Raw genomic sequence first — 275,627 nt, forward strand, 5'->3', positions numbered from 1 at the left:
TATAAGCTCGGTCTTATCGGTCTATAACATCTAGGCGCGTAACTTCGAGTAGCGTATATAGAAGGCTATAAAGGTTTCGCCTTGTTCTTACTTATAGGTAGTAATGTTAACTATAGCCTTAGTTCCTTTATTACGTATACTATATTAGCGTGTTATCTAATCTAATAACTCTTCTCTAGTCTTGAACTCGTTAAAGGACTACTGTCTAGGTATAGGGATCCTCGGCTTAATACTTCGCTAAGGATCACCTTACGTCTACCTATATATAAAGCGTAGACTATCTGCCTTAGTACGGAAGGTTACTATAGTTAGCTTTAGGAGAACACTACTATACTAGCTATCGAAATTAGGGTCATTATCGTTCTTAAAGTACTTAGGGTTAGGCACACCCTTACCGATCTCTATACCGCGAGTAAGGGTACGGTCAATAGTAAAGAGACGTTCTAGAAGGTTAACTAGTAGTATCTAAGTACGGGTATTACGTATTCTCGAGTTACGACTATTATTAGGTCCTAGTCGCGGACGGTCGTTATTACGTCCTCGGCTATTATTACTACGGTTATAGTCGTCTCTATCGTTATTACTACTACCGCTACCGCTACCTCTACTAGTAGCTTCGCGATACCTACGTAATAGCTACTCGAGTAAGGTCTCGCGTAGGCGGGAACGAGAGGGTCGGCGGCCTAAGCGGCCCCTACCTCCGTTCTATATAGTGTCTCCTACCTTAAGCCGAGCCTTTAGGTTATCGACTTCTTGTTATAGGGCCTAGTTCTTCACCTTAGCATCTTATGCCTTCTTCTTCTCCTTCTCGTAGATCTCGCTAAACTGCTTATATATGTTGTTAGCTTCCTTATATTTCTTCTCTAGCTCTTATAACTTAGCTAGGTCGTAATCCTTCTTACTCTAAAGATCTACTGCCATTTTCTATATAACAAGCTCTTCACTTCGTAGCATCTTATAGATGCGGTCGTATTCGGTGTATAGCGTAGTATACTAGGTATTCTAGAGGTCGTTAGCTCGCTCTATTATATCGAGTTGTCTACCCTTAGTAATCGCCGTATTAACTACTTATAGTACGAAGTCGTAGGTAGTCTTCGGGTGTTAGGATGTAAGGGTCGTAAGGTTGTCTAGGGTGACATTCTAGTATTCGGATACGAGAATGTGTTCTGCCTCGTCGAGTAATAGATATACCTCGTCTAGGTCGCCGCCTAGGTTCTCTTCGAGCTCAAACTCGAACAGTTCTATAAAGTTAATCTTACTACCTTCTTCTCGCTCGAAGGCCTTCTAGTAAGCTTTATTAATCTCTTATTATAGCGCAACACCGGTATCTACTATAACCCGCCGGTTGTCGTCCTATGTCTAACTCTAAGGGAAAGAGGAGAGGTCGGGGAAAAGAGATGTACGCTACTTGCTTTTACCCTTAGGCTTAGGTAGCGGTAGTATGCCGCCGTTCGCTATTTATAAAGTCATATTATCTAGGTTCGGGGGAGGCGTAACGGTACCTATATCCTGACTGTCTACGAGCGCGCGACTACCTACTAATAATGTCGCTACGTTACGTTCTCTAGGTATCTACGCGCTATACGCCTTACCGTGTTCTATGTTCTGATGCGACTCTACGCGTTCTCGAGTTCTACGGTTCTGTCTATTCCTATTATTACGCGTCCCTTACCTAGATCCGCGATCTAGGTAGGGTAGTAGAACAAACTATAAGGGCGCGCGTATTATAGGGTCCGAACGAGATAGTTGTTATTCTACGAAGCTACGAAAGAGGAGCGCGAGGCGCGGCGAAGTTATAAAGTAAAGCTAAGCCGCGCTAACCCGATACGGAAGGTCCGCGGTTTAGCCGGGCCGACGTAGCTATAGTAGGGGGTTACGGGCTACCTATAATAAATCCCCTCCTCCTTCCCGCCTATCTTTTCCCCCTCGTTATTGTATTAGATTTCCCTTATTAAGGGTACGCTAGTATTATAGGCCTGCCCTAATAACTACCCTATCTATAACCTCCCTAGCTTCCGCCTCTTATCTATCTACTCCTCCGTCTCGCTAGCGAGGCTAGACTACTAGAGGTATCTCTACTATAGTATCTACCGAGCGATTCGGCGAATGTTACCTTTGTCCCTAATAATTGACTTATAGTCTCTCCTTCTCGCTTAGTACCTCTAATTTCCCCTACTACTCGCCTACTACGGGTATTATAGTAGTATATATTCTAGGTTTTACGATAGATAGCTATACTAGTAGGCTAGGCTTTAGATATCTAGTACGCGTCTTTTAAATAGGTAGGCCCTTAGTCTAATATATTCGGACCTAATTAGGATTGCTATACTTGCTTCGGCCCTTATTAGGTCCCTATATAGCTAGTAATTATGTCTCTAGAAAGCTCGGAGTGCTATTAGGCCTATTGTCTTAGGGGGCTTCCTTTTCTAGTCCTACTCCTATAGGTAGCTCGCTATATATTCCGCTAGACTTTAGGTTTTAGCCTTACTCCCGCCGGCCTAGCGAGTCCTACGCTCCTCCTCTTTTTATACTAGCTATTCGGTACTTATCTATACGGCCGCGAAGATAGTAAGGTTATTCTCTTTTTAGCTTGTCCTATATCCGGCCCCTCTCCGGTAGTAGCTTTCTATCTTATTCTTTACCTCCTAGATCGTAGTTTATACTAGGTAATCTATCGTCTTTACCGCGTATTAAATTCTTATTCCCCGGATATATTAGCCGATTAGAGGTGTTCCCGTCTCTATTTTTACCGTACTTATTAACGTTATCTTATATACCTCTAGTATTCGACGTAGATTACCTACCTAAGTCCTATTTAGAGGTTGCTCTATCCGTTTCGGGATCGGCTTACCTACGCCTTCTATACCCTAAATCTATACCCCGTATAATATAGCTAGTCTAACGATCGCCTTATATATTACCCTTACCTTATCGAATATTACTCTCTATATAGACGCCGTAATCCTCTTTATCGAGGCTTTGTTAACTTACGCTCGACTCTAGGCTTTCTTAATCTATACGTTCTAGCTTAGCTTCGGGTCGAGCTAGATCCCTAGTACTCGTAGCTCCGCTAATAGCTTAGTCTCGTAGCCTTAGATTCTTATCGCCGCCTTTATATTATAGTATATTCTCGCTTTACTAAAGTGTATAAGCTAGTACTTTTTAGGGGCGAACCGGGTACTATACTTTTTTACCTACTTCTCGTATTTCTTATACCTATCTTTAAGGAGGCGATAGTTCTCCTCTATCGAGTCTAACTAGGCTAGAATGTTTTTATCGTCTACGAGTCCTAATACTAAGGTTTACGGAGAGGTAAGTAGGGGAATTAGATTAGACATAAATATTAGAAATAGGATAGGGGAGAGAGTAGATCCCTAAGGTATTCTAGCCTCTACCTTTACCGGGTCGGACGTATACCTCCCTAGGGCTAGGTATATCGTCCGTTCCTAGAGAAAGGAGTAGACGAACTTCGTTACCTACTAGAGGATGCCTTTCTATTATAGGATATATATTAGCCTTTAGTATAAGACGTTATCGAAGGCCCCTATAATGTTAAGGGATAGTAAGGACGCCGCTCGGTTCCTACCGTAGTACTAGAGGGTCTGAATTTGCTCCGTAATTAGCTCTATTACTATTAGTATTAATCGCTAGCTTCTTCCCCCTATCTATATTACTAGGAGTACGTAGTTGTCCTCGGCTAGCTACGTAAGTCTCTAGGCTACTATCTTCTCTAGAACCTTCCCTATCGTATTTAGAAGTACGATTAGCCTATACAATTTTGGCTAAGTATAGTCCTCCTTCTATAGCTTACGTAGTACTACTATTATAGACTCTCTATACGGCTTCGGGTAATACCCTAGCCGTAGGTACGCGGTAAATAGATTTATAAGGCTCGGCGCGATCTCTTCTCTATACTCTTTTAGTAGTATATTTAGTATCCTATCTAGGCCTAGGGCTTTTCGTCCTTTTAGCTTACTTATAACTCCTTTTACTATATTAGAGCTAAGGTCGACGACGAGAATCACCTATACGTAGTATCGGCTACAAACCTCTCGTCTTACTACGAGAGAGCTAAGTATTCTTACGCTAGAGCGTCGTAGGCGCGACGGGCGCGTAACGTAGGCGAAGCTACGGTAAATAGAGGACTACTAGTAAAACGGGTATAAAAACTATCCGACGAGCGTATACTCGTATCGGGAGCGAGTCCCTCTTCTTTCTACGTATAAGAAGGGCGCGGAACCGTAGCCTATACGCTCGATAGGACACCTCTAGTATAAGTATAGAAGTTTTACCTCCGGAGACCGTAAACCGAACGGGCTAAGCGACGAACATTAGACGAGCGGACTATAGAACAATAACTAAGCGGACTATACGACGGCGTCGAGCGGACTACGAAACAATCTAGTATTTACTAGCGGGTAATACGGTAGGTAGGTAGACACGCGACGAAGCCTATAAGGGCCTATTAAGTACCCGGTATAGGAACGAGGGTTTTGCCTAAGGTACTACCTATCCCGCTATATAACGTACCTAGCCTAATATAATATATTACGACGAGGAAAAGACGATAGCCTAATTAAGGAAAAGACGGCTATTAGGATAGGGAAAAGACGTATAATATAAGTAAATTAGTTCTATAATCGGGGAGGATCGAGGGTAGGGTAATAAGGAACTTTATATTAGTTAGTAGGTAGAAACGTAAGGAGTACGCTACCCGGCGTAGTATATACCCCGAGCAAACCTACGAGGTATAGACGGCCGCTTTCTAAAGATAGGCTACGGTAACGCGAAGGGCGTTAAAACCTAGGGCGTAGTATATACTAGTAGCGACGGCTAATACTATCTATATAGCCCGAGAGGACGGATACGTATATCGGTTAATAGAGAGTACTAAAGGGCTTAGGCCTATAGAGGTAGATATTAGCTTAAGGAGTAAATATAGAGGGAGGGTATAGAGGGAAGCTTTTACTTCGGGCTAACCTCTCGAAACGAGGCTATACGGTAGTACTAGATAAGTAGGAAAGCGCGGTTAAGACTTATTACCTTATCTCGTAGCTAGCTTACTAAATACAATTCCTTCCTTACCTAATATATAGCGACTTAACCGAGACTAACTACCGCTAACTCGAAGCGGCGCTCGAGGTATATAACGAATAGGTAGCGCGATACGGGGTAGTCTTCGTACCTAAGAAGTACTAGATAATCTACCTTACGAGGACCCCGAAGAAGTATAACCTCTAAGCTACGATCGAGGCCGGGACCGGCGTAAGCTAGATTACTCTATAGCTATCTATCCGGGTCCTAGGATTCTAAGTAGATACGTAACTCCGGTAGTACGCCTATCTAAAGTAGCTCCGGTAGCGGGGAGACTAGAATAAAGCCTTAGTTATACGCCTCGCGGCCTCGATATAGGGCGTAGCCTTCGTAAGGGTACGCTAGCTATATAGCTCTATTGTCGGACCGGCGATTATCTTTAGGGTACTAGTCTAGTATCTATCCTACGCGACTAGCTAGATAAAGTAGATTCAAAACGTATAGAACGAATATTTACGTAGGGCGACCGGGGTATACCGTACTATACCGACGTAGGTCCTAGAAGCGGATACGTAGATTACGCTACTAGACCTCTACCTCTAATAGCTTGCTATAGGCTATACGCTCTAGACGGCGAATAGTAAGGTAGGGAGCGACATCCGCGCGGCGTACTAGGCGATTACGATACGCCTTCGATCTATAGCGCCTAAAAAGAAGATAGGATTATAGGCCTAGTAGTAGCTAGATACGTAATAAACCCCGATAGTAAAGTTCCGAGTATAGGCCCTAGCTAGTAGTATACTAGTAATAGGAGCGGGATAGGGACGCAAAGAACGGAAGGCTATAGCGAACGCGGTCCGTAGATATATATAGGGAATCTAGAACGAGCGCTAGGAGAAAGGCGAACGGTACCCGAACGGGTAAATACTACGGCGACGAGTATACCGACGAGAAGACGAGGTAGCGGCGAAGATAGGACCTATTAGCCGAGATAGGGTAATGCTCTTCCGAGCCCTTACCCGCCTATAGGTAATAGTCGCGATACTACTCCGCTCGGAATATATTAGGTTTAAGGACTATCTATACCGCCGAAAGGTACCGGGAGTAGATAGTAGCCTATACGAATATAGACATATCTAGACGCCGAAACACGTCGTACTATTCTACCTACGATTTATAGAAGCCTAGTAGGTAATACGCCTCGAGACTAGGGCTATAGACTTCTAATATATAATAGGTATAGCGCGTAGGATACGAGTAGCGGTACGAATAGTAATACGGACCGGCCTACTATAGTAGTCCTAGATATCGGGTGAGATAGTAGTAAGAACAGGGGAGATAGACTAGGAGGAAGAGCTCTAGGAAGCCTTCAAAGGCGCCCTATCTATAGACGTAGTAGGACTCCGGCGGTACCGACGACTACGTAGGCGGATAGAACGTAGCCTATAGCGACCCGAGTATAGGAGGAATAGCGATAGGAGTACTAATAGAGTATAGGAGCCTAGAAGGGTCGACTCGTCGTCTACTCGACGGCTAGCTCGTTTTCCGCTCGACGGTCGACCTGTCTCCTACTCGATAGGCGACCCGCCTCTACTAATAGTCGACCTATCGTCTACTCGATAGCCGGCTAGCTACTAATACTCGTTCCTAGGTACCGGGTAGATTAGTACTCCGGGGCGGCTAGCTACCTAGTACTTACCGCTTCTAGTACGACAGATTGACCGATAAGTAATAGAGAGAACTTACTAATACCTAAAGAGGGGTTTTGCCCGTACGACGGTTTTCCCCTCTCTCTTCCTTAATAGCCCCGGCCTCGTAGACCTTTTAGGAGCTAGATAGGTATTATAAATGTATTTATTTATTTATTTATATTAGAGCTAACCGCCTAATCTATGTCTAGGGGTTCCGGATATATACTCGGGTCGATGTCCGTAAGGTCTACCTCTACTTACGTAGAAAAGAAATAGTCGGCTAATACTTTTACCTTACCCCGGGGCGTAGTCTAGGCAATCCCTTCGCGGTCTACAATTAAAGGGAAGTAAGGGGTTCGTTACTCTTTAGGTAGTCGTACCTATTTAGCTAGTCTCTATATCTATTCCGGGTTTTCTATAATAAGCCCGATCGTCGCTCTCTAGTTATATAGCTTATCGCGTCTTATCTATACCTTCTTCTCTTATGTCGCGCGATAGTATTGCTCCTACGTCTCTTAGGTATGCTCCTTCGTCTACTATCGCCTTGCCCTTCTAGCCTTCTTTACCTTCGTAGAGTATTTAGGGGTCTAGAAGGCCTTCTACTACGTTAAAGGCCGGAGTAACGGCGTATATTGTTCCGCTACTTACTATATAACCGAGGTAATCTATTCCGGTACTTGATCTAGCTAAGCTATCGTCTCGAGTTCCCTATACTATAGTAGGTTTACTATTAGGAAGTCTCTTATATCGTCCTAGCGTACCTTCTTCTAGTTACGGCGTAGTTCGCTTATTAGCTCCTCTATCGCCTTTACCCCTAGCGTCGTTTAAATAGAGATATAGTTTAAGGAGGCCTCTAGCGCGTAGTTCGGTCGGTATTAGACTAGTCTCTATTTAAGTTCTCGTAATAGAAAGTATAGGTCGATTATACTTATACTTATACGGGCCTTCTACGTCTCTATTCCCTTTAGTATTACTAAGGCTATTCCGTAGCGTACGGTTATATCTAGTAGCTTTCCTCCTAAAAGCGCGTACGGGGAACTAATGTCGAATCCCTACTATAGGTAGTAGAGGTTAAAGTCGCCGAGGAGTACTTACTTTATGTCTTAGCTTAGGGTCCGCTCTAGGTAGGCGAGGGTTACTAGTTCCCTACTCGTCCGACCCTATAGTAGCGGGTTATAAACGTTATAGATCTAGATAGAGCCTTATATCGTATCGATCTAGATTGATGTTATGTCTCCTAGGTTACCCTATTACGGTAGTATAACCTTCTACGACTTAAGGTCTATAGTCTTACTTACGTATATATATGTCCTCGGGATAACGCCTCGTTCGCCCGCGATTACGGTATAGTATCTCCGGTTATTATAAGTAGCTAGGAACCCTACGTAGGGGTTGATCTATAGTTCCTATACCGTAATAATATAGTACCGTAGCGGGTCTAGCTCTTATAGAAAGTAGCGCTAGGCCTTGTCCCTACTTTTATTTACGTTATACTATACGATAGTAATATCGTCGTATAGTATTACTCGTTATCCGTAAGGTCTATTTCCGTACTAACCTACTATGTCTCCTAAGCCTATATCCCGCTATTCGGCTAGCCCTAGGGCCGCTAGGGCGCCCTAAAGATTTATATTTAGCCTAGTTTGTTAGTAGCCTAGTTAAGGTATCGAGGCCTACCGGGAGGTAGATACGTTTAGGGTTAGGTTCCCTTATTTGTCTCTTCTGCCCTCTTCCTCTTACTCGGCTCGAAGCCCTTATATACGGTAGGTCCCTCCTACTATCGTTAGGGGTACCTAGCTAGTATAGAGATCCTTACTTATCTCGCTCGTTCTTATACTACTACTCTAGCTAGGTATTAGTTTAAGTACGCTAGGTACCTTCTACTATAGTATATATACCTACTCTCCTTTTTTAGGCATTTCCTTCCCTAGTATAGGCCTACGTAGTAAGGACACCTTAGGGTCTTCTCCCCGTATTTTAGGGCTATATAACCGTACTGTTAGTATTAGAAGTACTATAGTACCCTATAGCTACTCTAATAGATCTCTATATCTATTCTCTCGTAGTTCTAGAATAGCCTATTATCTAGTATCTAGTTAGCTTATTCCGCTATCTCTACCTAGATAATAAGCGATAAATACGTCTTCTCTCGGTCTACTATCTTATATAACTATACCGCCTTCGTTAGTCGTACTCCTAGGGATAAATTCTAGTTCTATTTAGGGAAGGTCTTCGACCTTAAATGTCCTAGGGACCCCGTAGGCAATAACGGTATACTATTAGTAGGAGACTCGCGCAGACTTCGCGACTTTAGTAGTCTACTCCTAATAGGTCTCTAGTTTTTGTCTATTAGACTCTTATACGGTAAAGAGTCTTACTACGTCTATTACCTCTACCTTCGCTCTGACTACCTCCTTTTAGCCGATTCTGTCGACAATCTCCTTACTTATTAGGGCTACGATTTCTTGTTTCTCTACCGGATTAGTAATATATAGGCGTACCGTATTACTTACCTTAGTAGAGGGTTAATTCTTACCTACTACTACTATTACCTATATAGTTAGTCTCTAGGCTACCTTCTATATTACTTATTAGATTGTCTTCGGGATTTAGTATAATAGCGCTTTTAGCGCTCCTAGTAGCTATACTATAGTGTTCTTATATACCCGGGCTAGGTGTTTGTTATCCCCTAGTAAGTTTTCCGCCTCCGTATATAGGGTCGTCTACGCTATATTGTTTATCGTTAGCCTCTACTTTCTATATAGTAGGCCTTAGCTTATGTCCTAGGTTTTTCCTTAGTTTGTTCCTCGGCTTAGCTCTTAGTACTAAATGTTCGTAAGGCTATAGCTCTCGTTAGTTACTATCCTCCGCTACTATTTAGGGTAAGGTCGTGCTTCCTAATTAGGTAGTTATCCTCCGTAGCTTCGTAACTCTAGGGTCTACTATTAGGGGAACGGAACCTTAGTTTTAGGGTTCTTTATACTACGATTACGCCGCCGCTAGCGTAGGCGGGTCGCCACTACTTAAGTAGATTACTCGTCTTAATAAGGGCTATCGAATAGATAGTCCTCGTCGATATCCCGCTCTCCTACTAGAGTATCTCTTAAGTGTCCCTAAGGTATTATCTAGCTAATCTAGTTACACTAGTATAAGATACTAATATTAACCCTTCTTATTCTACCTACCGCTTAGTAAGAGAGGATAGTATAAACCTTTAGAGATAGATATTTATACTACTAAATACAATCGTTACGACTATTAAGCCCGTACTCTATACTAACCTTTCTAGTAACTTATTATACGCGAGTAGTTTCTATAGTAGCCGACGTAAGTACTTTAAGCTATACGTTATTAATCTATTATCCGTTAGACCGTACGTTCTAGTACTTAAACCCGCGTAAACTATATTCTAGTTCGTAAGTAGCGAACGTAACTAGCGATATAATTTACTTCGATAACTAGTAGGACTACTAAGACGAAGTAATAATAGCTATAACTAACCTCGTAAGTATCTTTACTAGAGCTAACTAGTAGTTATTTATTTACCGCGCCTCGGAGCTCGGGGACGTACTACGAAGCTTTAATACTTACGGTACTCTACCTTAGATACGCGCTATTCTCGAAATATAGCTTATAATCGCTATCGCTAATTATATAGGCCGCGATACCCTAGGCTAGCTAGGTGATTTAATCGCGTATATCGGGGCGATAACTAAGTTCCTAAACTAGTTATATAACTAGTAGTTCCGCGGTAGATAGTAGTACTAAGCTATAATATTACCGTACCGGCGTATATTTACTTAAACCCGTAGGTACGTACCTAGACCTCGCGCCCGCTAACTAATCCGACTAGCGGCTTAGCGCCCGTATATAACTCTCGCGCCCTCCGCGCCTCCCTTAGATAGAATTTCTATTCGACTTATACCTTACCCGACTACGTACTTATATCTACTTATAATACTTCGAATAGATTATTACTAACGTATAGAGAGACATAAGAAGCTATATTTAGAAGATTATAGAGAAACCGCGATAGTATATAAGAAAGTACTAAGATTATATATCGTACTTACTAAGTAGTACCTTAAAGTAGATTATAGCTAATATAGTAATAATAGCGAGACAGACCGGTACCGGCGTACTAGGCGTAAGTATAGAGAACACTAATAGACGCGTTTATTACGCGTCCCTTAATAGATTATCCTTCTTTACCCTACTATCCGATCTACCCGATAACGATAGCGCGAACCCGGTAATATAGACTTAACGACGTAAAGAGGATATCGTAAATAGGCTCCTCGACGAGAATAACTAGTACCGTAAGTAGTATAAGAAGGTGTTCGACTAACTTAAGGCGATTAAGGAAGAGGAGGTCGAGATAGAGCTAAACTTAGCTAACCTATATAGGGCGGAGTTTATTAAGGATAAGATAGAAGATAAGGGTACTAAGGTACCGAGGAAGAGGAGGATTACTATCGATAACTTCTAGGAAGCCTTCGACTCGTTAAACGGATTGAATATAGACAAGTTTAAGAAGACGGTTAATAACTATCCCTAGTAGATCTATAAGATCCTCTATAATATCGAGTCCGATTACTAATGTACGTATAAACTTAATGCTACGCTCGATATAGCTAACCGTATTAACCTCCGTAAGGCGTAAGATACTAAGGACTAGATAGACCGACTCGAGCATATAATCGATACGGAATAGACGACTAGACAGTCCCTAGAAGAGGAGGTTACGCGACTAAAGGAGGAGCTCGCTAAGCGCGATAATACTATCGTTATCGACCTAGACGAGCTTACGAGGGCTAAAGATATAAAGAAGGTATATCGTACGTAGTGTAAGGTAGCGGAGAGCAAGCTAGTAGAGACCGAGACTAAGCTCGTAGTAGCCGAGAAGCGTATTACTAAGCTTAAGAAGTAAGAGATAGACCGTAGCCGGTCTAAGGAAAAGTAAGACCTACTACCTTAGCGAACCGAGTCTAAAGAGTTACTAGAGCGTCGACAAAATAGAGGTAAACCTAATAAGAAGAAGTCGGACCCGGATTTATCGGACTTATTAGACGACGAGGACGACGGTAATAAGGGCCGTAAGAATAGTCGTAAGGGTAGGAAGAATCGCCCGAGTAATAACTTAGATAGTAACCCTATCTCCGTATATACGACTTACGACGCTAATATAACTACTAGTATTAAGTCCTCTAACGAGCTAAAGGCCTCTACTAAGTTCGACCTAAAGAGCGACGATATTAAGTTCTAAGAGTAGTAGCGTACTACCGAAGCTAAGCTCTAAGCCTCGAAGTACCGTACTATAAAGGACTCCCTTTAGAACGTCTAGAGCTAGTTAAAGAACGGTATATAGACCTATATCGACTTAAAGATCCCTAGTCTTACTAAGTCTACGGAAGGTACGACTACTTAGTACGCTTCTATAGATAAGATAATAGAAGATCTAGCCCGGCGCTACGGTACCCGTAATACCTATACTAATGCTATAACTAAGCTCAATAGTCTATAGTAGGGTAATAAGGAGAAGTTTAGTGACTTCTACCTATCCTTCCGTAAGAACGCCGACATCGTTAACCTTAATAACGGCGCGAAGGAAAAGAAACTCGAGAAGGACTTCCTACTCCGTAAGTTAAACTCGCGCTACGATAAACGTATTATAAACGAGGACATAGTCAATATAACCCTTTAGCAAGTCGTATCTACGCTATATAACTACGAGGACAAGTTTAAGGCGTTTGACCTTAAGTACGGTAAGACCGGTAATAGTAATAAGACCTAAGGTAATAAGAAGACTACTAAGGGTAACGACGATAAGAAGGATACGGCTTCGGGTAGTAGCGGTAACAATACTAACCCGAACGCTAAGACTAAGTAGGCTAATCGACCTTAGGCATTTTAGTATATCTAACCTTTAGATACTACTCGCGCCTAGGAATATATCGATTAGAATTAGTACTTAAAATGCGAATAAGAAGGTCACCGCCGTATCGACACCGATTAGTACCCCCTTCGAGATGTTGCCCGCCGCCTATTTACGCTAGGCTATAACCTAAGTAAAACCCGCCGTAACGGTAGTAATAGTAGTAACGCTAATAATACCGGCGGCGCGGGGAACGCCTAGTCCACTCCGTAAGCGTAATACGTAGTAGACCGTACGAGTTAGAGTTACGAGAAAACGAGAAAAAGTATAAATATAAACATAATAAGGGAGGCAAGGTTCTAAGTATATTAGCACACTCCCTACTAGCTATAAACTACTCTATAGATAAACACAATCCGGTAATAGCTTCTTATCTAGTTATACTATATATAGTGAATAGAAAGATCCCTACTTAAACCCTTTATAATAATAGTACTAACTCTACGTACTTTAATATCGACTTTACGTATAAGAACAACCTTAATATAATATAGCTACCTAATCCGTTAGGGCTGATATTAGTAGATAGCCGACCTGCTAGTGACCTTATTACTTATAGAACAACGGTATAGATTCAGATCGGTAACTACGTAGAGACTAGGTCTAGCTACTACGTATTACTAGAATACGATATAGTCCTCGGCCGTCCCTAGTACGACGAGCATTAACCTACGTTCTACTATACGTTAGGAACTATTACTCTATTCTTACTATATTGTCGATAGAACTATATACTTAGAACTAAACTAGTATACGTATAGTCTATTAACGATAAGGGTATTATACTAAGAGGCATTCTTTAGACCGAGATACTAGTACTAGGGAGTTCGCGACCTTAAGCCCTATCTAATTACGCCAAACCCTACGTAGAGGATAAACACGAAGCTATAGTAGTATAGGAGACGTATACGACGAAGGTAGTAATACGACATACCGTTGATACCTACGATAAACCGGAACCGTCTTACTACGTCCGCTAGCTACTACCCGCCGATAGGGTTGAAATACTTAAGCGCCTAGCGCGTCGCACGAAGAAAGTACTAAAGGTTAAGACTGAGCCGGAGATCGATATCAAGCCTATCAATATAGAAGTACTTCGGCGTATAAGCCGGAGGAAGGGCTATAAAGTATATATAATATAGATATTTAACCCGAAAGAAAATCCTAATAAGTAAGTCGCGCGAGACCCGCTATCCGCGTATATACTAAAGGCTTTTAGTATAAGAGCGAAGCCTATACTAGGAGGCAGCGCGGCGATATTAGTAGATACTAATACTTAAGAAAATATAGACAGATAGGAGGAGCCCCGGGATAACTATACCTAGCGGTAACTTAACGCCTCTACTATATTAGCTAACGACTATTAACGTTTTATAAACGGTAAGGACAAAGACTAGGATCCTATCCCTTTGTTACTAGTAGAGTTTAGGGAAATGGCTAGGCTATTTAGCCGTAAGGAAGTAGATAAGGTCCTACCGCGACGGCCTAGCGTAGACTATAAGATCAAGCTAAGAATAGTTAGACACCGCTATTTCGAAGACTATACTCCTTCTCTATACAAGAGAACGAGGTGATTAAGAAGTAGATCGACGACTAACTTAAGAAAGGTTTTATTTAGAGAAGCGTGTTACTAGTAGTAGTACCTATTCTAATAGTTAAAAAGCTAGGTAGAGGGCTACGAGTATACGTAGACTATAGAGCTCTAAACGCGCTTATAACGAAGAGTCGCTACCCGATTCTACTATTTTAAGAGACCTTAGATCGTATTACTAGCGCGTAATAGTTTACTAAGCTAGATGTTATCGCTACGTTTAATCGTATCCGTATTATAGTAGGAGACGAGTAGAAAACGGCCTTTACTACTAGATATAGATAGTTTGAGTACGTAGTTATACCTTTTAGACTATATAATATACTAGGAACGTTTTAGTCATTTACAAACGATATACTAAGGGAGTTTCTAGATAACTTCGTATTATGTTATCTTAATAACGTACTTGTCTTTAGTAAGACAAGAGAAGAGTATATCTAATATGTCCTAAAGGTTCTACGAAAGCTAGATACCGCCGGGCTCTAGTTAGATATTAATAAATACGAGTTCTTTAGATACGAGACTACTTATCTAGGTGTCATTATTATAAATAAGGGCATTAAGATAGACCTAGCTAAGATTAAATACGTTAAGAATTAGCCTATACCCGTAAATGTCACCGACATCTTGTCGTTTATAGGGTTTACTAACTTCTACCGTAGGTTTATTAAGGATTTTAGTAAGATCTGCTTACCTATAACGAAGCTTATAAGGAAGAATGTCCTATAGGACTAGTCTCTAGTATATTAATAGGCGTTCGAGGTATTAAAGTAAGCATTTATCGATACGCCTACCTTAAAACACTTCTACCTAGGGCGAGAGACTATTCTAGAAATAGATGCCTTAGATTACGTAATAGTAGTAGTACTCTTATAACGTAACGAGCGAGGAGCGTTATATCCTATCGCTTATATATCTAAGAAGATAGATCCCTAGTAATATAACTACGACATCTACGATAAGGAGCTCCTAGCTATTATATAAGCTTTCGAGGAATAGCGACCGGAGCTAACTATTAACGAATACGGTACCGACGATTATAAGAATCTACTAGACCCGGAATCTAAGGACAAGCCGACGCTTATATACTCCGATTATAAGAACCTCGAATAGTTTATAAGTACGAAGTAATTGAACCGTAGATAAGCTCGCTAGGCCGAGTTTCTCTCGTAGTTCTTCTTTAAGATCGTCTATAGGCTAGGAGTTTAAGGTACTAAGCCAGATAGCTTAACCCGACGTTTATAGGACTTACCGAAGCCTAGAGACCTAGATAACCTACGTAACTAATAGTAGTATTAGGTGTTACTAGGCCTAGATCGTATCCTAAACCTATTATCTACTAGAGTGTTATTGGTATATAATAATGACGTTATAACCCCGCTTACGACCGCTATTCGAGGACTCTATACGTAACTAGAGGCTAAGGAAGCCGTTTAATAGCTAGAACGAGATGATCTATACACCTTACTAAGAAAGTACCGTATTAATAACCGTTATATAGTCCTAGTCGGAGGTATAATATATATTAAGAATATATATAGTAGTTATAGCCTATTCGTTCCTCTAGAGTTAGAAGACAATCTAGATAAAGGTAAAATCCCGGTACGTACTTATATCGTATAGGCTTTCTACGACTATATAGTAGCTAGTTACTTAGGGGACGAGAAGACGTATAAATTAGTAGCTCGTAACTATACCTAGCTAGGTATCGTACGATTTATTAAGAGCTATATACGTACCTACCGCGCTTACCGTACGAACAAGAATACTAATATCTAGTACCTAGGGCTATTAAGACCGCTACTAGTACTATTTAGCGCTTAGGAGGATATCTCTATTAACTTCGTAGTTAAACTACCGAAGGGAATAAGCGTAGTCGACGGACAAATATACGAGAATATTATAACCGTTATATACCGCCTAACTAAGGAGCGACATATTATTCCTATTACCTCGATAATTATAGAACATTACGTACTAGTATTCCTTAAGTCCGTATTTAGTAGACATAGGCTCCCGAAGTCTATTGTCTCGGATCGTAGTACGTAATAGGTTTCCGTATTCTAGCGTAGGATATACGCGCTACTTAGTATTAATCGAAAGCTATCTTCGTCGTTCTACCTAGAAATAGATAGATAGTCGGAGAATACGAACAAAGTAATAGAGTAATACCTACGTATCTTTATTAACTATACCTAGGACGACTAGCTAGATTAGACTCTATTAGCTAAGTTTATAGCAAACAATATAGTGTCCGTAATAATAGGCGTTACCGCCTAATTACGCTCCTTAACACTCTTAGGAAGGCGCTTAAGAAGCTAGTTATAACGAGACTCTCCGAGGCGGTAGAGGAATACTCCCTACTCCCGGACACCTAGATAGGTACGCGCCTATAGCGATCGACGCTATTAGCGATAGAACTTATTACCTCTTAGGTAAAGGCTATCTAGTATAAGAATAGGGACAAGGTAGTATCCTTACTTAGCCTAGACATATCGGGAGCCTTCGACTACGTATTATACCCGCGGCTACTCTATATTCTAAGGTCGAAAGGACTCCCTAAGTAGCTTATTAACTTCGTACGGTCCTACCTCTAAAACCGTAGTACGTCGATCCTAGTCGGCTAGTATAGAAGCCTATTTCAAGTAGTCTATACTAGAATCCCGTAAGGCTTAACGCTAGTACCTATTCTATTCCTCTTCTTTATAGCGACGCTACTCCTAGCCCTAGAATCCTAGAATACCGCTACGAGCGGCTTCGTAGACGACATAAACATCCTAGCGTAGTCTTCCTCGACTAAGGAGAACTATAGGCTACTAGAAGAGAAGTATAAGATCTACGAGGGCTAGGCTAGGAGGTATAGGGCTCGGTTTGCCCTAGAAAAGTACAATCTAATACACTTTACGTGCCGGCTACGGTTCTATAATATATAAGCTTCTATCTAGATATAGGGGTATACGACTAACCCGGTAAATTAGCTTAGGATCCTCGGACTATAGGTAGACCCGGCGCTATAGTAGAGGAAGCACGTATAGGTAATATTACGGAAAGCTAAACAGAATATAGCATTATACTAGAGGCTTACTACGTCTATATAGGGGGCGGACTTCCGGTAGTTACGACTTCTATATACGGCTATTATACGGCTAGTCCTTACCTATAGTAGCTAAGTATAGTCCTTAGGCGAGAGGGCCTACCTATCGAAGGGACTCGTCGCGCTACTAGCGAAGATCTAAAACTAATGCCTAAGGAAGGTTACCGGGGTATATAAGTCGATACTAATAAGGATACTTAAGTACGAGACCGCTATACCGCCGATCGACCTATATATCTAGGGACTACGGACCTCCTACTTAGGTAAGTCGGTATAGTACCTAGTATAGAAGGTCATCGCTAGTATAGTCGCAAGGGCCCGTAAATTAGTACTAGCGTATAAGGGTATTCGACCCGGAAACGAGCCGAACTACCGGGTAAGGGACGAATAGCTAGTAATACGATAGGAAGGTAAGAAGTCGTTTATAGAGCAACTATAGAAAGAGAGGTAGAATAACTAGGGTGTAGGGTATAGTAGACGCCCTTAGCTAGCGGGACAACCTAAGGAATAGTTAGCTACGAAATCCGCGGTTAAGTACCCCCCGAAGCTTATCTACTACCGCCTTACGAGGGTATAGAGTAGTATAGTAACCTAACTACAAAGCGAACATATCGGCCTCTAGGGGTACCTATTATAGAAGAAGGTTCTAGGATATACGGATACTAGCTACCCCTACGGCTATTACTCCTAGAACGTACGGTACGTACTCCTCGTCTATCCGAGGTAGTCGCTAGGAAGGGGGGAGTAGATAGCGAAGGCGAGGAACCGGACGATTAGGGCACTTCTTAATAACGTTAAGGACCTACGGCGTATTACGAACTAGATACTAGAGAAGGGCTAGCTAGAATAGTACCACCTAGTAGGAGTAGTATAGGAAGAGAGGACACGACGTAGCGCGACGAGACCGGCTAGGAGCGGGGGCTAACGGGATAGTAATATAGACTACGTACGTTTAGAGGGAAAGCTAATCTAGATAAGGAGTAGTCGGGAGCGGGAAGGGTTTTTACCTATTCGGGTTTCCCTTTATATATAACAATAGATATATACCTATATAGGCCGGATAGGGTCCTAGAATAGGGGAATAACAAATCTATCTATCTAATAATAGGCGTCTCGCCGTTCTATACTAATACTAGGCGTAATCTAAGGTTCTCTAAGTTCGACTTAGACTTACCTATACTACTAATACTATATAAATAGCGACTAGACGCCGAGTCCGCGGACAAGTTTACGGCTAAGATATAAGAGATATACTAATACTTACGATAGTAGATAGCCTTAGTATAAGTAGTCTAAGCTAAGTACGTAAACTAGACGCGTATACCTATACTACGGTACGCCGAAGGCGACGAAGTATAGGTAAGCACTAAGAACTAGACGATAGAGAGACCTTCTTATAAGATAGACGTAAATTAGTCTAGACCGTACGTAATTACGGAGGTACTACTAGGTAATACTTATAAAGTAGAGCTCCTACCTACTTTAAATATCGATAATCGCTTCTACTTATACCTTCTTATACTACTTTATCCGCCGGATATAGGATAGATATAACCCGTACTACTACCGATCCGAATTATCGACGACGAATAATACGAAGCCGATCCCGCCGAACCCGATTAATAGGAAGTTAAGCAAATTCTAGACTATAAGAAGAGATGGCCACGAGGACTAATACCGGTAGGAGGTAAACAGCTATATTAGGGATACTTAGTAAAATATATTAGATATAATAAGCTATTCTATAAAGCTACGGACTAGGTTATCGAGACTACCGCCGCCTCCGTAGCTAACTTTTACTATAACTACCCGAGAGCGACTAAGCTACCTAGTTTTTAACTACCTATAGACTAGATACTAAATAAGAATGCTATAGGTATACGTATAGCGCGCTAACTAGTATAAGTAGCGATAGCTCTAATACCGGTAGAACGAGGCCTCCGGGCTTATAAGAAAGAGAGCGATACGTATAGTCTAATAGATAATAAGGTGTTTACGAAGGCAATAGGAGATGTAATAGATACGAAAGATATAATAGGAGAGGAGAGTACTCCGGAGCGTACTCTAAGAGGGGGGGTAGTATTACCGTACCGGCGTATATTTACTTAAATCCGCGGGTACGTACCTAGACCTCGCGTCCGCTAACTAATCCGACTAGCAGCTTGGCGCCTATATATAACTCTCGCGCCCTCCGCGCCTCCCTTAGATAGAACATCTATTCGACTTATACCTTACCCGACTACGTACTTATACCTACTTATAATATATAAATAAGTTACTCTAGTACGAGAGGAGGCGGCTTTTTAGGTCTTAATTTCTTACTATTCTTAACTTTTAAATACTTTAACTAATTCTACGACTAGCTAATATAGATAGGCTTTATACGTAGTTCTATAGATATAAGCTACTTTCTATAGTAAAAAGCGAGTTTAAATACGATAGATTTCTATAGTATTACTATAGTTAATATTAATATTAAGTAGAGGTTTAGAGGACTAGCCTTTACCCTACGAGTACGAGTATATAATATAGATAGATAGAAAACCTAAAAGCAAATAGTCCTACTAACCTACTATAGTTATACCTATCTACCTATTAAAGTAACTACCCTTACTAAAAAAGCGACCCTAAGCTATAGAGTAGTAATTTCTATAGCAAATCTTTATAACTTTAGGTATAGCTATAGTAGCGAACTTAAGGTAAAGTATACTTATTAAGAGCGGGAATATATAATACAATACGGTAGAATCGATTATACTCTTTAGAATATTCGATTTCGTAGTACTATAATATCTAAAAATCCTCCATGGGGCTATCTACTAAAAAGCGACTTGCGCTCTTAGCCTACGTACAGCTTCGCGCCCGCTTGCGGTATAGCGTAGAAGCTGAGGCCACGTAGGCTGAGTACCTGAGCTTAGCATTGACCTCGAATTCACGTGTCGACTGAATAACATCCACAAGGTGACTCTGTGCATGATTCACAGCATCAGTAACGATGGCAGTGCCTACACGTACACCGATCGCTGCGAAAGTCGAGCCCAAATCGACGCACGTCTCCGATCCTACCGTCCAGCCCTTCTTGCAGGCCGACTTCGACCCGGCGACATATCTCAACACCACGCTACCGGGCCTATCCATATCATCAGCGTCGTCGCGGGGTGGGCGGAACGTGTCCCTCCCAGACCTGTCGGCGCAATTGCAGACTCTACTATCACAGCTCAATGCGCAGACGAGTAGGCACTCCACCACCCTTACACAGCTCACCGATGAGATCATCCGAAGTGGCAGTAGACTGGCCTATGAGGTTGAGCTACTCCGAGGTGAAACGTTGGGCCTCACAGACACGTTCAATAATGGACTGAAGAAGGATATCAATCTGCTCGCCCCGAAGGAGCCTGTGCCTCCGCCGCAGCACGCCGAACACAAGGACGAGAACGGCAAGCAGACCTTTGAGGGAGATCCCGTCAATGGTGAACGTGAACAGTCAGACACAGCAGAACCAGAGTTCCTTCAGCGACTACGTACTTTGACGACAGTACGAGAACGCCTCGATACGGTCATCAAGACCTTCGGCTCCGCGATGCAATGGCCATTGGCACCATCTGAAATATCTTTGGCCTCGTCCTTCATATCAGTATCTGGCCCAGAAAGCACAGATGACAGCCGCAGCCGTGAAGATAAGGGCAAGGAGCACGTTGAAAAGCTACGCCAGGAGATCAATGAGCTGCTCTCGGCTGGAGCAGAAGGTCTACGCACAGCCAACGAGCGCGTGGAGGAATTGCGCCTTCTCGCTGAAGTGTGGAGAGGGACTGCGGAAGAGAAGGCTCGCTTGAAGCTAGTTGACAACTTGCAAAAGGCTGTGGACGAGAAGCAGAAGACGTTAGGTAAGATTTCTGCCGACGGAGCCAGGAAGCCAGGCGTCTCACCGGCGAGAGGCTACGATCATCGCTACGGTAACACTGATGCCAAGGTCCCTGGTGATACCGGCTCTGGTTATGGCTTCCTTCAGAATCTGCGGAATCTCAAGAACGAAATGTATCTGGATTGAGGTGTTCGCTTCTTCGTTCGTGACAACACGCACGTCCAACTCAAGGATACACCAGGTATGCAGTCATGACGACTGCTTGCTGCTACCACGCATTAGGACGGTCCCGAGCGCTTGTGTTGCTGCATGCTCGTATGTTGACATACGAGTGTCTTGTGGTTGCTCGTATATTTTCGCGAGGAGCTGTGTCGCTCTCGGATGTCATTGTTCCCGATCTACACACAAATCAGGACGCTCCGATGCAGGACAGCTTTATCTTGGATCTAAGTTATACCTACTCCTCCTGCCGCACTGTCTGTCAGGACGTTGCCTCTACTGTCAGCGATAGTGAGATCTGTCCACATGTATTGTGCTGTCGAGACATGCTTACACCATGCCACTACCCTTCTTCAGCAGGACTACTGACGCTCTACGACTTCATCGTTACGAATTTCCAGAGCAACGAACAGGCTGATCATGACAACGACACACTCAAGAAAATAGTGTACTTCGACAGCTTGGTGACCCTGGACGCACGAAGCATCTGCGGCAAAGGCGGAAAGGTGCTGACTGACTAGACCCTGCGTACGCAGCCAAAGGTCCGTCTTGGTGCTTGGGACTGCGTGGACCACAGATTTGACCAAGCGTCAAGGATTGACCTCGGCATTGGCGAATGACGGCACACAGAAGGCTTCTCTACCACCAGCACAGGATGTCGCAATGCCATGCCAGCTTTGACCTCTGTCTCTGGCCTTCTTGCAACATCCAAAGTGGTTTCTCAGCAGCGAGGGACGACTTCCGAAGCTTTGGGCTCTCAAGCTGAGAAATATTAGACAACCACCATCAGCCATACAGCGCTTTACGACCCTGCGTGCAGCAATTGTGCCATCGCAGCTACCTACGTCGTCATCTTGGGAACGCCAATGCTACGAATGAACAACTATAAGTGCGCTCGCACGATGACTCGCGATAATCGTCACTACCGCGGTCTCGGTGCATCCTTTAAATGGCGATAGAACACATCAAGCAAGACTCAGCCACCGGAGTTTCATACAGCACAGGACACCTCATTGCCAGCCTCGGCCGTCACAATCATCTTGCTGACCACTCCACGGCATCTTGGACGAGTCCACGTAGGTGGCGACAAACGCCTTTCACGCCATCAAGCGCAACCAAGCAACTCTTGGGCTGCAGCGGTATGAGATAACCTTACACTGCAAAAATCAGGTAGAGAGACAGTGCCAGCTGAGAGCACTCCCGCACCAAGAAACAGCCAAGACGCTTTCACTGGGCCCCGTTGGCTGGCTCTCCACACTGTTCCTCCAATTTGTCTTTGGTGGCTCACTTGGCATGTCTTGACACCTACGGAACCAGGAAATACCGTCAAATCGCCAAGTTGTCGACGTTGATGCTGGGTCCATGGTATGGGGAAGCGCTTTTACCTCGGAGTCTGTATGCCTGCAGCCATGCGTACTGTTGTCGAGCAGTCCGCATCTGTTCTAAGGCAGGCTGATCTTCGCCATATCTGGACTGGACACTGGGGCTGGTCGACTTCAACGTTGATTGCACGCGCGACATCACTATTGTACATGCTTGCCAAGTGCCGCCATCGTGGTCGATCCAAGTGATGTAGCGAATGGTGCACACGACAGTATCGGCTTCGAACTAATATGCCTTGCGATCTTCCTTTGGCCTTCCTGTCCCGGTACATGGAGTAAGCCACATGTAATCAGGCAGAGCTGGCAATGTAGGTGTATATATTGCTGTAGGTGATCCCAGTATCGACCTTCTGCTCCCTATCCATCTCATATTCAGGAAGCGCTTACATCCATTGTGTAACCATGAAGTCCTTCCTCAACTTCCTGCTGGCTCTGCCAGCCGCGCTGGCCGCGCCTGTGATGCTGGAGACCAGACAATCAGACAACATCCTCGGCTCATGGATCGTCCGCGTCAACAACGATGCACCTTTGGCAAACATCATCTCGCAGGTTGCAGCAGTCGCCGGCGTGCAGCCAACCCACAAATACGAGTTCGGCAACTTCAAGGGTTTCTCCATGGATGGCATCACCGACGCCGTGTCTCTGCTCGCCAACATCGCATCCATCCAGTCCATCGAGCCAAACACCCGCGTGTACGCCTCTGCCCTGACTAGCCAGGCTAACCCACCATACGGCCTTGCCCGCATCTCACACCGTGATGCAGGTGCCACCAGCTACGTCTACGACGACTCTGCTGGTGCGGGTACTTTCTCCTACATCATTGACACCGTAAGTCAACATTATCCGACTTGATCACGAACTCCTACTAACACGTTACCAGGGCATCAGAATCACCCACCAAGATTTCGGTGGTCGAGCAGTCGAGGGCGCCTCCTTCGTGGAGGAAGAGCCAACCGCCATTGATGGCAACGGCCACGGAACTCACGTCGCCGGTACCACCGGTGGTACTACCTACGGCGTCGCCAAGAGGACCAACCTCATTGCCGTCAAGGTCCTGGGTGCTGAGGGCTCCGGAAGCAACGCAGGTGTCCTCGCCGGAATCGACTGGGCTGTCAACGACATGAACTCCAAGGGCCGCAGAGGCAAGGCTGTCGGCAACCTCTCCCTCGGCGGTCTCTTCTCGCCAACCACCAACGCTGCCGTCGCCGAGGCTGTCCGTCAAGGTCTCTTCCTCGCTGTCGCCGCTGGTAACTCTGGTCTGCCAACTTTCACCGCTTCCCCAGCTTCTGAGCCGTCAGTCTGCACTGTTGGTGCTACTGATGCTCAGGATAACCGTGCTAGCTTCTCGAACTTCGGACTTCTTGTTGACGTCTTCGCCCCTGGCGTCAACGTCACTTCTGCTTGGTTCGAATCGGATACCGACACCAACACTATCTCCGGCACTTCGATGGCATCTCCACACGTTGCTGGTCTTGGTGCTTACCTTTTGGGACTTGAGGGTGCTCGTGAGCCAGGTCCACTGTGTGAGCGCATCCGTGCTTTGTCGACCAAGGGCAAGATCAGGGCTCTTGACACACTTTTGGGCCTCAGCAAGAACCAATTGGCGTACAACGGAAATGGCGCTTAGATGATGAAGTAGGAGAAGAACGAATGTGACAGCGGTTGATCAGAGTATCCCGCATGATGATCATGGTTGGAAATGATAATGCATGTAGACATGAACAAAATGACGAATGAATCTCCAATAACAATCAGGCGACTGTGCATCTCATACTACGTGGAAGCGATCACGAAGGTAATCTTGAGCAAAGTTCCATTTCATTCTCTCCAACTGTCGGGTGTATCGCACTATCGTGACTTCAAGTTGAGCCCATTTTCAAATCTTGGCAACAGCATTAATCAGCGGTGTCTCTCCTTCTACGCCTCCATACACGCTACAGAGCCGGAAGCAACACTCAACAACGCTCACATCGTTGCATCCCTACAAGCTTGAAGGCAGCAGTAGAAGTAGCAGCGCTCGAGATTCTGCCGCCTCCGAGGGGGGTAGGGTACCAGCCAGGGTTGCTATGATCAGTGTTCGGCCCTTAATACTCTGAGATCTCGTCCAGGTTACGGTGTCCGCCGCTGAACAAATCCACGAGCCATTGGAGGGCAGGTGGGATGTTGGAGGCCATGCCTGGCTTGGTTGGGGTCTGCTCAGCAGAGCCGGTGGGTACAGCGTACGCAGCTGTGGAAGGAGTAACGTAACCAGTGGATGTCTTGGTAGAGGAGGTAGCGAGTGTCGTCGGTTTGACAGGCGAAGTAGGCTTCGGTACCTGGTGTCCGGCTGGAGAGGAAGTTGACTGCGAGGTGGTAGGTGCAAAAGTGTAGCCGTCGATGATGATGGGTCCCCCAAAGACGGGACCCGGGAAGGGCCCTTCGTGGTACTCATCCCAGCCGTCTGCACCGTCATGAGTAGGTTCAGGCTTCTGGTACTCAGCGGGAGTAGAGGTAGGGCATGGAACGGGGTATTGGCCCTTCCCAGGAGGCCTGACGATCTGGAAGCAAGAGCCATCGCTGCCAGTCTCGATGGGCATGGGATTTTCTAAGACTACATATCAAGGGACGTCAGCTATTGTCAAAAGAACATGACAAGTCCTTCTCGAATGGCGTTGAAGGATCACATACGCCCACTGAAGAAAACCGGCATAGGCTGCCCGTTGAATGGAAAGTGTCCATCGTTCGTGGGACTGGCGGCTGACTCCTTTGATGCAGATGGAGTGGCATCGGGCGTGGGACTGGAGGGGAAGACTACAAAATTTTAGCGCGTGGCCCCGACTTGAGCTGCTGAATGATCACATTCGCCCAAGGAGGCCAGATGCGACGAGATGGCCGTCGAGACTAGGCCGAGTTGTGTCGTGGGTGGGAGTGGCTGCAGACTCCGTTGGTGCAAAAGGAGTGGCGGCGGCGAGGCCAGCGAGGGCTGCGGTGGTTGTGAGCTTCATCTTGGCGGTGAGATGTGTGGAGGATAGGAGGGAAGGAGAGAATATGACAAGTGTGGGAAGCCGCTCGACTTGTGTATCTTCGCAACTGCGCAGACTGGGTTCATCGAGTCTGGCCTCGCAAGTTCGTGCTATCGGTATCATTTACCTACGTACATACTCGCTGCGAGCCATCGGATTGCTTGCTGACCTGATATAACCTCAAAGCTTGGATGTTCGTAGCCACTGAGAATGGTCGGACATCATATATCGCGAACCCCGTTCCGCAGCCCATGCTTGAGATAATCCTCTCGATCAATTTCGTGCGCGCCTTTCACGCGCATACTGGCCATTAAACTTGCTCCGGCCCATGGTCCCAAGCTCTCCACGCCTCTTACGACTCCCTTGACCATGTCCACTTTTCCTTTAGAGGCTTCGCGTTCTGCTTTTGACGTGATCGGATCTTTGATATCGTCGTGGACACGATTGGCTGGTGGGATGGCATCTTGCAGTGGCATCTTGAATGGTGATAGAGGAGGCACGAGTTCGTCCGATTGCTTGGGTCGAGGGGCGGTATTCGCTGAGCGTTCTTTGAGGGCTTGTTCGTGTTGGGTCTTGGCACTGCCGTAATTGGAGACAGGATCCCAGCCTCGAGTTTCGATCAGATGTGAGATTTCTTGTAGCAACCTGCGCTTCAGCCCTGGCATCTGACTGACGCCGCCAGTGATGACAATGCGAGAGACGCAGATCGCGCGTAGGTCGGTCGGCAGTGAAAGCAGCACCCGATATGCCAGTAGTGGTACCGGTAAGTCATCATCATCGTGCTCGTCTGCGGTATGCTCTGGCGCCAGAAGCGCTTTCTCAGCAGGTACTGCGAGCTGTGCGAATGGTATAGGATATGTCGCGGGAGGCTCTGTGCCATGCAGAGGTAGCTGCAACACTTTGCCGCCTTCGTGGCTCGGTTCTTGTTGCTGGCACCAGGCTAGTCTTCGGACGACATCCTCTGCTTCATCGAACGCGATCGTGAAGTCAGCATCGCTATCGCTGTGACCTCTTACTGCCATTTCAAGGGTGTTGCCCATTTCCCGCGTCAGAAGTCTGCCCGCCCTGACACTCCGTCGCTGCGCCACTTCCTTGTACTCTCCAACGGCAGTCACAACACTCTCCTCCCAGCCAATATCAACTATTATGGCGGTTCTCAGTCCAGCACTTACGCAAGTCATGACGGGATGTGTGAGCACTGAAATGCTCGGTGGCTGAGAGAAGTGGGTGAAGAACACCCGAAGCGCTATCTCCAGCAAAGGAGTAGGCAGCAGGGATGGTACAACAAGGACAGCCTTGCGCTGCTTGGCATCGATCTGTATATGGTCGATTATGGCAACGCGCAGCTGGCGATTCAGCTTGTCCTCGACCAAGCCCAGGTCCAGCTCTCGCAGATCTGTAGTGTACAGCTCGTAGCCCTCTGCCCATGGCTGCTTCACCCTCACTTCTCTCGTGGCTTTGAGGTATTCAGCATCATGCTGGCGGTAGTCTCCACGTCGGCGACTGCCATCTGGTGTAAAAGGCAGTATGCATCTCGGCTTGGCCTCCCCAGCATAACCTGCAGATAAATGTCGCGCGCCGAGCTCGTAGATGACAATGTCATCCTGCTCTGGGCGGAATGTGCCTGGACTGCCGAACTGCGAGGATATGCTGCGACCGAGCTGCGGTGTTCGAGGACTCCGCGGGGCTGGTGATGCGCCAGTTGCCAATGTCGAGGACGGCGGACCTCTTCGCGGCGAGGGACCACCAAAGTAGTCTGGTTTGGAGGTCGACGCCGCCATGATGGCAGGTCTATAGATGGTGCGTCAAGGCGGAGTGCCTAGTGTTGTGTCTTTACTACATGGCTTCGGTGTATGCAGCTCAGTCAATGCTAGCACGTGGCTAGGTATCGCGTCTCGCAGAATCGCAGCTCTACTCGACCGGCCCAAGTCTTGGCGTGAGCGCGTGCACAGACCCTCTTCTTTGAGATTTTTCCGCTTTCTCGAGCTTCACCATCTCGATTGAAGACGCTCTCGCCAGCGACGTCGCACTCCACACTACCCACCTATTCTACCGCTGCAGCTTAGCAGCATACTTCGCGATGACGCTCTTCATTCTTACGGAGACGTCGGCAGGATATGCGCTGCTCAAGGCCAAGGACAAGAAGCTGCTGAAGCGCGATGATCTGGCGAAAGAGGCCGAGACGGCGGAGGGCGTGTGCAGCCTGTTGAAGATGAAGGAGTTCCACAAGTTCGACAGTGCTGCCTCTGCGCTCGAGGAGGCCGCTGCGTTGACGGAGGGAAAGGTACATTCACGAAACGACATGGCGCGGTCGTGGTAGAAGCTAATCCGCAGTGAAGGTCACGCCCACCCTCGCCAACATGCTCAACTCCATCAAGGACGAGAAGAAGGTCTCGCTCGCTGTCGCCGACCCTAAGCTGGGCAACGCCATCGGCAAGCTCCCAGGTCTCCAGATCACACCCATCTCCGACTCCACCACCGCCGACCTCTACCGTGCCATCCGCGAGCATCTCCCATCGCTTATCCCCGGCCTCATGCCGGAAGACCTCAACACAATGTCGCTCGGTCTATCACACAGCTTGTCGCGACACAAGCTGAAGTTCTCGCCTGACAAGGTCGACACCATGATTATCCAGGCTATTGCTCTGTTGGACGATCTGGACAAGGAGCTGAACACCTACGCCATGAGAGTCAAGGAATGGTACGGCTGGCATTTCCCCGAGATGGCTCGCATCATCAACGACAACTTGGCATACTCGCGCGTTATCCTGGCAATGGGCTTCCGATCGAACGCCAGCAACACTGACCTGTCCGACGTTCTGCCAGAAGAGATCGAGGGCGCAGTCAAGGCTGCTGCTGAGGTGTCTATGGGTACAGAGATCACAGATGAAGATTTAGAGAACATCCAGGCTCTCGCTGAGCAAGTGGCTGGCTTCACCGAGTACCGACAACAGCTGTCCAGCTACCTCTCCGCGCGCATGCAAGCCATTGCACCTAACTTGACGACACTTGTTGGCGATCTTGTCGGTGCACGACTGATCGCACACGCTGGTTCGCTCATGAACCTCGCAAAGTCACCCGCCTCCACCGTCCAGATTCTCGGCGCCGAGAAGGCACTTTTCCGTGCATTGAAGACGAAGCACGATACACCCAAGTACGGTCTCATCTACCACGCTTCACTCATCGGCCAAGCGTCCGGCAAGAACAAGGGCAAGATCGCCCGTATGCTCGCAACAAAAGCCACCCTTGGTCTCCGTGTCGATGCCCTCAGCGATTGGGGTCAGGCTGGTGAAGGTGAAAAGGAGGAGCCAACAGAGGAAGAGAAGGCGAGCGTTGGCACAGCAGGTCGCGCATTGGTCGAGAGGAGATTACGCGGTCTCGAGGGCAAGCCACTGAAGTCTGCCAACTCTGTCGCCATTGGACCAAACGGCCAACAACAGTCCGGCAAGTGGGAAATCAAGGAAGCACGAAAGTACAACGCCGACGCCGACGGCCTCTCAGCAGACGCCAAGCCAGCTCTTGCAAACGGCGACGCTCCTTCATCGAGCAAGAAGCGCAAGCTTGTGGAAGAAGTTCCACAAACAAACGGCGCGGACGATGATGATGAAGACGAGGACGAAGACGAAGACATGGACGTAACCGGCCTCGTGAACGGCGACGACTCCTCGTCAAAGAAGGAGAGCAAAGAAGAGAAGCGCAAGCGAAAGGAAGAGAAGGCCGCCAGGAAAGCTGAAAAAGCCGCGAAGAAGGCCGAGAAGGAAGCAAAGAAGGCCAAAAAGGCAGAAAAGGAGGCCAAAGACAGCGGCAAGAAGAGGAAAGCAGATGATGATGAAGAGCCGAAGAAGGAGAAGAAGAAGAAGCACAAGAGCAAGGCATAGAACGCGCGCTCTTCTGCTTAGCAATCGATTTCTGGGCTGCATGTACGGCGTTTCCGAGGCGTTGAAGTTGACTGGACTTGTGGGATGATATTGCTCGGCGTGCTGAGGCGTTCTGAAGCGGTAGCTGGCCATGTACATTTGTCCTCTGTACGCGCGACATGCGCGGCGTCAAAATGTCTAAGACGCTGTACGAACGAAATGTATACTTCATCATCATCAAGCCTCATGTTCATCACCAGTACTATGCGTGGAAAGCCAAAATCATGTCATTATGCAAAAGATGCCAACCGCGCCACGCTATGCTGTACACATGCATTACCCAGTCCCAGTCCTGTCTTGCCTCGTCTGTTCGTGTTCATCCGTCGTATGATCATGCAATCAGCATCTAGCCTCTGTGCGAGCCGCAGCTCAAGTCTCCCAAAGCCCAGGTACCTGCCCCTGTCGATGAGATCCTCCACTCTCTAAGCCAATACAACTGGGAACATGGCAGCGAGCCACCAGATCTCCGGGCTGGGCATGCCAGTAGCAACCGCCCGACTGCTGGACGTAGAAGAACGGCGAGTAGCGCTACCAGCGGCAGTGGCCATGGCCATGGATCCTGTAGAGCCAGTGTTGGTACCTCCCGCGGTGATACTGGATGAAACCTGAGCATCGAAAGTCTGACCAAGAGTAGGCAAAGCCACGTTGCGGTTGACGTTCCATAGATCCTTGGTGTACTCTGGGCAGGCCGGTGCGGTCAAGCTGGGACTGTAAGCGCTCGCGGGCGGACCACTTGGCGAGAGGGTGGCCCATTGCTTGCTGAGGTTGTCGAAATCAGGAGAGATGGGAGTTGGTGTGCCGCGGACCGTGAAACCACCGACGACATTAGCACCTGTGGCTGTTGGGTCGACGCTGGGCCCGTAGGAGATGAGGCCGTAGTCGTTGGCTTCTTGGATCCATTCGTAGACGATGGCGCCGGACCAGGTACCGGACATCTCTTCGCCAAGGATGGCGGACTGATCGGCGAATGTGCGAGGCTTGGGAGTATTGCAGCCTGTCTCGGAGAAGAAGATGGGGATATTGTACTCGCTGGCGTTCTGTTGGAGCTGAGAGTAGCCACTCTGCAGAGATGTCAGTTTGGGTCGGATATAACAGTTGATCGCAACTTACAGTCTCGTATGTCGTCTCACCACACCACTCGTATGCGTTCAAGCTGAAGAAGTCAAGGGCGTCGGAGCTGTTATCTCCGCACGCCATGTACTTCTGCAAGTTCGGGCGGAGTGAGGCAATGTCAGCAGCGGAGTAGCCAATTGGGATCTGGCGGTAGCCCTTCGAGTCCCGGTAGGCCTTCATGTCCCTAGTAGCAGCCTTGACATAGGGAGCAGCAATGCTGTTTGCACCAGTGGTGAGGACTTCGTTGCCAACAAAGAAACCAGCAAGATTATCGTAGTTGTGGAAAGCATCCATGACTTTGCCAAATTCCTGTTCACTGGTTAGTATGGGAGGATGAAGCAGGCCGACGACCACTTACGTTGAACTGTGTCTCATTCCAGTGTGGATCATCAGGGAGAATGTACGTGCTGAAAGTGTCGAGATCGAGGAAGAGATAGATGCCAGCATCCTCAAAAGCGCTCATACACTCATCGTGGTTCGCTGCTGGGTCAACGTGGTAGACTCGAATGGCATTGGCACCGAGAGTCTTCATGAGAGCGGCGTCCAGCTTGCATTGGTCGCCTTGAGCGAGTGGATCATCGGGAGTCAATTGGTAGGCAATGCCCTTGATGAACCACTGGTCGCCATCGGAGGTGAAGAATCTGGCGCCCTTGGCTTCGATGGTGGGTACTGCGAATGCAGTTGTTGCGAACAGCAGAGCAATGAATAGTGCCAACATTGTGCCGTGGCTTTTGCGGGTGGCTGAGAATGGTGTGTTGATGGGGAGAACAGGAGGTCCAAGTCCAGACGGCAAGCTGGAGAGTTGTGTATCGGAAGAATTGCGAAGAGGAAGGAGAAGTTCCTCTGTTTGTGCTCGCAGCACGGGCTGCCACGCGAAAGCCACGCCAAGTATCCAAGTGGGAAGTAGCAGGTCGAGTCTTGAACAAACTCTCACGCAAGACAGTCAGATCTGCAGTGCTGTCAGTACTCGATCACAGCCGTGGACCTTGAGAATCCTCAAGTTACTTAGCGCAACAGTCACCCTGCTACGTTTGACCACAGCGCGATTGTTTGCGCACCTGCACGCAAATGCCGCCAAGAATACCAGATGTCTCCGACGGCAAGAAGTCGTCCGCCTCTCACAAACGCAAGTACGCTCCAAACAAATGCTGTGTCTCAAGTGGCAGTCGTTGCACTGTGCTCCTCAAACGAGCGATTGGGTGACCTAGACGTCAACACAAACAGAAGCGACAGCAACGCATACAGCACGCGAGGAGAAGGCTGGAGTCGTGAAAGGGAAGGAGTTCCCCACGCTCAAACAGATTCCAATGATCAACCACCAACGCCGCAGTGTGCGAAACCTGTTCTATCCGCGATGATTTCTGCGCCACTCGACCTACCCGTTCTGCAGCGGGAGCAGATAGCGTGATAGTAGTCTTCCTTAGACTTTCCTCATCCGCCGCATTGGCAGTGGCGATTTGGAGGTCGCCGAGCTGGTCAAGGCAGTCGCGAGGCGATTTGAGACTTGCGAAAGTGCCTAGAACTTTTGATCCATCTGCTGCAGGTGCTCAACCAGAGATGGCAGTGAAGTTGCAAAACACTTTCTCGGCTACCAAGTTACCAACTGTCGGCGCAAACTCTGGTTGTTTCGGCTCCACGGCACGAACCTTGCTGCAGCACGATCTAGCCTGAGATCCGTGCTATCGGAGCTTGGTTGTCGCCTTCGACATCATGCTTTCGAAGAACAAAACCTGAAACCGTCACCCCATGGAGTCCCAGAGAGCCTGCTCGTGCTGGTCTCAAGTACCAATACACCATTCGACCCCAGTATGAGCCTGATGCAGGAATTGTCGTTCCTCGCGGCAAAGCACTTCTTCGGCTTCAAGTCCGCTGTACGCAAGGATCCTGTAGCCGATACGGGAGGTCCGAAGGATTTTCTGCCAGCCATCTCTCTTCGAACCACGAGATCGGGACTTCTCACTCTTCAACATCAATGTTATTGTTTGAGCTGTCGACGCCGTGATCATCAGTTTGAGCATGCCATCTATGACCCGATGGCAGTACGATGCACTCAGCCGCTCCAACGACCCGGTCATGCTGAAGCAGTGTTGCGACACCGAGCGGGAATGACAGATATATATCTCAAGGAAGTGATACACACTGCCCGCTCCCGAAGCTCACAAGATCTCAAGTTGATCTCAAGTTGGTGGCACTGAGATCAGCCGAGATAGATGAGGCCAGGGAGTCAGTCGAGAACGATCTTCTCGGGTAAGAAGTAGCAGGTCGTTGAGGAACTGAGGTCGAAGGTGACGACTGCAAGTGCTCGATTCAGATGTATTGAGGCTGTGGATCGGTGCAGTGGTTGACAGCACAAGCAATACTGCTTTGCCCGAAGATAATTAATGCACTTGAGGGTATCTGGCTAATAAGAATACATTACACACAATGCTCATGCCAGAGCAATGGTCCTCTTCCACAACTTCCCAATCCCTCTGGAATCTACTCCAAACCCAGCCGCTGAATCCTACGGCGACCTCATAAACCTGCTCCTCCACGAGCTCAACCTCGCCGTAGCAGTACTAGCAGAACTCCGCCTCCTAGTCTTAACCGTCACACTCGACTCTGCCCTCGACAAGATGCTCATACGATCTGCACCCGCGCCTCCACACGAGCTCGCGCATCTGGCAGCGTCGCTTCCCTTCCTAGGAGGCATGCCAAGGATGCCAGTCGCGATACTGAGCTCGTCCCGGTCACGTCTAAAAGGAGATTTCATGCTACCGTCATCCTTATCATCGCTCTGAATCTCTGCCCATTCTCTCCCAGCGCAGCATAAAGTCTCGATTGAACATTCATCAAGCAAGACTGCGTAGATTCGATCTCGCACTTCAACCGCAGTAGGCCGCAGCGTAGCATTCTGCATCATCATCATCCTCACCAGTCTCAGCATTTCCGGCACACCGCGAAAGATCGGTTCGCCGTGGCGGTAGCTATCTTCCTCTAACGTGCCAATCCACTCCGCGATCTTGTCTGGTTCTGAATGGAAGCTCGAGTCGTTTCGGACCTTGTTCTTGCCTGGTATCGGGATCCGTGTGCTTCGAAACTTCACAAAGTCGGTGATCTTGCCTCTGAGCATGAAAGTGAGGACGTCAAGAAAGACACACGCCAGGGAGAACATGTCAGACATCTCAGGAGTTGCAGCGGGTAATGCGCACAGCGTGTCGGGATCAATGATGGTCGGTCTGGGCATGAGCATGTTATCGGTGATCATGCAGGTAGATGAGAATGGTCCCGTGGGTATCGTTGGTGAAGGGCAAGTGATGGGAAGGTGTCGACTGAAGTTGCGGATACTTCTTGGTGATTGTGGCCCACTGCTGGGTGAAAGCGTGGTTCGGATGGTAGACAGACTGTTTGACCTCCCGCTTGATGGTGGAGTGACAGGACTTGATACGCAGAAGCTGTTGCTTCGTGTACTGCTGGCCCCTGAAGATCCGCTTGTTGAGCTGCTCGTATCCGAGACTGAGTGCATGCTCATCTTCCTGAGCTTGCTGAACGCACTCATGCTGCTGACTGGAGGCGGACTTGACTTCACAGTCACGGGTATCCTGGTGATGGACTGCTCTGGTGCTGCATAGTCGTAAGCCTCGGTCTTGGGCGCCTTCTTGTTTTTCTGAAAGGTGGCCAGAGTACCGACATCTGCAAACGCTATCTTGTTCTGCTTGTTGATCCAGATGTTTGATGGGCGGATCTGGCCATGCGCAACACCCCGGTGATGTAAAGATGCAAGCGCATCTGCCAGGCAATGCATCCATTCCATGAGGAGGATTGGTCTTTCTGAGGCATTCACGCGCAGGAACTGCATGGATGTTCTGTGCTCGATGAAAGTGCCCAGGGTGTGCTCGGCAACGAAGTCTGACAGCACGAAGCCGGCATCTTCTGAGGTATAGGATGCCCAGGTGGTCGCGATATGCTCATGCGATAAGGCCTTCGCCTTCTTTACGTCGCGCATAAACGTCTCACCATGGTACGCGCCAGTTTCCTTATCGGTCATGGCGAACTTCCGCCTCATGAACACATCCTCTGGCTTTCCAGGAAAGTGGACGCGATCGTATGGCTGTAGACATACTGCAGGCGGCAGTACATTCACATGCTCCATGGGTATGTGCTCTTTCGGGCCATAGTCTACATGGGAATTTTGCTTCAATTCCCGGAGTAAGTATACAAATTGCATATCATAGAATTTCTGATTCAATGCTTCATTGTTCTCGTATGACAGCTCCAGGTTCTGGACATTCTCCAGCGGTATTGGCAGGTCGTCGTCATCCCATGAATCGTCTATACATCCGAAGATCTGGTCGGGCACTCCAATCTCGGTAAGAATCAGGAAGAATCGTTTGGCTCGTTCCAGTATCCATTCCATATAGGTGTCATCTGTGAGACCTTCTCCAAAGGCCAAAGGTCGATTCAGGAACTCCCTTTCTTCGCCGCGTAGCTTCGACGCGACGAATGGCCGTGTCACCTTGGCATCGATTCGCTCGTTGGTCCACCATAGTTGTTTCAGCGCCGCGTGAGGTGTCACCAGCGAGTGTCCACCATAGCCAAAGATATAAGCGTTCAATGCGATGGTCGCCGCGGTGGGCGCGACTTGCGCGTAATTCCGGGACGCCATTCCAAAGCCTGTGTGCGGGCCAGTATTATGTCGATGCTCGGGAACAGTGGGTCGCGATCTTCGATGCTTGTTGCATGATGCTCTTGCAAATGTACATGGTATAGCGAGAGTCAAGCAACAGAAGTCGGAGGCATTACGCAAAAGGGATTGAGCAAGCGTGTAAGAGATTGATGCAGGATGTGGTCAGGAACATTGAAGGGAGGAGGAGGGGCCCTGAGTGCTGGAGTCTGATGGTCAACAACATGTATCGAGACTTACCGGTGTACACGCGAGCGCAGCGTCGATCGAATCCCAGCCATTGCAGGCTTGCAGCGCCCAGGTCTGCCGATTCCGGGTCGAAACAGCATGCCCATGGCGGCATTGTATTGGTGCTCCGTCGCAGCTCGGAAGATGTTCGAGTGCACAATCAGACGCCCTGTGGTACTTTCGGCACCAGCGTGCTGCTGTTAGTTGCAAGGGCCATGAGTGGCAGGCTGGCAGCAGGAGCCCAGGGTCAGCGCTGTGCAACGGGAGCGCTCATTTACGATTTGGCTGCTTGGCATTGGCGCATGCGCGTTGATGGACAGAGCAGCGACGACTGACGAGTGATGTCTGGAAGCTCCACTTTCACGGCCGGCACCAACGGCGGGCACATGTGAAGGACGCAAGGCGATGCCCAGGTGAGTGATGAGGGCGGCACGCGAGAAGCCTCCGCAGTGCGCAGACAGCAGACAGCAGTGCGCAGTGCGCAGTGCGCCGACAGCAGTGCGCAGTGCGCAGGACCCTCTGAGAGCTGCCTGTCAATCGGCATGGAGCGTGGCGACGCCTGCGTGCCGTCAAGGGTGGACGTTGCTTGTGTGCGCGATAGGATGTGGTGTCGGCGTGAGGGAGGGAGGGGCGGATAGACTCACACCAATCGACGCGCAGAGCGCCAGGTCTGCTTCGGGCAGCATCTCATACATATCTTGGTGAGCCATGCGACATTTGCAGTGACGTGAGTGGACCTCCACGCAGGCTGCAGCGGTCAACTTCCGGTACAATTTCCAGAACGAGGCTCGCTTGGGCTAGATGCGCCCAGGGAGCAGACATGGAATGATGGAGATTGCGACGAGGACGGTCACGACGTGGCCAGAGCTCCCACCGGTGCTCTCGTGATGCTGTATGCGGGGCATGAATCCCACGGCTGCTGATAGCGTACCGCCAGACGCCGCTCGAGAGTGCTGCTGTGTCACGTGTGATGGATGAGGAACAATTTGCATTTGCATTTGCATTTGCATTTGCATTTGCATTTGCATTTGCGACCCCTGCCGTATCGATGCCGACGCCGCCAGGGATGAGAAGTGATTGATGCGTGCATGCTTGACGTGCGCACGCAGCTTCACGTTGCACCACGTGCGAAGCGGTGTGTTGCACCAAGGCGCCGGAGCGGGAGAGCCATGGGATGATGACGAGAAGAGGCATCAGGAGTGAGGACATCGCAGCAGGAAATGTGAAAAGTCATGTTCAGAACTGCACGTCGGGGTGGGATCGACGACGGCGCGACTGGCGACGGCGTCCCCTGATCCCTGGCTGACAGCAGTCGACGACTTCACCTCCAAACTCCAGAAAGTGGACCACGGGTAAGCTTTTGCGTACTCGGAGTCGCATGAAGGTCGTTCCGATAATGATGATATTACTCCAGGCGCTCTGACCTGGGTACTCCGTACATGTACGCTACTTGAGCTACCCAACCCCTCGCCTTCAGCTATACGTACATATGTACCCATTTTCTATGCTATCAGAATCCTGGCCGCCGCTTTCCCAACCTTTGTCAATCCCTGCCGCGGCAGTATGGGACTCTACTGATAAAAAGCCAGCAATATGCGTGTAATGCCCGACAGATGGGACGTTGCAGCAGGGAGGCCCCTCGCTATTGAAGCGGAAGAATAGAAACAACGCCCGCTTGCTCGCTCGCTTGCTCAACACACCAATCTCCACCAAGCCAGATGCAACCAAAGCAATTCGCAAGCATACCAGCTAAGAAGAATCGAACAAGAACTCGCTGCGTTAGGGTAATGGTCGTAAACGTCGTGACGTAGAGCATGCGTCAAGAACACAATGTGGATGCGCGTGCCAGATGGGGCGCGCGCTGTATGTTGGTATATAGGAATGGGAAGATTTGCAGCAAGAGGAGCAAAAGCTGTGCATGGTGACATTCCATCCTCTACTAGAAGACTGCGGCCAGACCAGACTTCGAGTTTCTCTTGCTGAACCGGTGTCGCTTGTCTCTGCCTTTGAGGCTTTCGTCCTCGGTGTTCTTGCGTAATGTGTGGCGTAGGTTATGTCTCTCGCCTGCACTCGGTCCGCTCATGGGCAATATTGCGTCGCCACCTAGCGAGTCTGCAGGGCTGCTAACGGCTGATGCGGTAACGTCGTTCAGCATCGATTCTCCAGAATAGCTGTTAGTGACGGAGGTTGCCAATGCTACTTCTTGCGCTTGCTGCACGGCATCAAGCCACTCTTGTGTACTGTATCTACTCCCCGCGGGGTCAGATGTTGTAGCTCGCGGATCTTCGAAGGTATAGTGCTTGTCTCGCTGTATGCAACGTTAGCGCAGTACCGGGCCACGGCATGATCAGTACTTACAGTATCGATCGACCAGTACGTCAAACCTTTCGCATCGACGCTGCTCTTGCAGGTCGATGCATTTGCAGTGAGGTTGATCTCGAGCTTGGCCTTCTTCTCATTACCACCTGCCGCTGCGACTACAAGTCTTGCGCTTGACGTGATTAAGACCAGCCTCTCTCGCTTCCTCATCGTGTTGCTGCTGAAGAACCGGGAGAATTTGGGTTTCTCCGATGGCGTCTGCGGATCTCCATGCTTGCTACTAGGGCTTGACGCCAACGGCGCTGTTGTCACAACCAGGTTACCCAACTTCAATATTCGTTCATTGTTGTGCGTGAGGACAGGTGACCAGTCGATATCCAGTTGACTGGGCGGCGGAAGTTCTGTCACATTCTGCAGGTTGGGTCTTCTTGCTGGTGCCTGTTGCGGTGGTCCGCTCGCAGTCTGCATGGCTGCAGCCGCTCCTGCGCTAGCCAGAGCATTGCTGCTACCGTTGTTCTTCACTCCGCCATTGAGCTTGATCGGTTCAGGGGCGGGTGGTACGTATGGCTTCAACCTAGGCGCGTTCTGCTTCCACAAGGACTTGCCCCATTGTACACCTTCAAAGAACCTGTGATTCTTGATGTGTTCGATAGGCAATCTGTTGGCAGGTTCCAGGACCAGAAGCCTTTCGATGAGGTCACGCGCCACTTCTGGGAAGCCATCCGGAAAGGTGTAGTCCAGCGCAAGAATCTTCTGAAACGTGAGATATTCGTTGGCAGCCTTGAACGGAGGCCGTCCCGCTAGTAACTGGTAGACAATGCAGCCAAATGCCCACAGATCAGATGACTTGCAGGCGTTCTTATCACGTAAAAGCTCCGGGCTAACGTACTCGGCTGTTCCTACAAAAGACACAGCTCGGTCTGTCTCAGCTCCATCTGTTGGTGCGCCTGACGACCCTCCGGCAGTGTTCTGTCCAGGTCGCGGATCTGGAAGTATCTTTGCAGTCCCGAAGTCTGTGATCTTCACGTGCATGTCCTTGTCCAAGAGTACGTTCTCCGGCTTCAGATCGCGATGGATGATGCCTCGGCTATGCATGTATGCTATACTGTCCAGAATCTCGGCGCTGTAAAATCGTGTGCACTCCACGTCAAAGGTTCCCATTTTCTTCAGCACGCCCAACAGCTCACCGCCTGATGCCACGTCCAGTACGAAGTATAACGACCGCTCGTCCTGGAACGTGTAGTATAGTCGCACAACGCCGGGGTGTTCTGTTAGCCGGTTGAGGGTGTCTCGTTCAATGTTCACGTATTTGACCTTCTTCTCCTTGATAATGTGTCGCTTGTCCAAGACTTTGATGGCATACTCCTTCAGATTCTGCCGGTCGGTAGCTGCCAGCACAGTCGAGTAAGAGCCCTCTCCCAGTGTTCGGCCAAAATTGAAATCCTTCACGCCCTTCTTTACAGTCCGAGACTGGGTCTGACCTGACGCGTCGACCTCCCGTTGTGTCCCAACCGCAGCCCCTCTTTCTCGCCAATCCTCTGCTGATCTCGGCATTGGGGCTGACCCTGAATACGGCTGTTCAGCACTGTCATAGCCACCAGTGGATGTTGAGCTCCCTGTAGGCGCTCGTCCCCTTCGCGAATTCCTCCGCGGTGGCAGAGGTCCGTTGCCGTTTCCGCGACTCATCGGTGTACCGGGCTGCCTGTACGTCCTGCTGTCTCCTCTTTGCGGTACCGATCCCATCAACTGCCTGGCTCCCCTCGACCCGCTCCTTGCTAGACCTCCCATGTTGCCATCCGAGGAGCCCATGTCGTCCCTGTATCTATACTGAGGATGGCTAGACATTCCCGAGCTCGACGAGTTGTTCATCTGCGTGTACATGCCGCTGATTGGCCGTGAGCCTGCTCCTTGCACACTTGGCTGTCTGTATGGCACATTGTAGCCGGAAGGATGTGATTGATATTGGCCTGGCTGTGGAGGCTGCTGCGCCTGCGGGTTCAAGGTCATACTCGTGCGGTGACTTAGCCGCCTGTCCGCAAACTCTCCCTGCTGGGTATTGGGGGACCGCGAGGGCGGCGGCGGTGAGGGATTGGACGTCTGCAGGCTGTAGCTGTCCGGGTCGAAGCCCAATCCTGAGTCCTGGCTGTCGGTTTCATGGGAGAGGGTCGGGAGCAGATTGGTCCTCCGTGCATCGGTCACAGTGCTCTCGGAGGAATGTGAAGAGGGCGGCGGTGGTCGTGCATTGGGGGTCGTCGGCGAGGTGGGCGAGGTGAGTGCTTCGGAGTCGTCGTGGTCGTCCGGGTTGGCAATGCGCAGGCCGCCCAATGACTGCGACAGGCTCAAGTCGGCGTTCATGATGGGCGGTATAGCGGCAGTGCGTGTGGCTGCCGCGCGAGGAGTGTAGAGGTATACGGGTAGCCGGCGGACCGCATCACATTGGGAGCGAGCGCACGCGTCTCGAGAGTGCTTGCCCAGCAGCAGAGCAACGGGGGTCACAGGGTAGGGTAGATGTGGTGGGTGAAGCTGCTCCGTTCCCGTCTTTTGCTGGTAGCACAAACACCGCTGGCCGGCGACGTATGTAAGAATCGGGCTGTGGGATGTGCAACTCGACGACGATGACTGACTGCTGCTAAGTTCTAACTGCTCTCAGGGTTGCTAACGATGCCAACGACGACCCGCCAAGACGAGCGCGCAGGCAAGCAGGGATGGCTCTTCGTCATGTGGCTTGCTCGCAACATTACATGTATTATTAATTTATTAAACCCTCTCGAGTTTCAGCGTCTATTTACATCCTCTACTCCTCTACCTCCCTCGTCGTCTGGCCCTGATCGTATACTACTCGACCCTTCATACCAAACACAGCTCCCTCGCTGCCTCTGGCCTACGTACGCACACGAGGACTTGGCCACCGAGGCCACACCGTCCCCCGGTTCATTCGCGGCAGGATCCGCAGTACACGCTGCCACAAACAGCCTTCATTCTCCATTGGCACGATTGGACAGCTGTCGCGCCTGTTCCTGCGTGCTGCACCAGCACCACGAGACTCGCAGACGTTGCAGCCTGAATCATGTGGCAAGCCACCAGTTCACCGCTTTCAGGAGACACAGAAAATCGTCAGAGAGGCGTGAGAGGTTGCCTTTGGACCTTGAGACAGTCGCACGCTTCCATGGTCTCACAAGACGACAAAGGTGATCAAGTAGAACAGCCTAGTGTGGACTATGTTGATATGGTATTGGTAGTGCGGCAGAGCGCTTGTGTGTGTGTGCAGAACCCGCTGCAGCTGCTGCATACACAATGACATGCAAACACTTCGCGATACGCCCTTCCCATGCCTATCCATGAGTAAACTTGGTTTTCAGTCGAAGAGCATACGCAGCGTCGATCGTGGCAGAGCGCGTGATGGCTATGTCTACTGAGATTTTGGTCTTACAGGCACAAATATATCAAAGCAGTGTGTCGCCGAGCTGCTTCAACACCTCGACCAAAACATGCGTCAAGACAGCCTTGACGCTTTCCCGCCACCCGGATGTCTCGGTCTTTGGCCATGAATGCCTGGAGGCTGCATAAAAGCGTGGGCAGCCCTTTGACAACATTAAAGAATCAACTGATAGACTCCGAAAGTCCTGTGACTCACGAACAGACTGTCGAGAGATGCTGGGACTCAACAACGCCAGGAACCCGAAATATTCGATTGATGTATCCGTCGGTACTAACAAGCGCATGAGAGCGGCGGTGGACATCCGCGCAGGAGCTTGCATTCTGGAAGAGCGGCCTCTGTTCAAGCTAGATATCGCACTCTCGAGACTTTATGATATCAAGTCTGTCACGAATGAGGAGGTGGTACCCAATGGCGTCAAAATACTTCAAATCGAATTCGCTCGAGCCGATTATCCTACCAAGCAGAAGATCATTGGCCTGTACCATGGGCTCGACCTCACGGAAATCGCCAACCTGCCCCTTGACGAACAAGCCCATACCTTGTTGACAGCCATCATCAAGCTCAATGCATGGAGTGTGATTGAACAAGTCGATGGCCAGGAGCACACGATCCTTATCATGTACAACGAGTTGAGCCGGATCAATAACTCATGTACACCCAACGCGATGATATCTTGGAATGCCGTAACAGGGCGCGGCAGCCTGCATGCATTGCAAGATATCACTACCAATACAGAGATCACCATAGAGTATCTCGCTGAGCCAAAAGACTGCTTCCAGAAGAAGACCGATCGCATCGCCGCTATCAAAGAAGCCTATCGCTTCACTGCGATTGTCCGGTGTGTGCTCCTGCGGGCAATACCGACAATAATCGCAGACGGATAGCGAGAGGGGCGTACGAGGAATCTCAAGACGATGCAGTCACAGCAAACCAAACAGTCCAGGCTGTCAGAGCTCGCAGAATCGCCGCTTGTGGTCGCTACATCACCGCCCTAGGCGTTATGAACATAAAAGACATGAAGCTGGCAAACGCATGGGAAACCCTCCATGATCTGCACAAAGACGACTATGTTGCAGCACAGGCCTCGAACGACTCCAGTCATTGCAATGCTTGTAGTACAGACCTTACCCCGAACGGCCACATAACCAAAGCGATTGAAGTCATCGACAAGGCCTGCGAAACTCACATGCTCTGCGAAGGTGAGAATCATCCCGATCTCGACGATGACAACACCAAACGGAAAAGCTTATAGCATTGCGGAGGGACGTCCAGCCTTTTCCTCCGCCACCGCCAGCTCCAGCTGCAGCTCCGCCGGCTCCGCCGGCATTGCCAGCACCTCCAGCACCTCCAGCAGCAGTACCAAGACGCAACCCAAACCGACCACGAGGGCGACGTCCGGGTGGATGAGGTATCTACAGCGAATGTCCGGCCTAGCTTTCCATCTCCTTTCTCTCGTCTATCGAGTACAAAGCACGTTGTTCACGCACCGGATGTGGATGGTGTTCGAATCGTGACACAGCATCGACAGCTGCTTCCATACGGCTTATTGAGGTTGATGTCAAATAATCTGCCAGATTCGACTGTCATTCTGCCGCATTGCTTTGAGCACGGAGCATCGTCTACCGGGATCCCCACACAACGCACATGCCGGAAGCCGAGTTGTCCTTCTCACCTTCCAAATCTATCTGACACGGACCGACAGTCTACACACATGTCATGACGAACCACACGACGCATGGCACAGTAGTGCTTGTTTGGTATAAGCCCGAGACTGCACACTATCGTAAGTTCTTCCGGCGCCACCTAGTTTTGATCCAATACATAACCTGCTGCGTTGTTGAACCATCTCCCATCTCCTGTCACACCTCTCTACCATGTCTTCCTTGGCAGCCGTCTTGTTCACGTTCTGCGTACTTACTGCAGCCACGCCTCTGGCTGGTCCACCTGGCTATGGCGGCGGAAAGGCTCAGTCTTGGCCTGGCTGGCCTGGCATCTCACATATGTTCGTTTTTAGTGACAGCTACACGACCACAGGCTTCGAAGTGAACGGGACACAACCATCCGCAGCCAACCCATTTGGCAACCCACCTTACCCTGGGTACACCTCGTCAAATGGCCCGAACTGGATCGACTTCTTGACGACGACCTACAACCAGAGCTTTGTAAAGACAATCAATCTGGCTTATGGGGGTGCGACTATTGATGGTGCATTGATCCCAGCATACCTACCTACGGTGTTGTCAGTCAAGCAACAAGTCAACGACGAGTATATCCCGACTTATGCTGGCCATCCAGAATTCTTCGACTGGCGGTCCAAGGATACCTTGTTTGCAATCTTCATCGGTATCAACGATATTGGGAATGCGTATGGTTGGAGTAACAGTTTGGTTGTATTCGACAAGGTCATTGCCGAGTATGCTGGACTTGTGGTGAGTCGTCTGTCAGCTCCCGTCCCAACTACCTCTCACATCATCAATAGGACAAGCTCTACCAAACGGGAGCGAAGAACTTCCTCTTCCTCAACGTCCCTCCAGTCGACAGATCGCCTCTCACCATTGCAGCTGGCAAGACGGCGCAGTCCACCGAGAAGAAGGCGATAGCATCCTGGAACCAGAGGGTCGCGCGCATCGCTCAAAACCTGAGCAGCACGCATCAAGATGCTACTACCTTCGTCTTCGACACGAACGCAGTGTTCACCCAGGTCTTGGACAAGCCTGGATCTTATAAGGAGACCAGTGGTTACAAGAATACTACGGGTTACTGCGAAGCTTGTGAGTGAATACAAGGGCGTTTCTTGCGAGCAATGAGCTGATATGATAGTAGATGAGAATGGTACTCCAACATGGTATACCAAGTACGTCAACTGCACATACGCAGTCGACGAGTATTTTTGGCTGAATAGCCTGCATCCGACGTTTCCAATGCATAATGTGACTGCAAAGCAGATAGCGAAGCAGCTCAGTAGCACGCAGCGTGGATCGTGGTAGTATTCTGGTGCATGGTTTGGTCGATTGCAGACCATCAGTAAAGCATTCATGTGTTCTCGGAACACAGTACACAGCGGTTAATCAAGTCGACAGTACGAAGCGCTTGACCAGCTCGGTCTCGGCACCGCCACCCAGTTCTGACGGTGCACTCATGCAAGGCATAGAATCTAGTACGTGGGCGAGGTACGTGAGGTTAAGCGCGCTACGATGGCAGGTCAAAAGCTCAATGCGGTACTGTTCGGTACACCCGTTTATGCTGTTTTCTGATCACATGTCTCACTTATTCCTTCTCGGCTCGCTTGGTAACAGACCCCGTTCTGAGTGTGTATGAAAGTAAGACGTCTCACTTCTTCGCAGCCTCCTTGCCTGCCGAGGGGTTAGCTAACATCGCGAGTAAGCATAGTAACTTGCTACTCACCACCCTTGGCAACGACTTCCGGCACCAGAATCGTGAGCTCTTCGAGACAATGACCCTCGAAGGCGTAACCGAGGAATACCGGCCAAGCCACCTCCTCGCTCTCGTCCTTCGACTTCTGTACCTTCGCAGCGGCGACCTTCTCCTTCTCGGTCATAAGGTCGGCCTTCCAGATCTCGATAGTGGTGCTTCCAGGCTTGATTTTTTTTGCTTCCCATACGGATGTCCTCATCTGCAGACTGGTCAGTCGGTGAACAGAAGACTTGGGAACATGGTACTTACGCTGCGAGAGGATGAGGACTAGGTCGTAGTCTGACATGAAGCAGATGCCGTCGGGCACCATGTTGCGTCCATTTGCCTTGTGCTCGTAGACGAGACGGAGAGTTTCTGAGTTCATCTGTGATGTCGTGGTCAGTTCGCTCTGTGGTGATGATAGTTGATAGGCGCACATACCTTTTGTAAGCTGTTGAGTTGATTGGATGGGTGGTCTGGGGTGGGTGGTGGGTCCATGTGCTGTGTATTGTCTAATCAAACGAGTGGTAAGCGAAAGAAGTTGGTGTGATTGTGAGAGAAGTTCGCGTTTAGAAGTAGGAGAAGTGTGTATAGCTTGTGAAGCAAGAGCTTGGACCACGACTAGTCGCGAGAGATGCATATCTATCATGAGTGACAAAGAACGTAGTGAACGGGAGCAAAGTTTGTTGCACATGCAGTGATAGCATTCACCTGAGCTCTCTAAAGTTTCTCGAACGTTGGAGTCCGCTTCTGTATTCCCGACAGCATGGCATCTTTGACGTCTTTGCTTTGCAGCATGGCAGCATTCCACACAGCGATGTAGTCAAGACCTATGCGGACATTAGCACAACCGTCACATGCACCAGAAAGAGCGCCTCGCTTGCTCACTTACCATCAGCAACTGAATGGTCCCTCGAATAATTAATCACCGCCTTCGTCCCCTGCACAGCAATAGGAGACTTGTCCGCAATCTCTTTGGCCAGATCATACGCCCTTTGCAGCAAAGCCTTCTTATCCTCAAGCACTCCGGACACAAACCCCATCGTCATCGCCTCCTCCGCACTGAACTCCCTCGCCGTCAGGCAAATATCCTTGATCCAACTCATCGGCACCTGCGTATGCGGCAACCGTGTCAACGTTCCAACATCCGCCGCAAGTCCAATCGCAACCTCCCTCACAGAGAACCTCGAATCCTTCGAGCAGATCCGGATGTCACAGCAGGTAGAGATATCAATGGCAGCACCGTATGAGATACCATGCATACAGCATATCACCGGCTTCTCACACTTCTCAATCTCACTGACAGGCTCCTGGATCTCTTTGATGTGTCGTCGGAGAGCCCAGGCTTTGCGTGCAACATCCTCTCCAGGATTGCTGTCGCCACCGATGTGACCACCGGAGGCAGCCGTTACGTCAAGGCCTGCTGTGAAAGCTCTGTCGCCTGCTGCTGTGAGGATGATGGCTCGGACGTCTGGGTCTACTGATAGCCTGGAGAAGACAGAGCCAATGTCTGTGAACATTTGCTGTGTGAATGAGTTGAGTTTCTTCGGGCGATCCAGTTCCACGACAGCTACGTAAGGGTACGGGCTGCTGACATTGATGAAGGGTTTGCTGTAGTCTGAGGGCGCCATGATGATGGTTGTGGGCGTTGTGTGAGGGGCGCTTGGATGCAAAATGCTCGTCCTTGCGGTGTTGGATTATGTCTGTTATACAACTTTGAAGGCGTGTGGTTACACGCGAGGTGATCAGATCTGCAGCCGAGGTTCTAGTCTCAGCCTATCAGAACCCCTACCGCAAGCTCGCTTCGTCGCCCAATAGGAACAAGTCCAGGCTTCCAAAGCGTAGGTGATGCGTACAGCTTCGCGTCCGCTTGCGGTATAGCGTCGAAGCTGAGACCACATAGGCTGAGTACCTGAGCTTACCGAGGTTCGGCAGGTGCGACGCTTGGACACGCTTATTGCTGGGGATAGGATAAGATGGGAAAGTAGACGGCGACATCAAACATCATCCATTTGCTACACAAGGCGCGACTCTATGCGCTCTCTGATTGATCATGCTCCGCGCTGAACTTCGAAAGCCTTCAATCTGTCTAGCTGTACGCTCAAAAATGCCCACATCAGGCCTCAAACAAAAACTCCGTATGCAATGCTCCTATTTTGGTATCCCCTCTGTCAAGACTCGAGCCAATTCCTTTGCTTCATCAGCAGAGTCTGCTGTGAGAAAGAAACGTAATAGCTTGCCAGGCTTGCTGTGAATGTGATCGAAGAAAGTGCCAATGACCATAGTGTCTTTCTTTGGATGCAGTTCGTACTTCATGCCCTTCATGGGGTTGAAGTTCAGTGCGAGTTGGTTGACACCGACCTTCTGCAGGATGCGTGTCTTGCCACTCAATTTCTCTTTCAAGACGTAGGCCTTGCCTTCACCCTTGCTGATCCACGATGGCTTTGGACTATCGTCGTCAACCTTTTCGAAGATCTTGGTTACGATATGTGGGAGCTCGAGCACAATCTCGTTGGCTTCTCGCTCCTCTGGAAGTAAGGACGTCATGTCATCAGCCTGTGGATCGTTTTGCTCGTCACCGTCATCCTTTGCCTCGCCAGCGTTTGAGGCTTCACCATCGGTGGTAACACCTGGAGTCGTTGCACGTGAAGCATTCAGTGATGATGCCTTGGGTCCGAAGCTGAATCCAGTCGATGGTGGAGCAAGCTTGCCAGCTTCTTGTGTTGCTGCAGCAGGTGTGGAAGTCGCGCCAAAAAGGCCGTTACCAAACTTCGGAGGTGGCACTGCTGGCGTGGTTGAGAGAAGGCCGCTCGTGCTTGCGCCGAATTTGATTGGCGTCTCTGGCTTCCACGTGTTGTTGCCAGCTCCTTGGGCTTTCTCGCCCGCGGTTGCATCAGCAGCCTTGTTCGTAGATGTGCCGCCAAACATGAAGCCCGCGCCAGCTTTTGCAGCTGCTTCGATCTCCTTGCGCTTGGCCTCCTGCTTTTCGCGATCACGCGCTTCCCACTGTTCCTTGGTCTCCTCGTCGCTGTCGTAGTCTTCGTCCATTCGCCTCTTCTTTGCGTCATCTTCGGCAGCTTTGGCCTTGCTACCGAATGCCGAAAGGAAGCTACCGCCACCGGAAGGAGCAGCGCCGAAGCTGGGCGTGAACCCAGTCGTTGGCTTGACTGCCGCAGGCGCAGATGTTGTGGTAGTAGTCTTTGCAGTCGAGCTGAACAAGGAAGTGGAGGGGTTGAAACCGGAGGTCTGCGCTGGCTTCGGTGCAGGCGCTTTCTTTGAGCCGTCCAACGCAGAAGCAAACAGTTTGGCACTGCTGCTAGCATTCTCGGACAGACTAGGGTATTGGGGCTCGTTTGGCTTGCTACGCTTCTCAGTCGCCGGTGGCTGTGTAGAGTCGTCATCCTCATGGGGTCGCTTCTTTGCAGCAGGTGGCGCACTGCTGGGAGGTTTACTGAATGCGCAGGTGCTCGTGGACGCCTTTGGTGTTTCGGCACCAAACGTGTTTGTCGGTGCTGTCGATCTCAACGTCTGCGCCTCGAAGATATTGGACTGTGGTGTCGAGGAAGCATTCTGCTGTGTTTGAGGTGCAATAAAGGTTCCCGCTCGCGGCGCAGGAGGCTGAGTCGCGCGGATCTCTGCAGCTGTCTTTACGTAGTAGTCGAAAGTTGTTGTCCAGTCCTTTGTGATGTCTTGTGACCTCAGGTGAGCAAGCATACCCTCGTTCAGTTCCTTGAATTTCTGCACCTGCGCCGCTGGCACGTTGCGAACAGCAGCCGTGGAAGCCGTGACAGCAGAGGGTCGAGCTTGTTGTGGCGGTATCGTACGTGCTGCTGGTGCTGTGGCGGGTACGTTGAACGCATGTGATGGCGCACTGGGTGGTGCTGGTGTCAGAGGCTGCTGTGGCGCGGGTTGCTCCGATCGCTCGAAAAGATTCTTGGCCTTCGATGGGTTGTCTTTGGGCTGGGAAGGCGCTGGCTGGTCCATCCGTTCAAACAGGCTCTTCGGTTTCGGTGTTTCTCCAGAATGTTGCGAAGGTTGTGCTGACTGGAAGAGGGAAGGAGTTACCGATGTCATGGAAGGTGCGAACAATGGTTTCTGAGTAGCAGGTGTTTCCGGTGCATTATCAGACTGCGGCATTGGATTCGTGATTCGGTCCATGATTGATCTCGGCGCTGCAGGAGCTGCTGCAGTGGTTGAGCCTGGAGTACCCGTAGTGGCCTGCTGTGCAAACATGTTCTTCTGTGATGTAGTGCCAGGTGTTGTCATGCTGGTGTCTTGCTGAGATGCATTCGGCTTGAAGAGTGAGCTGCTCGACTGGGTCTGAGCACCTCCGCCAAACATTGAGCTTGAGCTTGGTGCCTGCCCCTGTGAAGCATTGAAGATGCTTTGCTGCGATGCGCCAAAAGCATTCGTACCGCTGGGTTGATCACCTTCTCTGTCATCGGCGTCTTTGTCCTCCTTGTCGTTGTAAACTTGTGATGGATCCGCTGAGCTGAAGTTGAACTTCAAGTTCGATGAGGTCTTTGGGGCAGTATCGAATACGCTACCGCCAGGTTTGATTGGCGCGAACGAAGTCGTGCTTGCACCAAACAGGCCCTTCGGTTCCCCGTTCGCCTGAGGCGCTTGCGAAGGTGTGCCTGCCCCAAACAGCCCGCTCGTGCTCGGCTTCGATGTCGTTTGCTCTGCTTGAGATGTGGACATACTTGCACCGAACAGGCCAGCAGGACTTGGTTTCGCTGTCGTTTGCTCGATTTGTGAAGTCGTCGATGACGTTTGTCCAAAATTACCACTGAACAGCGAGGTCTTTGGAGGCTGACTCTCCGCAGGCTTCTCGCCATTCTGCTGTGCTTGTCCAAACAGAGCCGTCTTAGGCGTCTGTTGCAATGTGCTCTTCTCTTTGTCGCCATATGCGCTGGGCATTGTGAATATGGGCTTCTCGGACTGTCCAATGCCGGCAAACAGATTGTTCGGCTTGCTTGTCTCGGTGTGCGTCTGCCCAAACCCTGCTGTCGAGTTACCATTCTCTTGCGGCTTCTGTCCGAACCCGGCAAAAGCATTACTTGCCGGCTTATCAGTGCCTTCGTGCGGTTTTTGTCCAAAGGAAAACAAGCCATTCGATTTGTTCTGCGTCTCTTGCGGCTGAGAACTGGGGAACCCTCCAATGGATGGTATGCTCGGTTGCGCAGGCTCATTGGGCTTTGGGGCGTTGAACTGGAAGCTTGCAAATGGATTGTTGGACTTTGGGGTCTCCTGTTGTGCGCCACCCAAGTTGAACATACTGCCCGTACCATTCTGCGCCGGTTCCTGTGGTTTGTCGAAGCTGCCGAATGTGGCACTTGTAGGTGTGACGCCGTTCTGCTGAGTGGCACCGAACCCGCTGAACGAAGTGTTGTTTGTCTGTTGTGACGGTTGTGTAGATTGAGTACCAAAACCAAAGCCATTCTGCTGCGTAGGAGTCGGCGCTGCACTGAATGTCGAGCCGAAACTTGGACCGACGGACTGTCCACCGCCAAACATGCTGGGTGTGCCGTTCTGCTGCGTGTCTGCAGCAGGCGCTGGTGCGGATTGTCCGAAGCCTCCAAATGATGGAGCGGGCGATGGCGACTGCGAGCCAAATGTGAACGCGCTGGTCTGCGGCACGAAGTTCATTGTCTGCTGCTGCTGCTGTGGGTTGTTGCCGAAAAGGCCACTGCCTTGTTGGGGTGCCGGATTACCAGGAGGTGGGAATGCAGGAGAGTTTCCGCGTGATCGGGCTCCTGCAGGTTTGCGTCCTGCAGCGATCCTAGAGGAGACTGTGATCAGCCGAAGTGTTCAACCAGAATGCGATACCTAACTATCATCGCGGATGCTAGGCGCAGAGGAGTTATGCGCCGCTGGGGCCGACGAGCTGTATGAAGATGTTGCCGTCCATCACTTTGTCCAGCACCTCTATACCTCCACATCGGCTCGTCACGCGCCTTCCCTCCTCCATCCAACCGCATTCTGCGCCATTGTCGCCGAGCTGTGTGTACTTACTTTCGCTTGGCCATCTGGGCCGCAGTGGCCTTCATGGGTTTCTCCTCGTCATTCATGGTGTTCTGCCACGTCAAAGTAGGCCCCCCGTATCTCTCTTCGTCGCCGCCAAAGTTTGCGCCCGGTCCTCGCTTGCTCATACTCGCTCTCGCGGCGCGCGAGTCGATGGGAGGATCTCGATGTGGTGGTGTGGTGCTCGATAGGTGAAGTTATGCGCTGGAAAGTCACCGGAAAGGGAAATGCGTGGGGTTTTGTACAGTCGCGATCGCAGCGCAAAGTTGGAATGTTGCTGATGCTGCCATACGCGAGGTCGAGATAAGTACGCGCTCGGTCAAGTGTGTTGTGCTGAGTTGATGTGGTATCCACTCATTATTTGTGTTTCTGTCGCGAAGAGACGAGTGGTCGAAGCTGGATTTAGCGGAGAAGATCTGGGTCACGTGATCATGCGTTTGAGCTGCCGTGATTGGCTTTGAACGCATCACGAGTCACCAATACATTCTCATTCACCAACATTATTTTGATGGCAGAAGCAACACATGTCTGGACCTTGGTGAGGCCAGCACCGGGCAGGCATGTATCAAGCTCAGGTCATAAACTTGAAGCACAATAGTTAGGCTAACTACAAAAAGCGAGCTTGGGGCGCGGTCGGCACCAGCACGCAAGGCTACTCGATCGACACTTTGCATACGACTCTGCGATCGCGCGGACAACACACATGCGGCAAGAATGCTGCTCAGGTACTTGAAAGTGTTCAAAGCAATGGTATACAGCTACCGACTGGTTCCTGCTCAAGCCATGCCTACCTCCCCAAGCGCCGTACTGATACGTTTGATCGTGACATGGTCGAAGAAGCACTCTAAAGCTTAGCCTTTGGCTGTGCCCGCTTGAGAATGGGCTCCAACTTCGTGGCCTTCATGACGTTACCCTTGACCTTCAGCTTGCCGCTCATGAAGAGCTTCTGGGCGTTGGCCTTCTGAACGATGAGCTTGGCAAAGTTCTCGTCGCTGAGGATCATGGTGACTGCACACATAGTCAGTGTTTTGTCCAGAATATCCTACCATCCACTTCACGCCAGCAAAGCCATAACTCATGTTGAAGACTCACCATCTGCCTTCTTGCCCTCTGGTGCCAGACCCTTGCCGACTACACCGGTCTCTTTCAGATCGATGAACCACGACTTCTCCTCGCCCTTGTCATTCTTCAGTGTGAACGCAAAAATTGTGCCTGCCTGCTTGATCGCATCTTTCTTCGATTGTGGGTCGGAGAGAGCTTCTGCGAGATCGTCGAACGAGGCCGAAGATGGCCATGCTTCTATTGGGTGATATCTGTCAGCCGCTGACGATGTGTGTCATGCTCGACTCAGTCCTCGATGACATGGCAGTTAGTCGAGAGGATTTTGCTAACGTACCTTCCTTTAGACCCATGATGTTTGTAGATTGAGTTGGTGATTTGCAGAGAGTGTAGTTTGACTTGGACGAGAACAATGAAAGCTATGTCAAGACACTGCTCTTTCAATGGCGCAACAGCAACGATGCGTGGGTGAATAGGAATATGATGCTTCTATCAGACGACAACACCGACACATGACTTCACCAGTCTGGCCGTCATGTGCCGAGGTGATCGACAAGCTACATGTATACCCCGGATCGGACTTTGTGCATCAAAAGCATGTGAAATCTGGTTCAAGCTGGTGCTGCGGTAAGAGCCACGAGCCACGGACTACGGACGACCGTTAGCGACTTCTGTGCAACAACTCAAAATATCAATAGCGGCGCCGGACAAGGCCCGGTACTATACTCTATTTAGATATATATCAACAGGGTAGAGATAGAAACATAAGTTACTGTCTATTACTTTACAATTAATTATATAATAGCCATAGATTAGTAAAGCTAACTAAGTAATAACTTATTAGTTAGAGTATTAAGTAGATTTTAAACTATAACTTAGTTTCTAATTGCTATAATTCTAATCAACTTACTTCGATCTTTATAGAGAATAACTAATACTTAATAGACTTGAACTTTATAACTATTCTAAATATAGGATAAAAACTTGAATTTTAATCTTATTTCTCGTACTTTAATTTTACTTCCTTTATATAATAACGAAACATAACTTATACTACGAATAAATTAGATAGTATTTGTCGTAGAGAGGTTTCCTATCCGTCTAAGAATATTTCTTCTCGATTTCTCGGATCTTAAAGTTTTAAAGTTCTAAAATTTTTAGATCGGCTAGACCCTAAAATTTAAGACTCTTAGTAGAAACACGGTCGTAATCCGACCCGTCGCGTTTTCCGAATACGCTTTCTACGACTACTTATCGCTATATAGCTTTTGTATATAGATGAATCTCGTCGTACGAGTCGTCGCTACGTTTGTATATATATTTCATCCTTTACTTAGAATACCGGTATTTTGATACTACGGGGTGTAGCATAACGACGAGTAGATTCGTACTATAGCCTATTTTGAGTTGTTGCATAGAAGTCACTAACGGTCGTCCGTAACGGACGCCGGAACGAGAACGATCTCGTGACCTTTGATTCTCTCTGCCGACGCCCGATTGTCTCCTCCGAGACTTGAGCGATGTTTTGCAACTTCATAAACGACTGGACTTTGCACGCATTGACGTCTGTCTACGTGTTTTGCCATGAGCGTAAAGGACATTGAGTCAGCATTATATCAAGAGAGTGGACCTCCGCTCCGCGATCGGCGCAAAGCTCTGTAGGTATGTCTGTTGGCCGACTGATAGGCAGAAAGGTACAAGTATCGTTCTTGACAGAGCTCCCACGTGCATATAACGTTATATAGCATATTATTACCGTCAGCACACAACGACTGGAACTTGGCGCATCGCGGATCGAGCTTAGGATAAACCCCAGAGATCAACGGAGACGAACTACCCATCATGTCGACCAACGGCCAAGCAAGCAAGCCCGCCGGCGTACAGCGTCTTCGCGAGATGCTCTCCGATCCATCGAAAACAGTCGTAGGCCCAGGTGTCTACGATGGCATAACCGCTCGCCTGGCCCTTGCTGCCGGCTTCGAATGCCTCTACATGACAGGAGCAGGCACCAGTATGTCACGCCTAGGCATGGCAGATCTCGGTCTCGCGACCTTCAACGATATGCACCAGAACGCTGCGATGATTGCGTCGATAAATCCATCAGTCCCTGTAATCGCAGATGCTGACACTGGATACGGTGGACCCATCAATATCGCGAGGACGGTGCAGGCTTATGCCAGAGCGGGGGTTGCGGGCTTGCACATCGAGGATCAAGTGCAGGAGAAGAGATGCGGTCACCTTTCAGGTAAGCTGCTAGTGAGTCGGGAGGTATACTTCAACAGGTTGCGCGCAGCTTGTAGGGCGAGGGACGAAAGTCGGGACGATACTTTGATCATCGCAAGGACGGACGCGAGAGCTGGCAAAGATACCGAAGGAAATGGCGGATTTGATGAAGCAATCGAGAGGCTCAAGGGTGCGGCTGACATTGGTGTTGATGCGCTGTTTTTCGAGGCAATCCAGGATTTGGATGAGGCGAAGGAGGTCATCAAGAGGTTGCCGAACATTCCAGTCCTGCTCAACATGGTGCAAGGTGGAAGAACGCCGCAGGTCAGCAACGACGAAGCCAACAAGATGGGCTTCAGGATCGTGATCTGGCCATGCTTGGGAATGGAGGCCGTGGTCCCGGCCTTCACCAAATCGCTGGAAGCCTTGAAGACGACTGGACAGCCGCCTTCAGACCAGAAGATGGGACCGAGAGCTTTGTTTGAGACCTGTGGGCTGAAAGATCTGATGGCATTTGACGAGAGTGTGGGCGGACAGGCATACCAATAGGGGCGAAATGCAACTTCTTCGTGCACTCTTGGAGCAGTCGATCCGTGCAGGAATTGAACTTCTGGTAGCTGGGAGCTAAGCAATGCTCTTCGCACCATCGTGCAGTCTCTGCTATCATATACCCATTCTGAAATCCAGCAGCGCGGCAATGCAGCCAAAGCCTTCGTCTTTCCTGCTAACTAGCACTTCTCGAAAGGTCCAGAAAAGATGAGTGATGGTGATGTTTTATGAGGTTGCAAGGTGTACGAAACTTGAAAGCACCGGTGGCTCTCAGCGTGGTGTTCTCCACGGCATATCATGCTTTCGCTTTGGCAGCATCGACCCTGAGGTGCTTGGGACCAGTGAAGCCTGGCCGCGGGTCGTGTCCCCAGTCGTGTCCCCAGCTTCAATGCCAAGCTGGCGGCAGTCACTTGCCTGTGCACACGCCTTGACCATCGTCAATAAAGATTCAAGAGATTGCCTTAGCCAGCATGGCACCTACGGAACCTCATGCAACGCCACCGCACAACTGACGGACTCGACTGCTACGCACTGTCGATCTGTCACGGGAATGCAGCTGCATGGACACAAACTTGTTGTCAAGCTCCATTGCCCAGCGCTCAGTACGTGCCAACGTGGCAAGAGGCGCAGGACAAGATTCAGCTCATCATCGTCCAGGACCACCAGCATTCGACAGCTCCTCCCTGTAGGAGCTTCGCGAATCAGCCAGGATGCGCGTAAAGCTCAAAGGATATGACGCTCGCGACGGCGACGGCTGCTTTGCAGCTTTGGTGATTTGGAAGACTGCTCGACCAGGTATCCAAGGGGCCATCAGTCCGCATTGCAAGCACTCACACATCGATGAGCAGAACGAAGGAAAGTCGTCCCTCATCTCACTTTGTCTTGTGCAATTCGCATCCAGATTGCGCTACACTGAGCTGAAGACTCGGCCGATCTTTTACAACACACCGGTGGCAATAACGCCCAGGTTGGGGGAAGCCGCCGCTAGAAAGACGGCGACCATGCCTGCAGCTACCAGTCCTGGTCTTAGCACACATACGCAGATCACTATTGGGATCATCATTCCCGTGATCGCGCTTGTAGGCGGCGTCAGCTTTTTCTTCTGGTATACCGAGAGGCAATGGAGGAGGTGAATGACCGACAGTAGCTTGCCTCCTACTCGATTCGCGAGGATCAGTAGCTATCTGCACAACGATCACGACAAGGCCATTGAGGTGTCCCGGAATGATAGCGTCCTGAACGATGTCGAATCACATCCAGCGAAAAGTACGAGTCTCGCGCCAAAGGCGTACATGCCAAAGGGTTTCCATGAGTTGTCAGATACTGGAAAGTGCGAGCTGCAAAAACTGGAGAAACTGGGTGAACTTCAGGCTCACGACTCGCCGGCAGAGGTGCCTTCCACGCCGGTAGATCGTACCTCAAGGGCGGGCGACAAACTCGATGGCGTGGAAAGCGTAAGCCCAATAATGCGCCAGAGCTACGAGCTCGATGCCAGCAACCAGACTGACGAGCCCAAGATGAGCGAAAAGCGCATGTCATATCAACGTCGCGCCTCTATTCCCTTTCGATCGTCCTTGAGATCGAACATCTTCGCCTCTCGCAAGCCGTCCAGCAAGTGCAGCAAAGAAGCTCCTTCATCCGTATCCAGTGAAGCCGCCAAAGACCGCGCGAGCGTGGACTCATCTGCACCACGCCATAGCTCCAACATCGAGTACTTGAAGGACGGCACAGACCTCAACAACAAAGAAGTGGTAAATACAACCACTCGAAGCGAAGGTTCATTCGAAGATGCCTCCAGGGGCCACTACTCGCCGACCGTCTCGGACATCTCCAGACTCAACGATCGGAACAGCACTCTCTCCGCCATCCCAAGTGACTACCAGGACAGGAATAGCCATTGCTTCTCGGAGGCAAGTGTCGGCATCGCAGAGATCGCTGAACTGAGTGATCGCAACAGCAAAATATATCATACAGAATCCAGCTGCCTGCAGTCACCCATCAGCGAACGCTTCTCAGACTCCCCACCATCCTGGATGAAGCGCCTGAGCAACGACAAAAGCCAAAGATGCAGTATGGGTACCGACGAGAAGTTGAACGAAGCTGGTTCGTTAGAAGGCGAAGCAGGTGGCGACAAATGGCATCGTGATAGTGAGCAGAATCCTTCGAGCCCCAATACGAACGAGAAAAGTGCGTCAAATCATTCTCTCCCACCTCTTGAACCCTTGCTAACATCTCTTACGCAGATACCGCCCTCCACCTCTCAGCAGCATCTTCAGCACAGCGCCAGAGGTCCAGATCAAGGCCGAGGCGCAAGCCAGTGGAGGTAGAGGAGGAGGCGAGTCCTGAGTATGATGATGTAGAAGAAAGACAAGCGGAACAAGATGCGTTTGATATTGTAGAGGCTGCGAGCCCGACTCTGACGAATTTCAGAGTTTGATTTGTAAGGTTTCATAACGTGTTTCGGATCCAAAAAGGAGGATTGAACGAGAGATCGCAGGGTCTTGCAGAGGCGACAGAGCGGTACTTTGCTTCGATCACTGGTCATCGTGTTCATGGTTTGGTGGGTGAATGGCGCTGTCGGGTTGTCAAAAGACGGGCTATGGGCACACAGCGGCAGGGATGGAGGCCCTATGCAGATTTTGAGCTCTAACGTGGCTGAGGGAAGGTACTGAAACTCTTCTTGTAGTGTACAGCCTGCTCCTTCACTCGATCGTAGTAAAGGCAGCCAAGACCAGATTCACGGCCATTGGGCATCCGTAGATCATGATGCCTTCCACGGATAGATTTCTAATGCCTCAAGACTCCCGAACAGATCAACCACCGTCGTCTCAAAGTCTCGATACTGAATGCCCAGGTCCTCGGTCACAGCTTTGCCATCCAAATAGTAACCCACAGGCGGACTTGCCTCGTCAATCTCCACAACCTGTCCTATGGCCGCAGGAAAATGAGAGCGCAAGACACTCGCCGCGAGCTCATACAAGTACTTGCCAGGCGAAGCCGGGACATATCGCTTCCCACCGGCCTTATCACTGAATACGGCCTCTACATGCATAGCGGCAAGATCTCGCACATCGATCCAGACAGGAACCCGAGCTTCCGGAAGTGGCTGCCCAACAGCAACATCCCAGAGCCTGGCATTGGACTCGTTCAACTGCGAGGGCTCGAGGACAGGATGGGCGATGGGTCCAAAAGTCATAGGCGGGCAAAAGGCAACCAGATCAAAGCTCGGTTTCTCGCGCTCGACGAAGTTCCATGCCTCGAGCTCAGCGAACTTCTTGGAGCCGCGGTAGGCGACTACCGCGTTGGTCTCTGGTGCGATTGCTTCCTCGTATGTCAGAGGGTTCCAGTGTTGCGCTGTGTAAGTAAACCCCGGGCCAGCATTCCGTCCGATGTCGATGACGGAGGCGAAGGAAGATGTAAGTACCACACGCTTGACTTTGCCGGTGTTTGCAGCTGCAGAGAGTATGGCCTTGACACCGTTGATGGCGGGAAGGATCAGTTCCTTCTCGTTGTCGGTCGTGTCGTAGGTTAATGGCTGAGACTGTCAGCTTCGGTCTTTCATCATGGAGCACGACCTTACGCTAGCTGTGTGAACAATCGCATCGACGCCCGCAACTGCTTCGGAGAAGTTGACATCTCCCGAAAAGTCTCTCATCTGCACGAAATGCAGCTTCAAAGCGTGCTCTGGCCTTGCAGCCTTCATTTGCTCTGCTTTGGCCAACGAGCGGGTGGTGCCCCGAACGGTCACGCCCTTCTTGAGTAAGCCATCGACAATGTGAGCCCCTATGAAGCCCGTGGCGCGTGTCACTAGCACAGTGTCGATGCCCTCCATCTTTGGCACGTGGACTGTGGTGTTGAAGACTGGTATCCAGTCAGTTGAGAATATTTGTCTGCTCAAAGGCCGCTCGGGCTGTGCTGTTCGTCCATCGATGGCATCGATAGCCGACTCGGGAGAAAAGCAAGCGACTTCCAAGCACAACACGGTATTGCCATGCGTTCAAATGGTGATAGTGCTGTTCATGTTCGTCGCTGTCAGAGGCATTGACTGCCAGGTGACTGTCCCAAGTCGTTGCTCCGTGACATTTTCGCGCTTCTTCCGACTTGGCCCTTTCCTACATGTACCTGTTGTCCTTTCGTTCCGTTCTTTCGATCTGGTCAGATGTTAATGGTCACATGTTCCTGAACGCCAGACATTCGGCCTCATCGTCTTCCATATCTGACCTGACCTACCTGACCTACCTGGCAGCCATAAGCATCACCTTTCGCGGACGGAAAAATGCTTCCAAAGCATGATCGGACCGCCACGCAATCGCCTGACAACTGTGACTGGTGTTGCGCGAGCTGCTTCTCCTCCTCTTCCGACTGGAAATGAGTGCGAATGACTAGCGCAGTCATCGACCCTCGAGCCTGTTGTCTCCGTTTTCGTGGAAGTCGAAATCGTGTTTGGACTGCTCTGCTCTCTACCAGTCGGCCACGGAAGCAAAAAGCATCCCGCTGCCCGACTGCGCAGTGGTTGCCGTTTTGGTAGACTAAGACCTACTGGGCCGATCCGAGTCCTTCATCTTGTGATGTCTTCGTGAGCCAATCATGGGTCGCATACTTACTATGTGGTTACCACCGAGGCTAGCCAAATGTCACACGTGCGCCCATCGCGGCTGCGACACCGACGAGATGAAACGAAAGCGATTGTGCCTCACGTCAAGATGGCAGCACAAGACGGCGAACATTCTTGTCCCTCTTGTAGCAACTCGCGGCTTTTCCGGAAATACAACACGAGGCCCCTGCCTCTGCGGTCTTGGAACGGTACTTGACCAGAACGTGAGCACGACTGTCGCCTGGCCTGTACATATCCACCTACTGTAGGGACAACATGACAACCATGGAAGTGAATACTTCGACATCAACCATCCTGCTGGCAGCAAGCAGTGCGCTTGTCCTTTATGCCATTGCCTCGGTAGTCATTGCGAGCTTCTCATCTGAGGCTCGCTTTTGGCGTAAGCAGGAATGGGTCGGTATGGGCCAGCAGAAGCGATGGCTCGCAGGATTCTGGGCACGAGTACATTCACTCAAAGGAACTCGGGCAATGGTACATGACGGCTACTCAAGACTGTCGAAAGAGGGCAAACCCTTTAGCCTGCCTCAATTCAACGACACGCCTTTGTTACTCCTTCCACCCAACAAGATCAAGGATTTGATCGCCAAACCGGACGATGAGATAAACCTTCTGATGGTATTGAGAGAGACGCTAGCCACGAAGTATACGGGAGACAACGACTTGGCAGAAGACCCGTTCCACCTGGACGTGGTTCGACACCAACTCACACGAAAGCTACCCCTCGTGACGAAAGCCGTACACGATGAGCTCGTGCTGGGTTTCGAGGATCAATGGAAGTTGAACGGCGATGCTTGGACGACGGTTCCTGCCATGAAGACTTGTATGAACATCATCAGCAGGGCAGCCAATCGAGTCTTCAGCGGCGAACAGCTGTGCCGCGATCAAGCATTTCTCGACCATACTCGTGAGTATGGCAACGGTGTATTCCGGAATGCAGCCATCATCAACATGCTTCCCAGATGGTTGCGGCCTTTTCTGGCTCCCCTGGTCACGTACAGCAATGGCTCGCATGTGCGGGATTGTCAACGCATTGCCAATCCCATCATCGAAGAGCGCATCGAGCGACTGCGCACTGGTGTGAAAGGAGAACAGAACGTAAGTATCGCAGACATTCCGAAATGCTCAGACTGATCACATCACAGACGGACGCTTTGCAATGGGTAATCGAGGAAGCCTACAAACGCAACGACCCAGCCGAGCTAGACGCTGGTAAGATCTGTCGGCGGCTGGTCCGCCTGAACATGGTTGCCATTCACACCACCAGCATCACAATCACAAACACACTGCTGGACCTCTACAGCTCGCCGAGAACGGAGGAATTCGTTGAGGGCCTGCGGGAAGAGGTCAGTAGAGTCTTAGCTGCGAATGGTGGGAAATGGACGAAGGCGATCGTCAATGACCTAGTTCGGATCGACTCAACAATCAAGGAGAGCATCCGGTGTTCCAGCCTAGGAATCGTTGGACTGACCAGGATGGTGACGAGTCCTGACGGCATTGACCTTGGCGATGGCATCCATGTGCCTAGCGGAGTGAGAGTGGCTGCTCCTATTGCCGGCATTCATCGCGATCCCCGAAACTATGCGAATCCTGACGAGTATGACGCCTTCCGCTTTTCACCATCTCGCGAGGTCCTGGGCGAGAATGGTCAGATTCTGGATAAGCGAGCACAAGGCATAGTGACCACTAGCGATGCCTTCCTCACTTTTGGACATGGGAAGCACGCATGTCCTGGGCGCTTTTTCGGTAAGCATGCTATTCGACTAACACACTGCCTCATGCTGACAGCCGATTGTAGCTTCGCAAGAGATGAAGTTAATGCTCGCTCACATTGTCATGAATTACGACGTCAAGATCGCAGGATGCAGGCCCAAGAACTGGGATGTGAAGGGCGCCTGCGTGCCAAGCCCCAGGGCAAAAATCATGATCAGACCAAGACAGTAGCTGAATGAATGTTCATGTCTATAAGCTAATTGCTACCATCTTTGGTCGACGTGCAGTCGATGTCGTGGAGAAGACTCTCGTCGACCACACCGCAGGTGAAAAGGTTCTCGCTTCCATCAGGAGACACCACATCGATGTCGTTCAACGTGATGTTTGAGCAGACGTCTGGACTGCTGCATACCACATACCCACTGATGGGATCGTACTTCGTGCTGGTGGTACCTACAGGTTTCAACGTCAGCAAACAAGCGCATTTGATCAGGAGTTCAAGTACGTACCATGAATGTTGCTGATGGTGATATCGCTAATCGTGAGGTTGCTCGGGAATTCGTTGCAGAGCGTCAAGTTCTTCTGCCCATAGCACTGCGTGATCTCGATGGCGTAGTCGACGTTGGTGATGGCCATGTCCTGGTATGTGATGTTCTTGACACGGCCAGAGCCACCTCCACCCTGCAGGTCTCCTGACAAGGCAACTGGACTTCCTGGCCAGACCTTGATGCGAGCACCATCGGAGGCATTCGACATGGAAATGTTGTAGATCTGCATCGAACGTCAGCCTGGATCCAACACCAACCTTCTCAAATCGACCAATACTGACCAGAACATTTTCCACAATATCCACCTCGCCGACATACTGCCCCAGGCTGCCCACGCTGATCCCATGACTTCCATTGCAATGCAAATTCTGCACCAAGATCTCCGTGCTATTCGGCTTGAAACTCACACAATCATCCCCATTGTTGATAACAGAATTCTGAATCACCACATTCTCACTGCGGTATGTATCCCATCCATCCGTGTTCTTCGCCTCATGCTCACTTTGACTATACCCACTGATCGTCAATCCATCAAACACAACATCTGTCGAGTTCGCCACGAGGTTGTACCACTGCGGTGAATACCTCAAGTTGATGTCCGCGATGATTCCGGACTTGAGGCCAATCGTTCCGAATAAGATCGGGCGAAGGATGTAGATGTCTTCGGCGTACGCATCGTACCTTTGGTGTGTTAGCTGAGAGGCTAGAATGAATGTGCATAGGATGTACTGACCAGACCTGGCCATTACCATCCAACATGCCTCCACCGTAGACATTCACGTCCTCGCCACCGAGCTGGAAGAAGGTCGTTGCATTCTGAAAGGTCTGGTAGAAGGCATTCTCCTGCCAGTAGTCGGTATCGTTGGTGAATTGGATGTAACTCTGAATGTCGATATCGACGTGCTTGAGGAACTGGAGGTCTAGGGCGGTGCCAACGACACAGGTCGTGCCTTGAGGAAAGACAACCTGACCGCCATGGTTGCACTCATGAAGGGCGGATAGTATGTACTCGGAGTCATCGGTAGTGAGATCATCGTGCGACTTGACGAAGCAGGTCCTGTTTCGGGACGGCGATGCTGGGAGGTCCAGGAATGGTGCATTCGGCTCGTAGGAAAGTTCAGGTCGTTTGGAAGGAGACTTGGTGCAGTTCTTGGGCAGTGAAGCTTGGTATTCTTGGTACGCGGTCCATGATGCTGTTGCACCAAACGCATGCAACAGCACAGCAGGTATGCTAAGCTGGGAGAACATCGTTCTGGTCAAAGGTGGCGGAGGTCGAAGATGATGCACGAAGTCGGGTAACGCTAGACCTATATATCAGTACAGCGACTATGTCGCACCAGTTTCCTTGCCACGCAGGGCCAATATACATCCTTGTGCTGTCCCACATTGAGAACATTGTTGTCCATCCTGTTACAGCAGAGGTGACGCTGGATGGGAAGCTTATTCGTGGACCATCACGCCGAGTCGACCAGGATGGAGGAAATCTCGGCCTGCTCGGCACAGCTTCGTCCTGACCTCACCTCCAAACCTCCGGTCGAGACAAGCGATCGCCCCCATTGAAACATGGTTTCGAAGGCGAGACAATGTCTTGATGAAAAGCGCGTGAGCTTGTCGCTGCATTTGTGACCTATACACATGAGTATCGCAGCGCTTTATAAGCATTAGCCGTAGAACGATGACGGCGGCTGAGGGTATTGACCAGCCAACAACAAAACAAGCACCACAACAATAGCATCTCGGAGTCCATCCTTCTCATAGCACCCAGAGTATCCTGTCTCTCGTGCCACTCATACCTCGATAATCGTGAATGTCTATCGAAGCCATTTATCTTCGAACCATAAAGCCAGACCAGGAACAGAAAAAGTCGAACAATAACGCACAGCCAGCGATGCGTGGGTTGGTGAAGCAGACTGAAGCCTTAGTGGGTCTTACCCGAGCAAGGCCCACAGAAGCCGTAGAGCGGAGCACCGTCCATAGCCGACATTGGAATCTGCTCGATGGCATCGGTGACCTCGATGTTGCCACATGGCATCCTGGTTTGAGGCAGAAGTTTCGCCCATTGCTCGCGAGAGCGTGGAGCCAAAGGTATTGAGCCGCTTCCGCTGTCCTGCTCATCGCCGATCATCCTTGGAGCTTGGTCTGGTCCCTCGCGAACGCCTTGCTGGGATGGTGCAACGGGGCTGTAGTGAGATGCAGTGTTGGCGTTTCCGTTGCCAACATATCTGATCTCGCGGCCATCGCCGATAGCCCAACCAGTTGGATCTCTCAGAGCAGATGCGATCGACCAGCCACGTCGGTTGTGATTGCCGGATGGAGTGCGAAAGACGTTACTGCTCTGTTCTGGCGATGGTGCATTGTATCGTTGCGAGGAATCCAAGGAGTTCGGTGAAATGGTGACAGTGCTGGGAGAATCAAAAGCACCACAGGAGCCAAGTGCCGGCGCAGGTGCAGCAGCTCTGCCGAAAGTGACCGATACTTTACGGCCGTCTGGCTCCTGCATGACCCATTGGATGGCATTGGTCTCTGGGTTGATCTCAGGCTTGAGGACCTGACCTGCCTCTACGTTCCCGCTGGCGCCGTACTGTGCGATCGACTCCTGCATGGCGGCAACAACATCGCCTGGTGACATGTTGATACTGCTGTCGGAATTGGAGGTTGGAGTCTGATTCTGCATCAAATTTGCCCAAAATCGTTGGTTCGCGGTCTTGGAGCGAATCTTGGTCGGTGACATGCCGGGAAAGGTACCACTTGGTGGACGACCACCTTTACACTTGTATTCACGTATCGCCTGGATTGCTGCTCTGATACCCGGATGCAGAGCATTCCACTCCTCGGGAGAGCGGTAGGAGAACCAGCCTTCCCAGTCAAGAAGACCTAGCTCCTGCTCGATGGTCTTCGGCTTCCACTTGGGTGTGAACTCTTGCGCAGTTGCTCGAAGCGATGGTACCTGTGAGCTCCGAGCGAAATCTTGACATGCTGACCCCGAGATACGATTGTCATTCGATCCAGTAGCATCTCTATAGAGTTCCGTAGGCTCATCTGCCGATGAAGTGTTGTGTTTGCGTCGAAGGTGAGGCGGCACGGCCTTGGTCCGAACCCGAGGCGCAGCTGGAACAGGCCTGGGTTCCAATGGCGGCGACATGTGAGGCGTTTGCGGTAGTAGCTGACGTACCTGCTGCTGCGCTGTCGAGAACGGTGTGGCTTGACTCGTGGCTGGACTGCTTGCAGCAGCTGGTTGTCTCAGCAAACCAAGGCTGTCGAGCTTGCTCGTTATCGGAATCAGCAGGTGGCCATGGGAGACTCTACGCTTCGCGACAGTATTGGCAGGCATTGGCAGTCCTCTAGCTTTCGCTTTCGCTGCAAGGTCGTCGACCACTAGGCCAAGTGAGCCGGTCGTAGATTGTCGGGCTGCGTGCAGCTTGCGTGGCATTGGCTCTGGCATCGAGGTGTGTGGCCGCACGATCGGTACAGCGCTTGACGGTATTGACTTATTCGTAGCAGTCTGCTTCCTGCTAGCCGCGAGCTCTGGGTGCTCATGGCCACGGCTTGATCCGAGCGAACGTTCGGTCTTGACGCACTCTCCAGTAGCGATGGAGGTATTCTGAAGCTCGACATGCCCAAACAAAGCGGAAGCGGGATCGCTGGTTGATGACTGGACTTCTTCAACTCCGCATGGCAGCACTGTATTGATGCGAGGGAGGACATTACGATCGTGGGCTCCGGCCGCACGGATAGCTGGTTCGAATGAGGTGGGCGTGGGACCCACCAGGGTCTTTTCGCCAACGTGTGTCTGATGCAGATTCCAAGGATTGATCGCTCTTCCCTCGGTGAGGATTGCTACGTCGGGAGACGACATATAACTCTCGGTAGATGTGGTGCCAGAAATCGCAGAGTCTGGCTGATGAGAGTTCGCGGAATTCATGGCCTTATGTGAAGGTGATACTTTGGTGTCAATGCGCGTCACAGACTTCTTGACGCGAGGAGAGGTATGTTTGATGTTCTCCTGACCGAGAGTAGCAACATTGCGAAGGGTGGTCGCTTTGGTCGGTGACATGTATGAGCTAGTCTTCTTTCGCAAGGTTGGCTCTGCGTTCGTGGCAGTCTCCTTCGAGCTCTGACTGATGAATTGCCAGCGCTCGTTCGAGGATGGCGAGCTGGCGTCCACAGTACCATTAATTGATGGCGTTGAAACATGGGTGGTTGGAGAAACCTCGGGGCTGCTCAACCAGCCGCCAGGTAGAGCACTTCGCTTAGTCTGAAGCTGAGGCAGAGCACGACTAGACTTGGTAGGCGACCCAGCCGGAGACACTCTCGATGTGACAGAGTCCTTGCGCGTGGTGGCATCGGCTCGTTGAGTGTAAGTCTTGGTGGGCTGTGCAAATCGTGGCGAACGTCCTGCAAGCGAGGAAGTCTGATCCTTTGATGCAGATGAGCGCTCGCATTCAGGGCTGACTGCTGATGCTGTGTGCATCTGGCCCTCCGTGGCCATGGCGTCTGTTCTGGATGAACTGGTGAAGCTACCACGAGTGCTTCTGGAAGCTGAGCCACTCGAGCACATTTTCTGGCTGTGTGTGCCTTCGGTGCCCGCAAATCTCCTGCTGAGCGCATCCATCATGCCAGTTGTAGCCATGTTGGCATACGAGGGCTTATCTCTGTTTGCATCGGCAGTAAAGGCACGAGGTCGTTGGTCAGTGTTGCTTTGGGCAAGCTCCGGGAAGTCGCAAGGGCTGGGAGGTGGTGGAGGCGGCTTCGCTTGGTGAGACCCGGATGATCTTGTGTGTTGTTCGTGTGCCTTCTCATGTTCACGCTGCAAGCGAGCGGCAGCGGACTCTTTGGGGGGTGCTACAGGGCCTGGGATCCTGGTTCGAGTTGACGATGATTTGCTTTGAGTCTGGTGCTCGACGCCGGTTGGCGCGCTACGCCCTGATCGTGAACCGCTTCTCAGTCCTGCCACTTGCTGCTTCAGGGTGTCGATGTCTCGCTCAATGGCATCGAACTCAGATTCAGACATGGTGGATTCAACGCTGCTGTACGAAGCGTTTCGATTCTTGCCGGCGACAACATCGGACAGACGGTCGACAACGAGCTTCGTGGTGTTTGCCGCATGCGCAGAGTCTGAGTGGCGATTTTGATTTGCGGTCTCGATGGGTTGCTGTGCATTGTCAGCTTTACAGACCTGCCGGAGGCAACAACATTGACTCACCAAATTCTCTTGGTCTTGGTCGTTGACATGTCTGTCGCCAAAGGTCCCCGTGGGTGGTGTTGTAATTTGACCGCCAGAAAAAAACTGCCTGAGATTGTCACGCACAAATGGCGGAAGGCTGGCCATGTTACACTCCGAAGGCTCCGAGTGACGCCGGTGTGGTTCCTCGAACTGTATGGATGAGGTGTCTGGTGTATCTCCGGTGGAGGATGCAAAGCTAGTTGGTGCTGATGAGCCAATCGAGACGTTGGATGCTGTTGTATGGTGCGAGGAGGAGGATGTTGACATTGTCGGAGAAGGTGAAGGGACATTGGCAGGAGAGCGCGCGCGCGGCGTGGCGTCCTGATCCTCGTGGGCGCCTCCTGCTTGCGCATGCGATGGAGGCAATGTCGTGGCAGGTGAAATGGTGTGTGCCGAAGATGATGCTGGTGCGGAAGTTGCCTTGTCGCAGTAGTCGTGGAGTACCGTCTCTTGATGTCTGCAGCCAGCGTAGTAATAGTATCGGTATTTACACATCGCGTCCGCGCGCTGACATGTATGCGCCTGTACTGAAGTGTTGAATAAGCGCAATGTGTATGTGGACCGGATCGGGAGGGATGCGCAGAAGATCGGGAGGTGTGCGTCTTGCAGCGCAAGTGGCTCTTCTTGGAAAGTGCGGTGCGGTTGCAAGGATGAGATCGAGTTGGTGGCAACCACGAGCGGCGGTTGGCAGGTGGATCTACTAGCGCGGGAAGGAGCAGTTTGGCACGGACTTTCCTCTTCCACCAGCTCTTCATGTTCAGCGCGTGCTTTCGCCTCACAAAGCGAAACCAGCTCAGCAACAACCGTCTTTGATCTTGTTTGCTTGATGCTACTGCTTTACAATTTCCTAGGAAGCGCTACCAGAACAGGCAGACTGACACCAAAAGCATCCCTGCCCAGTTGCAGTATCATCATCACATTCGCTCTGAAACAAACATGTGAAATGAGTATCCCAGACGGCTTCATGCTCAGAACTTCCTCTTTTTCTTTACAGGATGCTTCTCTTGCATCTCCTTCCTCAGCAATTCTCGCTTCCTGTTTGCTCGTTCTTCTGGCGTCTCGTCCACCTCTGGCTCTTCCGAAAGCTTCTCGTCTTGGTCCACTTCCTCGACCTTCTGGGCGGCGGGCGGGAGACTCTCGACGGTTCGAGTCGATGCTCTGCCTCCAATCGTGCCAAGCTTGCGCTGCGCAGGAGACGTAGTTGATGACACTGCTTGTTCTGTGGTTTCATCTCGCTGGATCGAGCCCTGCCCCTTGCCACCAAAGGTGCCTAATTTCTTGTTCTTCGTTGGCAATCGCCGTTCTTGTAACCCTTGCCCTTCAGTAGCGCTGGTACACTCCTTTGACGGTCCGCCAAAGACCCCTAGCCTCGGTTTTCGCTTGGGTGGCGTTTTGATGGGCTCTTCATCGTCAGTCTCTGGTGTCACACTTCGCTTCTTCTTACCACCGAAAGCACCCAGCTTTGTCTTCTCTCTGGTGGATGGATGTGGACTTTCGTGCCGCTGTACCTGTGCCGGCTCTGGGGAGGCAGACTTTTGTCTCTTGCCACCAATCGCACCAAGCTTCGCCGTGCGCTTCGATGGAGGAGTATTTGACCCTATAGCAGACTTCTGGCTGGCTGCTTGCTGTAATCGCCCATTTGTCTGTGACGAGGAAGTGCGACTAGGAACAGCGTCCAGGTCATCCTCATTTTCTGTCTCCTCGTCGTCGGCAAGGGCAACTGGGGCAATCCGCGGAGCCGCATCACTGTCTTGTGAAGTTGCGGTACTTCTGTTTCGAGAATGAGATCTATGGCTGAGATGGGGCGGCGTGTCTTGCTTTCGAAAGTCTTTGTCTTCAGTGCTTCGGTTCACGGAAAGCTTTGCTTGAGCTGAATCGCTCCGTCGGCTCTTCCCTGCTTCATCACCTACAACATGAGATTCATGCTGGATCTTGCCGCAATTTCCATGCTGTAATCGCTTCCACCACTCTCCGTTGGCGCTCTCGTTGAAGTCAGAGCTATCGGGAGCGGGGAGATCCGACAAAAGGTCATTCAAAAGATTCGGTGAAACTTCAAAGTGGTCGATCTTCGGTGCTATCGATGCTCTCCATGTCTCCTCATCGAAGTCTGCCAGCCCTTTGACATGGCCGGCAAGCTGCTCTCTCTGAGGGCGTTTCCTGTTCGTTTTGATGTTAGATACCCCAGGAAATACCGTAGTGAGATCATTTCCGGACGATTCAAGTCGATCTGTGATCTTGGCTATCACACGATCTTTGGCTACCACCTCGTCTACGAGAAACTGGACTTGGTGGCGAAGGTGATTGGCCTGTTGTAATAATGGTGTCACGAGGTCCTTCGCAATATCGGACTGATCGCGCTGCTTGAGTTGAATCGACCAGCTCAACGTGGGAAGAGACCCGGGAAGCGGGGCTGATAGATCCAGACTCAGGCTGTTGTGCTGCTCATCATCGTATCGTAGCTCGATGGTCGAGCCTTTGTCGCCACTGATCGCTCCATCGATCTTCTCCAGCAAGATTTGATACTGATCGTTCTCGCTAGGATCTATGCTGCAACCTTCCTCGGCCGCGCGCTTGACAATGTCTTCGTGCTCCAAGCTCTCACTCCAGATCCTGCTCAGATCTGTGAGCTGTATATTGTAGCCATTGTCTTTGAAACGCGTCTTGATGAGCAGACGCGGAAGTTCCTGCCCAAACTCGAGCAACTTCCACGTGCTCACGCCAGCCATACTCTGCGGTCATGATGTAGAGCGGCACGCGCTGTTCATCGAACCAACCAACAAAGCTGAAGTTGAAGGCAGCACCACACGCTAGCCCCTGCACGGGATGGACCGATGAATTAGGTAAGCAATGAAGATCTGACCTCCAAGGCTTCCAGGTTGTGATCGAGGACGATTGTTTGCACTCGACTATTCTACGACTCGTCTCAATCCACGCCTCACGTTCTGAGCGCGACTCACACACTACTGGAGCCCCCCAACGTCGCACACTGTCGCACGGCGTACATTTCCACTCTCCGCGACATGTCACGCTCCACGGTGCCCAGCAAGCGCTCCGCCGATGCTCAAGAGGCAGCATGGATCGCAGATGAAGACCGCTTCGTGTTACAACAGGCAAAGAAGAAAGCCGCGATTCGGGTAAAAGGTGGAAGAGCGCAGCCGATAGACCAGCTCGCCGTGACTTTGGCGGTCATCGATCCCGATCGCAATCCACTAGACGGTGAGGTGGACGAAGCAGATTTGGACCTGGTGGACCCAGAGAGCGTGTTTGAAGGCTTAGACGATGCGCAATTGTCGGAACTGGAAAAAGGCATTGACACGTATGTGACACTGGAATCGAGCAGGAGCAATCTGGACTACTGGAATGTATGTTTGCGCAACCTGCCGTGACGATCGTCTACTGATGCTAACAGGCTGCTAGATGATGAAGACGATATGCAAAGACCGTCGAAAAGCCGAATTGCAGCCATCTGCCAGGGGTGTTGGCTCGGTCGCGCAAGATCTGGACAAACTCCTTGGACCCAAGAACCTGGGAGAGCTCGAGAAGCTCGAGAAGCAAATCCGGACGAAGCTATCTTCAAACGAGCCAATCGATTCCGACTACTGGGAACATTTGCTCAAGAGTTTGCTCACCTATAAGGCGAGGGCGAAGCTAAGGAAAGTCTCGCAGTCGATTCTAGAGAGCCGGATTGGTGGTTTGCGCAAACAGCAAGCGGTTGAAGCGGCTGCGCTCAAATCGCGTTTGGAAGCTCGCCTTCGGTCGTCTTCCAATGGTCCGGGTCAGCAAAGTCGAGATGTAGGTGAAGCCAATGCCACTGATATCGATCGACATGGACTAGACCCAGAGCCACTTCTGCGTTTGCGCCCAGAAGACAAATCGCTCGAATCGATGTCTGAGAAGGAGTTTGCGCAGCGGATATCAGACGATCGCCGCAAGGTTCTGAAGATGGGCTATGTGCCAGGTCGCAAACGTACTGGAGAGTTTCCCGGATCGACAAGCCTGGAGCCAGCTACCAAGCGTCTGCGAGGCGACAATGGCACCAGCAGCTCGTCTAAAGATACCGCTTTTGATCGAGAAGTAGCTCGCGGACTCGGTGAGAATGAGGAGTTGTTCACCCAGGAAGAAGAAGTCGTTACCAAGAACAGACATCTATGGGCCGAGCAGCATCGGCCGCGGAAGCCAAAATACTTCAATCGAGTCCAGCTTGGCTACGAGTGGAATAAGTACAACCAGACTCACTACGATCACGATAATCCCCCGCCAAAGGTTGTGCAAGGATACAAATTCAACATATTCTATCCTGAACTGGTAGAGAAAACCAAAGCTCCGACTTATCGCATAGAGCGCGAGAATGGCCGAAGACGTGGTGAGACGTTCGCACCGGCAGGAGAAGACGACACGTGCCTGATTCGCTTCGTGGCGGGTGCACCATACGAAGACATTGCTTTTCGCATAGTCGATAAGGAGTGGGACTACAGCGCGAAGCGAGAGCGTGGCTTCAAAAGCAGCTTTGACAAGGTATGTTCTAGGCCCTACGAGTGCATGACGCCCTGAACACTGCATGGTGGCACCGTCACAGCCCTTGAAATTGACACTTGGAATAGGGTATTCTTCAACTCCACTTCCAGTTCAAGAAGATATTCTACAGAAAGTAGTACGAACCAGGGCCGTTGACCAGCATCATGGTGGTCCAACTGCCCTCAGCGGGTCAAGACGCTCCAGCGACTCAGCCATGGATTCACGGGCAGCTATTACGGACATGCAGATCCAAAAGTGCATGAACAACATTGTCCTCGCAGCTCAGCCACCGCGAATCAGTCTTGCGCAACCAAGGACTGTTACAGATCCTGGCGAAGTAGCACGAACAGTTCCTCAGAATTTGGCTGGGGCGGACCAATTGGCCCTCGACCCCTTGTTACGCCACCTATCATCGAAGGCAGACTTTCATACAAAAGCAGGATATGAACGACATCTGCTGTACCCGTTCGCCAAGACTCCACTCCTCACGTTGACAGCTTGCACAGTGTGCCGCAGCAGCGTCCAATGTGATGCTTAAAGCGGCTCACACAGGACACGGCATGTGTCAAAATGCTCGTACTGCCACACCTGCAGTATCTGTGCACCTTTGTAGTTCCTTCGACCGTCTTTCAGTTGAAATTCAACAATGGAACTTCAATATGAAACATCTCAGTCGGTGTGCGCAACAGATCGTAAGCAGGGATGTTGGCGTCACGTGCGGCTGCCGACAGCTGCATGGCGGATGGCCGCAGGGAAGTGGCGCGTCAAATGCTCTCAGGCCTTGCCAGTCTTCGCACACCACATCACGCAAGCAGCTGATGAACTGCAACCTACTCCGCCAACCACCGAGCTCGCATTGCTGCCAGCGCCATGAGCTCATCGGCTGTCCTCTGGCCAGGTCTGAAAGCAAGCAAAAGGCAAACCTCTGTGACTTTGCTGTCCCTGCCAAGCGATCTCAAACGCATGACAAAAAAGGTCCGATGAGCATTGCCGGCATACCACGCCCGTGCCCGTGAACTCCTTCTAGAATGCCTCATATCCTAGACATCTCGATTGGGGACGTCGGCCCTGTAGAGAGCGAGCCGCGCCTGGCTGCGCGACCATAGCATGGGTGCGCATGCCTAGGCAGACTGCAATCATCCGCTCGACTAGTGTGCTTGCGGGAGTCTCCCGTGCAAGATGGGCCAACCGCATAGAGCCTCCGCCCTCCTAGGTCCTCATCTCTGCGGATGATCGTGCAACAAAAGCATGACCTAACCAGCAGCATGTTGTGCGTGCCGTCTGCGGGTGTCCTTTGCACCGCCGACGACGAGGCTTGTAGCCGTACATGCCGCATGGCCAGGGTGTCCATTGCTGCCCGCGCTGTCTGACAAAGACTCCATTGCCCGCTGTCAGGACTCATCATCAGTATCTGTTTGTGTGCAGAAGAACATGCATAGGCTGTTCATACTGCTCACAATGGCCTGTTGTCCCGCAGACGTGCAAGGCATGCCGCGAACAATGCCATGTGAGCCGCTCATGCGCTGGCGCCAGCACGACCAAAGCAAAGGGTGCAGCCGCGACAATGCGTTTCTTGCATCCACGCGCGATATGTGACATGGGCCACTTCCAAATATCTGCCTGTCTGCATCGGTAGGCTTTGCTAACGTCTCTCTCTCTGACTCTTTCTCCGCCCTACTTTCCAACAGCCTCTACATCAAGGTTACCAGACACACGTGCCTGACTATTGTTAAGCAGCACGAAGGCCTGCTTTGATGTGGAAGTACTTTCGCTTCGTACCACACCGCTCCGCCCTCGCAGCCTGCTACCAGCGCTAAGCCTGTCACCCATACCTCGCAACCTGCAGTTGCAACTGCAGCCATCCGCCTGGGCGCAGAGTCTCACTTACACATCTAACGCCCAACTCTTTCCCCAACTAACGCTTACCTCTGGCACATTCGCAAGATGGCCGACGTACACCAGCGACAGCCGACAACTTGGCCGCCGTACCACGAAGGTCCGACGAGCGCGACGGGTGACGTCGGGACAACAGCACAGCCTCTGGATGTTCACGGCCAGCGATGCAACTCCCGTGATCAGGACTGGGACAACTTCATGCGGTCTCTCGATCAACAAGGCCAGGAGGCGTCGTCGGCAGACAACATGAATCTCCTGTTCGGACTCGAAAGCCTACCCACCCAGTTCGGAGCCACCAACGACATGTCTGACTTCGATCCGTCGCCAGCCACGACCTCAGATAGGTCGCTATCTTCGTCAGTATCGGACCCGAATACTGCAACGCATCCGTTCCAGACCTGGCCGACTATGCCGTTGTCACAGCAGGTGCCGGCTTTGGAGTATCAGCAGCATGTGATTCATCCAGGGAACTGGGTGCCTCAGCATCACTTTCACCCAGCACCCAGCTTCAGTATGCACGGCCCTGAAGGATTAGGCATCCAGATGATGCCGACATCCCATCCAATCAACCAGCATCAACAAATGCAATTCCACGAAGTTTATCCTGAGCACCATCCACCTGTCCATCCGCAACATGGCTTCCATCACGAGATGGCCAATGGATGGGAGCAGCAAGAGCGAAGTATGCCGCCACGTGAAGAGCTCTTCTGTGACGACAATGATGGCGAGAGCACGGACCCAGCTGATCCATGCTATGCTCAACTACTTTACCAGTGCTTGAAGGAGGCACCGGGCTATACGTTGTCACTTCGTGAGCTATACGAGTGGGTGTCGCAACATAGCCAGAAGGCCAAAGACCCTAAGAATCGTGGCTGGCAGAACAGTGTGAGGCATAATCTGTCCATGAATGCGGTAAGTCCTAGGAGCTTTTACTTGTAGCGAGCGACGTGTACTGACTTGATGTCCAGGCCTTCGCACGAGTACCGCACGGCCAACACACTGGACCCAAGAAAGGTAGCCTGTGGCGTCTGACTGATGAAGCACTTCGTGATGGCGTTATATCGACCACCCGCTACCGCAAAGACCCAAAGCGAAAGCCTGAGCGCCGCGCCTTTCCAGCTTTGAACCGTCAAGCATCGGGCGCAAAGGGTGGCCGCGCGACCAGAGACGCTACTCGCCTGCGACAGCAGCAACAACAGCAGAGGGTTCATGGGCTCCCAATGGCCGGCAGTAGCCACCGTTTTCGCCGCCATCGCCACGGACCACAATACAGTCCGTACTCCACACACCCCCACTCTCTGGAGGCCTCACCACAGCCAGGCTTCAACCCGCTTCCACCAACACCCCAAGGTGCCAGTCCATACTTTGTCGACGAGCCATGTGGGTACCCTCCTCTGCCCATGTCGGCACCACAGACCCCACCACCAGGCACAAGTATGGAGGAGCTCCAAGAACTCAACTTCGATAATGCACAAAAGCACTACAACAACTTCGAGTTCCTACCACTTGACCCATACAACGGAGGCCCGAATGGATTGTTTGGCAACCATGACCCTGAGTTGCCGCAGCATGATCCGGACACGCCAACGCCATCACTCATGACTGAAGCAAGCTTCATGACTGATGACAACTTACCTTCCGCTGTCATGGCGCATGCTCAACGTGATGATGGCACGGGCTTCTGATGGCAAACGTGCTGATCGAGATGACGGCAGAGGGCTTCGACGACTTCAATGCGACATGAGAGACGATGATCACTAGCGGTCGCGCAAGTGTTGACGACTACTGTGGGCAATGGAACGAAGGATTTGGTGATAAAAGATGTACTGCTTGGTGTGCGAGTTTTGCTAATGACTTTGCTTGTTGCTGGCGAGAAGCAATGCTACCGGCGATGGTTTGTTGTGGCATGGTCTGGTTCTCGAGAGGAGGTGCTTGGTTGCTGTTTGCCTGATTGGAAAATGCGTGGTGTATCTTGCTGTTTGCACTTAGGATTCGATGTACAAAATTGCAAGTGAAGAATAGATAGCGATCAGTACTGCTGCTTGTAGTCCATGTACCTGTGAAACCTTCTGAAACCATCGTGCCATCTTGCCATCTTCGCTCTGCATGAGCGGCGCTGACAAACACGATCGCCTGCCTCAAGAGGGAAAGCATAGCCGCTCCTTCATCTTCCCTGTCCTTTGGTGAAGTCGAGTATATCTCCTTGACCGATGAGCTTGATCGATTGGCTTGATCGATTGGCTTGATAGTCGTCAGCGCTAGTTCTAGAACTAACGGAAGTGCGTCCGACCCAGAACTTGCTGTTGGAGGGCTCGGGCTGTTTCATCTAATGTGCAGCCTACAGGCTAGATACAGACGTGACCTAGCTCCGGCCATACCCGTGCTAATGAGAGCCAATTTTGTGCGACGCGCCTTCCCTGATCGCGAACTTCTATCGATCGAGAATAAAACATCGACACAACATCAAGCCGACCGAGGGCCATGTGGACACGGCGCATACGGCCCAGTGCTGGTCGACATCTTCGGCTCAAACAACCCAGACCACCGCTCAATCGCCACTACAACGACCAACCCAAGACATACTTTCAAGAACCGCCAGCACCAAAACCGGCCCGTGGGCGACGCATATTCAGCACCGTGCTATGGACCGCTACCTCCTTCGCCTTAGGTGCATATGCGTACAGCTGGGCCGTCAGCATCCCGCTTGACTACGAAGATGTCTCAGAGGAACAAGCCCTCGAAATGGCTCACGAAGTCATGGTTGCTGGCACGCAAGAACTGGCAGCACGAGAAGCACCACCGATGACTGTAGAGGCCGCAACTGAACTTCTGGAGACTCGATCTGGCTATGCCGTAACACCGACGACGGTCGCGCATACGAGCCAGTTGCCGTCGAATATGCCTTGCGAAGACACCTGGAGTTGTGGCGCCTACACCTTCAACAATGACCAGACCAAGGATTGGGATGAGTGGGGCATCTTCGATGGACATGCTGGACCTCGTACAGCACAGCTGCTCCAACACTTCTTGCCTTCCATCGTAGGCGGCGCGCTGTGGGACTCGAAATGCATGGAACGAGCATACGTGCCCAATGACAGACACGTCATTGATTCGATCAAAAAGGCGTTCATCCAGCTCGACAAGGACATCGTCGATGAAGCGGGAAAGCTCCTACGAACTGGTGGCCCGCTGGCCGACATGGTTGCGAGTGGTGCAGCTGCATTTTCTGGTTCTTGTGCACTATTCGCACTGTACGACCCTGTAAGATCAGTCCTTCGAGTTGCGAACGTTGGCGACTCCAGGGCTGTGCTTGGAAGATGGGACGCAAGCAAATCTGAATACGTTGCGCAGGTCATGTCCGTTGACCAGACCGGATTCAATGAGGAGGAGGTCGCCCGACTAGCACGCGATCACCCTGACGAGGATGTAGTTGACCCGGAGACTGGTCGTGTGCACGGCATCGCAGTCTCTCGAGCTTTCGGTGATGCACGCTGGAAGTGGCCACAGGAGCTTACAAAACTCGCTCATGATAAGTTCTGGGGTCCTTCGCCTAGACCAGACCGCATGATCAAGACTCCGCCTTATCTGACCGCCGAACCTGAGGTTATGGAGACCAAAGTGCAGACTGGTGAGCACCCCGACTTTCTCATCATGGCGAGCGATGGGCTCTGGGATCAGATGTCTTCCGAAGATGCGGTGACATGCGTGAACGCATGGCTCAAGAAGAACAAGCCAACAAACTTCCTGGATCAAGCCAAGAAGAGTCTGTCTGTGGCCGACTTCCTTGGTCGAGGTGGCCCACCGCAGCTACCAGGGATCAAGAAGCCTGTAGACTCATCCGCCGATGAGGACACATACTATGACGAAGACGAGAAATGCTTGAAGTGGCGAGTGTCGCCCAAGCACTTCGTGGTGGAGGACGAGAATTGTGGTATACATTTGATCAAGAATGCCCTCGGTGGCAAGCGACGGAACCTCTTCACAGGTGTTGTCTCGGTCCAGCCGCCACTTAGCCGATATGTCCGCGACGATATCACGGTGCATGTGATATTCTTTGGGCAGGACACACAGCCGGCTGTCAAGAATGTTTGAGGGGATTCATTGCTCTCTCCATCGAACGTTGGCGACATGCGCGCCACGAAACGCTGAGGACCGAGAGGTGGCACCTTACGTCCGGCAAGCCGTTGTGGACTGCCTCGATGAGCTTGTGCCGCCTATTATGCGAGGTCTCTAGACACAGCGCTCACGATCATCCATACCTCCATCCCCTCCAGAGCTTCGACCCGAAGCCAACGCCTTCACGGATGGCCGTTCAGCACAGCGCAAGAGCACGCGGGGAGGCATATTACGTGCCCTTCAGGGACGTGGTTACTAGCTTAGCTGAAAGCTACGGTATCCTCGCCAGAGCTTTTACATGGTTGTAGTCTTAGTTGAGTATCTACTTGTTCAGAACGTTTGAAAGCTATATCGCACTTTATCTACCTGTTGTCTTAGTGTCCTCTACTGCTGTCGCAATGTCCCGAACGTGTGTGCATTTGTGCACTGGTCCATTGCAGTGCGGATTACTGAAATTGATCTCGCAACACCTTGCTCAGATGTCGATCAGGTGGCTTCTGATGTGCAGATAGCGTTGGTGTTATGTCCAACTGGGGGAGATACGACGAGTATCCACATAACCACTCCAATTTCTCGATCAGCTCGCAGACATTAACTAGGCATGACGGATGACACCTATATAACATGAGAGCCAAACCAATAGTACCTGGGTTGAAGCAGCGGGTGCTGTCCCATCAGTTTTTTCAGCATACTACCTCAACACTAGTTGCCTCAGGCACCACAAAGCTGGTTGAGCACGATGAGAGGAAAGCAGACAAAAAGACCGCAATGAAGCGCTTTCGTGAGCGCATGGTGATTTCTGCGAAGTTACTACTCATACAGATATCTTGCGCGCCTAATAGCGTCGGCCTCCGCCACGACCATAACCGTTCGAGCCTCCGCCATATCCGCCACTGTTGTAATCCCCACCCCGATAGCTATCACCTCCATATCCTCCTCCTCCTCCTCCTCGACCACCACCGTAGCCACCGCTGTAGCCACCGCGTCCACCATACCCGTTATGCTGTGGTGGCGGGGGTGCTCGGTTCCGGTCGTAACCTTGAGGCGGGTAGCCTTGCTGCGGCGGGTAGCCACGTGGAGGCTGAGGAGGTGGGTACCGATCCTGTCCACCGCCAGGTGGTCCGTAGCCGTGCTGTGCAGCTTGTGCAGCAAGATGTGGTGGAAGGTTGCCGAAGGCTTCAGCTGCTCTGCTAGAGTAAGGATCGCCTCGACCGTAACCGCCATTCGCACCACAGCCATTTCCGTGGCCATGGCCGTTGTTGCGATCATTGCCGCCCCGTGGATCGTCTCGTGCGGCGAAGTTCATGCGACGGCCGTCTGATCTGTCACCACCTTGTGAAAGCTGTACGCCACCGTGACTGCGGCCGCTCTTCTCTGCTCGATTGCGTGTCATCTGGACATCGTTATAGTCCAGTACCGGCTCGTTGAACTTGATGCCGGGTAGGAGCATGGACTTGTGTATGCTGTTGAACGTGGGCATGTGATAGTGCACCTTGACGCTCTCATCCGTGTCCAGGCTTGTGAATTCGTCCTGATCATCACTCTCGAAGGGGAAGGTGAGCTCCGAGTTCGGAATGTAGTCCTCGTTCTTCGTGATCTTGCCTGAAAGGCCTTCGGATACCTTAGCGTTCATCTTGAGCTTTGGTGTGCCAGCCTTCTTGCCGTAGAAGTTGGCAACAACGTCGTTGTACAGTGGGTGTTTCGTGCTGAAAATGAGTGCTTCCTCACCGAAACCGTTTCGCCGCTTCTCATCGTCTGTCAGCATCGGATACTTGGTGGCCATGGCATCCAATAACTTCTTTTCGTCGATGAAGGGTAGCAGCGCGACACCCTGCCAGGCGAACTTCTTGCCGTTCAAGTCAACTTCGAATTCCAGAGGGTAGAACTCCTTGATCGGACTGTCCTCGTCCGTCATGAGTGGGTGGAATGGCTTCGGAAGCACGTGGTTGGAAGCCGCTGGCATGACACCCATCAGCTGCTCGTATGGATGGAAGGGCTTTCCTTTCTCGAATTTGACGACCTGCTTCTCCATGTCGACGAAATCCGCGGCGAAAGGTGCGTAGTGGTATGGGTAGTACCATGTCCACGAGGGGCAGCCTTGAAAATAGTACAGTAACACCCAGGCTAGACCTTCGACATAGCTGCGTGCAACCTTGTGGCGGAATTCGATGTCCTCGGGCGAGACATGGAACTTCTGCTCGTAGTATCGACCTTGGTAGCCATCTTCCCACAGCTTGACTGTATCTTCTGGCATGCCATTTTCGTCGTCTTTCGAGTTGCCGCCAAGCGCACCCGAAGTACCTTTGTTCAGAGGATCCGCAATCTCCCTGTTGGGGGTGTTGCGGCCAGGTGTCGATGGATCCGAGCTTGCCTCGTCTGCTGCAGCATCGTCCATCATGTCTCGCTGTCGTTTACCCAGAACAGGCTCCGGAGCACCACCGCTCGAGCCGGCGAAAAGAGCATCAAGCTCCGCTTTTTGGTTGTCTGCTGGCTTTTTGCTGCCCATCAACTGCTCCTTCAATGCGGCAGCAGCTGACTTGTTGTCTGAATTTGACTTCCCGCCAACGACATCAGCATGGGTGAGGAAGCGCGGGTCGTTCATTGTCTGCGCTTGGCCTGGCTTGAATGTAGGCAATGCGTTTGGATCTGGCGCAGCTTCTCCTCTGATAATGCCTCCACGAGCGCCTCTCCTGACGACAGTTTCATCGAAGCCGGTAGGAGCACCATTGTTCGACCATCGTGCTCGCTTGTTGGAGTTGCGCTGGTCTCGTTGCTCACGCTGTTTCTGCTTTTCAGCGGCTCTAACCTCTCCCTCTCGTCGTCTCTTAAAGATGGCATCTTCCTGCTTGGCCAGACCTCCCAGAATAAGCTGTGCCCTTGCGAGATCCACATGACCATCTTTCGTGACATAGCCGCCCATGACTGGCAAATTGTCACGCCATATAGCAATCAGTGTATCGATACCGTCCTCTCGGATGTCCAATGATGGCAAATGTGGCAGGAAATCGTTTCCGACAAAGAAACACATGAACACCCAATCGTCCAGAGCTCTTTCAAGGTCGAACTTGAAGCCCTGGTTTGGCACGCTCATCTCGACTGCCAGATATTCCCGCAATATGCCAACGTGCAGCCAGATGAACGGCTTCAATGGTTTCACGACCCTGTCGTCTTCCTCTTTCGGCTTTCCCTGGCAGTTTGCGGCAATGTGGCCAGGCTGATTGCACTTCCGGCAATGTCCGGGCTTCGTATCGTTGGCAAACACATCCTCTCGTAGGACACGGAAGTGAGGCTCGTGGGTAGCAAGACCCAACATGATAAGATCTGCGTCAAGACCGTAGATGACATGTCTGTTATTGTCAGCATAGTTCTGGTAGACGTCCATACACCAAGCACATCTCACGCGGCGAAAGCTGAAGCTGAAGCGGCAAAGGGATATAAAAAGCTAGGCTTACCTCGTGTTTGGGTCATGGTCCGGCGAGCTGCGCTGAGACCTGACGAAGTTCATGATCTTATGCTCACCTTCACCGGGAACTGTGGCATCAGATATGATGATCTTCATCTTCTCCCATGCGGGATCGGTGGTGAGCTTATAGCTGATCCAGTAGCGCAGACTAGCAGCCAAGAGATCCATGAACGGTGTGCCAGGGGTAATGGAGTTGGAATCCCAAGTCTTCTTAGGGTTGGACTCTTCGCCATCACCATCTGCACCGCGCTCGCCATTTGCGATCATGCGCTTGTGGAACTCAGCTGCCTCAGCGTCCTTCTCGGCGGCTTCTTGCGCACTGCGGAAACGTCTACTTCGCTGCTGGTTCATCTTGGCACGAGGCGCAACACCGTCGACAGCGATCATGAGCAGTTTCCGCGGGCGCACCATGTTCACGACGCGCTCAGTGTACTCGAAGATGGCTATCATCATCTCTTCCTCGTTGGCCGGCGGCGGGCGGTCTTCCGGATGCGAACATGGGTGCACGATACCGTTCATATCCAGATACAGGTTGTCGAACTCTTCATTGTTCGGATTCGGCCCTCGCGCATCGATGGGGATCTTGGTGGTTGTGCCATCTGGGTTCTCGATCTCTTGCGGCTGCTCCTCAACCACGGGTGAGATGATCTTCGGGTACTTCTTGCTGAGCCATCGGAACAGCGCTGGAACACCCATATGGGGCGAGAATCGAAGGTGGTAATACTAGGTGAACAATGGTTAATCAAAGATGGACTCTCAGGATCGTCGCGTGCTGTCGTTCGTCGAGTCGCCGTGAATGAAAAGATCCTTTCCTCCCCTCTTACGCAGAATTGTTGATGAGTATGGCAGTGGCGATGATGGTTCCAGCCTGACAGAGGGGTTGACTTGCTGCCGGCGCGTGATGCGGTGGAAAGAGAAGGCGCGCAGAATCGAAGTCGCAACTTCCTGCTGACGGGCGCGGCTTGGACCCGCCCCTGCAAGCGGACTAGCCGAGAATAGCAGGCATGGGGACCCTGAGATCTGCGAGCTCCAGCATTAAAGGACAACATGCAGGAAATGTTAGATGTTCGCATCACAACGCGCTGAACCAATACAGCAGCATATTACTGCCCCACTGAGCTGGTCGTCACGCGACATTATACTGCGACCACGTGTACATCTAGCAGGGCATGAGATAACGACGAGTCTGCCTCCGGGCAGCGGACACGAACGATGCTCAAAACACCACCACTGCAGACGGCGACTGCGACGATAGACACGTTATGCGGTCGCTTAGAATCTGCGACGCTGTTGGAGGACAGGAGAGCGGCGATACAGGGACTACGCAGTTTCGCCAAGCAGTATCCTGCCTCGGTCGCGAGTGGCTCACTGCGAGAGCTGATCGCAACACTCAAGAGAGATGGACTCGGCGAGGCGGCATCGACGAAAGGCCAGGACCGCGAGGGGCCGGAAGGCGGCGATGTCGACACCATCAGACTGGTGTTGGAGACGTTGTTGATGTTGTTCAACCCAGACAGCAACTCTCCTGAGGCTGGCGACGAGATCGCCTTCTTCCTGGCTGATGAGTTCGCAATGGTATGTACAGTAGCACGTGATAGACACGCAATAGATGCAAGAGCTAAGCTAATGCCAGCGCCAAGACAACATAATCCTCCTGCTGTCTCTGCTCGATCCCACCAGTCCGACCGCCGACTACTATTCGCGCAAACACTCCCTCGACATTCTGTCTGCCATATGTGCTGCCCGGCCCGAGCGATTGCAGGAATGTATACTTTCAGCACCATTGGGTATATCGCGTTTAGTGGGAGTGCTGGACGATGGAAGAGATGCTGTGCGAAACGCTGGCTTGCTACTGCTGGTTGACCTGACCAGTGGAGCGAATGAAGAGCTGAGGAAGATTGTTGCATTTGAGGATGTCTTTGGCAAAGTCTTCTCACTGATACAGCTGGAAGGCGGATTTGCAGAGGCGGGCATCACAACGCAAGACTGCCTGAGTCTGCTTGCCAATCTGATTCGAGGGTCAGGAAGCAACCAGACCATGTTCCGAGAGTCGGGGTGCGTAGGACAGCTCGTGCAACTCCTAACGCAGGCCTTCCCTCCTGACTCGACAGAAGCTGGCTTCATTGCACAGAACAGGGAGCGGTCAACCGTGGGACTACTGCACCTGCTCAGATTCTTCTTCGCACCTGGCGAATCGAGCACTCCACAAAACCAAGCTGCCTTTTTCAGAGCTGGGACAGCACAGATATTGATCGATTTGAGCTTCTCGGCAGGTCTTCCACCCGGCATTCGAACGTCAGCAATGAGATGCACCGCAGCCTTGATCGAATCGAACCCACCTCTGCAAGAACAGTTTGCAGCACTGACAGTCATCACACCCGCAGACGCAGAACACAACGCAGAACAAGCTCAAAAGCCACAGCAGACCAACGGCACACGCCCGAAAAGCGGCTTTGGCAACAGAGGTAGTGCGAGAGCCAGCACAGAGAATCGGAGGTCATACATCATCGAGGGCCTCCTCGATCTGACGCTCAACCAGCCGCAGGCGGATCTTTCACTACGGGCGGCTTCATGTGCACTTGTACAAGCATACCTTGCCAATCACGACAGAATAAAGGCACACTTCTTGCAGCGCGCGACTGCTGGTCATGCTGAGCATGAGGAAGCAGCGAATGTCCTCATGGCACTCCTACACCCGTCGGAGAGCGACGCAAATAGCGTTGTATATGCGTCATGGATCGTTCAAGATCTCGTTGCCGACAGCCTTGAGGCAAAGACAGCATTAACGGCGGTAAAGGAGGGCAACGAGAGCGAAGGAGAAGATGTTATCACTGCCATTCAATCACTTGGTTCTCACCTTCAAGCATCGCTGCAGACACCGATCAACGAGCGGACCGCTGCTGCGTACGCCAGTCTGTTGACCACATTGCTTTGGGACTTCGCCCCTGGCATCGACAACCTCTTAGCAGAAGGCTCGAGTCTACTCCAAGCACTTGTGGCGCTGGTCAAGACTCCAAGCGATCCTGTCGTTACAGGGCTAGCAGCAACCTTACTGGGCACAGTCTATGAATTCAGCACCAAAGACTCACCTATTTCTCGGCGCACGCTGGCACCTCTACTGCAGCAGAAGCTCGGCCGGACTAAGTATCTGGACGCGCTTTTGCAGCTCCGACGTCAGCCTGTTGTGCGTGACTTTGACCTCGATGCTGAGAGCGACGAGGCCAGCGAGACCATACTCAGTCGAGTGTACGTCGACCTATTCACAGTGGAGTACTCGCGTTTGAGGAAGGCCATCGACAAAGACCCTGGTGTTGAGGTCTTGCCAGCTTCTGCGTCCGAGGCTGGCGTAGACCGTGATGTCCTTGATGACTTGCGCCAACAGATTCAAGCTGCGAAGGATGCACTTGCTCAGACCCAGCAAGAAGCTTTAGAGGCAAGCCAGAAAGCCGAGCAAGATCGCATGGCAGTGGCCAAAGAGGTGCAGACTGCGACGGCTGAGGTGGTAAGATTACAAAAGATCAACCAAGCTATGCAGCAGGGGCATGAGAATGAAGCACAAAAGGTGCAAAGGGACCACGAGCAGCAGAAACAGACGCTCGAGGCAAGGCACAAGCATGCTTTGACAAACGCTCGCCGAGATGCTGAGCATGACGTTCAAGCAAAGCTGCGCGAGAGGGAAGCTGCGGCTGCTCAAAAGGTGCAGGAACTCGAACGAAAGATCGCGGAACTTGGGAACGCTCATCGTACAGAGCAAAGTGGCCACAATAATGCCCGCCAACAGCTCGAGAGCATCACAGGGAAGCACAACGATCTCGTCAAACGTGAGCGCGACGTTAGCAAGCAGCTTGAAGATCTTCAAGCGCAGCACAATGCAGCACAAAATAGTCTGGAAACGGCAACAGCGAGGGCCACCGCTGCCGAGGCTAAGCTTGAAGAGATTCAGGCCGCGCTCGAATCTACCAACGAAGAGGTCGAAAGGCTCAAGTCTCAGGTCAGCGAGCTCAAGGACGATGTCGCTGGCAAAGAGGAAGAGCTCAAGACCGAGCGTGCTGGGTTTGCCGATCTTGAGAAAGAGCTGGAGGCAGCCAAGCATGCCACTTCGTCCGCGGAACAAAAGACACAAGTTGCAGAGGCTAAGCTGAAGGCCGCGCAAGAAGAACTAGAGACTGCTAAGAAGAGCGCCAAATCGGCGGAGGAAAAGCTGAAGACTGCAGAGAAAGCCACCAAAGACGCCAAGCCCAGCAGGGCTGACAAGGAGAAGCTCGACAAACTCGAAGCAGACCTCAAAGCGGCGAAAGATGCCCAAAAGTCGGCAGAGGAGAAGGCCAAGATCGCCGAAGAGAAGTCAAAGACGGCGGAGAAGGCTAGCAAAGATGCGAAGCCCATCAAGGCCGACAAGGAGAAGCTCGAAAAGCTCGAAGCAGAACTCAAAGCAGCCAAGGAGGCCCAGAAGACTGCGGAAGAGAAGATGAAAGCAGCCGTAGAGAAAGCTGTAGCAGCGAGCAAGAACGCCGGACCAGCAGGCAAGGGCGGTAAAGGTGCCAAAGCCGACAAGGCTGAGCAGGAGAAACTCGACAAGCTTGAAAAGGAGCTTAAAGAAGCCAAAGCCAACAACAACGCCCTCAAGGCCGAGCAAGAGAAACTCGCCGCCCTTGAAACCGAACTCAAGGAAGCGAAAGAAGGCCAGAAGTCCGCAGAGGAAGACCTCCAATTCGCCCTCGACAGACTCAAAGCTGCTGATGATCGAGCCAAGGCCGCCGAGGAGAAGGCCAAGGCAGCGGAAAATGCATCGAGTGATGCGAAGTCTAGTGAGAAGGATAAGCAGAAACTTGCCAAGGTCGAGGCGGACCTCAAGGAGGCAAAGGAGAGTGAGGAGTCGGCGAAGGAGGAGCTGGAGAGTATGTTGTTGCTTATGGCGGATATTGAGAGTAAGCGGGATGCGTACAAGGAGAAGGTCAAGGAGTTGGGTGGGGACGTCACGGATGAGGAGGAGGAAGATGAAGATGAAGACGAGGACGAGGACGACGATGAGGAGTAGTGATGAGGTGGAGATAGATGGATGCTTGTACAAACAAACAGGACCTTTTTTCGACACTCGTACGTTGCGCGGCAGTCTCTAATCACACTTCAATGTATGTGACAGGAGGCATCAGTTTCTAGTGTCCAATCAATTCTTGTTTCTATCGATACAGTACATGGAGCAGTTCTATATCACTGCTTTGTCCCTTTCACTGCATCATCAATGCTTTCATCGTGTGCTCTATCCCATGCACGTTCCATCGCCGCCCATTTCTCTCATATTTCACTGACTCCTCGCTTCCAGCCGTTATATCATTCGGTCTCTGGCGCTACCCGTCCTTGTTGACTGATCTATCGGTCCTTCTTTGGAACGCTGTCGTTTGTGGAGACCTGATCACCAAGACGGTTGTACTCATCACTCAGGCCCTGGCTCTGCTTCTTGATGGTCTCAATGTCGCGGTCACGCTTAGCAAGCTCCTTCTTCAGACGACCGATCTCGCCGGCCTCGCCGGCCTCGCCGAGACCAGAGCTGCCCTTCTTGCCACCCTCGCCCTTGTAAGTCTTGAGCTCCTCCTCGAGGCGGAGAGTGTCGAGGATCATGATGTAGGTGCGGTTGAGGATCAGGGAGAGGAAGAGGGTGAAGCCGCAAAGGTACATGTTGCGCTGGGAGTAGAACTTGCGGGCTTGGACCTCCATGCGCTCACCGCCGGCGACAGCGCTACGTATTGAATTAGAGAGTTCAACAGGTAGGATGTGGTTGACACTGCTTACCCAGCTGCTCCGCCCTGGTACTTGGCCTGTGACAGCTCAACCTGGACGCGGTATACGCGGTTGACACTGTCGATGAACAGGATCAGGATGAAGATGAACGTAATCTGTGGGGGCTTAGCGCATGCCCGGATTCTCTCAGTGTTGCACGACGTACTTTCAAGCCGTATTGTAACTTGGCTATAAGCGGATTCTCGGATATGAAGGTGAAGAGTCCGCGCTTGATTTTGAAGGGCAGCGGGACGATGAGCGACATGAAGACGACCATCTCGAAGACGAGGAGTGCGAACACCTAAACAATGTGTGTCAGTAAGACTCCTTGAGCACTGTGGTGTGCGGCAGGACCGGAGCGTAGATAAGGCTGGCCATGTTTGCGTCGTTTATGGTACACGTATCTTGTTGTTGTGCAGCTGCTGGGAGAATGTCGAGTGGTATTGACAGGTGATGGAGCAGTAGAGGAAACAAGGCAGAGGCAGAGGATGCCGTGGGTACCGAATACATACCAAACTGTAATAGAGCGTCATGGCCTATGTAGTTACCTGCTGCGTGCAGGTGGAACGCGTTGGAGTGCTGAGGGGTCCTGTTTCGGTGTAGGTGTCGCAGGTGTGCGGTGGTATCTGAGGCTCGCGGTGGTCCGTAGGGCGAGGACAGTCGTTGCTAGGAAGACGAAGAGTTGTGTCGCTGTCGTGTTTTGAAGGGAAGTCAGTGGATGTCTGGACACGAAACCAAGATTGAACTTTGCTGCGTGGCAGGGCTACGTCACTGGAGAGGCACGAGCTCCAGGTATATTACCTAAGCGAGTGAATTATCGATAGCGAACATTTCATGTAAGGCACCTGATGCTCATCAAGGTCAAAACACACTGCACCGCGACTACCATGGCTGACGCAGGCAACCCGCTCGAGCCGTCCGTCTCTCTGCAGTCCAAGCCAGATCCCAACAACCATCCACAATCCGAACCTCTACCAGGCGACTCGGCAACAACCAAAGCAGAAAAGATCGAGCGTCATGGAAAGCCCGATGATAGCCAGCCAGCAAATCAATTTGGAGAGTCTCCCGCTAAGCGCGTGAAACTTGATTCGGAAACGACATCGGCGACCAATGGCTCATCTCCCGATCAGACAGAGCGAATGAAGGGCGTGGCACCGATCAAGAAGGAATATCTGATTCAGGTTGGGAAGGGTAATTGGAGTGATGCGCAATACGACGATGATGCAGCGGAAGGACGGGATGCGCGCGACTCTGGCCAAGGACAGGCGGCTGGTAGAGGAGGACAGAAGACCAAGGGTGGACAGAACAAGAGTCGGCAGTTCGGCAGCTCGCGTGATGCCATTGAGCTGTGCAGATCGAGGCAGACGGCAAGCGAGTTTGCACCCATCACATGCTCGTTCGGCGAGAAGTGTAAGCACGCGCACGATATCCGAAAGTATCTCAAGGACGGCAAGCGGGAAGATCTGCAGACCTTCAACGATGGCACATGTCCTGTGTTCGAAGTGAAGGGCAGATGTAAGGCTGGCTGGCGATGCAGGTTCGCTGGCAGTCACTCCAAAGAGGTTGAGCATGAAGATGGCAGGAAGGAATTGGTTCAGCTCATTCGAGGAGAAGACGGTGAGGTGAAGGGTAACGATCAAGCTCAGCAGCAGGACGAAGACTGGGAATCCGCCAATGGCATTGTGAATACGGTTGACTACAAGGACAAGATCACATTGAAAAAGAAGAAGCGGCCCACACCAAAGTCTGAGAAGTATCTGAAATGGCTGGAGAAGTACACATTTGGAGATGAAGGCAAGAAGCCGCACTCCAATGGCAATGCTACCAACGGCGATGATGAGAAGAAGGACAACAACGCCAACTACATTGAACAACCGCCACGACCTTCCGAGAAGCGACGACTATACTATGGGCCAGAAACTCCAGTACTGGCACCGCTGACGACACAGGGCAACCTGCCATTCCGGCGACTTTGCGTCGAGCTTGGTGCGCAGATCACTTGGTCAGAGATGGCCATGGGCCTGCCGCTGCTACAAGGAGAAAATCAAGAATGGGCATTGATGAAAGCCCACGAATCTGAACTCGCCCCACCAGCATTCTACCCAAAGAATGTCGTTCACGACTACGATAACAGCAAGGACATACGCTTCGGCGCTCAGATTGCTGGCAACAAGCCATGGCTAGCTGTCAAGACAACGGAAGCGCTCACTAGTCTGCTGCCTAATCTACGTGCCATCGACTTAAACTGCGGATGTCCTATCGATCTCGTCTTCAGACAAGGTGCCGGCTCAGCGTTGCTCGATGCACCTGGTAAGCTGGAGAAGATTCTGCGTGGCATGAACACTGTATCTGGCGAGGTACCCATCACTGTCAAGATCCGCATGGGAACGAAAGACAAAGCACCCAACGCCGACAAGCTCTGCCAGCGTCTCATCATGGGAGGTCTCGATTCTCAAGATGGCAACCTAGGCCCAGCTGGTGTCGCAGCCATCACCCTGCACGGACGATCTCGTCAGCAACGCTACACTCGTAGTGCCGACTGGGAATACATTGCTGAATGTGCCAGCCTCGTGAAGAAGTTGAAAGCGGAGCGTGCTGATGCCACTGACACCTCTCGCGAGCCGGACGCTCGTGACCTTCCAGCTACAAATGACGGCATGCCATACTTTTGCGGCAATGGAGACATTCTCTCCCACGCTGACTGGAACAACCAAATGGAGCACGCAGGCGTAGACAGCGCCATGATCGGTCGAGGTGCTCTCGTGAAGCCATGGATCTTCGAAGAGATCCAGTCAAATCAATACCTTGATAAGTCCGCCACCGAACGTCTCGGCTACATTGAGAAGTTCTGCCGCAATGGTCTGGAATACTGGGGATCTGATGAGATCGGTGTGGGTAATGTCAGGAGATTCTTACTGGAGTGGCTGAGCTTCAGCTGCAGATATGTGCCAATCGGTCTGCTGGAGTACCTGCCACCAAAGTTCGGCGATCGTCCACCTGCATTCCGCGGCAGGAGTGAGCTGGAGACGCTGCTCAGCAGTGGCAACTACAAGGACTGGATCAAGATCAGGTATGTTCAACTCTTGAGGTGTGCTTTGAAACCCCTGCTGACCGTTTTTCAGTGAAATGTTCTTGGGTCCCGCACACAAGGACTTCCAGTTCCAGCCGAAGCACAAGTCAAACAGCTACGAGATTGAGGCCGAGGGATAAAGCTTCTCACGGTGCTTCGAGTACGCGATCTGGTGGAACCATGTCCCTGAGCAACGGCTCCGCTGCTCACGAAGGGCTCATCATCCTGGCGAAGCTGCGGCTCGTTGTTCGTGGTTTGAGATACTGACCTGGTTCCCTGAAGCAGGGTCGACAACTGACCGCGAGTCTGGCCGGGCAGAGAAAGCCAGGTTGCAACGGCTGTGGCACCCGGCGGTGCTCTCCACGGTAGACACTCAATCTGACCATTTTTGTGAGACGAAGTCGGTCCAGAAAGCCTTGCTGCTCGCAATATATGCAGTCTCAGCTATACCATAGCAAAAGCCGTGAATAGGCGTGATATCCCCTTCCTCACCCTTTCCACCCGCCATACATCTCATTACCTGCACCCGTCTCAGTGTCATTGTTGGCTACAGGCGACGTTCAGGCTTTTGAATTCGCAGGTCAGGCCTGTCCCCAATGTCTCGGTGTAGAGGCACGTGAGGTCTCTGCCAAGACGAGCCAGGTCTTAATAAGCATTGCTAACGAATTCAGGCTGAAGTCGAAGGGCGGTGGGTCGTTCTCGGTCACCGCATCGGAAATACCTTTGCATCTAGTGGACAATGATCAGCGAGATCGCCGCTGAAGCATTGTTTGCCAAGGCGTACTGTCGTCAGTCTAGCGCAAGCCGAGATAGCAGTGGATGTGTCGTTACGACCGCGATGAGCCCAAGAATACGGTAGCTGAGTTGACGTGTCCTGCTTGACGTGACGGCCGAAATAGGAGCCTGATGAGGTGTGTTGAGCAGCTCTTGATGATGCTGTGTACTGCTGTGGCTGTGATCGACATGAGCTTGACGTCGATTTCATCAGTGCTGCGTTAGCAACAACCACATCGCTGCTGGTTTGACGTCTGTCAAGTCTTGTGAAATGCCTGTGTTCGCATCTCCATGACGTTACACCAAGAGAGCACGTGGAAGCTCCCCTGACCTACCCTCGTCTTTCACGGACGGCTTGTCGTCAGACTCCACGCGGGGTTGGGTGCGCACATCCCCCAGTGGTGATGTTTCACTATCCGACGGACTGGAGCACTTTCTGGAGTCGACAAGCGGAGGGTTCGAGGCTACAGTTGATGTAACCTCTCACTTACTCCTCCCACCTTCGATGTTGTGCTCCCGGATAACTCAAATAGGAAGGACGAGGTCCAAGTTGCCAATGAGGAGACAGCTGCTTCAGGGATAGCAGCGTCCGGCCTGTATCGACTCAAGGATGGCAAGATCCTATTCCTATATGCATGCTGGCGTTATGCTGGCGACATTTCGGGTGCTTCCGGCCAAGTTCCTATCAGCACAAGGTATGGAGTTGATCTCGTTGTGGTGCGAGGCGTGCGAGGTTCAGACAGCTCAATCGAGCGTACGTCCACCCTTGTTGTTGTGGTCAGCGTCAACGAGTCTCCAGTCCCCAGTCTCCAGTCCCCAGTCTCCAGGACCCAGGGTCACATCTTGGTCCATACGTCGGTACGTGGACCACTTGTTGTGCGGTGCTTGACGACAAGAGGACTTCGTGTTCTCTAGCGTCCCATATCTGGACTCCCGTATGCACGGCATTTCCGACCCGATTGCGTGCCGGTTGGAATCACATTTCGGTACGGCAGACAGATGTATGCAAGCGAGTCAGGATCGCCAGTATTGTTCTTGAATAAGCGAGTGCCTGCATTCAAGAAGTGCTAAGGGCGAATAATAGCCATAGTGAAGGAAGATACGAGGACACCCGCATAGCTGTTGAGCTTCGACGTCAAAGTCCGGAAGTGATCGCAGATCTCAACGGGTATGCTGCATCGTGTTGTTGTTGGCATTGTGACTATGCGGTCCTCGATCGTTTGTTCGGCGTCGGGCAGCCGACCACAGAGAGCTTCTGTGACCTGCCTCCTTCGAGTGCCTGCATGCTTTGCATTACTCGTGTTCGGGCTGGCGATGGTGGCGAGGAGGCAAGCTGACAGTTGAGGGTCTGCTTGGATTGGAACCATTGCGGCTGTTGGTCTCGATTCTTCAGAGCGCGTTGTTGCGCTGCCGAACTTCTCACGCTGGACGCTGATAAAGCTTAACGTCGCAAGGACGAGCAGGGCCGTGAAACAACCGACATAGCATCGTTGACTCGTTGCAGGTGCCTCGCGTGGTTGTCGCCGGACAAGGCTCTGGACTGGGCAAGGATGTCGAGTTGCGCGCTAGAAGAACGAGGGTCGACGGCGTGAACTGTGAGCCTGTCTCAGATCGTTCGGCAGGTCATCGTAAGCGCGAGTCAAGTCGATGATGAACGCATCAAGGACACCCATAGCTGCGGCAAAGATGCGTGTGGAGGCCGGTATTGGGTTCATTCGAGCTGTCGAGCGGCCGCCAGGGAGACCAGGCAGTGGTTCATTGCGAAGTCAGGAGGCGTGAGGAACACCTGCATGTAGCGGTGGCTAGGCGGGCAGTCGGGCAGTCGAGCAGTCTTGTCGAACCCTTCAAACCCGTAGTTTATTATTACCAGACGTCACAACGCTTGGAGCATGCCATTCCAATATTGGCCGACAGCGAGGAGAGCGACTGCGACGGCAGGGTCGGCAGGCGCACTGCTCGACACTACCGCAGTTGCAGTCGTCGCCGTCGTTGCTGCCGCCGCTGGTGATTATTCTCCGTTTCGCCGGGCTCAGCACACGGTCGTCAAACGGCGCTGGCGGGCCCTGGCTCGTTCCCAAATGCACGGAGTGGAGCCATGATTTGGATCGCGAAGAGGCGGCAAGAGGCGGACGCTTTGGTGCTTCCACCGGCCTTCCAGAAAGGAGCTAGCAGTTCTCAGATCACGCCAAGCCATGTCGTCCTCGTCCTGGCTCATCCTTGCCATCGACGCAGGCTACGCAGCATATTTGCACCAGTGTGATAATTGATTGGATCGAGGCACCAGGCCGGCTTGTCTTGTGTTGCAACTTGCCGCTGCGGAAGAGCCTCGTCTGCGCCTGCGTTTGCGGTGCGTCTGGAGTGATGTAAATCATGTGATGCCGTCTGTCGTTTGCAGCAGCAGCGCGGCGGGGACGTTTCACCGACGACGCTCGCAGGGTCTGTAGCGGTAGCGGTAGCGCTGTTGGTCGTTGCCGTGGGCAATACTCGGACTTGCGCCTAGCAGCACTATTGGCGCAGGCAACAGGAGACGCACGCAGTCGCACTGCAGATGTGTGCCGCCGCTTCTGCGCGCTGGCGCATGGCATATGCGTGGAGGCGACGTCGTACAGGTGCAGGCCACAGACTCACGGCTACGCAGGCCCTGGCACCGCGTGCACCGCTTTCTGTTGCTCTATGCTCTGCTGCTGCTCGAGTCGTGCTCTCTCTCACACTCTGCTGATGCCAGCAGCGGACCGCGCCCCCACGCTTCAACCGGTCGCATGCAGCCTAATGGGCTGTGACTGTGAAACCTATATCGATGCGGTACCGCTGACTGCGCTCCCCATTGGCTGCACGGGAGCTCTCTGCGATCCCCGTCCAACCTACGTCAAGTTGACCTGGCCTACTAGCAGTCATATAGCACTCGTGTCCGTAGCCTCTTGTTTGCCTCGACCGCCATCCCAATCCACTGGCTCCGTCGAGTCCGTCCCTCTTGCCCTCTCTGCGCTGGACCACGACTCTACACCTGCACCTGCACCTACACTATACTAAGCCGTCCACCGTGCGTACACGTCTCCATCGAATGTGTAACGCCGTGCCCAAGCTGTCTCCAAGCCTTACGTACAGCGCATTTTATTAGCGCACACTTACCCGCTTGGTGACCCACCCAGCCTTAAATCTACCGGCATCGCCCTCCGGCTCATAACTCATTCAAGCTGGCTTCGTCACGCTCTCCTCCGTCGCTCTACACTCCCGACGGGCGCTCACCCAGTAGTGTAGAGAGCACGCCCGTAGCAACACCGGTATCTGCCGATGCTGAGTATCCGCCGAGCCGACCGCCACATCCGCACCCGCAGCGACGACGACCGCAGGACCACGACCTCTCGCTCAGCTGGCACCAGAAGCAGCATCTAAGCCACGGTCACGGTCACGCGATCGCCGACGGCGACTTCAATAGCAACGACATTCTCTTCCCGGACGACGACGAGGACGACGACGATACGCTGCTACCACTGTTTCCCTCCGCGTCGCCACTCCCAACGATACGCGCGATGCCGAGCTCATCGTCCCCCATAGAGATCGCCACGAGCCGGAACTCGTCGAGTTCACCGCGCAACCCGACCTCGAATCTCACCTCGCAGCTGCAGCAGGAGCAGACGAATCGCAACACACATACGAATGGCACACCCGACGTGAAAGGCCGTCAAGAATCGACGGCGGGCATGCTCGGAACTACACCTTACGGGGGACGCGGCGTGCCGATGCCTGCAAATGGGCGCCGGGAAAGCTATCAAGTCTCTGGCAGCCTCATGGGCGGCATGAGCTGGGGTGGCATCTCAATGGGAAGCTTCATCCGAGACGAGTAAGTCGTAATCTGCATGGGCGAGGGTTGTCAACATACTGACATGTGCACAGCATACTCATGGCCGGCACTTCACCCTACCATGGAATGCAGTCACCTTCATTCCACTCTTCGTCGTACCTGCCAAAGATGGAGGCTAATTACATGAGGGACTATGTGTGCTGTGACATTCATCTCGACTCGATGCACGAACTCCTGCAACATTACGAGGAAGCACATGCTGCACAACCGACACAGACCATGGGACGGACACCGAAAGATCAACAATATCCGAGTCGAGCTGCTAACCCGATAAGCACGGCACAAGCAGTCCAGCAGCAGGCACAAACGAACCAGCCCAATATGCCACCACAGTACCACATGCCGCACCTCCAGAATCCGCCACAACAGGCTCCGTCACCTCTGTTCAGCGGGCAGAGTTCAGATCAGATTGGCCACTTCGATAGCCTCGACGATATGGATATGGACATGAATGAAGGTACCCCAGGACCCCAGCCTCAAGGCTCGCAGTTTCAACCACAGCCACAATTTGGTCGCCAGCAGCCTCGAGGGCCATCCGTCAACGTCAATCTTGCCAATGCGTTCCAAGGTCAGGGCCTGAATTCGGCGACACCAACCACGCCACACGCGACCCAACCAAATCTGAGCTACCCAAATAACCCCACAGTCTCGTCCGTCAATACCCCGTCATTGACAACGCAGACTGCATCGCAACAGACCGCTACTCCAGATCCCTCACAGCCGAGTACGCCTGCAGAGCTAGACCCAGATTTTCTGGCTCAAATGGGTAACCTCAATTCGGCAGACTACAACCAGCTAATGCAGGGCAATTTCGACTTCAACAATTTCAACAACTTGAGCAACTTGAACAATGGTGGGTCCGCGACAATTGACAATCCTGAGAAGCGGTTGCTGAGCAAACAAGGCTATGGCAACAAGGGTTTCCAGAACCCAGCCTTCACGAATGCGCAAAATACAGCTATCAACAAGGTCCGAGAGAACCAGCTTCTTAATGGTCTGGCTGGTGTGGGTGGGTTTGTTGGCGAAGAGATCAAGCCATTCAAGTGCCCTGTCATTGGGTGCGAGAAGGCCTACAAGAACCAGAACGGACTGAAATACCACAAGCAACATGGACACCAAAACCAACAGCTCAAGGAGAATCCCGACGGCACTTTCTCGATCGTTGACCCAGCCACAAGTATACCATATCCAGGCACCGTCGGTATGGAGAAAGAGAAGCCATATCGATGCGAAGTCTGTGGCAAACGCTACAAGAACCTGAACGGTCTGAAGTACCACCGCCAACACAGCCCACCCTGCAACCCTGAACTTCGAACCAACATTTCCAACGTACCTGGCCTGCCGAACAATCTGCAAAACTTGAACGCCAATGTCGCCGGTGCAGGTTTAGTGGGTATCAACGAGAGCATGGGCTATTGATTCATTACTCCGCGGCTCGCTTACTCGGTCGTGCATTCGCGCACCGCACTTTTCTTCACCGCTCTCCATGCGCATCTCCAACCGTGGACGACGATCATCGCGGTTGCATCACTTCCCTCCATCTTTCCGAAGGACCAGTCTTTACGGCACATCACGGGAGTCTTGGGCGAAACAAAAATACGTCTCATTTTCATTACATGTTGGCACTGTGTCGTTTAGCGAGGCGTTTGGGAGCTATTGGGATGATTCTTCTCTGGGTGGAATTTGCTTTGAGAGAGGATATCTGGCTTCGCAAGGCCGCTCTTGCTACGATACCCCTCTAGACTGTTTGCTGTTTTTAGATTTCAAGCGCCTTGAGATAGAATGCCCGCCTGGATCTTGTGCAGATTCCTATGGGAGGCATGACCCGAGGCGCTTTCTTTTACTGCCTCGTTGCGCGTATTATTCTACGACGCAAAGCTAACATGGCAAGGATACATCAAGAATCAAAGTTATGGATGGCTTCTCGGAACGGTATCGGAAGGTACCACTGTGTTCGATAACACAGCATTAGATGGCAGTAGATTGGTAATTCAGCTTCGCACGCGAAGGGTTATAGAAACCTTGTACTATTCAGCACAGTATACATACATACATTCAGCAGAGCGCGAAGATGAACGTGCCTTCTACTACTTCGGCTTGATCGTGCCCGGGGGCAAGTGGCTTCTTGCCGTGCCGAAATCCGCGAACCTCCGACATGACCTCAACTGGATCATGGTAAGAAGCTCCTACACCGTGAATATCGTCTAGCAAAGTAACAATAGAGATGTCTGACACCACTGCAGATCTTTTCGATGTCAATAGGCCGGTGCCAAAAGCTACGGAGATAGCTTGGAAGCAGCCTCCGCCTCCGCAGAATCCTGTTGTGAAAGGCTTACCACTGCATTACCTGTCTCTCTTGGTCTCGAATGTATCATTCGTGCAGCAAGTACTCTGGAGTAACGCTGGGTTCGGCTCGTTGCGGGATAGGCCTGAGCTGGAGAGCAGTGAACCAAGATATGAGCCGACCGTGATCCGGACTGCTGGTATGCAGAGGAGTAAGAACGATGAGCATTATCTTCGGGCTCTGCTCGACGAGAGTTGGGATACGAAGAAGCCTACTAGCAATGTCCACTACTCTGTCAAAGACTACACGGATGCGTACAAATCCGGCAAGGTCACGCCGACAGACGTTGCGAAGGTGCTGATCCCATTGATCTCCAGAGAGGCTGAAACACCTACAAAGCACTCGACGGTATTTCTCCAGGTCAGACAAGATCTCGTACTGAAGGCTGCCGAAGAGAGCACGCAACGCTACAAGCAAGGCAGGCCCATCAGCCCACTGGACGGTGTTCCCGTTGCAGTCAAGGACGAAGTAGATCTCTCAGGCTACAAGAAGTGCTATGCGTCCAAGATCGACTTCACGCGCAAGGACGATGCCACGAGCCATTGCGTCAAGATGTGGCAAGATGCTGGTGCGGTCATTATGGGCAAATGCACGATGCAGGAACTAGGCAGCGACATCAACGGGAACAACCCGAACTTTGGAACACCACTCAACCCCTACAACGAGCACTACTACTGTGGTGGTAGCTCGACTGGAAGTGCTTACACTGTAGGAGCTGGCTTGATGCCATTGTGCGAAGGCAACGATGGAGGTGGCAGCATTCGGATTCCCTCGACGTATTGTGGCATCTACGGGCTGAAAACAACGCATGGGCGTGTGAGCAAGGCGCCGTCCACTGATCTTGCCCGTAGCACTGGTGTTGCTGGACCTATGGCAGCGAACATGATCGACCTAGAAATTGGCTACCGCATCATGGCACAGCCAAATCCCCAGGATCCTGATTCTGCTCAATTCAGAACGCCAGGCTCAATTTCTGTATCCGCTGGGAGTAACAAAGTGCTCGGCATCTACAAGCCCTGGTTCGACCAAGCTGACGCTGTGGTGAAGGAAAGCTGTCAGAAGATGATCGACCACCTCACCAGTAACCTTGGCTACACAATCGAGGACATCACCATCCCACTCGTCCCCGAAGGCCAACTGGCGCACGCCTTGACCATTCTGACCGAGCTGGTAGTAGGAGTCAAGCCATCAGACACATCCAAACTCACCCCAGCCAACAAAGTCCTCCTATCAGTCGCGCGCAAGAGCACCTCCGTCGACTTCCTCCAAGCACAACGCCTACGCAACCTCATCATGCAGCACCTCTCACACCTCTACACCAAGCACCCCGGCCTCATCATCGTCACCCCTTCAACAGCCGAAGCAGGCTGGCGCATCGAGCCCGGAGACTTAGCATACGGCCTCTCCAACTCGAACAAGCAACTGAAGAACATGACCTACGCCTGGCTCGCCAACTTCAGCGGATGTCCCGCCATCAGCGTTCCCTGCGGCTACGCAGACCCACCCCCATCAACCAAAGACTCAAGCAAAGTCCCCATGGGCCTCTGCGGCATGAGCGACTGGTGCAGCGAAGATGCCCTCATCGCCTTCGGCTACGACTGTGAACGCTATCTCCATGATGTCCTCCCGGGTTCAAGGTTGAAGCCGGGGAATTGGACCGATGTGCTCGAGCTCGCGAAGGCCCGACCGAAAGGAGGCGAGTGAAGCCCGAGAGTGAAACGCGAGCATGGAAGTGCAAGTAGCAGCACTCCTACGGCCCTTTGCCTGTATGTGTAGAAATGAGCGAGGAGAGATAAAGTCAGATTGATGTCAGCATGCGGTGCTGAAAATCTAAGAATGGGTACTGTACTGGTCGTGGAGGTAGACTTTATAGCCTCGCTTTCCCACATGAACCTTGTACGCGGTGACGGCGTTGTTTGGTTTCTCTCGGCTGGGTCTTACGAGGCATGTCTGATAAGTCGTGGCACGCTATTGCTAAAGTCTGATTTGAAGCATTCATGTGCCTGTACTCCGAGTGGTGCAGTGTAGTGAGGCTTGTACGAGATCGCGAGGAAGAAGGACCAGGGTGAGCTGAGATCTTGTGCGACATGATAATCTCGTGGCGTCTTGGAACCGCTATTTTCGCGAACCCGAAAATGCTCGCCGTGGCTACTACATTGACACTACAGCGTTGCAGAGTAAAAGTCACACGTCCACTCGGGAGCCCATAAATCCCCTGACTCCTCGCACCTGGCTAATCCGAGCAAAGCGAAATCGTGCAGCAATACCATGGCAAACCTGTCCTATGCTTTATCCCATTTCCCATGCCCGTCGTCCGCAAACGCTTGACCATGCCATTAAGTTTGATGTTGGGTAATTAGACGGCAATCCTCGCGTGAGTGCACTTTGCCATATATTTCGATGTCGTTCGTGTGGAACCAGAAATTGGATGTTATGCTGCTGCCCGAGATGCTTGGGGTACCACTGGTGCAGCATTCTCGGATGGCACGTATCGTTGCGATGCGCGTCGTCCAGCAAGTAGTCCGCTGAGATCCGAATCGCCACGCTCGGACTGTTCCTTGAGATAGGCTTCAAGCTCAGGTGGCAAAGTCTGGCCTCGCTCCCAAGCCGCGAGTATACGTTGGTTGATTCGTTGTGTGATGGCTTGATCGCGACGCTGCTCGAGCTGCGCCATGTGCTGCTGGCGAGCTGCTGTTTCTGCAAGTGGCTCTTGTTCGCTCTCCATGTTCGCGTCTTCGGTCTCTGCGTCTCCTTCCGATTCTGCATCGTTCATCTCTTCGTCATCTTCCTGAATGGGTGGTTGACGGCTGTTGCTCGCATCTGCATCTTCCACCACAACCGAGATCTCGGTCTTCTTCGTGATAGAGTGCCTTCTGTAATCTTCGCTGGGTCGATCTCGCCTGTCCACGAAAGGGCCGATGTCGTTGCCAGTTGTGTCGACTACAACCACTCCTTCGTCCTTCTCGTAGCGCTCCCGCGCCCACTTTGTACCCTCCCAACAGCAGAAGTCCTGTATCTCGTTGTAGGTCAAGCCCAATGAGTCGAATGCATCAAACAGTCGCCTGTGGTGCTTGAAGCGGCCCAGACGCATGCGGTGAGGTGGGTGGCAGTAATTCAGCCCGGGATAGCGTGCCTCAGCGCTGTTCAGATCGCCATAGAAAGTAGCGACTTCAATGCGGACTTCTGGCACCAAGTTACGAGCCAGGTGTGCTGAGAAGGAAGGTGGGTCGTTTGGCGTTGGGTGAGGAAACAGGTGCGAGTAGAGCAGATGAGCTATGGGCGTTTGTCGTCTCATGTCTGCTGTTGGGGTTTGAGGTAGAGGCTGGGAGGAGGCGCGCGGTGGTAGCTTCAATGTCAAGATATGATCGGTCGAATCGTGCTATGCGTTGCCACTGTATGTCGGTGTTGTGACCAAGAGCAAGATGATGAGGGTAGGGAGGAGCCAGAGACAGCAAGGTGCGCGGCACAGCACGTGGCTAGCGGCAAGGTATGGCGGCAGGCGAGAGCGTGATTGATTGATTGATTGATGAGGGCTGTGATAGCGAAGTGGTGAGGGCAGGAGCGCAGGAGCGCAGGAGAGGAGGAAGGAAGGAACGAGGGAGAGAGAGTGGTCGTGGGTGAAAATGCGGCACGGTGGTGGTGTATTGGAAGAGAGTTGGCACCACTCACGCCTTAGATGAGCGATGGAGAGACCAAGTGCAAAGCAGGGCTGATTAGAGGCGCTCGGCGGCCGCGCAGGAGTGGACAGCAACGCGAGCGAGATGCAGCATCACGCAGCGCAGCGCAGCGTGCAGCAGATGGAACCTTGGGAGGGTTGGCGACGACGAACAAGATAGGTAGATACACCGAAGCCTGCCACCTGCCACTACATCCATTGAACCTTCCACCAAGGCACCCCTCCGCACCTTACAAGTTACAACGTCAACACAACACCAGCGGACAACCTTGGAAGTCTTTGCGAGAGCCAAACCCAGGCATTCTTCCGCCATCGACTGCCACATCACCGTTAGACTTTGCTCCTTCGACGCCGCAGCACGAGTTGTGTGCCCGCCCGAGTTTCATCCAGCGCTTCTAGCATCCATGGATCGTAGGACACGGCGAGTGCGACTACTGCTTGGCTTCGTGTCATCTGCCATCATCATATCATCGGCAGCAGCAATGACAGTAGCATCATCATCGCGACCACCATCGTCGCGCTGGCAGTAACGTACACGGTACAGCACAGTACAGGACAGTACAATTACCGTGACCCTGCCTGACCCAGGCGCAGTAGAATTATACGCGTTTGACCCTTCCTCGCTGCAACTACCGCGGCCTGGATACACTTTACAGCCAGCGGTTCAAGAGGAACACTAAATCTATAATTCGACGCATCACTTTCCTGCCATCGAAACCTTCCCTTCTCTCAATCACGGCCAACACGACCGCCGAGTCAGCAGTTGCTGGTTCGCCTGTGCTTGCATACAGTAGTGAGCAAGTGAGCATCTTCAGATCGGCGGCCTATCCCAGCGGACATCGTCCCTCCAGCAGCCAGCACGCCCCTCACGCATACATGACACAGCCGTGCCAACGCGAACCATTCTGTAGCACCCTGCAGCCGCTCGCCGTGGCTCTTTGCATCGAGAGTGGCCGGAACGTAGCCCAGACAACCGGTCGAGCTTTCGCCGTGGCAGTCACTTCTGCGGCTCTGCCGGTTGCTGTAGCCATGAAGTGGAATGCGAGTATGCTCACCGCTGCAGGCGCTGTTGCTTTCAGCGACCTGCATGAGAAACTGTATAGGCGACGATGATGTGCGCTCCACCGCCACGCACGGCAATGTTGTGGACAGGCGCATCTTCATGCATACGCAGCGCAGCCAATGCAGCGACCCGTGGAGCGTGTACTGTATCTGCAAAGAATGCTCCGCAAGGGTCATCCCGTCTTCGGCGACTGCATGATTGGCTCAGCCGGATGACACTTCGCTGATTGATTTTGTGCCAGACTTCACGTCCAGCTGCCTCTCCTGCAGCCCAGAGCCAGACAACGTGATCCCGTCATGCGCGCTGCCATCCACTCGACTCACTGCTGCAAAGCATACGCGCCGTGATCCATCAGCCAACCTTGCTTCCACCCTGCGCCCACTCGTTTCAGGATCCTCCCACGTCTCCGCAGAATGGCAAAGTGCATTGCAAGCTTTCAACCTAGTGCAGCGGACACGTACCTGTACTCGTTGGCTAGAACTGCCGACACTGCCTTGGCGACCATCGGATCAGATGACACTTTGAGCTTGTTGGATGCCAGCAATCTCAAGCTCCTGCAAAGCGCCAAAGGGTGTCATTCCGGCGTCGCCTGCCTCGAGGCCGGAGGCGATTCTCATCTGGTCACTGGCGGTCGAGATGGTCTGGTCCGCTGCTGGGACACGAGAGCAAAGAAAGTTGCTGAATTTGCTGAACCGAGAGGAAATGGAATCTCCTCTCTGGCATGTGTCGACCACTACATCGCTGCTGGCACAGAAAGCCTAAAGGAAGGTCTGGGGGATGTTAGCGTGCTGGTATACGATACTCGCAATCCCTCGACACCACTCAGACAGTACAACGAGTCGCATACGGATACCGTCACCCAGCTCACATTTCACCCGACTCAGCCACATCTGCTTCTTTCCGGCAGTACAGATGGTCTTGTCTCCATCTTCGATGTCAACCAGGCCGACGAGGATGATGCGCTGCAGCAGGTCCTGAATCCACGGTCTGCGGTCCACTGCGCTGGATTCCTCGATCACGATATCGCTTACGTGGTATCGACTGACGAGCAATACTCACTGTACCCGCTCGCGAAGACTGCTTCGGAGGACGAACAATTACCTCCGCCGATCGTGTTTGGCGACATCCGCAAGAAGCTGCAGTGTATGTATGTCGTCGACGTACTCGTTCAGGAGGATGGACCACCTCTGATGGTATATGGCCACACCGAGAAGCAGACACTGTCCATCTCTTCACTTGGCGCACCTGGAGCTTGGTCTTTTGGGCAAAAGGTCGAACTGCCTGAAGCTCATGGCGAAGAAGTTGTCAGAGATCTGCTACTTGCTGGTCAACGGGCGTATAGCTGTGGAGAGGACGGTAATGTCAAGGCGTGGAGTCTTGGTGCGTGAGCCATCAGTAGGCTAGCTCTCCGTCTTCACTTCTGGTCTCACATCCTAGCATACCCTCGATCATTTAGGCGGTTCATTCCGTCCTCACATGCGCTTTGCCCCTGCTTCACCGTCTCACAATCGACCGTGGGCCTTGCGCTCGTGGCTACTTACCCCGTTGAATCTACTCAACAACACTTACGAGCACAAGAAGCAACTAGCAGATCTTATCTCCTTGGGTATGTCAACTCACGGCATCTACACTAGTCGCCTGAGATCCGCACGCATCAACAGGGCTTCACGAAGCCGTGGTCGGAGTCCCGACCTTGACAACATGATGTTTCAAGGCGATCATCTATGGGATCAAAGAGTTGCAGGTCCCGAGCGACAAAGGTACCTTTGGGCTCTGCCTCCCACGTCGTACTCCACTGATGTCATGCTAGTCTTCTGGCGCGACTTCCCACTAAGCGACGACGCACCATATGTGACGACGACGACGAAGACGACATCGAGATAGTCGAGAAGCCGGGATATCGGAAGAAAGCCATTGACCTGACCACTCCATTCACAGAACATGTGGAGACCCCTAGCGGTGATGGTGAAGGGCCTTTGTTCGCGGTCATCACCATCAAGACCAGAGGTGGTCGCGTCATCAGGACTTTGGAGGATGTGACAGTGGTTCGCCAAATTTCCCAATACGCCAAGAAGCTTGACAAGACAACGAGCCGGCGTGTTGAGATCATCGACGACTGCCAGCGCGACGAAGAGACGGTGTTGCAGATGCTGGAATTCTGTCACTCAGGGTCATTGCCATCCCTCACCACTGGACGATCACACTTGCTCTCGAGTCAGCTTCGCGAGAGGGTCAAGCTCTACGATCTTAGTCTCGCACTAGGCGTGCCAGGTCTGGAGACTGCGGTCATTGCCCAGATCCGCGGCTGCAGTGGGATGGATGCCGAAATCTCTGCAGACTTCGCTCGCTACTGCTACTTGCCAAGTCATGACCATGTGAATCCGCAGTGTACGCTTGGAGTACTCGTGAAGCAACTTCTGCGCACACACCTCACGGCCATGGGCCAAAGTGGTGCCGCGAACTTAATTCAGGAAGAAGGTGGCCCTCTTGCGGGCCAGCTTCACAGCATACTCATGGAGAAATACCTGGCATCTGGAATGGAGGGCTCGGGCGAAGTCGAGCAAGGACATCACGAAGCAAGGACTCAATCGGGCGGATACTCAGAGGAGCTCCAAGAAGACCAAAAGCATGTATTTTCTTTGAGTAGGTGTTTGATATCACAGAGGATATGGACTGCATATGCTCTGAATCGATGCTCTGCAGTACATGAGTCTGGGTGCTCTTCCCGAATAGCATGACACCAGAACGAAATGGTTTCAGCCACGGCCTCCGAATTGAGCCGACCAAGAGAAGTCAATGGCAATGCACGGTCCCAGTCTTTTTCCCGACACGTGCTTTGAAGCAGTCACAATGATTCCGCGCAGCAACAAAGGTCTTGTTCCGACCATTGTGTGCTCACAATGTCTCGTCCCGTGTCGATGGCGTGGCAACATTTTACAATGAACACAGCCGTTTGGCGCTTTGTTGACGAGAAACTTGATAAGCGACCTGGCCGGGTCTGTATGCTCAAGTTCTCCATACAAACACTAACAGCCCTTGAGACAGAGTCCTTTAACACATCACACTCGACTCTAGACAAGTACTGACATGTTTCCTGCAGAGAGTGACGGTCTCGATTTCAACGCCGCTGGCACGGCAGAAGTCAGACCCGATCCTACCAAGTGGACGAAAATGAAACCCTTCTTCACTGGTCCTCAAGAAAAGCCTCCGAAAGAGGCCCCTGCTCCTTACGCACCACTAGCTCAGCCTCAGCCTCCTCGTCGACCCCCACCAATGAACCGTGCGGCCAGTGCGGGTCTCCAGGTTACGCTCCAAAACAACATGGTATCCCTCGCAGAGATGCAGGAGCGTGTCAATGCCGACCCGAGTAAGCACGCCTACCTCCCTCCCATGCCTGCTCCACCACTCAAGACAATACCACGGACCATGAGAAAAGCTAACCCAACTGCCGTACCACAGACAGAACCCATTGAGCCCATTGCAAACGCTGAGCGTCCCGTGATGACGCCACGAGCGGCCACAACACCTCCAGCGGGCGCAGCGTCGACGCCGATAAAACGAAAGCCGGTTCCGAAGGCTACGCCCGGCGCTGCAGCGGCGGCGGCTGCTGCGATGTATCCCGGGTCCAAGATGCAGCGTAGCAAGACGTATGATGCGACCACGAGTGTGCCCGACCATGAAACTAGTGAGCTTCACGCAGCGCCTACGTCCCAACAACCTGTTACACTACCCACGCAGCAGGACTCGCATCCCCCACCGGAGATGGAACCTGAGACTATGCCACGTCGACCCAATCTCTCACGCTCAGCATTCTCCAAGCCGATGGTACGAAACCGCAAGGATGTCAGGGATTCTTTCGTACCGCCTCGTGCTTTCTATGGCCCAGCCTCGAAGGTGAGACCATCTCGTCCCAGTGGGAAGAGCCTACCTCCTTCTCAGGCGATTCGCGTTCAGACCCCTACCTTGCTATATGAGTTTAGCGTGGGTCTGGGCTCGCAAGCTCGGAGCGACACCACCTTCGAGCGACATGCGCGGTCTGAGAAGGAGATAGGGAAGAGCACCGATACTAGAGACTGTCTCGTGGCCGCTGCCACCACTTCTGTAGTGCCTCGACGGTATGGATGTAAGACAGAGGTAAGTCGAAGTGGAAAGAGCTTTGTGAGGAGAGTCTCACGTGCTTAGTGCGGTGTGCATGTTAAGTGAATAGGGTCGTTAGACGGTGGTTATCGTGATCACTGTGGTAGTTCTGATTGATTCGGCTGTTGCCGACGCCAAGGTAATTTTGGAGGTTCGAGTCGTGAGTTTTCTTCCAAGTCACGGTGCTAACATCGACTCTGATCTTCGTTCCCGAATTGTACTAACATCTGCCAGGGCCATTTCGCATCCTCAGCATCTCGCAAGCGTGCGGGTAAATCCTCTCACGACCAGGATATGTTTGCTGTCGGGGCGGCGGATTTCCCGGCACGCTTGCGAGATGCTGAGGATGCGAAATGGCCCTGGCAGATGTTACCATCAAACCACCTCCTGTAGCTCAGTATAGCATGCCCATATTGACCATGGTCTTCAAAGCTTTTTGTATGACCATCTCTGCGCGTCACCTCCCCAGCATCATCTAGGTCTGACGACACGCTCTTGATGACTTCATCCACGTTGCTTCGACCCTGTCTACCATAACCTCAAGAGCTCTTTACTGCCTCTCCGCATGCACGAACATGCTATTTCAGGCTCAGCACTCTACCGGCCAGGATGTGTCCAACGGCAAGTACCTCCGAGAAGTACCCCATCTCCGAAGACGGAGTTACGATAGTCCGTATCGCATGTAAGAGAGTCTGACATACATGCTCAACATGAACATACTTCGTTAGCAACTGAACTCAGCGGAACAACCCAAGCGAAACAAGCCAAGATGATCACAGGCATAGCACACATAAACCTCCTCGTCCCAATCGGAACCCTCGACCAAGCCGAAGCATTCTACGGCAAAACCCTAGGCCTCACACCAAGACCCGGTCCAGAGGGATGGGCAGGCCGACTAGCTTGGTGCATATGACCCACCATACCTGATACATTCACTTCACTAATGCGTTCAAAAGGTTCGACATCGGCACCTCAGGCCAACAAGTGCACATCGCCTTCGGCGAGAATGAGAATCTGAAATCATCTCGACACCCCTGCTTCAAGATCGAGTCTCCCGGTGCGCTTCAAGAGCTCAAGCAGAAGGTATGGGAGCATCATCTGAAAGGCGACGCCGCAGGGCCGAAAGAAGCGGATGAACCTGGAGCGCAGAATTCAGGGAATCAGGGGAAGGGGTATCCTACTCGGTTTTTTGCTCGGGATTATGCTGGTAATAGGTTGGAGTTCAGTCTGTGAACGAAATTCAAGTATGTAAAGGCAGTAAAAAACACTGTTCTGCCAAGTTTGCAGTGGTTTCTAGTACAGTGATGCCTTGTTCTGCGTCATGTGTTTCATGCAAGTCTCAAATGCTCTCTTCATCAGCTGGGGTGGCGACGGCAGAGTCGACAGCTTCTTCGATCTCCTTCTTGTCTTCAGTCTCCTTCTTGATCTCAGGCTCCGTAGTCAGGCGTGCACTTCTACGCTTCTTCGTTGGAGCGACATTTCCGTCTGGACTTGGAGTACCTGCCTCCTTGTCCATCTCGTCTGATTTGCGCTTGGAACGCCGTGGTGGCGATGGCTTCTTCTCATGTTGGCCATTGTCGGAGGCACCAGCTGTACCCGCGCCTCGTCCCTTGGCTCGACGCTTTGCTGGTGGGGACGGCTTCTCACTCGGTGGCGATGACTTCTCACTTGATGGAGATGGCTTCTCACTCGGCAAAGATGGTTTCTGACTTGGTGGCGTTGGTTTCTGAACGGTGATAGTGTCCTCCTCGGTGATAACCAGCGTATCAACCGTCTTCGCGTGGTCTTTGAGGCCCTCTTTGGGTGGCAACAGACTATCTGCATTGGAGTCGTTTCCAAGAGCACGGGCTTTGCCTCGACGTGGCTTTGGAGGAGCTGGGTGCTCTAGCTCTTTGTTGCTGATAAGCTCTTCTGGCCGAGTGCTTTGGTCCTTTGAGGGTGGGGACGGCTCCTTTGGCTCGGCCTTGGCTCTGGTGCGTCGCTTCTGTCGGAGAAAAGGATGTCAGTCACAATCGAGTACCATGTGGTAGTGTCTCGGAGACTGATGTTGAGTTGCGGATGAAAACCTTTCCGCCAATACGACTTACCTTGGGCGGTGATGGCTTCTGTGCCTCACCGGTATTGTCAAGCTCCTCTTCTGGCTGAGCACGTCGTTTCCTGGATGGTGGTGCTGGCGCCTGTGGTTCGGTAGTCACTCTGGTGCCTCGCTTCTTCTGAACAGCAGGGTGTTAGCATCTTTCTCGGTAGCCTGTGGCCAATACGTACCTTTGGTGGCGATGTGTTTTCTGCCAACTCATTGTTCTCGAGCTCTTCTTCTGGCTGGGCGCGGCGTTTCTTCGATGGTGGCGATGGCTCTTGTGGCTCGACATTCTGTTTGACGCCGCGCTTCTTGATGAGCTTCTCATCAAGCACTTTGACGAGCTTCGGACCGTTCTTGTGGTATTCGACAGTGCATCCCTCGAAGTTGCTGGGGACCTTGCGCAGGCCGACAGAGTGAGACTTGGTGTTGTATGCGATGATCTTGCGATTGCCCGGAACGTATCTGCTCAGACGTACGAAAATCTCTGGAGGATCGCCTGGCAGGGTTGGTGGGAAGCCACGGTTCACATCCAGCAAGACCCAGTCTGTATGTCGGTTAGTACAGTAGCTCTCAGAGTTGGTTAAGATTTCTCACTCTCGGTGCCTTCGATAGGCAGTGGCTCGTATCCGCGACCCATCTTCTTGCCTTCGGGGCTGTTCTTATCCTTGTCACGGCGCTGTCGCTCGCGTGTTGCGCGGTTGATGAAGCTCTCCTTTTCGAGAGCAAGCTCGTGCTTGCGCTGTGAGGCGGTGCCATTTGGAATTTGACCGCAAGCGTCGGTTGCTGGCTCCTTCACCTTCATCATATCCTTGACCTTTTCATCGGAGAATCCAAACAGCTTGAAGTCATCTTTCATGGCCTCGGGTTGGAGACCTTGTGGCGGTATTGTGGGACGAGCGAGGCGGTCCAGTTGCTGTCTGCGGTCAGCTTCTTCGCCTGCCATGTTGAGTGTGAATCTGGTTTGTGGAAGGTGAAGTTGATGGAAGGAAGTCGTGCTGGTGTGCAACGCCGGGAAGTGGTGGGGTTAACGGCGACGCTTGTGCACGGTGGGAATTGCTTTTGGTAAGGATGAAGCGCGAACAGCAGAACTTACCGATGGACGAGGCATGGTCGGCTTGTTGTGGATTCTTGTATGTTCTTCGGGCAATATGCTGTCTGTTCTTGGGTTGAGTCGTGGAAAGAAAATTGATCTGTTCGAGAAAAGATTCAATGCCGACTTATATGGTACGTTGGTGGCTGGGAGAGGTCCTATTGTCTTATTCACGTCTATTGTGCCGGAACATTCGCACGTGGTCGACAATACTCACGCGGTCTATGTAATGCTTACGACAATAGCAGTGCTCGAGGTCAAGCAGAGTCTGTATTGTCGGATAATGTTGGTATTGTTGTGTCTGCCATATGCTGGCAATGTGGTCAGGATCAACGCAGGGAGCTGTGCCCTTCCCGCTGTCCTGGGTTGCATCATCTGTCCGACCAGTAATCTCGCCGCGAACCTCTTTCCACGGAATCGATGCTTGACGGCTTATTTGCAGATGCCAGGTCTTTTGACACAGGCGATTGACGCGGCACTGGCGAGAGCAATAGTGACAAAAACCTGAACAGAGTTCCCCCAGTACCTCGTGTCTTGCAAGCACTACCGAATAGAGACACGCGCGTCTGCACTTCGATGTTCTGGAGCAACTGCTGCGCCAGAACCTTGATCAGGTGGCCGCATCTGTTTGGCGACAGCGTTCATTGTCGAGCTTCGTTCGATTGCTTGGGATACCGAATCCTCATACCAAACGGGCTCCTCCTTCGGTCGAGATGATGCCCATTCCCAGCCATAACTGGAGCCACCAGGTGCAAGCTGAACACGGAGTACCACGGCGCTTGGCTGGATATGTCGTGTAGAATCTCCGCCGGTCAATAGTGCGGTGGAGACTCTGAGCGAGTCAAACGCAGATTCATATACGATGCGACCTTCATTCGTCTCAGACCCTCTCGCTCACCCAGATCGCACCTCTGCATCCCGCTCGGATGACTCCTGTCAGGAGCTCATACGGATTCGCCTCCTTTGCATCGTTCTCCACCGCGTGATCAAGATGCTCCAGCTCCTCATCTCGGATTCTCCTAATGTCCGTTACCAACTCTCTCAACTCCTCGCCCGGCTCCTCTCCTCTCTCCTCCATGTCCTTGAACCAACTCAACAGCTCTCTGACCTGATTGTTGTAATGATCACCAATCTCCGTCTCCACAGCCTCGGTGCAAGCCATTGCAGCCTCTCTACCCATCACCCCTGTACTCCAGCCAAGAACTGTTGCCGCAGCCTGCCACATGGGATACATTGCGGTCGGTCTTATGCGGTGCTTCGCCAACAGTTCGTTGAACTTGGTGAAATGGCCGGCTTCTTGATCATACATGTGCTTCATCAGAGGTCGGAGATGAGGATGTGCCTTGACGATGGGTGGTGTTTGCGAGGTGTAGATCAGGGTCGCAGCGAGCTCGCCGGCATGATTTACACGCAAGGCAGACTCAAGGAAACGTTTCTGTGCATGATTGAGAGGTCTCCCGCGAGCTTCTGTTCGGGGCGTCTTCAACGTTGCGGGTTCCTTCTCAACCTGGTCTCGATGTATGCTCGAGGCGGCGAACGTTCGGCGAGCTTGCAGTTGGAAGGCCAATGGTGTGACACGTGCCTTGAGGGGCAGAGAAGGTGTAACTCGCGACATAACCGCAGTCGCGAGATGATGGTTGCAAGATATGTACCGACAAGCAAGAATACACAGAACGTCGTGAAAGTCAAGGCGTTGCTGCCGTTTCCAGTTCTTGACGACGTCAGGGATCTGGCCGTTAGCGCCGATCAAGCGGCTCGGTCCATGTGCGGTAGACGCGCGCTGATGCGCATGGCAGGAGCACTTTCACTTCGTCGTTGCTGGCTTCACCTCACTTTTCTATTGTCTTCGCTCCGACCGGCCTGCAACAATAGAGACTACATGTACGCACTTCTGGCCACTGCGACTCTCCGATACTATCGCTGAACATCTTTCGACACCTTTTCTACCCATTCATATCACCAAACCCCGTTCTTTGGCTCGCTCGACGCGAACACAAACCCAACAAAGAAAGACGCCCATCTTGACACCATCTTGAACCTCGAATCACGACTTAGGCGCACATCAAGTCGCTACAGAAACCATCCCCATTCTTTTAAGACTCCTCCCAATTCGCCTACACCATGTCCGACGTCGAAAACGGCCCGAGCCTCAACGAGGAACTGCTGGACTTGGTCGCTGGAGACTCTGAGAGCGAGGCTGACGATATTGATCGCCTTGACGAGGTCGATGTTGAAGGCAGTCGATCCCCGAGTCAAGAGCCCAAGCCGAGTGTCGAGAAGGTAGAGGACTCGCAAGGCACGCGGAGGGGAGTCGCGCAGAAAGTCAAGTCACGGGGTCGGAGAAAGCGCAAGCAAGAGAGCGAAGAAGAAGATGCTGGGTAAGTCCTGTCCATGCCTTTGAGTCATTGCATCCTCCCCAGACGCAACTTGTTTCCCGCGCGTTTGACACTTGAGGCATCTTTCCCTCCCTCTACACCACCGCCACTTGCTTGACACACACAATGAGCATCACCGCTGACCACCGCGAAAGCTCACCCTCACCCGCCGAGTCACCTCGGTCTGGCGGCATGGACGAGTCTGATGGCGAGGCAGACGCACCTGCAGAGGAAGACGACGAAGCTCCCCTGTTTCCCATAGATGGCAAGTTCCGAGACGAAAGCGACAGAGTCCGCGTGATGGCCATGACCGAAATCGACCGAGAGGCAGAGCTGGCAGAGCGAGCGGAGCAGATCATACGACACAGACAAGATATGACCTTGAAGAGAGCGACAATGCAGAGTCAGGCTGCTGCTAGCAGAAACAAACGCAAGGCTGCAGAGGACCTCGAAGACGGCAACAAACGTAGCATGAGGCCGAAGACCGCGAAGCAGAACGCGCTGGACAGCTATAGGAGAGCTCGAGAAGAGAAGAACACTCAGCGAAGCCGCATGGAGTCAGATCGCGGGCGAAGGGACGATCGGGACGAACGCTCACCCTCTGCCTCTGACCGAGATGCAGATGGCGAGAGCGAGGTCGAGTGGGCTGAGCCTGCTTACGAGAGCCGTCGCGATGATCCACCTGCAGACCTCAGGGACTTTGAACGCTGCAGGGTGGGTCGCTCCAACTTCGCCAAGGTTTGTTTCTACCCAGGTTTTGAAGAATCCATCAGAGGCTGCTTCGCTCGCATCAGCATTGGTCTGAACCAGGAGAATGGGCAGAACATGTACCGCATGACCCAGATCAGAGGTGAGCAGTATAAGACCAGCAACTTCAGGCGACTCCCAGTACTAATGGCAGTTCCAGGCTTCACCGAGGGCAAGCCCTACCAGCTCGAGAATGCGCACGGCAAACAATTCACTACAGATCAGTATGCTCTCGTGGCGCACGGAGCAGCCGAGAAAGCGTGGCCGTTCTCTGCCTGTTCTGATGGCAAGTTCAACGAAGCAGAATTCACTCGATTCAGAGATACCCTTCAGAAGGACAACATCAAGATGCCGTCACGGAGATTCCTCACCAGCAAACTCGATGCTATCCACGATCTGCTGAACCAGAAGTTCACGGAAGACAGCCTCCAGATCAAGTTTGCGAAGCAGCGAGCCATGGAGCTCAAGTTCGACCCAGCGCATATTGCCAGGCAGAAGCGGAAAGACATTGCCAAGCGTCGCGCGGATGCAGAGCAGAATGGCGATGAAGAAGAAATTGCCAGGTGCGATTCCGAGCTCGAAGCGCTGGATAACAGCGCTGCCAACACGAACGGTGCGGTTAAGGCAAAGCCGGTCATGGCGAAGACGACACCGCAGCACGATCGTCTTGCGCAGCTCAACCATACCAATCGGCACAAAGAACAGGAGAGAGTACGTCAAGCCTTGATCGCTGAGCGCAAGAAGGAGATCAAAGCGCGGGAGGCTATGAAGGAGAAGCAAGCGCAGGCCGCGAAGCTCAAGGCTGAGGCCGCGACCAAATCTGGAAAGCGCGAAGCAGCATTGCAGAAGTCTGCCATGAAGGATCTCTTCGGTGAGGGCTCAGACATTAGCCGCGCAGGCACTCCGGCCAGCGGCATCGACACGCCAAAGAAGAGCCGGGCTCAAACGCCACTTACACAACCTGCGAATGGTACTAAGCTGCCGGTAGGTGCGCTGAAGAAGAAGAACCTGGACGACGATGTGATAGGAGGTCTGGACTTGGACATTGACGTCGAGATATGAGGTGGGCGCGTTCACGCCATAAGCGACGTGGGAGTTCAGTCTACTTGCTTGTATCCTCACACTTGTGATTGTAGAGCGTTGACAGCGATATAGCGTACAGACTGCAAAAGCTTAGAGAACGTGGAATGACATTTTCTTCGGATTCTCTGGCTCTCTACTAACATGATGAACCTTCAACATGACCTGCTGCTCGTTGGGACAAAGTTGCCGGACTGCCTCGAGTCTTCCCAGCTTCGCTACATTGTGAAAATATTACTCAGATCAAGGAGGGCTTCCTGACCGAACACACGCAACACCTTAGAACATCATCCTCCACGCTTACCAATTGAAGCTAATAGGATACCTCGCCCCAGCATCTCCCCAAGGATGCATTCCTCCCCTGGCTGGAGGCATCATGCCGAAATTCATGACATTACCTCCGCGCATCATTTGACCATACATGTCAGACTGTTGCGCTCCTGAGAACCCCCTGGCGTTATTGTATGGCAGCAGTCCATAGTTTGTCCATGTGCCGTAGTTATGCAGGGGCCAGTGGTTAGTGCTGCTGTATGGGTCGTGGCTGGCCTGCCATTAGCCGTTCATGTGGTGGTCGATGAATGCTCGGGTGTTGCGACCGCCGTAGCCTTCGAAGGGAGCTGCCATGGCTGGTGGTGTGTACTGGAGGAGTGGTAGTTTTTGGTGTTATTGTGGTTGGTTTGGTTGGTTCGGTTGGATGGTGTTTCGTTGTCTTTGGTTGTTTGGTCTGGTGAGGAGAGAATTCATGGTCTCCCGAGTAGTTTTATGCTAGTTGGAAGGTGCAGTGAATGGATGATAGCCGTCTATTCAGTGCCTGTGAAGATCGCATCTCGACACGCTGGACACGTTCTGACTGTCCGTGACATAGTCGCGAGGTGACACTGATGAAGACTGCGTACCTTCTACGTCAATTGACTCATCATGAAGCTCACGGCTGCTTTCGAGCCGACGCCTGAAAGGGGTTACACGCGGCTGTGGCAATTGACATCTCCCACGTACTACTTTGACCACTCGAAGTGCTCCATGTGCCCGAACTGGTAATGCACATGATCTCCGGCTAGATGGCTGTTCCTGTGCCTTGAGAACGATAGCGATAGCCTTAATGGAACCCATCATCGCAGGCTGGCTCGATTCGCACGTAAGTATGGCACTGTCTGGCCCAGGAGATTGTTCATCACTTATCGGCAATGACAACGAGCCCACTTCTCTCGCAACACAATACATTGCGCAGCCGGTAATGGCGATAACACATTATCATTCCAGCTGATATGCCTCCATAGCAGTACCCTTCCAGACTCGTTCACGATCCTGATCAGTGAAATGGTATTCGCTGTCGTCTAAAACAAACTCAACGACATCTTTCCAGCACACCCAGGAGTCTTCCTGCCGCGGTCCCTTGAGGTTGCAAACAGGCCAGTCGCTGCCAAACATGACGCGGCTTGCGCTGAAGCACGCAAAAACATGCGACACCCAAGGCTTCAGGTGATGTGCAATATTGGTGGTTCCACCCATAGCTTGGGGCAGTTCACTGAAAGCACCCGATAGCTTCATATATGCAGTCGAGCATCGCGACATTGACTCAATGGCTCGACGCCAACGCACGTAGCCAGCGCCATCCTTCTGGAACTCTGGCTTGCACAAGTGGTTGAGGATGAAGACGACCTTCGATCCTTCCGGAACACCTTGATGCGATGCTGACATGCATTTCGCGAACGCCTCGAGTTGCCACACGCCGCCCGATTGTTGATCGACCCCGACATCGAAGGAGAATCCGCGCCTGCCAAGGGTTTTCAGGTTGTTGATGAAGTTGCTGCCAGAGACCACATCAACGAACTTCTTCTCATCGTGAATCGATTGGAGGAGAAAGCGGAATCCTTTGACACGCCGCCATGTCTCCTGTCCAGCGGCTTCTTCTGCTAATCTTAACCATTCTTCCAAGACAACGGGCGGCTGATCCATGGGTGCCCATGCCACGATTGCTTTCAACATCTTGCTATCACGCTCACCGTAGCCACCTTCGACGACGTTGCGCAAGAATCTGATCTCGTCAAGAGGATTCTTGGCCCACTCTGATACGGCCCCGGAAGGCTTAGCATAGCGGACATCTGTTTCGACATATACAACTCCATCTACGTGGCCTTGCGGTGAAGCTTGATAATAGTCGGCCAGCACATGCTCCTTGGCCAGAGGCATACCCAGAGTCATCCAAGAGTGGCCAGCCTCATCCGCCATGTTCTTGGGCCATAAGTGGATGTGGGCATCGATGATGGAGTTGCTAGCCATGGTGTCGAACGTTGTGCTTGGACGCGTCTCTTGTCACTGTGATATTTGCTAAAGCGACAGGGATACGCTTGAGGTGGCTGTCACCGTGCTAGGCCACCGTGATAACTTGCCAGTTGTTCTTCCGCAATCGTTCTCAAGTGATGCCAGCTCTCGATCGAAGCTTGTTGAGAAGAATGTGCCGAGTCGGTGTTCGATCATGAGAGCTCGTTGCTTGATGTCCCGAGCAGCTCCCCACCTGCCCACATCGGCACTTTTGAGCTGCAACCATGGTCACTTCGAACATGGCGCGTACTTGCTCTTGCAGACGCGTGGATTGCGCACAGCTGGCTGAAATCATTTCGCGGAAGTCAAAGTATTGTTGACCTTTCGTCTCCGCATCCAAGCATGGCTCAACTCCTACCAGGCAAGGTGGCTGCTATTACAGGCGCAGTGACGGGCATTGGGAAAGCAATCGCAATCGACTATCTCAAGCACGGTGCATTAGTGGCTGTGAACTATTACCCAGACGACAAGTCGAAACAACAATTCGAAGACCTTAAGCAGGAAGCTGGCGCAGGCGACAAGCTTATTGGCGTGGCAGGAGATATAACGGAACCAGCGACTGGACAGGAATTGGTGGAGCAAGCGGTGGAGAGATTCGGAAAACTGGACATCTTTGTGAGCAATGCTGGCGTGTGCCAGTTCGCAGACTTCTTGACGTACGACTCACCGCGAGTACTTACAGTATGAATACGGCTGACATTACGACTAGAATATCGCCAGATCTCGTCAACCACACCATCTCCACAAACCTGAACGGCGCATTCTTTGCAGTGCAAGCCGCGGCGCAGCAGATGGCGAAGCAGGAGCCTCAAGGAGGCAGCATCATCGGCATTTCGTCTATCTCAGCCCTTGTTGGTGGAGCTGGCCAGACACACTATACACCCACGAAGGCAGGCGTCCTCTCGCTCATGCAGAGTACGGCTTGCGCTCTCGGCAAACATGGTATCAGGTGCAACGCGCTCTTGCCTGGGACAATCCGGACGCAGTTGAACGATGAAGATCTCGCAGATGAGGACAAGAGGAAGTACATGGAAGCTCGAATACCGCTTGGCCGGCTGGGAAGGACCAAAGATTTGGCGGGTCCAGCAGTTTTCCTGGCTAGTGATTTGAGCGAGTATGTGACCGGCGCGCAGCTCTTGGTCGATGGTGGTCTTTTTGTGAACCTGCAGTGATCAGAATCAGTCAAAGCCACCAAAGTCAGATTCGTCGCCTGCATCGGATGCGTTGGCCTCCTGCCTGTTCCGGCTACCCATGATTGCGCCTTTTTTCTTATTCTCTTCCTTGCGCAAGAAACCTGGCTTGGTGCTGATTCTCGACTTTCTTGCTGCTTTGGGATCCCTTTGCGCGCCGCGTGTCGTCCTCGATTCCACCCCACGTTTTTTCAGGTCTTGCTTTGCCTTCTTGCTCAACGTCGGAAGCGCATCGAGCAGCCAGGGTTGGACACCCCCCGTCATATCCGCATCCGGGATGCCTTTGAGTCTGTGTGCAGCTGCGACCAGGTTCGCGATTGGCTTCAGGAACGGGATATCTTCTTTGCTGTACAGTGTCACAGCGACGCCTCCTTCTCGTCCGGCTCGCCCTGTTCTTCCGACACGATGCACATAGGCAGCGCTTGAAGTCGGTATATCGTAGTTCACCACGCCGTTGACACCTCGGAAGTCCACACCTCGTGAGAGCAGATCAGTGGTGATGAGGACCCAGATCTCTCCTTTCCTAAATCCGGTCATCACCTTGTCTCTGGCTGTATCTGAGAGGTCAGAATGGAGAACAGCTATACGGCTAATTCCTCCTGCTTCAGCTGGAATGTCATAAACAAGTTCCGAATGAAGTGCGACAGCACGCTCAATTGTCTGCGTGAAAACCAGAAATGGCGGCAAGAGTGGCGGCCCGACATCTCTCGATGTTGCTGCAGGGTGCAGCAGCTGCCGCAAGCCCATAAGCTTTCCTTGCTCTGATGCAGCATATACGAGTCTATGCTGGACATTGGGAACTGCCGAGTCTTTTAGACCAACCACAAGTCGTACAAGAGGTGCTGCGACCAGATCTGAGCCGCCCTCCTGAGAGATGCGTGCTAGACGAGTATCAATCGTTGATCGAGCCAGCTCCTCGATGTTACTTCCCATTGTTGCGGACCATAGGCTGACATGCATCGACCCTTGCGGGAGGCTATTCCAGATGGAAAGAGTCTGATCCCGAAATAGTGGATCCAGAAGCACATCGGCCTCGTCAAGGACCAGGTGCTGTATATCTGATAGAACTGCCGAGCCCACTTCGGAAGCATCCTTGACTGCACTGGCCAGAATTCCTGGTGTGGCAACCAAGATATCAGACTTGACGACCGTCTCGCTGCCGCCCTGAGCCTCGTCCTGCTCCTCCGATGGCTCCACGGTCTGTGTCGCTAGCTTCATGCCCTTGCGAACTTGAGAAATTCGAACGCCTGTGCCTTGCGCTAGCTTCCTTCCTTCGTTGGAAATCTGTGAAGCCAACTCTTTGGTTGGGGCCAGAATGATCGCGGAGATCTTCCTCCGAGCATCTTCAGAGGTCTTGTGTCTGGCTTTGCCAATGCTGTGGATCAAGGGGATCATGAACGCTAACGTCTTACCACTGCCTGTGGGTGCTACAGTAAGCAGACTGGTCTTGCCGTTTGGAAACGAACTCCTCAACGCCTCTGCCGCAGGTAGCCATTCGTTGTCCTGATCCATCAAAAGCGCGAGGGCTGCCATTTGAACCTCTGTTGGCTCACGGTAACCTTGATCGTCGATGTTCGAAGCGAGTCGAGTAGATAATCCGTATTCTGATTTGAGCTCGGCGAAGGATCGCAGAGGCCGAGGATGTACTGAGATCTTGTCTGTCTTACCAGCCTTCGCCTTCTTCTTCTCTACGCCATCTCGCTTGACCTTTTTCGACGGAGCTGCCTTGATCCAAGTGACCTTTAATTTGTGCTTTTGCAGGATTTCCTTGCGCTCGTTCTCTGACATGACCGTCGATCCACTGCTTCCAGATCGCAACGTTCCAGTGACATGCTCCAGAACCTCCTCCTCATTGTCGTCGCTGATGTCGTTGTTGCTGCCGTGTTTCTTCGATCCGCCTTCATTGCTAGGCCCTCGTACCGTCTTGTGGCCATCACCACCAAAGAAATCTAGCTCATTCGATTCGTGCGATCGTTCCTGTGTCCTTTTGCGCTTCCTCGAGCTGTTCGTAATACCACCTTGTTCGCCTGTCCCGTTGGAGGACAATTGCGGTCGCGTGAGATCGCCGCTCGAGGGAGTGCTATGCTGCGGTCGCAAGAGGCCACCTTTTGATAGCTTTGTTGATCGCGACAACAGCTGGAATGGATCCATCGTTGTGACCAGATGCGAAAGCAAGAACAGGAACGCGACTTTAGTCGAGGGAGGCAGTAAGTCACTTAGCGTTGATCGGCGGCGGTGAACACTTTTCGGCTCGCCCGCGGAAGATCCCGCGATGCTCCTGGTTTTTGTCTACAGCTCTCCAAGCATTGACAGTCGCAGCTCATCAACACCGCCCTCACACAGCCATGGCATCTCCGCTCCTCCCCCGGCTAGCCCTACGACAGTCGTCGCGACTGCTGGTCCAGCGACGCGCTGCATCGACGACCTCCGAAGCGACACAAGCAGCCTCCAAGGGCGCAACCGCAGCGAAGGAGACAGCCCAGAGCACCGTCTCCAAGGCACAAGAAGGCCTCTCCAAGGTCACCAGCTCCGCCGGTCCAGCTTTGAGCAAGGCCGCCTCATCTGCCTCGAATGCTGTGTCGAACGTCGGTGGCCGCACTGGCGCAGCGATCAACTGGGTGCAAGGTGGGCATTGAGCTGCGCAAGCCATTGCGTCAAGTCAGCTAACAGGACTGAAGGTCTCATCCCGCACGTCGTGTACTATGGCAAAGTAGCTGGTGAGCTGGGCAGGATCATCTACACCGGCCGTGGCATGCAGCCGCCGTAAGCGCACCCGATCCGGCTATTATAAAGTCATCCATTGACAAGAAGCAGGTCTACACAAACAGTGCAATCATATCTCGGCCAGGTCACCAACGCCGTTCGCAACCCAGCCTCCCTAGGATCGCAAGCTGCCAAGACCGCAGAGAAGTCCGCCGAAACTGTCATCAACAACCCACAGTCCTTCCTCGCGCGAGTAAGGGATCTCGATGCAGCCACTCTGACGACCGTTGGTGTTGTTACCGCTGAGACCATTGGCTTTTTCTCGATCGGAGAGATGCTTGGCCGCTTCAAGATCATAGGATACAGGAGTAGCGGCAGCCACGCCGAGCACCACTAGAGATGAGATGAGTGAGGGCAGATCAGATCAGGCATGCGAAGATACGGGCCAGCTTGTCCTCTTGAAGGGACAACAAGTGCGCACTGTCCTTTGCATCTAGAGGAACGCAGCCAGAACTACGAGATGGCGTGGGAGGATGTGCATAAACCGATATGTCTTTACTACTAGAGCTCATTACCAACAGTCGCAGAATTCTTTCACGTTCAGACGAATCGCGAAACAGCTCAGAGGCTCGCCGATCGCTACCGCCCCTGCCAAAGGACATGGTCCTTGCCTTGTGCTACTGGTACAGCATCCCTCGCCCACGCATCCACGACGACATGTCGAGACTTGCGAGAAATGCGCAAGCGACCTGCACTTTTCTCCTCCCACCGGTACCAATGACACTGGAGTGAGTTTGCTGATGTGAAGAGTGCAGAGTGTTCGCACGGACTTGCGGCCGTCGCCGACCTCATCCTTGATCGGCAGGTGCTAATCCACCAGCAGAATTCAGCTCACACCAGACTTCCTCCAGCAAACATATCTCACTGAACTGCAGCAATGCCAAATACTCGCCTTGCGGTTGTTGTGTCAGTGTGGCGCGCTGTGAAGCCACGCCTTCTCACAAAACGACTGACTGCATCTCAGCAGTTTTGACACCAGGACAGGGCCACTCTTCGAAGCCCACATCGACAACACATAGGTGGATGCCGCTACAGCCACTACAAAAATCGATCCTGGCATCTACAACCACCTGGACTCGTCTGTCTCGGCGAAGACTGAAGCCGAGGATCACACGACCAGTGGAAGAAACAAATTGCTTGTCCCGCAACAGGCACATATCGCCCGGTATCAAGCAAAGATTCAGCCAGGCCGAACATCGTGCATGAAAGTGAAGTCTCCCACTAACACAATACGCCCCGGCGAGACACCTCGCTATGTACCGAAGTGCCTGGCATTTAGCGTCACCCTAGGTTCAAATAAGGAATGTCCTGCTAGACGTCTTTCCAGGCAAGAAAGATCCGACTCAAGGAATCGTCCTCGCCAAAACGTCCACTGGCAATCGTGGAACATTATCCAGCTCCGAGACCTTACGCACGTACGCGAGTGCTCAGGCCCCAGCACGCGCTACTAGCAGCCACGTCGTTACGGAGACATGTAAAGAGTCTTGCTTGGAGGCCCTCGAACGCGCCAACGCCGTAGATGTCCTGAAGGGGGCCTGCTATTGTCAACACGACAAGGATGCCATCGGCTATGATGGGTGGGTAAGGAGGGCAGAGAGGTATAAGCGACGGCATGAACGATGCAACCACTCCATGCCACTTTCACCTGAAGCAGACGTCTTCTGTAGACATGACCAGAATAGGCCACGCCACTGGCTCACCGCAACGCAGTCTAAACTTTAAAGTCGAGCCCTTACAATGCACTGACTCTACTTGTACCTACGCCTTCGCCCTGAAGCAGATCCTATCTCCAGCATACGCGTAGGAAGTGTGATCCGGCGGCAATGAGCGCTTGCGGATCTGAAGCCGACAAGCATAGCGATCCGTACCTGCAGCATATCGATCTCGTTATGGCGTTGTGCGACTCGTCACACGAGAGCCTCGCTGCGGCAGACTGGCACGATATTGCCACTATTCACGACCGCGCAGAGCTCATGTTCACGCAAGTCTACATGTGTCACCACGGCCAGGTTATCTGGCAAGCAACGCCAACGTGACTCTCACAGCAAGAAGAAATCTCTTCGCCGAATGAGAAAGCTTCACATTAGCCGTGGCTTCAGAGCCGCGGGATCACTCCCCAAACGCTGGCAGTGGGTCACGCACAACACACGCTGCTACCTAGGAGCTCGACACGAGAGGCGACGCGCGGAAGCAAGCAAGACCGGCGGCTCAACGCTTTCACAGCAAGTATTGGCACTACTACGTTAAGCTCCAGCAGGACGAGCTACACACCATCGACGCAAAGGTTGCACGCCTCCTGTGTGAAGCGAACAGCGATATCATCGTGGAGGCAGGCATTTACACGCAGCGGCACGGGGAACGACATTCCACCCGCCATGATCAACTGCACATATCTGACCCCAGTCAACTAGCATTGTTCATGCGATCAGCAGCTGTTGGTGTCGTGGCACGTGCGTGGCAATCAAAGCTGCACCAGTTGCATCTTCATGATGCCGAGCTGCAGCAGCGACGGCGGAGACGGCCACTTTGACGTCAATGAATGGCCAATGTAGGCTGTCCAATGCTCCAGGCTCGAGCAGAGATCCGCAAAACCAAAGTATGATTTGCGTCGTGTCGGATGTATCGCTCGATCAAGGCGTATGCAGGCGAACGCAGGCGAATGCACTTCCTGTTAGAGGGGCATTAGAAGGCATGCACCTGCAAGCCTGGTATCACCAGCTCCACAGGGTCTACATTCCCACACTGCAGAAGAGGCACGCATGTGGCAGTTGCACGTCGCGGGATTGCGGCTTGCAGGGCTCCCTTAACAGAGCGAGCAGAGATGCATGGATATGTCCGTTGCGCAAGACGATCTCGTGGAGGGCGGAGGGTGGAGGCGGCGTGGCCAGCGCGGTTACTTGTTAAAGATTTCGCAATCGATCAACCAGCATCGCTTACAACATGTGTCCACCTCAACACTATTTGCTGCGCACGATCTGACACGGAGGTACGTACCCAAACGAGGGTGGTGGTGAAGCTTTTTGTCAACGCACCCGACCTGTTCACTCGCGCGTGCTAGCGACAACTCTACGCCGCTAGGAGGAAGTCGTCATTAGCATGTGTGGATGTTCCCGGCCGCGCTCTACCCCAGTCGACGGTCCAGCTAATCATCGTCTCATGTCTCACTCTCAACGCCTTTTCGCCGGCAGCTGCGCAGGTGATGAGTGTTGAGAGCGTCAGCCGCCGGCGGCGAGCGCGCGACGTGTGCGTGGTGGATGTAGACGCGGCGAAGTGGCAGTGGCAGTGGCAGTGGCAGTGGCAGTGGCAGTGGCAGTGGCAGTGGCAGTGGCAGTGGCAGTGGCAGTGGCAGTAGCAGTGGCAGAGCCAGAGCCAGAGCCAGAGCCAGCAGCAGACTCCAGAGTCGCAATCTCGACCGTTGGCGAGTACTGTAGAAGACTTCCCTAGCGAGAATCTCAATGGCGCTTAGCCCTTGTTGGCCGCCGAGTGCACGAGCCCGTAGATGGCCGTCGCTCTCCATCAGGGCTCCATCTGGCGCACAGAGCTTGCCGCCGAGATTGGCCCATCAGGTGTGGAAGAGGGCGTGTCGGCGAGCAGGTGGGATGGCCTCATCCAGCGACAGTCTACAGATACGCCCATCGGACGGCGGCGGGGCTAGACGCGACAGACACGGGCAAGTCGTTCATCAACAACAGGGCAGCAGTAGTTGAATTAGCAGGAACAGGGCTTGACGGCACTCGCTCCTACAGCGAGCAGGTGCGACTAGACGGGAGACGAGTAGAGGCTGGGAAGAGCGCGTACGAACGCACGGATGGGAAGGTCGCCAGCATGAGCGCAGGACTGGGGCAAAGAACTGGTGGTCGCGGGCAGAATGCTGCGTGTGCAAAATAAGGTATTGCAGTGTGCAGCTGTCAATAATGGCCGTTCCGATAGCAGCAGCGGCAGTACATACTGTAGTTATGCTCGTGCTACCGCTTGGTGAATGATTATGTATCCGTGTATCGCTCGCTCGCTCATCACTCGCCCGCCCGCTCGCTCGCCTGCCTGATGATGAGAGCGCTCGAGCTAAGGATGTGCAAGCGGCTGCGGGCTCGAGCAGCGTACCTAGTAGACGTAGAACTAGTAGCTGCTGCCAAATGGCAAATGCGCAGCTGCACCTGCCTGCAACCCCACCAGAAGTCGACCGGGAAGAGGGGCGTCTCAGGTCTGTGCCAAAGCTTGCTGCATGCGCCAGACTGACCAGGCCAGCTCCAATTCGACGCTCGCCGCCAGCTTTACGCGCCTCCATTTCCTCTCGGTGATCTCATAAGGTATGGAGCTCTGCACATATTTCTGTACTAATAAAACATAGCCCAGCATCCACCGCACCCTAGGCGCTCTCGCATGACTACCGAGGAAACCATGGCTAAGACTTATATTCTTCCTACTGCCTCTGCCTGCGTCCTCTGATCGCTTCCCTTTTATACTTTTACATCACCAGATGTCCGTCGGTGACTCTGGTCCTCTCGCCACCATTCACTCTCGTTTAAGGGTAGCAGCATGGTTTCCTGGCTTTGTATCGCCGTCGTTGCATGGTATGCTATCTCTCCCTCCACTTCTCGACAGCCCGTCCGTCCTCTTCGGGGAACGGGTAAAGAAAACTCTATATCCACGATGCACGTGAGGCTCACACATCGAACAGGTTGTTTCGTTACTTCCGCCTGATCGTCAATTGCATTTCACATTGGACCTTCCGACCAATCCCCATACCAGAGAGCCCTACCTACACCTCGCAGGATGTCACCATCATCCTGCCGACCATTGCCAACGGTGGCGATGAACTCGAAACCACCCTGCGGACTTGTCTCTCCGCCCAGCCGTACGAGCTGATCCTAGTGACGATCGAGACCAACGTCGAAAACCTCACCAAGACGGCGAACAGGATTAACGCCAAAAAGATTCGCGTTCTAAGCATACGGGAAGCGAACAAACGCAGACAGATGTGCCGAGCGATACCGGAAGTGTCAACACGCATTACCATCTTCGTGGACGATGATGTTATGTGGCCGCCAAAGGTGTTGCAGTGGATGCTGGCACCCTTTGAGGATCCAAAGATGGGCGGCGTGGGCACTTCGCAGAGGTTGAGGCGCTCGCAGAACATGAGCGTCTGGAGCTTCCTGGGTGCGGCATACCTCGAGCGCCGAAATTTCGACTGCTCCGCTTGCCTCCACATTGATGGCGGCTTGCCATGTCTCTCCGGTCGGACCGTCGCTTATCGAAGCGCCATTCTCCAGGACGATGCGTTCACCCACGGCTTCACGCACGAAGAGTGGCGCACGTGCCAGCTCAACGCTGACGACGATAACTTCATCACGAGATGGATGTACAGCCACGATTGGAAAATCGCCATGCAGTACCACAAGGAGGCGGAAGTGCAGACGACGCTGGAGGATGGGCCCAAGTACCTGAGCCAGTGTCTCCGGTGGGTGCGCAGCAACTGGCGCAGCAACCTCACGAGCATGTTTGTCGAGCGTCACTACTGGGCGTATGTGTACCATGAACATATGGCTGCAAGGCATTTACTGACAGGATCTGCAGAACACAACCCTGGAGCACGTACTCCGTCCTTCAAACAACAATCACGGCCTGGGCATTACCCTATGATCTCTTAATATTCATTTCCTGCTACCAAGCATCATATAACTGGCCCGAAAATCTGCGCACCGCACTTTTCGTGTTCCTGTTCACATGGACATTTCTGTTCAGCAAGACTGTCAAACTTTGGGGTCACTTTTTCCGATACCCAGCAGACGTGGTCTTTATACCCGTCTACGTATGCTTTGGCTACTTCCATGGTCTGATCAAGCTATGGGGTCTTTTCACACTAAGTGAGGTGAGCTAACGGCATAAGCTTAAAATTGACGAATGTTATTCACTGACCGCCTTTTCAGACAACATGGGGAAGCAGAGACGGCGCAGATACCGACAACCGCGTGCGTATGATTCGGCTGCCACAATACGGCTCGACGATACCCGATGGCCGGAAGTCCGAGACTTTCGACTTTGCCAACAACGAAGTGGTCGACGAAGAGACACTGCCTGCCTACGACACCCACCGCAAGCATCACAACCTACCCTTAATGACAATGACAACGACAACGACAACGACAACACCCTATCACGATTGACGAAACTTATGTTTGCGCACGATACCCAGGCATCGTCTTCAGTTCTTGCATCAGCACTTCGCATAGAGGTAGATGGGTGCGAGGCACCATCTGCCACCAGGAGAGGCATCACCTGCCCGTTGGAAACGCTGTGCTGGCCCAGAAAAAGTTCTTGGTGCTACTCATGAGCAGGTTTATTTGGCGAGGCGTAACGGCTTGAAAAGTTGGGGCACGCGGCCGGCACAGTGGTTTGAGCATGGCTGTCCCAAGAATGTAAGGGAGATTTGCAGAGGCACGTTTGGGCGGCAGGCTTGGAGCTTTCGACGCAACTGCTACGTTTGGAGCGTTATTGAGCGTTTGTGTACAGAGTACCTCATGGCATAGCGACGTCTCTATCAGGCACGGACAAGCAATTTGATGGCCTTGATGCGGTCGTTGATAGAATCATATTGATGCTGCTACTGAACTCGCCGTGCTCGCGTACCTGCAGCGCAGCAGGTATCCTTGTACCGAGGCCTGCTGGGTCTCTGCTGTGCGACTGCCCGCTTCGCATATGAACAATGAGTGCGATGTACACAACGTATCTTCTCGGTAGGCCCGTCGTTACACACTGCCTTCGCTTACAAGGCATAACAGCTCTCAGCACTCTCCTCCACCTCAGCTCCCGCTTTCCGGTCCTGTGATGCACTACCGTGCTGACCGGAAGCGAATCTGAAGGCTCACTAGTGGTGGCAGCCACGAATCCATCATCCACAATATTGACTGGCCACATCTGCGGCCATCGTGGACGAGAGCTAATCCATGGCAGCCGGACAGTGTAAACCGCCAAGCTTTCTCAAAGTTTGGGGTAATTCCATCAAATGTCAATGAAACTTGAGCAATTAGTCAGTGAGCCACAAACGCTGGCCACTGGCTGTGGATCAGAGATGTGGTTGACCGTATGGCTGTAGCTAAATCCAACGTGGCCGGACAGCACTAAGGCAGCAGGCTCACACGTTTTCGCGCCTGCTTGCGGTTAGGCAGTGTGCCATGCATAACGCCTGCCAGCCACCTTATGCAAAGGCCTGCTCGTGCAGGCGAGAGGGGTGGACCGACGATCATGAGGTCGACAGACATCACCGTCGACTTCGGGCAGGATGCCGCAACAACCACGCCCAAACCCTCTTGACTGTTCGCCACCACGAATGTTGAGTGGTCATGCGGCTCAATCGGTGCTGGAAACGTAAGACGCGCTGACCGGAGGCAAAGGGTTGCGTTGTTTGGGAAGAGTGCATGTACGTACTTGATACTACGTTCACTCAGGGTTGCCACTTGCAGGGATCAAGGTTCGAGCGAAAAGAATGCACCGGCCGCATGCTCGTCATGCTGCTCACCGACGTCTTTCTCGGCCCGCTCTGATTGCGTGTCTACAAACTTAGTCAGTGCTGGTGGATCACAGGGCAAGATATCACTGCGCAAAGTCTCAAGCCAACAAGCTGATGTACATACTACTACTTGTGGCGTGGTCAACAACCACCTTCAGACGGCCACCTTACTTGGTCTAGTGGACAGCGGCAGCAGAGAGTCATGGGCTGCGTCTCGTCTAACTGCAGCCGACCAGGATGGCTCTCTGCCGTGTGCGTGGCACGATGTCATGCAGCAGCTGTGAGATGTCGTGGATGTCACCATGTCTCTTGACACGACAACGACAGTCGGCTGGAGCTCGCGCAGTCGGCTCGCTGCTGGAGCGGCGCTCGAAGACGCCGATGTCGTGATGGGTCGACATCTCCACAGTATGTAGCAGTGAAGTGAAGCAAACGGCTAAACACGCTTCGAACATGATCTGCCCGCTCTCCGGCGAGAAAGGGCCACCAGCAGGCTCGGGCAAATTCTGAGCGCACGAGCATCTGAGACCTAGACGCCACATGCTCGACTTGGAGAAGAGCTCCAGATTGGCTTTTGATGGTGGCAGAATATCGGACGCGCAGAGGATGACGGCTCGGTGAAAAGTCTCGGGAGTATGTGGTTGTCAAAGATCCTGCGCCAGCGCCAGCTGTCTGACGGCACTGCTGATGCAGAGCATTCACTGATGAAGCCAGACTACGTCAAGACTCAGCTGAGAATTCGCTTTCGTAATTGCCTGTTTGGACATCTGCGGGACTATTGATCCAAGTACTCTCACGCCAAGCTCAGGTCATGCGCGGCTGTCACACTCAATAGACGAGGGTCTGCTCGAAAGTCTGATTACAGCACATTCACATGCAACTCGTATCTGAGGATGAGCCCGTGTCCCCGTAAGAGCGCTCACCAGCAGATAAGGCACGAGATCTCGGAACCCGGCGGACTGATTGTTCTACAGTCTAAGACAACATGCGTTCAGCGTGATTCTGTCGGGCATTCGTCAATCTCGATCAGAAGCGGCACAGCAACATTGAAGCTTTCACTCCTTCAGCAGGAACGTGACAGATTTACGACCTGCATACAGGGTCGTCTGCTAGCGCGTAGTAAGACGATCTCCAATTGCTAGCGCGACTCTCACGATCAGCCTTCACTTCTCCTCCGACTCGAACTTCTGCTCCAATTCCTTGAGGCCCTGGAAAGTCTTATCCCACTTGGCCCATTCCTTCTCGCCATCCTGGAAGCCTCCGGCGAGAGGTAGACGGTTGCCCTTGGGATCGCCCATGCCCCAGAGTCTGCCAATAGCTTCCTTCATCCCAACCGGACCCCAGGCAGCAATGAGCTTCTCGCCTTTGCATATCCTGAATTGCAACTCGCGCATCTGGTTGATATCCTGTTTGGTTGTGCCCTTGGCTGAGCTGTCATTGAACATGCGGAAGAGTCTGACGACCACTCTTGGAAAGCAGCCGGACAGACCATCAATGGCGGCGACACCACCAATTGTCAACACTGGAAGCAAGTTCTGACCAAGACCGGTGAATGTGTAGAAGTGCTCGTGGTCGATGTTGGGCGATGAAGCGATCAATGTCTGGTCATCGATGATGCCGTGCGAGAGCTTTGTGCCAACAATGTTCGGGTGCGCTGCCAGCTTCTCGAATGTGGATGGTGCAATGTAGAGGCCATTCGTCACGCCGGGGTAGTGGTAACTGCCCGTCGTTAGCGCCACTTGTAACACTGACAGCGCCATACTTACATTAGGATAGGAATTGGTGATCGATCTGCCACTACCTCAAACCACTTCTGAAGACCTGCTTGACCTGTTGCTGGAGCAAAGTATGCCGGACCGAGTACCATCGCATATTCAGCACCTGCTGCCTGGCTGTCCTTGATCATCTCAATTGTGTCATCTATGTTTTGTGTCGCAGTGCCCGCAATAATGGGTCTGTCCTTAAAGCCGGCATCGTCCAAAGTCTTCCTCTGGCTCTTGATCAATTCATGCCGCTCAGAGTTGCGAACAAAGATCGCCTCGCCGGTGCTGCCCAGAATGACCAAACCCTTGATGCCACCTCTTGCCAAGAAAAGCGAGTGTTCACTCTGTGTCTCGAGATCGAGCGGAGGTGATACTGGGTCGTAGTTTGAGCTGCCTTTTTTCGCGAAAAAGGTTGGAACTGGGCAGTAAATGCCCTTTGGTGGCGGCGATGCCTGAGCTCCACTGCTGACCATTGTGTATGCGAATGTGGGGTCGAAGAGGGGTGTTGATGTTGTTTGCTGAGATCAGAAGTCGAGGAATAATATCTTACAGATGAAGGAACCTCGAAGATGTTAAGAACTACTTTCCCCGTTCACGTCTCAAGAACAATCCCCCAGAGGCCGACAGTCGGCATTGTGACCCCCACCACAGCAGCCCCAACGATGAGCTGTTCTTAATCTTCCACCGGGCAATCTTCCCCACCCGTTCAGAGGCTCAACTCTCCGGAACATCTCCCACCGAGCTCACTTCCCTCCCGCAACAGTCCACAGCCGGCAGGTGCACCGACGGGGCCGAACTTGGAAGTCACAGCGAAACATCTTCCCATTTATTCTTTCACAAGCTCAATCAACCACCTCTCAACACTCAAACTCCCGGATCCCGCGCGACGACCAGCTGCAGCATGCTATACGGACGATGACACCCTGGGCCCAGTCTGCGTTCTGCAGATATCTCGAGGCGAGCGGTGATGCACAGTCGGACGCGCGACTACAGCATGACGATCAGCACATGCTGAGCTCTTCCGCGCTGTGCTCCTACCGGGATGATATGGACTAGGGAAGGCGAGGGCGACCACGACTTTCAGACGGCACCATGCATGTCTTTGCATCAGGGTGGTCTGGATGCGAATCGTACATGATGCAAGCAATCTTTGTCTTGACTTCAGCTTTTGGCATGTGCTTGATGCAATGTTTACGGGCAGGATGCGTCTTCGGGATGCCGACGGATGGGATGTGGGATTGATATGCCCGTGTATCGCTGTGGCACTTTGTGGTGATGCCGCTGCTCGTACGCGAAGTGCTTGCACGGGAATTGCAAAAAGCCACCACTGCATGGGTAAAGGTACGTACATGGCAGTGGGAATGTCGTTACGCGCAATGCAATACTTGGCAGACATGTGAAGGTAAGTGCACGAATGTCAATACTGAGGTCTAGCTGGCTGCATGAGCAAGGAAAGAAAAGAACAAAACTACTTGGGCGCAAAGAATCGGAACAACTGCTCCTGCAACCACGCCCGCTCTCCCTTGTGGAAGCCATCCTTACCAACGTGCTTTGCGTACTCTCTGAATACGAAGCCGTTTCTTGGCAAGATCTCTGCCATCACGTTCGACACAAACCTTCTCACCCAAGGGTATGATTCGAAGCTGGCGAAGAAGTGGCGATAGATGTGGGACTTTGCGGTATATGCAGAGTCGAAGTGACCTCCAGAAGCCTCACACAGGTAACGAGCATAGTCGTTGCGATATCTGACGTAGTCGTCGGGCTTGAGGTCGTCAGATACACTGGCACCTAGTGGCCAGTCATAGTCCCATGCCCAGTCCAGCGCCAGCCAGTGAGGCACGCAGCTCCAACCAACCTGCCTTGGAATGGCCTCAAGGCAGTCCCAGTCGATCGATCCTGTGACGACACCATCATCGTTGATGAGGATATTCTGAGGGTTGAAGTCCGACTGCATCAGGACAAACTCTGGTTCGCCAGATGGTGGCTTGGTACTCTTCTCGAAAGCCTCGATCATCATCTCCCAGAGTATGTATATGCCCCTCTTGCTGGCGTCCTTGATCTGCTCTGGATACCCGTCGGCTTCGAATCGCTTTGCCTTGCCGGAGGCGAGCATAGCTTCTACGGAGTTCTGCACAGGCAGAATGTTGAAGCTCCTGTGGACCATGAAGATGTTGGAACCATTTAAACGGAACCCAAAGCTTATCTGCGGATCCAGGGCTTCATCGTCTGACCAGTCGAACGCTATGGTGCCAAACTGATCGAAGCGAACATCTTTCAGACCACAAACCATCTGTGCCAAGCTTCGAAGGAAGTTTTGCCGCTTATTCTCGATCGCCCCTGCGGGATTGCAGCTACCCTTCCAAATGGTGTCGGCAGTAGTTCCCTCGACAAAGCTCATCAACGTATATGGGGCTCCGATCTCATTGTCCATGGTCATATCGTAGGAGTAAAGTACCGGGGTTGGCAGATATGTGTTGTTCTTCATGTATCGCAGACCCAGCGCGGCTGCTCTCAAATCGTCTTGATCAACCTCCGTCCATCGCTCGGGCCAACCACAGGCTGGTACACGAACGCAGACTTTGACGCCCTTTGATTCGAGGATGTAGGCACTGTTGAAGGCGCCATGCAGTCTGTCTACATATTGGAAGGTATGCTCTTCAAAACCATTCTTGATGTCTTGTTGCAGGGTTCTCATCAGCGCCATCAACTTATGTTGGGGGATGGTACTGGTTGGTCCCCAATACGACCAGTCGTGCTGCTTTGGCTTGAGTGCGATGATCTGGTCTCGAACACGCCGGCCCCAGTCATCTTCCTCGGCCGACGTAGGGGTGACAACAGCAGCTTCTTCATCCTCTGCATTGTCGTTATCAGCAACAGAAGAAGTGCGTGGATTTGCCCAGGCTAAGAAAGGGGGCGAAGCGAACTGCGTCTCGACAGTGTCAACTGCTCTGTGTTGCTCGCTTACGCGTCGTCTTTTCTCCGTCTTCGTGGCCAGGCCTTTCAAGAAGTTATAGAAGTCGTTGGCGACCTGCCGCGTGACGCCTCGAGGCTTGTCAGATATTTTCGCTGCATTGTCTTGCTTGGATGATTCGCCAGTCTGGGGCATGTCAGTATGTTGTGGCATGTCCATATCACTTTGAGGGGTCTTTGGGGAGCTGTCTGCAGAGTTGCTATAGTGAGCCGATGTTGAAGGTGGTGAAGCATCCATTGTGGCTGTCGGTCTTGCTTATAAGTGTGCGATCCTGAGTTGATGGGCTCCGTCAACGGCGCGATATGTTCACGCGAGCTTTCGGGGATGGCAGGTACGGTGGGAAAGGTGAAGAGAGTGAGTCGTGAAAGCGCTGCTTAAAACGATCAGTGAAGGCAGGAGGTCGTCGGCTGCCATAGTTTGTAGCAAGCATAGGACGTGAACAGGACAAGCAGTGACCACCTGCATCAATGCTCCCCGCGTGTATCAGTGTTCGTGTAGGCATCTACTTGGTGCGTCAATATGCTTGCTTCAAATGCTGGCTTGGCGATATCGCTCGCGATCGATGTTCACGGTGGTATGCAATCGCCACAGGCAATCACAGTATCCAGCACACATTCGGCGGACCACACAGCGGGTGGTGATTCAACGTGTCCAGACAATCACATAGATCAGGACTGCCACGACCCTTGCTCCGCTGCAACCCTTGTCGCGGTCTAATGGACCCATTGCGGCCACTGCGCCTGCGGTCTCATCGCAGACTTGCAAGATGTATTTCGCAGAGGTACTGTTCACCGTATGCCTTGTTTCCACATGTGTGCTTCATTGCTTGCGAGCTGCGATTTCAACTCTTTCCCAGTGTACGGTCAATCATTCATGTTCCACTGATGTACGCTCAATCCAGGCGTGACGGTAGAGGCTGCAGTGACTTCCCTGCCCATAGGCCTCGTCGCGGGTACAGCTACCAAGAGATTCCAACCAGGATGCTCGGATGGAGTTCTGCCGCTGCTGTGTGAAAGGAGGAGGGAGGAGCTGGCCGGTAGAGTTCAGCCACACCCGCGTCCATGCTCATCCCACGTGGAAACCATGCCGATGCGCATCGAGCTCCTGCTTCGTCAAATCATCGAAGAAGAGCAACATCCATCTCAGTAAAGTGTCGCGAAGCCGTCAATGACAACGATACTGTAGAACACAACATCAAAGCGAAAGTGTCATGAGTCTTGAAGTCTTCTAGCGGAGCTCACCGCCCTCCACTGGCCGAGGCTGAAGGCGGCAGACGGCACTGGGCGGCGGCACCAAGAGCGGAGAAAAAACACGAGCAAATAGCGAGAACGGAAATCGTAAGGCCTCACAATGGCCTCGTGGCGGGTCATGATTTCTGCCATGCTCTGGGAGGGCGCGTGGGGGAGAGGTACGGTAAGTATACATGTGTGTGTCATCACCCCGGCACTTCTTTGTATGTTTTCTCATCTCTACCTCACATTCCTCGGAGACACACCAGTGTACTGTATGCCTTGAGGGCGTATGAGCGCAGCACACAAAGGCAGCAAGCCAGGACTATACACACCCGACAGCAAGGACTCACTCGACAGCACTTCGACTTCCGCGAACACTCCAGTCGTGGATTCAGGATGCCCAGCTATCCGAACACCAGCATCTACGTCCCCGGCCTCGTCCGCGGTTGAGCGCAATCAGAATGGCGTGGATCGTCAGTACGATGAAAAGAATGCCGTGAACCATCCATCCTTCTCCAGCAAGGATGAGGACCAAGAGCATCAGATGGCATTGACCGCCACACGCTCGACTCAAGCGCCCGATGGACACGAATACCCAGAAGGCGGCCTTCGCGCCTGGCTGGTTGTTGTCGGCTCCTTCTGCGGTCTCCTGGCCGCTCTAGGTATTATGAACACCATCGGTATCTATCAAGCCTACTTGGCCGAGCATCAACTTGCGAACTACAATGAGAGCACCATCGGCTGGATTATCAGTGTCTACGTCTTCCTGTCGTTCGGTGCGGGGCTACTGATCGGACCAGTCTTCGACAAATATGGTCCAAGATACCTGGTTCTGGTCGGCAGCATCTTGGTCATGCTATGTGCTATGCTGCTAGGTGTATGCACGGACTATTGGCATTTCATGATCGTCTTCGGGATACTGGGAGGCACGGGAACTGCACTCGTCTTCACACCTGCGATCGCATCGATCGGGCACTTCTTCTACGCGAAACGTGGCAACGCAACTGGTCTTGCGGCGACAGGAGGCGCCATTGGCGGTGTCATCTTCCCGCTTATGCTACAGGACTTGTTTCCCAAGGTCGGCTGGGGATGGGCAACGCGCATCCAGGGCTTCGTCTTCCTTGGGCTGCTACTCGCCTGCAACCTGCTCATCAGATCACGTTTGCCACCTAAGGACAATGCGTCAATCCTGCCCGACTTTCGCATCTTTCGCAATGTGGACTTTGCGCTTGTCACGATAGGAACGTACTTCATGGAATGGGGCCTCTTCGCACCGATATCGTATGTCACAGCGTACTCACTCAGCTTTGGAGCAATGAGCTCGACCTTCGCCTATCAGATCATCGCCATCTTCAACGCCGGCTCAGCCTTTGGACGATGGATCCCAGGTCTTCTGGCAGACAAGATAGGACGTTTCAACGCCATGCTAGCTGCCTTACTCTTATGTATGGCATCTTCGCTGGCACTGTGGCTACCTGCTACAGTCATCTCTGCATCGCCTGACCACGACCAGAGCGATGTCGCCTTCGGTCTGACGATCACGTTCTGTGTGCTGTTCGGCTTTGGCTCGGGGTCCAACATCAGCTTGACACCGGTCTGTGTTGGCATGCTGTGCAAGACGGAGGAGTATGGACGGTACTACTCGACGTGCTATTGCATTGTGGCTATCGGTACTTTGACAGGGATTCCGATTGCTGGTGCGTTGATTGAGGCGTGCGATGGTGCGTACTGGGGTGTAGCACTGTTCACGGGCTTGTGCTATATCATTGCTCTGGCAGCGTTCGTTGCGGTGAGAGTGATGAAAGTTGGGTGGAAGTGGAATGCGAAGTTCTGAAAGGTCGATAGACTGAAAGGCATTGAGAAAAAGATGAGGCATGGTTCGACTTTGATGATTTACGCACACGAAGAAGTAGACAGTCGCTCGTTATACCAGTAATACCATACATTGCAGTATCCACCGTTCTCGCGTAGTCATATGCAGGAGCATCATGTGCTACAGTGGGATGTGTGGCTTGCGATTGGGTCGCACGCGTTCATGCGGCGACTTTGCTTTATTCACTTTCCCACTTTTTTCCCGAGTCAACTTGAACTTTGATAATTCGGCGTTGTCGCGAGGTCATCGAGAAGAATGCTGCATCGACAACACACCACTTGACCAAAACAGTTCGCCCGTTCTTGACTTCGCTATGGCCTCTATGCGAGCGAGGATTGCAGCTACCGGCAACATGCAACACCATACTCGAGCTGTCGGCCTGACTCTGGGCCTTGTTCTGAGCCTCTTACTCGGTCTTGGTCTATACGAGTGGAGACGGCGACGCCAGTCGCACGCAGTATCCTCCACAGCAAAAAGCGCACCCAAAGTATCGCGCTTGTCTCCAAGACACTCGACGAGATTGGCATCCCTAGCGTCCTATGGGGCAACAGACTGATAAGTTTCTACTGTGTACCTACTATCATCAATGTAAGTGCTCTGCTGTGTCATGACCACGCCTTTCGGTCAGCATACTGACCTTTTGACGCCACAGGGTTTGTCATGCATTGTCCCAGACGATCGCCTCGCCGAGACTGTCTCTACGCTCCTGTCTGTTGGCTTCGTGGCATGCCGTGACCCGGAATGTACCGCCACAGCTTCGAAGCGAGTCTCTCCTGCTAGAGACCGACCTTCTCGAGCTGCACATCCAATCAAGCACTTTATGGAGAATTCAAAGTCTCGAATCGAGCGATATAGGACCAGGTCACGACATCATGCACGCTTCAGATCCGTCACTGCCACCTTCAGCTGTCGGCGCAGGCTGCGGACCAATGCCAGCTGACCTCTACCCGGTCCGCATTCCTTCTGTTCATCGGTACACTGAGGCCGTCATTCTTCTATACGTCAAGCATCGGCAAGAGCTGCAAGCGCAATTCTGGGCGGCCATGCTTACGTATGTCGAGGAGTACATTGACCCATACGGCAGGCTGAACCACGGTCTCCTGCCACCCTCTATGCGGCGCTACCTACATGATCGAGACACGGGAGATGTGGAGCTGGAGGCTGCAATCGCGAACTTGGAAAGGGACCTGCAGCTTGAGGCGGCGCCTTGATCTGGCAGTGACAGGACCGTAAGGTAGAAGGTCGCTCAATTTGAGTAGTAGACTGACATTCACTTTGATACCATGTGGAAATCAAGCACCGAACACTTCTAAAATGGCCCATGCCATAGTATCTCCCTATCTGCATGTGGCCAGTGTGAGTCATCTTGTCCGGCGCATCGCTAAAAGCCCTCATCCTCAAATTTCGATGACTTTGTCTCCCATGTAAACGTCAGCCTGCGCAAAGTAGTATCCTCTCTGGTTAGTAACCACTTGCCAGCCCGGTCTACCGCCGAAATCGCAGTTGAAGTGAGTGTGTCCAAATGCCCAAACCTTGACGCATGGGCTTGTCCAGCAGACCTCCTCTGACAGATCAGTACAAAAGCCCGAGCTGATGGGACTGTTGGCATGCCTGGGATCGACGCCTCGCGGATCCTTTGTAGGGCTGTGGTGGGTGAGGATGACGACTTTGCGGTGTGGCTCCTGAGTGGCGATCTTCTGAACTTCAGCATTGAGCCAGGCCAGGTCAGCAATGTGAGCTTCGTTATGCTGCTCAACAGTCCAGTCGTCGATCTTGTAGAAGTCGTTGAGGCCCATGCTGACGCGGTCCATGTCATCTTTGGTGGGTCCGATCATGGAGTAGAGTGTGCATCCGAGGATGGTGACTTCGTCGTCTGTGTCGTAGCGGGTGCGATTGAGGAAGACAAATTCGCCGAGGGCGGTGTTGGTATTGCGAAGCTGCTTCATATCGCTTGCGAACTTCTCGATCGTCGTGGTGGCGTGGTGCCAGTTGCTGTGATAGGGCTCATGATTGCCGAGGAGGAAGAAGACCAGCTTGAAGCGCTCGAGTTGAAGTTGAAGGAACTCGAGGAGGCCCTTGTCTTTGACACAGCCGATGTCACCGATTAGAGCTGCGCAAGGCGACTGTGCAGGTAGTTCGAAGACATCGTATGCCTTTGGAGCCTCAAGGTGCAGATCGGAGAATAGCTGGAAGCTGAATGTAGACTGCGGCGCCATGGTGTTGTTGTCAATTGTGCGCTGGAAATGATGGAACAGTCGAGCTTTGAACTCAGGAACTAGTCGCATAGTACACGGATCTAGAGCATTCTCATACATGTGGCACAGTCATGATTCTTTCTGTAGGCAGCGTTGTGTAACCGCAGCAGGCTGCAAAAATGTGCTGTTGGCGGTTGTGAACCTCCAAAGGTAAGCGTAGCGGAGTGGAGCTCTCTACCAACCCTTCTAGACTGTAAAGTAGCGTGCGATCCACGCTACCGCTACCCGACGTACAGTGCTTATTATACGACGACATAGGCGTTAGCGACGAGTATATGTTTGCGAGTTCGCCAACAGGCACAGTGCGGTAGATCGCGTGACCCTAAAACTTAAAAGTTGACCAATCAGAGCGGGCGCCAAGGCTAGTCGAGGGCTGGTATAGAGCTTCACTCCCTCGCTGACGCCTCACCTACGTACTCGCAAGCTCGTACTCCGGTGTGGCTAGCGCTCGGTCGCTACGCTTAATCAGTGTGTAGTAGCTCCTTAAGATGCCCGCAAACCAGATGATAGCAACTTTATTTAGCAACTTTATTAGATAGATAGATTTGTTATTCCCCTAATCTAGTACCCTATTCGGCCTATATAGGTATATATCTATTGTTATATACAAAGGGAAACCCGAATAGGTGAAAACCCTTCTCGCCCCCGACTTCTCCCTGTCTAGATTAGCTTTCCCTCTAAACGTACGTAGTCTATATTACTACCCCGTTAGCCCCCGCTCCTAGCCGGTCTCGTCGCGCTACGCCGTATCCTCTCTTCCTATACTACTCCTACTAGGCGGTACTATTCTAGCTAGCCCTTCTCTAGTATCTAGTTCGTAATACGCCGTAGGTCCTTAACGTTATTAATTAGTACCCTAATCGTCCGGTTCCTCGCCTTTACTATCTACTCCCCCCTTCCTAGCGACTACCTCGGATAGACGAGGAGTACGTACCGTATATTCTAGAAGTAATAGCCGTAGGGGTAGCTAGTATTCGTATATTCTAGAACCTTCCTCTATAATAGGTACCCCTAGAGGCCGATATATTCGCTTTATAGTTAGGTTACTATACTACTCTATACCCTCGTAAGGCGGTAGTAGATAAGCTTCGGGGTGTTACAAATATAGGTTAGTAGGCATGTCGCACGGTACTAAGACTAACTTAGTATATACTAAGCTAGTCGAGACAATAGTACGGTAATACTATTATAATACCGTACGAATAGTAGGAGCGACTTAGAGGAACTACCGTCGTAGGATAAGATATAGGTAAAACCGATAAGGCGTAGTGAAATAGAACTAGGACTAGAGCAATATCTCTCTATATAGGTATAAGAGACGTAGTCTCTATACCGATAGTAGAGATACCTTTAATACTAAATACTGTTCTACTATATACCTTCGTATACTATATTAGTCCTTCCTCCTTCTCTATTACGTGTCCTAACTTCCGTACACACATATACTATACCTATTTAACAGGTTATAAGCCCGGGTTTGCTCAATAGGACATTGATATATTAAGGAAGTACGACGTAGGGTATTATACCCTATACCCGGAATCCGTACGGTAACGTACTAATAGACTCGGGGAGTCTACTATACGGAACGCTACTAATAGACTCGGGGAGTCTAAGCTTATTCTAACTACCGTAGTCAAGTAGAGCTTGCTATATATCTAAGGCTACCTTCGCTATAGAAGACTTAACGAGTTACGAGGGCCCCCGGAAGATCGGCCCTACCCTTACTCGTAAGAACTAGAAGCGCTAGTTTGTTATACTACGAGACTATCTCGAAAGCCGGGAGGTATTCTAGGTTATCGACGACTCGTCGGCTGATCTCCTAGAATCCGTTACGCCTAAGATCACTTCGAAGGCGAACGGTATAGCGAGATATACTATCTTAGTATATTTGTCCGAGGAGGATAACTAAGAAATCTTAGATATACGAGATACGAAAGAAATCTAGAAACTTCTATAGAAGAAGTATAGTAAGGTCTATAAAGCATACGTAGTAGCGCTTATAAAACAGCTAGTATTATTTAAGCTACCGGACGATTAGACAATTAGATAAGGGTAGACATATCTAGGTAACCTATCTATATAGATTGCCAAAATAGATAGTAAAGAGACCTACTATAAGGACCCTATCCGGAGGTTTAAGCACCTACTAAGTAGCCTCCCGGACGTCTACGCTAGTACTAGGGACACTATCCTAGCCTAGCTAAACCTAGGCTAGGAATCCGCTATAACCTTACTTAAATCCTACGAATTACGGATCTAAGAGAGTAAGGGCGAGACCGCTCTATACTCCTAGAGGCAAGGGGGTAAGAGCGGCTACTTTATCTACGATAGTAACTACCTAGTTATATCGTGCCCGGAACTAGATTCCGTAAAGGAGTTTGTTAAAAAGAAGAATACCTAGAAGTAACTAGAAAAGAAGTCCTACGAAGAGCTAGTCCGAGATCTAGAGAAGGCCTAAAACGCCCTTAAGAAGTCTAAGAAACAGTAGAAGGATAGGAGAAGCCAATCTAATAACAAGACAAAGGCAAAGGCGATACGAGCCTATACCTTACGAGAAAGCGATGCCGAGGAAATATACGACGACGAAGTCGCCTATTCTACTACCGAAGTAAAAGGCAAGTTTCCCGCCTCCGAATAGTTACTAGACTCCTATACCTCCTTATACATAACTAACAATAAGTCTCTATTCAGATCGCTTAGGAAACTAGCGAGAAGGAAAGTGATTAAAGTCGGTAGGGGGTACCTAGATACATTCTATAAAGGAATAGTAACTATAGGAGGCCTAACGAGGAAACAAATTACGCTAGAGAAAGTCTTGTTTGTTCCTAATCTCGGAGTTAATCTGGTTTTATAGAGGCAGTTTAGTAAGCAATTCGATGTCGAACCTCTAAACTTTATACTTAAGTATAAGAGTAGAAAGCCTATCGTACGAATAGTACTACGAGGGAGGGTACCGGTAGTATCTTCGATATCCGACTCTCTAAACTAGGTAGATAATAGACTACCGGAGGTGCTATACGAGGAAGCTCTAGCCGCGGTCGAGGATTAGTAGGAGCTTTAGTATAGAAGATTCGCACACCTAGGAAAAGGGTTACTCTAGAACATCTATAGGGTAAGTAATAAGAAGGACCCGATCCCTATCTCGGACGAGTATAACTATAAGGTATACTCTATCGCAAATATACGGAAGTTTAAAGGCGCTATCGTAGAACGAAAGAACGAAAGACTTGCGCTTATATCTATCGATATCTACGGACTCTTCGAAAATGCGATATCTAGGCTAGGTTTTAAATACTAGCTAGAGATCGTAGATAACTTCTTAAGAAAGAAGTAGGTGGTCCCGCTTAAGAACAAATCCGACGCACCGTAAGCACTACGAAAATAGCGGCTAACTATAGAGAAAGTATCTAAATGCTACGTAAGAGTAGTACGGAGTAATAATGTACCTAAGCTACTAATAGTTCTAAAAGAATAGGAGAAAGAATCGGGGGTTTAATACGATACGACGGATGCTTATAACTCTATACAAAACGGAGTAGTAGAAAGGTCAATCTAGGTATCGGAGAACGCGATCAGCGTAATGCTCGAGGAATCGGGGATACCGGTAGAATTCTAGCCTAAAGCGCTAGAGGTATAGGCGGTTATACGTAACCTACTACCAAACGGACCGTTACTTAACGGTGTCTAACTTTTACCGGAAGAAGTATTTACTAGCAAAGTACCGACGGTAGATCACCTAAGAGTATAGGGTTATAGAGTAGTAGTTTACGTAGAACCGAAATTATATCTAAAAGGGCTACGATAGGATAAGTTAATAAATAGGGGTAAGGAAGCTATTTTCGTTAGATACGGTTAATCGACTAAGTAGTAGTTATTCTAGGAGCTAGATATACGAGCTATTAGGTAGTATAGCTAAGTAGATTAGTTCGAAAACGAGAAGGGGGGAGATCTAGATTTAGGTATCTCCTTTACGAACTAACCTAGTAAGGCACCCGAACGAAGGCTAGTCGGTCGACTACCGGCGGTCTCGCGACTACTACTATAGCGACTAGCGGATGCCCCGATAGCAATCTTACGATCCTCGGGTAGTATAATACCTAGGCCTAACGAGAGTAACTCCTCTATAGAAGAACCGACCTAGCTAATCCCTACTCCCTACGTAGAGACCGAACCCGCTACGGCTAAGGATAAAGGACTAACTGTCTTAAGACCGCTCTATATATAACTTCCCGGTAGACTAGATAATATCGCGGACTATAAGAAGATCGGGGAAACCCCGGAGCTACCGGAACTAATCGTCCGGAGGAAAAGGACTAGGGATCCTAACGATAACTATAGCTAGGATGAGGACTATAAGGCTAAGCACTATAAAGCTATAATAGCTTTGTTCTACTAACTGCCCTAGGTAAATAATAGACTTACCGATACCGACGAACGTATATTTATAGCTACGGTAGAGGAACTGTTCGACGAAGTCTAAGAATACGCCTTTACTATATTTAGACCCGGTATCGCCTACTAATAGGAAGTACCTATCCCGAAGATATATAAGGCTACGGTAGGGGATCCTAAATAGGGCCACTTATAGAAGGACGCTATCGATACCGAGCTACTCTCGTTATTAAGTAACAATACCTAGGAAACGGCTATCGCTCTAAGGGGGGCGAATATAGTTACCTCTAAGTAGGTCTTTGACGTAAAGAGACTTATTAGCGGAGCAATCGAAAAGTTTAAGGCAAGACTTGTCGTAAGAGGGTTTTTATAGAAATTCGGCGTTAACTTCGAAGAGACATTCGTACCTATAGTACGCTATAACACCCTAAGGGTCTTTATAGTAGTAGTTTACGAGCGGGATCTCGAGATATACTAGGTCGACGTCAACAATACGTTTACCTAAAGCTACCTAGCCGAAGACATTTATATAAAACCCCTACTAGGAGTCGAAAACCTATCGAATACGGTCCTTAAGGTACTCCGGAGTCTCTACGGCCTAAAGTAGGTAGCTAGAGACTAGAACAAGCTCTATATTACTACGTTAGTCAAAATGGGATTCTACTAGTCCGAGGTAGACCTATGTCTCCTAACTTATACTAAGAGAGACATTATACTACTTATCTATATAGACGACATACCTATTATAGTACTAAGGTTAGCCGACATCTAATAGTTCATGAAGTAGTTCGCGTAATACTTTGAGATTAAGGACCTCGGGGAACTAGAGAAACTACTAGGACTAAAGATCACTCGCGATAGGCGTAACGGTACCCTAAAACTCGACTAGGGCTATTATATCCGTAAGGCCCTTACTAAAATAGACATAGCAAAAGAAAAGGTAAGCCTAACACTCTCGCTAATAGATAGTTACGATGATCTCCGTCCTATAGCCCCGAACGACGAGAGATATAGTAAGGATAACTACTAGAGCGATAATAGGACCTAGATATAGCTAATAACTATAACGAGACCGGACCTAGCCTTTCTACTCGGGAGAACTAGCACATATGTCGCGGATCTAATAAAGCGGTATATAAAAGTACTAAAGAAGGTCTCGAGATACCTAAGGTCGTTCCCCGACCTAGGGTTAATGTTTAGACGTAGTAGTAGTACCCTAACCGGATACTTAGACTCCGACTACGCGATAGATCGAGTAGATAGGGTCTCAATTCTAGGACATGTCTAGCTAGTATACGGTACGCCTATATCCTAGATAAGTAAGAAGCAAAAGTCTATAGCAACCTCTACTATAGAGGCAGAGTTTATAGCGATAAACGCCGCCGCGAAACAATCCTAGTTCCTAGCGGCTATCCTCTAAGAGATGAACTGCCCGGGGCTAGTAGGAGACTGCTCTTTCTAACTAATAGTCCTAGCCGATAAGAGTACCGTCGACGAACTAAGACTAGTACGCCTTATAGGGGATAACTAGGCGGCTCTAACCTTAGTTAAGGATACCTATATCTACGAAAGATCTAAACATATTGATATTGCCTACAACTATATTAGGTACCTCTAGTAGTAGAGGAAGATCAAAGTGGAGTACTACTATACTAAGGAGATAGTAGTAGATAGTTTAACTAAGCCGCTAGCCGGTCCCTAGTTCTAGACCTTCGTACGATAGCTATAGCTAGTATAGTAGGAACAATCGTTCCTTACCTTACGACCTAAGTAGGAGTGTTATAAATATAGGTCAGTGGGTATATCGTACGGTACTAAGACTAACTTAGTATATACTAAGCTAGTCGAGACAATAGTACGGCAATACTATTATAACACCGTACGAATAGTAGGAGCGACTTAGAGGAACTGCCGTCGTAGGATAAGACATAGGTGAAACCGATAAGGCGTAGTGAAATAGAACTAGGACTAGAGCAATATCCCTCTATATAGATAGATAGATTATTCATTCGCCTGTTTTAGTGCCCTATAGCCTATATAGGTCTCTCGCTATTTAGGTCTATTTGTGTAGGTAGGAAACCCGATTAACGGATAAAAACCTCCTCGTCTTTACCCTCCTCGTTCTTTCCTGTCTTGTCCTTTCGTTCTCCTTCCTTCAGGGTACGCTAGTGTCATAGTTATTACCCTATAACTACCTTGCCCGTAACCCTAGTGATGTCCTCCTCTCGATTCCCTTTCTCCCTTCTGTTTCCCCGGCTCTTCTCTCTCTCTCCCTCCTCTCTATCTACCTTTCCGTTTCTACTGCTAGGGAGAATTGCTCTAGGTAGTCCTCGTTAAGGATCTATCTTGTCACTCTCCTTATATCTTGTCTGTCCTAGATAATGGCCTAGTATTACCTATCTCTTACCTTCGCCCTCCACTAGCTTCTCCCTTTTACCTACTTAGTACAGTTCAGCACTATGTGCTCCGGGTTTTAGGATAGGTAGCTATAGGGGCAACGTTTAGAATCGTATCCTAGGACTCTTCTTTAGTGCAAGTATGCTCTTAGCCTAATATGCTTAGAGCGAATCTAGATAGCTATGCTTGCTTCCGCCCTCTTCAGGTCTTTATAGATAAGGTAGTTATACCTCCCGAAGGTCCTGGCCGCTAGTAGGGCTCCTGGCCTCACCGGTTTTTAGTTCTAACGCGTTTCCTATAGGTGACCTACGATCCTTTCTACTTAGCTTTGCTTCTTTTTCCCTTTGTCCCCTGTGTTAGCTTGCTCCCTTAGAGCTTCTCTCTGTTCAAGGGCTGCTAGGATTTCCTGTAATATTTTTAGGTCTACTTCCTTCTATAGGATTATGTATAGCCGGTTGGGTCTTCTCCTCCTCTCCTACTAGGTTCTTATCCTTTGAGTAGCTACTTAGATAGTTCCCTAGGCTAGGTATGCTGATGTCATCTCTGCGTATTAACACCTTATGCCCTAGAGGTACTCCCTAATAGGGGCTGTACCTGATTCCATTTCTATTGTCCTATAAGGGGTTGACTTATATGCCCCTAGTACTCTCTTTAGGTAGGCTGCCTACGCTCTGTTAAGGGGGTCCTCAATTCTCTTTAGGATGTGTTTTTCCGCTGCCTAAATTGCTGCTCTATATAGCATTACGGGCTTGACAATAGCCTTGTATATAGTCTAGGCCTTTGTGAAGGTCGCCCCCTAGGTTGACGTAGTAAGTCTCTCGATTAATTGTCTGTTAGTGTCCGCTCTCGCTTGCGCCTTCTTTACTTATAGTCCCTAGCTGAGTTTCGGGTCTAGCTATATCCTAAGGACTCTAAGTTCCCTTATAGGATAGGTCTCGAACCCCTAGATTTTTACTAGTGCTACTAAGTTGTGTTTTGTCTTTACCTTGCTAAAATAGATAAGTTAGTACTTGTCCGGTACGAATTTTGCCCTATACTCTCTTGCCCACTTTTCGTATTGTCTATGTCTCTCCTCTAGGAGTGCGTAGTTTTCCTCTATAGACCCCGACCACGCTAGGATATTTATGTTATCTACGAACCCCGATACTAAGGTGTTTACTATCTCTAGGAGTGGGGTCAGGTCGGCTATAAAGAGGAGGAACAGAATTGGGGAGAGTATAGAGCCCTATAGGATGCCCGTGTTCGTAATTAGGGTCTACGGGGCTTTAAAGGACCCTAGGAGGATCTAGGTTGTTCTATCCTTAAGGAATGACTATACAAAGTGTACTATCTAGGCTAGGATGCTTTTCATTCTAAGGATATATAGGAGCCTTACGTAGGACACATTGTCGAAAGCCCCTAATATATCTAGTGAAAGCAGTGAGGCTACCTTGTTGTTGCTATAGTACTAGATGTGTCTGATTTGCTCTATAATCAGTTCGACTGCTATGAGGGTAGATCTCTTTTGTCTCCCCCCTATTTACGTTGCCGGGAGGAGGTTGTGTTCTTCTACTATTCCGGTGAGCCTTATAGCTACGACCTTCTCTAGGAGCTTCCCTAGTATATTTAGCAACGTAATTGGTCTATATGACTTCAACTTAGTATAGTCTTCCTTTTAGGGTTTCCTTAGGACGTAAGTTAGTAATTGCCTAAAGGCCTTTAGGCAATACCCCTACTTTATGTACTAGGTAAAGATTGGCGCAAGTACTAGAGTAATAAGGCTGCTACTAGCTTTTAGGTAATAGTTAGGGATCTTGTCTAGGCCTAGGGCTTTGTTGCCCTTCAGTTTCTTAATAATGTTTCCGATCTCTATAGTAGACACTTACTAGTTAGCCTCCCTTAGCGGAGGAATGTGTGTTCCTAGGATGTTACTTAGGTCTGCCTCTACCTAAGTCCCGAAGAAGTGGTCTACGAATGCTTTCGCTTTCCCTATCGGAGTGGTTTACGTTTCCCCGTCTTAGTCCTATATTAAGGGAAACTAGGGCGGGGAGTTTCGTTCCTCGTCTAGTTTCCTAGCCCATTCTGCTAGTCTCTAGATTTGTTCCGGGTGTTCTATAATCATCCCTATAGTTGACCTCTACTCCTACGTCTTGTCTCTTCTGATCTACGCCTTCTTTACTTTGTACGCGTTGTTATAGGCTTCCTAGTTTGCTTAGGTGCGTCGTTACTCCTATCTCCTTCTTACTCTCCTTGCCTCCTTGACTTTGGCTATGTACTCTAGTGTCTAGTATAGCTTCTAGTATAGCGACCATCTCTTCTTAGGTATATAGGCCTGGGCTGCCCTTTGTATAGCTTCTATCAGCTGCTCTACTACTTGGTCAATCCCCTCCGTTATGTGTATATTGTTAATGTTCACCTGTTCTAGTTCGCCTTCTAGCCGCTGCTATACTAGTGTCTACTCGGCCTACTTCTAGTAGAGCCTCCTCTCAGGTTCCCTCTCCTCCTTAACTATGAGTTAGATGTCGGTTTAGATTAGATAGTGGTCTAATAAGGACTCTAGTTAGTCATTGACTATGTAGCTTTCTACCCGTCGTGTTAAGGCGTAGGACATAAAGCATAGGTCTAGCGTGCTAGAACTGTTGTTTCTAGCCTAAGTTTCTGTTCCCTTTGGCGTGATCAAGTCTATTTGGGCTGTTTCTATCTAACTAATGAGCCTCCCTACTAAGAAGTAGTGTACTAGGGTAAAGTCCGATCCCTACTTTAGGTAGTAGAGGTTGAAATCTCCTATTACGATGTTGTGGTTTTGTTAGTCTATTGCTTCCGGGAGCCTTCCTAGCGTATATAGTTGTGTGCTACTTCTGGACTCTAGAGGTGGGTTGTATACGCTATAGATTAGGACTTAGCCTTAAGTTATTTTGAGCTACACTATAGTGATATCCCTATCGGTTCTCGGCCAGGCCTACTAGTCCTCTACTAGTACCTTCTTACTAACATAGATATAAGTTCGTAGGACTCCCTCGGTTCTGTTTATTACTACGTAGTATCTCGGGTCTCGTATAGTTAATAGAATCCTAGAGTATAGGTTGATCTATAGTTCCTATATTGCTATAATGTGGTGTTCCTCCGGGTCTAAGGCTTGTAGAAAGCTCCTTTAGACCTTGTCTTTACTTCTGTTCACATTATACTGAATGATTAATAGTCTATTAGTATAAGGCATCAGGACATATTTGTGTCTAGGTCCGTTTAGTCTTACTATTGGTCTTACTATTAGTTTTCCCGTCCCTCCTCCTGTTCTTCCCTTTGGGGTTAGCTCCCTATCATTTGGTTGATTCTTATTTGTCTATTGCTCTACGCTACCTTGTACAAGAACGTTGGTCTCCCTATTACTAGCACTATTTATGGCTCCTCTTATAGCCGGGGTCTCTTATTCGGGTGGGTGGTTCTCTCTAGTTGTTTCTGTTCACCTACTAGGAACCTAGTTAGTGTTATTACCCTTACTTCCCGCGCTCTCTACTAGGCTAATAGTCTAACTAGGCATTAGTTTGACTATACCGGGTGTTTTCTCCTATATGCTACGCATCTTGTGTCCTCCTTCCGTTTTTGGTACTCTTAGGTCGCGTGATCACTAGTATAGTATAAGTAGACTAGTGTGGCTTTGCTACACTTTGGGGCAATATGTCCGTACTGTTAACAGTTGAAACATTAAAGGATTCTATAGTTACTCTAATAGATTTCTATATCTAGCCTCTCAAAGTCCTAGTACAACCCTTAGTCTAAGACCTTGTTCGCTTGCTCTAGTGTTACAACCTATAAGATTAGCGAGGAGGCCCTCTTGCCCTCCTCTATCTTCTTCTTGACCTACGCTGTCTTTGTGATCTATAGTCCTAGTGCTGTTACCTAGTTTTGCCTCTAGAGGTTTAGTATATCCCTTTATGTATTAAAGGTTCGTAGGACCCTATACGCAATTACTATATACTATTAATAGGAGACTTTCGCTGTGCTCCCGATCTTTAGTGTCTACTCCTTATTTATTTCGAGGGCCTTCTTGTCCTATACGTGTGCTATAAACAGCTTGACCCCTTTATTGTCTACCCTTGCCCCTACTATTCCCTTTACTCCGATCTTCTCGACTATCTCCCTCCCGGTCATCTTTCCTATCTCTTCCTTCTCTTTCTAGTCCGTAATATAGACTCGTAGTACTGTGCTTTAAGGGGGGGTAGGTTGGCTCGCGATTATTGCCTAGGTCGTTAGGCCCTAGGTCTGTCTCGGGTCTCTTTAAGGGTTGTTTCTTACGTTTCGTATTGCTGCCTCGATTGCTATATTGATCGTAGTGCTTGTTTGTCGTTTGAGCGCCTTTAGTCCCCCGAGTAGTTCGCTTATTACTCCTTTTAGTGCTCTCTCCGGAAACCTCCCTTCTTCTGCCGCTACTATCTCTTCCGCCTTCTTATAGAGCGTCCTCCACTCGTCTCCCCCTTGCTCTCGGTCGTCTACTGCCGTCGTCGTCGCCATTTTTTAATCCGTTAAGTAGGTTCTATAAGTAGGAATATAAGTAGCTATCCCTCTATATAGGTATAAGAGACGTAGTCTCTATACTAATAGTAGAGATACCTTTAATACTAAATACTGTTCTACTATATACCTTCGTATACTACATTAGTCCTTCCTCCTTCCCTATTACGTGTCCTAACTTCCGTGTACATATATACTATACCTATTTAATACGGGGGGTACTTAATAGCGGATTTTATAGCTAACTATTCCTTAGGTTATCCCGCTAGCTAAAAGCGTCTACTATATCCTATAACCTAGTTGTTCTACCTCTCTTTCTATAGTTACTCTATTAACGATTTCTTACCTTTCTATAATATTACTAGCTATTCGTCCCTTACCCGGTAGTTCGGCTTATTTCCGGGTCGAATACCCTTATACGCTAGTACTAATTCGCGGGCCCTTACGACTATACTAGCGATGACCTTCTATACTAGGTACTATACCGACTTGCCTAAGTAGGAGGTCCGTAGTCCCTAGATATATAGGTCGATCGGCGGTATAGCGGTCTCGTACTTAAGTATCCTTATTAGTATCGACTTATATACCCTAGTAACCTTCCTTAGGCATTAGTTTTAGATCTTCGCTAACGGCGCGACGAGTCCCTTTAATAGGTAGGCCTATTAAAAGGGTATAGTATATATATATACGGAAGTTAGGATACGTAATAGGGAAGGAGGAAGGACTAATATAGTATACGAAGGTATATAGTAGAACAGTATTTAGTACTAAAGGTGTCTCTACTATCGGTATAGAGACTACGTCTCTTATACCTATATAGAGGGATCTTACTCTAGTCCTAGTTCTATTTCACTACGCCTTATCGGTTTTACCTATATCTTATCCTACGACGACAGTTCCTCTAATAGTCTCGTACTAACTAGCTAAGTAACTTTAGGTCCTCTAAGTCGCTCCTACTATTCGTACGGTATCTCGGTAGTATTACCGTACTATTATCTCGACTAACTTCGTATATACTAAGTTAGTCTTGGTACTATATAATATACTACCTAACCTATATTCGTAATACTCCTACTAAGGTCGTAAGGTAAGGAACGATTATTCCTACTATACTAGCTATAGCTATCGTACGAAGGTCTAGAACTAGGGACCGGCTAGCGGTTTAGTTAAACTATCTACTACTATCTCCTTAGTATAGTAGTACTCTACTTTAATCTTCCTCTACTACTAGAGGTACCTAATATAGTTATAGGTAACATTAATATACTTAGATCTTTCGTAGATATAGGCGTCCTTAACTAAGGTTAGAGCCGCCTAGTTATCTCCTATAAGGCGTACTAGTCTTAGTTTGTTAACGGTACTCTTATCGGCTAGGAATATTAGCTAGAAAGAGTAGTCTCCTACTAGCCCCGGGTAGTTTATCTCTCGGAGAATAGCCGCTAGGAACTAGGATTGTTTTACGGCGGCGTTTATCGCTATAAACCCTACCTCTATAGTAGAGGTTACTATAGATATTACCGTACCGGCGTATATTTACTTAAACCCGTAAGTACGTACCTAGACCCCGCGCCCGCTAACTAATCCGACTAGCAGCTTAGCGCCCGTATATAACTCTCGCGCCCTCCGCGCCTCTCTTAGATAGAATATCTATTCGACTTATACCTTACCCGACTACGTACTTATACCTACTTATAACACTTCGAATAGATTATTACTAACGTATAGAGAGATACGAGAAGCTATATTCGGGAGATTATAGAGAAACCGCGATAGTATACGAGGAAGTACTAAGATTAGGTATCGTACTCGCTAAGTCGTACCTTAAAGTAGATTATAACGTGCTTTACTACCGAGCGGGCTATACTACCGAGCGGGCTATACTACCGAGCGGGCCACTTTTACTAAGAACTGTACTACTTCTATAGATATAGCTATATAACTACTATTATAGCGTATATTGTCTTTAAACGAGGGCAAACTGACCTTAGCTATCTAGGCTACGAAACGCGACGCGATAATTACGAATCGACTTACTATAAAGGTATACGACGCGTCTCGAACTATACTAGGGTATCGATTGAATAGACGACCTCCTCGGAGTAACTACGAGCCTAATTCGAAGAAGCTTATAGAGCTAGAAGAGAGGGTAATACTTAAGTATATACTCGAGCTAGATCTTAGAGGTTTCCCGCTATTAAAGGCTAGTATACGAGTAATAGCCGATTCATTACTATAAGAGAAGGGTCTTAAGCCCGCTAGTCTTAATTAGACAGACAGGTTTATTAGGCGGTATTATAAGCTAAAGGTTTGTATAACACGTGAATATAATCGTTAGCGAGCCCTAATAGAAGATTTAGACGCTATCGAGAAGTAGTTCTTACTTATACGTAATATAAAGAAGAAGTATAGTATCCTTAACTAGGACACCTATAACTTCGACGAGATAGGGTTTATAATAGGTGTTATTACGTCTTAGAGCGCCGTTACGGGTTTAGAAAGGCGTAGTAGAAAGAGGAAGGTCGTTTAATAGGGCAATAGAGAGGGAGTAGAGAGATAGCGTATTAGATAGCTCTTATACGAAGCGAGATTAGTAAGCTACGTAAGTCTAACGAGGCCCTTATATAGCGGAAAGCACGAAAGCGTAAGTACATTTAGTCTAGAGGGTCTCTAACCTTTGATAAGGCGTTATAATTAATACCTCTAGAGGATACTAGGAGGTAGGAAGTGAGTAGAGAGTCGCTAGATAGTATTCGGCTAGTACTAAGGCTATAACGCTATAAGCAATATAGCGAGTCGGGGTATAACGTACGTACCTATCAAGTAAACTCGCTAGATAGCGAAGAATCTAAAGAGGAATTGTCCTCCTAGTAACAATTCTATATAATGTCGTCGTATTAAGATACCGTCGTAATTAAAGTAGAAGTAGTATAGTTTTTGTTAAGATATAGCATCTTAAAGGGAGTTAATAATTAGGAAGTGATCTAGTAGCCTAAGGCATCTACGATAACTTAGCTTATAGGAAGATACCTTCTCTCCCCTTTAGCTTAGATAGACATCTAACATAATCAACATATTGGTTCCTAATATATTGCTATATACTCGTGCTATTAGTTAGTTAAAGATTGATCTCTTACTCTACTCCGCTACTATCTACCCGTACCTATTTAATAGGTTATAAGCCCGGGTTTATGTAGTAATAAGAGTAACCTATATTAGTATAGGTTACTTATATCCCTTACTATCGTAGTAGAAAATATCTAGGAATCAGAAGTCTACTCCGTCTATCCTATTAAGGAGCTTAGTTCGATACTAAGTAATAGGTAACCTAGATAAGGACTCTATACGGCTTACTTAAAGCCAATACCTTAAAGATACTCTATAGGTAGAACTACATCGAGATACTATTAAGAAGGACTTTAAGTAAGTCATTTGAAGCTCTACTAGGAGAGACAGACCTATATCCTAGCCCCGAGACCTTATACCGCTCCTTCTTTACTTTACTAAGTAGGCCTTAGTATCTATACCTACGAAATTCCCATTCTATACTAGAAGCCTTAGCAGGATCTAAGCCACTACTTTAGAACATACACACCTTGTTTTATTACATCTAATCTATTATAGATTTATACTAAGAGAAGATAGAGGAGAAGGGAGGCAAAATCCCAATTCTTAGGAGGGACAATTAGAAGAGATAGTTCAATCTTTAGAGATATAAGATAGAGAGCTAATTAGCATTCTTTATAATTGATGACCTAATAGAAGTGTCTTTTAACAATATTAAGGGCAAGACTCTAAAACTCTAAGAAGAGGCTATAACTAAAGAGATCCTTAATACGCTAATATAGACAAGACATAATGTAGTGTATAACTTCAGTATCCTTAGTAGGATTATAGAAGAAGATGAATTTGAGCTTAAGGGCTTATGTGAATCTAGAAGAGCTACTAAGAAGTAGGTGTATCTCTAGAACAAGTATAGCTAGGTGCTACCAACCTATACATATAAGCTTATAAAGCAATTTGTGACCTTTGAGATGAGTAAAGAGTTCACTATTAGATCTGTATAGACACACCCAGTTTCTCTTAGAAAAAGGATTGCTAATATTGACCTAGAGGGTCAGCATTATAGGAAAGCTAATGTAAGGATGACCTAGCTCTTAAGCTCACTGCCACCTAACTACTATATAGCTAGGGATACTATTATAGCTTAGCTGAAGATGGATTATAAAAGGACCTTAAAGATCCTTAAAGCTTAAGAAGCTAGGTTAGATCCCTCTAAGGCTAAGTATAGTATAGTAGCTACCTAGGTCAAGCCCTTAGGTCTAGTAAGACCACTCTCCTACCTTCTCTATAAGAAGGATCATCTAATTAAGGACTGTCCTAGTCTGCCTAAGGCAAGAAAGGTCCTTAGATCTTATTCCGAACTACTATCTTCCTAGAATACAATATATATTAAGAAGAAGAGAACTCTACCACCCACTTTAAGGAGGACACTAAGAGAGAAGTCCTCTATAGAAGAACTTAAGAAAATAGTGAAGAAACTCAGCTCTAATATACTGTCGCTCTAGAAGAACTAGGCCTAGTCTTATACCTCTAAAGTAAAGAAGACTAGAAAAGGGTTTTCCGCCTAAGAGTCACGTGACTTATGTAGGTCATCCCTAGAGACAATGTCTAAAAATAATGAGTATAATGAAGTGGCTTACTCAACTATAGAAGTCTAAGGCAAGTTCCCCTCGTTAGAGTAGTTACTTAACTCCTATACTTTATTCTATATAACTGACTAAAGCTACCTCTTTAGATCTATAACTCCCTTAATAAGGAAGAAATGGATTAAAGTAGGAGGTAGGTTTTTATTAGCCACTTATATTAGGAATGTAGAAATGAGTAGGAGAGCTAGTAGAAAAGTTGTTTTAGAAGATGTCCTACTTATACCTAAGCTTAGAGTAAACCTGGTTTTATAGAACTAGTTTAGTAAGCAGTTTAGTGTTCAACCTCTATCATTTTCTCTTGTTTCCCCCTCTAGTAAGACTATTGTCTAGACAAAGCTCCTTAGGGGGGTTCTATTTATTAATAAGATTTCTCCTCTCCTATAAGAACGGGTACATTACTTATTATGTATACTACTAATAGAGAACGCCTTTGTGACTACTTAATTAGAGACCGACCTGAAGTAGTAGGAGCTTTAGTATAGAAGATTTACACACTTTAGGAAGAATTTGCTCTAGAATCTTTATAAGGTAATAGACTTAAAAGAACCTATTCCTATCCTTAAGGATAGCTTTTACTAGTACAGAGTATATTCAATAGCAAAGATAAAGAAGTATAAAGGCAAAGTTATAGAGAGAAGACCTAAAAGACTTGCCCTCGTATCTATTGACATATATAGCCTACTACTAATCTTAAGACTAGGATTCAAATACTAGCTTAAGATTGTTAACAACTTCTCTAGGAAGAAGTAGACCTTTCCTCTTAGGAAAAGAGAAGATACTCCAGTTGCTCTCTAGAACTAGAAGATCAAAGTAGAGAGGAAATTATTAGCGTAGCTAAAAGCAGTAAGGCTTAACAATACAAAAGAACTTATTATATTAGTGAAGTAGTAGGAGAAGAATTTAGGGATTAGGCTCGAGCCGACTAAGGTATACAACTCTCTATAGAATGGACTAGTTAAGAGGTCAATATAAACCTTAGAGGACTCTATAAGGGCAATGCTTAAAGAGGCTAAAATGCCGGTTGAATTTTGGCCTAAAGCACTAGAGGCCCAAACTTATATAAGGAACAAACTACTAAATAGCCTAGGTTACGATAGGTTTAAGGTTTTACTAGATAAGGCTTTTGATAGTATCAAACCGACTATTAACTATTTGAAAGTTTAGGGATGTAAAGCTGTTGTCTATATAGACATAAGATTATAACCTTAATAGGCAAGAAGTGACAAGCTAATAAATAGGGGGAAGGGCTAAGTACACGGTAGATAGTTAGTACTATAAGAACGTACTTATAGTTATAGACCATTTAGGTAAAGAGCGGCATTATATCCTAGTATTGACTAGTATACTAGGCTATATACGTCCGGGGAAAAATGGCGACGACGACGGCAGTAGACGACCGAGAGCAAGGGGGAGACGAGTAGAGGACGCTCTACAAGAAGGCGGAAGAGATAGTAGCGGTAGAAGAAGGGAGGTTTCCGGAGAGAGCACTAAAAGGAGTAATAAGCGAACTACTCGGGGGACTGAAGGCGCTCAAACGACAAACAAGCACTACGATCAACATAGCAATCGAGGTAGTAACACGAAACGTAAGAAACAACCCTTAAAGAGACCCGAGACAGACCTAGGGCCTAACGACCTAGGCAACAATCGCGAGCCAACCCACCCCCCCTTAAAGTATAGTACTACGAGTCTATATTACGGACTAGAAAGAGAAGGAAGAGATAGGAAAGATGACCGGGAGGGAGATAGTCGAGAAGATCGGAGTAAAGGGAATAGTAGGGGCAAGGGCAGACAACAAAGGGGTCAAGCTGTTTATAGCACACGTATAGGACAAGAAGGCCCTCGAAATAAACAAGGAGTAGACACTAAAGATCGGGAGCACAGCGAAAGTCTCCTATCAATAGTATATAGTAATTACGTATAGGGTCCTACGAACCTTTAATATATAAAGGGATATACTAAACCTCTAGAGGCAAAACTAGGTAACAGCACTAGGACTATAGATCACAAAGACAGCGTGGGTCAAGAAGAAGATAGAGGAGGGCAAGAGGGCCTCCTCGCTAATCTTATAGGTTGTAACACTAGAGCAAGCGAACAAGGTCTTAGACCAAGGGTTGTACTAGGACTTTGAGAGGCTAGATGTAGAAATCTATTAGAGCAACTACAGAATCCTTTAATGTTTTAACTGTTAATAGTACGGACATATTGCCCCAAAGTGTAGCAAAGCCACACTAGTCTACTTATACTGTGCTAGTGATCACGCGACCTAAGAGTGCTAAAAACGGAAGGAGGACACAAGATGCGTAGTATATAGGAGAAAACACCCGGCATAGTCAAACTAATACCTAGTTAGACTATCAGCCTAGTGGAGAGCGCGGGAAGCAAGGGTAACAACACTAACTAGGTTCCTAGTAGGTAAACAGAAACAACTAGAGAGAACCACCCACCCGAATAAGAGACCCCGGCTATAAGAGGAGCCATAAATAGTGCTAGTAATAGGGAGACCAACGTTCTTGTACAAGGTAGCGTAGAGCAATAGACAAATAAGAATCAACCAAATGATAGGGAGCTAACCCCAAAGGGAAGAACAGGAGGAGGGACGGGAAAACTAATAGTAAGACCAATAGTAAGACTAAACGGACCTAGACACAAATATGTCCTGATGCCTTATACTAATAGACTATTAATCATTCAGTATAATGTGAACAGAAGTAAAGACAAGGTCTAAAGGAGCTTTCTACAAGCCTTAGACCCGGAGGAACACCACATTATAGCAATATAGGAACTATAGATCAACCTATACTCTAGGATTCTATTAACTATACGAGACCCGAGATACTACGTAGTAATAAACAGAACCGAGGGAGTCCTACGAACTTATATCTATGTTAGTAAGAAGGTACTAGTAGAGGACTAGTAGGCCTGGCCGAGAACCGATAGGGATATCACTATAGTGTAGCTCAAAACAACTTAAGGCTAAGTCCTAATCTATAGCGTATACAACCCACCTCTAGAGTCCAGAAGTAGCACACAACTATATACGCTAGGAAGGCTCCCGGAAGCAATAGACTAACAAAACCACAACATCGTAATAGGAGATTTCAACCTCTACTACCTAAAGTAGGGATCGGACTTCACCCTAGCACACTACTTCTTAGTAGGGAGGCTTATTAGTCAGATAGAAACAGCCCAAATAGACTTGATCACGCCAAAGGGAACAGAAACTTGGGCTAGAAACAACAGTTCTAGTACGCTAGACCTATGCTTTATGTCCTACGCCTTAATACGACGGGTAGAAAGCTGTATAGTTAATAACTAACTAGAGTCCTTATTAGACCACTATCTAATCTAAACCGACATCTAACTTATAGTTAAGGAGGAGAGGGAACCTAAGAGGAGGCTCTACTAGAAGCAGGCCGAGTGGACACTAGTATAGTAGCGGCTAGAAGGCGAACTAGAACAGGTGAACATTGACAACATATATATAACGGAGGGGATTGACCAAGCAGTAGAGCAGCTAATAGAAGCTATACAAAGGGCAGCCTAGGCCTATATACCTAAGAAGAGATGGTCGCTATACTAGAAGCTATACTAGACACTAGAGTATACAGCCAAAGTCAAGGAGGCAAGGAGAGTAAGAAGGAGATAGGAGTAACGACCTACCTAAGCAAACTAGGAAGCCTATAATAACGCGTATAAAGTAAAGAAGGCGCAGATCAGAAGAGACAAGACGTAGGAGTAGAGGTCAACTATAGGGATGATTATAGAACAACCGGAACAAATCTAGAGACTAGCAGAATAGGCTAGGAAACTAGACGAGGAACGAAACTCCCCGCCCTAGTTTCCCTTAATATAGGACTAAGACGGGGAAACGTAAACTACTCCGATAGGGAAAGCGAAAGCATTCGTAGACCACTTCTTCGGGACTTAGGTAGAGGCAGACCTAAGCAACATCCTAGGAACATACATTCCTCCGCTAAGGGAGGCTAACTAGTAAGTGTCTACTATAGAGATCGGAAACATTATTAAGAAACTAAAGGGCAATAAAGCCCTAGGCCTAGACAAGATCCCTAACTGTTACCTAAAAGCTAGTAGTAGCCTTATTACTCTAGTGCTTACGCCAATCTTTACCTAGTATATAAAGCAGGGGTATTGCCTAAAGGCCTTTAGGCAATCACTAACTTACGTCCTAAGGAAACCCTAAAAGGAAGACTATACTAAGTTGAAGTTATATAGACTAATTGCGTTGCTAAACATACTAGGGAAGCTCCTAGAGAAGGTCGTAGCTATAAGGCTCACCGGAATAGTAGAAGAACACAACCTCCTCCCGGCAACGTAAATAGGGGGGAGACAAAAGAGATCTACCCTCATAGTAGTCGAACTGATCATAGAGCAAATTAGACATATCTAGTACTATAGTAACAACAAGGTAGCCTCACTACTTTTACTAGACATATTAGGGGCTTTCGACAATATGTCCTACGTAAGGCTCCTATACATCCTTAGAATAAAAAGCATCCTAGCCTAGATAGTACACTTTGTGTAGTCATTCCTTAAGGACAGAACAACCCAGATCCTCCTAGGGTCCTTCAAAGCCCCGTAGACCCTAATTACGAACACGGGCATCCTATAGGGCTCTACACTCTCCCTAATTCTGTTCCTCCTCTTTATGGCCGACCTGACCCCACTCCTAGAAACAGCAAACACCTTAGTATCGGGGTTCGTAGATAACACAAATATCCTAGCGTAGTCGGGGTCTATAGAGGAAAACTGCGTACTCCTAGAGGAGAGACATAGACAATGCGAAAAGTGGGCAAGAGAGTATAGGGCAAAATTCGTACCGGACAAGTACCAACTTATCTATTTTAGTAAGGCAAAGACAAAACACAACTTAGTAGCACTAGTAAAAATCTAGGGGTTCGAGACCTATCCTATAAGGGAACTTAGAGTCCTTAGGATATAGCTAGACCCGAAACTTAGCTAGGGACCATAAGTAAAGAAGGCGCAAGCGAGAGCGGACACTAATAGACAATCAATCGAGAGACTTACTACGTTAACCTAGGGGGCGACCTTCACAAAGGCCTAGACTATGTATAAGGCTATTATCAAGCCCGCAATGCTATATAGAGCAGCAATTTAGGCAGCGGAAAAACACATCCCGAAGAGAATTGAGGACCCCCTTAACAGAGCGTAGGCAGCCTACCTAAAGAGAGTACTAGGGGCATATAAGTCAACCCCTTACAGGACAATAGAAATGGAATCAGGTACAGCCCCTATTAGGGAGTACCTCTAGGGCATAAGGTGTCAATACGTAGAGAAGACATTAGCATACCTAGCCTAGGGAACTATCTAAGCAGCTACTTAAAGGATAAGAACCTAGTAGGAGAGGAGAAGACCCAACCGGCTACATATGATCCTATAGAAGGAAGCAGACCTAAAAACATCATAGGAAATCCTAGCAGCCCTTGAACAGAGAGAAGCTCTGAGGGAGCAAGCTAATACAGGGGACAAAGGGAAAAAGAAGCAAAGCTAAGCAGAAAGGATCGCAGGTCACCTATAGGAAACGCGTTAGAACTAAAAACCGGTGAGGCCAGGAGCCCTACTAGCGGCCAGGACCTTCGGGAGGTATAACTACCTTATCTATAAAGACCTGAAGAGGGCGGAAGCAAGCATAGCTATCTAGATTCGCTCTGAGCACATTAGGCTAAGAGTATACTTGTACTAAAGAAGAGTCCTAGGATACGATTCTAAACGTTGCCCCTGTGGCTACCTATCCCAAAACCCGGAGCACATAGTGCTAAACTGTACTAAGTGGGTAAAAGGGAGAAGCTAGTGGAGGGCGAAGGCAAGAGATAGGCAATACTAGGCCATCATCCAGGACAGACAAGATATAAGGAGAGTGACAAGATGGATCCTTAACGAGGACTACCTAGAGCAATTCTCCCTAGTAGTAGAAACGGAAAGGTGGATAGAGAGGAGGGAGAGAGAGAGAAGAGCCGGGGAAACAGAAGGGAGAAAGGGAATCGAGAGGAGGACATCACTAGGGTTACGGGCAAGGTAGTTATAGGGTAACAACTATGACACTAGCGTACCCTAAAGGAAGGAGAACGAAAGGACAAGATAGGAAAGAACGAGGAGGGTAAAGACGAGGAGGTTTTCATCTGTTAATCGGGTTTCCTACCTACACAAATAGACCTAAATAGCGAGAGACCTATATAGGCCATAGGGCACTAAAACAGGCGAATAAATAATCTATCTATCTATCTATCCAATAAATAGGGGTAAAGAAGTAGTGTTTATTAGGTATATTAAAAATATAGCCAAAGCCTAGCTCTTTTAGGAACTAGACATAAGAGCTATTAAACAACATATATATAGAGACTTCTTTAAGGACTAGCCTAGAGGTGATATAGGTCTCAATGTTCTAACATTAAATCTACTAAGTAGCGTACTAGCTAGGAAGCCCTTAGGAAGGCCGAGGAAGAACGTATCCTTAGGACAATCTACCTACTATTTAGGCGTCTATTAAAGCACCCCCGAAATAGATTAGCTAATTAAGAGCCCTAAAGTTGCTTAGCCGAGAAAGCTGTTTATATAACTTCCCTAACCTCTGGAGAACGTAGAGGAATTTCAGAAAATCGATTAGCTAATTAAGAGAAGCTCCCTAGATCCCTAGGAAATAGACGTTACTAGGTCACAAGTGACGGTCCCTAAATCATCCCTTAGAAAGAGAAAGGCTGACTATAATGTTAGGGGCTATGACATGAAATAGAAAGCCCTAAAATCTATAGTCCCTAAGCCCGAACTAACTACTAAAGTAGGAGAAGCAATAGACTTCTTAGAGAACCTTACTGCTTTTCACTAAGCTTTCTTTATAGCTATATAATCAGTAGACAGTTCAATACTATAGGATAGCGAATTCCTAGAAGAAGTTAAGGAAATGGCCTTTATAGCAACTATAGAAGCTATTATATATAAGTAAGAGGTCCTAATTCTAAAATCCTATAAGGATGCTATAAATGATAAGAAATAGGGACATCTTTAGAAGGAAGCAATCTAAAAGGAACTAGATGCTCTATAGAGTAACAACACCTAGGAAAATTCTGTTCTACTAAAAGGAGCAAATCTAGTTATATTAAGATAGGTCTTTGATATTAAGAGAAGCATTAGTAGAGCTATTGAAAAGTTAAAGGCTAGACTAGTTGTAAGAGGCTTCTTATAGAAGTTTAGTGTTGACTTTATAGAGACATTTGTACCTATAGTAAGACAGGACACCCTTAGGGTGTTTATGACTATTATGTATAAGAAGGATCTTCATCTTTACTAAGTGGATATGAACAATATATTTACAGAAAGCACCCTCTATAAAGACATCTTCATGTTACTACTACTAGGAGTTGAGCTTCTACTAAACATAGTGTTCAAAATCCTTAAAAGCTTATATAGACTTAAGCAAGTAGCTAGAGATTAGAATCAACTCTATATGTCAAAGCTTAGAGAGATTGGATTCACATAGTTAGAAGTGGATCTATGCCTACTTATCTATAAGAAGAGGGAGATCATAATCCTTATATATGTAGATAACATTCTAATTACTATACTAAAGTTAATAGATGTTCTCTAGTTCAAAAGAGAACTTAGTAAGATCTTTAAGATCAAAGATCTAAGTGAACCTGAAAAGATCCTTAGTATAAGAGTCATAAGGGACAGGAAGAGAGGAATCCTAAAACTTGACTAAGGACACTTTGTTAGGGATAGCCTAGCTAAGATAGGAATAAACTATAAGAAGGTAGCACCTATACACTTACCTATAGACAGCTATAAGGCCCTCAAACCTTCAAGCTATATAGATAAGAGGTGTAACAAGGCAGAGTACTAGAGTATCAATAGTACTTAGATATAGCTAGTAACAATTATAAGGCTAGACATTACTTTTGCCCTAGGAAGGATAAGCTCATTTGTAAGTGACCTATCTACCTACTATATAAAGGCTTTAAAGAAGATCACTAGGTACCTAAGATCATATCCTGATCTAGGACTTCAGTTCTTAAAGTCTAGAAAAGGACACCTTATTAGATACTATAATTCTAATTATGCTATAGACAAAGTAGACAGAGTCTCAATCCTTAGGTATGTCTTCTTCCTCTATAGGGCACTAGTTTCTTGTATAAGTAAGAAGCAAAAGTCTATAGCAACATCTATAATAGAGGCTGAATATATAGCTATAAATATATGTACGAAGTAGTCCTAATTCCTAGCTTTACTACTAAGAGAAATAGATTGTCTAGAGTTAGTAGGAGACTATTCCTATTAACTAAGAATCACTAGAAACTAGGAGACTATATCAAATTTGAGACTAGTCTAATTAAGAGGTAATAATTAAGCTGCCCTTACCCTAGTAAAAGATATACATATTTATAACAAGTCGAAGCACATTGATATTGCCTATAACGCTATTAGGAAACTTTAGTAGAGGAGGCTTATTGCTATTAAGTACACCCTAACCTCTAAGATAGTTATAGATAGGGTTATAAAACCAAAGACTAGTCTATACTTCTAGAGGTTTATAAGCTAGCTTAACCTATTATAAAAAGGTCTAAGTACTATTAATAGAAAGTGAGCAGACTATAACCTCCTATACGAGATAAGTAGGAGTGTTAAGATATAGCATCTTAAAGGGAGTCAACAATTAGGAAGTAATCTAGTAGCCTAAGGCATCTACGATAACTTAGCTTATAGGGAGATACCTTCTCTCCCCTTTAGCTTAGATAGACATCTAATACAATTAATATATTAGTTCCTAATATATTGCTATATACTCGTACTATTAGTTAGTTAAAGATTGATCTCTTACTCTACTCCGCTACTATCTACCCGTACCTATTTAATAGTTCTTAGTAAAAGTGACCCGCTCGGTAGTATAGCCCGCTCGGTAGTAAAGCACGTTAGCTAATATAGTAATAATAGCGAGACAGACCGGTACCGGCGTACTAGGCGTAAGTGTAGAGAATACTAATAGACGCGTTTATCGCGCGTCCCTTAATAGATCATCCTTCTTTACCCTACTATCCGATCTACCCGATAACGATAGCGCGAACCCGGCGATATAGACTTAAGGACGTAAAGAGGATATCGTGAATAGGCTACTCGACGAGAATAACTAGTACCGTAAGTAGTATAAGAAGGTGTTCGACTAACTCAAGGCGATTAAGGAAGAGGAGGTCGAGATAGAGCTGAACTTGGCTAACCTATATAGGGCGGAGTTTATCGAGGATAAGACAGAAGATAAGGGCGCTAAGGTACCGAGGAAGAGGTGGGTTACTATCGACAACTTCTAGGAAGCCTTCGACTCGTTAAACGGGTTAAATATAGATAAGTTTGAGAAGACGGTCAATGACTATCTCTAGTAGATCTATAAGATCCTCTATAATATCGAGTCCGATTACCGACGTACGTATAAACTTAATACTACGCTCGATATAGCTAACCGTATTAACCTCCGTAAGGCGTAAGATACTAAGGACTAGATAGACCGACTCGAGGATATAATCGACACGGAATACGCGACTAGACAGTCCCTAGAAGAGGAGGTCACGCGACTAAAGGAGGAGCTCGCTAAGCGTAATAATACTATCGTTATCGACCTAGACGAGCTTACGAGGGCTAAAGATATAAAGAAGGTATATTGTATATAGTATAAGATAGCGGAGAGTAAGCTAGTAGAGACCGAGACTAAGCTCGTAGTAGCCAAGAAGCGTGTTACTAAGCTTAAGAAGTAAGAGAAGGACCGTAGCCGGTCTAAGGAAAAGTAAGACCTACTACCTTAGCGAACCGAGTCTAAAGAGTTACTAGAGCGTCGGTAGAATAGAGGTAAGCCTAATAAGAAGAAGTCGGACAAGCCTACGAAGGAGAATAGTAAGCCGGATTTATCGGACTTATTAGACGACGAGGACGACGGTAATAAGGGCCGTAAGAATAGCCGTAAGGACGGTAGTCGTAAGAGTAAGAAGAATCGGCCGAGTACTAACTTAGATAGTAACCCTATCTTCGTATATACGACTTACGACGCCGATATAACTACTAGTATTAAGTCCTCTAACGAGCTAAAGGCCCCTACTAAGTTCGATCTAAAGAGCGACGATATTAAGTTCTAAGAGTAGTAGCGTACTACCGAAGCTAAGCTCTAAGCCTCGAAGTACCGTACTATAAAGGACTCCCTTTAGAACGTCTAGAGCTAGTTAAAGAACGCTATATAGACCTATATCGACTTAAAGATCCCTAGTCTTACTAAGTCTACGGAAGGTACGACTACTTAGTACGCTTCTATAGATAAGATAATAGAAGATCTAGCCCGGCGCTACGGTACCCGTAATACCTATACTAATGCTATAACTAAGCTTAATAGTCTATAGTAGGGTGAAAAGGAGAAGTTTAGTGACTTCTACCTATCCTTCCGTAAGAACGCCGAAATCGTTAACCTTAATAACGGCGCGAAGGAAAAGAAACTCGAGAAGGACTTCCTACTCCGTAAGTTAAACTCGCGCTACGACAACCGTATTATAAACGAGGATATAGTTAATATAACCCTTAAGTAAGTCGTGTCTACGCTATATAACTACGAGGATAAGTTTAAGGCGTTCGACCTTAAGTACGGTAAGACCGGTAACGGTAATAAGATCTAAGGTAATAAGAAGACTACTAAGGGTAATAACGATAAGATAGATACGGCTTCGGGTAGTAGCGGTAATAACACTAACCCGAACGCTAAGACTAAGTAGGCTAATCGACCTTAGGCATTTTAGTATATCTAACCTTTAAATACTACTCGCGCCTAGAAATATATCGATTAGAATCGGTACTTAAAATATGAATAAGAAGGTTAACGCCGTGTTAATACTAATCAGTACCCCCTTCGAGATGTCGCCCGCCGCCTATTTACGCTAGGCTATAACCTAAGTAATAACCGCCGTAACGGTAGTAATAGTAGTAACGCTAATAATACCGGCGGCGAGGGAAACGCCTAGTCTACTCCGTAAGCGTAATACGTAGTAGACCGTACGAGTTAGAGTTACGAGAAAACGAGAAAAAGGATAAATATAAATAGATAGATAGATAGATAGATTTGTCATTCCCCTGTTCTAGGACTCTACTCGGCCTATATAGGTATATATCTATTATTATATATAAAGGGAAACCCGAATAGGTGAAAACCATTCCCGCCCCTAACTTCTCCTTATCTAGATTAGCTTTCCCTCTAAACGTACGTAGTCTATGTCACTACCCCGTTAGCCCCCGCTCCTAGCTAGTCTCGTCGCGCTACGCCGTATCCTCTCTTCCTATACTACTCCTACTAGGCGGTACTATTCTAGCTAGCCCTTCTCTAGTATCTAGTTCGTAATACGCCGTAGGTTCTTAACGTTGTTAAGAAGTGCCCTAATCGTCCGGTTCCTCGCCTTTACTATCTACTCCCCTCTTCCTAGCGACTACCTCGGGTAGACGAGAAGTACGTACCGTACATTCTAGGAGTAATAGCCGTAGGGGCAGCTAGTATTCGTGTATTCTAGAACCTTCCTCTATAATAGGTACCCCTAGAGGCCGATGTGTTCGCTTCGTAGTTAGGTTACTATACTACTCTATACCCTCGTAAGGCGGTAGTAGATAAGCTTCGGGGGGTACTTGACCGCGGATTTCGTAGCTTACTATTCCTTAGGTTGTCCCGCTAGCTAAGGGCGTCTACTATACCCTACAACCTAGTTGTTCTACCTTTCCCTCTATAGTTGCTCTACAAACAATTTCTTACCCTCCTATTATATTACTAGCTATTCGTCCCTTACCCGGTAGTTCGGCTCGTTTCCGGGTCGAATGCCCTTATACGCTAGTACTAATTCGCGGGCCCTTACGACTATACTAACGATAACCTTCTATACTAGGTACTATACCGACTTGCCTAAGTAGGAGGTCCGTAGTCCCTAGATATATAGATCGATCGGCGGTATAGCGGTCTCGTACTTAAGTATCCTTATTAGTATCGACTTGTCTACCCCGGTGACCTTCCTTAGGCATTAGTTTTAGATCTTCGCTAGCGGCGTAACGAGTCCCTTCGATAGGTAGGCCCTCTCGCCTAAGGACTATACTTAGCTACTATAGGTAAGGACTGGCCGTAGAATAGCCGTATATAGAAGTCGTAACTACCGGAAGTCCGCCCCCTATATAGACGTAGTAAGCCTCTAGTATAATGCTATATTCTGTTTAGCTTTCCGTAATATTGCCTATACGTACTTCCTCTACCGTAGCGCCGGGTCTACCTATAGTCCGAGGATCCTAAGCTAATTTACCGGGTTAGTCGTATACCCCTATATCTAGGTAGAAGTATATATATTATAGAACCGTAGCCGGCGCGTAAAGTGTATTAGATTGTACTTTTCTAGGGCAAACCGAGCCCTATACCTCCTAGCCTAATCTTCGTAGATCTTATACTTCTCTTCTAGTAGCCTATAGTTCTCCTTAGTCGAGGAAGACTACGCTAGGATATTCGTGTCGTGTACGAAGCCGCTCGTAGCGGTGTTCTAGGATTCTAGGACTAGGAGTAGCGTCGCTATAAAGAAGAGGAATAGGATAGGTACTAGCGTTAAGCCTTACGAAATTCTAGTATAGACTACCTAAAATAGCCTTTTATACTAACCGACTAGGATCGACGTGCTACGGTTTTAGAGGTAGGACCGTACGAAGTTAATAAGCTACTTAGGGAGTCCTTTCGACCTTAGGATATAGAGTAGCCGCGGGTATAACACGTAGTCGAAGGCTCCCGATATGTCTAGACTAAGTAAGGATGCTACCTTGTCCCTATTCCTATACTAGATAGCCTTTACCTAAGAGGTGATAAGTTCTATCGCGGATAGCGTCGACCGCTATAGGCGCGTACCTATCTAGGTGTCCGGGAGTAGGGAGTACTCCTCTACCGCCTCGGAGAGTCTCGTTATAACTAGCTTCTTAAGCGCCTTCCTAAGAGTATTAAGGAGCGTAATTAGGTGGTACGACTTCACCTACGTATAGTCTTCCTTCTACGGCTTACGTAGGACTACTGTCGTTGATTATTTAAATGACGTTAGGTAGTATCCGGTCTATAGGTAGGCGTTAAAGATCGCTACGACTACTAGGGCTAGTTGATCTCTATACTTCTTTAGTAGTTCGTTAAGGATCCTATCCGGCCCCGGGGCTTTCTTCGCCGGTAACTTCCTAAGTATAGCGGTAACATCTCCCTCGGATATATTCTATTAGACCGCTATACTAGGGGCTAGGGGAGTAGAGCTGTTTATATCGCTTAGATTAGCCTCGACTAGGGGCGGGAAGAACTTACTAGCTAGTAGACGCGCCTTAGCCTCGGGGTCGCTAACCGGGCTACTAGGCGATTATAGCGCTAGGATAGAGAAGGAGGGGCCCTATATAGGGTCCTATCGGGCCTATTTTGCTAGCTTCTATATCCTCGCTAGCTTGTCGGCGATTTCTTCTACTATAGCTCTCTAGCCGACTACTTTCTCCCTCCGTATCGTAGCTTTCTTCTATTAGTATACCTCCCTATATACGTTCTAGGCCTCCTCGCTATAGCTACTCGTCTATACCCGGCGGGCTCTCCTTACTTCTCTTACCGTCGTAGTGTACTTCGGCGTCTAGTATAGTTTAGACTATGTCGTTAGTTAGGTAAGCGGAACGTAGAGTAAGGTCGCTTTTCCTATTTCGTCTATTAACCCTTAGACTACCTCGTCTATCTCGTCTTTACTATTGTATCGCTACTACGCGATCTAGACCAGCCTCTCGGAGTCGTCGAGGTATACCTAGATATTGGCCTAGAGGGCCGATAAACATAAATATAAGCCTCCTAAGAGAGGCAAGGTTTTACGTATATTAGTATACTCCCTACTAGCTATAAACTACTCTATAGATAAACACAATCCGGTAATAGCTTCTTATCTAGTTATACTATATATAGTAAATAGAAAGATCTCTACTTAAACCCTTTATAATAATAGTACTAACTCTACGTACTTTAATATCGACTTTACGTATAAGAACAACCTTAATATAATATAGCTACCTAATCCGTTAGGGCTAATATTAGTAGATAGCCGACCTACTAGTAACCTTATTACTTATAGAACAACGGTATAGATTTAGATCGGCAACTACGTAGAGACTAGGTCTAGCTACTACGTATTACTAGAATACGATATAGTCCTCGGCCGTCGCTAGTACGACGAGTATTAACCTACGTTCTACTATACGTTAGGAACTATAACCCTATTCTTACTATATTATTAATAGAACTATATACTCGGAACTAAACTAGTATACGTATAGTCTATTAACAATAAGGGTATTATACTAATAGGCGTTCTTTAGACCGAGATACTAGTACTAGAGAGTTCGTAACCTTAAGCTCCCTCTAATTACGTTAAACCCTACGTAGAGGATAAAGACGAACCTATAGTAGTATAGAAGACGTACACGACGAAGGTAGTAATACGACACACCGTTAATATCTACGATAAACTAAAACCGTCTTATTACGTCCGCTAGCTACTACCCGCCGATAGGGTTAAAACACTTAAGCGCCTAGCGCGTCGAACGAAGAAAGAACTAAAGGTCGAGACTAAGCCGGAGATCGATATTAAGCCTATTAATATAGAAGCACTTCGGCGTATAAGCCGGAGGAAGGGCTATAAAGTATATATAATATAGATATTTAATCCGAAAGAAGATCTTAATAAGTAAGTCGCGCGAGACCCGCTATCCGCGTATATACTAAAGGCTTTCGGTATAAGAGCGAAGCTAGTACTAGGAGGTAGCGTAGCGATGTTAGTAGATACTAATACTTAAGAAAATATAGATAGATAGGAGGAGCCCTAGGGTAACTATACCTAGCGGTAACTTAACGCCTCTACTATATTAGCTAACGACTATTAACGTTTTAAAAACGGTAAGGACAAAGACTAGGATCCTATCCCTTTGTTACTAGTAGAGGTTAGGGAAATAGCTAGGCTATTTTGCCGTAAGGAAGTAGATAAGGTCCTACCGCGACGGTCTAGCGTAGACTATAAGATTAAGCTAAAGAATAGTTAGATACCGCTATTCCGAAGACTATACTCCTTCCCTATATAAGAGAACGAGGTGATTAAGAAGTAGATCGACGACTAACTTAAGAAAGGTTTTATTTAGAGAAGCGTATTACTAGTAGTAGTACCTATTCTAATAGTCAAAAAGCCGGGTAGAGGGCTACGAGTATACGTAGACTATAGAGCTCTAAACGCGCTTACGACGAAGAGTCGCTACCCGATTCCACTATTTTAAGAGACCTTAGATCGTATTACTAGCGCGCAATAGTTCACTAAACTAGATGTTATTACTACGTTTAATCGTATCCGTATTATAGTAGGAGATGAGTAGAAAACGGCCTTTACTACTAGATATAGGTAGTTTAAGTACGTAGTTATGCCTTTTGGACTATATAATGCACTAGGAACGTTTTAGTTATTTATAAACGACATACTAAGGGAGTTTCTAGATGACTTCGTGTTATATTACCTTAATAACGTACTTGTCTTTAGTAAGACAAGAGAAGAGTATATCTAATATATCCTAAAGGTTCTACGAAAGCTAGATACCGCCGGGCTCTAGTTAGATATTAATAAATACGAGTTCTTTAGACACGAGACTACTTATATAGGTGTTATTATCACAAATAAGGGCATTAAGATAGACCTAGCTAAGATTAAATACGTTAAGAATTGGCCTATCCCCGCGAATATTACCGATATCTTATTATTTATAGGGTTTACTAACTTCTACCGTAGGTTTATTAAGGACTTTAGTAAGATCTACTTACCTATAACGAAGCTTACGAGGAAGAATATCCTATAGGACTAGTCTCTAGCATATTAATAGGCGTTCGAGGCATTAAAGTAAGTATTTATCGATACGCCTACCTTAAACTACTTCTACCTAGGGCGAGAGACTATTCTAGAAATAGATGCCTTAGATTACGTAATAGTAGTAGTACTCTTATAACGTAACGAGTAAGGAGTATTATGTCCTATCGCTTATATATCTAAGAAGATAGATCCCTAGTAATATAACTACGATATCTACGATAAGGAGCTCCTAGCTATTATATAAGCTTTTAAACCTACCTAAAACGACCTTGAGAAAATGGCGACGATAACGGTAGTAGACGACCGAGAGTAAGGGGGAGACGAGTAGAGGACGCTCTATAAGAAGGCGGAAGAGATAGTAGCGGTAGAAGAAGGGAGATTTCCGGAGAGAGTACTAAAAGGAGTAATAAGCGAACTACTCGGGGGACTAAAGGCGCTTAAACAACAAACAAGTACTACGATTAATATAGTAATCGAGGTAGCAATACGAAACGTAAGAAACAACTCTTAAAGAGACCCGAGATAGACCTAGGGCCTAACGACCTAGGTAATAATCGCGAGCCAACCTACCCCCCTTAGAGTATAGTACTACGAGTCTATATTACGGACTAGAAAGAGAAGGAAGAGATAGGAAAGATGACCGGGAGGGAGATAGTCGAGAAGATCGGAGTAAAGGGAATAGTAGGGGCAAGGGCAGATAATAAAGGGGTTAAGCTATTTATAGTATACGTATAGGACAAGAAGGCCCTCGAAATAAATAAAGAGTAGATACTAAAGATCGGGAGTATAGCGAAAGTCTCCTATTAATAGTATATAGTAATTACGTATAGGGTCCTACGAACCTTTAATATATAAAGGGATATACTAAACCTCTAGAGGCAAAACTAGGTAACAGCACTAGGACTATAGATCACAAAGACAGCGTGGGTCAAGAAGAAGATAGAGGAGGGCAAGAGGGCCTCCTCGCTGATCTTATAGGTTATAACACTAGAGCAAGCGAACAAGGTCTTAGACCAAGGGTTGTACTAGGACTTTGAGAGGCTAGATGTAGAAATCTATTAGAGCAACTACAGAATCCTTTAATGTTTTAACTGTTAATAGTACGGACATATTGCCCCAAAGTGTAGCAAAGCCACACTAGTCTACTTATACTGTGCTAGTGATCACGCGACCCAAGAGTGCTAAAAACGGAAGGAGGACACAAGATGCGTAGTATATAGGAGAAAACACCCGGCATAGTCAAACTAATGCCTAGTTAGACTATTAGCCTAGTGGAGAGCGCGGGAAGCAAGGGTAACAACACTAACTAGGTTCCTAGTAGGTAAACAGAAACAACTAGAGAGAACCACCCACCCGAATAAGAGACCCCGGCTATAAGAGGAGCCATAAATAGTGCTAGTAATAGGGAGACTAACGTTCTTGTACAAGGTAGCGTAGAGCAATAGACAAATAAGAATCAACCAAATGATAGGGAGCTAACCCCAAAGGGAAGAACAGGAGGAGGGACGGGAAAACTAATAGTAAGACCAATAGTAAGACTAAACGGACCTAGACACAAATATGTCCTGATGCCTTATACTAATAGACTATTAATCATTCAGTATAATGTGAACAGAAGTAAAGACAAGGTCTAAAGGAGCTTTCTACAAGCCTTAGACCCGGAGGAACACCACATTATAGCAATATAGGAACTATAGATCAACCTATACTCTAGGATTCTATTAACTATACGAGACCCGAGATACTACGTAGTAATAAACAGAACCGAGGGAGTCCTACGAACTTATATCTATGTTAGTAAGAAGGTACTAGTAGAGGACTAGTAGGCCTAGCCGAGAACCGATAGGGATATTACTATAGTATAGCTCAAAATAACTTAAGGCTAGGTCCTAATCTATAGCGTATATAACCTACCTCTAAAGTCCAGAAGCAGTACATAACTATATACGCTAGGAAGGCTCCCGGAAGTAATAGACTAACAAAACCACAATATCGTAATAGGAGATTTTAACCTCTACTACCTAAAGTAGGGATCGGACTTCACCCTAGCACACTACTTCTTAGCAGGGAGGCTCATTGGTCAGATAGAAACAGCCCAAATGGACTTGATCACGCCAAAGGGAACAGAAACTTAGGCTAGAAACAACAGTTCTAGTACGCTAGACCTATGCTTTATGTCCTACGCCTTAACACGACGGGTAGAAAGCTGTATAGTTAATAACTAACTAGAGTCCTTATTAGACCACTATCTAATCTAAACCGACATCTAACTTATAGTTAAGGAGGAGAGGGAACCTGAGAGGAGGCTCTACTAGAAGTAGGCCGAGTGGACACTAGTATAGTAGCGGCTAGAAGGCGAACTAGAATAGGTGAACATTAACAACATATATATAACGGAGGGGATTGACCAAGCAGTAGAGCAGCTGATAGAAGCTATACAAAGGGCAGCCTAGGCCTATATACCTAAGAAGAGATGGTCGCTATACTAGAAGCTATACTAGACACTAGAGTATACAGCCAAAGTCAAGGAGGCAAGGAGAGCAAGAAGGAGATAGGAGTAACGACGTACCTAAGTAAACTAGGAAGCCTATAATAACGCGTATAAAGTAAAGAAGGCGTAGATTAGAAGAGACAAGACGTAGGAGTAGAGGTCAACTATAGGGATGATTATAGAACACCTAGAACAAATCTAGAGACTAGTAGAATAGGCTAGGAAACTAGACGAGGAACGAAACTTCCCGCCCTAGTTTCCCTTAATATAGGACTAAGACGGGGAAACGTAAACCACTCCGATAGGGAAAGCGAAAGTATTCGTAGACCACTTCTTCGGGACTTAGGTAGAGGTAGACCTAAGTAACATCCTAGGAACACACATTCCTCTACTAAGGGAGGCTAACTAGTAAGTGTCTACTATAGAGATCGGAAACATTATTAAGAAACTAAAGGGTAACAAAGCCCTAGGCCTAGACAAGATCCCTAACTATTACCTAAAAGCTAGTAGTAGCCTTATTACTCTAGTACTTACGCCAATCTTTACCTAGTATATAAAGTAGGGGTATTACCTAAAGGCCTTTAGGCAATTACTAACTTACGTCCTAAGGAAACCCTAAAAGGAAGACTATACTAAGTTGAAGTCATATAAACCAATTGCGTTACTAAACATACTAGGGAAGCTCCTAGAGAAGGTCGTAGCTATAAGGCTTACCGGAATAGTAGAAGAACATAACCTCCTCCCGGTAACGTAAATAGGGGGGAGACAAAAGAGATCTACCCTTATAGTAGTCGAACTGATTTTAGAGCAAATTAGACACATCTAGTACTATAGTAATAACAAGGTAGCCTTACTACTTTTACTAGACATATTAGGGGCTTTCGACAATATGTCCTACGTAAGGCTCCTATATATCCTTAGAATAAAAAGTATCCTAGCCTAGATAGTATACTTTATATAGTCATTCCTTAAGGACAGAACAATCTAGATCCTCCTAGGGTCCTTTAAAGCCCCGTAGACCCTAATTACGAACACGGGCATCCTATAGGGCTCTACACTCTCCCTAATTCTGTTCCTCCTCTTTATGGCCGACCTGACCCCACTCCTAGAAACAGCAAACACCTTAGTATCGGGGTTCGTAGATAACACAAATATCCTAGCGTAGTCGGGGTCTATAGAGGAAAACTACGTACTCCTAGAGGAGAGATATAGACAATACGAAAAGTAGGCAAGAGAGTATAGGGCAAAATTCGTACCGGATAAGTACTAACTTATCTATTTTAGTAAGGTAAAGACAAAACACAACTTAGTAGCACTAGTATAGTAGCACTAGTAAAAATTCGAGACCTATCCTATAAGGGAACTTAGAGTCCTTAGGATATAGCTAGACCCGAAACTTAGCTAGGGACTATAAGTAAAGAAGGCGTAAGCGAGAGCGGATACTAATAGACAATTAATCGAGAGACTTACTACGTTAACCTAGGAGGCGACCTTTATAAAGGCCTAGACTATATACAAGGCTATTATTAAGCCCGTAATACTATATAGAGTAGCAATTTAGGTAGCGGAAAAACATATCCCGAAGAGAATTAAGGACCCCCTTAATAGAGTATAGGTAGCCTATCTAAAGAGAGTACTAGGAGTATATAAGTCAACCCCTTATAGGACAATAGAAATGGAATTAGGTACAGCCTCTATTAGGGAGTACCTCTAGGGTATAAGGTGTTAATACGTAGAGAAGACATTAGTATACCTAGCCTAGGGAACTATCTAAGTAGCTACTTAAAGGATAAGAACCTAGTAGGAGAGGAGGAGAAGACCTAACCGGCTATATATAATCCTATAGAAGGAAGCAGACCTAAAAAGATTATAGGAAATCCTAGTAGCCCTTAAACAGAGAGAAGCTCTAAGGGAGCAAGCTAATATAGGGAACAAAGGGAAAAAGAAGTAAAGCTAAGTAGAAAGGATCGTAGGTCACCTATAGGAAACGCGTTAGAACCAAAAACCGGTAAGGCTAGGAGCCCTACTAGCGGCTAGGACCTTCGGGAGGTATAACTACCTTATCTATAAAGACCTAAAGAGGGCGAAAGCAAGTATAGCTATCTAGATTTGCTCTAAGTATATTAGGCTAAGAGTATACTTGTACTAGAGAAGAGTCCTAGGATACGATTCTAAACGTTGCCCCTATAGCTACCTATCCTAAAACCCGGAGTATATAGTGCTGAACTGTACTAAGTAGATAAAAGGGAGAAGCTAGTAGAGGGCGAAGGTAAGAGATAGGTAATACTAGGCCATTATCTAGAATAGACAAGATATAAGGAGAGTGATAAGATAGCTCCTTAACGAGGACTACCTAGAGCAATTCTCCCTAGTAGTAGAAACGGAAAGGTAGATAGAGAGGAGGGAGAGAGAGAGAAGAGCCGGGTAAACAGAAGGGAGAAAGGGAATCGAGAGGAGGACATTACTAGGGTTACGGGCAAGGTAGTTATAGGGTAATAACTATAACACTAGCGTACCCTAAAGGAAGGAGAACGAAGGGATAAGATAGGAAAGAACGAGGAGAGCAAAGACGAGGAGGTTTTTATCCGTTAATCGGGTTTCCTACCTACATAAATAGACCTAAATAGCGAGAGACCTATATAGGCTATAGGGCACTAAAACAGGCGAATAAATAATCTATCTATCTATATAAGCTTTTAAGGAATAGCGACCGGAGCTAACTATTAACGAAAACGGTACCGACGATTATAAGAATCTACTAGACCCGGAATCTAAGGACAAGCCGACGCTTATATACTCCGATTATAAGAACCTCGAATAGTTTATAAGTACAAAGTAATTAAACCGTAGACAAGCTCGCTAGGCCGAGTTTCTCTTATAGTTCTTCTTTAAGATCGTCTATAGGCTAGGAGTTTAAGATACTAAGCTAGATAGCTTAACCCGACGTTTATAGGACTTACTAAAGCCTAGAGACCTAGATAACCTACGAAACTAACAGTAGTATTAGGTATTACTAGGCCTAGATCGTATCCTAAACCTATCGTCTACTAGAGTATTGTTAGTATATAATAATAACGTTATAACCCCGCTTACGACCGCTATTCGAGGACTCTATACGTAACTAGAGGCTAAGGAAGCCGTCTAATAGCTAGAACGAGATGATCTATACACCTTACTAAGGAAGTACCGTATTAATAACCGTTATATAGTCCTAGTCGGAGGTATAATATATATTAAGAATATATATAGTAGTTATAGCCTATTCGTTCCTCTAGAGTTAGAAGACAATCTAGATAAAGGTGAAATCCCGGTACGTACTCGTATCGTATAGGCTTTCTACGACTATATAGTAGCTAGTTACTTAGGGGACGAGAAGACGTATAAATTAGTAGCTCGTAACTATACCTAGCTAGGTATCGTACGATTTATTAAGAGCTATATACGTACCTACCGCGCTTACCGTACGAATAAGAATACTAATATCTAGTACCTAAGGCTATTAAGACCGCTACTAGTACTATTTAGCGCTTAGGAGGATATCTCTATTAACTTCGTAGTTAAACTACCGAAGAGAATAAGCGTAGTCGACGGACAAACGTACGAAAACATTATAACCGTTATATACCGCCTAACTAAGGAGCGATATATCATTCCTATTACCTCGATAATAGTAGAGTATTACGTACTAGTATTCCTTAAGTACGTGTTTAGTAGACATAGGCTCCCGAAGTCTATTGTCTCGGATCGTAGTACGTAATAGGTTTCCGTATTCTAGTATAGGATATACGCGCTACTTAGTATTAATCGAAAGCTATCTTTGTCGTTCTACCTAGAAATAGATAGATAGTCGGAGAACACGAATAAAGTAATAGAGCAATACCTACGTATCTTTATTAATTATACCTAGGACGACTAGCTAGATTAGACTCTATTAGCTAAGTTTATAGCAAACAATATAGTGTCCGTAATAATAGGCGTCTTGCCGTTCTATACTAATACTAGGCGTAATCTAAGGTTCTCTAAGTTCGACTTAGACTTATCTATACTACTAATACTATATAAATAGCGACTAGACGCCGAGTCCGCGGACAAGTTTACGGCTAAGATATAAGAGATATACTAATGCTTACGATAGTAGATAGCCTTAGTATAAGTAGTCTAAGCTAAGTACGTAAACTAGACGCGTATACCTATATAACGGTACGCCGAAGGCGACGAAGTATAGGTAAGTACTAAGAACTAGACGATAGAGAGACCTTCTCGTAAGATAGACGTAAAGTAGTCTAGACCGTACGTAATTACGGAGGTACTACTAGGCAATACTTATAAAGTAGAGCTCCTACCTACTTTAAATATCGATAATCGCTTCTACTTATACCTTCTTATACTAGTTCATCCGCCGGTTATAGGATAGATATAACCCGTACTACTACCGATCCGAATTACCGACGACGTATAATACGAAGCCGATCCCGCCGAACCTAATTAATAGGAAGTTAAGCAAATTCTAGACTATAAGAAGAGATAGCCGTAAGGACTAATACCGGTAGGAAGTAAGTACCTATATTAGGAATACTTAGAAAAATATATTAGATATAATAAGCTATCCTATAAAGCTACGGACTAGGTTATCTAGACTACCGCCGCCTCCGTAGCCGACTTTTACTATAACTACCCGAGAGCGACTAAGCTACCTAGTTTTTAACTACCTATAGACTAGATACCAAATAAGAATACTATAGGTATACGTATAGCGCGCTAACTAGTATAAGTAGCGATAGCTCTAATACCGGTAGAACGAGGCCTCCGGGCTTATAAGAAAGAGAGCGATACGTATAGTCTAATAGATAATAAGGTGTTTACGAAGGTAATAGGAGATATAATAGATACGAAAGATATAAGAGGAGAGGAGAGTACTCCGGAGCGCACTCTAAGAGGGGAGGTAGTATTACCGTACCGGCGTATATTTACCTAAACCCGTAAGTACGTACCTAGACCCCGCGCCCGCTAACTAATCCGACTAGCGGCTTAGCGCCCGTATATAACTCTCGCGCCCTCCGCGCCTCTCTTAGATAGAATATCTATTCGACTTATACCTTACCCGACTACGTGCTTATACCTACTTATAATAATAGACTTTTGCTTCTTACTTATCTAGGATATAGGCGTACCGTATATTAGCTAGATATATCCTAGAATTAAGACCCTATCTACTCGATCTATCGTATAGTCGGAGTCTAAGTATCCGGTTAGGGTACTACTACTACGTCTAAACATTAACCCTAGGTCGGGGAACGACCTTAGGTATCTCGAGACCTTCTTTAGTACTTTTATATACCGCTCTATTAGATCCGCGACATATATACTAGTTCTCCTAAGTAGGAAGGCTAGGTCCGGTCTCGTTATAGTTATTAGCTATATCTAGGTCCTATTATCGCTCTAGTAGTTATCTTTACTATATCTCTCGTCGTTCGGGGCTATAGGACGGAGATTATCGTAACTATCTATTAGCGAGAGTATTAGGCTTACCTTTTCTTTTACTATATCTATTTTAGTAAGGGCCTATTACGGCTACGTAAGCGGCCCGCTTAGACCCGCGCTACCGGCTTACCTAAATAGGTATTACGGGCGAGAGTACTATAATAGGGTCGGGCAAAGATATATATAGTTACGCGAGCTATCTAAGAGAGCGCGAGAGGCGCGAGAAGATAGAATAGCGCGAATCGAGCTAGCGGATACTAGCGGCCGCTAGCGCGCGGGCGTACGGCCGACGATACTATATTACGAGGTAGTTCGTAGAAAAGGGCTATCTCGTAATAATAGGTAAAAGACGAGGTCGTAAAGCTCGTAAGCTTTATACTTATTAGGGCGAGAGCCTAGCCTATAAGATATAAGAGTAAAAGCGAGAATATAGGTACGAAGTATAGATATAAAGGGTATAGTATAATTGCTATACAAAACGAAAGACGAAGAAAGTAAGAGAGGCCTAGGGAAGGCTAGATACTTATACGCGACCCTCGCGAGTACGTGTCCCCGTATTAATAGGGCTAACCCGTACGAAGCCGCGCTTAGTAGCTTTACTCAAAACCTTATTCTAACCTACCCTACGTTCCGAGTCTTCTACGTGCTTCCTCTAGGGTCTAGCGTAGTCGCGGGTGCTCGCGGGAGTACCGTAAGTTATATAGTTACGAGCCGAAGTAAATCTATTAAGGTTTAGTAGAGTAGTAAATTAAGAGGGCTAGGTCCCGTAGTAAATATTACGGGGTATATAATTCTTAGCGCTTATATACTTAGCTAGACTTTTACTTCTTAACGACTTCTAAGCACTCTAAGGCTCTTCTATCCCTACCTTCTATATACTCTATAGGGAGACTATAATAGTAGCCCCCCCGAACAAAGCTAAGTTCCTACGAAGCCGTAGTAGTTCTATATATCGAGGATGTTTAGCTTTAGTACTAGGCCTAGGCCTAATATTATAGTCGATATACTATTAGTAAGCCCCGTCGAAGAGCTTAGATTCGAAAAGCCTACCGATATTAACCTCTAGGCCGTCTACGCGGGCGTAGTATTCTTCGATTACTTAACGATTAAAGATAATATGTTAGATAGGTTCCTATAAGATATCCTACTTAGGGTAACCTTACTATTCGACTTTATACTTAATCGGCGGTAGCCCTTTAATATCGTTAGGCTCTACGCGGATTCCCCGGATCTTACGGACGGCATAGTCGTTAGAAGGTAGGTTAACCGGCTCGTCGACTTATACTTTATCGGGAGGACCTAGTATGTCTTAGTTTTGGTTCGGGAATAGGTCCTTAGCCGACGGCCGAAGGCGTACGGGATAGAAGACGTTATAGATCTTTATATTCGTAGGAAGAGCTAGACGGTAGGCGTATAAACTAATACGCTCGGTAATCTTAAAAGGACCTAGGTTCTTCTAGCTTAGCTTCTTAGAGGGGCGGTCCGTCTTAATGTTCTTAGAGTTAAGGTAGACTATATCGCCTACTTAGTAGTCGGGAGCTAGCTAGCGACGACGATTAGCTTGATCCTCGTAGATTGCTTATACGTATACTATCTCGTCGTAGACTTCTTTATAGATCTATAAGAGTATAGTAGCGAACTCGTCTACTACTTACTCGTTTACGTCTTCGGTAGGCGGGAGAGGCTCTTCTAGTTCTATACCTATACGAGGGTAGTAACCTCTCGTAGTATAGAAGGGAGACTAGCTAGTAGTCTCCGAGTCCTAGTTACGAGTAGCGAACTCTACCGTAGGGATAAACTAAGGCCAATCCTTCTAGTAGTAGTCGACGAAGTAACGAAGGACCTACTCGAGGATAGCGTTCGTAATTTCGGTCTAGCCGTCGGTCTATAGCTAAAAACTAGTCGAGAGGTTATACTTAATGCCTAGGATAGTATATAGACGCTTATAGAAGTACGAGATAAACTAGGAGCCTCTATTAGAGGCAATACTATCCGGGAGGCCTTTAAAGCGCTAGACGAATTCGTAGAATAAGCGAGTAGTCTCCTTTACGGTTATACTCTAGTACGGGATTATATACCGGTCCTTAGAGTATCGGTCTACGATTACTAGAAGGGCCTTTACCTTTACGCCGCTAAAGGTCTTGCCGTAAGGAAGATCGGTAATAAAGTCTATAGTAATGTACTTCTACGGACGATTAGGAGCCGGGAGAGGGTATAAGAGACCGTAGGGGCGGTAGCGGTTAGCTTTAGCTCTTCGGTAAGTAGCGTAGTTTAGTACGTAGCGGCGGACGTCCTTATAGAAATACGGCCACTAGTAATACCTAGCGAGGAGCTTATAGGTCTTAGCTACGCCTAGGTGACCCCTAGAGGCGGAGTCGTAGACGATTTGAAGAATCTTAGCTCGGATATTAGAGCCTTCGGGCTACGGTACGTAAAGCTTCTTACGGAAGTAGACGATACCTTCCTAGAGTTCGTACTCGGATAGCGAGAAGCCCGGGAATGTCCTCGCGCTAGATTCAAGGGCCTAGACTAACTCTTAGGCGTCTAGGTCGGCATCGTACGCTATTCGTACTCGTGCTATAATACCTTTAGGTTGCTCCTTATTATTAAACCTCTTAAAGTCTAATTCGGATAAGCCGTCGGTCGTTACTAAGCCCTCTTTATCGTCGTTTAAGTCCTTAGCGTCCGAGGCGTATTCTTTAGGCTCGGATTTATTATCACTTTCGTTAAGGTAGGTAGGAGCGAGTACGAGAGTAGTAAAGGAAGCGGTAAGCGTAGGCTAGCCGTTCGATAGGTACTCTCGAAGCTCGGAAGAGAGGTTATACTCTTTAATGACTTGTTACTCTACGATTTGCTAGCCCCCTCTTCGATTAACTAGAGAGTTACTAGGGCGGCGGGTAAGGGCGTCGGCTATCGAGTTGTCCTTACCGGGCGTATACGAGATTATAAAGTTAAACCGGGAGAGGAACTCGCTCTAGCGGGCCTAGCGACGATTAAGTAGCTTGCTCTTTATAAAGTAGACGAGGTTCTTATAGTCGGAGCTTACTTAGACGGGTATAGTAGAGCCTTTAAGCTCGGGGCGCTACTCTTTAAAAGCTTTAACGATAGCGAGAAGCTCCTTGTCGTAGATCTCGTAGTTATACTCCGTAGCGGTTATCTTCTTAGAGAGGAAGGCGATAGGTAACTAGGGAGATTTAGGCGAGCGGCGTTATAATAGGACACCGCCTACTACGCCGTCGGATACGTTAGTCTCTATACGGGTCTCTAGTTCGAAATCGAAGTGCTATAGAAGTAGGTTCTTAATAAACTTCGCTTTAAGCAAGTTAAAAGCCTCCTAGTATTCGTCGGTCTAGGCAAACTTCTTACCCTTACGTATAAGCTTCGTTAAAGGGCGTACTACGCCCGAGAATACGTAGATAAAGCGGCGGTAGAAGTTAGTAAAGCCTAGGAAACCCTAGACCTCCTTAGCGTTCGTAGGAGTATCCTATTCGACGATAGCGTCGATCTTCTCTTAGTCTATCTTAATGCCGTCTACGGTAATAATTAAACTAAGGAACTTGACTTCGGTCTTCTTAAACTCGTACTTATCGATATCGAGCTATAAGCCGGCGTCTACGAGCTTCTAAAGGACCTTATAGACGTACTCGCGGTGCTCCTCCTTAGTCTCGCTATAGACTAGGATGTCGTCGATATAGGTAGTATAGAACTAATCGAGGAACTCCTAAAGGATGTTGTTAATAAAGTTCTAGAAGGTACTAGGCCCGTTATAAACGCCGAAGGGCATAACGAGCGACTCGAATAGCCCGTAGCGAGTACGGAAGGCTATAAGATACTCGTATCCTTCTACTATTAATAACTTGTTAAACGTAGCGATAACATCGAGCTTAGTAAAGTACTTAGCCTTAGAGAGGCGTTCGAGCGTCTCCTAAATCTACGGTATTAGGTAGCGGTTCTTCTTTATAATAGCGTTTAAGCCTTAGTAGTCTACGTAGAAGCGTAGGCTACCGCCGGGCTTCTTAATAAACATAACGGGACTACTAGCGCTAGAACGGCTCGCTCGAATAAACCCCTTCTTTAGGTTCTCTTCGAGGTATCTCTTAAGGACGATAAGCTCTTCTCGGGATATAGAATATAGCGGTCCGAACGGTATCTCTATACCTTCTTCTAGCTTAATCTTATAGTCGTAAGGGCGATAAGGAGGCAGCTCGTCTACGGCTTTAGTATCGAATACGTAGAGGATATAGTGTACCTAAGGAGGGACCTTCGTAGTAGGGTCGGTAGGTATACGCTTCTTATCGAGCTTCTCGAGGGCGATGTCGATATCGCGGAGAGAGGCGGCGAAGACTTTAGCTTTAGGCTACTTAGTAGTAGTAGTAAAGGTAGCGGCGTTTATCTAGAAGATCTTAGTATACTTAGGACCGCGCTAAGGCGGCGGAGAAGGCGGAGGTACCGGAGGAGCTTCTAGAGGGAAGCTAATAGTAAGGGAAGTCTAGTCGATAATAGGTTAGTACCGTCTAAACTAGGGGAGGCCGAGGATAAACTTCTAATACGGTAGGGACGTAAGGAAGCTAGTAATCGATATACGCTTGCCTCCGAGAGTAATTAACGTGTATATAATATAAGTAATCTTACTAGTAGTAGTCTCCGTACCGTTAAAGAGTTTAAGGGTACGAGGGTACTTTAGTTCCTAGGGTTCGAGGTTAAGAGAGATCGCGAGTTTATAGTCTATAAAAGACTCGCCTAGTACGCTAGTGTCTATAAGAGTAAGATTAGAAGAAGAGAGTTTCTTTAAGCCGATATTTATATTTATAACGAACAGTTTATAAGCGTAGTCCTTACCCGTCTCGTCGTATAGGTCTAGCTATACTATATTGATCCTCAACTTCTTTCCTCTCTTCACTTTCGGTAAACGTTATTCTTAGTCTTCATCGCGTCGATAAGGAAGACCTAGGCTTTTTCCTACTTAGCGGGAGTAGTAGGAGTAGGCTCGATAGCGCCGATAGCGCCGCGAACCGGGTTGCGGGCGTTACGGGTAGCGAGCTACGGACAGTTAGCTACGATATGGCCTAGACCGCCGTAGTAGGTATAGAGTCCGGCCTAGCGACGGCGAAGCTTCTCTTCGGGAGTGAGCTTACCGTTAACGAGGCCCTAGACTCGAGGGACGGCGGTACTAGCGCTAAGATCTATAGCATTACCTATAGAGACGGGAGGGAGAGCCGTAGGAGCGGCGGCGCCTAGTAGAGTAGCGAAGTGGCTTCCGGGACTACGAGGCTAACGACCTTAAGAACGGGAAGCGAGGAGAGAGGCGGTATGTTTTATATTAGAGTCGAGGCGCTAGTAGGTCTCGACGAGCTTAAGGAAGCTTATAGTACCGACGTCCTTATCCTCGAGGGCTCGAAGAAGCTCTACTAATAAGCTACGGCGGAGAGTACTCTTCTTAGTCTCTTCGTTATAGCCGGTAAACCCGATATCGCGGTTAAAGGCCGCGAGGTACTCGGCGAAGCTCTTGTTCTTCTAGAGGAGGTTATAGATAGCGTTCTAGGCGGTAGCTCTACGGTCTAGATCACTAAAGGCAGTACGGAGGTCCTATATTAAGGTAAGGACGTCCGGGTAGCCGATAGTCTATATAGCGTTATCGATATAGTATTATACCTAAGCCGCGGCGTCTCCCCGAAGGAGGGAGAAGACGTACGTAACCTTATCCTTCTCTTACGGAAAGTAGTCGGCATTAGCTAATAGCTTAATAGTGAGCTATGTCTTAAATGCCTCGAACTTGCTCTTATTACCGTCGAACTCGTCTAGGTTATTAACCTTCTTAGAGAAGTACTAGCGGCGGTTATCGTCGGCGTACGGTACAAGGTTCTAGAAGGTGTTTATAATACCTTGAAGGTATATTACTTAGTTGTTTACTTACTCGACCTACTAGGCGGTCTCGCGGAAAGAGGAGACGGTACGATTAATAAGAGCGTAGGCGGTATCGGGGTTAGTATTTACCTAGGTACCGAAGGTAGCGGCGTTCGAGAAGGGGATATTAGCCTACTTACTAAAGTGGAATAGAGTGTGTTAGTTATCGAGGTTAACACCTCTATCGGTAGCGTAGTCACCTATAAGGATGACTCGAGTAGTTAACGGTTTATTAGTCTTTCGTAATATTAGGGCGAGAGCCTAGCCTATAAGATATAAGAGTAAAAGCGAGAATATAGGTACGAAGTATAGATATAAAGGGTATAGTATAATTGCTATACAAAACGAAAGACGAAGAAAGTAAGAGAGGCCTAGGGAAGTCTAGATACTTATACGCGACCCTCGCGAGTACGTGTCCCCGTATTAATAGGGCTAACCCGTACGAAGCCGCGCTTAGTAGCTTTACTCAAAACCTTATTCTAACCTACCCTACGTTCCGAGTCTTCTACGTGCTTCTTCTAGGGTCTAGCGTAGTCGCGGGTACTCGCGGGAGTACCGTAAGTTATATAGTTACGAGCCGAAGTAAATCTATTAAGGTTTAGTAGAGTAGTAAATTTAGAGGGCTAGGTCCCGTAGTAAATATTACGGGGTATATAATTCTTAGCGCTTATATACTAAGCTAGACTTTTACTTCTTAACGACTTCTAAGTACTCTAAGGCTCTTCTGTCCCTACCTTCTATACACTCTATAGGGAGACTATAATAATACTAGCGGAGCCTTATCTAGGCTTACTTTGGATAATAGACTACCTTAAGTACCGCCGTAATACTAGCCCCCCGCTAAGGGTAACGTCTTAGTACCTAAGATAACGCGCCCCCGGGCGTAATCTGTTTTTTACTCGCTTTACCTTTAGACTCTACGTACTAGTTATAACTAGCCTTTATTACGTACTAAGGTAAATACGCCCGGAGGCGGCTTTAAGATATACGCTTCGACGATAGTAAGGTAGATACGCCCGTACGTAGTAAGTAGAAAGTGAGTAATAGCTACGCCCGTAAGCCTAACGGCCGAAAATCCTAGCGAGGTGTTTTAGTACTTAGTATTCGAACCCTAGACCCTAGAGGAGCTTTACGAAATATTACGGCTACGTAAGCGGCCCGCTTAGACCCGCGCTACCGGCTTACCTAAATAGGTAAAAGACAAGGTCGTAAAGCTCGTAAGCTTTATACTAGCGGAGCCTTATCTAGGCTTACTTCGGATAATAGACTACCCTAAGTACCGCCGTAATAGGGCCTTACGGATATAATAGCCCTAGTCGAGTTTTAGGGTACCGTTACGCCTATCGCGGGTAATCTTTAGTCCTAGTAGTTTCTCCGGTTCCCCGAGATCCTTAATCTTAAAGTATTACGTAAACTACTTCTTAAACTATTAGATGTCGGCTAACCTTAGTACTATAATAGGTATGTCGTCTATATAGATAAGTAGTATAATGTCTCTCTTAGAATAAGTTAGGAGATATAGGTCTACCTCGGACTAGTAGAATCCTATTTTAACTAATGTAGTAATATAGAGCTTATTCTAGTCTCTAGCTACCTACTTTAGGCCGTAGAGGCTCCGGAGTACCTTAAGGACCGTATTTGGTAGGGTTTCGACTCCTAGTAGGGGTTTTATATAGATATCTTCGGCTAGGTAGCTTTAGGTAAACGTATTATTAACGTCGACCTAGTATATCTCGAGATTACGCTCGTAAACTACTACTATAAAGACCCTTAGGGTATTATAGCGTACTATAGATACGAATGTCTCTTCGAACTTAACGCCGAACTTCTATAAAAACCTAAAGGCCCCTACTAAGTTCGATCTAAAGAGCGACGATATTAAGTTCTAAGAGTAGTAGCGTACTACTAAAGCTAAGCTCTAAGCCTCGAAGTACCGTACTATAAAGGACTCCCTTTAGAATGTCTAGAGCTAGTTAAAGAACGCTATATAGACCTATATCGACTTAAAGATCCCTAGTCTTACTAAGTCTACGGAAGGTACGACTACTTAGTACGCTTCTATAGATAAGATAATAGAAGATCTAGCCCGGCGCTACGGTACCCGTAATACCTATACTAATACTATAACTAAGCTTAATAGTCTGTAGTAGGGTGAAAAGGAGAAGTTTAGTGACTTCTATCTATCCTTCCGTAAGAACGCCGACATCGTTAACCTTAATAACGGCGCGAAGGAAAAGAAACTTAAGAAGGACTTCCTACTCCGTAAGTTAAACTCGCGCTACGACAACCGTATTATAAATAAGGACATAGTCAATATAATCCTTAAGTAAGTCGTATCTACGCTATATAACTATAAGGACAAGTTTAAGACGTTCGACCTTAAGTACGGGAAGACCGGTAATAGTAATAAGACTATTACGGGTAGCCCGCGACCCCCTACTATAGATACGTCGGCCCGGCTAAACCCCGGACCTTCCGTATCGGGTTAGCGCGGCTTAGCTTTACTTTATAACTTTGCCGCGCCTCGCGCTCCTCTTTTATAGCTTCGTAGAACAATAACTATCTCGTTCGGACTCTATAGTACGCGCGCCCTTATAGTTTGTTCTACTACCCTACCTAGATCGCGGATCTAGGTAAGGGACGCGTAATAATAGGAATAGATAGAACCGTAGAACTCGAGAACGCGTAGAGTCGTATTAGAATATAGAACACGGTAAGGCGTATAGCGCGTAGATATCTAGAGAACGTAACGCGGCAATATTATTAGTAGGTAGTCGCGCGCTCGTAGACAGTCAGGATATAGGCACCGTTACGCCTCCCCCGAACCTAGACAATATAACTTTATAAACAGCGAACGGCGGTATACCACCGCTACCTAAGCCTAAGGGCAAAGCAAGTAGCGTATATCTCTTTTCCCCGACCTCTCCTCTTTCCCTTAGAGTTAGACATAGGACGATAACCGGCGGGTCATAGTAGACACCGGTGTCGCGCTATAACAAGAGATTAATAAAGCTTACTAGAAGGCCTTCGAGCGAGAAGAAGGTAGTAAGATTGACTTTATAGAACTGTTCGAGTTCAAGCTCGAAGAGAACCTAGGCGACGACCTAGACGAGGTGTATCTATTACTCGACGAGGCAGAACACATTCTCGTATCCGAATACTAGAATGTCACCCTAGACAACCTTACGACCCTTATATCCTAACACCCGAAGACTACCTACGACTTCGTGCTATAAGTAGTTAATACGGCAATTACTAAGGGCAGACAACTCGATATAATAGAGCGAGCTAACGGCCTCTAGAACACCTAGTACACTACGCTATATACCGAATACGACCGTATCTATAAGATGCTACGAAGTGAAGAGCTTGTTATATAGAAAATGGTAGTAGATCTTAAGAGCAAGAAGGATTACGACCTAGCTAAGTTATAAGAGCTAGAGAAGAAATATAAGGAAGCTAATAACCTATATAAGCAGTTTAGCGAGATCTACGAGAAGGAGAAGAAGAAGGCACAAGATGCTAAGGCGAAGAACTAGGCCCTATAACAAGAAGTCGATGACCTAAAGGCTCGGCTTAAGGTAGGAGACACTATATAGAACGGAGGTAGGGGCCGCTTAGGCCGCCGACCCTCTCGTTCCCGCCTACGCGAGACCTTACTCGAGTAGCTATTACGTAGGTATCGCGAAGCTACTAGTAGAGGTAGCGGTAGCGGTAGTAGTAATAACGATAGAGACGACGATAACCGTAGTAATAATAGCCGAGGACGTAATAACGACCGTCCGCGACTAGGACCTAACAATAGTCGTGACTCGAGAATACGTAATACCCGTACCTAGACACTACTAGTTAACCTCCTAGAACGTCTCTTTACTATTAACCGTACCCTTGCTCGCGGTATAGAGATTAGTAAGGGTGTGCCTAACCCTAAGTACTTTAAGAACGATAATAACCCTAATTTCGACAGCTAGTATAGTAGTGTTCTCCTAAAGCTAACTATAGTAACCTTCCGTACTAAGGTAGATAGTCTACGCTTCGTATATAGATAGACGTAAGGTGATCCTTAGTAAAGTATTAAGCCGAGGATCCCTATACCTAGATAGTAGTCCTTTAACAAGTTTAAGACTAGAGAAGAGTTATTAGATTAGATAATACGCTAATATAGTATACGTAATAAAGGAACTAAGGCTATAGTTAATATTACTACCTATAAGTAAGAATAAGGCGAAACCTTTATAGCCTTCTATACCCGCTACTCGGAGTTACGCGCCTAGATGTTATAGACCGATAAGACCGAGCTTATACTATTCCGTAACCGACTAAACCGTAAGTACTTTATTAAGACCTTCGGCGACCGCGAAGTCGACCGCCGCCTAGATAGTATATAAGACGTTATCGAGGAGTATACCGTACTAGACGAGAGCTTCTACGAGACAGATCGACTATACCCGTAGAAGGAGCGCCCCCGTAGTAATAGTAACTCGAACGGTAATAGCGGCTAGAATAACTAGAATAACGGTAACGTAGTTACTAGTACCGCTACCGGTATAGTAGGTACCTTAGTATAGCGCCTACTATAGTACGCTAGTACTAAGAAGAAGGAGGATCTACCGACATATCTATAGAACCTACCTACGCTTAACCGTAAGTAGCGCGAAGACCTTAAGAAGTAGGGTAAGTACTACCGCTACCGTATAGGTTCTTACGTATCGACTAACCCTAAATACCTAATATATAGGTACGATAGCGACTATCGCCTACCGCGTCTACGTAATACTACGCCGAATCCGAACGTAAACCTTAGTTCCCTAGCCGCCGATCCGTAGTAGGGAAATGGTACGACCGCTACCTAAGCGTAGTAGATAGCGGTCACCCGAACTTCCTAGAATAGAAAGAGTATAAGATTAAGAGACACGGAATGTAAGAGACGGTCATAGACTATAGTAAGGAGCTTAAGATATCGGTATACGTACTAGATAAGCAATAGCTAGCTTTATACCCTTATATAGTATTACCCGTAATAATATAATATAGAAAGGCTCGAGGCCTTATAGATTCTACTTCTACCTCTCTCTTTCTTAACTAGAAATTTATACGTAAATATATAATACCCCTGACCTAAGTCGTACTCGACGCGTCGGCTTATCGATCTCTACGCCAAAACAAGACACATTCGAAAGCTCTTATCAAGGCCATTCGAACGATATATAAAGCAGGCCACTGCCCCTAGGACTAAGGGAGTTCTACCTTATTTAATCTAGATAGCTTAAAGCTCTCTTCACCCTGTTTCTTCAGCTCTAAACGCCGCGGAGGTGCCTAGCTACATTAGGCAACTCCTAGGCAATAGTAGCCTAGGCTACGGCACTAACGGCGCCTACGGCCCTATAGGCGAAGCCCCCCTAAGACAACTAGTAGTAACTTATAGAGGACGCAAAAAGTATAGAAACTAACGATCAGCTCCCTTACCGGTCTCTATAGGTAATGATCACTTAGCTACGTACGGCGCTTATACTATCGTATTACCGAGGGTAACAAGAAATAAGGACGACGTCCTAGGCGATTAGTAAGGCCACCCGGAATCAACACCCCTATAGCTAGGCATCGGTCGCGGTATCGATACTAGGCCCCCGCCTAATGCACGATGTAGTTACGATCCGTATTATAGTAAAGAAAGACTAGGCCGAAGTTACGAAGCTATCGAACAAGGAGCTCGCCTAACGAATCAACTAACTAGGGGTAGTCGTAGTGAACTAATAGTCTAACGGCACTCTATAGATCTATACTAGCTCTACTACTACTAGGAGGCACCTAGAGGCATAGCTATAGTAGGCATCTAAGGTTGCGGTATTAGCGAAGGTCTTAACGAAACAATTTACGATCCTAGTCTACGATATACCTAAGGAGTTTGACCTAACTAACTAGGGTCACCTACGCGCTCTCTAAGAGGACAACCCGGTCACTCTTAACTCTCTAATCTAGAAGGCGACTTGGCTCTATAGGAAATGGCTAGAAGGCAAGAAGGCCTCGGCGCTAATAGTATAGCTACAAGACGCGAAAGCGGCGGATCTAGCGATAGAACAAGGCCTAGTCTAGTAATATAGCCTTAAGATAGTAGAAAAGCACTCCTTATCCTTTCGTGTCCTCTAATGCTTCAAATGCTAACAGTATAGACACCAAACCTATACGTATATAAACAAGTAGGCCTACTCGAACTGTATAGGAGACTATATGTCTAGGGACTATATATTGGCTACGAGGCGGTATACAAACTCTCTAGGGCACTACCTATCGTATAGTACGGAATGCCTATAGCGGAAACTAGCGAAAAACAAGGCAATCACAAACAGAACCGTCGCCCTAAGATTCTACGGCGACCGTAAGGCTAGCCTATACCGGAACTAACTAGCGGCGGTCGGGTATAAGCGCCCTAGGGCTGAGAACGATATAAAGGATACGTAACCTAGGGCGTACGGGAGGCTACGTGCTCTACTAGCTACGGCGAGGGAATCTAACTAGGCCCGGCTCCTCTTTAGTATATAGCCGATAGGCGTAGACTAGGACGTATAGGGTAGTAGGACATAGGACGATATAGAGGAAATGATTATCGATACCGATAACTAGCCTCGACACGCTTAGTATTATCTAGTATAACGTTAACTATAGTAAGGATATAGTCTAGAACTATTTCCTACACGAGGCGGACCCGCGCGTCTACTACGTCCTTACAATCTAGGAGCTATAGATTAACCCGTACTATAAGAGACTAACGACCTATAAGTCACTAGGCTATACGACATGCCTACGAGGCGACGGCAGACCCCGTACGTACTTCTATATCAGCAAGGACATACTAGAATCCGACTAGGAGGTAGTGTACTACGTAGACGAAGAAGGCGGGGGCGATATTACCTCCCTCTACGTAGGTAGCACCTAGATACACAACCTATATATACAACCGCTAGCCTCGAGGTCTAGCCGCGACCTAGGGGTCTATAGACACCTAGACAGTGCGCTTAAGAGATAAGGGTGCCAAATCGTAGTAGGAGACTTTAATATATACTACCCTTCCTAGGAAAGCCTTATATAGCCGTACCCTATAGCCGACGAAGTACTCGACTTAATAGCGAGTAACGTAATTGCCCTTAATACCCCGAAGGACCTAGGCACCTAGAAGAGAGGGGGACTCTAAGGCACGATCGACCTCTCCTAGATCTTAGATAGCCACTACTACACGGTCACCTACTATAGGATCGAACATAAACTCGAGGCGTCGTTAGACTATATACTAGTTAGGACCTCTATTACGACATAGATATAACGTATACTAGCGAGAACCCCTAAGCCAAACTAGGGAAAGGCCTACTAGGCTTATATCTAGGCGTACCTCGATAACTCTAAGAGGCTAGTCTAGATCGCGTAGTAGTAATACAATAGTAAAGACGAGATAGACGAAGCAGTCTAGGGGTTAATAGACGAAATAAGAAAAGCGACCTTACTTCACGTTCTGCTTACCTAACTAACGACATAGTCTAAACTATACTAGACGCCGGAGTACACTACGGTAGTAAGAGAAGTAAGGAGAGCCCGCCGGGTATAGACGAGCAGCTATAGCGAGGAGGCCTAGAACGTATACAGGGAGGCATACTAACAGAAGAAAGCTATAATACGAAGGGAGAAAGTAGTCGGCTAGAGGGCTATAGTAGAAGAAATCGCCGGCAAGCTAGAGAAGATATAGAAGCTAGCGAAATAGGCCCGATAGGACCCTATATAGGGCCCCTCCTTCTCTATCCTAGCGCTATAATCGCCTAGTGGCCCGGTTAGCGACCCCGAGGCTAAGGCGCGTCTTTTAGCTAGCAAGTTCTTCCCGCCCCTAGTCGAGGCTGATCTAAGCGATATAAACAGCTCTACTCCCCTAGCCCCTAGCATCGCGGTCTAATAGGAGGTGTCCGAGGGAGAAGTTGCCGCTATACTAAGGAAGTTGCCGGCGAAGAAAGCCCCGGGGCCGGATAGGATCCTAAACGAGCTACTAAAGAAGTGTAGAGATCAACTAGCCCTAGTAGTTATAGCGATCTTTAACGCCTGTCTATAGACCGGGTACTACCCGATAGCTTATAAACAATCGACGACAGTAGTCCTACGTAAGCCGTAGAAGGAAGACTATACGTAGGTGAAGTCGTACCGCCTAATTGCGCTCCTTAATACTCTTAGGAAGGCGCTTAAGAAGCTAGTTATAACGAGACTCTCCGAGGCGGTAGAGGAACACTCCCTACTCCCGGACACCTAGATAGGTGCGCGCCTATAGCGATCGACGCTATCCGCGATAGAACTTATTACCTCTTAGGTAAAGGCTATCTAGTATAAGAATAGGGACAAGGTGGCTTCCTTACTTAGCCTAGACATATCGGGAGCCTTCGACTACGTATTATACCCGCGGCTACCCTATATCCTAAGGTCGAAGGGACTCCCTAAGTAGCTTGTCAACTTCGTACGGTCCTACCTCTAAAACCGTAGTACGTCGATCCTAGTCGGCTAGTATAGAAGCCTATTTCAAGCAGTCTATACTAGAATCCCGTAAGGCTTAACGCTAGTACCTATTCTATTCCTCTTCTTTATAGCGACGCTACTCCTAGCCCTAGAATCCTAGAACACCGCTACGAGCGGCTTCGTAGACGACATAAACATCCTAGCGTAGTCTTCCTCGACTAAGGAGAACTATAGGCTACTAGAAGAGAAGCACAAGATCTACGAGGACTAGGCTAGGAGGCACGGGGCTCGGTTTGCCCTAGAAAAGTACAATCTAATACACTTTACGCGCCGGCCACGGTTCTATAATATATAAGCTTCTATCTAGATATAGGGGCATACGACTAACCCGGCAAATCAGCTTAGGATCCTCGGACTATAGGTAGACCCGGCGCTACGGTAGAGGAAGCACGTATAGGCAATATTACGGAAAGCTAAACAGAATATAGCATTATACTAGAGGCTCACTACGTCTATATAGGGGGCGGACTTCCGGTAGTTACGACTTCTATATACGGCTATTATACGGCTAGTCCTTACCTATAGTAGCCAAGTGTAGTCCTTAGGCGAGAGGGCCTACCTATCGAAGGGACTCGTTACGCCGCTAGCGAAGATCTAAAACTAATGCCTAAGGAAGGTCACCGGGGCATATAAGTCGATACTAACGAGGATGCTTAAGTACGAGACCGCTATACCGCCGATCGACCTATATATCGAGGGACTACGGACCTCCTACTTAGGCAAGTCGGCACAGTACCTAGTATAGAAGGTCATCGCTAGTGTAGTCGTAAGGGCCCGCGAATTAGTACTAGCGTATAGGGGCATTCGACCCGGAAACGAGCCGAACTACCGGGCAAGGGACGAATAGCTAGTAATATAATAGGAAGGTAAGAAATCGTTTATAGAGCAACTATAGAAAGAGAGGTGGAACAACTAGGTTATAGGGTATAGTAGACGCCCTTAGCTAGCGGGATAACCTAAGGAATAGTTAGCTACAAAATCCGCGGTCAAGTACCCCCCGAAGCTTATCTACTACCGCCTTACGAGGGTATAGAGTAGTATAGCAACCTAACTACGAAGCGAACATATCGGCCTCTAGGGGTACCTATTATAGAGGAAGGTTCTAGGATACACGAATACTAGCTACCCCTACGGCTATCGCTCCTAGAACGTACGGCACGTACTCCTCGTCTGTCCGAGGTAGTCGCTAGGAAGGGGGGAGTAGATAGCAAAGGCGAGGAACCGGACGATTAGGGCACTTCTTAATAACGCTAAGGACCTACGGCGTATTACGAACTAGATACTAGAGAAGGGCTAGCTAGAACAGTACCGCCTAGTAGGAGCAGTATAGGAAGAGAGGATACGACGTAGCGCGACGAGACCGGCTAGGAGCGGGGGCTAACGGGGTAGTGACATAGACTACGTACGTTTAGAGGGAAAGCTAAACTAGATAAGGAGTAGTCGGGGGCGGGAAGGGTTTTCACCTATTCGGGTTTCCCTTTATATATAACAATAGATATATACCTATATAGGCCGGATAGGGTCCTAGAATAGGGGAATGACAAATCTATCTATCTATCTATATTCTGTCGGCGCGGGTTTCCTAACACTATTATATTAGACCGTAGTAAGTAGTAGATTACTACCTTCTAGAAGAAACTCTATAAGATACTCCGTATAAATCGTAAGCTAAGTTCTTCGTATTATCTAGAAACTAATAGACAGTCAGAACGTACTAAATAGGCGATAGAACAGTATCTTCGTATATTTACTAATAAGGTATAGGATGACTAGGTAGAATAGCTATGCCTTACTTAGTTCGTAATCAACAATTATCTATCTAAGACTACTAGTATATCGCCGTTCTACGCTACCTTAGGCTATAACCCTAAGTTTATAGAGCGAGTTGACCTAAACGCTAGAAAGGAGGGAGGACTAACTACTCTCTAGCGACTAGATACGCGATTAGTAGAAACCTTTATACGTCGAATTTGCGAGCTTTATAAGTTCCTTTAAGAGAATATACGAATGTCATAAGCTCTCTAAGTAGAAGTAGCAAACCGCTACTAAAGCATTCCTCTAGACTATAAGGTAGGTAATTAGGTGTATCTTAGTACTAAGAATATCCGTACGACTCGACTATCTAAGAAGCTAGATAGGAGATATACCGGCCCTTACTAGATTATAGAAGTTATACCGGCTAGACTCTCTTATCGACTAAAACTATTAGACGCTCTAGTAGGACTTAATAACTACTTCTATACCTTACTACTATAACGAGCCGACCACCCTAATTTCCTACTACTTAAAGGGTAGTATCTAGCGCCGCTACTACCGATAACTATCGAACCTAACACTACCGAGGCTAATGTAGTAGCCGATATAGTAGTAGCACCTACGTATATATACGAGGTAGGAAAGATCCTTAACATATATACCTGTAAGCGGGTAGGCAAGGTAAAGAAGGGGCATAAGCGTAAGGTAGATATATAGTATAAGGTGAAATAGGCTAGATATTAGAATAAGGAGGATAGTAAAACCTAGTAACCTATAGAGGATATACTTAAACACGTAGCCGCCGCTATTATAGACTTTCACTATAACCGGCCGGAGTTGTCTACGCCTATAGGCTTCGTAGCTCTATCTAACTAGTCCCTACTAGCTACTAAGGTGCTCGGGCTTAATACGATCAGGGTTATTCCGAAAGACACCGTTACGAATGAGTCGCCTCGAGCCTTACCTCTAATAGAATCTACTCCGTATATATTCGATACTCGAGTAGAGCCTATAGAGCTTATAATAATACCTAACTTTGGTTATAAGGATTATATACGAGTGCTAGCCGAAGACAGACGTAGGTCTAGGGCAAGCTAGCTAACTAGGCAATATGTTTCTCGAAGGAAGCCGGTCGAGGATAGTCTTAATAGAGCGAATGCGATGTGATCGGATAACGATAGGGTACTAGAGGATAATTAGGCGTTCGCGCGATTATAGAGCTCGATAGGCAAGTAGCCTTATAAGGTAGATAACGCTTAGAGGACTAAGACGTGTTTTAGGAGGGGGGATACTATTACGGGTAGCCCGCGACCCCCTACTATAGCTACGTCGGCCCGGCTAAACCGCGGACCTTCCGTATTGGGTTAGCGCGGCTTAGCTTTACTTTATAACTTCGCCGCGCCTCGGGCTTCTCTTTCGTAGCTTCGTAGAATAATAACTATCTCGTTCGGACCCTATAGTACGCGCGCCCTTATAAAGACCTAAGGTAATAAGAAGACTACTAAGGGTAACGACGATGAGAAGGATACGGCTTCGGCTAGTAGCGGTAATAATACTAACCCGAACGCTTAGACTAAGTAGGCTAATCGACCTTAGGCATTTTAGTATATCTAACCTTTAAATACTACTTACGCCTAGGAATATATCGATTAGAATCGGTGCTTAAAATACGAATAAGAAGGTCACCGCCGTATCGATACCGATTAGTACCCCCTTCGAGATATCGCCCGCCGCCTATTTACGCTAGGCTATAACCTAAGTAATAACCGCCGTAACGGTAGTAATAGTAGTAACGCTAATAATACCGGCGGCGCGGGAAACGCCTAGTCTACTCCGTAAGCGTAATACGTAGTAGACCGTACGAGTTAGAGTTACGAGAAAACAAGAAAAAGTATAAATATAAACATAAGCCTCCTAAGAGAGGCAAGGTTTTACGTATATTAGTATACTCCCTACTAGCTATAAACTACTCTATAGATAAACACAATCCGGTAATAGCTTCTTATCTAGTTATACTATATATAGTAAATAGAAAGATCTCTACTTAAACCCTTTATAATAATAGTACTAACTCTACGTACTTTAATATCGACTTTACGTATAAGAACAACCTTAATATAATATAGCTACCTAATCCGTTAGGGCTAATATTAGTAGATAGCCGACCTACTAGTAACCTTATTACTTATAGAACAACGGTATAGATTTAGATCGGTAACGACCTAGAGACTAGGTCTAGCTACTACGTATTACTAGAATACGATATAGTCCTCGGCCGTCGCTAGTACGACGAGTATTAACCTACGTTCTACTATACGTTAGGAACTATAACCCTATTCTTACTATATTATCGGCAGAACTATATACTCGGAACTAAACTAGTATACGTATAGTCTATTAATAATAAGGGTATTATACTAAGAGGCGTTCTTTAGACCGAGATACTAGTACTAGAGAGTTCGCGACCTTAAGCTCTATCTAATCGGGCTGCCCGTAATAGTACCCCCCTTCCTAAAATACGCCTTAGTCCTCTAAGCGTTATCTACCTTATAAGGCTACTTGCCTATCGAGCTCTATAATCGCGCGAACGCCTAATTATCCTCTAGTACCCTATCGTTATCCGATCACATCGCATTCGCTCTATTAAGACTATCCTCGACCGGCTTCCTTCGAGAAACATATTGCCTAGTTAGCTAGCTTGCCCTAGACCTACGTCTGTCTTCGGCTAGCACTCGTATATAATCCTTATAACCAAAGTTAGGTATTATTATAAGCTCTATAGGCTCTACTCGAGTATCGAATATATACGGAGTAGATTCTATTAGAGGTAAGGCTCGAGGCGACTCATTCGTAACGGTGTCTTTCGGAATAACCCTGATCGTATTAAGCCCGAGCACCTTAGTAGCTAGTAGGGACTAGTTAGATAGAGCTACGAAGCCTATAGGCGTAGACAACTCCGGCCGGTTATAGTGAAAGTCTATAATAGCGGCGGCTACGTGTTTAAGTATATCCTCTATAGGTTACTAGGTTTTACTATCCTCCTTATTCTAATATCTAGCCCATTTTACCTTATACTATATATCTACCTTACGCTTATGCCCCTTCTTTACCTTGCCTACCCGCTTACAGGTATATATGTTAAGGATCTTTCCTACCTCGTATATATACGTAGGTGCTACTACTATATCGGCTACTACATTAGCCTCGGTAGTGTTAGGTTCGATAGTTATCGGTAGTAGCGGCGCTAGATACTACCCTTTAAGTAGTAGGAAATTAGGGTGGTCGGCTCGTTATAGTAGTAAGGTATAGAAGTAGTTATTAAGTCCTACTAGAGCGTCTAATAGTTTTAGTCGATAAGAGAGTCTAGCCGGTATAACTTCTATAATCTAGTAAGGGCCGGTATATCTCCTATCTAGCTTCTTAGATAGTCGAGTCGTACGGATATTCTTAGTACTAAGATACACCTAATTACCTACCTTATAGTCTAGAGGAATGCTTTAGTAGCGGTTTGCTACTTCTACTTAGAGAGCTTATGACATTCGTATATTCTCTTAAAGGAACTTATAAAGCTCGCAAATTCGACGTATAAAGGTTTCTACTAATCGCGTATCTAGTCGCTAGAGAGTAGTTAGTCCTCCCTCCTTTCTAGCGTTTAGGTCAACTCGCTCTATAAACTTAGGGTTATAGCCTAAGGTAGCGTAGAACGGCGATATACTAGTAGTCTTAGATAGATAATTGTTGATTACGAACTAAGTAAGGCATAGCTATTCTACCTAGTCATCCTATACCTTATTAGTAAATATACGAAGATACTGTTCTATCGCCTATTTAGTACGTTCTGACTGTCTATTAGTTTCTAGATAATACGAAGAACTTAGCTTACGATTTATACGGAGTATCTTATAGAGTTTCTTCTAGAAGGTAGTAATCTACTACTTACTACGGTCTAATATAATAGTGTTAGGAAACCCGCGCCGATAGAATATAGATAGATAGATAGATTTGTCATTCCCCTATTCTAGGACCCTATCTGGCCTATATAGGTATATATCTATTGTTATATATAAAGGGAAACCCGAATAGGTGAAAACCCTTCCCGCCCCCGACTACTCCTTATCTAGTTTAGCTTTCCCTCTAAACGTACGTAGTCTATATCACTACCCCGTTAGCCCCCGCTCCTAGCCGGTCTCGTCGCGCTACGTCGTGTCCTCTCTTCCTATACTGCTCCTACTAGGCGGTACTATTCTAGCCAGCCCTTCTCTAGTATCTAGTTCGTAATACGCCGTAGGTCCTTAGCGTTGTTAAGAAGTGCCCTAATCGTCCGGTTCCTCGCCTTTACTATCTACTCCCCCCTTCCTAGCGACTACCTCGGACAGACGAGGAGTACGTGCCGTACGTTCTAGGAGCGATAGCCGTAGGGGTAGCTAGTATTCGTGTATCCTAGAACCTTCCTCTATAATAGGTACCCCTAGAGGCCGATGTGTTCGCTTCGTAGTTAGGTTGCTATACTACTCTATGCCCTCGTAAGGCGGTAGTAGATAAGCTTCGGGGGGTACTTAACCGCGGATTTTGTAGCTAACTATTCCTTAGGTTGTCCCGCTAGCTAAGGGCGTCTACTATACCCTATAACCTAGTTGTTCCACCTCTCTTTCTATAGTTGCTCTATAAACGATTTCTTACCTTCCTATTATGTTACTAGCTATTAGTCCCTTACCCGGTAGTTCGGCTCGTTTCCGGGTCGAATGCCCCTATACGCTAGTACTAATTCGCGGGCCCTTACGACTACACTAGCGATGACCTTCTATACTAGGTACTATACCGACTTGCCTAAGTAGGAGGTCCGTAGTCCCTAGATATATAGGTCGATCGGCGGTATAGCGGTCTCGTACTTAAGCATCCTCGTTAGTATCGACTTATATACCCCGGTGACCTTCCTTAGGCATTAGTTTTAGATCTTCGCTAGCGGCGCGACGAGTCCCTTCGATAGGTAGGCCCTCTCGCCTAAGGACTACACTTGGCTACTATAGGTAAGGACTAGCCGTATAATAGCCGTATATAGAAGTCGTAACTACCGGAAGTCCGCCCCCTATATAGACGTAGTGAGCCTCTAGCATAATGCTATATTCTGTTTAGCTTTCCGTAATATTGCCTATACGTGCTTCCTCTACCGTAGCGCCGGGTCTACCTATAGTCCGAGGATCCTAAGCTAATTTGCCGGGTTAGTCGTATACCTCTATATCTAGATAGAAGCTTATATATTATAGAACCGTAGCCGGCGCGTAAAGTGTATTAGATTATACTTTTCTAGGGCAAACCGAGCCCCGTACCTCCTAGCCTAGTCCTCGTAGATCTTATACTTCTCTTCTAGTAGCCTATAGTTCTCCTTAGTCGAGGAAGACTACGCTAGGATGTTTATGTCGTCTACGAAGCCGCTCGTAGCGGTGTTCTAGGATTCTAGGGCTAGGAGTAGCGTCGCTATAAAGAAGAGGAACAGAATAGGTACTAGCGTTAAGCCTTACGGGATTCTAGTATAGACTACTTGAAATAGGCTTCTATACTAGCCGACTAGGATCGACGTACTACGGTTTTAGAGGTAGGACCGTACGAAGTTAACAAGCTACTTAGGGAGTCCCTTCGACCTTAGGATATAGAGTAGCCGCGGGTATAATACGTAGTCGAAGGCTCCCGATATGTCTAGGCTAAGTAAGGAAGCCACCTTATCCCTATTCTTATACTAGATAGCCTTTACCTAAGAGGTGATAAGTTCTATCGCGGATAGCGTCGATCGCTATAGGCGCGTACCTATCTAGGTGTCCGGGAGTAGGGAGTGTTCCTCTACCGCCTCGGAGAGTCTCGTTATAACTAGCTTCTTAAGCGCCTTCCTAAGAGTATTAAGGAGCGCAATTAGGCGGTACGACTTCACCTACGTATAGTCTTCCTTCTACGGCTTACGTAGGACCACTGTCGTCGATTGTTTATAAGCTATCGGGTAGTACCCGGTCTATAGGCAGGCGTTAAAGATCGCTATAACTACTAGGGCTAGTTGATCTCTATACTTCTTTAGTAGCTCGTTTAGGATCCTATCCGGCCCCGGGGCTTTCTTCGCCGGCAACTTCCTTAGTATAGCGGCAACTTCTCCCTCGGACACCTCCTATTAGACCGCGATACTAGGGGCTAGGGGAGTAGAGCTATTTATGTCGCTTAGATTAGCCTCGACTAGGGGCGGGAAGAACTTGCTAGCTAAAAGACGCGCCTTAGCCTCGGGGTCGCTAACCGGGCCACTAGGCGATTATAGCGCTAGGATAGAGAAGGAGGGGCCCTATATAGGGTCCTATCGGGCCCATTTCGCTAGCTTCTATATCTTCTCTAGCTTGCCGGCGATTTCTTCTACTATAGCCCTCTAGCCGACTGCTTTCTCCCTTCGTATTATAGCTTTCTTCTGTTAGTATGCCTCCCTATATACGTTCTAGGCCTCCTCGCTATAGCTGCTCGTCTATACCCGGCGGGCTCTCCTTGCTTCTCTTACTACCGTAGTGCACTCCGGCGTCTAGTATAGTTTAGACTATATCGTTAGTTAGGTAAGCGGAACGTAAAGTGAGGTCGCTTTTCTTATTTCGTCTATTAACCCCTAGACTGCTTCGTCTATCTCGTCTTTACTGTTATATTACTACTACGCGATCTAGACTAGCCTCTTAGAGTTATCGAGGTACGCCTAGATGTTAGCCTAGTAGGCCTTTCCCTAGTTTAGCTTAGGGGTTCTCGCTAGTATACGTTATATCTATGTCGTAATAGAGGTCCTGACTAGTATATAGTCTAACGACGCCTCGAGTTTATGTTCGATCCTATAGTAGGTTACCGTGTAGTAGTAGCTATCTAAGATCTAGGAGAGGTCGATCGTACCTTAGAGTCCCCCTCTCTTCTAGGTGCCTAGGTCCTTCGGGGTATTAAGGGTAATTACGTTGCTCGCTATTAAGTCGAGTACTTCGTCGGCTATAGGGTACGGCTATATAAGGCTTTCCTAGGAAGGGTAGTGTATATTAAAGTCTCCTACTACGATGTGGTACCCTTGTCTCTTAAGCGTACTGTCTAGGTGTCTATAGACCCCTAGGTCGCGGCTAGACCTCGAGGCTAGCGGTTGTATATATAGGTTGTATATCTAGGTGCTACCTACGTAGAGGGAGGTGATATCGCCCCCGCCTTCTTCGTCTACGTAGTACACTACCTCCTAGTCGGATTCTAGTATATCCTTACTAACATAGAAGCACGTACGGGGTCTACCGTCGCCTCGTAGGTATATCGTATAGCCTAGTAACTTGTAGGTCGTTAGTCTCTTATAGTACGGGTTAATCTATAACTCCTAGATTGTAAGGACGTAGTAGACGCGCGGGTCCGCCTCGTATAGGAAATGGTTCTAGACTATATCCTTGCTATAGTTAACGTTATACTAGATGATACTAAGCGTATCGAGGCTAGTTATCGGTATCGACAATTATTTCCTCTATATCGTCCTATATCCTACTACCCTATACGTCCTAGTCTACGCCTATCGGCTATATACTAAAGGGGAGCCGGGCCTAGTTAGATTCCCTCGCCGTAGCTAGTAGAGTACGTAGCCTCCCGTACGCCCTAGGTTACGTATCCTTTATATCGTTCTCGGCCCTAGGGCGCTTATACCCGACCGCCGCTATTTAGTTCCGGTATAGGCTAGCCTTACGGTCGCTATAGAATCTTAGGGCGACGGTTCTGTTTATAATTGCCTTGTTTTTCGCTAGTTTCCGCTATAGGCATTCCGTACTATACGATAGGTAGTGCCCCGGACAGTTCGCGTACCGTCTCGTAGTTGATATATAGTCCCTAGACATATAGTCTCCTATACAGTTCGAGTAGGCCTACTTGTTTATATACGTATAGGTTTGGTGTCTATACTGTTAGCATTTGAAGCATTAGAGGACACGAAAGGATAAGGAGTGCTTTTCTACTATCTTAAGGCTATATTACTAGACTAGGCCTTGTTCTATCGCTAGATCCGCCGCTTTCGCGTCTTATAGCTATACTATTAGCGCCGAGGCCTTCTTGCCTTCTAGCCATTTCCTATAGAGCCAAGTCGCCTTCTGGATTAGAGAGTTAAGAGTGACCGGGTTGTCCTCTTAGAGAGCGCGTAGGTGACCCTAGTTAGTTAGGTTAAACTCCTTAGGTATATCGTAGACTAGGATCGTGAGTTGTTTCGTTAAGACCTTCGCTAATGCCGCAACCTTAGATGCCCACTATAGCTATGCCTCTAGGTGCCTCCTAGTAGTAGTAGAGCTAGTATAGATCTGTAGAGTACCGTTAGACTATTAGTTCACTACGACTACCCCTAGTTAGTTAATTCGTTAGGCGAGCTCCTTGTTCGATAGCTTCGTAACTTCGGCCTAGTCTTCCTTTGCTATAATACGGATCGTAACTATATCGTGCGTTAGGCGGGGGCCTAGTATCGATGCCGCGACCGATACCTAGCTATAGGGGTGTTGATTCCGGGTGGCCTTACTAATCGCCTAGGACGTCGTCCTTATTTCTTATTACCCTCGGTGATACGACAGTATAAGCGCCGTGCGTAGCTAAGTGATCATTACCTATAGAGACCGGTAAGGGAGCTGATCGTTAGTTTCTATACTTTTTACGTCCTCTATAAGTTGCTACTAGTTGTCTTAGGGGGGCTTCGCCTATAGGGCCGTAGGCGCCGTTAGTACCGTAGCCTAGGCTACTATTGCCTAGGAGTTGCCTAATGTAGCTAGGCACCTCCGCGGCGTTTGGAGCTAAAGAAATAGGGTGAAGAGAGCTTCAAGCTGTCTAGATTAAATAAGGTAGAACTCCCTTAGTCCTAGGGTAAGGAAGGAATCGTATTTAGTAAGCTAGCTACGAGATAAGGTAATAAGTCTTAACCGCGCTTTCCTACTTATCTAGTACTACCGTGTAGCCTCGTTTCGAGAGGTTAGCCCGGAGCAAAAGCTTCCCTCTACGCCCTCCCTCCCTATTTACTCCTTAAGCTAATATCTACCTCTATAGGCCTAAACCCTTTAGTGCTCTCTATTAACCGACATACGTATCCGTCCTCTCGGGCTATATAGATAGTGTTAGCCGTCGCTACTAGTGTATACCACGCCCTAGGTTTTGACGCCCTTCGCGTTACCGTAGCCTATCTCTAGAAAGCGGCCGTCGTAGGTTTGCTCGGGGTACACACTACGCCGGGTAGCGTACTCCTTACGTTTCTACCTACTAACTAATATAAAGTTCCTTATTACCCTACCCTCGATCCTCCCCGATTATAGAACTAATCTACTTATATTATACGTCTTTTCCCCGTCCTAATAGCCGTCTTTTCCTTGCTTAGGCTATCGTCTTTTCCTCGTCGTAATCTACTATATCAGACTAGGTACGTTATGTAGCGGGATAGGTAGTGCCTTAGGCAAAACCCTCGTTCCTATACCGGGTGTTTAATAGGCCCTTATAGGCTTCGTCGCGTGTCTACCTACCTACCGTATTGCCCGCTAGCAAACACTAGATTGTTTCGTAGTCCGCTCGACGCCGTTATATAGTCCGCTTAGTTGTTATTCTGTAGTCCGCTCGTCTAATGTTCGTCGCTTAGCCCGCTCGGTTTACGGTCTCCGGAGGTGAAAATTCTATACTTATACTAGAGGTGTCCTATCGAGCGTATAGGCTATAGTTCCGCGCCCTTCTTATACGTAGAAAGAAGAGGGACTCGCTCCCGATACGAGTACACGCTCGTCGGATAGTTTTTATACCCGTTTTGCTAGTAGTCCTCTATTCGCCGCGGCTTCGCCTACGTTACGCGCCCGTCGCGCCTACGACGCTCTAGCGTAAGAATACTTGGCTCTCTCGTAGCTAGACGAGAGGTTCGTAGCCGATACTACGTATAGGTGATTCTCGTCGTCGACCGCCGACAGAATATATATTTAAGGAAAAGCCTTGCCGTATTCTATACTATTATTACGCTAATAGAGATCAGCTCGACTTCCTTAGTAAGCCTATTAGTAACGGTTATAATGTTATTATAGACTATACCGTTAAGAGTACTATCTAGGAGTCCGATAACGAAGTCGACTATAATGTGTTTCTAAGGCCGATCTAGAATAGGAAGTAGCTATAATAATCCTAGTAGCTAGGAGTATAGAGATTTTGTTATACGGTAGGTACGGTAATTTGCGGTATATCTACGTACGGATCTCGCTAATCTAGGCTAGTAGAATTTACGTACTACGAGTTTATAAGTACGAGCTCGTCCTAGATAGCCTACTACTAGAGCGTTATAGTTTATCTTAATTATCCTAGTCTATAAGGCTTAGTCATTTAGTACCTATAAGCTCTAGCCGTCGTATTGATTTCGAATATATAGTAGGTCGCTATCTACTTTATAGTATACTAGGTAAATCTTCGCTCTCTATAGTAGTATAGGAGTACGGTCTTTCTATAGGTCCTTTATCGTAGTCTTAAGCTCGTTATCGGTTACGTACGCCGTTAACATTCGATACTCGAGTTCGGCTTCCTACTAACTTTTACGCGTCGCCGGTTTTTTAGTAGGCGTATCTCGTTCTATAGGTATAAACTCTTTAGCTTTAGGGTTTAGCTATACTAGTTCCTCTTCTTCCGGCGCATCTTCTACTATTGTCTATAGTAAGGCGATCTTAAGGAATCGCTTAGGAGGTAGTAATATCTAATACTAATACTAGTTCCGAGGGTCGTCTACCCCTTACGGAAGGTCCTAGCTACGTCTCGTTAGGCTATCTAGCTTTATACCTTGAAGTCCTAGACGGTATATTATCTTAAAGTTGAACTATAATAAGAACTTAGCCTAACGCGCTTGTCGCCGATTTAGCTACTTTGTCTTTATAAAGTATTCTAGGTTCTTATAGTCGGTATAAATCTTGACTAGCTATAAGTCCTTATTATCTACTTTGTAGGCGAGCTCGGGTCTCTATTCCTTAAAAGCCTTAATAATAGCTAACAGTTCCTTATTATAGATTTTATAATTATACTCCTATAGACTCAACTTCTTCGAGTAGAAGGCTATAGGATGTAGTATACTATTCTCGTTATACTACAAAAGTACGCCGGCGTTTATAAAATCTAAAGAATCTGTCTCTACTACTATTTCCCTACCTAGTACGTAATATACGAGTATGCCGGCTTTACTAAACGTAGCTTTTAACTTATTAAAGGCTCGTTAGTAATCTAGGAACTATTAAATCCTTCTGTTCTTATAATTGCTTAGTCCGTCCGACTTAGTTAGGTTTGTAAGAGGAGTAGCTATACGCGAAAATGCTTCGATAAACCGCCTATAGAAGTTAGTAAATCCAAGGAAGGCCTAGAAATCCTTTAGGTTCTTAGGAGCTTCCTATATCTAAATACATTCGAGTTTCTCGGGGTCTATCTCGATGCCGTTAGGGGTTATAAATAGCCTAAGATACCTCACCTTCTATTAGTAGAATTCGCTTTTGTCAATGTCTACTATAAGTCCTATATCGCGTAGCTTAGTAAGAACCTTCCGTACGTACTCAATATACTCCTCTAAGGTGTTACTAAAGATAAGTACGTCATCTAGGTAGGCCGATATAAAGTCGTCTAGGTGTTCTTATAAGACCTTATTAATATATAATTAGAACGATACTAGTCCTTTATATAAGCCAAATAGTAATACTAGACACTCGTAGATACCGTATCGTATCGTAAACGCCGTTAACTACTCGTACCCTTTAGCTATCCGTAACTTATTAAAGGCTACTATAATGTCTAGCTTCGTAAAGTACTTCTTACCGTATATACGGTTAAGCGTCTCTTATATTAAGGGAATCGGATACCGGTTCTTAATAGTGATCGCATTTAATCCTCTATAGTCGATATAAACACGTAGCCTACCTCTAGGCTTACGTACTACTAGCACTAGTATAGGAGACTAGCTCGTCTTTTACCCTACTTTCCGTACCTTCCCTTTAGATATTTACTCGTCTAGCTATTTCTTAACTACCTCGTTCTCCTTCTTAGCTAGGCCGTAGGGCTTGCGGTATAGTAGCTCTTATAGACTATTAGGCTTGATATAAATCTTATGATCTACGCCTAGTCGATAAGGTAGGAGTCCTTTATAATCCTTAGCTAAGAAAGCGTCCGTAATATCGTAGTATATCGGCGGCAACTTCTCCTTTAGGTTATAATTAAACTACTTATTTAAGAATTAGTCTAGATCATTAGTAGCTATTATACTTAGCTTAAGCTCTCCGCCGTCGCTCTTACGCCTAGTAGGTATAATATAGAAGTACTTAGCCCTAGGCCGGTACGCGTACATCCCCTACGCGCGTTAAGAAACGCCCTAGTAGTCTACTTCTTTATTGTCTATGTCTTCTAGGTTATATAATAAGACGTTTAGCTCTATCCCTCCTACTATAAAGCTCGCTACTTCTCTAGTAAAGGGCTCTAGTCCGTACCGTACTAGTGCCTACTTCTTCTTCTCGCGGTAGTTTAGGGATTATACTATTATCGATGTCTTATTCTATAGATAGTGACTAAAGTAGTAATCCGATCTAAATGCCACCTCGCCTATCTCCTAGAAGATGTTTAGGTTATACGCTATAAGCTACGGTAGGCTAAAGACGATGTCGTATTCGAGGTCGGTAATATAGTATAACATTTGCTCGTAATAATCGCCGATAACTACGTCTATAAGGGCCGCGTATATAATCTACCGCGTAGTAGCCGTTCTATCTCCTAGTATTAGTCGTCGGCTTTACGTCAAAGGGATCAGGGGTATTATATATTTACGTAGAAATTTCTAGTTAAGAAAGAGAGAGGTAGAAGCAGAATCTATAAGGCCTCGAGTCTTTCTATATTATATTATTACGGGTAATACTATATAAGGGTATAAAGCTAGCTATTGCTTATCTAGTACGTATACCGATATCTTAAGCTCCTTACTATAGTCTATGACCGTCTCTTACATTCCGTGTCTCTTAATCTTATACTCTTTCTATTCTAGGAAGTTCGGGTGACCGCTATCTACTACGCTTAGGTAGCGGTCGTACCATTTCCCTACTACGGATCGGCGGCTAGGGAACTAAGGTTTACGTTCGGATTCGGCGTAGTATTACGTAGACGCGGTAGGCGATAGTCGCTATCGTACCTATATATTAGGTATTTAGGGTTAGTCGATACGTAAGAACCTATACGGTAGCGGTAGTACTTACCCTACTTCTTAAGGTCTTCGCGCTACTTACGGTTAAGCGTAGGTAGGTTCTATAGATATGTCGGTAGATCCTCCTTCTTCTTAGTACTAGCGTACTATAGTAGGCGCTATACTAAGGTACCTACTATACCGGTAGCGGTACTAGTAACTACGTTACCGTTATTCTAGTTATTCTAGCCGCTATTACCGTTCGAGTTACTATTACTACGGGGGCGCTCCTTCTACGGGTATAGTCGATCTGTCTCGTAGAAGCTCTCGTCTAGTACGGTATACTCCTCGATAACGTCTTATATACTATCTAGGCGGCGGTCGACTTCGCGGTCGCCGAAGGTCTTAATAAAGTACTTACGGTTTAGTCGGTTACGGAATAGTATAAGCTCGGTCTTATCGGTCTATAACATCTAGGCGCGTAACTCCGAGTAGCGGGTATAGAAGGCTATAAAGGTTTCGCCTTATTCTTACTTATAGGTAGTAATATTAACTATAGCCTTAGTTCCTTTATTACGTATACTATATTAGCGTATTATCTAATCTAATAACTCTTCTCTAGTCTTGAACTTATTAAAGGACTACTATCTAGGTATAGGGATCCTCGGCTTAATACTTCGCTAAGGATCACCTTACGTCTATCTATATACGAAGCGTAGACTATCTACCTTAGTACGGAAGGTTACTATAGTTAGCTTTAGGAGAACACTACTATACTAGCTATAGAAATTAGGGTTATTATCGTTCTTAAAGTACTTAGGGTTAGGCACACCCTTACTGATCTCTATACCGCGAGTAAGGGTACGGTTAATAGTAAAGAGACGTTCTAGGAGGTTAACTAGTAGTGTCTAGGTACGGGTATTACGTATTCTCGAGTCACGACTATTGTTAGGTCCTAGTCGCGGACGGTCGTTATTACGTCCTCGGCTATTATTACTACGGTTATCGTCGTCTCTATCGTTATTACTACTACCGCTACCGCTACCTCTACTAGTAGCTTCGCGATACCTACGTAATAGCTACTCGAGTAAGGTCTCGCGTAGGCGGGAACGAGAGGGTCGGCGGCCTAAGCGGCCCCTACCTCCGTTCTATATAGTGTCTCCTACCTTAAGCCGAGCCTTTAGGTCATCGACTTCTTGTTATAGGGCCTAGTTCTTCGCCTTAGCATCTTGTGCCTTCTTCTTCTCCTTCTCGTAGATCTCGCTAAACTGCTTATATAGGTTATTAGCTTCCTTATATTTCTTCTCTAGCTCTTATAACTTAGCTAGGTCGTGATCCTTCTTACTCTTAAGATCTACTACCATTTTCTATATAACAAGCTCTTCACTTCGTAGCGTCTTATAGATATGGTCGTATTCGGTATATAGCGTAGTATACTAGGTGTTCTAGAGGTCGTTAGCTCGCTCTATTATATCGAGTTGTCTGCCCTTAGTAATCGCCGTATTAACTACTTATAGCACGAAGTCGTAGGTAGTCTTCGGGTGTTAGGATATAAGGGTCGTAAGGTTGTCTAGGGTAACATTCTAGTATTCGGATGCGAGAATGTGTTCTGCCTCGTCGAGTAATAGATACACCTCGTCTAGGTCGCCGCCTAGGTTCTCTTCGAGCTTAAACTCGAACAGTTCTATAAAGTTAATCTTACTACCTTCTTCTCGCTCGAAGGCCTTCTAGTAAGCTTTATTAATCTCTTCTTATAGCGCGACACCGGTGTCTACTATAACCCGCCGGTTATCGTCCTATATCTAACTCTAAGGAAAAGAGGAGAGGTCGAGGAAAAGGGATATACGCTACTTACTTTTGCCCTTAGGCGTAGGTAGCGGTAGTATACCGCCGTTCGCTATTTATAAAGTTATGTTATCTAGGTTTAGGGGAGGCGTAACGGTACCTATATCCTAACTGTCTACGAGCGCGCGACTACCTACTAATAATATCGCCGCGTTACGTTCTCTAGGTATCTACGCGCTATACGCCTTACCGTGTTCTATATTCTAATACGACTCTACGCGTTCTCGAGTTCTACGGTTCTATCTGTTCCTATTATTACGCGTCCCTTACCTAGATCCGCGATCTAGGTAGGGTAGTAGAACAAACTATAAGGGCGCGCGTACTATAGAGTCCGAACGAGATAGTTATTGTTCTACGAAGCTACGAAAGAGGAGCGCGAGGCGCGGCGAAGTTATAAAGTAAAGCTAAGCCGCGCTAACCCGATACGGAAGGTCCGGGGTTTAGCCGGGCCGACGTATCTATAGTAGGGGGTCGCGGGCTACCCGTAATAGTCTTATTACTATTACCGGTCTTCCCGTACTTAAGGTCGAACGTCTTAAACTTGTCCTTATAGTTATATAGCGTAGATACGACTTACTTAAGGATTATATTGACTATGTCCTTATTTATAATACGGTTGTCGTAGCGCGAGTTTAACTTACGGAGTAGGAAGTCCTTCTTAAGTTTCTTTTCCTTCGCGCCGTTATTAAGGTTAACGATGTCGGCGTTCTTACGGAAGGATAGATAGAAGTCACTAAACCTCTCCTTTTTACCCTACTACAGACTATTAAGCTTAGTTATAGTATTAGTATAGGTATTACGGGTACCGTAGCGCCGGGCTAGATCTTCTATTATCTTATCTATAGAAGCGTACTAAGTAGTCGTACCTTCCGTAGACTTAGTAAGACTAGGGATCTTTAAGTCGATATAGGTCTATATAGCGTTCTTTAACTAGCTCTAGACGTTCTAAAGGGAGTCCTTTATAGTACGGTACTTCGAGGCTTAGAGCTTAGCTTCGGTAGTACGCTACTACTCTTAGAACTTAATATCGTCGCTCTTTAGATCGAACTTAGTAGGGGCCTTTAGCTCGTTAGAGGACTTGATACTAGTAGTTATATCGGCGTCGTAAGTCGTATATACGGAGATAGGGTTACTATCTAAGTCGGTACTCGGGCGATTCTTCCTACCCTTACGACTACCGTCCTTACGGCTATTCTGACGGCCCTTATTACCGTCGTCTTCGTCGTCTAAGAAGTCCGATAAATCCGGGTCCGACTTCTTCTTCTTAGGCTTACCTCTATTTTCCCGACGCTCTAGTAACTCTTTAGACTCGGTTCGCTAAGGTAGTAGGTCTTACTTTTCCTTAGACCGGCTACGGTCTATCTCTTGCTTCTTAAGCTTAGTAATACGCTTCTCGGCTACTACGAGCTTGCTCTCCGCTACCTTATACTACGTACGATACACCTTCTTTATATCTTTAGCCCTCGTAAGCTCGCCTAGGTCGATAACGATAGTATTATTACGCTTAGCGAGCTCCTCCTTTAGTCGCGTAACCTCCTCTTCTAGGGACTGTCTAGTCGCCTATTCCGTATCGATTATATCCTCGAGTCGGTCTATCTAGTCCTTAGTATCTTACGCCTTACGGAGGTTAATACAGTTAGCTATATCGAGCGTAGTATTAAGTTTATACGTACGTCGGTAATCGGACTCGATATTATAGAGGATCTTATAGATCTACTAGGGATAGTCATTAACTATCTTCTTGAACTTGTCTATATTTAACCCGTTTAACGAGTCAAAGGCTTCCTAGAAGTTGTCGATAGTAACCCTCCTCTTCCTCGGTACCTTAGTACCCTTATCTTCTGTCTTATCCTCGATAAACTCCGCCCTATATAGGTTAGCTAAGTTCAGCTCTATCTCGACCTCCTCTTCCTTAATCGCCTTAAGTTAGTCGAATACCTTCTTATACTACTTACGGTACTAGTTATTCTTATCGAGAAGCCTATTTACGATATCCTCTTTACGTCCTTAAGTCTATATCGCCGGGTTCGCGCTATTGCTATCGAGTAGATCGGATAGTAGAGTAAAGAAGGATAATCTATTAAGGGACGCGCGATAGATGCGTCTATTAGTATTCTCTATACTTACGCCTAGTACGCCGGTACCGGTCTGTCTCGCTATTACTACTATATTAGCTATAACCTACTTTAAGGTACGACTTCGCGAGTACGATACCTAATCTTAGTACTTTCTCGTATACTATCGCGGTTTCTCTATAATCTCCTGAATATAGCTTCTCGTATCTCTCTATACGTTAGTAATAATCTATTCGAAGTGTTATAAGTAGGTATAAGTACGTAGTCGGGTAAGGTATAAGTCGAATAGATGTTCTATCTAAGGGAGGCGCGGAGGGCGCGAGAGTTATATACGGGCGCTAAGCCGCTAGTCGGATTAGTTAGCGGGCGCGAGGTCTAGGTACGTACCCGCGGGTTTAGGTAAATATATACCGGTACGGTAATAAATATATATATATTTCCTATAGAGCCAAGTCGCCTTCTAGATTAGAGAGTTAAGAGTAACCGGGTTGTCCTCTTAGAGAGTACGTAGGTAACCTTAGTTAGTTAGGTCGAACTCCTTAGGTATATCGTAGACTAGGATTATAAATTACTTCGTTAAGACCTTTACTAATACCGTAACCTTAGATACCTACTATAGCTATACCTCTAGGTGCCTCCTAGTAGTAGTAGAGCTAGTATAGATCTATAGAGTGCCGTTAGACTATTAGTTTACTACGACTACCCCTAGTTAATTAATTCGTTAGGTGAGCTCCTTATTCTATAGCTTCGTAACTTCGGCCTAGTCTTCCTTTACTATAATACGGATCGTAACTATATCGTACGTTAGGCGGGGGCCTAGTATCGATGCCGCGACCGATACCTAGCTATAGGGATGTTGATTCCGGGTGGCCTTATTAATCGCCTAAGACGTCGTCCTTATTTCTTATTACCCTCGGTAATACGATAGTATAAGCGCCGTACGTAGCTAAGTAATTATCACCTATAGAGACCGGTATAGGAGCTAGTCGTTAGTTTCTATACTTTTTGCGTCCTCTATAAGTTGCTACTAGTTGTCTTAGGGGAGCTTCGCCTATAGAGCCGTAGGCGCCGGTAGTACCGTAGCCTAGGCTACTATTACCTAGGAGTTGCCTAATATAGCTAGGCACTTCCGCGGCGTTTAGAGCTAAAGAAATAGGGTGAAGAGAACTTCAAGCTATTCAAATTGAATGAGGTAGAACTCCCTTAATTCTAGGGGTAGTAGCCTACTTTATAGATCATTAGAATAGCCTTAATAAGGGCTTTCGAATATATCGTGTTTAGCGATAGCGCCTCGAGACCCTCTAAAGTCTTTTTCTGGCAACTTTATTAGTTCTCTAGCGCTTTCAGATGAACCATACGGTTATGACATAGAGTTGTGGTGTTACATGGAGAGCTTGGGAACGAGGTGTTGTTGGAAGTGAAAGTCATGCGTGCTTGATCATTGGATAAAGCAGTCACTACGCTAACGGAAGTTTGTGAGCATCGACTTCGACTAGCGTGCCAGTCTCGCGCCACTGCCATGCAGCTCTTCTTGAATCTGAGAAATAGCCACCTGCTGCGAACATACCAAAGGCCAATATGGCGATCACGATTCTCCCACCAACTCCGGCGGCGCCACCTCGAAGTTCGACAGCTCACAATGGCAACCTCGATACATATTCATCCGGCGAAGAAAATGAAGATTCAATGGACATTGACGACCTCCCGTCTGGCCACCGGAAGACCACCAACATCATCACTCCGGGTCAAATAGTTACGGACGATCCGCAATGGATGCGCGGTCACGGCACTTTCGCGTCAGACACCGACACATCCACCATCATAAGATCGACATTGGCAGGAACATTGCAGAAGACCAACAGACTGCTTTCTGTCGTCCCACTTCGCGCACGATATACACCAGAGATTGGCGACTTAGTCATTGGAAGGATCGTAGAAGTACAAAGTCGGAGGTGGAAACTAGATGTTGCAGCACCGCTCCTTGCGAATCTGCTGCTCAGCTCTATCAACTTGCCAGGCGGAATTTTGAGGAAGCGGACAAGCGTTGATGAGCTCAACATCAGGTCTTTCTTCGGCGAAGGTGAGCTGCTGGTGGCAGAAGTACAATCTCTCTTTCAAGATGGTAGCGCCTCATTACACACCCGCTCGTTGAAGTACGGCAAGCTGAGGAACGGATACTTCATGGCAGTATCCGGCATGGGTGGAGGCGCAGGAGTCGTGCGGAGCAAGAGACAAATATTCACGATCCATACAAGAGCCGGCGAGGTTGATTGCATATTGGGTGTAAATGGGTACATCTGGATCAACAAGCACATTGGCGAGAAGGAAGAAGTGGGTGTGAACAGGTTGGAAGAGACTGCAAGTGCGGGCATGTACTCGAGTCAGAACGACGAGATCACGACGGAGATGAGGAGGGAGATTGCGAGAATAGGCGGCTGTATTCGAGCATTGGTGGAAGGAAATCTGAAGGTTGAGGAGCAAGGTGTGAGAAGAGCATATGAAGCCAGCATCGAGTTGGACGAGATCGAGGGAGAGACTCAGTATATTGGCGGTGAGCGAGGGCAGAGGATCGTGGAGATGGTCCTAAGCAGATGATGACATTGTACTGCTGTGCTTCTCGCGAAATGGCGCACGTGCTGTTTAGGATGATACCCGGTAGTGTGAATGATTCGGCGGTCTGTGCGTTTCGCGTCAATGGATTTGCTGAACAATGGCCGACTGGGGTGAACTTGGATTTTCGAGAACACACCCGACTTTGCACACAACAATAAGGATTGAACATTGCCCTTGACCACTGACTTGAACGCACCACGACTCTCTTCTTCCTCGACAAGACACACACCTGCTTAGTCGAGACATCGCGCATTCCACTGACAGCGAAACTCGTACCGCACCATTTACAAAGGACATCTCGACATCACAGCCAAGCATGCCGCCTCATAAGACCGCGCCCGGAACGGGCAAGCACAGACAGATCCATGGTGATCTACACGAAGCGCTCACCAAGATTGTCGGCAAGACGCTGTATCTGCCAGAGCCAATGCTTACTCGAGTGCACGTGTATGCCACCTTCGCAAGAACTCTCTATCAACAGCTTCGGAGCGAGGACAATGAGGCGCTTGACACGATCGGGTATCATGTGATGGCGGCGTATGAGTTGTTGGCCACTGCTGAGCTAGCGGATGAAGAGGACGAGGACGTTGAGGATGCTGTGGTCAATGCGCTTCAGCCATCTGCTCCGAAGAAGCGAGGTCGAGACAGCAAACAGACCAGGGCCGAGACGGTGGCAGCATCACCGAAGAGTGGGCGAGGCCGCGCTAGGGCAGCTGGCACTGGGTCAGAGCACACGAAAAGTTACGAGGACATTTTGGAGGTATTCCCTAAAGACAAGCAACGCCAGCCGAAGAAAGCACCCATCGTCAATGATGAAGATGGACAAGCAGAAGGCGATGCGCCCCTTTGGAAGGCACTCCTTAAACAGAAGCGACGAGACAGGTCCAAGCAAGTGCCTGCTTTGGAGGAAGAGGGCAAAAATGAAGCAGGAGCTGGAGACGCTATCGCTACAGTATCTCAGCCCAAGCAGAAGAGCCGAAGCGGCTCGAAGCAAGCTCACCTTCCGCCAGTCCAGAACAAAACAGTAGAGGCGGACGAGGCTGAGGATGAAGATGAGGCGCCTCTTCTAGTACCTGCCAAGCCTCGTGGCCACGTGGAGTCTGCCTCAACTCCGCAGCAAACTCAGCAACCAGCGAAATCGACTTCGACCACGCGTTCCTCGGGTAGGAACAAACGCAAGGCTAGCAATGACATCGATGCGGACGCAGACGCGGCTCCTGCTGCGCCGAAGAGGTCGAAGCGGGTCCGCGGAGGTGATCTCGCCATCGATGGCAATCAAGGCATGGGCGGGAAGCAGACTCGTGTTCCAGTCACGTTGTATCAAGCCGCAAACCAGAAGTGGTATGAGGTTCCTGGAGCTACTGAATGGCCTGGTTGGGCTATCGCGGAGACAACCGCTTAGGTGCCTATCGAATAGCAAGGCGTCCAAGAATGACTTGGCCGCTTCACACCACATTCTACTGCGGTGTAAGCCCCCCGGCGTCACGCGCCTCGCAATGCTCATTGTTATGCTACGAACAAAGAGGGGCACCGACGCATCTAGTTCAATCTCCATCGTTTCCGGCGACGAGGCTTGACAATGGGAACTTCTTTGTGCGATGGAGGAGCTCGAAGGTGGAAGCATGTTATGATTAGGGCTGTGGGCATTGGCATCTAAGCCTTCTGCATTATCTTGAGACCAAAGACTTGAAGCGCTATTGCACTATCCCACGATGAAGACTAGACGGGACCCCGATAAGCGCAAGCCAGACTCTCCCAAGAAGCAACCACCCAAGAAGCCTGGTCCCGTGAAGAAGCCTGCGAAGAGCAGTCCTCGCAAGACTACGACCGTAAAAGATGCTCCCAAAGCTGGCGCTCCCAAAGTTGTTACCAAGAAAGGTGCCTCTCCAGCACCCCCGAAGCCAGCCAAGTTGACTGCCGCGGAGAAAAAAGCCGCGAATGAAAAGAAGACTCGGCAATTCGAGCGGCTGGCCAGGCGGAAGAAGAAGGTTGAACACCTTAGGCAAGGACTTCTCACCAAAGAGCAGCAAAAAGCAGCCCAGGGAATTGCCGAAGCCGTGAACACCGTCCATAAGGCTCTTGAGAATGACCCAGAGCTTTACGGCAAACTGCTGGAACGACTGACTCCCTCGTTCGACACATTGCGTCGACTGGCCGTCAAGAACCCTCTGACATACAGAAAGATAGCCAAAGGGCTTTATCAAGACAACTATGTGGCGGAGGGAGACACGGATGTCGACGAAGACGATGAAGACGACGACGACGATGAAGTCGACGACGACGATGAAGACGACGACGACGAAGAAGATGATGAAGAGCCGCCTGCGCCTCCAACAAAAGGACGCAAACGCAAAGTCGTGAACTCTACTGATGAAGATGAGGAGCCAGTTGAAGAGCCACGCAAACCCAGAGGGGGCAAGGCCGGCACTGGCAAGAAAGGCGCGGCCAATGATGAGGATGAGGGAAAGTCTAGCAAGCCTCCTGTCGACAAGGGTCCTTCCAGTAACAAGAGGAAGTCACCCCCGAAAGACAAGGGCGATGACGATGTCGACCAGCCGATCGCCAAGAGGACGAGGAGCACACCTCCTCCTGCTGCCGCCAGAAACGATGGACCTGGAAAGTCGGTCGGCGGACTCACCAAAGAAGATCTGGCCAAGACTAAGATCCCTAGAGCCCCCAGGGCTGCTGGAGCTTCGAGCAGCAGACGTGGTGCAGGTAGGGCTGCTGCTAACACCAGGTCCGCTGGCATGGCGTCCTCGCGGGCAACAGGTGCAAATGCCGCGCCAGTGGGTAGCAGGACCAGAAGCAAGGCCCGTGGGAAGAAGTAGAGCTGAAGTAGCTGTTGAATGGCATGATGTTAATTCTTCCTCACTTGTGTACAAAATCTTGGCACGTTGGCGGCAGATCTCGATATCGCAGTCATACCGGTGGGTTCGAAAAGGTATGCATTCTGCTGAGCAGGATTGGTGACCTGGCTTTGCTGCGTCCCTTTGTCTCGCAGTACGGCCTCCTGATCCGGCCTGTCGACCCACACATGAACAAAGGGTTAGACATGGCTATGTTCTTATCAGAACCACATGAAGCTGCATGCTGGCTCAGAGTCAATCACTTACGTTCGTCATGGCGCCCAAGAATAACAGTACCACGAGGAACGGGCAGAAGCGCGGTGTGCGTGTCCCAAAAGGCACAAAGCGTTCATCGAAAACTCCAGTCACCCCAAAGCAGAAGACACCACCATCTAAAGGTCGTTCAGCCATCAAGAAAGGCGAAGACAGACCCATCAGCAAATTTGAAGAACGGCGAGCCGTCAAGCTTCAGCGTGAGCTGGATGGCATAATCACAGACATGAGACAGGCATCCGACATCTATGGCTCGCTGCTCCGAGACATTGTCACCGTTAGGGGTCGCCTTGAGGATCTCACCGACATCATTCTCTGTGAACAGACAATCGGAGAGCTGAGAGAAGCGAGCAAAAGCTTGCGAGAGGACGAGCCTGAGGTTTGGAAGAAGCTTGTCCCGGACGTCGTTCCTGATCTTGTATTTTCGCCATCGCCATCGCCTTCCCCGAAGCCGAAGGTCACGCCGAGTGGGAAGCGGAAGGCAGACGACGGCGGGGATGTGGAGTTCAAGACGCCGTCGAAGAAGCCGAAGGTTGTCTCACCGACGCTGACAGCAGCTTCGAGTAGGCCGCGAAGGACCACGACGCCGGCCAAAACAGCCTAGTCGTGCTTCAAGGAATGTTGAAGCTGTCCAGTAGTGTAGCGCATTCGATACTTTGACCTCAAAAAGTCCCTGGTGCCCCTTCACATCATGCACTGGAGTCAATGAGCCACTAACCCCTGTTGATGGCCTTCATTGATGGCTTTGTCCTCATGTCCAGATCCGGCGCCGACAGACGCATAAAGGCGATCAATCAAAGAGTCGCCCAATGTTGACGATATGCACCATAAGTCGTTGGCAGTTCTGTGTTGCACAGGCAAGACTTCTAACTAGCAAGTCTCACCCTAACATTATCGACTCCAACATGGCCCAGACCAGATCCCAAGACAAGAAGCCGCCTGCCGCTTCGAAGAAGCCTGGCCAAGCCACCAAAGCGACGGTCAAGTCATCGACCAAGCCGACGGCAGCTTCCAAGAAGCCTAGCAAAGTCACCAAATCGACAGTCAGGCCATCTACCAAGCCAAAGACGAGGCAGACTACCAAGTCGAGTGCGCAGCCCGTGACTGAGCCGACTCGCGCGCCCAAGTCGAACAGGAGGACCAGCTATAAACTGCTTTCCCCCCATGCCGAGATGAGACTGAGAGGCCTGGCGGGTTTTCTCTCGTCATCCTACCCGCTGGGACAACAGGTAGAGATCTATGCCGCCCGCATTGCGTTGTTGCAGAATGATATGAAGAGTGATTACCATGCTATCGGCTTAGCTAGCTTTGGATTGGATCAGACGAAGAGGGTCTTGCGAAATTTTGCGAAGGACTACTACAGAGATCTGGAGGGCGGCACTGCCAATGTCTATGAGCCTGAGAATATGGAGGAGTAGATGAGGGCTCGGATGGTGCGGAGTTATGGAGGAGAGAGCTTGTGTATAGTAATTTCTGATAGTATATAATCAACTCTGAGGCTTTCCCTTGGTCACGGCTACCGGATCTCCCGGCAATGTGACATCTACAGTGTTGCGTCTCAATCCGGCAACACAGTCACAACAAAGAAAGCGATACACTATGCAAGCATTCTGTCTTTACAAGCATCGGCTTTCACATGCATTGCTTGGATCACCCGTGGCTTCCGAAACCGGCGTCATGCTTTTGACAAAGCGCATGGTGTCAAAGAGATATCTTCACGACTGCCCCGGTTGACATACAATTCTCGGATCGCATCATGGGAAAGACGCGAGCTCAAGATTCGGCTGAAAAGTCAGCTGCAACTCCAAGGAAATCAGCCCAAGCAGGCGTCGAGAGACCGATAGCCAAGAGGTTGTCCACGACCAGAGCCAGCTCAAAGAAGTCTTCGTCGACAGGCAAGCCCATGTCCAGTACTCCGAGCGACCAAGACCAGCAGCCCCAGTCACCAGTGAGAGTGGATTCAGATGATGTGACAAGAGGGCGCCGTCCAGGCTTGTATCATTTCAAGCTCATCGATGGCAAAGCCATTCCACAGAGAATCCCCTCTCCAGACTCTTCATTCAAGCCGAGGCGTCCACCTGCCAAGCAGCCTCCTCCAAAGCAACTATCATTAGAGGAATGGCGCAGTGCGGCGGACCGTGGCATGAGGCTACAGGAGTACATCAAGAAGCTCCTCCAGCTTAAGAAATTGCTAGAGGACGATTCCCTTAACGACATCGCCAGAACTCTCGAGGAGGCGGAGCGTCAGCTTTATCATAAGAGAATGACGTGGCAGGATCCACCCAAGGAAATCGACCGGGGATTCTTTCCTCTCGACGAAAAGACTCTTGCTCGTATTGCGGCAGGGGAAAGGGTGGAGGAACTGGACAAAGCATTCGAGAAACCACTTATCAGCACTGGTATCGGTCTCTTCGGCGGCAGTGTCAACATCCCAAGTGAGCCTCCAGCTACTCCGGAACTGGAGCCTGCTAGAGGCATTCATCAAGCCATCAAGGCCACAACCTATCAAGGCCACGTGGGAGTAGGGCTAGATGAGGCGCTTGAGTGATTCATAACGCGTTGTGCCCCGGCTAGATAGAGCGTCAGTCCTGTAGGCTTCGTCTAGATACCACATACAGGCTATGCAGAAAATTAGTAACACTTGCGTGTTGACTTGGAGTGGTGTAGCTACAGCCAAGGGATTGGGCCGGTAATGCAAGTCAATCTATTAGCAGTATCGAGTAACAAATAGAATGACATTCATTTTCAGCAGAGCAGACGTCCCGATCCCCAATAGCTCCTTCAGATATCGGGCGAATCGGCCAGTGCCCGAATCGAGATGGCACATTCCTGCTCATTCCATGAGGACAAAGGGTAACAATGCAATGTGAAGCAATTGACTAGGCCTTGTTCTCGCAATTAACAAGACGCAGCCGTCCCACTCTTTTGCCGAGATGACCGGCGACACTTCAACCTCCACGGTACCCAGAGCGATGTCCAAGTCACATCCAGACACAGCCACGAAGCAGCCGGCTTTGAAGTCGCCTACCCAAACAACGCCGGTTACATCTGGAGCACCCTCGAGCACAAAGACCCTGTCAAAGGTAACAAAGAAGAGCCCAGAAGTATGTGCGCAGCCTAGGCCTAAGCGAACGAATGCCGGAAACTGGTATGCGAAGATGAAGCCTTTGTACGAGAATAAGGAGATGCTGGACCAGATTCTACCGGAAGACGACGACGATTCGAATTATGAGGGTCCTATTACAGAGGACGACTATTCTGATGATAATGATGGATGAAGTGGTGGAGGGAAGGAATGAGCTGTAGCGTTTGAACGCATCTGAAGTGACAAGGATGGTTACCTTGGCGGGTTCCTTAGGGCGTGACGACAAGGAGAATGTGCGTAGGATAAAGCCTGCGTCACGATGGTGAGCAGGAAGCCACACGGACGTGACAATTTGAAGGCGAGTCTTACTTATGACACATCAGAAAGCAGGACGTATTCGGTAGCTGAGGGTAGAGTGCTGGCTCACACAACGCCGTCCCCGTCTCGAAGCTTCGATTGTGCTCATCGCAATGTGCATAATATGACTGAGCCAAGAGTCGACGCCTCGCACTCTCTGCCATATGAAACTTTGTGTCGCGCCAAGCTTGTTGAGCAACGTAGACCTCTGTGCCGTAAACCAGTGCATTACTGCACGCTGGCTGAGTTTCGAATCGTCTGCTAGTACTCGTTTCCTTCGAAGACCGCGTTCTGCGCGAGGTCCATAAGGTGCTGATGGATGGTAGCGCTACCTGTCGTAGCTTTATAGCTGTCCTCTGTCATGTATAGACTCCAGCTCATCCCAGTATCGGCACCCCAGAGTGTCAAGCAGTCGATGTTCATGGTTTGTGCTATCCATCTGAACATACGACGCCAATCGTCTGTAGTGTCAAGGGCGACGAATGAGAGCTTCAGGGTCCGTAGGGTGTTCTTGTGGGGCTCCAGGAGGGCTTTGAGGGCATGAAGCGTGAAGAGTCCACCTGTAAGAGCAATGGTCTCCAGACGATTGTTGCGAAGATAAGCGCCAAGATTCGGATTGACGTGATCCTCATTGTACTTCCCACCGTAGCCAAGGTTAAGATCAATCGTGCGCAAGGAGGAGGTGATGCCCAGCGCTTTTGACAAAGTTGTCAACCATGGCTTATACTCGTCTTCCATCTCTTCGTCCTCGTCACGTGAATCTTCCTCATACTCGTCTTCATCCTCTTCGTCTTCCAGGTCGTCAGATGTCTCCAGCCTTAAGGTCAGTGATGCTAGCTTTTCGAAGCTTGCCCTCCGATCATCCTGCTGCGAACGCCTCAAGCAGCGACCTGCTAGGGCTACAGGAGCATTGTCCTGGACGACTAGTTCATAGACCGGGAACTTGGTGCTCGCAACGGCGTCTAAGAGCATGCTCATAGCTGAGATCATCAGCCCGTCCGAGTCATACTCCAGGTCCGACACGAACATGTCCTCCAATCTCAAGTGCCTGTATACAGACGTGATGTCTACCTTTTCTGCCAGCTGATGTGTGCCGAATGCGATATTCGGATAGGTCGGGCTGCACCCCAACTGGAGGGACGGCACGATGCCTGCTGCCGAAAGATTTGCCAAAGTTGATCTGAGCAATTTCCTCGTACGCTCAGCGCCATTAACTTTCCGTTCCAAGTTCGATCTTGCAATAAGCGCTTTTTGGGCTTCTACACGCTGGTTGCGGTCTTCCAGCTACTGTGTTGTGGGTCTATCTTCATCGTCAAACAGCGTAATCCAGTCAAAGGATACTGTAGAGACAGACATTTCCCCAATCACGGACTCCAGCTGTCTCAACTTCCTCCTCAGCCTCTCATCCTTTGAGATAGCGACCAAACACTCCAGCGAGTAGGGGGTGATGAGATGCCTCCTCTTGCTGAAGAATTTATCAAGGAACGGATCGTCGACCGCACGTGACAGATCGCGACAGACAGAGCGAAGCGCGAGGATATCCTTCCTGTCGATGAGATTTGCGATCATGTGCTGAAGCTCGGTCGGAATGCGCAGCAAGCCTGGTGCCATGATTGCAAGGTGGCACGTCGTGAAGTACGGTGTGGAGATTGCTATAGTGCGGTGATACTGGGTGGAATGTTGTTGAAGATGGGAGTGCGCGGTGGTTTCGGATAGTGTAGCCGAAGTCGGTGACGGTGAGTCTCTGGCGATGGAGAGATTGTACGCTGTGCCTGCCTTGAGGGAACCGAGGTACCTCTCGTGATCAGTGGAGCGTGCGATTGCGGCGGTACACGCAGTATCAAGCAGAGTGGCCTTGGCGATAGTGCCGCTGGTGGCTGAAGAGGTGAAGTCTGGATGTAGTGCAGTGTACTGCAGTGATTTCTGTTGGGATGGTTCTCGGTCAACGTGGTTTTAAGCTGTGGTTGTTCGTCAATGCGACTTCTGTCGTCGTGTTGAATCTCGCTGTGGTAACGAGCGGCGAGTGGTCGAAAATAGCTGTTTGATTCTGTTGGGTGGTGTTTGAGCGGTAGGTGACAGTCGAAGTAGCTTGTTGGTGACGAAGTAGTGCTGTCTCGCAGTCAAGTCCGCTCATAAAAGCTTTGCGACGTTCTATCAGGCGGTATGCAAGCGGTAGGTGATAGTCGAAGTAGCTTGTTGGTGACGGAGCAGTGTTGTCTCGCAGTCAAAGTCTGCGCATGAAGAGCTATTTGGCCTTCAGCTGGCGCACACGCACATGCTTAGCCCCACTTCAACCTTCAAACGCAGCGTGAATGCGACACATCCTTGCACATGGGTGCCTCAGGAACATGACCGTTCTCATTGTCAATCACAAGTAAAGAAGTAACACTACGAAACAAAGTCCTAGTGGCAAGGGCACAGCTAAGCCCCTCGAAATCCTCGCAAGTCGCGGGTATACCATAACGCCAGTCTTTTCCCAAACGCCATGCCGTGAGCTCATGACTCGTTTCATTTGTCGAGCCAGCTCGCAACGTTCTCTAATATGCCCATCCGCATTCCCTCCAACCTTCCCTGCGCATCTCACTTCGCTGCGTGCGCGTCACTGAACGGGCTCGAGTCCCGTTTGCCACCTGTCCCATCATGGTCTCGATCCTGACTTGCTCGCTTGGCTGCCTCTTCTATCACTGCACTTAAGCCGCCTGGGCCTCGATCGTTCCGCACTGCTCTCTGGTGACCTACTGTCTTCGACATGGCAGCGTATGGATTCGGCCTGTCAGCTGCTGATGAAGATGCTGCAGTCTGCAGCTCTGATGCATCGAAGAAGGGACTCTCGAGAGGTTGGATCAGCGGCGCTGGGTCCGCAGCTCGTGCCGTTGCTTGGATCAGTGATCTTCTCGCACGTGCATGTTCCTCTTCGTCCCCTGATTCTGTCGATGTCTCAACGAGTGGCGACGGCACTGCTGGGGCGTGCTTAGCAGAGGGTGTCAACGAAGAGTCACTGTTCTGCCGTGCTATAGGAAATCTGCCCTTGTTCTTGCCCACCACAATTGGCGTGGCTTTGACAAACGAGCCAGTATTCGAAGACGGAGATGAATTGCTGCTTGCTTGACCTGGCATCATCACCTTGACTGTGCTTGGCGCACTCTCGGATCCTGGCGATTCAGATGGCGATGAACCTTGTGACTTGACCGAGACCATCTTCGGCGCCCCACGCATGATTCTCTGTACGGGCATAGGTGGCATTGGCTCGGCTGTTGCGTCGTCTCTGTAGATGTCTGACATGACAGAGGAGCGTGCCAGTGATGGAGTGATGGACTGTCGTGTGTATTGAGTGTATCGGTTGTTTGCAGATCTGATGGAAGAGCCATCTGAATACGTGCTATCCCGAAGATCGCCTGGTCGGAAGAACAATGCATCTCCCGCATTACTCAACGGACTCTTCGGCGTCGTAGTGCCGCGAGCGTTGTCGCGATATGCAGCAGGTATCGGAGGTACGGGTGTGTTCGCCAGAAGACTGTTATGGCCAGATCCGTTCCTGTTCGTGACGCCCGGGATATACGCAATCTGGATGATGTTGCTGGCGCGGCTCAGGATACTGTTCGCTATCGACCCTTTCGTCCGTGTCGATGCGGTGTCCGAGCGCATCGCATTGAACTGCTGGGTGTGTTTCTGCTGGGCAATATCATCTTCCTCCCACTCCTCCGTCTCCAGATCTTGCTGCTCGCGCCTCTTCTTGATCCAAAACCTCCACAGGAAGAAGACAACCACGGCCATGAACACGACTCCGCCAATCACTCCTCCTGCTATTGCGCCAACGTTCGTCTTGTCGCTTTTGGGCGCGGGGTTGGGGTTTGCGATGCAAACCATGTGCGCGCAGTTGTTGCAGTCCTGGGGAATGAGCGAGCAGATCTCGCCTTTGGCGCAGTCCGGACATGTTGGGGTCTCGTTCGCTGGGCACTGCACACATCGCTTGAAGATGTGCCGCATCGTCCGCTCGACTTCGGGGTGCATGCCGTGAGCCATGGCGGCGGTTGAGAGCAGCAGGCCTATTCCTCGGTGCGGTGGTCTCCTCCAAGTCTTATCCTGATCGCAAAATCGCCTACAGCGACGTGCCGACCACCATCGAATGCGTCCGGCTCAGCTTCGTGGATGACGCGCGGTCGCAATCTCTCGCTACTCTGGGCAGCCTTGCTCTGTTTCTCCAATCCTCCTACCAAGAAGCACCAATTGCAGTGACGAGAAAGTAAACGAGTGACTGTGAGGAAGTGTTGGTGGTTGTTTGGTGGGTGGTGAGATTGTACCTGCGCCGGGCAGCATGGCAGAGGAGGAGTCGTGTTCCAGATTGACGACTGAACTTGGGTCTTTGACGGGACTTGCCGGCCCACGTGAAGACGCTTTGTCCGGCAGATGAACTCAATCTCGGCCTTACGAGCATTGACATATATGCACAATGAAAGCTGTCAAGTGGCGCAGGTGGTCTACTACGATGTGGTGCAAGGTCGGTCGATCTAGGCAGTAATTGCTAGCCTGATCGCGCCAGCGGTCACGGGCTATGACATTGCTTCTGCGCTATGCTATGCTATGCTATGTAAATGCTCTGGCAGCTGCATGCCCTCTGAGACCACACTTGTAGCTATCACTGTTCCGCCCTTACTGCCGTTATCATTCGTAGATGTAGCAAAACGGTCCCTTTAGAGTGCTCACTGCATCACGAATCTTCATGCCAGGTGCGTTGACACCAAGCTCTATTATATCGTCCAAAGTTGCGTTTCTGCTCGGCGGTGAATTATTCACTGTGAGCGTGCCCGCTATCACCTCAACCCGATTTTGCGGATCCTGGTACTGCCAGACATACCACAGGAAGTCCATAAAGGCGTGGTGCAGGAAGAAGTACGGGTCGCCTGGACTTGTGAAAAGATCTCCGCCTGGATCGCCGCCAACGAAGAAATGGCCAGAAGTATGTGCACCAAGAAAGCCTTTCGAAAAGTCGCCTTGAAGCGTGGTCTGGAAGCTACCAATGTCAGATTCATTGAGGAGATCCGTGATGTTCTGATCCGTCGACCACCTCTCTGCAGCATACTGGGAGATATCTCGCCTTATGCAGCGTGGGTTGTAGCCCAGCCCATCTGGCCTCGGATTCTTGGGCACGTCGTTCAGCGCTGGCGCAACCGAGCCAAGATTGACTCGCATATGTTTGAAAGGTCCAGAAGTGATGCAGCCACCGCCTGAACCAGGTGGGATCACAATGTTCGGTGCAGCATTGCTTGGGACGTTCGTTCCATTATTTGATGCATCTGGCGCCCCGTTGCCGCCAAACGATAGGTCACTGCCGTCGAAAAATGGTGCGTTGATGAGATCGAATGCGTATCTTGGCTCCTTGATGTATGGCAGAGCACCTTGGTAGCCACATTCGTTACGAAGAGCATGTTCGTACTGCCAAGCGAAGTATCGATGCCACGACAGGAAGTTGCCCTATACTTTGTCAGTGAGCTGTCACCAAGGTATGATGGATTTCGACATACAGTGCCATGGATGCGGGTAGTCTGGTTGACATGTGTTGCAACAAAGTCGTCATATCGACTTCTCGCACCGGGCGCGAGGTCACCACTTATAGAGGGTAGGCGTTGCAGACATAGCACTGCGTCGAGCAGTGATCGCTTCTCTTGCGGTTCCAATGTCGTCCATTCTTTCCGGACCATAGCTGTTCGCGGGCTACATTTTGGTGCTTGTGTATAGCCATACTGCGGTGGGTGAAGCTCTTGGAGGTTGCACTGTGCTTTTGCAAATAGAGCATCTGTTCCAGCTGTGTCAGCTGGAGTAAAAGCCGATGCGCTGCTCAATAGAACGGCCGCAGGCAAGGCTGCGAAACGCATCTGTGGAGTGCCGCGCCGGTCGTCCACGTGGCCGATGAGATCTAGTAAAGTAACAATAAGACACTCACCAACAGAGTGGAAAGTCTCTCCAGTAGAGCACGTAGCGAGTCAACTCGCATATAGCTTGGAAGAGGAGCTGGGCACAATCTAGGACCTTGCTCAACCACGCGGACGACAGGTCAAGTTAGGGCATCGATGGTTAGCACGGCAGGCACGCGCATGACGCGACTCAGCATCTTGTCGCCACTTTGGTGCGCCGCGAAGCAGCTAAGAACTTGGAGTGCTTGCTTTGAACGAGTCCTGGAACGAGCGGACGTACCTACCGCCGCCTAGCGTCAATTTCTCTCTGCACTCCGTTCCGGACGCTCGGTCTCGAAGGTTCCCGTATGGCAGCACCGTACGGGTACCTACCTCTCTTGCGACAGTCAACCGCGCATAGCCTTTGGTCATGGCCAAGACCATGTTATCAAGACTCTGTGACAGATTTCAGCGTAGAGGGTGTGGTGTCTGTCAAAGGGAGAGGCAAGTTCGGACAACAACAGCTTGCGGCGAATCAGCAGCTGCTGGCGAGAGATGAATCGTCGGGCTTGTCGGTGTTCTGGTGCTGCGTCTCCATTCGAGGCCTTCTCGTATCAGCTTGCGAGGATGGCCAAGGACAATGGAGCTGATACTGTAATGTAGAAGACGCTCGCTTGGAGACAAGACGTTAGGAAAGCGCGCTAGCAGGCTCATCCCGCAATTCCCCCGGGAAGATCCACACTCGTCCCTTTCTCCTTTCACGACGCGACTTCTTCTTCTCGTGGCCAACTTCACTTGCATCTTCACGATCGACACCACATCTCACAGCATGCCATGTTGTGCAGCACCATTCCCTTCTGCACTCAGGACGATTACGCTCGCCAAGAAGTCACTCGGTCATGAGCGGCAATCCCCTGACAACGCCAACGGCCTTGCTTGGGTGATCCTGGACGATAGCGAAGGTTAAAATAATGTGCTCCGCGCCTGTCCGACCGCACTGAACGACACGAATACCGCTGCCAAGCACCTGTTCTTGCGTGCTGGACTATAGCCCCGGGCAGCGCACATTGGCGGACCTCCTTTCTGGCATTTGTACTTCTTCTATACGGCCAAGAGAGAACACCACTGTGCGCCCCAATGCCAGGGCCTCCAAGCTTCGACGGCGACTCATGCTGCAGTTTTGCCTCTGCAGGTTCGTTGCGAAACGGCGATCTTCACAGCAGAGGTGCAGAGGCCGTTGCGCACCATATGTAGTAAGCCGGCGACGGTCATGTACTCTGAGCGATCATTGCGGTCGTCGGATCGAATCCGCCGCCGTGCTGGAACTTCCCTGCTCATCTTGACAGTTTCGAACATGGACCAGCAGATCTTGTGATGCCAGATCGCTCCGAGCCTCTATTTTCACCACGCTTCTGCCAGCGATGCTTGCCGCCCAGTGGTGGTGGCATGGCGTTCTAAAGGTAGGTCGATGAGTCTTTTATCGATGTCATGCACTGCTCTTGGAATTCCCACGCCTTCTCGAGATCCCAGCAGCCAGCTGAAACACGCGCGTACCTGATGGTTTACTTCTGAAGAACGGAAAGGGGCTTCCGTTTCCTCCTGTGAATGCTCGTACTTTCGTGGTCCACCTACACCCGTCACTAGCTGTCTGGCAGCATTACCGAGCCGGCCTTGTACGGCATCATTGGAGGGATCTACCGAATGCATTCGATAAAGGACACCTGGGTTGAGGACGACCTCTGAGCTCAACAACTCTATACAAAGAACCAAGACTGCGCTCGTGCTGCCCAATTCGCAGGTTCCATACTAATCTGTTGAGAGTCTCGCTTCTGCTATGTCAGTGGACCTGGAGCATCACTACACATCATCATCAAATCACCTTCTGGAGACGTCAGTATCAAGATGCTTCACTTTCCGCGCCAGGAGATGCTGCCGTCACCCTCACCGGACAGTGCCTATTGCCAGGAAACCAACCGGCACGAGATCCTCGGGACTACAGGCGCTATGATGACCGTCGCAATCATCATAGCAGGCTTGCGCATAACCGTCAGGACATTGATGATCAAGCAAGTCCTTCTTGGAACCTCGACCTGAGAGCTGATCCTTCGACGAAATGCTTCTCGAACAATACATTCACCGCCATTGGACTGTACAACAGCAGTGTCAACTGCATTACAGACTTCATGTTTGCGATAATCTCGATTCCAATTATCGTCAAGCTGCGGGTCAACAACCGAACAAAGGTGTCCCTGGCTTGCGTTCTCAGCTGGGGATATATTGCGTGCGCCGCTGGCATAGTTGCGCCGCTGGCATAGTCAAGGCCATCAAGCAACATAGTTTCCTTGACGAAGTCGATGCACTGTGGCATAACGACTTCAATGTCTGGAACATGATCGAGCTATGTGTTGGAATTGTGGCAGCATCTCTGCCTGCATTGCGACCATTTTTCGCTAGCCTGCTGGATAGGACCAGAACTTACCTGTCATCCGGCAGCACGGGTTCACACAATCGCACAAATCCAGAACCTCCAGACGGAAGCAGACCTAGCGATGTGAAGCTCAACGACTGGCAAGGCGACTCGAAGGCAAATCGGGCGAACATGGATTTCTCGTCGACAACGAAGATTGTTGGGGATCCGGACGTCTACAGCGAACGAGTGGGTTCGGCACGAAATCACCGATACACTGTCGGGGTGACAGCAGGTCGGGACCCAGGCGACGATGGAAGCTGGGAAGACATTGGGCCGGCCTCGAATCGAAGCCTTAGCGAAGAGACGCTGGGTCGTCCTGCGATATACAAAACAACGGAGATCACGACTTGGTCAAATCCTAAAGCGGCGTACTTGATATGAGCTCGTGAACTCATGATCGGCGTCTAGCCATCATAAGGATGGCATGTACCGTGCCTTGGCGTGCAATGGAGTGTGCTTCGCACAACGTCTCACAAGCCGTCGCTCAGTGGATACCACGAGCTACGTGCCAGATTTGTTCTTCTCTAGACCGATCCTGGTGGTAATCCACTTGCCCAACCTCACGCTCGGCTGATCAACCCACTTGGTAGCAAACCACGCCAGGCCGAAATTCATTGGCCAAGTCACTGCAATGTATACCCAAACCCTCAGACTCATAGCGTTCGGACCCCAGTCTGGAATTCCACTCCACTTTACATCCCACATACCTCCTCGGTCCACCTCCTCGCAGTCCCTGCCAGCCAACAGACTCGAGAACCGATCCGGAAAGATCCTGAACCATGGGAGATGAGTCAGATAGAGCATGAAGCTGACATAGCCAAAGAAGCGCAACGTTCGACTCTGGAAGAACCGCTGAAGCCAGGGAGTTCGCAGAAGTGCATAGATGAAGAGCAGAGCGCCGTAACTTTGCCAGTAGCGGTAGTAGTGGCCATCGTCATATGCAGATGGGATGAGACTGGCGAGCCACTTCCAGCCGGGCGTATTGGTGACGTGTTGTCGGTGACCGGAGGCTGATGGTTGAGCTAGGAGGTACCAGCCGATGACAAAGCAAACGGTGTGGTAGAAGGTGTGCTGGGCTGCCTCGTGGCGCTCCCCTTGTGTTGGCAAGCGCTGCAAGATCGTCTTGGGAAGCAATTTCGATGCCATGATCGAGCTTCGCCTCCTGATTGGGCTCGAGATGTCTGAAAGCACTTCGCCAATGGTCGACATATCCTGGGAAATGGCTCGAGGCGTCTTCATCCAGTCGAGCCGCCGTAGGGTGGTTGAGATGTACTCACCAATCGACCAGGTATCTAGCATAGCGAGGCCGATCCCGAACAGGAAGTTGGACATGCTCCAGTACCAGCCATTCTGCAGCATGACTACACTGACACCAAAGATCAACACGGCCACCATCGTAGGCCTCTTCGGATCTGGTCCTGAACAGATCATCGAAAGTCCTAGCAACACCCCATACACCAACAAGCTGCCCTCCAACTCAATCGGCAGCGTCCACATAACAATATTGTATGGATACGAGAACAGATGCGCTCCATGCTCATGAAACAGCGAGAAGTAAGTGATGCTGATCTTGACAAAAAACTTCAGCTCTTCGCCCACACTATCCCTCGGCCTATGGAACCCCGTCGGCAACATCAACGGCCCAGGCACATGCAGCAACAGCGCAACTCCCAACGATATCACCAGCGGCGGCACATACAACCTCACAGGCCGTCTAATCACCGCACTCAACAGTCCCTTCCTGCACTCCCGCGTCTGCTGCTGCTGGATCTTGTGCAAAGGTCCTATGCTCAGAACGTACCCAGATAAGACGAAGAAAACAACGACGGCCATGTCGCCGCCGGAGAACGCTACGCGCAGGACGGGCAGCGTGGCGAGGCTGTAGTGCCCTTGTTCACCGAAGCCCATTTCGTGCGGGGAGAAGGCGCTGAAGCCGGCGATGAAGTGTTGGTTCATGACGAAGACTGCGCAGAGGCCGCGGAGGCCGTCGAGGAAGGCGGTGTCTCTCCGTGGTGGGATGGTGGGGTTTGTGGTGTTGGTGAGGGCGTGAGCTGGTGGTGAGAGGAGGTGCTCATTTTCGAGGGCGTAGTTGGTGTCGTTTCGTTCGAGGTCGTCGTGAGTCGTGAGGCCTTCTGGTAAGACTCGTTGTTCGATGCTCCTACGGAGCCCATGCATTTCTGGCATTTCATCCCATGTCGTCCTGCGAACGAACATCTCAAGACCAGGTCAACATTACAACGGCGAGGAACAGCCATGACTGACATATGCCAAACCAACTTCACTCCCGGCCGAGGAACACTGCAAGACCGTTATAGTAGAGTATGACCAGTCCCACGGGCAGACCACTGTAGAGTGTCGATCTTCTGCTCGTACAACTCGCACTTCCCCATTGATTCCTCGGAGCTCTGGACGGAAGAGGCAACTTGTCTAGGCGAAGGAAGCTGATTTGTGCAATGTTATGCACAGAGACCGAGTCGGCCAATCGCAATGGTATCCGACGACCTGTACCGAGTAGCATGTGCTCGGGTTCGGAGAGACAATCCATTATCACGAGGCTGCGGCTCTCGCTGGCTGGTTATCGGCATGGCTTGCTTCTGCTGTCCTCCCCCCGCCATTTACGATGATGGATGTATTGGTGTGCACTTCATGTCCACCAGCTGATCTGTGCGTTACGCCGAAGTGACCATGGCCTTCTGCGGAGTATCAACGAATGATGTCTAAGTGCAGTGTTCTGCCACTCATAAGAATGCACCTAGCCACGAAGGATACATTTGTTGCTGACGATTCCGCGACAGGAAGGAAGCACAAATATCGGCTGCAGAGCTCGCCGAGCGCATGGACCATCGGCCACGTGCTTAGCGAGAGATTATGGATACTAGCGCAATTCTACGCCAGATCTTGCTCTTGCTCTTGCGCGCGAAGGTCCGAGGCGTGCGAGGCCAGCAGTCTGAGAGTGACACGCGGCTGCAATGCTTGGCAGTCTGTTCTATTCGTATGTGGTGGCTCGCATGTACATGGTCTACTATAATCTCCATATCAATCTATCTTCATCATTACGAAAGCTTCCATCAACCTCCCAAACGCCAATGCTAAAGTGATAACTCGTCCAATCTAGTCACGTCCATCGGTATCCACAGGTCCAAACGTCTCATCAAAAGGCACATCGAAAACGCCATCGAACGTCAAGTCGTCAAAGGCGAACTCGTTGCCATCAGTCGCTGGCAACGTACCGAAATCTGCAGCCGTCGTAGCCATGGCGGCATTCCAGTCGAAGTCCATGGCTGTAACATCCGGCAAGAGATCAGCTTGGTTGAAAGTGGTAGCGTCCACTACATCCATCATCTCTGCTTCTGTCATGGCGCCTCCGCCTGGAAGCTCCCAATCATTTTCGCCGATTGAGAAGTCAGGCAGTTCAATTTGAGAGGTCAGCGCATCGTTGCTGAACGGCAGGGAGGCACCAACATCACCACCTAGAAATTCCATCATGGCACCAGTACTCGTGGTCGTAGCCTCTGGGATGTTCAGCAGCGAGGTATGCACCGCCTGTGGCATGCTTCCACTGTCTCCCCATGCTCTCGTCGTGGTCTCGAAAAGCCGAGCTTGAGCGACCGGGAGCTCATACTTGTGACGCTTCAAGTATGAGGCCGTCTTCGTGGCCGGCGCTGGGCACGAGACCGCCTGCGCAGCCTCCATGCCTGCCAGTACATTCAAACCTCGTGCTCGGGATCGTGCAGTCAAAACATCCGGGTCCGCTCTTGTGTTACCACATGGCTCCTTCTTTTCGTACTTCGCCGAACAAGATCCATTGTGTTGGTGGTCCCTATCTTCGAGGTCCCACAATGTCTGCATAGCTTTGGCTCGGTTCTCAGCCGCAGTGGCTGTCTTGCTGTTGCCGCCAACACAATTGATGTTGTTCAATTCCTCTGTCACGCGTGGCAGCAGACTTTGATGGCACCAACGCCATATTTGTGGCTCTTGGGATGAGGTCTCCTCGAGCTTGGTGATATCAATGAGGTTGTCAGAGCATATTATGTGCTTGCAGCTTTGGTCTTCAGTAACTAGTACGCCTGCTTCAGACAGGAGCATGTGCATCTTTCGAAGCGTGTCTCGTGCTTGCTGATACGGCCCGGGTCTAGTCGCTGCATCGTTCGCCTGAGCCCTAGACTGTGCGGCGTTGTAAGCTTGCAATTGCACTGCAAACGGAATGCGAAGGCCTAGGTCGCCGTATGTCTCGAGGTCTTCGGGTATCTCGCTGCCTCGTCCACCAACCGCGGAAGGGATAAAGTTCAATCCATGTGCTTTTTTGAAGAGGTCCAGCCACTCAGGGTGGTCTGCAGCCGTCTGGTTCCAGGCATCTTCACTATCATACAACACCAGTCGTGCGTGGTTCTGCAGCATTTCGTCCGTCATCACAATGCCTTTCTCCGACATCTCTCTGGCGTACTTTCCAAGTCTGACTGTGAGGATCTCCCAGCAGGTGGCCGTTCGATCGCAACCTACGCCTTCGTTCAGGGCCAATGCACCAGCAAGGAACTGCCCATGATCGTGAGCATCTCCATTGTTGCTTATATCTCCGAGGCGCCATGTTGCTCTGTTGGTTGCAGAAAACGGATTCGGGCTCACGGACTCCATGCCGATGAGGTATGGTGGCATTGCGTTGGTGACTTGAGCAGCTACAGCTGGATCCAATCCTCTGCATCCTTTCCAGTCAGCCATGCGCGATCCCGCCTTGAAGTGGGCCGTCAGGTGATCCACTCTCTCTTGCCAAACAGTGAAGCGTTGGGCACAGAACCCGCAGCGGCTGTTGATGTTCATGGCTATCGATTTCCAGCTGTCCATCGAAGTCGTCATTTCGCAGCTATGCATCAGTCGTAGATGCTGACGTAGGTGGTCCTTTCGATAAAACGTTCTTGCGTCTAGGCCCTTGTCTTCACACTGACGATGATTGTGCGTCTCGAGGTGGTCGCTCGATGGGTTGTGAAGACCACAGTACACACATTGCTTGTTGCCTGACTCTTGGTCTGTGACGGTAGGTCCGCTCGGGGCACATATCCACTTCTCTAGTGAGAGATGCAAAGATTTCTCATGCCTTGTCCAGTCGTACTTTGACTTGAAAGTGTCTGTGCAAAAGGTGCATTGAAAGATCCTTTTTCGATCATCCGACTGCTTGCGACCCACTGCCGCTGTCGGTCGTCGACGACGACGCCTGTCTTTCTTGCCAGCCAAACTTGAGCTGAAGGAGCTGAATGAGCCATGAGTGGACTGCGAAGATACGTTAGAGCTGGAAAATGCCGCGCTTGATGCGGACAAGGATGAAGTCTGGCCCGTCTCTTGAGAAGTCGTCGATGGAGCTCGTCGGTTGGAGAATCCTGAACCGTTGCTCGAGCCCTTGCGCCGCTTACTGGAACGACCTAAGGTAGAGGGCGAAGCAGAAACGTCTTCCTCAAGGGACTCGCTGTTAGCTACAGCATTGGCGATATCACTCATCGTGGCCGGTTCGTTCTCAGGTGGAGAGTGCTTCCATCTTTCAAGTGGGTTGAGCTCATCCCATGGCTTCTCTGGCAAGCGCGGTATGTCCATAGGCGCGGAGGACGGCCTCAGACTTGGTGACATGTGGAGCTTCGGCTTCGCTCTCTCTGTCGCCTTCCTGCGGCGTCGGGCGTTGGCAAGCCAGTTCGCAATCTGACTGGGCTTCAACTCCGTCTGCTTCTCCAGCTCAATCTTCTCATCCTCGGTCGGGTATGGATTGTCGGCATGAGCGTCTAGCCAATCTCTGAGAATCTTCACAGCCTGTCGTGGAAAACGAATGCCGTTACGCTTTGTGCTGCCAGGTGCATCGTCCTTGAAAGAGTAGTTGCCGGTACCCTTTGACTTGAGCGGTTTGATACCAGTAAGCGTTCCGCACAGCAGGCTGCGGGACTACGTCTGCCTCTTGCAGGTCCCAGTCCTCGAGGAAGCCATTGCATGCGCATCTGTGTCCCTGGTTGATCAGTATCATGCCTAGCACAAACGTGCATTTTCGGCGCAGTCTTACATCGTGGCATCCGGATGGATTGGACAGAACTCTAGCTGTGCAGGTTCAGTTGTCAGTGGTCCTTCAGCACTGCTCGCGGCTAAGGCAAGCAGCTGTGCCGAATGTTGTGCTGCCAGGTCGCCCTCGAGTTCCTCCACGATGATGGTGTTCATCCTGGTCGCTCAGCCAAGCAACGGCCTGGCGAGTTGTACATGTAGTAAGGCGTGAGCACACTTATGCGAAACAAAAGGGCGCGTGGATGACAATAGGACAGCAGACGCTAGTTCTAGAACTCGCAATCTCAGCCGCGAGCCAGACTTTTGTCACATCATTCTTCCATTGGCATTGACGGGAACATTGGATGGGGTGTGCGTGCATGCTGTTGATGCTACACGACAGGCATACAATTAGGTGCGTGTGGTCTCATGTCAGCTCTGGACAGGCATCGGAGAGCATGGACGGGCAGGAAGAGCGACTCTTCTCATGCTCGACCGCACATTCTGTCAGCGCGGATATCGCGTGGCCAGACCTTTATCAAGCGTGTCTCGCACGAGGAGAGCACGCTTTCGCATCTGCACATGCTGACCAATGCTGCATCCAGAGAAGCAACCATGAACGACTGCTGCCCTTCGCCATCTGTCCGGCAGTCTTGCTCTGGACCGCCCAACACCGACCACCGGCTCAGCTCGTACTCATACAGCAAGTGTACTTGGCCGACCACATTGCATGAGTAACCCGCTTTGGTCAGCTGTACCAATCCAAGTCGTCGAACAAGGACCGCTACCGGCCAAAGTGAAAGACTACGCCGACAACCTTGAATGGCTCGGAGTCAACTATCGGAACGCCGTACCCATGCCTGGGGCTGCTTATTATTCCGCAAGACTCTGGTGCTACTGCCTCACAAGGCACAGCTACCCGCTTCCCACTTCTGCTAACGACAGACCATTAGACCTCAGCATCGACTTGTCGTACAGAGCTCACTGCAAGCCAAGCCTAATCATTCACACACACAACCACCATCTCTCTCAACCCTCCAAAAACGCCAACATCATCCCGTTGAGCTCCTCCACCTTGTGCATAGGCGGCAGATGCCCAGCACCCTCCATCCTCACAAACTCCGCTCCAACAATCCTGCTCGCCACGTCCTTCAGCAAGCCCGGACTGACCGCACTGTCCTCACTCCCAGCAACGACCAAACACTTCACATCTCTAATCCCTCGAACCTCGTCCCCGTAGTCATAATCCCTAATCGTGTCCGCGAGCATCTTGTACCCGGCCAAGGAGCAAGTCTTGACATGCGATAGTGCCTCTGCCCGGACCGAATCATCTTCAGCCCTTTCGCCAGGAAACCAGCGGTTCACTGTTGCGTGGCAAAGCACACTGCCTCCACTCCGCGAGTCTTCCTCGAACTGCTCTATGCGTTGCGACCAGAGTGCTTTGGACGGCTCCGGAGTCACAATCCCAGGCGCTGCAATGGATATGACCTTTTCGACGTTCCCAGGATATAACATGGCGTAACGCAAGGCCAGAACACCGCCTATACTGCACCCGATCACTGCATGAAGGTGTTTCTGACCGGTTGTCGCTTCTACGAGCTGGTGCATGTGTCGGGTGAGATCATCCATATGGTATGATGCATTGCTGGATGGAGCTGGGGTGTTGTTGTGACCGATGTGGTCGAAGCGAATGGTTGTGAAGCCGGCATTGGTTAGAGCTTTGACGGTTTGGTCGTACATGTGGAGGTTGCTCATGAGTGCATGGGCTAGCAGGACATGGCGCTCGGGGTGGCCATTGCCAGATTGTGGGCGCTCGGTCAAGGTATAGTAGTCGACACCTTCTATGTGAACTCCTTTCTCAGTCATCTTGGATCCAGAAATTGTCGATCGGGAGTTGTTCCTCAGATCCAACGCCGTAAAGGTTGTGACCCTCGTCTTCTTGGCAGGTGCGGATGTTGAGGCCGGGAAAACGTGGTTACACACGATAACAAAAAGTTTACAGCTTACCTACCACAAGACGAAAACGACCGTGAAACACTCTTCAATCGCAGAGAGATCAAGATCAACACGCGGCCCTTACGGGAAGCTGAGGGGTATGATAATCATTGGCCGTCACCTGACTCGTCAGTAAATCGCGCGCTATCGCTGTTGAGCTGAGCTTCCACTTCCACTGGCAGCACTCTCTTCCCGGCCAGCATTGTTTCCACTTCGAAGACCGAGGGCTTGCATACCCTCGCCAAGACCATCGTACACACCGCCGCTAAAGCCTTGCACGAGGTATACACCGGCGATCTTCATGGAGTCAACAACCTTGCCATCGTTCATGGCGCAAACGCTCGTGGCGAGGGTCAGCGTCCGCTTGCCCATTGCATCTGCTATCAGCATGCTCTGTGCCAGCATGCGGTCGCTTATCTTGTGCTTCCGGTCGAGTTGGTACGCTTGCCGAAGGAGAAGCTGGAGGTATGGCAGGACAAAGCTGACGACGAGGAAGATGTATAAGGTCGTTGCTGCCACCCATTGGTGCAGAATCGACTGTCGAGCTCTTGCTGTTGGGCCACTTCTCCGCAAAGTGCTCGAATGTCTGCGTACGAGAGCGTCCTCGTGCCGACTCCACGATGTCCTTATCGCCGGTGGTAATGCCTCTCTTATGCTCTCCACCTCTTCGGCTGATAAGTTGGGAGGCAGGCCTCGTAGCATACATGCAACGCCATCCACGTACTGTCTCCGTATGAGGTGCGAGCTCGGACTATCGGCCGAGGCCTCTTGCGAAGCAAACTTGAGAATGTAGAATCCTTGGTCCGCATACCTCCAATTGACACCGCTCCTTGACTCGTGTGTCTGAGTAGGAGTCGTGCTCCCCGAGCTGGAAGGTCTACTCGGCGGCTCGCTCGAAGGTAGGGATTGGAAGATGTCGGGCTGCTCGTCCACCGGGTCAAGCTCGTCCGCATCCGAGTGGTACGATGGTGGTGGTGTGATGCTAACAATGCTCGATTGGCTGACAGGTCTGTTATGTCGAGTTGGTGCATCGCACTGTGATAGCGTCCGTCTCAGTGAGCGGAGCTTGGTCGATAGTCGACGCTGTACCAGCCCTGGCAAGAATGTATACAAAGCAATGGCTGGACCGGGGCTCTCGCTCGAACTGTCGCCAGAAAATGTTGAGTCGTCCCAGGTAGAAGTCATGGTGGCATACGATCTTCTGTACAGCAGTAGAGCGCGGAGTCGCAGCGTATCCAACACGATGCTCGAAGAAGGAACCGATGCCGATGAAGGAGAGCTAAGAGAGTTGGTTACCTACAGAGTGCTTTGGGCTCGAGACTCAACGCAAGACATCCTCACATTGAGATGCCCCACAGGCAGCCGAAAGTTTTGGCATGTGAAGAACTATCACCCCACGTTGAGGATGGTCCCTGTCGATACCGAGCCGAGCTCACATTAGCGCCGGTTTGGGATTCCTTCAAGAACTTTGGGCCTATCGCAGCGCGCGAAATCATCTCACGTGTGTTTGACCTCAGGCATTTCGAAGCTTTTCTGCAGGCTTGCTGCTTGCGCTCAAGGATGGTGATAACGTATCGGCGGAGTGAGACTTGGCGGTAAGCATCTCTGGGTTGTGGTTGTTGCTTAGACAATCTTCGCAACAGCGCATTTGTCGACTTGGTCCAAACCATCTCAATGGCCGTATTTGTGATCAGCGCATGATCGATATGGGAGGTCATCCAGATGCCTGATGGCCTCGGCATCAGACCGATCAATCGTCCAGCAGTCCCAGTATGATCTCAGGGAGGCCTGAAACACCTTGCTTGTTGATAGCGGACACAGGCACCGCGTGCAGTCTGTTCCGCCAGGCGTTCTTCTTGCAGCTCGGATGCTCTTCCTCGCCAGCTTGGACCTTAGTCAGATATTCGTGCAATCGCTGGAAGTTCTTTTGCGTTTCGGGAAGATCTGCCTTTGTAGCCACGACAAGCCACGGCTTGCTACTAATTGGTGGCAGTAACAGTGGTGGAAGAGCTCTGCCCGCAGGTGCGTTGAGCACGTTGTCTCCGCCATGCTCTGAAGCAGATTCTGGCTCCATACCTGGCGAGATGGAGCTCTCGAAAGGTTTGAAGGACAACACACCATCTTCTTGTGGCTGAACACGCTCGGTGTCTGCATTCAGCTCTTGCTCCCTGATCTTTTCGTATGCGCCGACTTCGCGCCACAGGCCCTTCAAGGCCTCTATGGCATCGCGTGCTGATAGATCGAGAACGAAAGCCAAGACCGCTGCTCTTTCAATGTGTCGCAAAAAGCCGAGACCGAGTCCGCGATCAAGGTGTGCACCCTCGATAAGACCTGGAATGTCTGCGATGGTGAAGTTCGTCCTTGGCTCCTTGCGACGACCTTTGATGTCTAGCACAGGTCTTCCAGTATGCGAATCGAGGATGACAGTGCCTATGTTGGGGTTAAGAGTTGTGAACGCCCAATTGCCGACTCTCGTCCTCGACTTAGTCAATGCTCGGAGAAGTGTGGACTTGCCAGCGTTCGGCAATCCAACGAGACCAACATCGGCGAGTAATTTCAGCTCGAGCTGCAAGTTGATTCGCATGCCATCGTCTCCTTTCGTCGAAAACTTTGGGCGAGGTAGAGCTCGGGTGACGAAGTGCGGGTTGCCTAGGCCTCCCATTGCGCCTGCAGCAAGGAGCATCGGAGTCTGCATGGGCTTGTCGAGGTCAAGACGTAGAGGAGCAGGAGGCTGTAGCGAGGTCAGGGTACTCTTGCGCGCTCTCGGGACGCGAGGAAAGTCGGCGCTGCTGAAGGCCTTGGGTAAGAAGCCTGGGTATATCAGAAACTTGTCGCGCTGATATGGCTGCAGATCCTCTGCATCGTCACCGCGACCAGCAGCCAGCTCATCCAGTCGCTGCTGCTCTGCTAGGGGATCTACTCGTGACAGTTCTCTGACCACGGTCCCCACAGGCACAGTGATCAGGAGGTCTTCTCCTCGCGCGCCACCCTTCAGGCTGCCCTGTCCGTTCCTTCCTCTGCTTGCTTTGAGGGTACCTCGACGTGCCAGCTTGTGCAGGCTGGTTTCTCCCTTGATGGCCTGTATATACACTGATCCACCAGTGCCGCCATCGCCCCCATTGGGAGGTCCGTTCGCGATGTACTTCTCGCGTAGGAAAGATATGCAGCCGTGTCCACCTGATCCTGCACTGACACTCAACGTGCAGGCGTCGGTGAAGGGCGCTGCGGAGTAGTCGCTGGGTGCTGGATCGAGATGTCCAGACTGCCGTACGTCTATCTCTTCCGACGACGAGGCTCCATCGTGGGTGGCCGAGGTAGCAGTAGATTGAGATCGTGTAGAGACAGGAACAGGCAGCCTAGGCAACGCGCGGGAACGCCGAAAGGTGGTGCTTGCCGGGCGCCATGTGGTGTCGAGGCATGGATACAGGAATGGTGTGCAGGTGTTGGAGATGGCCCTTGGTAGTGCGCAGCAAGACATCGATGGAGTTGGCACTTTCCGTGTCAACGAGCTGTCGATGCATGTGGTCACCAAACAAGAGCTCGGTCATGGTCATGGCCCACACCCACTTGCACCAACCCTTCTGCGGAGGTGTCTGCGGCTGGCAGCTCCTCCGAGTGGCTGCTTGCCACATACCGAGGCCATCTTCCCCTGCTCACATGCTGGCGCTGGCGCTGCTGGCCGGTAGCCGGTAGCCGTGTCGGTGCCCATGCACCCGCGAATTGTGTATTGTTCTATTGTGGTGGCTTTGTGTTTTCCTGTCGCGATGGCGTAGGCGTGGTCGTCCGCCTCGGCTGTCTTTTGTGAACGATTGCGAGCAGTCTTCCCCGCAGCCCTCCAAATTACTGGTCGCACAGGAGACCGAATTGGCACTGGTCTTGGTTCTGAATGTCGGTGCCTCAGAGTTGCCGTGGCGCTGAGTCTACATAGTCATAGATGATAGCTGTGGTATAAGACGACACGCCTTCGTGACAGGCAGAGGGATTCCTATCGTAGACGACATATACATATATCACTTCCTTGTCGAAATCACATTCACCCCCGCCACACTATCCACATCAACCAGGCGCAAGCATGGCGACCAAGATGCTGCTCACCCCAGCTGTGACCGGGGCACTGTTGTTTGCGCTCACGGCATCGCCGGACCGCTTCAGGGAGCCGCTGCTCGCACACTTGAAGCAGTACGTTTCGACAATCAACATCTCCAGACTGATCACGACACTCAAGTGGCTCGTCGCCGTGGGTCTGGTCAGAGATGTCAACACATGGCTGTCCGAGTGGGCGCAGAACAACTTCAGACTACAGTCCGAGAAGCACCGCTACGACTGGCCGACCGAGATCGCCCTCATCACCGGCGCGACTGGCGGCTTTGGCAGTCTTATGTCGAAGGAGCTGGCTGCAAAGGGTGTCACGATCATTGCTGTCGACCTCCGCGATGACCTTCCAGCCGACATGAAGAGCAACCCAAAGATCCACTACTATCAGTGCGACATCACAGAGAAACAGAACGTGACAGACCTGGCCAACAGAGTCCGAGAAGAGCACGGCGACCCAAGCATATTGATCAACAACGCTGGCATCTCGGGAGACGGCAACATCGCTGAGCAGACTCAGGACTCGCTCGAGAAGATCTTCAAGATCAACATCATCAGCCACTACTACACAGTGCAGGAGTTCCTCCCAGCCATGGCCCGAAACAAGAAGGGTCACGTCGTGACGATCGCCTCACTCGCGTCATTCATCACACCACCTGGCCTCGTGCCATACGCCAACACCAAGGTTGCAGCTCATGGCTTCCACGAGGGTGCCCGACACGAGGCTCGTGTGTTCTACAACGCACCAGAGATCAAGTTCAGCGTCGTCCACCCAACTTTCGCAGCCACGCCAATGACAGCAGCATACACGTCGGACCTGGAGAAGGCCAAGGCGAAGATCATCAAGCCAGAGATGGTCTCCAATGCCGTGGTCAAGCAGATCCTCAGTGGACGAGGCAAGCAAATCATTATTGCTCCAGGAACCTCGGCTCTGGTCTACCTGCGAAGCCTTCCATACTGGATCTCGAACGCTGGTCTCCAGGCTGCCGACTCGGGTATGAGGAAGTCGTTGGATCGCATGGCTTTGAAGAAGGCCCAGTAGGCTTGAGAGGTTTTATTTTTGCTTTGTTTAGCATAAGGTGTTTGGGCATGGAGTGGTATGTACGGATAGAGAGATTCCCCAGGATGTAGACCACAGAGTCCACCAGGTAGCACAGATGCAGAATCCAGACCATTGAATCTACTACTTGACCTCGTCTTCTAACCATGACGCTGTTCGTGATTCAACAAGAAATGTATACCGGTGGCTGTAGTGCGTAGACCGAAATGCGTTTTCGTGAGCACGATCGCCCAAGGTACCTATAGCCTATAGGTAGGTCTCGTTCTAGCCACAACCACCTTTCTTTCACACGACACCCGTTCCAACGACCATTTCATCACTATACGAATTGAAGAAACGGATTACCACCGACACACCCTGACCTGAGTGAGCGGCGGTCCGCCTTATCAGAATCTCATGGCCTGAATCCTTCGACCTCTTAATTTGTCCCCCGTCTCTCTGCACAGCCGCCGGTCGACCTCCAAAATTGGAACGACAGGCGCAAGGAATAGTAACAACATGCAGGATGCCGCCTCCTTTTCGTTCCATCGGAGGCCTGCTCTTCGTTTTGTTCTATCTGGAGTCAGAAGAGGCTTGGATCGCTGTGTCGCCAGCCATGTTGGGCGCCTCTGAGAAGGTCGATGGTGGGAGAATAGGATGATGGTTCGCGCAGTCCTTTGACGATCATCGTTCTCTACCTTACGCAACGATCTATGGTAGCGGCATTGGTTTGTTTCTTGTCTCTCCTTGTCCCCTTGCGTCTTCTGTATCGACTTTGCAGGCAATAATTATGCTGTACCAGCATCTGTTGCTGTTGCTGTGGCCGTTTCTCTTTTTGCTGGGAACGAGGTGCGCGGCAGTTACACCAAGTCAGTCGAAGTCTGGCTCGCCCGGCGAAGATACTGGTCATTCTGACGAACGTCGTATAGTCCCAAACAAGACAACAGCCACTGTTCGAGAGTCGCACCAATTTCATGTCAATGCTGCCGTGCCTGCTCAACAGCAGCGCGGCAAATGGTCAAGCCGCGAACACGATCTCGAGCCTCCTATCACAACACCCACATGCGTCTGCAGACTCACAACGCACACGTCTAACGGCTCCAGGAACAGCACAAATCGAGCTGATGATAGACATATTCCGTGCTCAATCGTCCCACCAGCCTCCACAACGGCTCAGTCGTCTTCCTGGGCAACGGCCTGGAACAGATCCGCAGAGCAGAGCACAGCCACTGCAGGCAGGGTTCTGCACTTCTTACTTGTCCAAAACAATGGGCCTGCCTCAGCCTCCCGCGTGTTAGCCCCGACAGTTCTAGCGAACGCCACTACCGCCACTGGTACTATACTACATGTGCCAACCCCACAAGCTCGCTGGCCCGGACTGCATCGTAGTGTAGCCTCTTCCCTACCTCGTCGCCAGACTTCTGATCACACCACGGGCGCCTTCTTCGGCCAGGACCTCTCCAACACTCACAATCACGGAAGACAAATGTCAAACGTTGACCTTGGACCTAACAACGATCTTGGACCAGGCCCGATTGCGAGTACCGATGCGCGACCAACAAGTATATTGGCGGACGACAGCGTGAGCAGGGCAGGCATGGATGCTATCGTGTCTGCCATCGGTGATGGAGCTGCAGCAGCAGTAACAACGCGACCTGGCCAACCTACGGCCGCGAATGCGCTGTCGGTGTTGCTGTCAGCTTTGCCGAGCGATGTCAGATCTTCGATGGTATCACAATTTGAGGCAACGCAGACATTCTCGACGAGCACGAGGCCAACATCGACGAGCACAAGGCCGACAGCGTCATCTACCACACAGATCACAACACCATCAGCAAGATCATCCACACATACTCATGCGAGCAGCACATCGTCATCGATACCTGCCGCCACCACTACTGCTGCACCGCCAGTGGATTCTCAGCAAATCTCGAATGGTACCATCGCTGGAGTGGCTACCGGTGTTGTAGCAGGCGCTGTGCTCATCATCCTTGGCATCATCCTGTTGATCAGACGCAGGAGGCAAGGACAAGCTCCATTCGGCCCACGTGGATCTCAGCGATCGAAAGGCAGCGGTCGAGCATACCCCGAGGTCGCCTGGCTGTACGACCCAGCTCCTACTCCGCCGAACGAACCTAGCCCTCACCGGGAGGAGTCAGATGCTTCTCTTCTGCCGAGGGCACCAGAGATGACTGCTGCCGGTGGAGCGAGTCCACACCTCCGCCCTGTGGGACCTGACAGTCCCCTACTCCCTCCACATATGCCTTTCGCGCCGGGAGCGTCACCTGTCACCTCTCCCAACTCTTCACGGAACTCTTCGCCACGTAGTGCGGGTCGGCGGTCCGGACGAAGCTCGATCAATTCGAGCGATCCTAGAAGGCCACTGCATATCATATCGGAGGAGACGCATGCACAGTAGCACAATTCATACCTTTTGTTTGTAGCGCCGTTAGCGAGGAGTTTTTGAGACGGCATTATTTGCGATGATACCCCATGTATAGCTTTGTACAGTCAATGTATGATATCATGAGAGCATTCGTGAGGCGCGCGCGCCATGCTTCAAGTATAGCAGAGGTCCACAAATGGTCGGGTGGTATGAGTACTGGGGCAGCCATATACATTCACTCGAGGCGCTGCGCGTCATGCATATGGAGCGGCGCTTCGTGCTGTGGGCTTACAACTTACAACCATTGCTGCCCGAAAGTCAGGCCGCATAGCTTTTGAGCGTAGCACTTACTTCTGAGCAGTATCATGCAAGAGCACGACGCGATAATCACATGATACTGCGCGTCATGCTATGGTCGTATACCTCGCAAAAGATTTCATGTGAAACATCGGCAGCATGGCCCTGTGGCTTGGTAGGTACTTCGAAGAGATATGAGACAGAAGCACGACACGGTATCAACACCAAGAGAAATTCATTCACATGCAAAAAACACTCTATTCACACACAAAACACAAGCACAAGCCACCCGCCCTCTACTCGGCGCGCTCTATCTCCTCACCCGCCCTAATCTTCTGCAAAACCCGTCTATGCGCATACGGGTCACACTGGTGACACCCATACCGCTTGTCCTCCCCCTTGAACGCCTCTCCAACACACGCGACATGCTGCCAAGACAGGCAGCCCGCCTTCTCACACCCAGCATACCCATCATCGACCGTGCCATCGTGCGCCCACGTGCCACAGACGCACCGCACCGGACCCAAATTGTCGTGCTCGTAAGCGGTGATGTTCTCCTTGAGCCAGAACTCTGGCTTGGGGTCGGTGGCACGCATGCCGGAGCGTCTGCTCTTGCGCTGCTCGGCAAGCTGCTGGCGGCGAAGCGTCTGTGCCGCCTTGGCGGTCTTTGCGTCGCGTGGGAGGGCGGCGCCGGCGGCGACGTCGCTTGCGTCGGAGGAGATGGGGATGCCGTTGGTGGTGGCCTTCTTGCGGCGGGAGGATGAGGCGGCTGGCGCGGTGGGATCTGACATGACCGCGTCCTCGCGGTCGGTGCTTGGAGCTGGCGGAGCTGGCTCTGCTGCTGATGGTGCCTTTGGCGGGTTGAGCTTGACTTTCTTTGGCGATGGGGGTGCCGTTGCTTGGGGCGCACTTTCGTCGGTCTCGTTGGTGTCTGGTGGTGCAGGGCGTTTGGTACCCTGTGGCTTGACAGGGACATCGACTGGACGGCCTGCTACTGCGCCGATGCCATTGTTTCGCGTGGGAGGTCTGGCTAGCATCTCTAGCACGTTGTCAAGTTCTTCTCTCGTTGGTGGATTCTTGAGTACCATACTGGCCATGTCGTTCGATGCTGGGCCAGTGTTAGAGGCGCGTGGCGAAGTGTTGGATGTTGCACGATCTGGTGATGTGTTTGCTGTTTGCTGAGGTCGATCAATTTCGCCGCCAGGATGATTGTTGTCAGACAAGTTGCTTTGTGTCGAGTTGCCAGTCTCGGTCGATCTCTCTGAGACAGTTGCAGAAGCTTGGTAGACTTGCTGTTTTGGAGAATTGCGTACTGAGTCAATACGTTCAGCCACAATCGGAGGAGTACCGGCTGGTCGAGCATATCCAGAAGGAAGAACCTGACCAGTGGTTTTGTCAGGACCATGAGTTTCTGGTGCTGCCATGATGCCAGGTGGTGGACTTGGTGAAGTGTATGACCGAGTCTGCTGTAGAATCTCGACTTGATCTGTAGCCATACCAGAGGTCCACTCGGTCGTTGGATATGTAGAATGGTCGTCAATGGTCTGCGTGTTCTCGGAAGTCGGGAATGGGAGAAGCGGGTCGATATCATACTCCAGCTCTCTCTTGCGAATCTCTTGCACGGAGAGGGTAGCTGGCTGGTTGGAAATGAAGACCTCTTCGGCATCGCGGCGGACTTTGGGTGCGAGCTTCAGAGCGTCTTTGTAGTCAGGATGTCGGCTGAGGAAACCGAGACGTCGCTTGCTGTACTCTTCTTGGGAGTAGTGCTCGTTGATGACGGTGCCAGCACCATCACCCTCGTACTCTCGAACAGCCTCGAGTCGGCTCTTTGGCTGATCGTCACGCTCCTCACTTCTGCGCGACTGGTTCATGTTGCTGCTGATGCTTGTGCTAGCCATGATTCTGCTTGTGATGAGTGGTAGTTCTGTCGAGTTGATAGCTTTCGTCGCTGATCGTGCCGAAGGTCGAGCTGAGTTGTGTCTTGTGATCAAGCTGATGCGCGATGTGAGAAGAAGTAAGATCTTGACTGTGTTGTTTGTTGCAAGAACAGTGCTGGAAGAGAGAGGAAAGTGTGGTGTTGGGTGTAGAAAGTTGGAGTGGCGGCCACTCATTTGTAGACGCTCCACGAGTCCCGATCATTGTGGAACAATAGAGCAGCTTCAATTGTCAAGCTCAACGTGTGAGCTTATAGACGACAATACCAGGAGCTTCTCGAAACTCGATCCTATTGAGGCTTCCGCATTGTCGCTACAATGACATGGTCCATATTGTCACTATTGTCGTCGAGAAGAGGTGGCTGGCAGTCTGCACATTGACAGCACGTGCTCGAGTTTCACGTGGAAGTGTTCTGAGATGGTGAGGCATGAAGGCACTCGGTGACCGCGAGTACCCCGAGGGTCTCTGGCAGACAGTGCAGGCAATTCACGCGACCATTGCGAGGCCACTGGCTCAAGAAAGGCACCTGGACAGCATCGCGCTCCAGCTATGTGCGCCCTACGGTCTTTCGGCATCCACTGGGACATTCTACGAGACTGTCAGCGATGCTCAGGAAAGTGGCATATGCTTTCACGTATTCATAACCACCATTGTACCTCCATTCAACAGTCCCTGGAACCCATCATGCACAGCAATACCCTACTGCAATGGAAATGTCTACGTTTGCACCGCAAGTCTTGCGCAAAGAAGCGCTGCAAGGCCATCAGCGCAGGAGACTTACGATGCGTGGAGGAGGAACGCTTTTTCTGAGCCCATGACGTGCGGCCTCGCGACCCAAGAGATTGTACAAGCCGTCCACATGCTTCACGAGTGCCTCTAACCGGCATTGAAAGATGCGTGATCGTTCGACGAGCAGGACTGCGGACAATAGCAATCCTATTGTCAGGATGAAGTGAGGTTTGCCATCGTGTTGTAGGGCTGCTAGGGCATGCCTAGAGCGTCGTGGTCAATCAAGTAGTGCACACAACATTGGCTCTGACAGCGTGTAGGATCAGATCTGGAGCTCTCAAGGATCTGATGATGATGATGGTCATGGTGGTGGTGGTGGTGGAGGAGGAATACATGTATGATAGAGGATCTGATGTTGAAGATCCATGGGAAGCTGTGGCATCGGCTTCTCGGGTCGGCAAATCACGTCGAAGTACAATAAGCAGTTTCTACTCCCGGTTCTGCCCTTCGTGCTTACTCTGTTCTACGTTCTCCTTGTCACGATGGAAAGCATTGGCCATAACATCTGCCAGGGCCATTTCGCATCCTGATTCCTCAGCATCTCGCAAGCGTGCCGGGAAATCCGCCGCTCCGACAGCAAACATATCCTGGTCGTGAGAGGATTTACCCGCACGCTTGCGAGATGCTGGGGATGCGAAATGGCCCTGGCAGATGTTAATCCTCAAAATATCACATAGGCTCGCAGGAACATCAAGCCTTGCAGCGGTAACAGCCGCCACTCTTGTACCGCAGAAGTCTAGCCAAATCCCCCGAGCTGCCACGCGACCCAACTCCCCTCAGACGTACGCAAGCATGCAAGCTGCACAGCTGCCGGCACAGATCTGCCTCGCTTGCAGTGCGAAGTACAGTAGCAGTCTTGATGCAGTCGTCTGAACATGTCGGTAGACCAATCAATGCTGGCGTCCAACCTCACGGCATGTGCGACCTGGCCAACTGCCGCTCCTTTCAAAGCCCTACAGACCGCCCCCCCGAGGTCATGACTGTGCGGCAGTCAACAATGTGACCCTCTTACGGACTGGCCTGATTGCTGCCGCAAGGTGCTGCCGTTCCAACCGCTACATCCCCGCGACGCACCCCAGAGTTTGACAGGGCTCTTCACGAGCAAACCCAGGCTAGTCACATCCAGTCTGATCGCCCCCCTCTGGCTGTGGAGCGGCTACGTCTGGGGAGCTCGCTGGACAGTTGATCCTGATGCTGCAGCGAGCGGCACTGGACGTTGTCGCGAATCACAGACGAGCCAAAGAGCTCCTCTAGCGTATTAGGGCAGGTAGGCTCGTGTCTTTGCATTAGGCTCATAGACGTCGTGTCCAGGTGCCAGGTTCCGCGTGGCAGCTGCGTGGTTGCGAACCGAACTCGCTGCGGGTGTTGGGAAATTGATCTCCCATATATAAGCTAGGTCCTGGTCCTTGTACGACGTGCTCTGACCTGCTGCAGCTACTCCGTCTTCTCTCGATCATAGGAACTCCAAGGATTAATACTTCGGTATCGCTAGGTTGACCTAGTAGCTACAGGCTACCCTTCTGTATCTTGTAAGTTACTAAGACTGTACGCGATTGGCCCCGTTAGCTACTTACTTTCCCTCGGGCAGGCCTTGTGTATTCGTTGCGACGACAACGGTGTTTCTAGAGCAGTTGAAGTCCTACAATTTGCCGTATTAGGCCTCGATCCTCGGATCCTTACAGCTTTGGATTTTCCTACGACAGGGAATTAAAGGGGGCGTATTTGAGTGCAACTCCTGGCAGGGCTGTATTCCCAACTCATTCGCACTGGAATTCGTGATTCCCTTCATCTCTCGTGGCTGCACAGACATTCATAATCTAAGTCCTCCGCCATGGAGATGAACGCCGATTCCAAAGTATGAGACACTATGGAGACCAGCACTCAACACAGCACTAACAGCTATCAGGAGCTCCGGGAGATGGAGCAGGAGCTGGGGACGGAGATCTTGCCTGGCACGGAGGTGATGGCTGATGTTGGAAGCCATCACTTCGTCAAAGGCTCGAAGCACGTTTTAGTCCCACAGCCTTCCAGCGATCCGCATGACCCTCTCAACTGGAGCACAAAATGGAAGAGCATGTGCATCATCGCCTCTACGATGGTGTCCTTCACCCAAGGTTTCGGTCCACTGGCGCTGGCGCCCATGTTCCCCTACTACATCAAAGAATTCGATTCGGATCTGGCATCAGTGAGTATAGTTCTGCAGGATGACGACCGTCTGATACTGATCAGTCACAGGTCATCAAGTTCACCGGCGTAGCCATCCTGGTCCTTGGTTTCAGTAACTTCATTTGGGTACCACTAAGTACCTCATTCGGTCGGCGCCCTGTCTACATCATATCACAGATTGTCTGCCTTGCCTCCAGCATATGGCGCGCTAGGTCGAACACCTACGCGAGCTTCATGGGAGCGTGCGTCCTGAATGGCATAGGCGCAGGTCCAGCAGAGACCATTCAACCTGCCGTGATCGCGGATATCGTGAGTGACCTGCCTGGAGATGAGCGTGACTCGACTGACCGCGACAGTTCTTCCTGCATGATCGAGGTTTCTGGAACACGCTCTACTGGGTCGCATACACGGGTAGTCTGATGGTTGGACCTGTAAGAGAGACTTTGTTCTCTGCGTCAAGTTTACAGCTGACAGTTCCCAGATCGTCAGCGGATCAATGGCTTTACATATCGGCTGGCGCAGTTTCTGGTGGTTTAACACCGGCTTGATAGGTCTATCACTGATCATGGTGGTCTTCATGTTCCCAGAGACCAAATGGCACAGAACGCATCTGAATGAGCTAGCGATGAACTCCATGGAGAAAGGCTCGAACACAAGCGTACATGACAGCTATAGCGAGAACAGCAAGAGAGCGGGCACGATGACATCCGTCCAGAGTGCCGACCCTCTCTACATACCCTACCCGCTTCCGCTTCAACGAGAGTCTGTATCAGACCCATGGCTGGGCAAGGGCATGCCAAGCAAGAGCCAGTGGGGAATGTATACACCCTCGCCGAACCCATGGAAGACGATGCTGCTGGATCTCTGGGTCCCTTGGAAGTTGTTCGCCTTCCCCATTGTGGAATTCTCGTCTTTCGTGGTATCCTGGACTTGCAGCTCATTCTTGACGATCAACCTCACGCAATCGCAGAACTTCGCTGCTCCTCCATACAATTATGACTCGCAGAACATCGGATTTATGAACTTTGCTATCCTCGTCGGTGCTGGCATCGGACTTGCTACTGCTGGGCCGTTCAGTGATTGGATAAGTGCTCGCGCGACGAAGAAGAATCACGGGATCAGAGAGCCTGAGATGCGTCTGCCAGCTATGAGTAAGTCATGAACCAAGGATCCCTAGTCAGCAACTAACAAGTGACAGTACCATACGTCTTGCTCATGATCCTCGGCAACTTCATCGTCGCCTTCGGCTACGACCGCAAGTGGCCTTGGGAGGTGATTGTAATGATAGGCTACACCTGCGCCGGTATCCAGGTCGCCGCTCTCCCTGCCATGGCTACGACCTACTCCGTCGATTCCTACAAGCCAGTCGCTGGATCATTGATGGTCGCAATCACAGTCAACAAGAATGTCTGGGGTTATGGCTTCGCTGAGTTCATCACATCCTGGGTCGCGAAGTCTGGATTCATTCCACCGATCATGACGAACATGGCGCTGATCACATTGTGGTGCTTGTTTGGCATTCCGATGTACTACTTTGGGAAGACTTTTAGGCGATGGACGAAGAATGATTCCGTGCATAGGATGTAGATGACGACGATGCGGGATCATACCGAGTGAGAAGGAATATGATAGTCATGATTTAACGTAACTGTATACGGTAGCTGCTACCTACGGTCCTCAGCTGTACATGCTCGTGCCTATGTATGTCCGCATCTCCCCGTGGCTACAGGTCACCATGACCGTCGCCAACTCAGGGTGGTGCTGCAAGATCGGACGCTCGACTTACTTGGAAGGACTGGCACACCCGAAGCGTTTGCCAGCACACAAAGCAGGATTGGTGTAGCTGGACATTGTCGGTGCCCGGCAAGCCGAACTAACATGGAGGTGGCAGTATGAGCCTCTAGCTGCGGCAACTGGAGTCCTCAAGTCGCCAACACTTCTTCCATGTCCCGAAGATCCACGTACCCGAATGGGCCTGACAATAGCAGCCGTTCGCTGGACGAGAGCAATGGATGCTCCTTCCGCAGTCGGTCAACATACGAGTCGACAGTATCGTCCACTGCTGTTTCCGACGATGTCGAGTCCATGATAAGCACAGCATACGCGTTCCGATAGATCTCTTCCACACGGCTTGGATTGTTCCCGTCTGGCTCGCATACTGACTGTAGCCAGAAGCACAACTCCGCCTTTACCTCCTCCACCTGCAGTTTTCCCAGCCTGATCGCCAACCGGATGCGTCGACAGCTCGTAATGGTTCGGGGGTCAGACTGGTAGACTTCATCATTGAGTCGATGCCATACAACAACATACTTCGTCTTCCTGTCCCACGGTTTTGTGATCACTCCAATCTTGTCAGTGTCTGTGGGCTCGATTCCGAGGATGGGCTGCTGTCCGTTCGCTATAATCTCCGCAACATCGTCATCGGGAAAGTCCACGATACGGCACTCGTAGCCTGGGTGGATATGCCTGGCACTGGTATTCAAATGCTCAGCCGGAGCATCATCTCGTTGCACTCTCTTGGTCATCAAAGAGCCTCCATCAGTGTCCGCTGCCTGTCTCATTTATCGTATGTGTTGGAGATTCTAGCGTTGCAAGCTAGGGCTGTTATCGGGAGAGGGAATGTCATGATTTATATTCTTACCTCGAGCCTCATAGTAGCACAGCGATTCCGAGCGTCCGGGCTGAAGACGCCTCTTCTCGCTCTCTTGCCACCAGCTGAGAGCAAAACGGCATGACCGGCATTTGGGACATTGAAGCCTGAATTTGTTCTTAGGGTCACCGGTCAAAGAACCTCATCAGGGCATTACTTTGGGCTGACAACGGTGCAGTAGTCAGATGGTGTTGGCGAAGAAGAAGCCGATCCTGGGAAAAGAGATTGTCACACACACGTGGGCCCGGCAGAACCAGGGCCGGTCGCAGCCACAGCAGACGACATGTTCCTTCCCTTGCAGCCCACTGCTGACTTCTTCCTCCAGTCGTTCATCGTGTCGCCTCTGCATAACTGCACAAGACTGCTTTCATGCTAGTCCACCTTCGTACAGTAAACGACTTAACGAGTAAACGAGGGGTCTCACGTCGATCCATCGTGTAGGCTTTCACTTCATCAAGGGTACAGTGTCCTCTTTCTTTCAGCCTCAGTCCTCATTTATCTAGGCAAGTCATCAGAAATCTCGAACTACACCTCCCCAGAAGACTTCAAAGTCAGCTACGACACCCTGCACTCCACCTACGCCACCTTCAAAACCAGACATCCGCTGGCGCAAATGGCAACTCAAACAACTCTGGTGGCTTCTCGTCGACAACACCGACGCATTCTGCAAAGCCTTCGCCACAGATCTCGGCCGCACCGAAGCTGAGACCCGCCAGTACGACATTGGCGGTGTTAAGTCCGACATCAAGCTATACCTCGACAACATCGATGTCTGTTCCAAGGGCAACGCCGCTGAGGGCGCGTGAATCATTTTTGGGCGATTTGGAGGCGCGTCGCTGAGGAAGGAGCCTCTTGGAGTGGCGCTGATCATTGGTGCTTGGAATTTCCCGCTGGTCACGTTGCTTGCTCCCGCCTGTGCGGCGATTGCGGCGGGAAATTGTGTTATGCTGAAGCCGAGTGAGCTTTCTAGTGCTACGGCGAGCCTGCTGGCGGAGTTGGTGCCAATATGGATCAGAGTGCTATTCGGGATGTGACTGGAGGTGCGCAGGAGACTGGACGGGTACTGGAGCATAAGCTTAACCACATCTTCTACACGGGAGGTGGGAAGGTTGGGAGAATCGTTGCGATGGCTGCTGCGAAGCATCTGACCCCAACTGTATTGGAGTTGGGTGGGCAGGCGCCTGCGGTGGTTACGAAGACGGCAAACATTGATCTTGCTGCTAAGCGTATTGTCAACTTCAAACTGAACAACGTCGGTCAGGTCTGTCTGAACGTCAATCACGTCTTTGTGGACCCTGTGGTATACGACAAGCTGGTGGAAAGGATGTAGCACTGGTTGAAAGAATGGCTCAAGGACGACACCTCTTGGTTGGCACACATCATCTCGGAGCCACACTATCAGCGAGTCATGAATCTCCTTAACAAAACGGACGGCGTGGTGGCATACACTGGTCCAAATGACCCAGCTAAGAGGTTCGTTCATCCGAGCATCATCACAGATGTCAAGACCACAGACAGCTTAATGTCGAAAGAGCTCTTCGCGCCCTTCATTCCAGTGCTCAAGGCCGACGTCGATACTGCCGTATCTACGATTGATGCCGGCCCATATCCTCTGGGTCTCTACAACTTCTCCAGCTCGCAACAAGAGATTGACTCTGTCCTAGACCGGACTGCTAGCGGTGGAGTCACCATCAACGATGTTGCTCTGCACGTTGCTTCGCCGGGAACGCCGTTCGGAGGCGTCGGTGAGTCAGGTCATGGCGCTTATCATGGCAAGTCTGGGTTTGATGCCTTCTCACATACACGACCTGTTGTCGGACGACCAGACTGGATGGATGCTCTAGCATCGTTCAGGTACGGTCCACCGCAGCTCGAGAATGTCCCGAAGTTCGACACTGCGCAGGCGACATGGAAGCGCGGCGAGAAGTTGGAGGATCAGTCGTCGGGTTCGAAGAGCTTTCTTGGGCTGTGGTAATGTTAAATGTTTATGTATCTTGACATCGACAGAATGAAACACAGAGCACAGGGCAGTTTCGACCTGAAACCACAGTCAAAACAGATCAGCGCTCGTTACATGCCTTAGAGTTTCGGAGCGGAACAGCTTTAAACGAGCGGCTTCACATGTCAAAAAGTACACCTTGGCGTCATTTGTGCAGCATTGTGGCTACAGAAACTTGCACGTGACTTGGTAGCATGATCTGCTACCACATCGAACCAATTAGAAGTGTCGTTGTGCGAGTTCCCGTTGGGAAACGTCATCCGGACGTGGCGCGTAGGTAGAACTGGGATTGCGCGCTTTAAGCTTCAGCAGGAGCCACAACTTGATAACTGTCGAAACTTCTTGACCTTCGCCGATAACGACATCATCTGTGCTCACACGCCGCTGTACATACCGTCTACTTACCCGCCCCTACCAACAACACCGTCGAGAACGCACCTCGAGACTCACCAGCGCACGGCACCGAAGCTCGCGAAGCTCCCCTGACCACGACCGGAACAATGGCAGAAGCATCCGCTCAGCAGCAATACCCCAATCTCAACCCGTACGAGTCGTCAAACGGCTCTTCAATGGGCCAGAAGGCACAAGAGGCGGGCAACACAATAGCAAACAGTAAGGTAAGTGCTGCTGCTGTAACTTTTTGACATGCGAAAGCGATGGCGGTGGGAAGCTGCAGTTCTATGCTACTGCCTCCGCGAGCTGCACGCAGCAGGGGAAAGAGCAAGCCGTACACAAAGAGCACAACACCACGTCACTGCATCAAACGCCGCTTGTTTCCTGCTGCCATTCACCGTTGACTCTACACCGCAAACTCTCTCCCAACAAACCTGCAGAACCATCAACTGACACACCTACCAGTCATCCATACCTCCACCAGCCTGGAAAGCACGCACTATTCAGGCATAACCTAACACACCCAACAGACGCACAAGCAACAATGGACAACATCCGAAACTCGCAGACGGTGCAGAACCTCGCCAACGGCCCCGTCGCTGAGAAGGCACGCAACGAAGCCGATGCCACCAAGAACGAGTTCGGCAACCTCGCAGCCTCCCGCCAGACACCACAGACACAGACCGCCACCGGCCAGGACCTCACACACTACCACTCCTTCTTCTACAACCTCCTTAGCTGGGAGAACCCACGCGCAACCGCCATCAGCTATGCCATGATTGTCGCCTTTGTCTTCACCACACGCTACGTCCCAGTCACGAGATATGCCCTCAGAGTGCTGTACATTACCTTGGGCGTTACCGCAGCTCTGGAGATTGCTGGCAAGGTCATCCTGGGCGAGGGACTGGCGAGCAAGCTGCGACCGAGAAAGTACTACACCATCCCACACGAGAACCTCGAGAGTGTACTTAGCGATGTCGAGGAGCTTACCAACTTCTTCGTCATCGAGTTCCAGCGCATTGTCTTCGCTGAGAACGTGTACGCCACTGTTGCTGTAAGTCATTGTGCCAACTTTCAAACTCTGCACACCACTGACTCTGCCTAGGCCTTCGTCACCGCATTCCTCGGCTACTACCTCGTCAAGATCATGCCAGCTTGGGGACTTGTTCTGCTCAGTACTACTGTCATCTACTTCGCTCCACTCGTGTACATCAGCAACAAGGAGTTGATCGACTACCACATTAACAATGCCTCCAACATCGTTGCCGAGCAGACCAGCCAGCTTCGCGAGGTTGCAGCTCAACAGACCAACAACGCCGTGTCAAGCACTTCCAGCCTGCTCAAGGACTACACCGGCAAGGCTCAAGAGGCTATCGGACAGACCAAGCAGGCTGCTGTTGAGAAGAACATCATCAGCCCAGAGACCGCTGAGAAGATCACCCCAGAGAAGTCCGTGCACGATGCTGAGTTCCCAAGCGCGCCAAAGGAGGAGCCATCTGGCCCCGAGCTTACTCAGGCTGAGGAGAAGACTGCCGAGCCAATCGTTGCATAGGACCAGCGACCAGAAAGAAGGAAAAGATGAAGAGGACACAGCTACTGAACTAGTGGCAAGCTGAGTGCATGGCCGCTTGAGCAAGAGCGAGAACGGAATGGACATGCTACGATGGCATGCGCAGACTGGCATACTTGAGCTTAGTGCTGGTTGCGATGGGATATGGCGAGGGGTTGGGACTGTAATATCACTCCCCTGGGCAAAGAGTTTGGCACCGGGCACATAAGCGAGCGTGGTTTTCATGACCTACTGTAGAATGAAGCGACGAACGACACTTTGTCTAATGAAAAAGCTATCTCACTTGACAATGCAATTGTCGATCACATGCGGGAGCTCCGCGGTCAGCATGGCGTGATTGAAATGCTGCAAGCCACGTTGGCCCACGGTCTGTTGTACGATATGTGAGACTCCAGGATGGACGCGTTTCAATATTGCCAGGCCCTATTCTCTCCCCGTTCCTTCCTGCGTCATCCGATATCACCGAAGCGCTGTATCTTGCCATTATTAAGCTTCCTGTACACGGATGAACATATCATCCCACTCCCGACGCCACTTCATCCAACATTTCATCTGTAGCTTGTTGATGTTTCGAGCTTCGAGTCGAGTACAAGTTCTCACTTCGCACTTTACAAAACCCACAATAACAACAAGAAGAAACATGACAACCAACGGCCACAACGTCGCCGCCCAGCAGGCTCCCAAAATCACCCTCTACACCAACCATCGATGCCCTTATGCCCAGCGTGCTCATATCACGCTTGACGAGTTGAAGTTGCCGTATGAGGAGGTCATTATAGATTTGGATACGCCCAGACCGCAGTGGTACTTGGACATCAATCCACGTTAGTGGGATGCGGATTCTTCTGCGAATTAGTGAAGAGTTCCCAATGCCGATGATGTTTGTTTACTTCAAGGTGGCCTCGTCCCTTCGATCAAGTACACGGTCCCGGGCGTGTTTGATGAGGAGATCATAACGGAGTCGGCGATTGTCGCGCAGTTCCTGGCGGACTCGTTTCCGAGCCATTTGTTGCCTGCTAGCAGAGAGAGTCCGGATGCGCCGTTGAGGAGGGCGAGGATTGGGTTTTTTGTTGATACGTGGGGGTCTAAGGTTGGTGCGAATTGGTTAGTATTGTTGCTCTGTTAGGTCATGGTCACCTTTTGATGAAGTGTGACAGGTTCCAAGTCATCAAGGCCGACTCCCGGAGCGAGAAACAACAAAAGGTCGACGAATGGGTCGCTGTCGTCAAGAAGGAGATTGAGCCTCTTCTCGCCGGCGCGAAGCCTTTCTTTGGTGGATCCGAGAAGTTAACATTTGCGGAAGTCATTGCGGCTCCTTTCATTTTGAGGTTCTATGCGCTGGCTAATGATGGCGAGCTGATTCCGAAGAATTTGGTGGAGCAGTTCGATGCGCTGCCGAACTTTGGGAAGTGGGCGAAGGCTGTGAGAGAGCATCCGAGTGTGACGAACCTTTGGGATGAGAAGGCAAATGTGGAGGGGACGAAGCAGAGAATTGAGAAGATGAAGGCTGCGGCGAAGTAGAGGTTGCTGCGATGAGGGGATGAAGGTCACTCAAAGCAGGCCATATGCCGTCTCCTTGATGATGTTGCTCGACGACTGAGGCGTCTCTGCAGTCTCATGACGTGTCGTCACCTTGCGACGGCTCAACGCGGGAGTGAAATGTGGTCTGGTCGACAGCACATTGCCTTCATGCTTTGTTCATATCTTGCTCCCAGGAGTCTGTGTGGCTCAGGTGATCTTATCATACACGATGTCCGTCCCTCGAGCATCATAGCGGTCGTCATGATCCTTCCACAATCGCTATGCAATACAAGCAGTCAATCCTAAACGCCTTCCAATGCAGATGAAGTTCATGGTATCAGCAGATCCGGGGGGCCCGTGTTCCAGCGCCGGCTGGCAGTGTACAGCTTATGCAGTGTCTTCAACGTCCTCGGGCTTCACGTGTCGTGCGAGAACCTTCTTCTTGAACTCGGCCTGGTCCTTATCCCACAGGATCGCGGCTTCACCATTGAGTGGTGATGAGCTGGAACCATATTAGTCGCCCGTGTCTTGTTCGTGCTCTTCACGTGTATGTACTACTCACTTATTCGGCTCGCCCAGAAGACTCTGGATGCTCAGCAACACACTGCTCGTGTTCAAGGCCGCACTCCACGCTCCCTCTTTGCCCTCGCCTCCTGGCTTCAGAATGTCCAAGCATATCCGGCCGCTGAAGTCGACGTTGGGGTGATAGATGGGAGTCTTGAAGAGGACTTCGGGAGGTGCATATGGGTAGTTCGAGGGGTAGGAGATGGTGAGCTTGAAGGTCAGGTCTTGGTAGGGCGTGTCCTGTGGTCCTTCCATGGTGGCGTTCCACTTGGTCATGTCGTTGGAGGGAAAGGCGCTGATGCCGGCGGTAGGCGAGGTCATGAGGGTCATGAGTTCCGATTGTAACCTACAAGACATCGCATGTCAGACTCGAGGATGTCACGAGTGTCAGCTAGGCAGACCTACCGCTTGATGACATTCTGGTTGTTGGTCGCTGGCCTCGAAGCACTGTTAGCTGCCTTGGCCTGGGAGACGGATGGAGTCGAAGTCATGGTGGGGTTCATGGCGTCCAACCTGTTTGCCATGTCCGAGGAGCAAGAAATAGTGTGTTGGGAGAAGTGTCGAAGCGACGGAGGTGAATCAAAGCTTGATCTGACTTTCTCCTGGATATTGATGTGAATGGATCTGCTGGAGTGAACAAGAGATGCTGATACTTCTGTACAAGGGTTCGAAGAAGGGAAGTCGAGTTGTAGGTGAAGTGTTGAAGCGACTCGAATGCGCAGAAGGAAATGCTCTTTCCGTTGCTACGGTAAACATGGTCGATGATCAGGGTCCAGAAGCGCGTGCGCCGATCCGTGCATGACGCGAGGAAAGCGCCGATCGATCTTGGACCTCTCCGTTCGCGTTTCCTTCGTGATTTCTAAACACCACCACAACATTCACCTTGCAACCAACGTGTAGCGTGATCATCACGACGAGACATCACGTAACAACATGCTGAGAAGTTTCACCATGGCTCGCTGCGGCTTATCACCGACTGCTGCTGCTGCTGCTACTCTCGCCCTTTCATCATGGCCCCCAATCGCCAGATCCGGTTCCATGCTGCGATGCAGGACGGGATTAAGAATACCTATCTTACCAACATGAGCATAAGCCAGCTGCGAGGAGGCTGCTTGTCAATTGTCGTTGGTTTCTGCCTGGTCTGCACACCTGGTGGTCAGCCGCACCTCGCTTGTCGCCCACGAATGTGGCGATGCCCTGCGGCTTTGCCCAGCCGACGACATGATACGCACGAGAATCATTCCTCTGCCTCAGGGGATACTTCCGTGTGTGAGGGCAAGTACAATAGCAGTGCTTTGTGCCATCAATGATATATCGTCGGATCTGCTAACATGAAATCAATCTCACCATATCAGCCCTTGATCAGCTACTCTCCAGTCAACTTTCCCTTCTCTCCCACGCTACCAGGATGCGTCTCCTCGATGTCAGTTCCTTGAGGCTCGTTCAATTCAACGATGACCGAGCCGTCGAAGGTGCTTATGCCATTCTTTCGCATACATGGGACACTAACCCCAAGAACGAGGTTTCCTATAAAGATTTGAAACGAGACAAGACGGTCGATGAGTTCGCCAGACGCAAGGCCAAAGACAAGGCCGGATTCTCGAAAGTCGATCATGCCTGTCGACAAGCGCAAAAGGATGGCTACAAGTACATCTGGATCGACACCTGCTGCATCAACAAAGACAGCTCCGCCGAGCTTTCCGAGGCCATCAATTCAATGTATCGATGGTATGCCAACGCTGGAATCTGCTATGCTTATCTGTCTGATGTGTCCACCGAAAAAGTCACTGCAGACAAGGCGAAGCTGGAGGCAAAATTATCCAAGGCGAAATGGTTTGAGCGTGGATGGACTCTACAAGAACTCATCGCACCTTCCGCGATGCAATTCTTCGATCGAGATTGGCGTAAATTCGGAGCCAAGACGGATCTGACAGACATTATCTCAAATATCACTGGCATTGATCGCACCATTCTCTTGAACAGGGATTTGCTTGGATCAGCGTGCATTGGCACGCGAATGTCATGGGCCGCCAAACGACAGACGACCCGCATAGAAGACGAAGCGTACTCTCTACTGGGCATCTTTGGTGTCAATATGCCAATGATATATGGCGAAGGTCCGCGAGCATTCCTAAGACTGCAGGAGGAAATCTTGCGGCGGTCTACAGATATTTCGATCTTCGCGTGGCTACCCTGGAAGCCCGACACTCGCGGTGTGCTTTTCGCTCCTGGTGCGAAAGGCTTCGAGCGCTGCGGAAAAGTCTATCCAGCTGCGGACATGACTGGTGGGCGAGCCTTTGAGCTGACCAACAAAGGCTTGCGTATCTCTCTGCGAGTTTCCGACATGGGCGATCATTACTTGGCCAGTCTTGTATGCGTACACCCTCAGCACCCTAAGCGAGATTTGTCTGAAACTCCGCAAGCATGGGTCTCCAGCAGAGGCAGGCCTCGCGATGGACTCTTTAGTGTGTGAGGTTGACAGGAGCGCTGATCTGCATGTTATTTATGTTATGACGAGTGATTGGGTGTTCACAAATGTCACGATCATGCGAGAGTCCATAACGCCAGACATCAAGGTCCGCTTCCTCCTAGAAGATGACTTGCGCATACTGGATGCATATCCTCTTGAGCACTGGTCCGAAGGCTTGGGGCAATGTCATTTGCGGGCGAACGAGATGCGTCGCTTCAGCGCGGGACGCGTCGTGATTGGTAAGGCCAGAGGGCCTGACACGACCGCCGGCCTCCCTGGCACTTTCCCTGGTGGTGACAATTTGAGCACAACTTCAGGATCTCCTATTCTCCATTTCGGTCAATTCTTGAAGCAAGAAGGTTCGAACTCGACGTTCCGCATGCGATGGATGAATACACCTGCCGGAACCACCGATTACGAGAAAGACCTGAGGATCGAGCTTCCATCGAGAGCGGCGCGATACTCACCTCGAGGTGACAGCCAATACCTTGAGGCTACTGCCGTCTTACAAGCGCCGCCGCCTGCTGAAGATGCCATTTGGACGGAAGATCTGTTATGGATAGTGACCATCAGACGCATAACGGTGGAAGAGGAGTCCACGGTCCCCAAGATACGCTTGATACCTCGACCCTACGGAGACAGACCAGATACGATCCGACAGCGCAAACGAGATGCTGCAGCTGACTACGTCGAGAACAGGATTGACACTTTTGTCGAGTCTGAACGTGGCCAGCGCTGTAGCAGCTGGCTCGAAAGGAAAGTTGTTCGTGCTGAGGAGCTTTGGGACGATGTGTTCGATTGAACCACCATGGACACGCCCTCGGACAATCCACTTGGCATGTGTTGCTTCGTCAGGCCCAAAAGAGTGCACTCGAGCTTACACCGGTCCGCTGCTGGGTTGCCTCGATTGCGGCATGAACAAGAGTACGGCGCGTCGCTACAGTGCATCTTCTCACGATGATGCAAGGATCACAGTCTGAATCGCCTGGTCTTGCTGCACCGAGTGTCCTGTGTTTGGTTTGGACATGGGTGAACCACACATATCGGTACAATAGGCATGTCAGAGCTGCAATGCTCGACTGGGCCAGACCTTTCGAGTTCGAAGTAGCATGCAACTTGCACCGGTCAAGCTGCAGCGTTCAGCCCCATTTGCATCGAGCTTGATGCGAAAGTGCATGGTGGCGATCAGCGCACCCAATCAGCGCTTCAACTCTCAAGATAGCATGTCCGTGACTTGCACGAGCGCGACTGTCGTCCTCCCCTCGGCTACAAGGGGCACATGGGTACTCGCGCGCAAGGCTGAGGTAACAGACGTATTTGGACTTCCGTCCGAGTCTTCATCATCCTATCTGCTGGCGCTCACTTGAGAGATGCAGTTCGCCTCGTGGATTTTCAGATGACTGTCCAGTGACGATGCTTTGCGAGGCAACCTGGTTCGGTGTGTCATGTTTTGGAGTATTCTTTGACTTCGTCGGGTCTTGCAACGATACCGACTGTTTCTATCCCGCCAGGTACGAGACCTGTGGCGAAGAGGCTTTTGACGCTGATATCGCAGGCAATGGTGTAAGAATCTCACCTAGCTGAGTCTTGACAGTGCTAACGGCATACTGCTGAACCCAGGTAGTCTTCGCGTCTGTCATCTCGGTCCTTGTGACTACAGTGGCGGCGATATGTGCAACAACGATCGAACACTATACTGGCAGTGAGCATACTCTTCTTCCGCGGGCCCTTCGCAAGAAGTCGTCCCCACAGGCAGAGCGTGAGCGTCAGGGGAAGGTCGACATCTGGCGTAATGTACTGGACCGCCTCATCCTTGCCTTTGCGGACCAACAGCTTATTACTGGCTTTGCACTCTTGACTGGCGCATGGATCCAGCTGTCTCGCAAGCCCGCCGTGCTGTCCGGTACCGACATTGGGAGGGCTTTGTGGCCATACTACTGGATGCCATCGTCCAGCTTTGCCCTTGTGGTATTCCTCTGTTGCGGCTCAAGCAGTGCCCACCTTGCCTGCTTACTGGTGCTGAGAAACTACTTCGTGGAACACAAAATCACTGCTAGGGTCCGAATTGCACTCTTCGTGTTATTCTCCCTCTTTCTCACAGCAACCATAGCATTAACATCAAGCTTCACAGCCTACTTCCTTGCAATGGTCGGATACGTGTACGCAAGCACGGATAAGTACTCGGAAACTAGCTTGCGCATAGCGCAAGCCTTTGTCTTCCTGATCCCCATGCTTTCTATGGTCTGGATATTCTGGATATGCTCGTTGCAGCTGCTCCCTGGTAGGTGTGTGTCCTGGAAGAAGTGGCTCAGTTCAAAGATCGTCGACCCTCTCAGGCAAAAGATCGGCCTCACCTGGCTCTGGCACAAGCTGACATGCTGGATGGGCGTTGGATACAGGAAGCGATTGACCAGGTGGGTCAAGGGCACTTTCTGGACCCTCCTACTGGGCGATCCTGTCTTGGTGTTTGCGTTGCAGATCGTTCTTGCAACACTGTCGGTAGTATGGACCCTGCTACAGAGATTCGCGGCACCACCCCCGCCCGGACACTACGATAAGTTTCTGGAATACGATGAGCCTGCAAACAGACTGTGCTCACTGAGGATCGCGGCCGGAGGATACGATGCGTGGTCTTTCGGCCAGACCTTACCAATGTTTCTGCTTGCATTACCAGTGCTTTCTGCTTGGGAGACGTATATCGGTGAGCAAGTTTTCCATAAAATCCTGCCAGAGTGACATCTGACAATCCTCGCAGAAGAACGCCAGAATCTACGCAAAGGCCTCGGGATATACAGGTCAAGCTTGTCACAGGTCATGCCCGAGAGCGAACAAGAGTTCAGTCTCATTCCTCGTGGCGACTCTGCCAGCCACATCCGAAGTGACAGCGAGGGTCTGCTTTCGCCGAGTGCTGTCGCATTCTCACCACGGCCTACTTACCACGATGCAACTGACACGTCGTACCAAGGGTGGACCTCTCATCTGACTACGGGAGATCGACCGATACTGCGAGACACATTCCATCGACTGCCGAGCGAGACGTACATATCTTGACGATCACAGTGCATAAAGACCTTGAAGCAGTTCTGTTCATCATGCTATGTACACGCAACATTGATCATGTATCATAGACCTCCACAGCGTCAACCAAGAAAGCCGTCTTATCACCATCAGCCAACTTCAGCACAACCTCCGACCCCTGTGCCAACGTCAAAGGCAACGGTGCTCTCTGCGCAATCGTGTTCGCCCTCGTCGTTTCCAGCAGAGCCCACCCCGTCGTTTCCTTCCCATCAACAGTGGCAGAGATGTGCTTGAACGCATTCTTCGCACCGGGATATGTGTACAGAATCTGCAACACCTTGTCACCAGCAGTGCCATCCCACGTGAAAGTGAAGGTACTAGTCGTCATATTCGCCGCTAAACCCCCAGCGCAGCCATCGTTGCACTTGACTAGATCGGCATCTGGCGTCGTCGAGTTGTCGGCAGTGATGATAGTGAAGGGCAAGTCTTTCCACGTCCCGGCAGCAACATCAAGGGTCCAGCCACCCGTCTCGTGTAGTGAGAGGCCTGTGCCGTCGTAGATCACGGGATAGAAAGCATACGTGCTCGCGCCGAGGTTGTTGGCATTCCAGTGGTCTCCCAGGTAGAGGTAAAACGTCTCTTGACTCCCCTTGATGGTAATGTCGTACGCGTTCTGCGTCAGGTACGCATAAGCACCCTTCGGTGCAAGAAGCGTCTGCTCCGACCAAGGACCAGCCATGCTATCGGCGACGTGATAGCCATTGTCTGTTGGCGTCCAGCCGTCTTGCGGCGAGAAGAGGAGGTAGAACTTCCCGTCAATTTTGAAGACGCCTGGTGCTTCTTGGTACACACCACGGAAGGTGTAGAGGGCCTCGGTCACGTTGTAGTAGTCATCGTCCAAGGAGGCGATTTGGAAGTCTGCATTGTTGCTCGTGGCGAAGATGAGGTATGCTTTGCCATCATCGGGGTCTTTCCAGACTGTCATGTCGCGGGAGTCGTTGCCGAAGGGCTTGAAGTTGCCTTTCCATTTGTATTGGCCGTCGATTGTTTTGCTGGTCGCAACGCCGATTTGAGCGTCGCCGTAGTTGGAGCTGTCGCCGTGGAACCACATTACGTACTCGGAGTTCTTATCGTTGTACAGCACCTTTGGTCGCTCGACGATGCGGGAGTCGGAGATGTCGGTGCCGGCTTGGGGTGACAGGACGTGGCCTTTGCTAGTCCAGGTTGTAAAGTCCGGTGATGAATAGCAGGAGACTCCAATGAAGTGACCGCTGGTCGTCTCCCCTGTCTTGTCCTCGCCGAACCAGTACCAGGAGCCATCGCCGTCTTGTGCTTGGATGATGTTCCCGCCGTGTGCCTGGATGGCATTGCCATCGGTATCAGTCATATTGATCAAAGGGAAGAACGTTGCCGCACTGATGGCTGTGGCTGTAAGGGACAGAAGCCCGGAGGCTCTGCTGCTTGAGAAGATCATAGCTGCCGCGGTGCTTTCCCTACTGCAGTGATGGCAAAGAGCGAATTACCTCGACGGACGACCAGGTGCCTCCCTCATATACGTCTGTGATAGACCATTACATTTTAAAGCCGTCCACATCCCGGCTCCAAGAAATAACACGAGCATGCGAGACATGCTTTGGGTGCAGTACACATGATGCCGTTCGTGTAGATGATCGACATTTGTCCGTGCCTGACGTCGTGTCTTGTGCGGCTCGTCCCAGTTACAACGAGCTAATGGACCTTCATGCATACACCCCGGTAGGGAAATGTGAAAAGATGGCATAACCTTGCGGCGTAAAATGAGATTATAGGATTGAAATAAGCGTTATAGGGTATAAGGATATAATAGGTATTAGCCGATCGTTAGCGAGCCCTAATAGAAGATCTAGACGTTATCGAGAGGTAGTTCTTACTTATACGTAATATAAAGGAGAAGTATAGTATCCTTAACTAGGACACCTATAACTTCGACGAGACAGGGTTTATAATAGGTGTCATTACGTCTTAGAGCGTCGTTACGGGTTCAGAAAGGCGTAGTAGAAAGAGGAAGGTCGTTTAACAGGGCAATAGAGAGGGAGTAGAGAGATAGCGCATTAGATAGCTCTTATACGAAGCGAGATTAGTAAGCTACGTAAGTCTAACGAGGCCCTTATATAGCGGAAAGTACGAAAGCGCAAGTATATTTAGTCTAGAGGGTCTCTAACCTTCGATAAGGCGTCGTAATTGATACCTCTAGAGGATACTAGAAGGTAGGAAGTGAGTAGAGAGTCGCTAGATAGTATACGGCTAGTACTAAGGCTACGACGCTATAAGCGATATAGCGAGTCGGGGCATAACGTACGTACCTATCAAGTAGACTCGCTAGATAGCGAAGAATCTAAAGAGGAATTGTCCTCCTAGTAACGATTCTATAGGATATCGTCGTGTTAAGATACCGTCGTAATTAAAGTAGAAGTAGTATAGTTCTTAGTAAAAGTGGCCCGCTCGGTAGTATAGCCTACTCGGTAGTAAAGTACGATAGGTAAAATATAGATAACGCCGGAAGGAAAGGTAAAGACGTTCGCCGACTACTTCTTTACGACATTATTAATAGCCGACCTAATAGATATAGAGGGAACTATCTATCCGGAGCTACTCGATATATACTAGATAGTAGGCGAGGAGGGGATAAAGGATATTATAGGAAAGCTAAAGGGCCGTAAGGCCCCGGGACCCGACGGTATCCTAAACCTCCTCCTTAAAGAATATAAAGAGGAGGTCGCCCTATACCTCGCCGAACTATTTACGGCTTACCTACGTAAGGGGTACTACCTACGGCTATTTAGGCGGTCCCTTATAGTCGTCCTAAAGAAGCTATAGAAGGAAGACTATATAAAGCTAAAGTCCTATAGGCCGATCGTACTCCTAAATATAATCGGAAAGATACTAGAGAAGGTAGTAGTAAGAAGAATTATAGATAGATTTGTTATTCCCCTATTCTAGGACCCTACTCGGCCTATATAGGTAGATATCTATTGTTATATACAAAGGGAAACCCGAATAGGTGAAAACCCTTCCCGCCCCCGACTTCTCCTTATCTAGATTAGCTTTCCCTCTAAACGTACGTAGTCTATATTACTACCCCGTTAGCCCCCGCTCCTAGCCGGTCTCGTCGCGCTACGCCGTGTCCTCTCTTCCTATACTACTCCTACTAGGCGGTACTATTCTAGCTAGCCCTTCTCTAGTATCTAGTTCGTAATACGCCCGTAGGTCCTTAACGTTATTAAGAAGTGCCCTAATCGTCCGGTTCCTCGCCTTTACTATCTACTCCCCCCTTCCTAGCGACTACCTCGGGTAGACGAGGAGTACGTACCGTATATTCTAGGAGTAATAGCCGTAGGGGTAGCTAGTATTCGTATATTCTAGAACCTTCCTCTATAATAGGTACCCCTAGAGGCCGATATGTTCGCTTCGTAGTTAGGTTACTATACTACTCTATACCCTCGTAAGGCGGTAGTAGATAAGCTTCGGGGGGTACTCGACCGCGGATTTCGTAGCTAACTATTTATTAGGTTGTCCCGCTAGCTAAGGGCGTCTACTATACCCTACAACCTAGTTGTTCTACCTTTCCTTCTATAGTTACTCTATAAACAATTTCTTACCCTCCTATTATATTACTAGCTATTCGTCCCTTGCCCGGTAGTTCGGCTCGTTTCCGGGTCGAATGCCCTTATACGCTAGTACTAATTCGCGGGCCCTTACGACTATACTAGCGATCACCTTCTATACTAGGTACTATACCGACTTGCCTAAGTAGGAGGTCCGTAGTCCCTAGATATATAGGTCGATCGGCGGTATAGCGGTCTCGTACTTAAGCATCCTTATTAGTATCGACTTATATACCCCGGTGACCTTCCTTAGGCATTAGTTTTAGATCTTCGCTAACGGCGCGACGAGTCCCTTTAATAGGTAGGCCCTCTCGCCTAAGGACTATACTTAGCTACTATAGGTAAGGACTAGCCGTATAATAGCCGTATATAGAAGTCGTAACTACCGAAAGTCCGCCCCCTATATAGACGTAGTGAGCCTCTAGTATAATACTATATTCTGTCTAGCTTTCCGTAATATTGCCTATACGTACTTCCTCTACCGTAGCGCCGGGTCTACCTATAGTCCGAGGATCCTAAGCTGATTTGCCGGGTTAGTCGTATACCCCTATATCTAGATAGAAGTATATATATTATAGAACCGTGGCCGGCGCGTAAAGTGTGTTAGATTTTACTTTTCTAGGGCAAACCGAGCCCTATACCTCCTAGCCTAGTCCTCGTAGATCTTATACTTCTCTTCTAGTAGCCTATTGTTCTCCTTAGTCGAGGAAGACTACGCTAGGATATTCGTGTCGTCTACGAAGCCGCTCGTAGCGGTGTTCTAGGATTCTAGGGCTAGGAGTAGCGTCGCTATAAAGAAGAGGAATAGGATAGGTACTAGCGTTAAGCCTTACGGGATTCTAGTATAGACTACTTGAAATAGGCTTTTATACTAACCGACTAGGATCGACGTGCTACGGTTTTAGAGGTAGGACCGTACGAAGTTAATAAGCTACTTAGGGAGTCCTTTCGACCTTAGGATATAGAGTAGCCGTAGGTATAACACGTAGTCGAAGGCTCCCGATATGTCTAGACTAAGTAAGGATACTACCTTGTCCCTATTCCTATACTAGATAGCCTTTACCTAAGAGGTAATAAGTTCTATTACGGATAGCGTCGACCGCTATAGGCGCGTACCTATCTAGGTGTCCGGGAGTAGGGAGTACTCCTCTACCGCCTCGGAGAGTCTCGTTATAACTAGCTTCTTAAGCGCCTTCCTAAGAGTGTTAAGGAGCGTAATTAGGCGGTACGACTTTACCTACGTATAGTCTTCCTTTTACGGCTTACGTAGGACTACTATCGTCGATTATTTAAATACCGTTAGGTAGTATCCGGTCTATAGGTAGGCGTTAAAGATCGCTACGACTACTAGGGCTAGTTGATCTCTACACTTCTTTAGTAGTTCGTTTAGGATCCTATCCGGCCCCGGGGCTTTCTTCGCCGGTAACTTCCTAAGTATAGCGGCAACATCTCCCTCGGATATATTCTATTAGCCCGCTTTACTAGGGGCTAGGGGAGTAGAGCTATTTATGTCGCTTAGATTAGCCTCGACTAGGGGCGGGAAGAACTTACTAGCTAGTAGACGCGCCTTAGCCTCGGGGTCGCTAACCGGGCTACTAGGCGATTATAGCGCTAGGATAGAGAAGGAGGGGCCCTATATAGGGTCCTATCGGGCCCATTTCGCTAGCTTCTATATCCTCGCTAGCTTGTCGGCGATTTCTTCTACTATAGCTCTCTAGCCGACTACTTTCTCCCTCCGTATCGTAGCTTTCTTCTATTAGTATACCTCCTTATATACGTTCTAGGCCTCCTCGCTATAGCTACTCGTCTATACCCGGCGGGCTCTCCTTACTTCTCTTGCTATTGTAGTATACTTCGGCGTCTAGTATAGTTTAGACTATATCGTTAGTTAGGTAAGCGGAACGTAGAGTAAGGTCGCTTTTCTTATTTCGTCTATTAACCCTTAGACTACCTCGTCTATCTCGTCTTTACTATTGTATTACTACTACGCGATCTAGACTAGCCTCTCGGAGTCGTCGAGGTATACCTAGATATTAGCCTAGTAGGCCTTTCCCTCGTTTAGCTTAGGGGTTCTCGCTAGTATACGTTATATCTATATCTTAATAGAGGTCCTAACTAGTATATAGTCTAACGACGCCTCGAGTTTATGTTCGATCCTATAGTAGGTTACTATATAGTAGTAGCTATCTAAGATCTAGGAGAGGTCGATCGTGCCTTAGAGTCCCCCTCTCTTCTAGGTACCCAGGTCCTTCGGGGTATTAAGGGCTATTACGTTGCTCGCTATCAAGTCGATTACTTCGTCGGCTATAGGGTGCGGCTATATAAGGCTTTTCTAGGAAGGGTAGTATATATTAAAGTCTCCTACTACGATATAGTAGCCTTGTCTCTTAAGCGTACTATCTAGGTGTCTATAGACCCTAAGGTCGCGGCTAGACCTCGAGGATAGCGGTTATATATATATGTTGTATATCTCAGTACTACCTACGTAGAGGGAGGTAATATCTCCCCCGCCTTCTTCGTCTACGTAGTATACTACCTCCTTTTCGGATTCTAGTATGTCCTTACTAATATAGAAGTACGTACGGGGTCTACCGTCGCTTCGTAGGTATGTCGTATAGCCTAGTAACTTGTAGGTCGTTAGTCTCGTATAGTACGGGTTAATCTATAGCTCCTAGATTACTAGGACGTAGTAGACGTACGGGTCCGCCTCGTATAGGAAATAGTTCTATACTATATCCTTACTATAGTTAACGTTGTACTAGATAATACTAAGCGTGTCGAGGCTAGTTATCGTTATCGACAATCATTTCCTCTATAATGTCCTTTGTCCTATTACCTAGCGCGTCCTAGTCTACGCGTATCGGTTATATACTAAAGGGGAGTCGGGCCTAGTTAGATTCCCTCGCCGTAACTAGTAGAGTACGTAGCCTCCCGTACGCCCTAGGTTATATATCCTTTATATTATTCTCGGCCCTAGGGCGCTTATGCCCGACCGCCGCTAGCTAGTTCCGGTATAGGCTAGCCTTACGGTCGCCGTAGAATCTTAGGGCGACGGTTCTATTTGTAATTACCTTGTTTTTCGCTAGTTTCCGCTACGGGCATTCCGCGCTATACGATAGGTAGTGCCCTAGAGAGTTTGTATACCGCCTCGTAGCCAATATATAGTCCCTAGACATATAGTCTCCTATATAGTTCGAGTAGGCCTACTTGTTTATATACGTGTAGGTTTGGTGTCTATACTGTTAGCATTTGAAGCATTAGAGGACACGAAAGGATAAGGAGTGCTTTTCTACTATCTTAAGGCTATATTGCTAGACTAGGCCTTGTTCTATTACTAGATCCGCCGCTTTCGCGTCTTATAGCTATACTATTAGCGCCGAGGCCTTCTTGCCTTCTAGCCATTTCCTATAGAGCCAAGTCGCCTTCTAGATTAGAGAGTTAAGAGTGACCGGGTTGTCCTCTTAGAGAGTACGTAGGTGACCTTAGTTAGTTAGGTCGAACTCTTTAGGCATGTCGTAGACTAGGATCGTGAATTACTTCGTTAAGACCTTCGCTAATGCCGTGACCTTAGATACCTACTATAGCTATGCCTCTAGGTACCTCCTAGTAGTAGTAGAGCTAGTATAGATCTATAGAGTGCCATTAGACTATTAGTTCACTACGACTACCCCTAGTTAATTAATTCGCTAGGCGAGCTCCTTATTCGATAGCTTCGCTACTTCGGCCTAGTCTTCCTTTACTATAATACGGATTATAACTATATCGTACGTTAGGCGGGGGCCTAGTATCGAAGCCGCGACCGATACCTAGCTATAGGGGTGTTAATTCCGGGTGGCCTTATTAATCGCCTAAGACGTCGTCCTTATTTCTTATTACCCTCGGTAATACGATAGTACTCGCGCCGTACGTAGCTAAGTAATCATTACCTATAGAGACCGGTATAGGAGCTAATCGTTAGTCTCTATACTTTTTACGTCCTCTATAAGTTACTACTAGTTATCTTAGGGGAGATTCGCCTATAGAGCCGTAGGCGCCGGTAGTGCCGTAGCCTAGGCTACTATTACCTAGGAGTTGCCTAATATAGCTAGGCACCTCCGCGGCGTTTAGGGCTATAGAGCTAAAGAAATAGGGTGAAGAGAACTTTAAGCTATCTAACTTAAATAAGGTAGAACTCCCTTAATTCTAGGGGTAGTAGTCTACTTTATAGATCGTTAGAATAGCCTTAATAAGGGCTTTCGAATGTGTTGTATTTAGCGATAGCGCCGATTCTTCGCTAACTTTCCTTTACGGTAATAAGGACTCGATAGGAAGAATTATATAGCTCGTCGAGGATAATAACCTACTCCTAGAGATATAGATAGGTAGTATAAGTAAACGATCTACCCTAACGGCTATAGAGATTATTACCGAACAGGTTTATACTCTCTAGTACTATAGACGGAATAGGGTTATATTACTATTGTCTCTCGATATCTTAGGGGTACTCGATAACGTCTCCTACGAGCGACTCCTCTATATCCTACGGTAAAAAGGAATCCCGCGGTAGGTAATAAGTTTCGTAAACTCCTTCCTTAAGGAGAGAATAACGTAGATTGTCCTTAGGAAGCAAAAGGAGAGCAACCTTATATATATAGAATACGGAATCCCCTAGGGCTTAGTACTATCCCCGATCCTCTTCTTAACCTTTATAGCGGACCTAATCCTACTACTTACCTTACTATAGACGTCGGCCTCGGGGTTCGTCGATAATACGAACATCCTAGCCTAGTTAACGACGACCGAAGAAAACTACCGGCTACTTATAGAAAGATACGAGGTATACGAGGAATAGGTACGTCGATACGGCGCCCGTTTCGCCTAGGAAAAGTACTAGCTTATCTACTTTAGTAAGGCAAGAACCTCCTATAATATATAAGTAACGGTAACTATCTAGGGTTACGTAACGAAGCCCTCTCCCGAATTACGAGTCCTAGGAATCTAGCTAGACCCTAAGCTTAGCTAGAACCCCTAGATTAGAAAAGCCTAGAATAGAGCCTAGGTTAACTAGGCTATAATAACTAGACTTATAACGTTAATATAGGGAGCTACGTCTAATAAGGTAAGGGTTATATATAAGACGATCGTAAAACTAGTAATGCTCTACGGAGCCTAGATATAGGGGATAGGAGGAGTAGGCAAACCGATCCCGAAGCGGATAGAGGGACCCCTAAACCGGACGTAGGCTACGAACCTTAGACGGATACTAGGAGTCTATAAGACAACGCTAACGAGAGTAGCGGAGGTAGAGATAGGGTTCCCCCCGATTAAACATTATATCAAGGGAATGAGGATCTAATACGCTAGGAAGACGGCGGATTATCTAGTATAATAAGCTATTCGGGACTCTACGGAGAAGATCGCTAGGAGGTACGATCGACTACCTAGCCTTAGGGTACGTTAAAGCTAAAAGCAAGACGACCTATATACGTTTGAAGTTATTAAGCGGACCTAGGAGTGGCTAGAGAGGAAGGAGGAGGAGTAAAAGGCACGGAGGGAAAAGGGTAATAAGGTAAAGACGTAAAGCCTCGTAGAGTAGATAGCGGGCTACCTTTAGGAATAGGAATAGAAAGAGAATCCCTAGCTAAATCGAGGACCCCTAGCCTTACGCCCCTTCTAGAGACATAACTACCTACTCTACCGTAGCCTAATAAGGGCCGAAGTAAGTATCGCGATATAGATTAGGTCCGAATATATTGGGTTAAGGGCCTACCTATATAGAAGGAAAGTCCTAGACGTATATAGCCTAGTATACTAGTATAGCTACCCGTTATAGAACCCGGAGTATATAATACTACGGTGCCCGTAATAGGTAGAAGGACGAGGCTAGTAGAGAGCTAAGGTAGTAAGACGCGAGTACTAGTTAATCGTAACGGATAAGCGAGACGTAAGACGGATAGTATAGTAGATACTATAGTAGGGCTTTCTTAAACAGTTCGCGCTAGCTAGTAAGATAGAGGAGTAGATAGAGAAGAGGCGGGAGGTCAAGGGGGTGTAGATAGGGTAGTTATTAGGGTAGGCCTATAATACTAGTGTACCCTAAATAAGGAAAACACGAAAGAAGGTAAGGTTAAGAACGTATAGGAGAGGGGAGGGGTTTTCACTCTATAATACGAGTTTCCCCTTTATAACTAGAAGTAGATAGTATAGCTATATAGGCTAATAGGCTCTATAATAGTATAATGAACAATATATATATATTTAGAGGTACCTAAAGTTCTCTAGATAATACCTAGCTAAAAATAGAGCTAACGCTACGTCGCTACCCTTAAATATACGGCCGCGGATACTACCTTTCGGAAAGTAAGTACCTCTAAGACCTCTAACGGAGGTAACGATAGTAAACCTAAACGAACCTACTCTAATATAACCGGAAAACTATAATCCGAGGTATATACCTCACTCGGAAGGTATAAGATCGTTAACTCTAGTATAAGACCTTCCTAGGAAGATATAATAAATACCTAAAAGGAATAACTTAAGTACTACCGAAAGTTCCTAAGAAATAATCTAAGATAGTATAAGAACTTAGCTTTAAAATTTAAGGATCTAGAAGTAATTAAGGCCCTCGGGGACCTCTTAAACGATTCTTTGTCCTATAGAGAGACCTTAATCGATAGCGCTTAGGACGATAATAAGCCTTAGAAATCCTATAGAGTCCGAGTAGTAGAAGAAAAGAGGGTACTATTTAACTTAAGCTTTAGTAAAGCAGACTTATAGTTACTTAATAGAGGGTCTAATATCAATATTATTAACGACCTAACTAAGGCGAAATTTACCCCGAAGTCTATTCCTCGAGATATTATTATCTACTCGGGTACCGCGACCCTTAAAGTAGTCGTAAGAGGGAATATAGAACTTAAAATTAAGTTACTAGGAGGATATCTAGTACTCTAATGCTTAAAAATACGCTCTATATCCTAGGCTTCTACTATAACGTCGCCTCTCTTCCTAGAATAAGAAAGAAGGGGCTATTACTTAACGAGAGAACCGATATATAGTACGATAAACGAGGTTGTAAGGTAGTAAAGGTACTTAGATCTACCGACCTACTATATCTAAATATTACGACTCCGGCTACTAAAGATCTAGTTATTATCCTAAAATAGCTAGTAAAGGACGACGGATCTCGAGTATCTGTTAAAGAAGCCCGCCTTTAATCATTATAGGTTATTATAGCCTCGAGCCGGAAGTCCCGACCGGTAGCTTTAAGGACTATAATAGAGTATTACTAAATCCTAGGTTACCCCGGCTAGAATAAGATAAAGTACCTAAAGGAGGCCGTTACGAGTATTAAACTATTTAGCGAATAAGTTCCTTCTATAATAGTTAATTACGAAATATACTCCCTTATAAAGAGATATAAGAGGGTATCTAGGCGAGCTAGAGTTAAACTTTACCTTTAGGCTCTTCTTATAGATATTACGATCGACCTTATAGAATTTATTATAGGCTATAATAGAGATAGGTATAGCTTTTATACTAGCAATTAGGATACTAGCCTCTAATATAATTAGGACTTCCCTTAAAGGACCTAAGAGAATATTATTTAGATATACTTAGAGCTTCGGAGATTTATCTAAAGTATAGGTCGAGGTCTAATTATACTATACTCGGATAATAACCTATCCTTTAGAATTGTCTTTAGGTTATACCTCCTTAACGATATAATTATATAGAAACTAACTACCCTATATATTATAGCCTAGGACCTAGCTAAAATTACTAGGAAGTATCTCGTTATAACCGCTCGAGCTATAACTTTAGAGGCTAACCTTCCCTTAAACCTATAGCCTAAGATTCTTACGGCTACCGTATATCTTATTAATAGGATATCTACTAGAGAACTCGGGTAGAAGATAGCCTTCGAAGCTACTACTAAGGTAATACCGGACCTCGTATATCTCTTTAAGGCAGGATTAAGAGTATATACCTATAAGATAGATAAGAAGGAGAGGCCTAGGACTTAGAAAATAGATTTAAGGTACTATATTAGCTATCTCGTCGAGTTTAAGTAATTAAATACCTATAGAATATAGATAGATAGATATTTCATTTAAGCTATTATAGTGCCCTTTAGCCTATATAGCTATACTATCTTGTTTTCGTATATATAGAGGGGGGTCGACGACGAGAATCACCTATACGTAGTGTCGGCTACGAACCTCTCGTCTAGCTACGAGAGAGCTAAGTATTCTTACGCTAGAGCGTCGTAGGCGCGACGGGCGCGTAACGTAGGCGAAGCCGCGGCGAATAGAGGACTACTAGCAAAACGGGTATGAAAACCATCCGACGAGCGTGTACTCCTATCGGGAGCGAGTCCCTCTTCTTTCGACGTATAAGAAGGGCGCGGAACCGTGGCCTATACGCTCGATAGGACACCTCTAGTATAAGTATAGAATTTTCACCTCCGGAGACCGTAAACCGAGCGGGCTAAGCGACGAATATTAGACGAGCGGACTACAGAACAATAACTAAGCGGACTATATAACGGCGTCGAGCGGACTACGAAACAATCTAGTGTTTACTAGCGGGTAATACGGTAGGTAGGTAGATACGCGACGAAGCCTATAAGGGCCTATTAAACACCCGGTATAGGAACGAGGGTTTTGCCTAAGGCACTACCTGTCCCGCTACATAACGTACCTAGTCTGACATAGTAGATTGCGACGAGGAAAAGACGATAGCCTAAGTAAGGAAAAGACGGCTATTAGGACGGGGAAAAGACGTATAATACAAGTGGATTAGTTCTATAATCGGGGAGGATCGAGGGTAGGGTAATAAGGAACTTTATATTAGTTAGTAGGTAGAAACGTAAGGAGTACGCTACCCGGCGTAGTGTGTGCCCCGAGCAAACCTACGAGGCATAGACGGCCGCTTTCTAGAGATAGGCTACGGTAACGCGAAGGGCGTCAAAACCTAGGGCGTAGTATACACTAGTAGCGACGGCTAACACTGTCTATATAGCCCGAGAGGACGGATACGCATGTCGGTCAATAGAGAGTACTAAAGGGCTTAGGCCTATAGAGGTAGATATTGGCTTAAGGAGTAAATAGGGAGGGAGGGCGTAGAGGGAAGCTTTTGCTCCGGGCTAACCTCTCGAAACGAGGCTACACGGTAGTACTAGATAAGTAGGAAAGCGCGGTTAAGACTTGTCACCTTATCTCGTAGCTAGCTTGCTAAATACGATTCCTTCCTTGTTATTCGACAGCCCTTATTAAGGCGAGCAATCCACTTAAGTAGTAGCGACCCGCCTACGCTAGCGGCGGCGTAATCGTGGTATAAAGAACCCTAAAACTGAGGTTCCGTTCCCCTAAAGGCAGACCCTAGAGTTACGGAGTTACGGAGGTCAACTGCCTAATTAGGAAGCGCGACCCCGAATAGTAGCGAAGGATAGTAACTAACGAGAGCTATAGCCTTACGAACACTCTATACTAAGAGTCAAACCGGGGAACAGACTAAGGAAAAACCTAGGACATAAGCCAAGGCCTACTATATAGAAAGTAGAGGCTAACGACAAATAATATAGCGTAGACGACCCTATATACGGAGGCGG

The 275,627-nt window shown here is 49.5% G+C and overlaps 75 protein-coding genes across 75 annotated transcripts; 41 read left to right on the plus strand and 34 right to left on the minus strand.

Moving 5' to 3' along the window:
- Window positions 1–20,340: 20,340 nt before the first annotated feature.
- Window positions 20,341–21,393, plus strand: CLAFUR5_11985 (uncharacterized protein; the record flags this gene model as incomplete). The annotated part of the gene is made up of 1 exon (XM_047911133.1): window positions 20,341–21,393. One exon carries the CDS (start codon window positions 20,341–20,343, stop codon window positions 21,391–21,393), a length of 1,053 nt encoding a protein of 350 aa, XP_047766821.1.
- Window positions 21,394–23,210: 1,817 nt separating this feature from the next.
- CLAFUR5_11986 (Subtilisin-like serine protease AsES) lies at window positions 23,211–24,435 on the plus strand (the record flags this gene model as incomplete). The annotated part of the gene is made up of 2 exons (XM_047911134.1): window positions 23,211–23,636; window positions 23,689–24,435. 2 exons carry the CDS (start codon window positions 23,211–23,213, stop codon window positions 24,433–24,435), a joined length of 1,173 nt encoding a protein of 390 aa, XP_047766824.1.
- A 457-nt stretch (window positions 24,436–24,892) lies between these two features.
- Window positions 24,893–27,591, minus strand: CLAFUR5_11987 (uncharacterized protein; the record flags this gene model as incomplete). Its single annotated transcript, XM_047911135.1, has 3 exons — window positions 24,893–25,398; window positions 25,476–25,598; window positions 26,115–27,591. The coding sequence occupies 3 exons, from the start codon at window positions 27,589–27,591 to the stop codon at window positions 24,893–24,895; spliced, it is 2,106 nt and encodes a 701-aa protein (XP_047766823.1).
- Window positions 27,592–27,890: 299 nt separating this feature from the next.
- CLAFUR5_11988 (Nucleolar protein 58) lies at window positions 27,891–29,688 on the plus strand (the record flags this gene model as incomplete). The annotated part of the gene is made up of 2 exons (XM_047911136.1): window positions 27,891–28,094; window positions 28,150–29,688. The coding sequence occupies 2 exons, from the start codon at window positions 27,891–27,893 to the stop codon at window positions 29,686–29,688; spliced, it is 1,743 nt and encodes a 580-aa protein (XP_047766830.1).
- Window positions 29,689–30,149: 461 nt separating this feature from the next.
- Window positions 30,150–31,558, minus strand: CLAFUR5_11989 (1,3-beta-glucanosyltransferase gas2; the record flags this gene model as incomplete). Its single annotated transcript, XM_047911137.1, has 3 exons — window positions 30,150–30,788; window positions 30,838–31,149; window positions 31,199–31,558. The coding sequence occupies 3 exons, from the start codon at window positions 31,556–31,558 to the stop codon at window positions 30,150–30,152; spliced, it is 1,311 nt and encodes a 436-aa protein (XP_047766829.1).
- Window positions 31,559–33,343: 1,785 nt separating this feature from the next.
- CLAFUR5_11990 (uncharacterized protein) lies at window positions 33,344–35,485 on the minus strand (the record flags this gene model as incomplete). The annotated part of the gene is made up of 1 exon (XM_047911138.1): window positions 33,344–35,485. The coding sequence occupies one exon, from the start codon at window positions 35,483–35,485 to the stop codon at window positions 33,344–33,346; it is 2,142 nt and encodes a 713-aa protein (XP_047767272.1).
- Window positions 35,486–37,670: 2,185 nt separating this feature from the next.
- CLAFUR5_11991 (Serine/threonine-protein kinase ksg1) lies at window positions 37,671–40,405 on the minus strand (the record flags this gene model as incomplete). Its single annotated transcript, XM_047911139.1, has 2 exons — window positions 37,671–38,039; window positions 38,090–40,405. The coding sequence occupies 2 exons, from the start codon at window positions 40,403–40,405 to the stop codon at window positions 37,671–37,673; spliced, it is 2,685 nt and encodes an 894-aa protein (XP_047767273.1).
- Window positions 40,406–41,701: 1,296 nt separating this feature from the next.
- On the plus strand, window positions 41,702–42,373 carry CLAFUR5_11992 (uncharacterized protein; the record flags this gene model as incomplete). The annotated part of the gene is made up of 1 exon (XM_047911140.1): window positions 41,702–42,373. One exon carries the CDS (start codon window positions 41,702–41,704, stop codon window positions 42,371–42,373), a length of 672 nt encoding a protein of 223 aa, XP_047767270.1.
- Window positions 42,374–43,363: 990 nt separating this feature from the next.
- Window positions 43,364–44,476, plus strand: CLAFUR5_11993 (Acetylesterase; the record flags this gene model as incomplete). Its single annotated transcript, XM_047911141.1, has 3 exons — window positions 43,364–43,918; window positions 43,969–44,260; window positions 44,313–44,476. The coding sequence occupies 3 exons, from the start codon at window positions 43,364–43,366 to the stop codon at window positions 44,474–44,476; spliced, it is 1,011 nt and encodes a 336-aa protein (XP_047767271.1).
- Window positions 44,477–44,819: 343 nt separating this feature from the next.
- On the minus strand, window positions 44,820–45,401 carry CLAFUR5_11994 (uncharacterized protein; the record flags this gene model as incomplete). Its single annotated transcript, XM_047911142.1, has 3 exons — window positions 44,820–44,842; window positions 44,895–45,288; window positions 45,345–45,401. 3 exons carry the CDS (start codon window positions 45,399–45,401, stop codon window positions 44,820–44,822), a joined length of 474 nt encoding a protein of 157 aa, XP_047767268.1.
- Window positions 45,402–45,623: 222 nt separating this feature from the next.
- Window positions 45,624–46,534, minus strand: CLAFUR5_11995 (Delta(3,5)-Delta(2,4)-dienoyl-CoA isomerase, mitochondrial; the record flags this gene model as incomplete). Its single annotated transcript, XM_047911143.1, has 2 exons — window positions 45,624–45,733; window positions 45,796–46,534. 2 exons carry the CDS (start codon window positions 46,532–46,534, stop codon window positions 45,624–45,626), a joined length of 849 nt encoding a protein of 282 aa, XP_047767269.1.
- A 520-nt stretch (window positions 46,535–47,054) lies between these two features.
- CLAFUR5_11996 (uncharacterized protein) lies at window positions 47,055–51,055 on the minus strand (the record flags this gene model as incomplete). The annotated part of the gene is made up of 2 exons (XM_047911144.1): window positions 47,055–50,685; window positions 50,919–51,055. The coding sequence occupies 2 exons, from the start codon at window positions 51,053–51,055 to the stop codon at window positions 47,055–47,057; spliced, it is 3,768 nt and encodes a 1,255-aa protein (XP_047767266.1).
- A 716-nt stretch (window positions 51,056–51,771) lies between these two features.
- CLAFUR5_11997 (Fatty acid-binding protein) lies at window positions 51,772–52,339 on the minus strand (the record flags this gene model as incomplete). The annotated part of the gene is made up of 3 exons (XM_047911145.1): window positions 51,772–51,935; window positions 52,020–52,226; window positions 52,324–52,339. The coding sequence occupies 3 exons, from the start codon at window positions 52,337–52,339 to the stop codon at window positions 51,772–51,774; spliced, it is 387 nt and encodes a 128-aa protein (XP_047767267.1).
- Window positions 52,340–53,828: 1,489 nt separating this feature from the next.
- Window positions 53,829–54,758, plus strand: CLAFUR5_11998 (2,3-dimethylmalate lyase; the record flags this gene model as incomplete). Its single annotated transcript, XM_047911146.1, has 1 exon — window positions 53,829–54,758. One exon carries the CDS (start codon window positions 53,829–53,831, stop codon window positions 54,756–54,758), a length of 930 nt encoding a protein of 309 aa, XP_047767274.1.
- Window positions 54,759–55,468: 710 nt separating this feature from the next.
- On the plus strand, window positions 55,469–57,195 carry CLAFUR5_11999 (uncharacterized protein; the record flags this gene model as incomplete). Its single annotated transcript, XM_047911147.1, has 3 exons — window positions 55,469–55,863; window positions 55,906–56,945; window positions 57,002–57,195. 3 exons carry the CDS (start codon window positions 55,469–55,471, stop codon window positions 57,193–57,195), a joined length of 1,629 nt encoding a protein of 542 aa, XP_047767275.1.
- A 324-nt stretch (window positions 57,196–57,519) lies between these two features.
- Window positions 57,520–58,590, minus strand: CLAFUR5_12000 (uncharacterized protein; the record flags this gene model as incomplete). The annotated part of the gene is made up of 2 exons (XM_047911148.1): window positions 57,520–58,293; window positions 58,339–58,590. The coding sequence occupies 2 exons, from the start codon at window positions 58,588–58,590 to the stop codon at window positions 57,520–57,522; spliced, it is 1,026 nt and encodes a 341-aa protein (XP_047767375.1).
- A 1,038-nt stretch (window positions 58,591–59,628) lies between these two features.
- On the plus strand, window positions 59,629–61,314 carry CLAFUR5_12001 (Cytochrome P450 monooxygenase gloP; the record flags this gene model as incomplete). The annotated part of the gene is made up of 3 exons (XM_047911149.1): window positions 59,629–60,468; window positions 60,516–61,116; window positions 61,169–61,314. The coding sequence occupies 3 exons, from the start codon at window positions 59,629–59,631 to the stop codon at window positions 61,312–61,314; spliced, it is 1,587 nt and encodes a 528-aa protein (XP_047767374.1).
- A 25-nt stretch (window positions 61,315–61,339) lies between these two features.
- CLAFUR5_12002 (Exopolygalacturonase X-1) lies at window positions 61,340–67,350 on the minus strand (the record flags this gene model as incomplete). The annotated part of the gene is made up of 6 exons (XM_047911150.1): window positions 61,340–61,536; window positions 61,593–61,854; window positions 61,889–62,312; window positions 62,365–62,938; window positions 63,564–66,783; window positions 66,835–67,350. 6 exons carry the CDS (start codon window positions 67,348–67,350, stop codon window positions 61,340–61,342), a joined length of 5,193 nt encoding a protein of 1,730 aa, XP_047767377.1.
- A 473-nt stretch (window positions 67,351–67,823) lies between these two features.
- Window positions 67,824–69,581, minus strand: CLAFUR5_12003 (uncharacterized protein; the record flags this gene model as incomplete). Its single annotated transcript, XM_047911151.1, has 1 exon — window positions 67,824–69,581. The coding sequence occupies one exon, from the start codon at window positions 69,579–69,581 to the stop codon at window positions 67,824–67,826; it is 1,758 nt and encodes a 585-aa protein (XP_047767376.1).
- Window positions 69,582–69,875: 294 nt separating this feature from the next.
- CLAFUR5_12004 (uncharacterized protein) lies at window positions 69,876–71,507 on the plus strand (the record flags this gene model as incomplete). The annotated part of the gene is made up of 3 exons (XM_047911152.1): window positions 69,876–70,217; window positions 70,273–71,370; window positions 71,457–71,507. The coding sequence occupies 3 exons, from the start codon at window positions 69,876–69,878 to the stop codon at window positions 71,505–71,507; spliced, it is 1,491 nt and encodes a 496-aa protein (XP_047767371.1).
- A 1,807-nt stretch (window positions 71,508–73,314) lies between these two features.
- Window positions 73,315–74,951, plus strand: CLAFUR5_12005 (Forkhead box protein K2; the record flags this gene model as incomplete). The annotated part of the gene is made up of 2 exons (XM_047911153.1): window positions 73,315–74,178; window positions 74,235–74,951. 2 exons carry the CDS (start codon window positions 73,315–73,317, stop codon window positions 74,949–74,951), a joined length of 1,581 nt encoding a protein of 526 aa, XP_047767370.1.
- A 796-nt stretch (window positions 74,952–75,747) lies between these two features.
- On the plus strand, window positions 75,748–77,358 carry CLAFUR5_12006 (uncharacterized protein; the record flags this gene model as incomplete). The annotated part of the gene is made up of 1 exon (XM_047911154.1): window positions 75,748–77,358. The coding sequence occupies one exon, from the start codon at window positions 75,748–75,750 to the stop codon at window positions 77,356–77,358; it is 1,611 nt and encodes a 536-aa protein (XP_047767373.1).
- Window positions 77,359–78,217: 859 nt separating this feature from the next.
- Window positions 78,218–81,541, minus strand: CLAFUR5_12007 (5'-3' exoribonuclease 2; the record flags this gene model as incomplete). Its single annotated transcript, XM_047911155.1, has 2 exons — window positions 78,218–80,729; window positions 80,835–81,541. 2 exons carry the CDS (start codon window positions 81,539–81,541, stop codon window positions 78,218–78,220), a joined length of 3,219 nt encoding a protein of 1,072 aa, XP_047767372.1.
- Window positions 81,542–82,057: 516 nt separating this feature from the next.
- Window positions 82,058–85,883, plus strand: CLAFUR5_12008 (Intracellular protein transport protein uso1; the record flags this gene model as incomplete). Its single annotated transcript, XM_047911156.1, has 2 exons — window positions 82,058–82,420; window positions 82,479–85,883. The coding sequence occupies 2 exons, from the start codon at window positions 82,058–82,060 to the stop codon at window positions 85,881–85,883; spliced, it is 3,768 nt and encodes a 1,255-aa protein (XP_047767369.1).
- A 332-nt stretch (window positions 85,884–86,215) lies between these two features.
- On the minus strand, window positions 86,216–87,133 carry CLAFUR5_12009 (uncharacterized protein; the record flags this gene model as incomplete). Its single annotated transcript, XM_047911157.1, has 4 exons — window positions 86,216–86,582; window positions 86,636–86,739; window positions 86,790–86,924; window positions 86,978–87,133. 4 exons carry the CDS (start codon window positions 87,131–87,133, stop codon window positions 86,216–86,218), a joined length of 762 nt encoding a protein of 253 aa, XP_047767368.1.
- A 377-nt stretch (window positions 87,134–87,510) lies between these two features.
- On the plus strand, window positions 87,511–89,833 carry CLAFUR5_12010 (tRNA-dihydrouridine(47) synthase [NAD(P)(+)]; the record flags this gene model as incomplete). Its single annotated transcript, XM_047911158.1, has 2 exons — window positions 87,511–89,693; window positions 89,746–89,833. The coding sequence occupies 2 exons, from the start codon at window positions 87,511–87,513 to the stop codon at window positions 89,831–89,833; spliced, it is 2,271 nt and encodes a 756-aa protein (XP_047766961.1).
- Window positions 89,834–93,997: 4,164 nt separating this feature from the next.
- CLAFUR5_12011 (Transcription factor SFP1) lies at window positions 93,998–95,748 on the plus strand (the record flags this gene model as incomplete). Its single annotated transcript, XM_047911159.1, has 2 exons — window positions 93,998–94,308; window positions 94,362–95,748. The coding sequence occupies 2 exons, from the start codon at window positions 93,998–94,000 to the stop codon at window positions 95,746–95,748; spliced, it is 1,698 nt and encodes a 565-aa protein (XP_047766901.1).
- Window positions 95,749–96,501: 753 nt separating this feature from the next.
- Window positions 96,502–98,377, plus strand: CLAFUR5_12012 (Fatty acid amide hydrolase; the record flags this gene model as incomplete). The annotated part of the gene is made up of 2 exons (XM_047911160.1): window positions 96,502–96,504; window positions 96,554–98,377. The coding sequence occupies 2 exons, from the start codon at window positions 96,502–96,504 to the stop codon at window positions 98,375–98,377; spliced, it is 1,827 nt and encodes a 608-aa protein (XP_047766959.1).
- Window positions 98,378–99,104: 727 nt separating this feature from the next.
- Window positions 99,105–99,968, minus strand: CLAFUR5_12013 (uncharacterized protein; the record flags this gene model as incomplete). Its single annotated transcript, XM_047911161.1, has 1 exon — window positions 99,105–99,968. The coding sequence occupies one exon, from the start codon at window positions 99,966–99,968 to the stop codon at window positions 99,105–99,107; it is 864 nt and encodes a 287-aa protein (XP_047766960.1).
- Window positions 99,969–101,825: 1,857 nt separating this feature from the next.
- Window positions 101,826–102,800, plus strand: CLAFUR5_12014 (uncharacterized protein; the record flags this gene model as incomplete). Its single annotated transcript, XM_047911162.1, has 1 exon — window positions 101,826–102,800. One exon carries the CDS (start codon window positions 101,826–101,828, stop codon window positions 102,798–102,800), a length of 975 nt encoding a protein of 324 aa, XP_047766957.1.
- Window positions 102,801–102,888: 88 nt separating this feature from the next.
- On the plus strand, window positions 102,889–105,942 carry CLAFUR5_12015 (uncharacterized protein; the record flags this gene model as incomplete). Its single annotated transcript, XM_047911163.1, has 4 exons — window positions 102,889–103,172; window positions 103,223–104,055; window positions 104,513–105,546; window positions 105,784–105,942. 4 exons carry the CDS (start codon window positions 102,889–102,891, stop codon window positions 105,940–105,942), a joined length of 2,310 nt encoding a protein of 769 aa, XP_047766958.1.
- Window positions 105,943–106,318: 376 nt separating this feature from the next.
- Window positions 106,319–106,782, plus strand: CLAFUR5_12016 (uncharacterized protein; the record flags this gene model as incomplete). Its single annotated transcript, XM_047911164.1, has 2 exons — window positions 106,319–106,452; window positions 106,506–106,782. The coding sequence occupies 2 exons, from the start codon at window positions 106,319–106,321 to the stop codon at window positions 106,780–106,782; spliced, it is 411 nt and encodes a 136-aa protein (XP_047766955.1).
- A 106-nt stretch (window positions 106,783–106,888) lies between these two features.
- CLAFUR5_12017 (uncharacterized protein) lies at window positions 106,889–108,572 on the minus strand (the record flags this gene model as incomplete). The annotated part of the gene is made up of 4 exons (XM_047911165.1): window positions 106,889–107,533; window positions 107,637–107,762; window positions 107,815–108,173; window positions 108,224–108,572. 4 exons carry the CDS (start codon window positions 108,570–108,572, stop codon window positions 106,889–106,891), a joined length of 1,479 nt encoding a protein of 492 aa, XP_047766956.1.
- Window positions 108,573–109,599: 1,027 nt separating this feature from the next.
- On the minus strand, window positions 109,600–110,334 carry CLAFUR5_12018 (5-demethoxyubiquinone hydroxylase, mitochondrial; the record flags this gene model as incomplete). Its single annotated transcript, XM_047911166.1, has 1 exon — window positions 109,600–110,334. One exon carries the CDS (start codon window positions 110,332–110,334, stop codon window positions 109,600–109,602), a length of 735 nt encoding a protein of 244 aa, XP_047766953.1.
- A 506-nt stretch (window positions 110,335–110,840) lies between these two features.
- On the plus strand, window positions 110,841–112,903 carry CLAFUR5_12019 (RNA polymerase-associated protein; the record flags this gene model as incomplete). Its single annotated transcript, XM_047911167.1, has 3 exons — window positions 110,841–111,097; window positions 111,250–111,944; window positions 112,002–112,903. 3 exons carry the CDS (start codon window positions 110,841–110,843, stop codon window positions 112,901–112,903), a joined length of 1,854 nt encoding a protein of 617 aa, XP_047766954.1.
- Window positions 112,904–114,172: 1,269 nt separating this feature from the next.
- On the minus strand, window positions 114,173–115,201 carry CLAFUR5_12020 (L-rhamnono-gamma-lactonase; the record flags this gene model as incomplete). Its single annotated transcript, XM_047911168.1, has 1 exon — window positions 114,173–115,201. One exon carries the CDS (start codon window positions 115,199–115,201, stop codon window positions 114,173–114,175), a length of 1,029 nt encoding a protein of 342 aa, XP_047766979.1.
- A 384-nt stretch (window positions 115,202–115,585) lies between these two features.
- CLAFUR5_12021 (L-rhamnose-1-dehydrogenase) lies at window positions 115,586–116,415 on the plus strand (the record flags this gene model as incomplete). The annotated part of the gene is made up of 2 exons (XM_047911169.1): window positions 115,586–115,899; window positions 115,953–116,415. 2 exons carry the CDS (start codon window positions 115,586–115,588, stop codon window positions 116,413–116,415), a joined length of 777 nt encoding a protein of 258 aa, XP_047767412.1.
- Window positions 116,416–116,421: 6 nt separating this feature from the next.
- On the minus strand, window positions 116,422–118,584 carry CLAFUR5_12022 (ATP-dependent RNA helicase ROK1; the record flags this gene model as incomplete). Its single annotated transcript, XM_047911170.1, has 1 exon — window positions 116,422–118,584. The coding sequence occupies one exon, from the start codon at window positions 118,582–118,584 to the stop codon at window positions 116,422–116,424; it is 2,163 nt and encodes a 720-aa protein (XP_047767411.1).
- Window positions 118,585–118,778: 194 nt separating this feature from the next.
- CLAFUR5_12023 (ATP synthase subunit g, mitochondrial) lies at window positions 118,779–119,533 on the plus strand (the record flags this gene model as incomplete). Its single annotated transcript, XM_047911171.1, has 3 exons — window positions 118,779–119,058; window positions 119,112–119,196; window positions 119,248–119,533. The coding sequence occupies 3 exons, from the start codon at window positions 118,779–118,781 to the stop codon at window positions 119,531–119,533; spliced, it is 651 nt and encodes a 216-aa protein (XP_047767410.1).
- A 4,231-nt stretch (window positions 119,534–123,764) lies between these two features.
- CLAFUR5_12024 (Type 2 glycosyltransferase) lies at window positions 123,765–125,360 on the plus strand (the record flags this gene model as incomplete). The annotated part of the gene is made up of 4 exons (XM_047911172.1): window positions 123,765–123,823; window positions 123,875–124,717; window positions 124,771–125,065; window positions 125,124–125,360. 4 exons carry the CDS (start codon window positions 123,765–123,767, stop codon window positions 125,358–125,360), a joined length of 1,434 nt encoding a protein of 477 aa, XP_047767416.1.
- Window positions 125,361–127,866: 2,506 nt separating this feature from the next.
- On the minus strand, window positions 127,867–128,939 carry CLAFUR5_12025 (L-threo-3-deoxy-hexylosonate aldolase; the record flags this gene model as incomplete). Its single annotated transcript, XM_047911173.1, has 2 exons — window positions 127,867–128,422; window positions 128,470–128,939. The coding sequence occupies 2 exons, from the start codon at window positions 128,937–128,939 to the stop codon at window positions 127,867–127,869; spliced, it is 1,026 nt and encodes a 341-aa protein (XP_047767415.1).
- A 995-nt stretch (window positions 128,940–129,934) lies between these two features.
- Window positions 129,935–131,674, minus strand: CLAFUR5_12026 (uncharacterized protein; the record flags this gene model as incomplete). The annotated part of the gene is made up of 1 exon (XM_047911174.1): window positions 129,935–131,674. The coding sequence occupies one exon, from the start codon at window positions 131,672–131,674 to the stop codon at window positions 129,935–129,937; it is 1,740 nt and encodes a 579-aa protein (XP_047767414.1).
- Window positions 131,675–132,958: 1,284 nt separating this feature from the next.
- On the plus strand, window positions 132,959–134,503 carry CLAFUR5_12027 (Riboflavin transporter MCH5; the record flags this gene model as incomplete). The annotated part of the gene is made up of 1 exon (XM_047911175.1): window positions 132,959–134,503. The coding sequence occupies one exon, from the start codon at window positions 132,959–132,961 to the stop codon at window positions 134,501–134,503; it is 1,545 nt and encodes a 514-aa protein (XP_047767413.1).
- Window positions 134,504–135,414: 911 nt separating this feature from the next.
- On the plus strand, window positions 135,415–135,753 carry CLAFUR5_12028 (uncharacterized protein; the record flags this gene model as incomplete). Its single annotated transcript, XM_047911176.1, has 1 exon — window positions 135,415–135,753. The coding sequence occupies one exon, from the start codon at window positions 135,415–135,417 to the stop codon at window positions 135,751–135,753; it is 339 nt and encodes a 112-aa protein (XP_047767409.1).
- A 186-nt stretch (window positions 135,754–135,939) lies between these two features.
- Window positions 135,940–136,758, minus strand: CLAFUR5_12029 (uncharacterized protein; the record flags this gene model as incomplete). The annotated part of the gene is made up of 1 exon (XM_047911177.1): window positions 135,940–136,758. One exon carries the CDS (start codon window positions 136,756–136,758, stop codon window positions 135,940–135,942), a length of 819 nt encoding a protein of 272 aa, XP_047767408.1.
- Window positions 136,759–211,541: 74,783 nt separating this feature from the next.
- Window positions 211,542–212,558, plus strand: CLAFUR5_12030 (Exosome complex component rrp4; the record flags this gene model as incomplete). Its single annotated transcript, XM_047911178.1, has 1 exon — window positions 211,542–212,558. One exon carries the CDS (start codon window positions 211,542–211,544, stop codon window positions 212,556–212,558), a length of 1,017 nt encoding a protein of 338 aa, XP_047767000.1.
- Window positions 212,559–212,892: 334 nt separating this feature from the next.
- CLAFUR5_12031 (uncharacterized protein) lies at window positions 212,893–213,978 on the plus strand (the record flags this gene model as incomplete). Its single annotated transcript, XM_047911179.1, has 1 exon — window positions 212,893–213,978. One exon carries the CDS (start codon window positions 212,893–212,895, stop codon window positions 213,976–213,978), a length of 1,086 nt encoding a protein of 361 aa, XP_047767001.1.
- A 310-nt stretch (window positions 213,979–214,288) lies between these two features.
- Window positions 214,289–215,404, plus strand: CLAFUR5_12032 (uncharacterized protein; the record flags this gene model as incomplete). Its single annotated transcript, XM_047911180.1, has 1 exon — window positions 214,289–215,404. The coding sequence occupies one exon, from the start codon at window positions 214,289–214,291 to the stop codon at window positions 215,402–215,404; it is 1,116 nt and encodes a 371-aa protein (XP_047767002.1).
- A 292-nt stretch (window positions 215,405–215,696) lies between these two features.
- On the plus strand, window positions 215,697–216,299 carry CLAFUR5_12033 (uncharacterized protein; the record flags this gene model as incomplete). Its single annotated transcript, XM_047911181.1, has 1 exon — window positions 215,697–216,299. One exon carries the CDS (start codon window positions 215,697–215,699, stop codon window positions 216,297–216,299), a length of 603 nt encoding a protein of 200 aa, XP_047767003.1.
- A 301-nt stretch (window positions 216,300–216,600) lies between these two features.
- On the plus strand, window positions 216,601–217,113 carry CLAFUR5_12034 (uncharacterized protein; the record flags this gene model as incomplete). Its single annotated transcript, XM_047911182.1, has 1 exon — window positions 216,601–217,113. The coding sequence occupies one exon, from the start codon at window positions 216,601–216,603 to the stop codon at window positions 217,111–217,113; it is 513 nt and encodes a 170-aa protein (XP_047766997.1).
- A 338-nt stretch (window positions 217,114–217,451) lies between these two features.
- On the plus strand, window positions 217,452–218,243 carry CLAFUR5_12035 (uncharacterized protein; the record flags this gene model as incomplete). Its single annotated transcript, XM_047911183.1, has 1 exon — window positions 217,452–218,243. The coding sequence occupies one exon, from the start codon at window positions 217,452–217,454 to the stop codon at window positions 218,241–218,243; it is 792 nt and encodes a 263-aa protein (XP_047766998.1).
- Window positions 218,244–218,628: 385 nt separating this feature from the next.
- Window positions 218,629–218,973, plus strand: CLAFUR5_12036 (uncharacterized protein; the record flags this gene model as incomplete). The annotated part of the gene is made up of 1 exon (XM_047911184.1): window positions 218,629–218,973. The coding sequence occupies one exon, from the start codon at window positions 218,629–218,631 to the stop codon at window positions 218,971–218,973; it is 345 nt and encodes a 114-aa protein (XP_047766999.1).
- A 425-nt stretch (window positions 218,974–219,398) lies between these two features.
- On the minus strand, window positions 219,399–220,166 carry CLAFUR5_12037 (uncharacterized protein; the record flags this gene model as incomplete). The annotated part of the gene is made up of 1 exon (XM_047911185.1): window positions 219,399–220,166. The coding sequence occupies one exon, from the start codon at window positions 220,164–220,166 to the stop codon at window positions 219,399–219,401; it is 768 nt and encodes a 255-aa protein (XP_047767071.1).
- A 255-nt stretch (window positions 220,167–220,421) lies between these two features.
- On the minus strand, window positions 220,422–220,748 carry CLAFUR5_12038 (uncharacterized protein; the record flags this gene model as incomplete). Its single annotated transcript, XM_047911186.1, has 1 exon — window positions 220,422–220,748. One exon carries the CDS (start codon window positions 220,746–220,748, stop codon window positions 220,422–220,424), a length of 327 nt encoding a protein of 108 aa, XP_047767004.1.
- A 969-nt stretch (window positions 220,749–221,717) lies between these two features.
- Window positions 221,718–223,160, minus strand: CLAFUR5_12039 (uncharacterized protein; the record flags this gene model as incomplete). The annotated part of the gene is made up of 1 exon (XM_047911187.1): window positions 221,718–223,160. The coding sequence occupies one exon, from the start codon at window positions 223,158–223,160 to the stop codon at window positions 221,718–221,720; it is 1,443 nt and encodes a 480-aa protein (XP_047767070.1).
- Window positions 223,161–223,799: 639 nt separating this feature from the next.
- On the minus strand, window positions 223,800–224,836 carry CLAFUR5_12040 (Tyrosinase-like protein orsC; the record flags this gene model as incomplete). Its single annotated transcript, XM_047911188.1, has 2 exons — window positions 223,800–224,609; window positions 224,660–224,836. The coding sequence occupies 2 exons, from the start codon at window positions 224,834–224,836 to the stop codon at window positions 223,800–223,802; spliced, it is 987 nt and encodes a 328-aa protein (XP_047767437.1).
- A 2,094-nt stretch (window positions 224,837–226,930) lies between these two features.
- On the plus strand, window positions 226,931–227,879 carry CLAFUR5_12041 (uncharacterized protein; the record flags this gene model as incomplete). Its single annotated transcript, XM_047911189.1, has 3 exons — window positions 226,931–227,094; window positions 227,124–227,325; window positions 227,358–227,879. The coding sequence occupies 3 exons, from the start codon at window positions 226,931–226,933 to the stop codon at window positions 227,877–227,879; spliced, it is 888 nt and encodes a 295-aa protein (XP_047767436.1).
- Window positions 227,880–227,999: 120 nt separating this feature from the next.
- CLAFUR5_12042 (O-acetyltransferase PaAT-1) lies at window positions 228,000–229,682 on the minus strand (the record flags this gene model as incomplete). The annotated part of the gene is made up of 1 exon (XM_047911190.1): window positions 228,000–229,682. One exon carries the CDS (start codon window positions 229,680–229,682, stop codon window positions 228,000–228,002), a length of 1,683 nt encoding a protein of 560 aa, XP_047767148.1.
- Window positions 229,683–230,609: 927 nt separating this feature from the next.
- CLAFUR5_12043 (Homeobox protein HD-12) lies at window positions 230,610–233,684 on the minus strand (the record flags this gene model as incomplete). The annotated part of the gene is made up of 3 exons (XM_047911191.1): window positions 230,610–233,369; window positions 233,422–233,470; window positions 233,533–233,684. 3 exons carry the CDS (start codon window positions 233,682–233,684, stop codon window positions 230,610–230,612), a joined length of 2,961 nt encoding a protein of 986 aa, XP_047767438.1.
- Window positions 233,685–234,536: 852 nt separating this feature from the next.
- Window positions 234,537–235,373, minus strand: CLAFUR5_12044 (uncharacterized protein; the record flags this gene model as incomplete). The annotated part of the gene is made up of 1 exon (XM_047911192.1): window positions 234,537–235,373. One exon carries the CDS (start codon window positions 235,371–235,373, stop codon window positions 234,537–234,539), a length of 837 nt encoding a protein of 278 aa, XP_047767441.1.
- Window positions 235,374–235,646: 273 nt separating this feature from the next.
- On the minus strand, window positions 235,647–236,687 carry CLAFUR5_12045 (uncharacterized protein; the record flags this gene model as incomplete). Its single annotated transcript, XM_047911193.1, has 1 exon — window positions 235,647–236,687. One exon carries the CDS (start codon window positions 236,685–236,687, stop codon window positions 235,647–235,649), a length of 1,041 nt encoding a protein of 346 aa, XP_047767440.1.
- A 565-nt stretch (window positions 236,688–237,252) lies between these two features.
- Window positions 237,253–238,980, minus strand: CLAFUR5_12046 (GTPase MTG2, mitochondrial; the record flags this gene model as incomplete). Its single annotated transcript, XM_047911194.1, has 1 exon — window positions 237,253–238,980. One exon carries the CDS (start codon window positions 238,978–238,980, stop codon window positions 237,253–237,255), a length of 1,728 nt encoding a protein of 575 aa, XP_047767443.1.
- A 594-nt stretch (window positions 238,981–239,574) lies between these two features.
- On the plus strand, window positions 239,575–240,636 carry CLAFUR5_12047 (Dehydrogenase RED2; the record flags this gene model as incomplete). Its single annotated transcript, XM_047911195.1, has 1 exon — window positions 239,575–240,636. The coding sequence occupies one exon, from the start codon at window positions 239,575–239,577 to the stop codon at window positions 240,634–240,636; it is 1,062 nt and encodes a 353-aa protein (XP_047767442.1).
- A 1,483-nt stretch (window positions 240,637–242,119) lies between these two features.
- CLAFUR5_12048 (uncharacterized protein) lies at window positions 242,120–243,052 on the plus strand (the record flags this gene model as incomplete). Its single annotated transcript, XM_047911196.1, has 1 exon — window positions 242,120–243,052. One exon carries the CDS (start codon window positions 242,120–242,122, stop codon window positions 243,050–243,052), a length of 933 nt encoding a protein of 310 aa, XP_047767481.1.
- Window positions 243,053–243,612: 560 nt separating this feature from the next.
- Window positions 243,613–245,214, minus strand: CLAFUR5_12049 (uncharacterized protein; the record flags this gene model as incomplete). The annotated part of the gene is made up of 1 exon (XM_047911197.1): window positions 243,613–245,214. The coding sequence occupies one exon, from the start codon at window positions 245,212–245,214 to the stop codon at window positions 243,613–243,615; it is 1,602 nt and encodes a 533-aa protein (XP_047767444.1).
- Window positions 245,215–247,871: 2,657 nt separating this feature from the next.
- On the plus strand, window positions 247,872–249,793 carry CLAFUR5_12050 (uncharacterized protein; the record flags this gene model as incomplete). The annotated part of the gene is made up of 6 exons (XM_047911198.1): window positions 247,872–247,895; window positions 247,947–248,225; window positions 248,276–248,515; window positions 248,563–248,637; window positions 248,688–249,357; window positions 249,405–249,793. 6 exons carry the CDS (start codon window positions 247,872–247,874, stop codon window positions 249,791–249,793), a joined length of 1,677 nt encoding a protein of 558 aa, XP_047767019.1.
- A 335-nt stretch (window positions 249,794–250,128) lies between these two features.
- Window positions 250,129–250,767, minus strand: CLAFUR5_12051 (uncharacterized protein; the record flags this gene model as incomplete). Its single annotated transcript, XM_047911199.1, has 1 exon — window positions 250,129–250,767. The coding sequence occupies one exon, from the start codon at window positions 250,765–250,767 to the stop codon at window positions 250,129–250,131; it is 639 nt and encodes a 212-aa protein (XP_047767020.1).
- A 1,095-nt stretch (window positions 250,768–251,862) lies between these two features.
- On the plus strand, window positions 251,863–252,831 carry CLAFUR5_12052 (Aldehyde dehydrogenase, dimeric NADP-preferring; the record flags this gene model as incomplete). The annotated part of the gene is given in 2 exon segments (XM_047911200.1): window positions 251,863–252,171; window positions 252,187–252,831. The coding sequence occupies 2 exon segments, from the start codon at window positions 251,863–251,865 to the stop codon at window positions 252,829–252,831; spliced, it is 954 nt and encodes a 317-aa protein (XP_047767017.1).
- Window positions 252,832–253,355: 524 nt separating this feature from the next.
- Window positions 253,356–253,761, plus strand: CLAFUR5_12053 (uncharacterized protein; the record flags this gene model as incomplete). Its single annotated transcript, XM_047911201.1, has 2 exons — window positions 253,356–253,472; window positions 253,714–253,761. The coding sequence occupies 2 exons, from the start codon at window positions 253,356–253,358 to the stop codon at window positions 253,759–253,761; spliced, it is 165 nt and encodes a 54-aa protein (XP_047767018.1).
- A 31-nt stretch (window positions 253,762–253,792) lies between these two features.
- CLAFUR5_12054 (Reticulon-like protein 1) lies at window positions 253,793–254,800 on the plus strand (the record flags this gene model as incomplete). The annotated part of the gene is made up of 2 exons (XM_047911202.1): window positions 253,793–254,302; window positions 254,354–254,800. 2 exons carry the CDS (start codon window positions 253,793–253,795, stop codon window positions 254,798–254,800), a joined length of 957 nt encoding a protein of 318 aa, XP_047767023.1.
- A 658-nt stretch (window positions 254,801–255,458) lies between these two features.
- Window positions 255,459–256,339, plus strand: CLAFUR5_12055 (Glutathione S-transferase omega-1; the record flags this gene model as incomplete). The annotated part of the gene is made up of 3 exons (XM_047911203.1): window positions 255,459–255,642; window positions 255,715–255,922; window positions 255,976–256,339. The coding sequence occupies 3 exons, from the start codon at window positions 255,459–255,461 to the stop codon at window positions 256,337–256,339; spliced, it is 756 nt and encodes a 251-aa protein (XP_047767024.1).
- A 387-nt stretch (window positions 256,340–256,726) lies between these two features.
- On the minus strand, window positions 256,727–257,427 carry CLAFUR5_12056 (Ubiquitin-conjugating enzyme E2; the record flags this gene model as incomplete). The annotated part of the gene is made up of 3 exons (XM_047911204.1): window positions 256,727–256,841; window positions 256,902–257,249; window positions 257,309–257,427. 3 exons carry the CDS (start codon window positions 257,425–257,427, stop codon window positions 256,727–256,729), a joined length of 582 nt encoding a protein of 193 aa, XP_047767021.1.
- Window positions 257,428–258,311: 884 nt separating this feature from the next.
- CLAFUR5_12057 (Vegetative incompatibility protein HET-E-1) lies at window positions 258,312–259,376 on the plus strand (the record flags this gene model as incomplete). Its single annotated transcript, XM_047911205.1, has 1 exon — window positions 258,312–259,376. One exon carries the CDS (start codon window positions 258,312–258,314, stop codon window positions 259,374–259,376), a length of 1,065 nt encoding a protein of 354 aa, XP_047767022.1.
- Window positions 259,377–260,786: 1,410 nt separating this feature from the next.
- Window positions 260,787–262,424, plus strand: CLAFUR5_12058 (uncharacterized protein; the record flags this gene model as incomplete). Its single annotated transcript, XM_047911206.1, has 3 exons — window positions 260,787–260,936; window positions 260,994–262,074; window positions 262,129–262,424. The coding sequence occupies 3 exons, from the start codon at window positions 260,787–260,789 to the stop codon at window positions 262,422–262,424; spliced, it is 1,527 nt and encodes a 508-aa protein (XP_047767025.1).
- Window positions 262,425–262,488: 64 nt separating this feature from the next.
- Window positions 262,489–263,865, minus strand: CLAFUR5_12059 (uncharacterized protein; the record flags this gene model as incomplete). Its single annotated transcript, XM_047911207.1, has 1 exon — window positions 262,489–263,865. The coding sequence occupies one exon, from the start codon at window positions 263,863–263,865 to the stop codon at window positions 262,489–262,491; it is 1,377 nt and encodes a 458-aa protein (XP_047767026.1).
- Between the last annotated feature and the right edge of the window lie 11,762 nt (window positions 263,866–275,627).

Source organism: Fulvia fulva, chromosome 10 (genome assembly GCF_020509005.1).
Source record: "Fulvia fulva chromosome 10, complete sequence".
NCBI classification, from domain to species: domain Eukaryota; kingdom Fungi; phylum Ascomycota; class Dothideomycetes; order Mycosphaerellales; family Mycosphaerellaceae; genus Fulvia; species Fulvia fulva.